The sequence below is a fragment of the Lepus europaeus genome, chromosome 1 (assembly GCF_033115175.1).
Source record: "Lepus europaeus isolate LE1 chromosome 1, mLepTim1.pri, whole genome shotgun sequence".
Taxonomy (NCBI): domain Eukaryota; kingdom Metazoa; phylum Chordata; class Mammalia; order Lagomorpha; family Leporidae; genus Lepus; species Lepus europaeus.
Genome location: NC_084827.1, coordinates 23,704,569 through 23,992,926, shown reverse-complemented (window position 1 = coordinate 23,992,926; position 288,358 = coordinate 23,704,569). Strand labels below are relative to the sequence as shown.

The following is a 288,358-nucleotide window of genomic DNA, read 5'->3' as shown; positions in this document are numbered from 1 at the left end:
TTCCCAAAAGCTCAGTCTTGGCAGTTATAAAATAGGGGTGATAATTAATATTTATTTTAAAAAAGAAATTATGTCTGTAGTACACAACAAGTAGGATTAGGAAGTGGCAACAGCATTAGTTGCAGTATTTTTCACTTTTCTTATTACTTTTTTTTTAAAGATTTCTGTATTTGAAAGGCAGAGTTATGGAGAAAGGGAGAGAGAGAGGGAAAGAGAGATCTTACATCTGCTAGTTCATCCCCACTTGGCAACAATGGCCAGGGCTGAGCCAGGCTGAAGCCAGGAGCTTTACCTGGGTCTCCCATGTGGGTGCAGGGGTGGAAGAACTTCAGCCATCTTCCCCTGCTTTCCCAGGCATGTTAGCACAGAGCTGGATCAGAAGTGAAGCAGCGAGGCCAGCGCTGTGGCACAGTGTATTAACACCCTAGCCTGAAGTGCTGGCATCCCATATGGGCGCCAGTTCAATACCTGGCTGCTGAACTTCCAATCCAGCTCTCTGCTATGGCCTGGGAAGCAGTAGAAGATGGCCCAAATCCTTAGGCCCCTGCACCCGCGAGGGAGACCAGGAAGAAGCTCCTGGCTCTTGGCTTCTGAATAGCGCAGTTTTGACTGTTGCGGCCAACTAGGGAGTGAACAAATGGATGGAAGACCTCTCTTTCTCTCTCTGCCTCTCCTCTCTCTGTGTAAATTTGACTTTCACATAAATAAATCTTAAAAAAAAAAAAAAAAAAAAAAAGCGAAGCAACCAGGATTTGAAGCAGACCCGCATGGGGTGCTGTGGTCACAAGTAGAAGCTTTATCCCATTATTATCGTTACTCTGTTAGCTAAAGATTGATTCAAACAGGACAAGCAAGCCCTGGCAAACCTTTCAAAAAGACTTCTGCAACATGAATGTGATTATGGGTAAGCAATTACAAAATATATTTTATTTGCTTTGCTTCATTGTGCATAACGGCATTGAAAGCTATTTCTGTCTGTTTTTCTTTTTTTTTTTTAACTTTTATTTAGTAAGTATAAATTTACAAAGTACAGTTTATGGATTACAATGGCTTCCCCCCTGTAACTTCCCTCCCACTCACACCCCTGCCATCTCCCGCTCCCTCTCCCATTCCATTCACATCAAGATTCATTTTCAATTATCCTTATATACAGAGGATCAATTTAGTATATACTAAGTAAAAGATTTCATCAGTTTGCACCCACACAGAACATAAAGTGTAAAATAATGTTTCAGTACTAGTTATAGCATTAATTCACATTGGACAACACATTAAGGACAGAGATCCCACATGAGGAGTAAGTACACAGTGACCCTGTTGTTGACTTAACAATTTGACACTCTTGTTTATGGCGTCAGTAATCTCCCTAGGCTCTCTCTAGTCATGAATTGCCAAGGCTATCGAAGCCTTTTGAGTTCATCGACTTCGATCTTATTCAGACAAGGTCATAGTCAAAGTGGAAGTTCCCTCCTCCCTTCAGTGAAAGGTACCTCCTTCTTTGATGACCCCATTGCTATTTCTTTTTTACCACTCAGTTTTCATTATATACTTTTGGGATGACAGAAAATTTTATTTTTTTCCCATATTTCTAATGTGCATGGTCATAGGAAAGTTTTGTATTTGCTTGGATATAAAAATGAATCATTAAGAATATGACTTTAAAAAAAGGATATGACCTGCGACAGTGGTTTATTAAGAGTAATGATAAATGTTATAATATGAAAAAATCAATGTCTAATTAGCATATATTTTGTTCTAAATTTGATATGAAGAGCATTCAGAGTAAAAAAACAACCATTATTCACATTCTAAACTTGTAGCAGCTTTTCCTTGCATTTGTGTAGAACAAGACAAGCACTGTGCACATTCAGTACATTATAGACAAACGCATTCCACCAGTGTTGCAAATGCTGGTTTGCTTGAATCTAAAATTCATAATATCTTCAGTTAGTAGTACAGAGCTTTTCAGATAAGAGATGTACAATAAATACTTATTAGATGCATAAATAATGCAGCAAATACATGACTATGTGCATTCTTTCTCCAGTTGGCACAGGAAATATATATGCCTCCGGCCTTCTGCAACTTTTCACAAAGGTTTAACTATTTTAAATGGAATTGGGAAGCTGAAAAGAAACATATACAGATCCTAATGATTAATGAAATTATGTCTAAAAGTCATTGCTAGATAAGAAGACTGCTGTATTCCCTATGTTTGGCTACTTGTCTTATTAGTTGGCCATGAAGCTCTAACCAAGGCATTGATCACAAGAAAAAACTGGAATTATACTAATCCTAATCAGATCCCCAAACATTTCCAACAGGAAGGGGAAATGGGCAAAATTTAGCAATATAAAATTAGATATAGGCAATTATAAATTTTTTTATTTTATAAATGAAAACAATTAACAAAGAATGAAAAGAAAATTGAAAAAAAAACAGAAAGAAGGAAGCAGGCAAGGAAGGAAGAGAAAGAGAGAGAAAGAAGAAGGGAGAGAGGGAGGGTTTTAGAGAAAAAATTAATTACTCAACCTGGAACTTTTCCAACAAGTGAAAACACCAGACAGCAATGTGATGTTACTGAAAAAGCTGAAGTTACTTTAGGTTGGATCATCTAAGCTCTAAGGTGTAACACCTGAACACTGAAAGCCCAGAGTTTAGTTTACTCTTTATTAAAGCCTCATGTGAAAGGTTGGGATTTTATGTTCACTTTAGGATATCACATTGTTGGGACACTGGTAAGTCAGAGCAAGTCCATTGCAACTTTAGAAGGAAATGGAGAGATATTTAAACAAAAACTTCACATGGACAGGTCATGAGTATTTAAATAGCTATCATGTAATACAAAATGTATACTCTTATATGATCCCAAAGAGCTGAGCTAAAATAGTGATTCAGTGATAGAAGCTGTCTTACTATGAGAAAAATCATATTTCCTCAAATTGACCACCATAATATCTCTGTCCCATATACTGTCCAAAATCTTGCCTCTCCTCCTTCTCAATAAATGGAATCTATTTCCCTTGAACTTAGGCAGACTTGTGACTGCTCCAATCAATAGAGTGAAAGTTATGTCATTTTTGAGGTTAGATTATGAAAAATGGGTGGCCTCCAAGTGGCTCTCATCACATTGGCCCTTGGAATGTTGTGAGGAAGCTCTGGTCACATGATGAGCTTTCATGTAAGTATAGTCTCAGCCTAGCTAATGTCTCCGTTTAGAGTCAGCACCAACCACCAGACATGTAAATGAATGATCCTTCAAAAGACTGTGTCCTCCACCCTTTGAGTCTTCCAGTGAAAGCTCTAGACATTACAGAGCGGAGACAAGCCATGCTTATTTTTACTTTTTTTTTTAATAGATTTTATTTATTTATTTGAAAACCAGAGTTACACAGAAAGAGAAGGAGAGGAAGAGAGTCTTCCTTCCACTGGCTTACTCCCCAACTGGCCGCAGCGGCCAAAACTGCGCCATTCAGAAGCCAGGAACCAGGAGCTTCTTCCTGGTCTCCCACACGGGTGCAGGGGCACAAGGATTTGGGCCATCTTCTGTTGCTTTCCCAGACCATAGTAGAGAGCAGGATGGGAAGTGGAGCAGCTGGGACTCGAACCAGCGCCTATATGGGATGCTGGTACTGCAGGCGGCAGCTTTACGCACTAAGCTTCAGCGCCAGCCCCAACAAGCCATGTTTAAAGACAGAGAAGGGGATGGCGCTACGGTGTAGCCAGAAAAGCCACTCCTGAGCAGTACCAGCATCCCATATGGGTGCTGGTTCGAGTCCCAGCTGCTCCACTTCTGATTCAGCTCTCCACTATGGCTTGGGAAAACAGTGGAAGGTGGCCCAGGTCCTTGGGCCCCTGCACCCACATGGGAGACCCAGAAGAAACTCCTGGCTCCTGGCTTCAGATCGGCACAGTTCCTGCCATTGCAGCCATATGGGGAGTGAACCAGCAGATTGAAGACCTCTCTCTCCCTCTCTCTCTCTCTCTCTCTGCCTCTCTGTAACTCTATCTTTCTAATAAATAAATCTTTTTTTAAAAAAAAAAGAACATAGAAATTAATTTCAACATTAAGGTAAACCCTAATACTAAGCCTTCAGTGGTATCACGTTGTTCAGATTTGTAACTCTTTTCCTGACTTTTCTTGTACCCATTTCATATAAAGACTTGATTTGCTCCCATGAAGTAGCCAATATAAATAATAGGAAAATTAAAATTGAGTGTAATCAAGCTTTTATTGGCTCTTTGACTAGCAGCCAACAGAGGAAGCTCTTGTGAAAGGTCTTCAAAAGTTCATGAAAGGGGCTGGCACTGTAGTGCTGTGGGTTGGGCTGCCACCTGCAGTGCTAGCATCCCATGTGGGCACCAGTTCAAGTCCTGGCTGAGAGAGATCCAACTGAGAGAGATCCTCCACTTCAGATCCAGCTGCCAGCTAATGCACCTGGGAAAGCGGTGGACAATGGCCCAAGTGCATTGGGTCCTGCACCCATGAGGGAAACACTGATGGAGCTCCTGGCTCAGTCTGGTTATTGCGGCCATACTGGAGAGCAAACCACAGGATGAAATATCTCTCTCTGTAACTCTTTCTAAATAAGTAAATCTTTTTAAAAAGAAAAGTTCATGGAAAATGGAATTAATGTTTATTTTGGTGCAGAAAAAGTTTTGAAATCTATGCATTTTCTTCATAACATGAACTTTTTGAAGAGCCTCTTCTGGCTGCTACTAAAAGACCTATCAAAACTTGAATGTGGGAATGTTAGTAAAACAGTGCAGTCTTCTCTGTGGGGCGATCTTCGTCCCGGACACCATCCTAGGCTCTAGCCCCTACCACCATTGCTGGAAGCCAGGTGACCAGATGGTGCAACCACAGGTGTCAGCTACACCCCCACCCTAATGAGATTGACTGCTCCTACTTCCCTGCCCCACTGGCAAAGCTATAACAGGACCTACTTCCCGTACACAGGCTCTCTCTCCAGATTTCTCTCTCTCGCACTCTCTCTCTTGACTCCCCTTTCTTCTTCTCCCCTTCCCTCTGACATGTCAGATTCCCCCTTCAATAAACTCTTTCCCTTAAAAAAAAAATGAATGTGCCCAATAAAAAGAAGTGCCCTGCTCCAGACCATCTGTTGAGTGTATTTCTAGAGAAGTGAGATGAAATTAAACATTTTATCATGATTTCAATTTGAGCCTAAACTTTTAAATATACCCCAACCTAAAGCAAATTCTATATAGAAGTTTCCCTAATGTGCCTCTATGTATTTTTAACAGTAATATTTTGAATTCCAGTTATATTATAATATATATATTTATTATAAAAATAAAATATTTTTATTTAATTTGGGAGAATTTTTTTCGCTATGTAATTGATATTGAAGATAATGGCAAGGTTTACCTTGAATATAATTCAAGCTCATATATAATTTTTCTGACATTTAATTAAAAGCAATCAATTCTTTTTTAAAATTTATTTTATGTATTTGAAAGGCAGAGTGACACACAGAGAGACAGATAACTTCTACCTATAATTCTACTCCCCAAATGACCACAAAGGCTGGGGCTGGACTAAGCTGAAGCCAAGCATCAGGAACTCCATCTGGGTCTCCCATGTGGGTGGCAAGGGCCAAAGTACTTGAGCCATCTTCCACTGCTTTCCCAAATGCATTGGCAGGGAGCTGGACTAGAAGCAAAGCAGCTGGGACTTGAACTATCATTCCAATAAGGGATGCCATTGTCACAAGCAGTGCTTAACCTGCTGTACTACAACAGTCCCAACATATTCTTCTTTAAAAATATAAAAATGTATATTTTTGGACAACAGGTTCAAGGCTTGAATGTCTACTTACAATCATTATTATGGTAATATTCATGTTAAACCACCATATTTTAAAGTGAACTTATTTTTTTAAATATCTATTTATTTGAAAGAGAGGCAGACATACACAGAGAGAGGTTTTCCACCTACTGGTTCATTCCCCAAATGGCTGTGAAGGCCCAGAGATCTGAAGCCACAAGCTAGGAGCCTCCTCTGGGTCTCCCAAGAGGGTGCAGGGTTCCATGCATTTGAGCCATCCTCCAGTGCTTTCCCAGGAGCATTAGCAGGGAGCTGGATCAGAAGTAGAGCAGCCGGGACTCGAACCGGTGTCCATATGTCCATATGTCCACTAGTAGCTTCACTGGCCATGCCACAATACTGGCTCTTTAAGGTGACTACTATTAAGAAAGGAAAAGTATGATAAATCATTTGAAAATTTTATTTGAATCAAACATTGAAACTCCTACTAGTAGAATTTTTGATAACTTTAACTTTTAAGTCTTCTTTAGCTAGATTAGGAAAAAACAATTGTATATTATAGCAAAAATTTGTTTAAAAGTAAGCTTAAAATTATGATAAACAGAAAATCAACAGCCGGCGCCGCGGCTCACTAGACTAATCCTCCGCCTTGCGGCGCCGGCACACCGGGGTTCTATTCCCGGTCGGGGCTCCGGATTCTGTCCAGGTTGCCCCTCTTCCAGGCCAGCTCTCTGCTGTGGCCAGGGAGTGCAGTGGAGGATGGCCCAAGTGCTTGGGCCCTGCACCCCATGGGAGACCAGGATAAGCACCTGGCTCCTGCTTCAGATTAGCGCGGTGCGCCGGCCGCAGCTCAACGGCCGCAGCGGCCATTGGAGGGTGAACCAACGGCAAAAAGGAAGACCTTTCTCTCTGTCTCTCTCACTGTCCACTCTGCCTGTCAAAATAAATAAATAAATTAAATTAAATTAAATTAAAGAAAAAAAAACCAGAAAATCAGTGGGAGATCCTGATGTAGAAACAATTTACATGAGAAAATAAAATATAGAAACTAATGAGTTTTGTTTTCACAGGTTTTTTTGGTGTGTGGCTTATGAAATATGTCAAAGATGATTTTGCTGTCTTATTGATAAAGACTTATATGTTGGAGACACTTTGCACTTCCACCCTTTCAATGATTGTATAATTTTAGTTCTAGTCTTTGACTTAATTAAAAACAGCTGAGAATCAGCAAGCTCTGATATTAATAATAATACTTTTTACTCCTAAGTAATGTTTTCTTCTCATTATATTCTGGCACTGCTTTGCTAATTATCAGCTTTTTATATTTTAAAATATTTTCCTTAGTGAAAACATAACAAGGAAGATAAAGGATTTAGCTTGAAAACAGTTATATTTTCCAAAACAATCCTGACTTAATATGACACCTTCTGTGCGGATTGTAACAAAACCTAATTCCTTAGTCACCTGAACCATCAGAAGAAGGATACAGACACTAGCTTAGCAGTACGTAGATACATATATACACAGCATACTGGATTTTAAATTAAATTGAACTTATTAAGTATGGTTTGGGAGGGAAAAAAATCATTAAATTATCACTTTTATTAAACTGTATTAAAGAACACAAGAGACTCAAATGGAGCTCCTGGCTTTTGCCTGACCCAAACCCAGCTAGTGAGGTTGTTTCTGTAGTAGACCAGAGGATGGCAGATCTTTTTCTCTCTCTGTCATTCTGCCCTTTTTTTTTTTTTTTTAAGATTTATTTATTTTTACTTGAAAGTCAGAGTTACACACAGAGCAAAGGAGAGGCAGAGAGAGAGAGAGAGAGAGAGAGAGAGAGGTCTTCCATCCATTGGTTCACTCCCCAATTGGCCACAATGGCTGGAGCTGCGCGGATCCGAAGCCAGGAGCCAGGAGCTTCTTCCGGGTCTCCCATGTAGGTGCAGGGACCCAAGGACTTGGACCATCTTCCATTGCTTTCCCAGGCCATAGCAGAGAGCTGGATCAGAAGTGGAGCAGACAGGATTTGAACTGGCGCCCATATGGGATGCTGGCACTGCAGGCGGCAGCTTTACCTGCTACACCACAGCGCCAGCCCCAACTCTCTGCCTTTCAAATAAATAAATAATTTTAATATTTTAAATTAATATTTTAAATTTAAATAAATAATAACACAAAATAAAAAAACACTATGTCAATATATTTTATTTGGTGGCATTTTTTCTACTTTGAATTTAGTGATGTGTTCTCTCTGGGGCTTTTTTTGTATTATTATGGAAGGAGTGAAAAACAATTCTCCCTATCTCTCTAGTATAATATGACCAGCATTATTGAATCTATTCTCATTAATCTGCATTGGTCTTGGGACAATTTTTTAAATATTTCATGTTATTTCTTTTTTTTAATTTTTTTATTTTTTGACAGGCAGAGTGGACAGTGAGAGAGAGAGAGACAGAGAGAAAGGTCTTCCTTTGCCGTTGGTTCACCCTCCAATGGCCGCTGCGGCCATTGAGCTGTGACCGGCGCACCGCGCTGATCCGAAGGCAGGAGCCAGGTGCTTCTCCTGGTCTCCCATGGGGTGCAGGGCCCAAGCACTTGGGCCATCCTCCACTGCCTTCCCGGGCCACAGCAGAGAGCTGGCCTGGAAGAGGGGCAACCGGGACAGAATCCGGTGCCCCGACCGGGACTAGTACCCGGTATGTTTTTTAGCCTAGTGAGCCACAGCGCCGGCCTCATGTTATTTCTTGAAAGGCAGAATGACAAAGGTGGAAAGAGAAAGATAAGGAGAAAGAGAGAGACAGAGATCTACTTGCTAGTCCATTTCCCAAATGGCCACAAAAGCCGGGGCTAGGCCAGGCCAAAGCCAGGAGCCAGGAGCCAGGAACTCCACCTGAGTATCCCACATGCGTGACAGAGACCACAATACGTGGGCCATCTTTTGTTGCTTTCCTGGGCTCATTAGCAGGGAGCTGGATCAGAAGCACATCAGCCAGGACTTGAACTGGTATTCCTATATGTGGTGCTGACATTGCAAGCTGTAGTTTAACTCCCTGTGCCACAAAGCCAGCTCCAGAATTTCTGTTTTTAAATGTCATTTGATGAGAAATGTGTGTGTGTGTGTGTGTGAGTGAGAGAGAGAGAGAGACATAGAGAGAGGGAGAAAAGGAGCTTCCATCCACTCTTTTACTACCAAATACCCACAACAGCCAGGGCTGGGCCAGACCAAAGCTAAGAGTCAAGAACTTCATGCTAGCCCTTCCGATGTGCGGTAAGAACTGAATGACTTGAGCCATCACCTGCTGCCTCCCAGGGTGTCCATTAGCGGAAAACAGTAGTCAGTAGTGGGATCTGGAATTGAGCCCTGGCACCCTGATATGGGATGCAGTATGCCTAGTGGTATTTCAACTAGCAGCCAATCACTTACCCCTTTGGCAGAATTTGATTTTAACAACGTCTGTTTTGCCTCTTGTGGGTTTTTGTATTTCCCTACATTTGGAAATGAACATCTTCAAATATCTATATCCAGGAATTAGATTTCTTTTTCTTCTTTTATTTCTCCTCCTATCCAAGTCTGTTTCTAAGAAAAGATATATAGCCTTATGCTACATCTATATTAACCTCTTTGGAAATGCCAAGTTGTATGACTTACAAATATTTTAAAGTTTTATACATTTTAAAATTGTAGATAACAAAGTTGGAGAAGCTGAACAGGATGGTAAGTACAGTTAAATATTGTTGCCCAAACTCTTCCAACTAATCAAATATCCAGTTTTTAAATAGCAATCATAGTTATTAGCCTTAATTCATCATTATGTAAACTTTGTTATGTTAATGAAATAGACTTAAATATCTCCACTTTTAGATCAGTGAGACTTTGAAATACAGAAATAGGGACACTCAGTGAGCCTGAAGAGCAATAGAAAATGGTCAACCAACAGGACAATTCCAAGGGAGGATGTTAGTTTATTTGGGTTTTAGACTCACAGGTAAGAAATTGCACAGATCATCTGCAGGGAAGGGAAGTGATTGCCGATAGATTTATTTTCTGGGTCCTGATGTTTGCAAAACTTTTAAGAGTAGGATGGACAATAAGCTTGTGCAAAGATTTGAGCTCAGGTGACATGCCTTCCATTTGTTCACCCAGCAAGTCTATAGCCAAAAGAAAGATTTTGAGTGGGGCCAGGCTGACCTACTCAACCTTGGGGTGTCCCTCCTAGGAAAGTATCTGCTGTGCCAATTCAGGGGTGATATGCTTGATGTGTTGCAGCAGTACCATGCTGTTTAGGTTTAAGCTTAAGTTTAGATTTACTTTTGTGGCAAATCTGTTGCCTTTATGTTTGGCTTTGTGACAATGCTTTGTTTATTGCTAGGTAGTTGAACAAATATATTCTTGCATGCTTAAATATATGGTGTAGCTAAAATGAACCACTTGGATTACATTCTCCACTTGAAAATAAAAAAAAAAAAACACTTAAAACCACCTAAATACTAAGGGAAATTTATTGGCTTACATTACTGAAAGTCTAGAAATGGAAACTATTTCACTTAAATGTGCAGTTTAATGGGTCATACATAATTTCTCTTCTTTACATCTGAGTTTTGCTGCTCCCTCATGGTGCTTTATACTTAGATGGGTTTTCCCCAGTGTAACAATATGGTTATAGCAGATCCAGGTTTCATATTCACTAACAAAACTGTTCAGAATAGTCAGTTTCCCAGCCATTGAATAAAAATCTGGGTGTGATAAGTAGGATAAAGACTTCTACTAAATATGCCCTTGCTTGTCTTAATCCTTTCACGCTGCTATAACAAAACACCATAGACTGGGGCTTATAAACAACAGATAGTTCTTCCTGAAGACTGAGACGTCAAAGATCAAGATGCTGGCAGACTTAGTGTCTGGTGAGGGCCCATCTCTTGGTTCACTGTGTCCTCACATAGTGGAAGAGTCAGGGGAGCTCTCTGGGAGCACTTCTATAAGGGCACTAGTCCTTTCATGATCTAATCACCTCTGCAAGGTGATTACTTCACCTTGGGGATTAGGATTTCAACACAATATTTAGACCATGTTTTAATATTTAGAAGCTGTGAATATTTTACCCTATGTGGCAAAAGGACTTTGAAGACACGATTAAGACTGAAGATATTAAAACTGAGAAAGTATCCTGGATGATTCAAATGGCCCCGATCTCATCACATAAGTCTGTAAAGGCAAAGAACACTTTTCAGCTGGCAGAGCAAGATAGGAACACAGGGAAAATGCAGAGAGATGAAATGTTCATGGCTTTGAAGACTGGTGAAGGAAGTAGTGAGCCAAGGAGCATGGTCAGCCTCTAGAAGCTAGAAAGGGGGACACCAGTTTCCTTAGATCTTCCTGGAAGGCACACAGCCCTGCTGACATCTTGATATTAGCCCAGTGAGAGGACTGTCAGACATTTGACTCAAAGAATTATAAAGGAATAAGTTCATATTATTTAAGCCACTGAAATGTGGAGATTTATAATAACCACCATAGACTACTAATACATTGAGTTGCTCATTGATTGAACAAACTTAGACCCTCTACTGGACATGTCAGAGTGATTAGGGAAATACCAGGAGCTAAGTGGTTTGTTTAGGCATGAGGTAAGTAGTCTAGAGACAGAAAGTGGACTCAAATCAATGAGCCTATTTTGGGGGCTGGGAGAGGCCATCCACACAAATTCCATGACTGCTCCACGCCTGAGAAGAGAACATGGGTGCCCAGCCTGCAGTGTGTACCACAGTGCACTTCCTTCAGAAGAGTTGTGGAACTGGCAGGAACTTCTAAGTCCCCAGGGCCTGTTCAGCCCAAAACTTACCCAAAAGAGTAGTTTCTTCTTTCCTTTCTAAAAAGATGGGTTAATTTTTCTTCCATGTCTTACAACTTCTCTTGATCAATATATTTTTATGTCTGGGGAGGCTGTAATTTTTCACAGGGCCTGTCTGAAATGTGGTGAATGATGCTGAATGTTTGCCAACTACTTGCTCAATGCCTAGCAGAAGGAAGATGATTCAGTGGAAGAAAAATGAGGATCAGACACAGGTATAACCTAATGTTTTATAGGGATACAATGCTTTTAGTACCTGGAAAGAATAATACGAGAGCATAAACTCATAAAAAATTATTGCAACAGGCTGTTTAAATTTATTTTATAATCCCTGCTCCTCTCTGAAGTCTTTCAAGAATTCTTTAATGTTTATATATTAACAAAGACTTATTTTCCAACTCTTATCCTTGTCTCCATTGCTAGCATAAAATATAATAACTACTTAATACTGTCATTAAAATGCTATTTGAACCATATAATTAGTATCAGCAGGATATGGGGTAATGGCGTTTCTTCCAGAGCAACTTTGAGGTATGATGAAGATTCTTTCCCTCTGAAGCCAAAATTAACTTCACTGCCAAATAGGAAGCAACAAATCAACCCCTCCACATATGGGAAGTAAACTTGTCTAACAACAACATTTGATTCAGTGGTATTAACACAGAGATTCTGCAACTTATTCATTTATCATTGTCCAAAGGAGACAGCCTCAGAATCGAAGAGGAGTGAGCCCATTTCCATCATGAAAAGAGGAATTATCCCTCTTCACCTGGTCTTCCCGTCACTCAGTCTGCAGCCAACACAAATCCTCAGGTTCCTCAATATCATGACTCAGCACTCTGGATAGAAGATATAGTTGTATGCTTACGTACCCAAAATATACACATCAGCTGATATTCTTATATCTCAATCAGGGAGTATGTCAATCCAAATCATATTTTATCCATGTTCTAATGGGAAAGGCCAAGTCCAGGAAACAAGTTCTGGACTTGTACCATGTTAGTCCTGTGGATTCTCTTTTCCTGATGGGTCTTCCACAACTCATCAAGCCTATGGCTTTCTGATGACAGCAAAGTCTATAATTTGCTAAATAAATATGAGGGACAAAGCCCAACAGTTTCTGTGGAGAAATATGTATAAAATTTCAAGTAACTAAAAAAATTAAAAACCTCTTGAAATAACATTTTAAATTAAAGAGCTAGCTACATGTATTATGTAACTTTAGTACTAAATGTTTCTTTCATTTTCTAATTCTTATAATAAACTAAGGATAGTGGCTGTGGTTCCGTATTTTAAAAAGAATATTTCATTAACTACAGTATCTTACCCTGATTCTCAATCTGCTTGGTCTGTTGCCATGTTACAACCTGCCAGGGACATTTGAATATATTGGGGGTAAGGGTAAAATGGAGGGGCTTTGAGTAGAACAATGATGAGGATATGTTAATGGTAATTAGATCTTCGTGTGTTGGATTAAGCATGCTGCAACACTTGGTAAAGTTACACAGAGCAAAGAGTGACAAAAAACCATCAGGTCCCAATGCCAATCATACTTCTATTGAGAAACATTGCCCCTAGTCCCTTATAATTGTGACTTCCTGAAATTATGATTTAAAACTTAAAGTACTAGGTATCTAAGTCCATTTCTGCTGCTATCTCAAGAAATAGTATTGCCTAACTTCCACAATGATATCATTGTATTTATTTATTGTGTGTGTATGTGTGTGTGTGTAGCTGTCTTTCTATGTGCTTCTTTATAGTTCAAAAGACTCTAACAATGAAAAATATTTTCTTTTTCTGGTGACTGATGATAAATTCTTTGGAAATGAATTAAAAATCTTACGAATTTTCTAGTAAATTTGATCAATCGAAGCAACAAGTCAGACAGTGACTTGGTGACAGGGAAATGCAGCATTGGAATCAACAGCATGGCCCTATCTCAGCTTGCTATGGATCTGTCACTCTGTGTTTTCAGCTCTTCGGAGAAAGTTTCTTTCCAAGAAGCTGAATAATCCAAAGGTGACAGGGGAGGGGGAACCTCTAAATATCCATGCCTTTTCTCAACCAAATTACAAAGCCCAGTATTATGTACATACTCTACTGATGTAGAAATAGGTTGGGATACAAATAGCGGCTGATCAAATATCAGAGCCTGGCTGACCATTTAAACAATGGCATTCATTCCAGGCAGATGCAGCTGGGTCTCTCTCTTGGGCCTGCCCTAGACAAAGACTCTTCAGCTAAAATCCTTTATGAGTGAGGTTTAAACAATCATACAATCAATTGGCATTACCACATCCAATCTTTTTAAAGTCAGTGACCAAAGATCAGTCCCAACCAGTGAACTTTCTGATTGTTGCAAACGCCATATAAATGCTTGGCTTGTCCTGCTCAAAGGTTTTCAGGAGATAAAAGTTAATTCAGGAACAAAGTTTTATGGAAATCAATGCAGACTTTAAAAGAAACCTTATTGAGATTTTTTAAACTCTTGCCAAAATGAAAACAAGAAAAAATTACATTTTTGTCCAACAATCTCAAAATCAGCAAGACAAAGAAAAATAATCCAACCCCCAAAGGCAACAAAAGGCTCATTTACTATGTGATACCCTGGGTGGACTTTGAAGCCACACTTCTCTAACAATCACTGTATTATCCCCCAGAATAATGCCAACCTGTTAATGCGGGGCTTGTTCAACCAATTTGGAATTCAAATCAGAACAAATCAGCATGGAGATCTGCCCCAACACCAAGTCACTAAGGCTGAGTCAAACATAAAGAAACAAAAACAAAAACAGAAAAGTCTTCTTTCCAGGAGTAGTGAAAACAAGACAAAAACTTAATAGAACTCACCTCTGCCCACAGCAGCCTAACTCTAGGGTACAAGAGCACATTTTCAAAGTGAAGCAAAACATGCTCCAAGTGACCGCAGGAATTTAACTGTGATTCATAATGTCAAGCTTGTGCACACACTAAAATTTTTTAAAAAGATATGCTTATCTTCACAAACTGTTCTGAAAATCTTTAGATTTTAAGTTTGACATGTCAATGTGACCAAAGCCAGCTGTATAGTTTTTTAACAGAGACCTGGATGAGTTGTTAGAGTGACTAAAGCACAGAATTGTACATTCCAATGCAGCTTCCCCATCACCAGAATGCTTCCTGGGTCCAACCGCTGTCCTGTTGCCTTGAAAGCACTTATAATAAGAGCCCACTGTTCCTGGCAAACAGTATTAGGAACAATAAATAGGTTACTCTTGGTAATGAGTTGTTAGTGGAAGAAGAGGTTGTAAGAAAACTACCATTATGTCATTTTCTAAACTCTTTTTGAAACCTTCCCCCAGAAGCCACACTACTTTTTTTCCCAATTTGGACACCAAAAAGGTTCTCACTTTCTTTCTATGTGTGTGTCTTTCTCCTTGGAAATATTATTCCCTTAAACTTCCAAATTCCCTCTGAGACCGACTTTGAAATTTTATCATGTTCAAACTACTTTGGAAAGGGAAAAAGAAATCCTAGCTGATGTAAATTTCTAAACACATTATTGCTATAAATAAAAATAGGAGCAATACAATTCCTAGAGGCCTTTCCTCTTAAAATTCAGGAAAATAAATTATGGTTAAACAGGATATCTTTTGAAATGTATTTGACAGAGACAGAGACTGAGAGCACGCCCACCTACAGGTTCACTCCCTAAATGCTTGCAGTAGCACAAGCCAGGCACTGGGAATGCAATCTGGGTCTCTCACATGGGGAGCAGATACCCTATTGCCTGGCCCAGGACTGCTGCCTTCCAGGGTGTGCATTGGCAGGGAACTGGAGTCAGAAGCTGGAGCTTGGAATTGAATACAGGCACTCAGATGTGGAATGTGGGCATCTTAGCTGCTAGACTAAACATTACTCCTTAAGAGGAAATTCTCAAATGTCTGGTTTTACTTAAACTTAGTGGATACACAAATGTAGAACAAACCAATTATATGCCTATCCAATTAGCATGACATTTGATCTGAAGGTTCCTATGGATTTTACAGAATGTATTGCATACGAATTATTTATCCTTCTTAAAATTTCCAGAATAGTGAATTTAGTTTGTAGAACTGACCATTGGACTAACAGAAAATAGAAGCATCATTTAAGAGTCGTGTGATTGATTATTATTAGCTTAAGATAATGATCATTTCAAGATGGATTAAACTGTACTTTTAAAAAAAATTGATCTTAGAATTCTGAGCATTTGACCCACATGGGCTTCTACAAATCTATAGAATGCAATGGAAAATTGATTTAGTGCCAGAGTTCTTGGAATCAAAGATGTCATAATTATGATAGTAAAATAATAATTACCTTCTACTTAAGCCAATAGAATCTCTTCAGTCACTGAATTCTTACCCTACAGCAGATTACAACGTTTGGAGTAAAAGTGTGGAAATCACAATCTAGCGAAAGGTGTTGAAAAATCAGGACTAAGTCTTGTGTACAGGAAGTCTGATTTCTTCTAACAATGATGAGTGGTCTCCCATTAACGATAGAAAGGCAGTCTAACATTGATAAAGTGAAGTTATTCTACCTACATATAACAGAAACACATTGTATATGAACAGCAATTTGTTCCACACAAATTCTGGTCTTGTGTTCCAATGCTATGTTTTCCTTTGTTCTGTTTTTGAAGATTCATTAATTTATTTGAAAGGCAGAGTGACAGAGAAAAAACGATCTTCCATCTACTGTTTAACTCCTCAGGCACCAGGGCTGAGCCAGGTGGAAGGCAGAGACCAGAACTCCATCAGGATCTCCCATGTGGGTTCAGGGACTCAAGTGCTTGAGTAGTCATTCCCTGATCCCCAGTTACGTTAGTAAGGAGTAGAATAGGAAGTGGAGGAGCCCAGAACTTCAATCTGGCACTCTGGCATTGCAAGCAAGGGATTAACCCACCTCACCACAATGCCTGCCCCATTCCTTTGCACTTTTATGTGCAAACTTTTTGGTTCCTAAACTTGCTCTGTTCTGTGTCTACAAGGAGCTTAATACAATACCTCTGTCTGTCTAGATCCCTCCCTGTCCCTGTATGGCTGGGTCCAGATTCTCATCTCCCACACAAGAAGGAATTCAAGGATGACACATAGGTAAAAAGGTAAGCAAAAAAACCGATATTTATTTGCATGCAAAGCAGAAGCACACACTCAAGAAGAAAAAGGCCTGCTCAAGAGGGAGCTGTACTCAATGGGATTTGGGTCTATTCTGTTACATAATCTGTAATCATAGATGGTGGGGTTTGGGGCAGTGTTTAATTGAATATTTGTATGGGGTGGAGTTTGGGCTGGGACTTGAGTACCACCCGTCTCCTTGCCCTTTTTGGAAAGTTTGCAAATATCTTGGCATCCATCAGGCGCATGATGGAAGTAGGGATGTCAGCCATAGTAATTGTATCTAAATGACATTATAATGAGCTAAAGGCCATTGCATGGACACAGTCAGCAGCCAAGTTAGATATTTTTGCAAGTGCTGGTTTGAAGCCAGTTTCTCAGAAACTGCAGTTTTCTGCTGCAGAGAAAGCGACGAGGGATTTTGTAGAGCAGGTGGGGCTTCAGTAAGCGGCGGGTAACCTCAGCTCCTCCTTGCTAACTATCTGCTTGCCTGCGTCACTCCTCTTCCCCACTTCCAACAGGATTTTCTCTCTGGAGGTGCTGCCTTAATGTAAACTCCAAGAGGAACTGCCTTGTATCTAATTCATACGCTGATGTTTTATGACCCTAGGACATTGTGCAATGTCTGGTACGTAGGTGTTTGAATGAATAGGATGAACAAGAGAAGGAAGGAAATAGCAATATACTGTCTTTTAGGATGCTGAGATTTAATAAATCTTGGACACAGAGTTTAATGATTCCACTGTGGCACAAATATGTACAGTTTGTCTAGTACATGTACGATGTATATGGTAATAGACATATAGATCATTTCGTTAGTGCTTGACTGCTAGTTTTTTGGTTTGAACACTATTGAGAGAAAATTATATTTTCTTACTTTATGGTTATTGGTCACGCTTCTTAACTCACAATCCTGGCTTCCATCTGCATCTTACAAAACTATATTTTCTACATGTTCCTTCAGGTTAAAGATTTACCTGTTCTTTCATTGAGCAAATACTTACTGAACACCTTCTATGTGCTATCTGAATCGAAATAGTGTTTTATAGATTGTAAGTGTACAGGTTACTGGAAGATTATTATTTATAAAATCCCCAGAAGGGAATCTTTTATTCTTATAATTCTTTTGCTATATCATTATTCAGCTAGGCTGAAATTATGTGATATTGTATAAGTTAGTTAACTTGTCAGAAAATCAGTTCTGTATGTGTAAAGAAAAAGCTGGGTAATCCTGAAGGATTTGAGATTCCTTTGAACTCAGGTAATGTGATTCAATATATTATATAGGCCCCATGTTAAATGATTTCAAATCCAAAAACTGACAACACAAGTAGCAAAGAAAAGCTAGACTTCAGCAAATACTCTTCAATTACATTCACTAAAAGACCAGGACAAAGAAAATACATATTTTACTCCTCCACAGGGAGAGTGAAGGAGCAATTATAAAACATGATTGTGATAATTGTAGAAACTTGCAGTGTTTTCTCCTTCCTTTTTCTAATTGAGAAAGCTATTCACAATTAGATATATAAGAATTATGCTGCTTAGAAAGTGAATGTAGAAAACCAAATCAATAAAAGATAATTGAAGAGTACATTAAAATGCAGGATGTATTCAAATGATCAGGAAGAGATCTTATCCTATTATCTTGGAGAATTCTTGAAGACTGGAGAACTCCACATGTTTCAAACATGTTCGTTTGCAGACGAGGTAGGTAGGGGTAGGGAGTTACCATACCTGCTGATCCTCAGCACATGGCATGAGAGTTGCATATGGGGGAGGAAACTTAGCGACTCTCCTGTGAAGAAGGACATTTAGATTGCCAAAGACACAGGCCAAGTACTGTTCGCACACGCTGGCGTGGACTAGTCTGCAGGATGAGCTGTGAACACCTGGATCTGTACACATTTTCTGCAGGGGCAGGGCAGCTCTGTCTGGATGATTTGTGTTGCTGTCATCGCTTTGCAGAGTGCTACCTCTGGACGCCAGGAGAAGTGAGTTCTGTTTTTCTGAAGTTAGACGTATCCTTAGGAAATGGGACATAATAATATCTAATAATAATGGCTGATACTTAATTAGTGCTTATTCTATGAAGTATCGTGCACATGCATTAATTCACTTAAACTGGATATTAATGGGTTTCTAGTACTGTAAAACATGAGAGAGGATATTTATATAATTATAAACCAAAAAATGTAATATATGTGAGTGAAATTGACATTGTGAGACTTGATTGATTATTGTTTATAGCCTTGTCTAAACCCTCAAGGAACAGTAGTTTTTCTGTTTCCTACTTGTTGAATTCTTTATTTAGTGGAACATAAAGCTTATGATTACAAAGTAAATTGAAAGTATGTCATTGTAAAAATTAAAAGAAAAAAGCTGGCGCCACGGCTCAATAGGCTAATCCTCTGCCTTGAGGCACCAGCACACCGGGTTCTAGCCCCGGTCGGGGCACCGGATTCTGTCCCAGTTGCCCCTCTTCCAGGCCAGCTCTCTACTGTGGCCCGAGTGCAGAGGAGGATGGCCCAAGTTCTTGGGCCCTGCACCCCATGGGAGACCAGGAGAAGCACCTGGCTCCTGCCTTCGGATCAGTGCGGTGCGCCGGTCGCAGCGTGTCGGCCGCGGCGGCCATTGGAGGGTGAACCAACAGCACAAGGAAGACCTTTCTCTCTGTCTCTCTCTCTCTCACTGTCCACTCTGCCTGTCCAAAAAAAAAAAAAAAAAAAAAAATTAAAAGAAAAAATAATGAAGAAGGGAGGATGAGAAGATAGGGTGGGGAGAGAGAACTTCCATCTGCTGATTCACTCCCCAGATGGCCACAACAGCTGGAGCTGTGCCGATTTGAAACCAGGAGACAGGAGCTTCTTCTGGGGCCCAAGACTTGGGCCATCTTCTGCTGCTTTCCCAGGCACATTAGCAGGGAGCTAATATGACACCGGGTGCTATATTATAAGCATGAGTTTAGATCTGCAGACACCACTGGACATAGCACTGTACCTATGTGCACTAGGCAGTTCAAATTCAAAAGTGAGGTCCTGATTTTACCCCCAAATCTATTCCCTCTGTTATCCTCTCCATATCAATTTACAATAACTCCTTTCTTTCTGTTGTTTAAATTGAAAACCTTGGGCTCAATCTGAACTGATTTTTCTTTCACCATTATCTGTGCTGAGTTAGAAAAAACCGCCAGCTCATGTCTGCATTCTCTGACAACACCACAATATCTGTTCTCAGTGTGGCAGCCAGGATGATTCCGCATTTATTTAGCTTAAACCAGGCTACTTCTCCAATGTATTTTAAATACTTGTACCGACCCTATACAGATTAAAAAGGTTATAAGTTGCATTAGTCAGGACTCTCTAGAGTTACAGGACCAGTAGGATATGTATAAGCTACATAAGGGGAATTATGGGACGTGACTCACACAAATATGGAGGCTGTCATGCTATCTACAAGCAAACGAATCTGGGAAATCCCATGGAGTAATTCAGTCTGAGTCTGAAAGCCTAAGAATCATTGGAGTGTAACTCCTGGTGAAAAAGTAGTGTTGAAATCCTAATCCCTGGAATCTCAGAATGTGATCTTATTTGGAAAAGTCATTGTGGATATAATTTGTTGTTAGATGGGGTCACAGTGGAACAGAGCAGGCTCTTCCTCTAATATAATTGGTGTCCTCATTAGAAGAGGGGCAGAGACACACAGGGAGAAAATGTCTTTGAGAAGAGGAGGGCAGAGATTGCAATTATGCAATTATGCAGCCAGAACCTAGGGCCGGGGCTACTGGAAGCTGGAAGAGGCATGGAAAGAGCTCCTAGAGGCTTGGGTTGAAGCACAGCCTTTGTAAAACCTACATTTTGGACTTTTAATATCCAGAATGCTCAAAAAATAAATTCTTCTTAGGTTACCTACTGTGTGGGACCTTGTCACAATACCCAGGAAGCTAATGCACCATCTGTGGTGGTTAATTATGCGTCAGCCTGACTGAGCTAAGGGGTGTCCAGACAGCTGGTAACACATTCTTCTTGGGGTGTCTCTGAGGGCATTTCCAGAAGAGAACAGCAATGGATCACATGAGGAGGGAAGGTTCAGCCTCACCAAAGTGCGTGGGCATATACAATCCCTCAAGGGTCCAAATAGAACAGGAGGTGAAGAAAAATCTCTCTCTCCCCCTCCCTCTCTCTCTCTCTCTTTCTCTCTCTCTTTTTCTCTCTCTCTCTCACTCCCCCCTGCCTCCCCCTCCTCCTCCCTCCCCCTCTCCTTAAGCTGGCACATCCGTTTCTCTCACACTTGAGCATTCCTTGCTCTGAGGCCTTTGGACCCCTAAACTTACACCAAAGGCTCCCGGTTCTCCCTGCACTGGACTAGGACTCAGACATGAAGTTCCTTCATTGACCCCCAAGGTTCTCAGGCCGTTAGGCTCAGACTGAATCACACCAATGGCAGCTGCACTGGCACATCATGGCGCCTCTCAGCCTCCATAATTGTGTGAGTCCATTTCTGCAGTAACTCTCCCCTCCGATACTTATATACACACATCCTGTGCTTCTGTGTTTTTTGTTTGTTTTTTTTCCTCTCTTTCCTGGAGAACTCTGTGTAATACACCTTACAATTATTTTTAATGTTTGCAGGGTTAGTAGTGATGTTCCCTCTTTGATTCCTGATTGTAGTTAAGTTGTATCTTCTCTCTTTTTTTCTAGAGCAGCTTAAAGGTTTGTCAATTTGTTAATCTTTTCAAAGCAGCAGCATTGATTTTATTGGTTTTCTCTATTGTTTCCCTGTCTTATACTTTGTTAATTTTTAGTATGATGTTTATTATTTTTCTTTCTTGGCCTTGTTTTCTATTTGGTTTGTTCCTCATTTTACAGTGTCTTTAAGTATGATTTTAGGTTAGTGATTTGAGAACTTTCTTCTTTTCAGATATAGGTACTTATGGTTGAATTGGTGATAAGTTGCTAATCTCTTCTAAACACCCTCAGAGACATACCAGAAATAATACTTACCAGCTATCCGAGTATCAGGTAAATCTTAATCCAGGCAAATTGACATCACCAAATTAGGCATCATGTAGAAGAATAGTTTTATTCCAACAAATGAGTTAATTTAGATGAAAGGTCAAATTCTTATAAAATACAAATTGCCAAAGCTGACTCAGAAGAAATATAAAATCTGAATATATTGGGGGCTGGTGCTGTTGTACAGAAGGCTAAGCCTCCACTCGCAGCTCCAACCTCCCATATGGGTGCTGATTCAAGCCCAAGCTGTTCTACTTCCCGTCCGGATCCCTGCTAACGTGCCTGGGAAAGCATATAAGGATGGCACAAATACGTGGGCCCCTGCACCCACGTGGGAGACCCAGAGGAAGCACCTGTCTCCTGGCTTTGACCTGGCCCAGCCCCAGTCATTGTGGCAGTTTAAGAAGTGAACCAGTGGATGGAAGATTCTCTATCTCTCTCTCTTTCTTTTCCCTTCTCTCTCTTTATCTCTTTCAATTTCAAATAAATAAATAAATATTTTTTAAAAATAATCTGAATACAAGAAGCAATTAACTTGAATTACTAATTTTAGATCTTCTCACAAATGAAAGCCCCAACAAAATTATCTTCACTTGTAAATTCTATTGATTATTTAAGAAGAAATAATAGCAAAACTTGAAAACTTCTTTCAGAAAATGGAACGTTTCCCAACTCACTTTATTATATTTTTTTTGACAAGCAGAGTTAGACAGTGAGAGAGAGAGAGAGAGAGAGAGAGAGAGAGAGAAAGGTCTTCCTTTTTCCGTTGGTTCACCCCACAAGTGGCTGTTATGGCTGGCGCGCTGTGCCAATCCAAATCCAGGAACCAGGTGCTTCCTCCTGGTCTCCCATGCAGGTGCAGGGCATAAGGACTTGGGCCATCCTCTACTGCCACAGCAGAGAGCTGGACTGGATGAGGAGTAACCGGGACAGAATCCGGCGCCCCAACCGGGACTAGAACCCAGGGTGCTGGGGCCGCAGGTGGAGGATTAGCCTAGTGAGCCGCAGCGCCGGCCCCAACTCACTTTAAAAAAAAAAAAAAGATTTATTTATTTATTTGAAAGGCAGAGTTACAGAGAGGCAGAGGCAAAAAGAGAGAGAGAGAGACAGAGAGAGACAGAGAGACAGAGAGAGAGAGAGATCTTCCATCTGCTGGTTCACTCTCCAAATGGCCACAACAGCCTGAGATCCAAAGCCGGGAGCCAGGAGCTTCTTCTGAGTCTCCCATGCAGGTGCAGGGGCCCAAGGGCTCGACCCAACTTCCACTGCTTTCCAAGGCCATAGCAGAGAGCTGGATCGGAAGTGGAGCAGCCGGGACTCGAACTGATGCCCATATGGGATGCCTACACTGCAGGCTGAGGCTTTAACCTGCTGTGCCACAGCACTGGCCCCTCAATTCACTTTTGAGGCCAGTATCAGTGTGATACCAAAACCAGACAGAAATGTTAAGAGAAAAACAGACAAACTATAGATGCATATCCTTGAAAGCACTCAGGAAGGAGGGGTAGATAAATCACTGGCACCCAAACCCTTTTCTCTGCTTTCATTTTTGAGGAAACTCACTAAGACAGCAGTGAGACTCCAAGTTAAGAATGAAGCTGGGGAGGATAATTGGGAAGGGAATCTCTTTTTAACATTTACTTTCTTTGCTCTGATAATATTGTGTTAGGCAGGAAAATGCTTTTGTTCATAAGAGATACATGCTGAAGTATATATGGGTGAAACATCAATGACATTTGTAATTTTTCTCAAACGGTGAGGAAAGACAGAGAAAAAGTAAAACAAGTGTGGCAACTTAGTAACCAATGGCTGATTTTAGGTGAAGAATAAACATGTATAATGGTCTTATCTTTGAAGTTTTATGACAATTAAAAAATAAAATTATTTAGAGAAGTGCAAAACCCGCAAGATAGCAGTACAAACAGGGTAGAATGACTAAAGTCAAATTAAAAAAAAAAACCTGTTAGCAATGTGGGAAAAGTGGAACTCTCATGCATTGCTGGTGGGAATGAAAAATGGTACACAGTTGGCAGATTTTTATGAAGTTAAAATATGTGCTTACCGGGCAGGCCAATGCGTTGCAGCGGGATAAACCACCACTTGGAACACCCTCATCCCCTGTTGGAATGTCTGGTGTTGAGATGCACCTTTGCTCTTGATCCAGCTTTCTGAGCACATGCAGCCTGGGAGGCAGCAGATGAGATTTAAGTACTGTAGCCTCAGCCAAGTAGGAGATGCAACGGAGATCCTGGCCCCTGGGTTTGACCTGGCTCAGCACTGACTCTTGCAAACATTTAGGGAGTAAAAAATGGTTGGGATATGTGTGTTTGTGTGTGTGTCTGTGTGTGTCTGTGTGTGTAATGTTATACCTTTCTAATAAATAAGACAAATAAATATTTAAAATATATATTTATTATATCACCCCAAATTCTCATTCTTAGATATTTGTGAGACCTGAAAACATATGTTCACATAAAAATCTGTACATGGATATTTATAATTTGTAATCACCAAATTTGTAACTGTACAAATGTACCTTAACTGGGAAAGAAAGAGACAGAGGCACTGCGATGCATCCATGCAAGGGAATAGTCTTCAGCAATATGAAGATAAATTTCTGTACCATTCAGTGTGCATGAGTGCTCAGTGACTTAAGCCTGCATGTCATCTAATTCCATTTATATGACACTTTGCAAAAGGCAAAACTGCAGGGACAGAGAACAGTTCAGTGGTTTGATTGGGCTGAAATAAAGCTGACTGCAGGGGCTGGCACTGTGGCAAAATGGGTAAAGCACCGCCTGCAGTGTTGGTTTGAGTTCCAGCTGCTCCACTTCCGATCCAGCTCTCTGGTATGGCCTGGGAAAGCAGTGAAAGATGGCCCATGTGCTGTACATTGCTATTTAATGCTATAATTAGTAATCCAATGGTAGTTTATTCACTTTACGTTGCTATGTGGGCAAAATGTTGAAATCTTTACCTAATATATACTAAACTGATCTTCTGTATATAAAGAGAATTGAAAATGAATCTTTACATGAATGGAAGGGGAGAGGGAGCGGGAAAGGGGAGGGTTGCTGGCGGGAGGGTAGTTATGGGAGGGGGGAAGCCATTGTAACCCATAAGCTATACTTTGGAAATTTATATTCATTAAATAAAAGTTTAAAAAAAAAAAAAAGATGGCCCAAGTGTTTGGGCCCATTCACTTGCATGGGAGAACTGGGGAAGGCTCCTGGCTCCTGGCTTCGTATTGGCGTAGCTCTGGCCATTGTGGCCAACTGGGGGAGTGAACCAGTGGATGGAAGATGTCCCTCTCTCTGCCTCTCCTCCTCTCTCTGTGCTAACTTTTTAAATAAATAAATAAAGCTTTAAAAAAATTGTTCAATAAATGAACTGAGCTATAACAAAAGAGTTGCTGCTTAACAAATACTCTGTCCTCAATATCCCTTACGTACTTCCATAACATACTCGATTTCACTATCATTCTTAAAGAAATGGACCTTTTATTCCGATTTCACTTTTTAAAGAAATAAGCAAATACTGTGAAGAAAAAATATTAGGGGTATATTTAAAAATAACTACCAGCGTTTCCTTAGAATAAATAGAAAATCAGCTGGATACAATAAATGACTTGGATCTCTCAAATGGAACAAAGAGCATTTGATCTTTTTCCTCCATGAAGCATTCATTTCTGGTTTTGGTTTTTTTTTTTTTTTTTTTTTTTTTTTTTTTTTGACAGGCAGAGTGGACAGTGAGAGAGAGAGAGACAGAGAGAAAGGTCTTCCTTTTGCCGTTGGTTCACCCTCCAATGGCCGCCGGGGTAGGCGCGCTGCGGCCGGCGCACCGCGCTGATCTGAAGCCAGGAGCCAGGTGCTTCTCCTGGTCTCCCATGGGGTGCAGGGCCCAAGCACTTGGGCCATCCTCCACTGCACTCCGTGGCCACAGCAGAGAGCTGGCCTGGAAGAGGGGCAACCGGGACAGAATCCGGTGCCCCGACCGGGACTAGAACCCAGTGTGCCGGCGCCGCAAGGCGGAGGATTAGCCTAGTGAGCCGCGGTGCTGGCTCATTTCTATTTTTTAAAAAGATTTATTTATTTATTTGAGAGGCAGAGTTATGAACAGAGAGAGGTCTTCCATCCACTGGTTCACTCCCCAAATGGCTGCAATAGCCATAGGTAGGCCTATCTGAAGCCGGAAGCCAGGAGCTTCTTCTGGGTCTCCCACAGGGGTGCAGGGGCCCAAGCACTTGGGCCATCTCCTGCTGCTTTCCCAGGCCATCGGCAGGGATCTGGATCGTAAGTGGAGCAGCTAGAACTCAAACTGGTGCCCATATGGGATGACAACACCATAGACAGAGGCTTAACCTACTATACCACAGCGCCAGCCCCCAAAGCATTCATTTCTGTCTCTTCCCTCTCAACTACTGATTCCTCAGAAGGAGTGTTTTCATGTCCCATCATTGCCCCATATTTTTTATCACCATGCTTCATGCATGCTGCACTGACTTGTCACACTGAATTTTATTTGTTTACATGTGTCTGACTTTCAAAGAATAATCTACTTAGGTGGCAGAAATGTTACTGCTAAGGAAGGTTAAATTATGTGTTCCAACTATCTAGCCTTGTGTGGCACAAACAAGTTTAATAAATGCTCACTGAGTGCGATGTAAATTATTTGATGCTTGAAGTCACAAATCAAGCTTTCAGAACTGAATAATCAAAGGAATGCTAAGTGCAGTTCATTATACTATCCAGGTATCCATATAGACAGACATATTTTGAAAGGTTTTAATGGACTATCCTAAAACCACAAAAGTGTTCTGCTTAACAATCCAAACACAAATCCTAGAGTGTGCCAGTTAATGAAAATTATACTGGATTTATTCTTAGATGAGAGACTTCTTTCATTTCTTCTTATTGTTTTTTTTAAAGATTTATTTTATTTACTTGAAAGACAGTTACAGAGAGAGGTAGCGACAGAGAGATAGGTCTTCCATCCGCTGGTTCACTCCCCAGATGGCCCCAACGGCCGGAGCTGTGCTGATCAGGAGCCAGGAGCCAGGAGCACCTTCCAGGTCTCCCACGTGGGTGTAGGGGTCCAAGGACTTGGACCATCTTCTACTGCTTTCCCAGGGCATAGCAGAGAGCTGGATTGGAAGAGGAGCAGCCGGGACTAGAGGCAGCACCCATATGGGATGCCGGCGCTTCAGGCCAGGGCTTTAACCCACTGCACCACAGTGTCAGCCCTCTTCTTACTGTTTTAAATAAGGAGAGAAGGCACTAAGATATGATGTGGACTTGAGGGAAATTGACCAAGAAGGGTTAACCAAAAATGTATGTCACAGAAACTGCTTTTTGTGAGAAACACAAAGCTATGAGAAAATTTCCAAATCACTTTATACTTGGGATGATTTATTTTGTGTGTTTAAAGTTTCTATTTTGACAGAAGTAGAATTCAATAAGAAGGTACATGTTTCAACCACTGAAAGTCAAAAAGCTAGTATAAAAGGGCAGAAAATGAAATTTAAGTTCCCGTTGCCTCTACTGTGGTTTAATCCTTTTTAAGTGTTTTATGTTCAGACTCTCCTCTACCAGGCTGTTCAACTGTTTCCAAGTGGTTCTTCCTATGCGGAGTTGTGATGATGCTTCTCCAATACTCAAAAACCTTAAAAACCACAATCCAATTTCATGAAGTACTTGATAGAACCATCTTTCAAAACCTGGCCCTTTCATTATACGATCCAAGGCATATTTCCATCACCATTTTATATATAAAGCTTCTATTATATATCGCACAGGAGCCAACCCGGACTATTCATTTATCATTGAACCACATCCAGTTATTTCTTCCTCTAATCTTTTGAGAAAGATTACCTCCCTCTTCTCAGAGTGTCCACCCTTCACCCAACCTTTCACCAGCTGCTTCTGAAAATCTAGCTATCCAGTCATCTGAAGAAGCCTTTTCATTCTTCTCTGCGCCTGACAGGTTCTCTCTCTTCTCTGCACTGTCACTGAACTTCCTGACAGCACCTAGCAGGTCCCAGTGTATATCATGGTTGTTCTTGTGTTTATCTCATTTCTTCCTATCCATCCCACTCTTACTTGGGTTATTAAAGTACAAGAATATGTCTATTTACCATTTACCTCTATTTATTGCAAGAAATCAGGTAAAACCTTTTGTACATGATTTCTCAATGTCTCTTGATTTGTTCAGTATCATGAAAAACACTGTGGAATAACAACTGCAAAACAGAAGCCAGTTCAGTTGTCCTGTTGAGGTTTCCCAAATATGTCCTATGGGCATCTGTTAGAATCTTCTTCAAATCCCTTAGAATGCAGACCATGGGGAAAACCCTCTGAAGAGTATTAGACTGGGAAAATGGAGATAATCTGGGGCCTGGGAATTAATATTTTTTTTTTGATTTATTTGACAGGTAGAGTTATAGACAGTGAGAGAGAGAGAGAAAGAGAGAAAGGTCTTCCTTCCATTGGTTCACTCCCCAAATGGCTGCAATGGCCAGCACTGTACCAATCAGAAGCCAGAAACCAGGTGCTTCCTCCTGGTCTCCCATGCGGGTTCAAGAGCCCAAACACGTGGGCCATCCTCCACTGCCTTCCCAGGCCAGAGCAGAGAGCTGGAGTGGAAGAGGAGCAACTGGGACAGAATTGGCACCCCAACTGGGACTAGAACCCAGCGCCCATATGGGATGCTGGTACTGCAGGCAGAGGATTAACCAAGTGAGCCACGGTGCCAGCCCAGGAATTAATATTTAATCTGAGTTTTATCTGGAAAATGATGAATCATCTTTTAATTTTTATACCACAGAAGTTAATGATTTAATTTTTTTGATTGTTTATTTAAGATGCACAGGGTAGGGCGGTAGAAAGACAGAGAGTGCTTCCATCCACTGGTCCACTCTCCAAATGCCTGAAACAGCAGGAGCTTGGCCAGGTAAAAGTCAAGAGCAGCGAATTTAATCCAGGTTTCTTACATGGGTGGAGGGACCCAATTACTGGAGCTATCACTACTGCCTCTCTCTCAAGGTATGCCTTTGCAGGAAGCTGGAGTCAGGAATGGAGCTGGGAATTAAAACCAGGCACTTTGATGTAGGATATTGGTGTCTTAATGAGTAGGTTAAATGGCCGACCCAAGTTGATGATTTTAAAGATAGCATGTTTCACTTATGTTAAATAGTACAGAAATTGACACATTTTCCCAGCCAGAAAATTGGATTCCCCTATGAAAGTATTTTTCTGAGGACAGAGACATTCAAGTGCAAATCTTTTTTGGTAGCTTTTAATATCACTGTGCTATAGGATACTGTCCTTGCCATCTGATTTAGACGTAGGTCCCACATGGCAGACACCCTACACAATTGTAAAACTGAAACTCCTGAGAGACAAGAGAGGATATTTAAATAATACAAATGAAGAGAGTTAGCTTTTATTAGGAGCTTATGAAGTATCAAATTAAGGGCAGCATTCGAATATTCTTATCAAGATATATAAATATTATTCTACTACTGTACTTTCATTCCTCTTTGAAAAACTTATAGCATGAATTTAATCAAGTTTTTTTTTTTTAAGGAAAACAGAATTCAGAATGCTTCATGTTGGATTCACAAAACATCAAATGCCAGTGCTCAAAGCAAATCATATGACAAGTGCACTGTTATTGTTCATTCTGGCCATTATTCATGGGAAAATCCATGTCCTAGTTCAGAAGTCAACTTAGAAAAAAAGATACTTTTTTCCTACCCTGCTATTTATTCATGTTTGATAAATATTCAGAAGCAGTTTTACATCTATATCTGAATATTAAAAATACAGTTTGTCTTAACACACAATATAGTTTTATGAGTCATGCATAGAAAATAGTACCATTAGGAAAACTTCTTAATAACATATTGATTACCTATCTTAATGGAAAACATAATTATAAAAAAGTAAGGCCAATTTGAAATTGTGCATAGAGCCAGTAATTGTGTCTTTAAGGCAATTAAAGGATTTATTGAATCTTGGTTAAAAGTAGATTGACAATGATGTTAAAGAATAAAGTGTCATTTATTTGGTGCTACTTTGTGAATGCTTCTAAGTACAAATCATCTCACGATACCATAGACAATATACTGTCAATCACAACTCAAACAAAAAGTAACCTACAAAACCACATGGCTATAATCAATATACAATAATTATATTTTAAAAAGAAAGAAATTTAGCAATTAATTAAGTTAAGGTGCAGTAACTTTTTTCCAAATAAAATATTAGCACCATACCAGATAAATGATCTAAACTATTGGTCTCCTTGTCCTTCTTAAATAACTAAATATAAACATTTTTTTCAAGCACAAGTATTAATTTGTAAAATCAGTTCTACAGTAGTTAATGCGTATTTTTTTGCTTTTTTTTTTCCTGTAAGGAAAAAGCATGAAGTAAAAACTTTCACAAGATATGAAAAACCAAAAATTTAAACAAATCTGATCAAACCAAATACTGTCCTTCAGCAATGAGTTCCGACAGAAGCAAACGTGGACATTTCCCGGCGTATGGTACTGAAAGGTGAGAGTTCGAGTTCTGTGGTGTACTCGTTGTCATTGTCATCACTGGTCACCGTGGAAGACTTCTGAATGCACTCCTCACAGCAACAGCAGCAGCACTCCATGAAGGCTCGACTGAAGGGTTTGCAGAGGCAGAAAAGGAGGACCGGGGTGACACAGGACTTAAAAAACAAAAGGAATTGGCTGATGATATTAAGCAGGTCCATTGTCTGCTGTGAAACCCCTGTAGCCATGTAGGCAGTGACGATGTTGCAGATATTTTCAGGAATGATGCAGAATCCGTATAAAATGGTCAGTGCCACCACTGTACAGTTCATCTGGCTTTCTAGCTGAATCTGCCGCTTATTCCCTCGGGTACAGGCTTTCTCTGCTTTGCGGATTTTCCTCGCAGTCACTAAAGAGCAGGTGATGGTGAAAAGCGTAGGCAAACAAAAGTAACAGCCAAAGTACCACCAGAGTCTCGCACTGTCGTAGGTGAGAGCTAAAACATAGATGGTGTCGGGTAAATCAGGAGAGATCTTTATGATGCACCGTTCCGCCGGAGCCCGGCCAGGAAACCCCAAATCCTCCTTGCTCAGCTGGCGAAGAACAACTTCCGGCAGTGCCAACAGCAGGGCACCCACCCATATAACAGCAAGCTTGGCGGTTGTGGAGGAGCAATTTTCAATCATTTCATAGTACATCTGAACGTTGGTAGCAGCCCGGAAGCGGTCTATACACAGAGCACATAAGGTGAAGGTAGTGACTCCGAGAGAAGCGACCTAGGGGCCCAAACGGAATACATTTACTGTGAGTGTTCTGTGAAAGACCAAAGCACAAGGAACTAAATGCAGATAGGCTAAATGCTGCAAAGAAAAAGAGGTGGCTATAGAAATGGGAGGTATGGGAGACAGGAGAGAGAAGGAAAGAGAAAAAGAAGTTCCAGAAAAGAGGCCTGGGTAGAAGTCCTTCTGATCATGTTCCTAAAGTTGTTATTCATGAAATGCAGTAAGTTTGTATTCCTTAAATAAAAGGTTTCTGGGGGGGAAAAAAAAAACAAAAAAAGAAAAGAAAATAGGGGGAAATGGAGAAGCTCAGAAATAATGCAGTAAAAAATATAAAGGTCAGGTGATCTAATGTCATTTTATCATAGACAGGGACCCAGAGACACTAGGCTTTCATTCACCATGAAAGCACTTGCCACCAGGGGACTTAGACCAGGAGCAGAGCGAGTGGGAGAGGGTCCCACTTTCATTGCTGAAAAAGATGGTTGTGTTTTCCAGTGTGGGGGTCAGCAACAAGCCTACACAGCAAACATTCAAGGCTTTATTGAATGGCTTAGACAATTAGGGGTCTGCTCTGATTTCTCCTAAATGGAAAAGAAAGCTTAATATTCCTCTAAAGGCATATGCTTGTGGAAAATAAGAATGGGAAATTCTCCAAAGGCCAAAATCAAAGGGAAAGCAAATTCCTAACAGGCCATGAAACCCCGGCCTCTCCACACAGAGTGCTGGTGCTCAGGGCATCTGCCCATACATATGAACGTTTCATTAATTTTCCCCAGAAGGCTGGGGCACAGGTACCCAAGTACATGGAGGAAGGAGATGAACCTGGAGCCAATGTGAGTGGGAATTCAGTCAAACACTCCCTTATGAATTTGGAATTTTCTCAATGTTGACATCTTTAGAGGTATAAAGAGAAAAAGTAATGGGAGACAATGGAGAAACTGGCCTACATGACAGGATGAGTCTGGACAAATTGGAGGGAAAAAAAAGGAAAAAAAAAAATCCCAGCAAATTCTAATCAGGAGCCTACATTTGTATTAGGGTCAGAATTTACACAATCTATGTGGCTCAGGGAAACCCAAAACACAACTGAAAACCTTCCCATGTACCTGGTAGAATCGCTCACACTCTCTGGAAGAATGCACTTTAGAACCAAGCCTCAGAGAAACCTCACTGAATTCAAAGAAATATAAGTTCACAAAATTAAAAAAGTACACTATGTAAGAGATAGTCATTAAGTACTTACATGTTAAACAAGTTACAGAATCAAAATAAAAGCATCATGAAGTAAATGTTTCTCAAATTTAAAGAAATATCATACTGAAATGGTATCAAAGAAAACAGGTGACATAAAAATCATCATAGAAATATGCACAAAGGAGTCCAGTAGAATGTCTATATATCCCATCCACAGGAAACCTTTTTATCAGATAACTCGGTGACCCCGGCTCATGGAGCACCGCGTCCAAAAAGGAACTGCTTGTATATGCAGATGGTTCAGACATCTACGAAAATTGACAGTTAAAGGCTAAGCACAAAACACATATGCCTTTTTTTTGCAGAGAATTTTTCCAAAAATATAAACAAGTGTTCCAGATATAATCATACAATCACTCATTTATCTATAAAATATCTTTCGAGGCTCATACTTTAACTTTAATGGGCACCTGCACACATAGCCAATATAAGTACACATTTCTTGATATCAGCTCTCTCCTGGCATGCTCGATATCAGGGTTATAAGAAGCCCAGGAGCAGTCCTTCCAACAAGGAGATCAGAGCCAAAACGGGAAGCATGGTCCCCCAGGTGAACAGAAGTATCAAAGTTACTCAAGTGTTTGGGTGAAAATGCAAGCAATTTAGTGATTAATACATGTAGCCATTATTTATATGCTTAAATAAGAACAATGAATATTCTAAGTATTAACTTAGAAAAATCTTAGAATCACCACAAAATATTTAGAATAAAAGTTAAGGAGATTTCAGATAAAACAGAGGATAAAAAGTAGACTTTGTAGGCAGATGGAATGCATGGGGTTGTGCTCAGACCCCATGATATGTGCCTTCATCCCTGCCTGCTGGACAGACAGTTGAAGAAGCAGAGATACAGATCATGTGTTAGCAAAGGGGCAAGGGAAAAAAAGTTAATGTCTAATTGTCAAATGTTAAGTGACAATTTTTATTGTTTTTATTTTTCTACTTTGAAAGACACAAAGAGATAGACAAAGAGAGCGTCCAACGTCTGGTTCACTCTCCAAATGCTCACAACACCCTGTGCTTGGTCAGGAGCCAGGAACTCAGTCCAGGTCTCCCACTTGAGTGGCAGGGGCCCTAGTACTTGAGCCATCACCTGCTGCCTCCCCAGCTGCACAGGAACAGGAAGCTGGACTAGGTAGCAGATCTGATTCTGGAGCCCAGGCACTGTGATGTGAGATGTGCACATCCCAAGCAAAGGCTTAACTGCTGTGCTAACAGGCAAGCCCCTCCAGTTTCTATGGGCCTTGAAAGGATCATGTTGATAAAATGGAAAAAAAAAACTATCATACAGTTGTGGTTTTTTTTGGGGGGTTTTTTTTTTTTTTTTTTTTTTTGGGTCAGGCAGAGTTAGTGAGAGAGAGAGAGAGAGAGACAGAGAGAGAGTTATAGAGAGTGAGACAGAGAGAAAGGTCTTCCTTCCGTTGGTTCACTTCCCTAATGGCTACTACGGCTGGTGCCGAGCCGATCCGAAGCCAGGAGCCGGGTACTTCCTCCCGGTCTCCCATGCGGGTGCAGCGCCCAAGCACTTGGGCCATCCTCCACTGCCTCCCCGGGCCACAGCAGAGAGCTAGACTGGAAAAGGAGCAACTGGGACTAGTACCCAGTGCCCCAACTGGAACCAAAACCTGGGGTGCCGGCGTCACAGGAGGAGGATTAGCCAAGTGAGCCATGGCACCGGCCTGTCATACAGTTTTAGTACATAGAACATTAGTTGTTTATGTACTATATTCAAATTGTCACTCTCCCCAAAACTGTGGCAACTTGCCTGTGGATTCTGAAAGCTCTAATATTCTCTCTTGCACATACTAGCTCTACTATAGGAAATAGGGAATTTACATTCTTGCCCTGACTACTCTCATATCTATTAGTAGAAATGGTTTGAAAATTAGATGTAAAGAGGGATTAACTATATGAAGAGCAAACATGAAGAAAACACATGACTAGCAAAGTTCTAGATCAATGCAGATAAAGAAGATATGACTGGGCTTATAACCACAATTCTTGATGTCCAAATTCTTTAGAAAGTCACCCATCAACACCAGTGTCAAAAAACATCATTCTAGGGCGGCACTGTCTTGCAGTAGATTGAGTGAACACTTTGTGAGACACCTGGCATCTTGTATCAGAGGCCCAGTTCAAGTCCTAGCTGCTCCACTTACAACCAGCTCCCTGCTAATGCACCTAGGAAGTCAGCAAAGGACAACTCAAGAGCTCGGGCTCTTGCTTTCCATGTAGGAGACCTTAAGGGCGTTCCTGGCTGCTGGTTTCCGACTGGTCCATTGGGTCATCGCGGCCATTTAGTGAATCAGCAGATGGATGATCCCTATCTCCCTCTCCTTCTTCCTCTTCCTCACTTTCTCTCTGTATCTCTCTCTACCTCCCTCCAATTTCAAATAGATAAGATAAACTTTTTGAAAAAAAAAAAAAATCTGACTGCCAAAACCACTGTCTCTATATTCACATTTTTGAAACTAACTTTCACATTAACCTGATAGAAATTTGTCTTCTATTTCTGCTGCAGACTTAAATTAATTCCAAGGTTGAGGTCTGAACTGGGCAACTCTCTTATTCTCATATACGTTTCAAGACCTGTAATTACCACACGGACAAATCTAAGATGGGCTTGCTATTTGCCGCTCTACATCAAACAGTTTAATGTGGACATTGAAGTACTTTATGTTTTGATTTTTAAAACTTTATATTTTTATATTGCTTTTCAATTATTTTAATTCATTTCTCTTAAGAATGTATGAAAGAAAAAAGTTATCCAATGAGCAGATGCGCACACACCCTCAGCATGGCTTTCTGTGCAGTCTTCCCTTAGGCAAAATTCTGGGCGTGTTTCCGCATGGCTCTGTATCTTGAGTAAGTCCACAAAGACAAAGCTACAAAGGTTTTATGCTGTGCATCATTTTTAACTAATGAACAGCATCTGTATTAAGGGGAAACCTCAGTATTGTAAAAATCCTGGAGATTGTTGGGAGAGGTAATCTGTGAGGAGCTCAAAACGTCTACTTGATTGGTAGTTTTGTATCACAACTTACAAAGCACACAGACACAAAGGCTAGCACTGTCTCCATTAATCTCCCTAGTTTTAAGTCCAGAGATTTAGAAATTCTGGACCAGTTATCCCAAGTGCCAGCATTTGTCTACCTAACTCTAAAACAGGCTAAAGAGAAGTAACATCAAATGCATGTGAGTGGACATGTATTCAGATGGATGTATTAGATTGCCACCTCCTTACGTATCAGAAGCTCCACTGCACATCCACTCTTCATTAGAAGATTTTCTCTGCCTTGGAAAGCACAGCAATGTTTTCTGGTTCTGTATATTACATTTCACAAGATAAATAAAGCTATAGTTAAGCAACATGTACACATTTCCAGTGCTTTGCTCAGAAATTCTTCTACAGTGTATTTTACCTGAAGATACTCAGTTTTCAGTATTACTCCAAAAAGCTTTGCCACTGAATCTGAACCACACACATAACGTGATCTGTTGTCTTCTTGACAAATTATAGATGAAAGGATTCCTCCCAGTTGTCACACACACATTTCAAGAAGCTCCTTTTGTCTGACCTCCTGTTTTCAAATTGCTCCTCTCTCTGATAGCATTCTCTGCAGTTAGGACCCAACTGAAAGGAGGTGAGCAGTCCAGAAGAGTGACAGGAGCAACCGAGAGCGGAGCTGAAGGAGCCCAGGAGGAAAGCAGCACTGCCCCAAATGCAGATAGCTCTTTCAACACGGTTGCCAACAGCAACCACAACCCAAATGCCAGTCCTAGACATCTATGCTCTCCTGCTGCCACTGCCTGCAGTGTTATTACTTCAGATATTTTTCTGGAAATTCACTTAAGCACTAAATTGCATGATGTGAAAGAACTGTACAAAGGCTCGGCTCAGTACTTTCCCAAATTATTTCTAGGAGATTTTAAACATGTGTAAAGAAGAAACTGCACACCTCAAACATTAATTGATAAAAATCATCTGAATAAGCGGTAGCAGCCTAATTTCTGCTTACCCAAATGCAAAATCCATCCATGTAATTAAGACTTTTAAATGTTGGGGTAACATGAAAGAATTCCATCACAATTTTCAAATGTACTTGTTTATGTATGGCTTATTAAAAAGCCTACCAAGATGAATAGTGCAATTATATGCAATTATAAAACTGTATCATGAATGCTGGATCTTCTGCATTTAATGACCATATCTGATTGCTAAAATTCAATATCAGTATGAAATATGCTTTTGGGAGTAAAGCTGTTAAGCATTGGCTTAGATGGGTAGTTCTTTGAAGGAACATCCTGAGAAATGAAATGAATAAGATGCAATCTCATTAATTAAACTGCAGTTGGAGGAATAATTAACAGCAACAAAAGCATAACTGTACATAACTTTTACCAGACATGACTACAAATTCATAAAGTTTCAAGATCAGAGGAAACTGGAAAGAGAAAAATTTGACTGTTGGGGAAAATAAGATATTGAGCATTTTGAGAATACAGAGACGGCAAGAGAATCAAAATAAACAACTCTATGATATTTCTTTGAAACAGCAGTGTTCTGCTCTTCTTTGTATCCCAAAATAATAACAAAGACGTCCCTTCAGTTCTTGCTCATTTCAGAGCAAATAGGCTTCAGGCAGCTGCAGCCACCTACAGCTTTATCTGAAAGCACAGGAGAGACTCAGAAAACGTTGAGGCTGAGAATTTTCACAAGGAATAGCAACTCCTGCACTAAACTACAAGGATAAGGATCACTCTTTTTTTTTTTTCTTTTATTTTATTTATTTGAAAGACAGAGTTACAGAGAGGCAGAGGCAGAGAGAGAGAGAGAGGTCTTCCATCCGCTGGTTCACTCCCTAGATGGCCGCAACAGCCGGAGCTACACCGATCTGAAGACAGGAGCCAGGAGCTTCCTTTGGGTCTCCCACGCAGGTGCAGGGGCCCAAGGACGTGGGCCATCCTCTACTGCTATCCCAGGCTCCAGGAAGAGGAGCAGCTGGGACTAGAACTGGTGTCCATATGGGAGGCTGGTGCTTCAGGCCAGGGCTTTACCCTACTGCGCCACAGCACTAGCCCCAAGGATCACTCTTCTTTATCACCCCTATACTGTTCAGTATCTATGACTTAACTGAACTCTGTCAGTGGCAAAGAGAGAACCATGTTAACTGAATGCTGTATATAGCTTCATACGAGGATACTTTAAAAAGTTGGTGGTAAATGAAATTAAAAGGCGAGTTACCTTAGGGCAAAAATTTTTTAAATCCATGCAAACTGGGGATCTTCAAAAAGTTCATGAAAACACATAGAATGAAAAAACTATGAAGAATTCAAATTAACTTTGCACCAAAGTAAAGTTGTCTTATAAAGCCATTTTTCAGAACCTTTTAAAGTACCCTTGTGTGTATGTATGTTTGATATACATATGTGCATAAACACATGCATCTATAGAGGTATATGCTTTTTTGAGCGAAAGAAATCAATCCTACAAAATATGTTACATTGTGCTTGCTGCTAGGAACAAAGAGGAATAAAGCATGGACCAAAGTCCTCAAGAGATCTGGAATCAAAAGCACAATTTCTTGACTATCCTGCTACCATGCACTCAGTAAGTTTATAGACAGAAAGACTCATTACAGGATACTAGACAGATCGCTTTCACTATGCAGTGTTCCTGATACACTTGCTGTGACTTCCCTTTATCAGGGACATAGCCATGCATGCTTGAAGACTTCTGTAGAGGATCAGTGGTTTAATGAGATTGGATGACAAACATAATTTCAAATAATCTTCTAGGAAAATTGCTACACATGTCTAACTAGCTTTATAGACTGACCAACTAACAAAACCTCTTGTGATTTATAGTTGTATTTGAAGAGATGTGATGTAATTCTTGGCAAAAACATCTATGTTCTACTTAGTCTATTAGAATAGCATAACTTGGGATTGGCAGTTTGAACTATGTGTTAACACTCAGGACCTCAGTAACTCTTGTTTTAACTGAGGCATGCATTTAAATTGGTGAGATCTAAGGATAGCGCACAAAGGCAAAAGAACTTAAAGACCCTTCAGAATTCATATTTCAATGTGCTTTCTTTGTTCGTGAGATCCACAGTAACCCTTGTAAAGTTATAAAAGGTTTGCCCACAAGAAGGAAAAGAAAATAGCCAAGAAAGGAATGTCATTAGCTTTATAAAATACATTAGTCATTTACAGTGTCATTTAATGTTTTGATGAATTATTTCTCTTATATATTAATACATTTTAGGCATAAAATTTATGCTATTGCAGTATTTACTAATTTAGAGATCTATAAAGTACTTGAGAATGAATAGTAAGGCCTCAAGTTACTCAAATCATAAATAATTTCATTATATTCCATGTTTAAAAGCTTTACTGACCCAAACTGCATCTACTTTAAGTCTTATTAAGAGGTTTATTCCTAATTACAATCAAGGTGCACTGAAGTTAATGACCACATATTTCAAGTGATATTTAAAATATCATGATGTGTAAGTTCTCAGTTTCCTTAACGAGGAACTAGGCAATATGTATTTCTCCACTAACTGTAGACCCCTAGAGGATGATATTCCATAAAAGCCCACTGGAATGAGATTAAAAAAGACTAGTAAACATAGAAAACTTGGAAAATATAATGGAAATTTTTTGTTACTGGTGTCTCGAGTCACCTGATAAATTTTGTTAGAGAACAAAGCAGAAATAGGTGGTCTGATCAGGATAATGAAGCACCTCATATATAACCATCCACATGGAAATGGTCTTGTTCTTCAGCTAGTCTCTTATCACTCCTGGAAAGACTGAACTTAGAAGAGCTCAGTAGGAAAAACATAAATAACCTCAGCTTTCACATGTTTTGTCCTTCAGTCAAGCTTGAATCGATGAGATCATGAGTCCAAATTTCTACACAGCATCTACATTGACCAACTTAAGGCCACTGTTGAGAAATTAACCCAGTGAGCATGCTATGTGACAATGACTTTGGGGAAAGATTCAGAATGAAACTGCCTTCTTTCATAATAGTATTACTCTTTCTAGTACAAGTTAATTGTAAGGCTAAAGGCTTCATAGGTTTCTGTTACAAATAAAACAAAGGAAGAGAAACTTGTAAGGCCATACAATAATTAGGTTAGGAGTTATATTTGATAAATCAAGATATAAACAGATTTAACCAGTGTTCAAATTTCTAAGTCAGTGCAAATATCAGGTCCTAAGGACATCCAGGCTACAGTATTCATTGTGTTCCACATTAAATCCATGTACATTCCAAACAATAGGAAGAAACAGCACACAGATGCTCTAGGAAAAATAGTAATCCACAGATATCTTTTACTAACTATTGCTCCATTTCTCAGAAATTTACTGCAGACAAACAAGGAAAGAAACCAATGAGTGAGAATATGAAGTGAATATACAATACAGATCACCAGAAGTGTAAATCTTATAAACTAAATATCTATGATACATTTCTCTGAACCTTCTAGCACAAAGTCAGTAATAAAGCTGATGGGGATGAAGACCAAGGTATTTCTAAGGAAATTTTCCTTCACATGAAACAATCTTTAAGAATAATGAAATGACTGGAATACACTGATTTGTATAAAATAGATTTCTAACCAATGTCATGACAACTGTACTATAGCCTAAGTTATGCTTCACATTAAAACCAATATTAACTTCACCTATTTATGTGTGGTCCTTTGTTTATTAGAAATTTTAGAAACAAGGGCATTATTGTTAAGAAAAAACATTCATGGGCCCTACCCTGTGGCATAGTGGTAAAGCCACTGTCTGTGGCATCTGCAGTTCATATGGGTGCCTGTTTGAGTCCCAGCTGCTGCTCCTCTGATCCAGCTCCCTGCTAATGTGCCTGGGAAAGCAGCAGAGGTTGGCCCATGTGCTCAGGCCCCTGCATCCTCGTGGGAGACCCGGAAGAAACTTTTGGCTCCTGGCTTCAGAACGGCCTAGCTCCCAGCTCTGGCCAATGTGGACATTTGGGGAGTGAACCCGCGGATGGAAGATCTCTGTCTCTCCCTCTAGTTCTCTCTCTCTGTAACTCTGCCTTTCAAATAAATAATCCTTAAAAAAGAAAGAAAGAAAATCCATGCATTTGGGCAATGAAGGCTAACCTAACAACTGGTCAGGATAAAAGTAGGATGAACACAGGGAAGTTTCTTTTAAAACTCTAAATGACTTGTCCTTTTATGCCTGTCTTGTATTTGCCATAATCCTTGCCCTTCAGGGTAACTTCCCATGAAGGAGATACTTCTCTGAGCATCAGTGGGGAGAGTCTGTTGTTCAGACAGCAATGAGTAAGATGACCTTTATCAAAAGGTCTTCCCTTCAGAGGGCATGCAGGTCACAACACTACAGCAGTGAAACACTTCAATTAGTGTTTTCAAACTAAAAACAGAGAGTAGGAGGAATGTGCCTCACCCTTCCAGGCTTTCACACATCTCTGAAGTGAGTGCTCACAGCCATTCTCCCACAGACAGAGGCTTTTTACCCTTATCAACATCACTGATGTTGAATGTGACACACCCACATGTAATAAATGTCCATTCACTTCTACTCTACCCAGCCTATTTTATTTATAAGTTATTCTCAATATTTTGAAGGTATCAACTACTAGCTGTCATTATTGTCTCATTATCTATTTTCTTTTCTCTTAACCTTGATGGTAACATGTCCTTACTTGTTTAAAAAAAAAAATTAAGGCAATTTAAAAACCAACATATTATCCCCAAATTTATTTTCATCCATAAATTCTTCTTTTCTTTTATAGTTCCATTTTTAATTAAGGTTTTCTACCAATGACAATATCTGTAGCACAGTTCATTCCTTTTACAATTAAAAAAAAATCATTTAAAACTTGTCCAACATGTTTTAGCTATAAATCTGTCAAGTGTTTATTAATATAAAAATACAAATGACATAAGGTTAGCATCCTTTGTACTAATACATGGCTATGTATTAGAATCAATACATTAAATAAATTTTTATATTTCACATTTATTCTCAATAATTATAAATTTATTTCAAATTATATATTTTCCTCACACCCAGAGTCCATTTTTTGATGACTGATGTTATTATGATGTTCCTCAATTGTTCACTAAGCAGTTCTTTTTTTTTTTTTTAAGATTTATTTATTTATTTGAAAGAGTTACACAGAGAGGAGAGGCAGAGAGAGAGAGGTCCTCCATTTGCTTGTTCACTCCCCAGTTCGGCCGAAGCTGTGCTGACCCAAAGCCAGGAGCCAGGAGCTTCTTCCCAGTATCCCACACGGGTGCAGGGGCCCAAAGACTTGGGCCATCTTCTACTGCTTTCCTAGGTCACAGCAGAGAGCTGGATTGGAAGTGGAGCGGCTGGAACTGGAACTGGCGCCAATATGGGATGCCTGCACTGCAGGCGGTGGCCTAACCCACTACAGCACAGCACTGGCCCCTCACCAAGGAGTTCTAACACTTTTCCAGAGTAGTAACACCTTTTTACTTATTTCCCCTTGTGAATCGTTTTCATGATGATGAATTCAAAATAAAAACAAAATTATTTATAGTTTGGTAATTACAATTTGAATGATACACTTTATTTTATTTTATTTATTATTATTTTTTTGGACAGGCAGAGTTAGACAGTGAGAGAGAGAGAGAGAGAGAGAAAGGTCTTCCTTCTGTTGGTTCACCACCCAAATGGCCACTATGGCCAGTATGCTGTGCCGATCCAAATCCAAGAACCAGGTGCTTCCTCCTGGTCTCCCATGCGGGTGCAGGGCATAAGGACTTGGGCCATCCTCCACTGTCTTCCTGGGCCACAGCAGAGAGCTGGACTGGAAGAGGAACAACCAGGACAGAACTGGCGCCCCAACCGGGACTAGAACCCGGGGTACCGGCGCCGCAGGCAGAGGATTAGCCTAGTGAGCTGCGGCGCCGGCCTGAATGATACACATTTTAAGATGAATCATGTTTTAAGATGAAATTTCTCCATATTTAACCAAATTTTGACCTTTGGCAATGTGCTAAACTATTCTTTCTTCATCCAATCCTCTAAAGAAATCCAAATATCACCCTATCTCATTGCTTGATGTGAATTAGGTTATCAGATGCTGATCTTATAAAAGAAGGGTCTGAACAAAGGAAAAAGACAGTAAAGGTAGGAGCTAAGACCTTGAAAGTTGAGAATGACAAAGAGGTGGCTATTTGCAAAAACACTGGCAGGCCTGAGTACAGTCAGACTTAATAGAATGACTCATTCCAGACAGGGATCAGATCAATGACCTTGACCTCATTAATGTTATGAACCACTCAAGTGTGCAGACAGATAACACTGAGAACAATCATAATTCATAAACTTAAAATATCCTGCTGCAGGAGCAAGACTGGCACTATGATTATATTTCGTGTTTTATGAAAGTTACATGGGAACAACCTAAACTAGTTTGCAAATAGACCTCTTATTTAAAGTTGCAGTAATCCCATTCTCCACTGTCCCCTGAAATTTTAGATGTGATCATCTCTTCTGGCATAAAAAACACTATTCTAATTAGAATATTTAAGAGTTAGTCTTGGCAACATGGGTGAGTTAATTATGGGACTTTGGCAGGTCAATTCTTGGGAAATGAAATAATAGGAGCATCCCTGGAGGGTGGAAGTAGAAATGCAATGCCAGAGGCAAGTTTCACTGCACAATTGTCTGCCCATTCTTCTCTCCCCACAGTATACACCCCAGACACAGGTCTATGTGCTTACTAACAGAACACTGTTAAATGTAGCTGCAGCGGAGGTTTAAAAAAAAAATTCTAATAAGCTCCATGCAGCATAAGGATAAAGGGCAAGATAGACTCTCACCCACTCAGATAGGGATAGACTCACAAGATGAGATTTGTTTTGATTTTTAGACAAATTTGATTCATTATCTCTGTTGAAGACTGTTTTTCTGATACGGCAGGACACCTCAGAAGTCCTCAGGATCTCAGGATAAAACTTTACTCTCATTGCATACTTGAGAGATTCATCTATTTCTTAGGAAACTCTATTATTTATGCATCCTTTTCCCTGGCTCTACAACAGAGCTCCAATTATCTCCCTGGTTGGCCTTCTTTCCTAGGTTTTCCAAGGTCAAATGACATATATGTATGTTTTTCAGATTTTCAGAAGAAAACAATTCAAGTTAATGTACTTTTAATACATTGTTAAATAAAGCATCCACTTAAATAAACTTTTACAGTTTGGTTTATTTAATGTTCATACAGCTAATAAGAGCTAATAATTGTGAAAGTAAAGATAGTTATCCTAAGCATTGATATAAATTCTGTATTCTAAAAGAAATTTCTAGGACTGTCCTACCTGCTGTATTCTCTTGTTATCATCATTATTATTGTGGGCTTACTATCCTAGGAAAGCTAAAGAGAACAAGAAATGAAGAATTAAAAATGAAGAATTAAGTCCCTTATGAGGGTATCTGAGTTTGATGGCCTTCTCTGGCTCCTCGCTCCAGCTTCCTACTAACAGAATCTGGGAAGCAGTGCTGATGGTTCAATTAACTAGGTTCCTGCCACTTCTCTGGGAGAACTGTACTGAGTTCCTGGTTCCCAGCTGAAGTCCAACCTAACCCTGGATGTTGAAGATATGTGGGAGTGAACCAGCAGAATGGGAGGTTGCTCTCTCTCCCTCTGCCTCTCAATTTAATTTTTAAATAATTTCATAGTTATAATTTTCACCATTAATTAAGATACATGTATGAAGACTAGTAGTAGTGAGGACATAATTGAAAAGAATTAGAGAAAGCTCAGTTTCCACTTGACCTTCTCTATATTCAATCATAATTAAGAATGATTATGAGCTGATCCATTTCAGGGTCATTCCCGAACTTCCATAATGCTCTGTTCAAATCTTTATTATACTATTCCTAACACTGTAGGACATTACTTTAATAACTGTAGCTCATCTATGATTTTCATTTTTGGAAACTTTTTCCCTTGTTCCTCTCTCCCCTTTTCCTCCTATTCACTCCTCACATACTGCTTCACCCAAGAAAAAAGCCCAATGAATGTTTGATGAAGAATGGATGATAAATGAATGAGTGAATAGTAACATTATGGTAAAGGACTATAGAAAAGAATGAATTATTCAAACTGTTTTTTAATCAGTTGAGTAGTACTATCTAATATATAATTCTTAAAAGATTAATGTCAGATATCTCTTAAATGGTAGTAAAGAAAAATCTATGCTCCTGTTTATATTTCATTGACTAACTTTAGAGAAGGATACATTTGTCCTATAATCAATAGTTTATGGAAACTCTTTGAATTTTGCATCTGAATATCATAAAGGCTTTATTTCTTATATAAGACCCAATAGTTAGCTTTGCAATATACCATTTAGGAATAAAGTTACAAATGAAAATCAGTCTAAGAAATTGTTTTCTTTTCCAGATAGAGTCATCAGTTAAATAGTTAAATATTTTCCTTTACATGGGAATGTAGAAAACGATTGCAAAAGGATTAATGGAAGTCATAAAATATTTGTTAAGCACCACTCTCATTTATTGAGTCCATTTTTCCCTGAGACTATTAGTAGCTTTCATGTTGGTCATAAAACTGTATTTTTCCGCTTAAAAGCCCATCAGAATACGTAGCTACACTCAAACAAATTTACCATCTGCTATGGTACATGTGCTTCTACTTGAATGCAGGGATTTTAGGGATATCTGTGTAGAACTGGGTACCTGTGTGGCAATGTCATCATCAGCCTTCAATACCCCTCTTTTCTTACTTGCCAGTACTAACTACAATCTAAGGCAATGAAAGAGCCATTTGCTTCACTCAGTTTAAAACCAGTATTTCTAAAGCCATTGGAGAAACCAGTTCTTGTCAGAAAAGATTCTATACTGGTCACAAATTATCCCTGGAACTGAGACCCTAGTGAGATGCATTCCCTTTATTTGCCTTCTACCTTCAGGCAAAAAATATTGTATCCCATTAAAAAAAAAATACAGTGAGATCTGGAATTATTTCAGAACTATTTGAAGCCTTCTGCCCCACTGCATCCTATAAAGGTAGGAGTTCTTAAAGAGGAACCTGTATCATTCAAAACTCCCAGTGAGCATATAAACAGAAGTACATATTTGACAGTAGATATGGATCAGGTGATCCATTCATCAAGCAATGAGCAAAAACCAGTTCCAGTTGCCATGTCCAATGCCTCAATTTGATAGATCATTAAGTGAATAGCAATGGTAGCGATGACTTTACTATTCTGCTATTACAATCAACACTCAGACCTCCATATCCAGCACACATAGACACACACTACACATAAAGTTATTGCTTTGAGTATAGATTTTCTAGTGTCTCTCTCCATGATAAACCAACTTAAAATTCTGTATTGGTGAAGATGCCCACCATCCACCCAGATTCCTCCCCCCAACTTTGTTCCCATTTCCTACCACTCCATTGGCCCTTTGTCTTTATAAAATATATCAGAGGTCCACAAAAATATCATAATCATGGGCTAGAAAGGAGAGGTTATCAACTTCAACAGTTCCCAGCATATATTCATGCCAAGCAATACTAAACATCACAAAACTCCCTTTCTAGTGATAGACCCTGGAACCTGGTGCTATCCTTGAGGTCAATAGATTGAAATAAATAGAAGATATGAATGCAAATTGTGAAGACTATAGTTTCTGCTCCAAAAGAGTCTCCTCTTTTTCTGCACAAACATGACACCACAATTCCATTATCCACTCATAGTATGCTAATACCTAAAGTATAGGAAGAAAAAAAAAAAAAGGAACTACAGTAGAAATGAAAAAAAAAGAGAGAGAGAGAAGATGGGAGGAAAAATATTTAAAAATCAGTAGTAGTGATCAATTGTGCATGCTATTTAAAATTAGGAAAAATTAAAAAAAACAATGAAAAAGGCAAGATATATTAATAACAAAATGGTAAAACCTGCACTATAAATCAGTAGGATGGTGTATGTTTTTTTTTTAAAGTGAAAAACTAGCCAAGAAATAAAGTAATAAAAATGAATAAAAGCCAAAATCTAGACACATATAAGGAGAAAAATTATAAAATAATTTTTCAAAGTCTTAAGGTCAAAAAGAAAAATAGTGGGGAGGAAGTGGATTTTGCAGAAAGTTTGAGCAAATATATTTATAAAATCCTTTACCAATCTAACACACATTGTGATTTTAACAGCATAAAATGCAACTTATGTAATTTTACTTAATCATTAAAACAGTTATTTTTGGCACACTAAAATATATAGTTCTCTCTGATTATTGCAATTGAAAAAAAATCATCAGTTATCAACGGTGGGACTTACTGCATGTTTATGACAAATAAGAGGAAACTTCAGAAGAGAAGAAACCATACATTTCATCATATAAATAACATTGACTGGCTCATTAATCTTTCCTGCCTAGTGATTATAAAATATATATATTTTTAAAGATGCCAAAGAACAGAAGGCAAAAGAAAACACTCACTGGGTACAGCCTTGGTCTCAGGGCTATCTGAATAATTGACAAATGTCAACATGAAGCGCTGAGACTAACGGTCTGACCAGCTATATACATATAGCCTTGTAATGGTCATTTCACTTCTCGGAGCTGTGTTACCTCAAAGAAACGAGAGAGCTGGATTAGGATGCCATGTTTCTAATTTAACATGATAATCTAAAAGCCACTCTGGTGTATGCTGTGGTTCCTCCCAGAGTTCTACAGGAGTGAAACCCTGATTCTCCCAGCTGCAGGACCTATTAGCTGCATCTCTCTCTAGGAATTGCTCTGGACCAAGGAGAGCCACCAACCTCGAGGTTTGCACCATTCCTGGGAACATCTTGCATTTAATGACTGTACCATTAAAGGACAGGAAGCTGAGCTCTCTTCCCTGAATTCAGAACATCCCTGGGGGGCAACGTTAGCCCTAGAGCTACCCAGGCTGCCAGTTGAGGTCTTTGTGGTAACTGCATCACAGTTCAATTTCTCCCTTGGCCAAATTTTTGCTTTCCTTAATGCCTAGTAGATATTGAACCTGAGTGCGCAGCGCCCAGAAAACTTCTTGCTCCAATAAATCTCGATCTCAGGGTTTGTGTTTTCAGGAACTATATCTGAAACAGACACTAAACCCGTCTTATTTCTGTGAAAACAGCAGTGCCTCCTGGAGGCAGAATTGCTTTATTTTGAGATTCGGTCAGTAGTTCTTGCTCTCAGTAATCAGGAATTAATGAAGCCAACACTACTGCTCAATAATTATTTTTTCAAAACTTGCTGAGACATGATAAAATTGTTTCCATGGAATAAGGGTTAGGTAGCACATAGACTATCTGTGAAAATTTTCATTCACAAATCTAGCAGTGAAAAATGTGAACTGTATTGTAATTGTTCAAGGGAAAAATAAATGAGTGAATTTCTTAAGCCTTTGTTTCTTGAAAACTAAAGCCTAGTACCAATAACTGAAAGATAGAAAGGGTTATAGAGATTGGGGAAAACTAAATTCAGAAAATCCAGACAGTAAAAGACAGATTTTTCCCAACAGTAAGATATTAGGTAAATCCAAAATATTCTTAAGGAGTAAACAATTACATTACAAAGTGAAAAAAAAAGGGGGGGAGAAAGTATTACATCTAAAAAAGTTTTTAAAATTAATAGGAAAAGGAAAATACACTGACTATATAACATGGCTCAAAACTCTTAGGTCTTATTACACAAACCGAAGTTTTTATATTCTTCCCTAGAGTAGATAGAATTCTTTTAAAGTTTCCTTTCAAGATCTTTGATATATCTTTTTCTCTCTTTGCCTTGTCTTCTCTATTGTTTTTCCCTCTAATGTATAGAGATTTCGACATGACCAACACATTTTTAGATCTCTCACTTCATAGTTCACTTGTTGTTTCCTTCTTAAGTCAATTAATCCTGCTTCATTCAAACAGCAATCAAAGGAATCTGAACTTGGAATTGTCCTTGAGAAGCAAGTTGCAAGTTGATAAACAGACACATAATCATAAACACAAATTCCACTATGTCATCCAGAATCCAAAAATGAACTGTCTACCAAGTAAATATAGATGTTTCAGAGGTACTTTGAACTTGGCAGCAAGAGAAGTCTGGATTCTGGTGAAGCAGTAACAGCTGATTTAGTTGCCCTGGAATGATTCTGCATCTGATCCCTGTCAAGATAACAGAGGGTTTTATTTACTGTCTCTTGCCTTGGTCCTTCTAAGTAGGTACTGTTTTCTGTTTACTTATCCCGTAGCTTAAAGCCCTGGGACAATGTTGAACATAGTGTCACTGGCCCTGGTGCCAGACAGGATCAGGGGCTCTGGAATATTTACAGTTTCCCTTCTTCTGCTTCCATAAATGAAATGGACAGTCTGAATGGAGAAAATCAGGGGCCAGCTGGCCAAAGACACAACTGGCAGCAAAACACTTGGGCCCCTTCCAAGAGCTGGTGTTTACAGAGAGGCCATTTAAAGAGCAAATTCCAACTACCACACGGATGGTTCAGGACCCTAGCCACGGGATGAAGCAGCAGAATTTTAGTCAGAATGATTGTCCTTTCCAAAGTTTGCAAAATAATACATTCCTCTTTTAAGAAACTTGCTGGTGTTAGTCAATTCTTTAAAATAGCCAATCCTTTATACTTGTAGAAAATATGTGCTATATACCTCGACAATGATACATTCTGTACCATCGTGGCCAAAGTCTTATTTTAGCTTAAGTTCATCCATTCAGAACTAAATAAAATTGTTAAAGAATGGAGAAAGAAAAGGAAAAGGAGCAAGAAATGACAGAATGTGGAGGTGATAGCATGGAAGACAGCCAGACACTTGAGCTAATTTGAGAGGTTATTAATATATCATGAGGCCAAGCTGACAAACAAAGAAAGGCAGATTTCCTTTTTTAAAATAAAATATCGCTCCAACTTTGGGATTCAAAAAAGGCTATAATCTTCCTGGAGACAAATCCACGCCGAAGCAGAAAAATCTAGTTGGCAAATACTGCTGGTTTTTATTTTCTTGCTGGGCCGTGATAACGACAACTATGGGCTGGCCGTTTATTTAACCCTAGGTTCTCTGACAGGTGCCAAAGCAGAAACTTACACCACACCGTCTTCAGAGAGAGTGATTCAACCCATTCTATGCACTATGAGTTGTCTTTTTTTTCACAGCCCAGGAACAGACGAATTTGCAGGCTAACAAAGCTGCCTCTTTTTATACGTACATGCATAAACGATTGGAATGAGAATTGGAGAAGAGAACTGGAGATGAAGGGAGAAGGTCCAGCGCGTCAGTGGGCCCAGCAACAGCTCTGATGCTGTGAGCCTGGAAACCCAGAAAGCTAGCAGCCTGACGCCCCCGCCCCCCACCTCGAACTCTCACCTCGATGTAGGGCACGATCTTGCAGGAGAAGTCCTCCAGCAGCCACTTCTTGGTGAGCTCGTGGAAGATGACGAGCGGAAGGCAGAAGAAGATGATGAGGAAGTCCCAGAAGGCCAGGTTGGCCAGGAGGGAGTTGGAGATGCTCCGCATGTAGTAGTTGTGACACACGATGCACATCACCGCCAGGTTGCCGATGATGCCGGTCCCAAAGATCACCACTGACAAACACATGACCGCATAGGCTCCGTAGGACTCCTGGGTCAGCGGGTAGAAGGGGTTCTTCAGCCTTACTCTCCGGTTAGTGCTGTTACCCCGGCGGGGACCCCCGCGCTCGTGGACCCCTTCGCCTGAGGACCCATTCTGGGCCAGCGCCCGGCCAGGGGGTGCAAATGTCCGCCCCTCGTGCCCTGCCAACCCACTGGCCGTCTTGGGTGGGGGCTTGTGGTGGGAACCCTGGAGTTTGCCGGCTCTCCTTGGCCAGTAGAGATCGCTGGCCACAGGTTCCGTCTTCACACTCTGCTCCTGGCTGCGCCCGGAAATGCCAGCGCCCCTGGGACCCTCCTCTTCTTCCTCTGAGGTCTGAAGGAAGCGCTGGAGGGCCGTGGGGTCTCCTCTCCTCAAAGTTCCGGGGACCTCCTGGACCCGGACGCCTTTCCACCTCCAGGAGCCAAGCAGCCTGGTCGGAGGTCCCGAGGGCTCTGCTGCCGACGCCTCCGCCCCTCTGCCGGCACCTGGGTCACCGCCCCGGGCGTCTGGCAGGTCCCAGGAGGGCGCGGAGCGCAGCGCTGCCTCCCTCTCCTCCCCCGGCGCGCGGGCTCGCAGGACGTCTCTTGCAGAATTTTCTGGTCCCCACGAGCCTCTGCCGCGGCGCTGGTTCCGTACAGGTGAACAGCTCTCCCCGAGACAAGTTTCATTCCTGGGCGCAGGGGCGAACCCGAAGGCAAAAGACGCGGAAATCTGGAGCAGTAGCAGCAGCAGAAGCCGCAGCCGCAAAGTGCCGGCGGCAGGCGCGTCCGGGGCCCACATGGCTGGGCGAGGGCGCACCCGGCAGCCGCGGCGGCTCCCGCTCAGGATCGACACCTGCTGCCCAAGTTGCTCCTGCGAGTTACACACATGTCACATACTCACCCAGCCGGGGCAGCGTGAGACCGAAGGTTTCGGGGAGGATGAGGGAGGGATGAGTCTTGGGGTCACACACTATCCCCCCTCCTCTACAAGCCTTTCTTGCTTGGCGTCCTGTGCATTTCTCAGCCAAATCCAATCCGAGCCTCTGTGTGCCCCCAAGGTGCAGAGATGGAAAGGCTACTCCCTGTGGCTGACCTTGAAAAGTTGCAACCGCCACCTGAGTGTCGATTATTGTTGCGCCTGGGAGAAGCTGGGAGGAAGCCCCCACCCTACACCCTCGACGCTGCTCCCTGCTTTTTGGGGTGACTGCCTTCTTGGTAACAGTTGCTCTGCCCGTTTACATCCTTTGGATACGGCTTTATCCAGTTGCAAGCCGAGGTCTCCAGACGCAAAGAAAAACAAGGCCCCCTCCCCCAGACGGCTGGCAGGCAAATCCCACTCCCAGCTGGGCTGAAAACAGGTTGCCGAGGTCCGACGCCTCGCGGACGCGCTGGGGACACGCTCGCCCCGCCTAACCCCAGCGACCAGAGAAGCGGGACTCGAACCCCGCGGCCAAAGTTGCTTCTCCTCCGGCTCAAAGTTGACGCGCGGGCGGCCCCGGCTGCTGGGCGCCGTGCCCCGGCGGAGGAGGGAGTCGTGGGCGGAATGGGGGCGAGGGGGGAGCCGGTCTGCCGCGGGCTGTGCTGCCGGCCGCCGGAGCTTGTCACCGCCACGGCGGGCGCCGCGGGGAGTGTGGTGCCTGGAACCGCCGCGGGCGAGGCTGTGCACGGCCGGGAAGGGGGAGGTGGCCCGGCCTCTCTCCAGCCGCTGCGCGCGCCCGCGCCTCCGCTGCTCCGCCCCCCGCCTTGCTCCGAGAGCCGCTGGTTTGTGGGGAGACGGGATCCCCTGCTGGTTTGTCACCCACTAAGCCCACGGGCGTTTCATTCAAACCGTTCGTAGCGGCTTTCACGCCTAAGGGCTGGGAGCGGCGAGGGCAGAGGCGCGCGGAGCCTGCGCGGCTGGAGGCCACGGATGGGCGGGACAGGTTAAGTCCCCAGATGTCAGAACCAGCCAGACCGGTCCCCGAGCCGGGATGGGGCTGGAGGAGGGAGGGGAGATTGGGGGGGGGGGGGGTGGACACCCGGGGTGGGAGAAGGGGCGAGAGCCGCGCCGCCGCCTCCGCTGGCCCAGGCCGGTGCGCATGCCCAGGCCTCGCCCCTGGGAGTCGAAAGGTGAGGCGCTCACCTTCTCAGGTTCGAGAGCTGAGGCAGGAGAGAGGGAGATCCCAGTTTTCGCGCTCACCAGTCTCGCAGATGGGACGGGGTGAGGCTGCTCGGGATGCACCTGTACCTTTCACGCTGAGTTCGAGGTCACTTCGAGGCTCCCAGAGCACAGGGCACGGAGTTTTGTCCGAGTGATAGCCAAGTGGGAGATTCCATTGAGGGGAGAATCACAGAACTCCCAGCACTGCTGAGCTCTGCCTTCCGGGCCTGCCCCTACCACGCCACCGCGCTGCTCCAGCTGTCGGGGTGTAGCTAATACAACAGACAGAAGCCAAACTGATTAAGAGAACGCGGTTAAGAAAGAAGCACATTGTGAAATGAAATAGGCAACGCATCTAGAGAGAGGAAAAACAGTAAACAATATGCCAGTTGTAGATAGCTTACTGCCTGCCACCCCTAAGGATGCCCACACCGTAATCCCTGATGCCTGTGTGTGGGCTACCTTGCCCGCGACTTAGAGGATGGGATTCAGTTATAATCACAAGGGTCCTTACAAGAGACGCAGGGGTGAAGCCAGGCCAGGGCCTGAGCCCCGCTTGAGCAGTCTCTGGAAGCTGGAACAGCGAGAAGCCTCTGCGGAGCTGGGAGACTTCCGACTTGCAGAAACACAGGATAAACTACTGCTGGTTTAAGCCACTGAATCTCTGGGCTTTTGTTGTAGCAGCAATAGTCAACTAATATACGAATTAATCTGGTAATGTAGGCAACAGGAGAAATTTTATAGAAAGTATAATATTGCTGGGCGGGCACTGTGGCATAGCGGGTGCCGGCATCCCATATGGACGCCAGTTCGAGTCTCTGCTGCTTCACTTCTGATGCAGCTCTCTGCTGTGGCCTGGGAAAGCAGTGGATGATGGCCTAAGTCCTTGGGACCCTGCACCTGCATGGGAAGACCCGGAGGAAGCTCCTGCCTTCGGATAGGTGAAGCTCTGGCCGTTGCTCCCAATTGGAGAGTGAAGATGGATGGAAGACCTCTCTCTCTCTCTCTCTGCCTCTCCTTCTCTCTCTATGTAACTATGACTTTCAAATAAATAAATAAATCTAAAAAAATACAAAATTGCAAAAATAGCTTATGAAGAAAAAACGGGGGCCCAGGACTGTGGCATAGCGGATTAAGCTGCCTTCTGCAGCGTCAGCATCCCATATGGAGGCTGTGTTGGAGTCCCAGCTGCTCCACTTCCGATCTAGCTCCCTGCTAACGTGCCTGGGAAAGCAGCAGAAGATGGCTCAAGTGCTTGGGCCTCTGCTCCCTGGTGGGGGATCTGGAAGAAGCTCCTGGCTCCTGGCTTTGGCCCTTGCTGCCACTTGAGGAGTGAACCCGCAGATGGAAGACTTCTCTTTCTTGTCTCTACTTCTCTCTATCTGACTTTCAAATAAATAAAATGAATCTTTAAAAAGGGAGAACAGTTTAGGAACGTAAATAAAATTATAACAAAGAAATACACATTTATATAAAATGTTTGAAAGCTACATATCTTGTTTTATGAAATGAAAATAACCTTATTATCAAAATCAGACAAAACAAAAATATCATAGGCTAACAGCACGTATTCAGACATTAATGTATTCATTGATACACACTAGTTAATTATGTCAAGCTCATTAATTCATTAAATATTCTATTGAAGCTACATAGGGGCAGAGCAGTGAACAAAAGTTCTGCTCTCACTGAGTTTATATTCTCTTGAGGAACACAGTTGACAAGCAAGTAATGAAATATTATGTCAGATAAATGATATTGGAAAATGAGATGAAGAGTAAGGAAATACAGTATTGGATGGGAAGGGCTGCTCGTTTATAAAGAATCAAAGTGTCAATGCAAGACTTTATAAAAAGATGATTTTTGAGCACTTACAAATGTGCATCCAATAATATCAAGTTAAATTAGCATCTTTTTTTAATAGGAATAAAATGGGGCTTATCCCAGGATAGCAACATTTGGACCATTTTTTATAATTTGTGAAATTGAAATATTTAGTATAATAGATATGTTTTACCCAATAAGTTCTAGAGAAGCATTTGATTAAAAGCAATCCTTATTCATTATTAAAACAGAAAACTAGAAACAGAGAAGTTTCATTAATATAGTAAATTTAACAAATAAAACACAGTAAATATCAATGTCAAAATATTCACTTTAAAATTAGACCAAGACATTGGTCATCTCCTCTATGAGATGGCAATGTACTGAGAGTACTTACTCATGACTGAAGACAAGAAAACAAAGTTGTGATTGTAAAGGAATAAAATTGCCATTATCTGTAGCTTAGATAAGCCCAACTACAAAAATCTAAAGGGAAATTTGAATAGCTACCAGATGTGCCTGAGCAGATACCAAGACTACTAAACAGCTACAGGAGAAAAATAGCATGATACTGGTACAAGATGGCCTACTGCACTATGACACAGAAGACAAAGAAACAGGACTGCATTTACATGGGCGTTTCATAAAGTAATAGAACTACGATTAAAATGGTAGGAATGATGACCAGTCAATCCACATAGGAAAAACAAGACTATATATTCTTTTTCATGCCCTATATAAAACATATTTCAGATTAAGTATTTAAATATCAAAGCTAAGTATTTAAAAGTTTGAGAAGTAAATTTAGGAAAATGTCATTATGACATTAAAGTAGGAAAGGCTTCATAAGAAAGATTCAAAAAGCTAAATAAAAGACAATGATAATAAATACAAAGTTTTACAATTCTGAACCATTAAGGAAACCATCAACAGAGTTTTAGTCAAGCGCAGGCTGGAAGCAGACTGTGGTGTGAAAAAAAGCTGAAATCTGGTGCTGCCCACTAGCAAGGGAGATGCCAGCTCCAGCCGCTCTTCTAAAGAACACGATGGTGACTTACAGGTTTACAACTGCCCATGGGAAATAGCTGACAAATAAGCACCCAGAGCACTTGTTCAAAATTGAATTATTAATTTTTCTTTTAAAAATTTGTCTGTTTAAAAATTTAGATTCATATGCAATGTTTTATAGTTTATTGTAATACATATGCATAAAGTGTACCTAGCAAACCAAGCAACTAGCTTTTACATTTCTTTATCTTGTCTTTGCGTTTGGAGCCTACCAGCTCCTCTCTCCCAGTTCTTGCTATGATATGATACATTATTGTGAGCTCTAGTTGTCCCACTGTGCTAGGAAACACTAGAACTTATTACTTTCTTCTGACTGTGCTCTGGTACCTGTTATCCAACCTCCCTTTACCCCTCTCTTGTCCTTCCCAGCCTCCAGTAATCAATATTCTAAGTGGAGAGTGAATACATATATATATTTCAAAAAAGCATTTGGGTCATCATCGGCTGCCTCCAAGTTGCATCAGCAAGAACTCTATCAGAAGCAGAGCAGCCAGGACTTAACCCAGGCACTCAGGATGTGGGCGGACCAAGCAGAGGCTTAGCTCATTATGCCACGAGGCCTGCTTTGTGTTTCACATGTTTCATCTATGAGAAAGAACATACAGTATTTGTAAATGTCAAGATTTTATTTCTTTTTTCTATTTTTTGCTAATAGAATTAAATTATTATTTTATGTTACCACAACAAAATGACTTAATTTGTATACACATCAATAAGACTCCTGGAGAGTCTCAGACATAGTCTTGCAGTAGAATTGTATACCTGCTTTACACATATTTACTGAAGTTTTACTCTGGGACAGAGAAACAGGTCTCGTGGGAAAACCTAGGCATGCTGTGATCTTGAGTCTCTCTACTCTCATTTTGTCATTAGTTACGTTCTACAAAATTTTTTGAAATTTTCATTTTGTCCTGTAGAATTGTACAAAAGGTCTGCTATACAATATTTATGAAAAACATCTACAAATTGATTAAAAAAAATTCTAAAAAGCTGGCAAAACGATGGGATCAGGAGTTTCACAAATGAGAAAGCCCAAATGTCCAAACTAAAAAATGTGGTAAAATATTCAACCTCACTAAGAAATAGAGAATTGTAAAAATAACAATGAAATCGTATAGCAGTAACGAAAGAAAATGTCAATACCCAACTCTTTGAAAGGATAGGGATAAATGAGAACTCTCATTTCCTGCTTTTGAGAAAGTAATTTAGTAATACTTTAAGAAGTTGAAGGTGTCTATGCTCCATGAAGCTGAAATGTAATGTATGTCAAGTTCATGAAATGTAGAATTAAAATATTAGCTAATTTTAATGCAAAATACTTTGAAGTTCACCTACCATTTTTTCATGTGTATTATCTATTAATTTTTTGAAGAGTCCTCATACGATATATTACTATAAATCTAAGAGGCGGTCTTGTATGTGGGCACAAGGAAACCTCAAAACTTGTTTATAGGGGCTGGCCCTGTGACAGTGGGTAAAACCTCTGTCTGTGGTGCTGGCATCCCATATAGATGCCAGTTTGAGTCCCAGCTGCTCTACTTCTGGTCCAGCTCTCTGCTATGGCCTGGGAAAGCAGTAGAAGATGGCCCAAGTCCTTGGGCCCCTGCACCCACGCAGGAGACTGGAGGAAGCTCTTGACTCCTAGCTTCGGATTGGCACAGCTCCAGCTGTTGTGGCCAGCTCGGGAAAGTACTGGCCAATGGAAGACCTCTCTCTCCCTACCTCTCCTTCTCTGTGTAACTCTGACTTTCAAATAAATAAATCAGTAAATCTTAAAAAAAAAAAAAAAAAAAAAAAAAAAAAAAAAAAAAAAACTTGTTTATAAAAATAAAAAACATGGGCCGGCACCGCGGCTCACTTGGCTAATCCTCTACCTGCGGCGCTGGCACCCCAAGTTCTAGTCCCGGTCGGGGCGCTGGACTCTGTCCTTGTTGCTTCTCTCTTCCAGTCCAGCTCTCTGCTGTGGCCCGGGAGGGCAATGGAGGATGGCCCAAGTGCTTGGGCCCTGCACCCTCATGGGAGACCAGGAGGAAGCACCTGGCTCCTGGCTTCGGATCGGCGCAGCACACCGGCTGTAGCGACCATTTGGCGCGGGGGGGGGGGGTGGGGGGGGGAACCAACCGAAGGAAGACCTTTCTCTCTCTCTCTCTCTCTCTCTGTCTAACTCTGCCTCTCAACAACAACAACAAAAAAAGAATAAAAAAACATGAAAACACTACAAATGTAAATGAATATAGGAAGCAAAAAGCCAAGTATAGTGTATCTATAAAATGAACAACCTAGACAGGAATCAACAAGACTGAAGAGCAGAAATGTAAGGGGGAAGAAGCAGAATTCAATGTATTAATTGTATTATGCCTCCATTTGTGTAATTCTTATAATACACATAAACCAATATGTCTTATAAAGGTTTTTTTAAAGTGCATGGAAAATGATTTAAAAGATAAGATTATATGGTGTAAAAAATGTTTGAAACCCATACATATTTTTATACAATATTCATTTTCCATGCACTGAATATGGATGGACAAATACATACCAACTTCAGAATATTAGATACTCAGGAAATAAAGGAATTAGAATGGGATGATAAGAAGCTTGACTCTACCTGTAGTGTTTTGTTTCACTAAAAAGAATCCAAAGGGGGAACTTTGGATTAATTATGTAATAGGAAAAAATTGCCGAAATAAAATGAATGATATTATCTCCCCTTTCATCTCCTTAGCTTGAAGTTTGTGTTATATATCAAATTTTTTTCTATACTTTTTTTAAGACCACATAAATAATGTCACTAATTTCCATCCCTACCCAGAAAAAAATAGAAGCTAAATGGGAAAATCTGTTTACATTCTTCCTAGACTCTCCATTGTAACGAACACAGGCTCTGCCTAAGTTGGGCATCACTCTCAATGAGAATGGCTTAGAAAAGTCCTAGAGGAGGGACTTCTGTGCTTGGCTGAGTTGATACCTTTTTATTTATCATTAGCGCTCTCCTTACCCTGAGCAATGATGCCCTCCGCCTTGGATGTCTGCCATGTTCTGACTCCTTAAGTGAAGATTTATTCTGACTATGAATGAAACCAGAGAGCTCCAGCCTCTCTTCTGGAGCCTGGCACAATAGCAACTATTTATCTTTATATAAACACATATTTTTATTATAAAACAAGGATGCTAATACCTTTTCTCAGCTCCACCCACCCAAGTTCTTATGTTGGTTAGATGGGTATGAAAAGACTTAAGTTATTAGTCATTTATTATTGTTCAACTATTTGTTGTTTTATTTATTTATTTTTTTTTTGCAAAATTTAAATGCCATCAAGAACACATAAGCCCAGAGGGAGATTTTGCTTGATAAATGAAAATCTAGAGTAATAGGTTTATCTTGTAAGAAAATTTAGAATGCATCCACTGCAATAAGAAAAACAAATGTCTTTCAAATATTTTCCCAATGCTATGTCAGCTGTAACTATAGTTTTTTAAATGGCAATAATCACAACTCATCTTTCTGTGGTCTAGTTTAGAAGTATAGATCAGAAAAGAATTTAGCGAATCATTGTCTGGTTTACATTGAGCTCATTTATCTTTATCTCTTTATACAGAAAGATTTGAACATGGATTTTTTTTGTGTGTGAGCATTCCAAGGGCCTTATAATACATAAAATTGATTCTTTATACAAAGGAGAACATGTAAATTATTACCTGTCTTGGCATTTCTATGAAATCTATTACACTCCATTTAGTGTTTGCTGTGCTGAAATAAGACACATTACAAATTAAGAGAAATGGCTATTTCGAATTTTAGGATACATCATTGAACAGAAAAGAAGTTTTTGCACAGCACCCAATTCACTTCCAAAGTAATTTTTCTTCCTTTTTCTAAGAGAAGTTTTGAATTGCAACCAATAGATTATTATTTTTTGAGACTCAAAATATGTCTTCTTTAGCAACTGTTTGTGATTGCAAACTCTTTCTGCCCCTGAATTATGAATTGTTACTTTGGAAGCCTCCACTGACCACCTACTATGTCTGTAGCCTTTACACATAGGACAGTCTAATTAGAATTAATAGTTGGAGGCCGGCGCCGTGGCTCAACAGGCTAATCCTCCGCCTTGCGGCGCTGGCACACCGGGTTCTAGTCCCGGTCGGGGCACCGATCCTGTCCCAGTTGCCCCTCTTCCAGGCCAGCTCTCTGCTGTGGCCAGGGAGTGCAGTGGAGGATGGCCCAAGTGTTTGGGCTCTGCACCCCATGGGAGACCAGGATAAGCACCTGGCTCCTGCCATCGGAACAGCGCGGTGCGCCGGCCGCAGCGCGCTACCGCGGCGGCCATTAGAGGGTGAACCAACGGCAAAGGAAGACCTTTCTCTCTGTCTCTCTCTCTCTCTCACTGTCCACTCTGCCTGTCAAAAATAAAAAAAATAAAAAAAAAAATAGTTGGAAATGGTGCTATTAGGGATAAAACACCAGTATAGTTATAACTGCCCAAAAAGTAAAATATCAAAATTTAATATGAAATAATAATTAAAATATATATTTATAACATGAAAATATATAGCTACTGGGCTAGATTTAAATATACATAAAATATTTTTGAACTACACTTGGACTGCTGCACTATACCATCATACATAACCACGCTCTTTTTAAAAATTGGGAAGAAACTTAAATGCAGAAAGGAATATAATTAAAAATGAATTAACCGATAGTTTTCCTAACATTCTCGGGTTTTCACAGCTTTCATGGGAAGTAAATGCCTGTGAAATGTAGCCCTATCTTTTGATAAAAATTCATTCAGAAGTAAAGACAATTTGATGCTTCATTGTCATCGAGCCAATATTGAAGTCGCAGGAGACCAGAGTATCTCAAGCCTCAGTCCCTCATAACTTCTATAACACTGTATTTTCACTAGCAATTATGTTACTTTAATTTTATATATTGTTAATTATTATAATAGAACTTTTCAATAATTATCCAAATAAATATAATAATATAAAATAGGTATTTTATTACCTTCTCTTATTATGCAGGTCCAAGCTGTAAGTTGTATCAATAAGCTTCCTTCTAAGACTAGCTAAAACAAATTCTTCTATTCTTCCACTGCTCCTTCTCTAACCAATAATCATTGTTTAAATCAGTTTTCTGCTTTATACTGGATAATACTCAAGTGCAAAAGCAAGTCAAGTGAAACTACAGAAGCATCAATCATTGCCTAAAATAACAAGTGCTACTAAATTTGAATTTTCAGCAACCTGCCTTGAATATAATTTTTCCATAGAGAGCCAATAAAGAAGAATACACATTTCTATATGAAAGGTGAAAGGCTAAGAAAGTGAGAAGGGATTTTAAAAGATAATACATTGTGGATTTAGCTTTCTTGGCAACTTATTTAATTTGGGCTCCAGCAAAGAAATGAATTCAGAAGACACATCCAAGCCTTGAGTCTTGGCACTTGCAGCAATCATTCTTTTCTTGATTAGTATTTGAAATATAAATAGTGCCAAAACAAGGTTTGCTTTGTGAGAGTTATAAAACTCTTCCTTTAAGTTTCATCAACAAAAAGAAAACTTTCCCAGTATAATCCTTTTGATTTGCTGGTGCCCACTTTCTAGACTCTTCCTCAGATGATAGGATTATGGTACAGAAAGAAAAAGAAATGTTGCTTGCAGTGGGGAGATCAGGTTATATTTATCTTTAATTCACTCAAAATATTGATAGGATGTGGCTCTGATGTAAAATTTTGAATAATCGAATTAATAAAACATTAAGATTTGGCTGAAAGTAACCTAAGTTATTTGAGATAAAGAGCTCTTAGTGTTTGCACTTTTAGGGTCCCATATTTATCCAATTCCAAGGCCCCAGTTGGTCCATTATGTTTCATCAGGATTGGCTCTATGTTCCCACCATCATGAACCCAACATACTTCCCTGAGCATTCCCCTTTAGGAGGCAGGAAAACATTTGTTTCAACTTTCAAACAAAAAAAGAATCAGGTTACCTCCTCTTCTACTACAGAGACTACACTATTGTGATGATATAACTGAGGGTCCTTACTGTGGTCTACCTTCCAAGAGACGCACCCTCTGGAATTGTAAGTTGTCCCAAGGGTGACCTCTTTGGGACAGAATAGGTTGCAGCAATTTCCCTTTCATGATTCCAAGATGCTTTTCAGTTCACAAAAGAAAAGAATATTCATTTGGTTTCTGATCTTTCAATGTAGATATGAGGCTTCATAAGAGAATGTTATCTGTAAAACAGGAGAATATGACTACTAAAAAAGGAGTTAAAAATCAATAATCCAACATAATCCATTCATTTTAGAAATAAGAAAGCTGAGACCAAAGTCAGTGAAATTGTTTGCGCTATATCATTTAGTAAAGTAGAAATAGAACTTGGACTAAAAAGCAAGTTTTTGCTAGTGAAAGGGAAGGGCAACCATTCAGGGGTCTGAGAGACTTCTTGAAGAAAACAGATGGAATTAGATATTGAAGTGGGAGGAGGAAGAAGAGTCATACTGGGAACAGAGTGATTGGCTCTAGCAATGAGTGGGAGGAAAAAAAAAAAAAAAAAAAAGAATACCGTACGGCGTGTGGTGTATGTGGAACCACAAGCAGTTCAGTGTTGCTAGGACTAATACATATGAACTTTTCATCAAAAAATTTTGCTACTGGGGCCAGCATTGTGGCACAGTAAGTTAATCCTCTGCCTGCTGCACCAGCATCCCATATGGGTGCCGATTCTAGTCCCCACTGCTCCTCTTCCAATCCAGTGTCTGCTATGGCATGGGAAAGCAGAAGAAGATGGCCCAAACCCTTGGATACCTTCACCCACACGGGAGACCCAGAAGAAGCTCCTGGCTCCTGACTTTGGATTGGCGCAGCTCTGGCCGTTGTGGCCAACGGGGAATGAACCAGTGGGTGGAAGACCTCTCTCTCTCTTTCTGCCTCTGCCTCGCTGTAACTCTTTCAAAACACACACACACACACACAAAATCTTAAGATTTAGTATTTACTCTTTGCTCTGTCTCTCCCTCTCTCTCACACTTTCAAGTAAATAAGTAAATAAATAAATAAATATTTTTTAAAAGAAGTGTTTTATAGCTAGTACTGAAACAGTATTTTTACACTTTATGGTTATGTGTGGGTGCAAACTGATGAAATCTTTACTTAGTATATACTGAAGCGATCTTCTGTATATAAAGATAATTGAAAATGAAAAAAAAAAAAAACCTTGGTGTTAAATTGGAAATTACATAGAAAAGTAATCAATCTTTTTTTTTTTAAAAAAAAAATATCATGCAGGATCTCTGTCATTAATGTGATGTACACTGTTATTTAATGCTATAACTAGTACTCCAACAGTATTTTTTCACTTTGTGTTTCTATGTGAGGGCAAACTGTTGAAATCTATATATATACTAAACTGATTTTCTGTATATAAAGAGAATTGAAAATGAATCTTGATGGGAATGGAAGGGAGAGCGAGTGGGAAAGGGGAGGGTTGCGGGTGGGGGGGAAGCCTTTGTAATCCATAAGCTGTACTTTGGAAATTTATATTCATTAAATAAAAAAAAATCCAAAATAAAAAAAAGAAGTGTTTTATGCAGACTGCAGCAGGACTTCAAGGAGATGTCCTTGAAGAAGACAAGTGAATGTTGTGAGGAAGGGAGGGAGGTGTCTGTTCAAGTGGAAACTAGGACAAAACTGAAATTCAACATGATAAACCCGCAACAGTAGCAATAATATAGGATGGCTGGGAAAAGAGTTGAAAGCAGAAGTGGGAAGACACGGATCAGAGGCGATAAAAGGATACATTTCAAATGGAATTAAGAACCAGTGATTTTCAACAAGAGAGCACCGTTCAATACAAGCAGATCTTCAAGAATGATGAGAGAGAGTGGAGGCACAGAAAACAAACTTGAAGCATGACCCATTTCCTTTTTCTTTGCTTCTCTCTTCTACTTGTCTCTTCTTTTTTTCCCCCTGAATCTCAGCTTTCTTTGTACTTCAAATATATGCTAAAATATGCCAGCCTAAACCATTCTCATTTCTGCATTTATAATTCAGTCAATAGAAATAGACAATATCTCTTACTTTTTTTTTTTTTTAATTTGAGAGGCAGAGAGACATAGAAAGAGAGGTTGAAAGAGAGTTCCCATCTACTGGTTCATTCTCCAAATGCTCCCAATGGCAGGGGACAGAGCTGGAAGCCAGGAACATAATCCATGTCCCCTCTCTGAGTGTCAGTAACCCAATTATTTCAACCTTTGCTGATGCTTCCTAGGATCTGCATTAGCAGGACGCTGGAGTCAGGAGCTATAGCTAGGAATCAAACTCAGGTATTCCAATGTGGGACACAATATTAATCACTAAGCCACATGTATGCTACTCAGTTCCCTTATTTTTCTTCCAACATCTTAGCAAGTGGTCCACATGGTCAGGTGAGCATACCTCAACCCCTCCAGTGTGGTCGGAGTGTTTGTGCAAATTGGAATAGCAGACAGCTTCCATAGGTACCTCACAGTTAGAGGATGCAGAGACTCCTGGGGAGATTCCCAGTATGAGAACATTTCTGAACAGGAAAATCCATTTGTGTTGACTTCATTCTCAAGGTTATTGTCATGGTTGAAAAGGCAATGTATACAGAAATCAAAGAGCACAGTGATTTTCAACTGGTACTCAGTAACTGACTGATTTGTTTTAGTTGCCTGAATATTGATGAATAGAATCACATGTTCACAAAGACCCTTTCTTTGTTTCACCACCACCACCATCTAACATACTACACTCCACTTTCCCCTGAGCTATATGCACTTTTCATGAAAGTACAGCCACAGCAGGAGTTCATTGCCCTGGTTGCTGTCGAGCTGACCAACACTTGGCCCTTTAGTCCTATCCCTGGAAGTTTAATGTGGGAAAGCAACAAAAAGAGAGTATGTAGTATGGCTCCACTATAGACAGAACATGGGAACTGGCAGCAGACATGTTTCCAACTAGAATAAAGACACACAGAAAAGCAACTGGTAGCTAGGAAGACAAAGGAAGACTACTCAGAGAAACCTATTGGAGCTCCAGAGTGGATTCTTTCCCTGAAAGCCAGCTCCTCTCGATCCTTGAGTCCGTGAAATCCACCAGTGCTTTCTCACTCAGTCCATAAGATCCATAAGATCCGGTGCTTTTTCATTAAGTCAGGCTGACTCATGCTTCAATTTCTTGCAATCAAATCTGTCATCATTGATGCTTATTTCTTGCCCACAGACACCTTATTATGGTTTTATCTACTCAAATTCCCTAAATAAAGGAAAAATGATTTGATGTATCATTATTGCCAAGACTTATACTCAACCTGCTAAACCTATTGAAATGACAATGGTAGGACCTCAAACAATAGCAGAGCTTTATACGAAATTGTTAACTTTTCCAGTTCATGGATTTTAAGAATCTGTATAAAGCCTTTTTCTTAATTGTTGGCAATAAAACCATGATCTATCTGCAACCTATGCAGGTTTCTATGCATAGATAGATTTTCTCTGTAGACCCTTATAAATGAGGGGAGTTAAGCCGGGATAAGAGTGTAATATCACTTTCACAGCTCTATCCACTACATTGTCGGAGACGAGCTTGATCACAACCCTTATGTGCTACTGATGCAGGAAGTTGAGCCATATTTCTCTACCTCCCATTTCTCTGGGTGTCATTAAGAGGCACCCACAAAACAAGGGGATTGCGAACTTAGGTTGTTCACACTGGAGACCATTTTTTTCCTAATAGAATACAGAAGGTTGAAGAAAAAAGAGGACTGAAGTGAAGAGAAATGAAACAAGTATACTATTAAAGAAAGATGTGGACATCTTTTAAAGACCAAAGAAAGAAAAAACATTTAGGGCTAGTCGGCCAACAAGCATCTATTTTATGACATCTTTGTGTGACGTGCTGAGTGACTGGCAGAACAAACATAATTTTGAGTTAATTATAACTGAAAACTGGCTTTTTGAACATGGGGGTACCACAAATTATGATTTCACATGCCATTTTGAAAATTCAACTCTGAACTTTATTTTTTGAAGAATATTTTGTTGCTTTCTGTAATTGCTTATAAATAGTTACAATTTTAAATTATTACTGGGAAATATACTTAAAAGATGTTAGAAATATGCCATTTTAATTGTGGAAAACACACTTAGAAAGAAAATATACTCTCAGGTCATTACAGTACATTGTTCACTTAGAATGTATTACATACACTTTGATCAGGCATCCATAAATAGGGCAATATCAAGAAGAGACCTGGGTTCTAATTCTGACTTTTTCATTAACTACTTAACAGGGTGATCTTGTGGGTGTCTCTACCCACTTACCCTCATTTGAAAATAGTGAAGGCACTGTCAAACAATATGAAATTCCAAAAAATGTAAGTGTTCACATTACTTCCATATCAATGGTTCATATCCTTCACACTATTTGTGAAAATATTTCTTTTGCACTGATTTATTTATTTATTTTAAAGACAGAGTTATAGAGAGGCAGAGGCAAGAGAGAGAGAGAGAGAGAGGAGAGAGGTCTTCCATCCACTGTTTCACTCCCCAGATGGCCACAACGGCCAGAGTTGAGCTGGTCCAAAGCCAGGAGCCTAGAGCTTCTTCCAGGTTTCTCATGTGGGTGCAGGGACCCAAGCACTTGGGCCATCTTCCACTGCTTTCCCAGGCCATAACAGAGAGCTGGATTGGAAGTGGAGCAGCAGAGACTCGAGTGGGCACCCATATGGACAGCGGCTTTATACCACAGCACCAGCCTTTGTGAAAATATTTCTTTTGTACTGGGGGTCTCATGCAAGAAGAGGATATCTAGAAATACGGGCTGTGTTTAAACTGTTGTGTTATAAATAAACGATGCATACAAAGGAATGAGGCCCAAGTGTGCTAGACAGGGTCTAGAACAAAGGACAGAGTCATTATTAGAGGAGCTAAGAAAGGTGCTGTCTAAGCTACAATTAAGTTTTCTGATTGAGAGGCAAATAGAACCTGACAGAAGGGGCTTGATAATAATCTGGTGGGCTTTAGGCCTTGTAAGTTAAGAGGCCCAGACCTATCTATCTCTTCACATGGGGTATATCCTAAGGGAGGTGTGAACCTCCTAGGGGAAGGCACTCTGTTGACTTTCATTACTTGGCTGGCCTGGGAGGAGAGCTGGCCAGGTAAAGGCAGGGGGCATCTCTAACAAGGAATTTACAGTTCTGCCTGCAATGTTGCTGACCCAACTTGACCATCCCCTCAGCTGCAGTGGTCACTTTGGAAGTTGGGCTGAGTGAAGGGCTTTTCAGCTTAGAGCCAATAAGATCTGTGGCTCTGACCTGGGCATCCTTCGACTCCAGGGCAGGTCCATTTCCAGTGATCCAACTCTTGGCAGAGCTGCCAGGGCTCTTCACAAGCTGACTTCTGCTGAAGCCCAGGCTGACCACATTGAAAGCCACTGCAGTGGACTGGCCTGTTGGGTCTCCTTGAGGGCAGATCACTGTACAGATCAGCCATTAATAGGCCTGCCACCCATTGCTTCTGATGCCTAGGGCCTCATTCCTTTGTAATCATAACCTCTACCACCAATGGCTCTACTCCCAACCTGTGTGTACTGATGGTCCTCTTCCCCAATTAATGCTGTATAATTGTTCAAACCTGGTAAATGCCACTCTTAGGATCATTGGTTACTGTCCTCACTCTGTCTTTTATGACCTTGTCTAAATATGATCAGAGTTGGTGAACTTGGAAGGCTTCCATAGCCTTGACAACTCATGACGAGAGCCTAGGGTGGTTACTGGTGCCATAAACTAGAGTGTCAATTTGTTATGTCAACAACGGGAGTCACTGTGCACTTGCTCCTCGTGTGGGATCTCTGTCCTTAATGTGCTGTACATGGTGATTTAATGCTATGACTGGTACTCCAACAGTATGTTTCACTTTGTGTTTCTATGTGGGTGCAAACTGTTGAAATCTTTACTTAATATATAGTAAATTGATCTTCTGTATATAAAGAAAATTGAAAATTAATCTTGATGTGGATGGAAGGGGAGAGGGTTCAGGAGAGGGGAGGGTTGCGGGTGGGAGGGAAGTTATGGGAGGGGGAAGCCATTGTAATCCATAAGCTGTACACTGGAAATTTATATTCATTAAATAAAAGTTAAAAAAAATAAATAATCGATGCATAAAAGAACATTATACTTTAGAATGAATGGAAAAATGATTGAAAATATTTATAGTGATTTTCCAAGTGGTGCATTTTGTTATTTTCAAATCTGAAGCATGCAGTAAACATATTATGCAGAAAATAAGGAAAAACATAGACTTTGAAAAGAAAATTGCACAGTTAGGATTAACCAGTTTCTATGATTTCACTAATGTTCTTTGTTCCATACAGGAGAGTGGACTACAAACGGGCCGCCCAGTCACTCGCAGGCTGCTCAGTAGCAGCCAGGACTTCTGCTCTCAGCCCTCTGCGGAACTCTGTTGCTCACAAATGTCAAAATCAATTTGCTTTGTTTACCTCTGAAACCCAGTGGTACTTGTCATTATAATTATGTAAATTAATTCACATAGAAAAAGAGATGTGTTTATGAAAATAGAGTTGTTTCTTTGTTTCCTAAAGAACTAAAAATGCAATTATATAAGATTTGAGTGGGACAGCTATAAAATATTGTGATGAAAAGTTAAAAATGCTTGGACCTTTTAATTGCATTATGATTATGAAGTTCCTACTCTAACTTAATGACATTCAAAGTGGAAATGTAAACTATATGTTATGGGTGTGGTTTATACAAAGAAGGAAACAAATCCTTTCAATTAACAGACACCATTCAGGTTCTTGGACTTCTCTCAAAAGACTGGTGAATAAATAAGCATTTATATATTTTAGATTAAAATAAAATATTTAATGTATATATAAATCACTTTCTAATGATCCCTCACATCCACCAATTTTCAATTAGTTAACCAATTACAGGCTTAAATTGAGCTAGAAGAGGAAATTCCTTATTATAATGATTTATTTAAATGCCAGTGTGTTAACCCTACCCTGGTTCTTATCCTACAATTTCTTATACTCAACCTCAAAACCTTACTTTTCTCCCAGTTATCAACAAAGCATAAATACTTTCTGAACTGTAACAACTGAAAATAAAATAGCCTGAAAATTATTATTTCAGGTGTATCCATGAGCAAGACCACTTTTCATATTATTATTCTAATTATTGCCATTTTTATGGGGGATTCATTTTTTGGTCATATCTACCTATTTACCCAACTTTTTGGTCCCATGCAGAGTGTGAGATAATTACATTAGTTTATTGTTTTAGAAAATTAAAAGGAAAAAAATGCTATGTCCTGATCAAGTTAAAATGTTATTATTTCTCAGCATGGTTTATAGGGAAATACACACATATATAACTATTTTAATGCTTATTATCTCAACAAATATTCAAAATCTTTTATGTGCAAGATGTTACAGTGTGCTTGTGTGTATACAAATAGAGAGAAAAAGAGGTCTTATGCAAAGACACTTATTATGCCTATTGTCTTAGCTGTATGAAGGTTTCTTTTGATGATTTCAAACCAGGAGGTATGAAACAGACTATGCAATAAAGCAAAAGTATAGTGAAAGCCCACAATATAGCTAAAATAATTCTGAGAGTAAAGCATGTTTCCCTGAAAAAAATACAAGGGCAAAAGGGTTAATTTTAAAGATATCCAAAGAAAACTAAGAAAATAAAAATGATGCTGGGCATTTTCAAGATTTAAGTTAACCATTCTTGTTTTAACCCATAGTAAAGGTTCTAAAAATTCTGCATTTTTTCTATACTAAAATCTGTACATTGAAATAATACCTGACACATTTTCTCACTGTGTGGTTTCAACAATGTGTACTTGCTAATGACAGCATTTTCTTGTGAGCCTTCCCTGCAGGAGAAATAAAGCCTTTGGGGTGGAGAATTCTCTGTAACAGCAGACCTGCCACAGCTGATCTGTCAGGGTGAGTCAGACAGGCATTCTGCTCTTGAAGAAAGATAAGAAAACAAATAAAACTCAAGGAACACACAAGCAATTTCATCAAAGGCATTTGACAAATTATTAAACACCCTATTGTATCAATAGCAAGGTCAGAAACAGCACTCCACTCATTGGAATTTTTTTAAGACATAATTTTGGAGCCAGAGCTGTGGCATAGCGGGTAAACCACCGCCTGTAGTGCCGGCATCCCATATGGCTGCCGGTTCTAGTCCTGGCTGCTCCACTTCCTATCCAGCTCTCTGCTATGGCCTGGGAGAGCAGTAGAAGATGGCCTAAGCCCTTGGGCCACTTCACCTGCATGGGAGACCCAGAAGAAATTTGGCTCCTGGCTTCAGATTGGCACAGCTCCGGCCATTGCAGCCAATTGGGGAGTGAACCAGCAGATGGAAGACCTCTCTCTCTACCTCTCCTCTCTCTGTGTAACTCTGACTTTCAAGTAAAATAAATAAATCTTTTTTTTAAAAAAAGACATAATTCTATTTACTTATTTGTGAGGCAGATACATAGAGAGACAGTGAGAGAGAGTCCTCACCTGCTGGTTCACACCCCAAATACTCAAAGCTGCTGGGAATGGGTTGAGTCGAAGCCAGGAGCCAGGAATTCAATCCAGGTCTCTCATGTGGGTGGCAGGAATCCAGTCACTTGAGCCATCACTTGACGCCTTTCAGGATCTGCAATAGCAGGAGGCTGGAGTAAGGAAGCCAGAGTCAGGAACTGAACCTAAGTACTACAATGTAGGAAGCACACATCTTAACTACCTGGCTAAATGCCCTCCCGCATCAGAATCTTTTGATCTCAGTATTTTAACGTGTCTCTTCATGGATCAATTACACAAACAACATGAGATTGAAACTTGTCTGAAATTATATAATTTTGTGTGTTGCTCATATTTTTCCTTGTTCTGGCAAATATTTATCAACTTTTACTACTCTGGGAAGTAACGGTGAGAAACAGATTCTGCTTTATGGAGTCCACAACTTAATGGGGCTGATGAAGCAGACATGGTAATTAAGTGATGACACAACAGATGTAAAATTGCAGTGGAGACAAGTTTAATGACGTAGTGCTATGTGATGCTTCCAATCAATGACTGGAATATTTTACCTAATCCAGAAAGTTGGAAGTGGTTTCTCTAATGAAACTGTAAAATAATTTTAGACATTGATCACCCAAGAAGGGGAGGGAAAAATGTTCCAGGCAGAGGGAGCACTCATGTCCTGTGACATGGTGGCAGAAGAGAAGACAGTAGGTTGAGAGACTGAGAGGAGGTCATTGGGACTAACAGAGAGTGCCAAGGTGCTGTGAGCATGGGAAAAGAGGTGGGAGCCCGACACTGAAGGGCCTCATAGGCGTGACAAATAGCCTTGTTTCTATTTTAAAAGACAAAGTCGATGAAGGTTTGTGCACATATGTGTGTGTTGTGTCTGCTGATGTTGGTAGTATCATGTGGTATGAGTACCGTGCTGTGATCAGGTTTGCTTTTTTTTTTTTTATTTGACAGAGTTGATAGTGAGAGAGAGAGAAACACAGAGAAGGATCTTCCTTCCGTTGGTTCACCCCCCAAATGGCTGCTACGGCTGGAACTACGCCTATCCGAAGCCAGGAGCTAGGTGCTTCCTCTTGGTCTCCCATGTGGCTGCAGGGCCCAAGCACTTGAGCCATCCTCCACTGCCTTCCCAGACCACAGCAGAGAGCTGGAGTGGAAGAGGAGCAACCCGTACAGAACCCGGCGCCCATATGGGATGCTGGCGCCGCAGGCGGAGGATTAACCGAATGAGCCACTGCGCCGTCCTCAGGTTTGCTTTTATACCTTACTTAATCACCTCTTAATTTCACCAACAGACAGCCAATGTGTTCACTTTACATACACATAAGATAAGATGCTGGAGTTGAGTATAAAATGCTTTAAATGTAGACTGGAAAAAATGAGGCATCATACATAGGAAAATAGAAGTCTACATAAAAAATAACAAGATTTACATGCTTTCATATGCATAATAACCTAACTGAAAGAGTTTTTAAAGTGTACAATTTGTGTTTAGAAATAGTAGAATTTTCTATTTTCAACATAGAAAATCAAGAAAGTTCATTTTGAGTAAAACCAATTAAACATTTGGATAATCACCTATGTATATTGTTGTATTTGGACAATATAGTGAATAAAATATTCTTTTTTTAAAAGATTTATTTTATTTATTTGAAAGTCAGGTTACAGAGAGACAGAGAGAGAGAGAGAGAGGTAGAGACAGAGAGAGGTCCATCCACTGGTTCACTCCCCAGATAGCCGCAATAGCCGGAGCTGCTCCAATCCGGACCCAGGAGCCAGGAACCAAGAGCCAGGAGCCAGGAGCCAGGAGCTTCTTCCAGGTCTCCCACGTGGGTGCAGGGGCCCAAGGACGTGGGCCATCCTCCACTGCTATCCCAGGCCATAGCAGAAAGCTGGATCAGAAGAGGAGCAGCTGGGACTAGAACCGGCGCCCATATTGGATGCCGGTGCTTCAGGCCAGGACTTTAACTCGCTGCACCACAACACCGGCCCAATGAATGAAATCTTCTATACTCACCATTATTGATTATATATGAAGGTGGATAATTTCACATGAGTTTGGGAATGTGAAAAATCTGAACACACTATGTATAATATACAGGATAATGATATACAAAGTAACACAAATAACAATGACATGCTCCTGTGAATGATGTTAGCAGTGATGGGAATCCAGCTCATAAATGTTATTTTTTCAAGTCAATTTTCAGCTATATTATACAAAAGTACTTCAGGGACCAGTGCCATGGCATAGTGGGTAAAGCTGCCGCCTGCAGTGCCAGCTTCCCACATGGGCACCGATTCAAGTCCCAGCAGCTTCACTTCGGATCCAGTTCTCTGCTATGGCCTGGGAAAGCAGTGGAAGATGGTCCAAGTCCTTGGGCCCCTGCACCCACGTGGGAGACCTGAAAGAAGCTCCAGGCTCCTGGCTTTGGATCAGCGCAGCTCCGACCATTGCGGCCATTTGAGGAGTGAACCAGCAGAGGGAAGACCTCTCTCTCCCTCTATCTCTCTCTCTCTCTCTCTCTGCCTCTGCTTTTGTAACTCTGCCTTTCAAATAATAAATAATTCTTTTTTAAAAAGTACTTCAAAACATTCCTGGAGGGGGTCAGCGCCGTGGCTCACTTGGTTAATCCTCTGCCTGTGGCGCCGACATCTGGTTGCTCCTCTTCCAGTCCAGCTCTCTGCTGTGGCCTGGGAGGGCACTGGAGGATGGCCCCAGTGCTTGGGCCCTGCACCTGCATGGGAAACCAGGAGGATGCACATGGCTCCTGGCTTCAAATCGGCGTAGTTCCCGCTGTAGCAGCCGATTGGGGGGTGAAAAAACGGAGGGGAGACCTTAAGAAAAAAAAGTTCCTGGAAAAAATGGAATTAAAATTTACTTTGGTGCAAGAAAGTTGAAGTCAGTACATAGTTTTTTCATAGTATGTGTTTTTCATAAATGTTTTGACAATGCTTCATATGCATGAATTTCAAAATATTTTAATATCAAAAGAAGTTCATCTTTTATTTCCATTTCCCATGAAATTTTTAAAATGCCCTCCTATGTGTCATGAAATATCAGTTTTTAATTGGTCAAGTGCTTTTTATGTGTTCCTGCTTCCACCATTTCTGGATCGTATCTTTGTGAGTGGTTGTTTACAGGAGAGATCTTCATGGCGCTCAAAGCCCAGACCTGCTGGAGCCTAATGCTTGCTTCATCCCCCTCCCTGTGAACATCAGGAAGGTGCTAATTCTCTTTTGCACTAGTTTTTTTACACCTAGCAAGGAGCCAGGCGTATAGCCAAAGTCTCCACAAAAATTCTAGGTGATATCAGTAGGGAGCATAGTTTTTAAAAAAACCAAACCCCTTGAAAATACCAAGGGAAACTTCTCCCATCTGACTCTAAACCTCACTCGGTTACCTCCTGTTCTCTGGGACTGTTTCTCCGATTTTCCTGTCTTTGTAAATTTCCTAGCCATTTGCCATTAATACCTTAGATCTTTCTGTTGATTGCATTATCACAAGGTTAAAAATTATTACACTCTCCTTGAAAAAAAAAAAAACTGAGACTCTGAGCACTACAATCATTCATCCAAATGAATAAGCCACAGTGTTTTAGTGCTGATGAGCAAACTGTACCCTTTGCAGGTGTCACTGTTACAGGAGGGCAGGGAGACTGAGGGCAGCCACTGGATGGAAAGAAAAAACATCAGCTCCATCAATGGGTAGCTGTGATGCTGACGTGAGTCATTTATGTTGCGTTTTTCCATATTACACATGCAACTCATATGGTATTTTGTATAGGTTTCTTGCATGCTTGGGAATAAGCTTTACAAACACAGGAAGTCAGTTTATTTTATTCACCTATACAAGGCCAGCATCAAGCAAAGAACTGCATGTATAACATCCATTAAATAAGTATTTACATTTTAAAATTTTCAGAATGGCTTTTGATTTGAATTATTTGCTTATTTAACTTGGATGAATGGATGTAGTTCAGTTATTATAGGGATATACAAGTGTTCAGTGATGGAGGTCCTTTCGGGAGGTTCTGGATGAGATTCACATTTAAATCCTCAGATTTTTCAGGAAAGCAGACTGCTCAATTTAAAGAGGGGAGTGATGGGGGGAGGAGCAGGGGTGGGAGAGGGTGAAGACTTCAGGAGAACAAAAGACTGACCTCTAAGGCCCGCTCCAGCAGCCTGCCTTCAGATGTCAAGTGCATCCCTGCAGCTTCCCTGGATCTATTCCCTACAGATCTTGAACTTGCAAGACTCTGTAATTGTGTGAGTCACTTCATCAAAATGTGTCTCTTTCTTGGTATGCATATACAGAGCCTATTACTTCTGTTTCTCTGGAGAACATTAACTAACATAGCCAGTATTAGTATTTTTAAGGATATACAAATGTTCCAGTGTATGTAACCATTTTTTTAATTTTTTAAAATTTATGTATGTAAGTGACAGACAGAAGAAATTTCCCATCTAGTTCATTCAGTCCCCCAAATTTCTACAACAGACAAGGCTGGGCATGGCAAAAGCCAGGAGCTCAGGACTCACAGGTGGGTGGCAGGGACCCAAGTATTTGAACCATCACTCGCTGCCTCCTACGATGCACGTTAGCAGGAAGTTGGAATGTAGAGTGGAGCTGGGACTCACACCTAGGCACCCATATACTGCCTCACTGTAGGCTCATCCCTGTGTAATCTTAAATGTCGTACAGTACAGTAAGGTAGGGTAGAAAGAGCATGCAGTAGGCAAGTCGAAGGTCATGTCCAAGATTTTTCCAGGCATCCATTAGTTCATCAAATACTTCTTGAGCATCTGTGCAAATGCAAAGGTCCTGAGGTGGGAGAGCATTCTCCCAGAGGACCTTGGACAAATTACCAAGTCTGTTTAATTGACGGCATTCTCATCTGTAAAATAAAGGTGATGAGAGGGGGCCAGCACTGTGGCATAGCAGGTAAAGCCACCACCTGCAGTGCCGGCATCCCATAAGGGTGCCAGTTCTAGTCCCGGCTGCTCTACTTCTGATCCAGCTCTCTGCTATGGCCTGGGAAAGCAGTAAAAGATGGCCCAAGTCCTTGGTCCCCTGTACCCATGTAGGAAAACCAGGAGGAAGCTCCTGGTTCCCAGCTTCGGATCAGCTCTGCTCTGGTCTTTGTGGTCAATTAGGGAGTGAATCAGCAGATGGAAGACCTCTCTCTCTCTCTCTCTCTCTCTCTCTCTCTCTTTTTCTCTGCTTCTCCTTCACTCTCTATGTAACTCTGCCTTTCAAATAAATAAATAAATCTTAAAAAATAAAATAAAAAAGTAAAGGTGATGATATATCTATAGGGGGTTGTTGTCAGAATTATACATAATATTCTTAAGTTTGGAAATATAATTGTGGCACATACTAGATACTTGAAATACTAAAATGGTAGTGATTAAGGGATTAGAGTGGAAAGAACAATAATTTAAACTAGGATCAGGAAAGCATAGAGAAATGGTTTGCAGGTACATTTGGACTTAGCTTTGAAGGCTGAATCCAGGGAACTGGGCATTGCCAGGTGGCGAAGGGGGAGAATATGCTACACTAAGGGACTAGTAGGAAAAATGGTGTAAAATTCAAGGTACATATGTTACTGGAGAAGCAAAGGGTCCTTGTCTTCGCGCAAGAAAGAATTCAGGCATGAGACAGAGAGTAGCGGAAAGCAAAATAGCAAGGTTTATTAGGGTAGGGACATCCGTAAGAACGGATGGGCACCCCTCCAGACAGGACCTGAGAGAGAGTGCATAATTCGCATTTAGGCTGGGGTTTTTAAGGGTCTTGCCTTCCCTCCCCCTCTCCTTCTTCTCCTCCCAGAACAAAGGACTTGTTGGATGTAAATATGAAAAATTCCTTTCTGAGTTTTTCCCCCTGAAGTTATCAGACAGGGAAGCCTGGCTGGCATTACCTCATCTTAGAAGAAGGATGGTTATCAGGTAGAAGGGGCAGGACCCCTGGAAGGTCGTCAGGATCTGGGCAGGACTTTGAAGTGCAGATACTGGGCTGCACCTGGAGGGTTATTGGGTTGACTTTGAGATGTGGATGCTGGACCGCTGTAGGTGTCAATTCCTTAGGCCTTTGTCACACACACATAAGCTCATTTCTGACTTCCTACCTAACACATATGAAGAACTGCAGAGCAATCAATCCTGAGAAACCAACAATGAAAAATTGTTTGCCTCTCTCCTCAAAATTCCCTTCTATTAGTGAATGAAATCCATGCAATTCATCAAATTTTCCTTTTTAACTTGAACATCTGGAAGCTTAGAAGCAAGAATTCTTAAATTCCTCATGTTAGTCTCTTGTTAATTTTTTCTGATTCCTCTTTTTATCTACTTTCCCTTATATCACCCACCTATTTTAGTATTACCTATGTCGTTTTTGAAGTAGATGGATAAAAATGGGAAATGAAGTCAATTTAACCCTTCTCCATCCAAGGCACTTCATTTCAGCCTTGCTTACACATTAGGATTCCCTGGGGACTTTCAGGTCTGTAAGTGTCTGAGTCATACACACAGACATTCTGACAGCATGATTTGATTCTTGGCCTGGACATAAAGATTTTTTTTAAAAGATTTTATCTATTTATTTGAGAGGTAGAATTACAGACAGAGGGAGAGACAAAGAGAAAAGTCTTCCTTCTGTTGGTTCACTCCCTCAATGACTACAATGGTGGAACTGCACTGATCTGAAGCCAGGAGCCAGGAGCTTCTTCCTGGTCTCCCATAGGGGGTACATGGGCCCAAGGACTTGGGCCATCTTCCACTGCTCTCCCAGGCCATAGCAGAGAGCTGGATTGGAAGAGGAACAGCCGGGACTAGAACCAGCGCCCATATGGGATGCCAGTGCTGCAGGAGGAGGAGGATTAACCTACTGCCCCACGGCACAGGCCCCAAGATTTTTTTTTAAATATATAAATGTTAGTAACTTTTTTTTTTACTGCCTAAGCTATTTATTTTTGTTTTTAAGAAGCTAGAATTATTTATTTATTTTAAACCTAAAATGTGTAGTCCTTAAAAGATGATTTAAAAAAACTATTGCATTGTATCAGGGGAATTTTTGATGTTTTAGCTTCTTATCTTAGACATTTTAAGTCCCATGAGAGAGAAAGCAAAAGTATGCGTGCGAGAGAAAACAACTGAGTTGCTAGATAAGAAATTTCTAGCTGGGATACTAAGACATTAGTTGTGTCTTAGCTGTAATGTTAAACAAACACACACACACAACATGCACACACACAGACATACACACACAGAGTGAGCAAGAGATCATTTATTTGTGGTTAAATATACATTGCATAAAATTTTCGATCTTAACTATTTTTCCAGCATACCATTTAATAGTGTTAAATCTATTCACAGGTCTATACAACCATTTTCTAGAATTTTTCATCTTGTGAGATGGAAACTATGCCCAGGAAAGAAACTCCAAGAAGGTTATTTGCTATTGTAGTTAAGCCACCTGTCGGGATGTCAGCCTCTTATTTTGGAGGGCCTGGGTTCGAGTCCACTCTTCAGCTTCCTTCTAATGCAGACTCTGAGAGGCAGTAGATGACAGCTCAAGTGCATCAGCTCCTGCCACTCACATGGGGGACCTGGATGGAATTTGTCTCCTGACTTTGGCCTGGCCCATTGTGGGCCTGTGAAAAGTGAACCTGCAGCTGGGAAACACACATTGTCTCTCTCTCTCTCTCTCTCTCTCTCTCTCTCTCTCTCTGTGTGTGTGTGTGTGTGTGTGTATGTGTATGTCTTTTTCTCTCTCTGCCTCTCAAATTAAAAACACCAAACAGAAAAATCCCTCATTTCTCTTCCCCCTTGCTCTTGACAACTATCATTCTACTTTCTGTGTCATTGAATTTGATTATTCTAGATACCTTACGTCTACTGAATCATACAGGCTTTATCTTTGTTGGGGAGATGGGATGGCTTATTTCACTTAGCATAGTGTCCTCGAGGTTTATCTACTTTGTAGCATGTGTCTCACTCTTTTTTCTTCTTAAGTCTGAATAATATTCCATTGTGTGCATAGACCACATTTTACTTATCTGCTCGTCCTTTGGTGGATATTTGGATTGTTCCATGCTTGTGCTTTCAATTCTGTTGGATACATTCCCAGAAGTAGACTCGTTGGATCATATGATGGGTCCATGTTTAATTATTCACAGCACTACAATCTCATCTTCCATAGTGGCTGCACCATTTTAAATCGTCACCAACAGAAAACTTGAGGGTTCCAATTGTCTTCATCCTCGTTCTCAATACTTGATACTTTCTGTTTTTTTTTTCCCACACATTATACAGGATATGACATTATATTTGAAGGAATCCTTTTGTTTTGGTAATAGAAAGATATTTCTTGGACTAAACAACCACATAAAGAACTCTTGAAAAGAAATCATTGTAAAGATTGTGGGTAGGGTCTGGCGCTGTGGTGTAGCAGGTAAAAGCCGCCGCCTATGACACTGGTATCCCATTTGGGCACTGGTTCGAGTCTCCACTGCTCTACTTCTTGATCCAGCTCTCTGCTAATGTCCCTGGGAAAGTAGTGCAGAATGTCCCAAGTGCTTGGGCTCCTCCACCTATATGGGAGACTAGGAATAAGCTTCTGGCTTTGGCCAGGCCCAACTCTGTTCTTTGTGGCCATTTGAGGTGTAAACTGGTATATGGAAGATCTCTGTCTCTAACTCTCTCTAATTTTCGCTTTCAAATCAATAACTTTTTTAAAAAATAGGATTGCAGGTAAAGTGTTGTTTTTAATTTCTATCTTTTGTACATGGTGGATCTGGTAGACTTGAGGTTCTTTTGTTTTGTTTAAAGATTTATTTATTTATTTGAAAGGCAGAGATACAAAGAGAGAAGAGGTGGGAGAGAGAGAGATCTTCCATCCACTGGTTCACTCTCCGAATTGCCACAATGGCCTGGGCTTAGTCAGGCTGAAGCCAGGAGCTTCTTCCAGGTCTCCCATGTGACTGCAGGGTCCCAAGCACCTGGGTCATCTGCTGCTGCTTTCACAGGTACATTATCAGGAAGCTGGATCAGAAGTGGAGCAGCCTGTCCTCAAACTAGGGTCCATATGGGATGCCAGCAGTGCAGGCAGAAGCTTAATCTACAACACAGCACCAGCCCCCAGGTAAAGTGATTTTAAAGCTACAACACAGGTAAGCAATGTAAAGTACTTTAAGTTTCAAGCAAATGCACATGGATTTTATTGTTTTCTGCTGATAGTAACTAATTAGGTGCTGACACACTGAAATTATATGAGCCTTCTACAAAGAAATTATGATAATTTTAAATTACCATCTATGAAATAAAGTGACCAAGTCAAAATACCTCCAGCAGAAAAACCCACATGAAGATATTTACACATATGTGGACAGGCCTACCTGGAAAAGGTTTTTAGAGCAATAAACACCTATCTCCATATTGGTGTCTCTAGCCAAGTGGAACATGTTGACAGCTAATTAGTATGCTCCTATCTGGAAATACCTGCACCTGCTACTTGTTCATGTTATTCAGCAAACAATTAGGAAGTACACTAAGAAAAAAACGCAATGCTTACAATGCTTGAAGTAATATTTATCTTAAATTTTAAACAGTTTATATAAGATATCAAATGAAAAAAGTAATAAATACAGTCAGTTTTGTCCACTCACAGAAGGGGAAAAAGATTTCCATAGTAAATTTTGATCCAAGTAAAGTCAGAGGCTATGATCTTTTTTTAACCATTATATAGACAATGCCTGGCTCCAAGAGCTGGTGTTTTAGTGCAGTGATTAAAGGCATCACTTTCAATGCCGGCATTAAATATGGGACTGCCAGTTGGAGTGCCAATTCGAGCCCCAGCTACTCTGCTTCTCATTCAGCTCTCTACTACTGTGCCTGGGAAAGCAGTGAATTGTGCCCTAAGTATTTGTAATCCTGCCGCCTTTGTGGGAGCCCATGATGGAGTTGCTGGCTCTTGGCTTCAGTGAAACCGGCCCTGGCTGCTGTGGCCCTTTGTGGAGTGAATCAGTGGATGAAAGATCACTCTCTCTTCCTACTTCTGTCCCTCTTGTTCTTTCAAATAAAGAAACCTTTTCTTTTTCTTTTTAAGCCTAGTGTCATGCCTGACAGTGGGCACTGAAGAAATATTTGCTAAACAAGGAATGAGTAAATGAGTGAATGTTGCTATATCTACCAAGTTTCCAAAAGAAAACAGCTAACATACCCAAACTAGGATAGTTTGAGAAGGGTCTATTTGTGAAAGTTCTAATTGGAAAGTGTCAGTATAGTGTTGGGGAAGTGAAAGCTAGTGCAGGAACCCAAGCAAAAGTGATAAAGGGAGTAGGGGCTATCAAGTGTTATGGATTGAGCAGGATGTGGCTCCTGAAACTGCAGCAGATCTATAAACCATGAAATCTTGTGTTAAGGATGGGTGGATGGAGAGGGATATCTGATTTAATTATGTGTATGGCAGGTGGGCTGGGTGGGAGGGCCTTCAGTCCGTTCACGCTAAGAAAGTAGTTCTCGCGAAGGGGCTGGTTATTTAAGCTGAGTTCAGCCTAGCTTCTTCCTCTGCTTCCTGGCTCAGCCTGTTAGTGTCTCTGTGCACCTTCTCTGCTATTGCCAGCCCCAGCAAGACCTAATGGAGCTGCCTGATCCTGGGCTATGACCTTCTGAACTGTAAGTGAAAATAAACCTTTCTTTCCAGAGAAGCTCCTGTCCGGTATTTTAGGTAAAGTAATGAAAAGTTGACTCATATTCCCAGACGTAGGAAAGAAGAATGGGCCAACCTGCAGAGAGCACTATAAACTGCTTCCTATACCCTGCCAGGACTCCCCATTTGTTAAACTTCCTCTTTATTTTTGTTTTTCAACAGTTTGGTTGAGGAGTAATATATACCAAAAACTACATATATTTAATGTATATAATTTAGTTTTGAACAATTTGGTGGATTTGCACATACCCATGAAACCACTCTCACAATCAAGGTAATAAACATATCTGTTTTCTCACTATTGTTGATGTAGTTCATATAGGCTAGTTCTAAGGGGTAGTGAACAGAGGAGAAGGGTGGAGAGCCGACATGGAAGGGCAAGCAGAAGGCAGCTGCCATTGTCAGTTTAGCTGGATATAGCAGACAACACACACGTGCAGTGTGCACACTTATATCCTTACTTTTCGGTTTCATGATTTTAACGAAACACAGGCACATTTAAAATTATCATATGAGATGGTGTGGGTGGGGCAGGGAGAGGACTTGGGGAAAACAAGACTGGTGTTAGGAACAGTGCTGACTGTGTGCAGAGCTACAGCAAATTTAAAAAGATGGTGGTAAGAAGATTCTTAGTAAAATGTATATATTAGTTTCTGAAAAAAATCCTTGACATTCTTAAGTAATTAATGATTCTTTTATTCAGTTTGGAAATGAAAAAATAATTCCCATGGGACAGAAATATTACTTGCATGAGAAATCTTTTTAAGTAAAAATTGGAAAAAAAGTTGTCTTTGGAAAAATGGAAGAGACTTATTACTGGTTTAAATGTTTTTCACATGTTTAAACTATTTTCTATTTTACTATACTACCTTATCTGACAATGTGTACATGTATCCATCTGCATGTATATCTAAATATACAGATTGGTTTCTATATGTATAGATGTAAATATATATATTTGCTTTTAACTTTTTCTACTAAACATAAGTGTGTTTAATAAGTTCTGCAATGACTATTACATCTTTTGTCTGCATCTTATGCATTTGGGAACTTTGTAGCCTGAAACTCGCAGAAGGGATCACTGCATTGATTCAGCTAATTTGTGGTGGATCCAGGACCCAGGTGTCCTCATTCTGCTTTTTTTTTTTTAAGTCTGGAACACATATTGCCTCCAGCTGAAGATTTTAGTTGAAAAATAACGAGATGTTGGTTTTCTAATAATATATGATTTGGGTCCCAGTTTTCTTACTGTTTTTGAAAATATACCCTTTTCAATTTTTTTGTGAATATTAGAAACCTATTGAAAGATGTCAAATCAGAAGTACCCAAATCAGGAATGCAAGGAGGATCCACCTAGAGATGTCCCATAGACATTTTCAAATAATTCCCCTTCTTGAACAGGGGCATTATTGTGGAGAAGGATGCTCTGGTGTAGCTTTCCCAGGCATTATTCTGCTAAGCTTATTCTAACTTTCTCAAAACTATCTCCTAGTAAGCAGGTGTTATGCTTTGGGGCTCCAGAAAGTCTACAAGCAGAATGTTGACCTGATCTTTGATCTTGGCTGATCCGCTTTGGCTTTGATTGGACCCCTTCCACTTTTTGCTGGACATACTGTGTTTTGTTTTTGTTTCAATCTTTTGTTTTTGCAGGGTGTGTGTATGTGTGTGTGTGCTCACATGTGCAGGATCATACTGGTAAAGCATATTTCATCTCCTATTCCAATTGTTTAAAGAAATGCTTCAGAATCCTGATCCCATTTGTTTAAAATTTCCATTAAACTCTTCTCTGTAGCTGATTTTGGTGCAACAGTTTCACTACCCTCAGGGCAGAAAGTTTGCTCCACTTTTTTTTTTTAACTTTTATTTAATGAATATAAATTTCCAAAGTACAGCTTATGGATTACAATGGCTTCCCCCCACCCCATAACTTCCCTCCCACCCGCAACCCTCCACTTTCCCGCTCCCTCTCCCCTTCTATTCACATCAAGATTCATGTTCAATTCTCTTTATATACAGAAGATCAGTTTAGTATATATTAGGTAAAGATTTCAACAGTTTGCCCCCTTATAGCAACACAAAGTGAAAAAATATTGTTGGAGTACTAGTTATAGCATTAAATAACAGTGTACAGCACATTAAAGACAGAGATCCCACATGATATTTTTTAAAAATTGATTAATTTTCTAAAGCTCCCTTTCAGACCAAAGGGAAAGAAAGTTTTAAAGTGAGAATATAATTTTCCTCATGGGCATTGTCTACCTTAGAAAAACTACTACAGAACATGCCTGTGACTATAGACTTGTAGTTCAGGCCACTGAAGATTAGAGATGGGACTTGGGCACTCCCTTGACTTGCATCCTCTGGTCTGCTTTAACACAAACCAGGAGGAAAAGAAAGCTAGGCATCAGAAGCAATGGGTGGCAGGCCTATTAATGGCTGATCTGTACAGTGATCTGCCCTCAAGGAGACCCAACAGGCCAGTCCACTGCAGTGGCTTTCAATGTGGTAAGCCTGGGCTTCAGCAGAAGTCAGCTTGTGAAGAGCCCTGGCAGCTATGCCAAGAGTTGGATCACTGGAAATGGACCTGCCCTGGAGTCGAAGGATGCCCAGGTCAGAGCCACAGATCTTATTGGCTCTAAGCTGAAAAGCCCTTCACTCAGCTCAACTTCCAAAGTGACCACTGCAGCTGAGGGGACGGCCAAGTAGGGTCAGCAACATTGCAGGCAGAACTGTAAAGTTCTTGTTAGAGATGCCACCTGCCTTACCCAGGTCAGCTAAGTAATGAGTCAACAGGGTGCCTTCCCAAGGAGGTTCACACCTCCCTTAGGATGTACCCCATGCGAAGAGATACATAGGTCTGGGCCTCTTAAATTACTAGGCCTAAAGCCCACCAGATTATTACCAGGCCCCTTCTGTCAGGTGCTATTTGCCTCTCAATCAGAAAACTTAATAGTAACCATGAATTGCCAAGGCTATGGAAGCCTTTAGGGTTCGCCGACTTTGATCTTATTCTGATAGGGCTATAGTCCAAGTTTTTGACTATGCTCCACTTTCATGTCTGAACCAGAACTGTATAAACTTAGGTGCTTAGACAGCACCTTTCTTAGCTCCTCTAATAATGACTCTGTCCTTTGTTCTAGACCCTGTCTAGTGCACTTGGGCCTCATTCCTTTGTAATCATAACCTCTACTCTACCTCTAATGGCTCTACTCCCAACCTGTGTGTACTGATGGTCCTCTTCCCCACTTCATGCTATATAATTGTTCAGACCTGGTTAATGCCACTCTTAGGAACATTGGTTACTATCATCACCCTGTCTTTAATGACCTTGTCTAAATATGATCAGAGTCGGAGAACTTGGAAGGCTTCCATAACCTTAGAAACTCATGATGAGAGCATAGGATGGTTACTGGCGCCATAAACTAGAGTGTCAATTTGTTGGGTCAACAACAGGAGTCACTGTGCACTTGCTCCTCATGTGGGATCTCTGTCCTTAATGTGCTGTACATTGTGATTTAATGCTATAACTAGTACTCAAACAGTATGTTTCACTTTGTGTTTCTATGTGGGTGCAAACTGTTGAAATCTTTACTTAATATATACTAAATTGATCTTCTGTCTATAAAGAGAATTGAAAATGAATCTTGATGTGAATGGAAGGGGAGAGGGAGCGGGAGAGGGGAGGGTTGCGGGTGGGAGGGAAGTTATGGGAGGGGGAAGCCATTGTAATTCATAAGCTGTACATTGGAAATTTATATTCATTAAATAAACGTTTAAAAAAATTGATTAATTTTCTATGCAATTTCCAATTTAACACCAAGTTTTTTTTTTTCATTTTCACTTTTCTTTATATACAGAAGATCGATTCAGTGTATACTAAGTAAAGATTTCATCAGTTTGCACCCACACAGAGACACAAAGTGTAAAAATACTGTTTTAGTACTAGTTATAGCATCACTTCACATTGGACAACACATTAAGGACAGATCCCACTTGAGACATAAGTACACAGTGACTCCTGTTGTTGACTTAACAATTTGACACTCTTGTTTATGGCGTCAGTAATCTTCCCTAGGCTCTAGTCATGAGTTGCCAAGGCTATGGAAGCCTTTAGGGTTCGCCGACTTTGATCTTATTCTGATAGGGCTATAGTCCAAGTTTTTGACTATGCTCCACTTTCATGTCTGAACCAGAACTGTATAAACTGAACCAGTTAGATGTCTACGATGTTGGCTATTACTGCTACTGTTAACCATCGGTTGTCTTCCAGTAGGGCACAAATAAGATTTTTCCTCACAAGTTGATGAGGATACTCTGCTACCACAGGCTTCATATTCAGCAAAATCTCATCCTTTCTTACAACAAGTCATCTATTTGTAAATTCTTTTCTTAGGGCGTTGTCCCCATAAACTTTTCATAAAACATTAAATGACTTCACTGTTCTTCCACATAAGATTCAACATACACCTGATGCTTGTTTGTGTTAGCACAATTCCTGTTACTCCGATAGGGGCTGTTTTTTTTTTTTTTTTTTTTTTTTTTTTAAGATTTATTTATTTACTTGAAAGAGTTACAGAGAGGGAGGGGGGAGAGGGAGGGGGGAGAGGGAGGGGGAGAGAGGGAGGGAGACGGATGGAGAGGGAGGGAGAGGGAGAGGGAGGTCTTCCATCTGATGGTTCACCCCTCAGAGGGTCACAATAGCTGGAGCTGCCCCAATCCAGAGGTGGTGCAGGGGCCCAAGGACTTGGGCCATCTTCTACTGCTTTCCCAGGCATAGCAAAGAGCTGGATTGGAAGTGGAGCAGCCTGGTCTGGAACCGGTGCCCATATGGGATGCTGGCACTTCAGGCCAGGGCGTTAACACACTGTGCCACAGCAGCAGCCCCAGGGGCTGTTTTCAAACTAACATTTTATCCTTACAAGTGCTTCAGACTAGATCCTGTGTAGACATGGTAGGTATAACAAGTTTAAAATTAACTAACTCAACAGGACACTATTCTATTGTGGTGCAGAAAATTTTGATGGGGCTGGCACTGTAGCACAGTGGTTGGGGCTACCACTTATAGTGTTGGTTCCAGTCCTGGCTGCTCCAATTCTGATCCAGCTCTCTGCTGTGGCCTGGGAAAGACGTGGAAGATGGCCTAAGTGCTTAGGTCCCTGCACCCACGTGGGAAACCCAGAGGAAGTACCTGGCTCCTGGCTTCAGATCAGCCCAGCTCTGGCTGCTGCTGCCATTTGGGGAGTGAACCAGCAGATGGAGGACTTCTCTTTTTTTTTTTTTTTGACAGGCAGAGTGGACAGTGAGAGAGAGAGACAGAGAGAAAGGTCTTCCTTTTGCCGTTGGTTCACCCTCCAATGGCCGCCGCGGTAGCGCGCTGCGGCCGGCGCACCGCGCTGTTCCGATGGCAGGAGCCAGGTGCTTCTCCTGGTCTCCCATGGGGTGCAGGACCCAAGGACTTGGGCCATCCTCCACTGCACTCCCTAGCCACAGCAGAGAGCTGGCCTGGAAGAGGGGCAACCGGGACAGAATCGGTGCCCCGACCGGGACTAGAACCCGGTGTGCCGGCGCCGCAAGGCGGAGAATTAGCCTGTTGAGCCACGGCGCCGGCGGAGGACTTCTCTTTCTCTCTGCCTTTGCATCTCTGTAACGCTCTGCCTTTCAAATAAATAAAATATTTTTAAAAATTTCAAAATTCATTAATAGTTTTCATAATACATATTCTCCATCAACCTTTATTTTAAGGCTTATTTGAAAGGCAGAATGACAGGGAGAGAAAGATCTTCCATCTATTGGTTCACTCCCCAAATGGCTGTAAAAACCAAGTCTAGGCCAGGCCGAAGCCAAGAGCCAGGAACTCCAGCTGGGTCTCTTACATGGGTGGCAGGAGATCTGCCACCTTCTTAGGTGCATTTCAGGAAGCTGGATAGGAAGTGGAACAGCCAAGATTCAAACCAGCCAGTGACTGGCACCAGTTTAATCTGCATGATGTTGTCCACACTATAAGCTGCTTTTTATTTTTAAAATATTAAAGTATATGAATATCATTTATTTCATACAGATTTGGGAACATAGTGATCCTAAACTTGAATGATGGTTGTCTCATAAGATCATATCATGTAGCAACACAGTAGTAGACATGTTAATATGTGCATGTACTCTTGGATCACACAGCAGAAGTTGTCTAACAGCACGTTTCTCACAACAGATTCACCTTGTTAAGTGATGCATGACTGTACACATGTCTGTGCTCTCTGTATCGATTTCGGTAAAGAAATGAGGTTTCAGACAATTGGTACAAATTAAAGCAGAATCAAAAGGATGCCTGAACATTCTAACTGTTGCTTTCACAAAATACGAAGCCAAAACCCTTCCTTGAAGATGGTTGAGGGGATTCTAAACTTCAAATTTCCAAAGACTGTGAACTTTCATGGTGTATTTCATAGCTCTTACAAGGTATGTGAAGAAAGGGATCCAGAATGCAATGTCAAAACCACTTATATATTCAAAGTTGTGGCATCTCTACCTCCTTGAAACATAGCCAGAAGTAAAGGCTGGCCTAGCTTAGTGACCTTAATTATCCAGGGGATTCTAATCGGAAGACACTCACTAGATTACTGTATTTTGTTCCTAAGCAAATTAACCTTGAGGTTGTCGGTGGGAGCGCACCTGAGTGGCTGAGTGGAAAGTTCTCTTTTGTTAGTGCTGAGTGGACACTGTGGCCTTAGTGTTCCTCTGAACTACTTAAAAACCTCTGAAAACCTTCACAGCATTGAGAAAGGGCCTCTCTTGCCCGGCTGTGATATATATCATTATGTTTTTTTGCTGTTTCCAAACATGCATTTGCCTGGGTGCTGCTTGAACTTGCAGGGTGTTTTTTTCTGACTGGGCTTATTTCTCAAACCTGATATTCTTCCTGAAGATGAGCCCAGAATATGGTGGGAAACAGCTCCCTCAGCTGCCTTGCAGAAGGTATTGCCAATGTATGGGATTGGCAGCATGAATTGAAATTGTTTAATGTGATCACATGCACTTTCGTCTGGCTAGATTCTTGTCTATATTAATAGTCCTTGGCTTATAAATTTAAGTTTTATGTATAAACATATAATTAAACTTCCATTATAGATGGCGTGTATAAACAAAATGTGTAAATTGCATATTGGCTATAAATTTTCTTCAGTAAAACAACAATTATTTCATATGAGCTTTTGGAACTAATAGAAATCTGTTCAGTGATGACTTATGTTCACTTCTAACCTGATTGTTTCAGAGAAAATTGTGGCAGTTAACGTGCAAATGACATTTTTATAACTTAAAATGAATTTCAACAGATATGAATGCCAAATACTAAAATCTAAAGTGTTAGCCTTTCAATGAAAATGACACAAACCACAGAAAGATCTACCTTACCCACAGAAATATTGAAATCAAGAATTTTCATTAATACTTTGCAGAATAACCATTTTCACTTATTGATAACAGGTTCAATATGGATCTTAAATATGCAACATGCTGAAAACACCCTTGCTTTTAAAACCTTACCTGTCACTTCCACTTGTAATATGTCAAATTACTGATCTCAGTAAATACAATTCTTGAACATACTTTCCTAATCAAAATGAATATATCTAAGTGGTCATTCTGAGAATTAATTTTCTCTGTTGATAAATATTTGAAAATGTACTAAAATTTCTGAAGCTCAAACACAAGCATTCTCTTCAATTATATTAGGATTTTTCCAAGGTTCTGAATAAGAGGAAGGATTTTCTTCTGAGAAAGTATGCAATGAAAGGAAACACATACTGTTCATGAATGTCACCCACACCTGTGCTTTATTTAATTCTCGTTACTCTGAAGAACACCAAATAAGTTTGAATTAATTGTTGAATGTTCTGCTATTGTTAGCAATCGTTATGACTTGGATATCACATTACATTCCTGATCTGCTTTAAACCTTGGGTTTTCGAGGAAACCTAAAGGAATTAAATAATTTGACCCAGGTGATACTGTCAGAAAGTAGTAGAGCTATTTTCAACCAAGATGTGACTCCCCATCTGATTAGCCACTACACTGTACATTTCAGACTATTAACAACTCTGCCTTGTCTCCCACATCTTTTGCTGTTCCCTTGGTACTTTTTTTGGGTAATGAAGTTTACATGGAACTGAAGTGTAGTTAACAATTACCAGGGTATCACCTATAAGACCAAAAAAAGAAAAAGTCTGAAAAGGAAAAACCCTAGTTACTGAGATGAGAAGGGTAATAAAGTCAAGAGAGAACCAGAAAGAAGATAATTGGACTAGGTCAGATCCAAGCAGAAATTTTGCTTAAAAAATGACAGGCTTTCAGTGATTCTAGAGAACGGAGTAGGTGTAAGAAATGCAGAATACAAATTACAGAAATTTAGTTGTAAATTGGATAAGAAAATAAAGCTGTAATAGCTGTAATCGGAGGGGGAGGTTGAAAGGAGGAGTAAGGGAGAGAGTGGGGTAAAGAAAGAGGAACTGAAATGTTTAGGACTTCCCTTGGGGTGGGTACTTTTATATGGTCATTCCACTTAATTTTCCTATCAACAGATCCAAACATGGAACATTTCCCCCTCATTAAAAAAAAAATGAGTGCTTGTTTGTTTTTCTACTTGAAATACAGTTACAGAGTTGGGAGTGAGGGCAAGAGGAGAGGAAAAGCTAGGAGTGAAACTTCCATCCAATAGTCCCCTCCCCAAATGGTCACAATGGCCAAGACTTCTAGGCCAAAGTCTGGAGCCTGGAACTCCATCCAGGTCCCCAACATGAGTGGCTGGGGCCCCAGGCACTCGGGCCATCTTCAATGTTACATTAACAGGAAGCCGGATCAGAAGCGGAGCAGTTGGGGCTTGAACTGGCACTCCCATATGGAATGTCACAGGCAGAAGCTTTACCCACTCCACCACAATGTTGGCCCATATTTCTCATTTTTATAGATGAATTACTAAACAACATTCTGGAGAACACTTAGCTGGTAGAATTTGAAGAGCAAAGATTAGAACCCGCTTCCTTTGATTTCATTGCTGCCGTGTTTAAGCATAAGGAAAGAGAGCTAATAAAGATTTTTTAAATTACTTTGGAATGATATCATCTGGTTGCATAAATGAGAAATATGCATGCTATTTCTAACTATAACTATTTTGTACTTGTGAAATGGACATTTTGAGATCTGATGATTGTTTACAGCCTTTGTCTCTTGTGTTGAGGAACAGTGTTTATTTTCTTTATGTTATCTGTTGAACTCTTAGTGTAAGATTAACTTTATGAGTATTAAGTAAACTGAAAATAGATCTTTGTAAAAATTAAGAGTGGGAATTGGCAATCCAGGGATGGAGCATGGGCGGGAGCGGGGGTAGGGTAGGAAGAATCACCATGTTCCTAAGTCTGTATATATAAATACATGGGGGCCAGCGCTGTGGCGCAGCGGGTTAATGCCTTGGCATAAAGCGCTGGCATCCCATATGGGCACCAGATCGAGATCCGGCTGCTCCACTTAGATCCAGCTCTCTGCTATGGCCTGGGAAAGCAGTGAAAGATGGCCCAAGTCCTTGGGCTCCTGCACCCGTGTGGGAGACCCGGAAGAAGCTCCTGGCTCCTGGCCTCAGATAGGTGCAGCTCCAGCCATTGCGGCCATCTGGGGAGTAAACCATAGGATGGGAGACCTCTCTCTCTCACTCTGAGAAAAAAATACATGAAACTTGTATAACTTAAATAAAATTTTAAAAAAGACAAACGAAAAAAATTCTAAGATTTCCAAATATTGAATGCATTTTAAGAAAATACTTTCCCTTTTTAGTTGGTATTTGGAATGAGTGAGTGTACTTTAAAGTCCAAAAAAAATGGAATAAAATATATTTTGGTGCAAAAAAATTTTTAAATCCGGCTGGCACTGTGGCTCACTAGGCTAATCCTCTGCCTGCGGCGCCAGCACCCCGGGTTCTGTCCCGGTTGCTCCTCTTCCATCCAGCTCTGCTGTGGCCCAAGTGCTTGGGCCCTGCACCCGCATGGGAGAGTAGGAGAAAGCACCTGGCTCCTGGCTTCAGATCGGCACAGCACGCCGGCCATAGCTGCCATTTAGGGGGTGAACCAACAGAAGGAAGACCTTTCTCTCTCTCTGTCTCTCTCTCACTGTCTAACTCTGCCTGTCAAAAAAAAATTTAAATCCATGAATAGATTTTTCACAATATTAATTTTCATGAAATTTTGAAGATCTTTCATGCATGAATTTCAAAAATCTTTTGCCCAAAATAACCTTTTAATTTCTCCCTTCCATGAGTTTTGTTTTTTTTTTTTAAAGATTTTATTTATTTGAGAGGTAGAGTTACAGAGTGAGAGAGAAGGTCTTCCTTCTGCTGGTCCACTCCCCAAATGGCTGCAACGGGCTGGAGCTGCACTGATCTGAAGGAGGGAGCTTCTTCTGGGTCTCCCATGCAGGTGGAGGAACCCAAGCACTTGGGCCATCTTCCACTGCTTTCTCAGGCCATAGTAGAGAGCTGGATTGGAAGAGGAGCAGTCGGGACTAGAACTGGCGCCCATATGGTATCACAGTGGAGGATTAACTTACCTACTGCACCACAGTGCCAGCCCTCCATGAGCCTTTTAAAGTACCTTCATATTTGTATAACTCTGAGAATGATTTTTTATAGGATGTTTGCATCATCTTATAAAGAAATATTTATACTTGAAATGGGGTCCTTCAGGTATTGGTAAGATCTGTGTCTGAATCTTCTGTGTTCAAAGAAAGAACAAGATAAATTTAGGCTGTAAATTTACTTGACCTGCTAAGAGATCCAACAGATGAGGAAGTGAGGAGGTCACAATTTTTCTATTGAGAGATTATTTTCTTCATTTGATTGGCAGCCAGAAATTAATTAGTATATGGCCGTGTTGTGGGGGGTGGGGGGATAAGGGGAGGGAGGGAGAGGGCAAGGGGAGGGGGGAGAAAGAGGAAAAATGTTAAACCTGGAAAAAGTACTTTACTAATAGTGGCTTTGGCACCAAATAAAATGCCAGGCTCTCCTAATGGTAAACACCAAGTTTCTTTGGAATCTTTATTCCAGATCAACTTTGTATGAGGTATGGCAGGTTAGGTTCGCGCTGCTTTCATTCTTTGTTCTACAGGAGATTTTTCTCCCTCTCTAGTCTGTTTAACAACACTGGTTGGAAATTTGTTTTGTTAAATAATCTGTCATTCAATGGCAACCTGTATAGAAAGAGATAATGTGCTAATGTCATTCTCTCTCTTACATCTAAGTTCTCTTGAGGGGATCATGTTCATGCATCTTAATAACAAATATTTATTATAAATAATAGTGAATTTTAAGTCTTTAAATACTAACAAATGTACATGGGAAATCTCTCCTTAATTATTTTTGCCTATTTACAAACCTGGAATATGTTCCCAAAAATTATTTTCCTAAAAAAAAAATAAGGATTTATTTACTGGAAAAGAAGAGTTAGTGAGACAGGAAGAGAAAGAGCTGCTTTCTGCTGGTTCACTCCCCCAATGCTAGCAATGACTGGGGCTGGGCCAGGCTGAAGTCAGGAGCCTAGAATTCTGTCCAGGTCTCCTATATGAGTGGCAGGGATCCAGGGACTTGAGCCATCTTTGGCTGTTTTCCAGGCAAGTTAGCAGGGAGCTGGATCAGAACAGAGGGGCCAGAGCTCATATGGAATGACTGCATTGCAGGCAGTGGCTTACCTTGCTGTGCCACAAAGCCAGTGCCAAGAATTTTTAACTACTAATGCAAGAATCAGGTTATAAATGAGGGGTTTTATTTACCTTAATAACTGAACTAGTGTTTTTGTCTGGATTGTAATGTTGTGTCTCAAATTGTACTGAAATCCCCTGGGGCCTGCTTATACAACGGATCTGAACACAGTGAGTTTTCAATACCTATTTAAAGCCTATTAAAGAGTACAAAAAATTCCTTTTAGATATTTATTTATCCAAATCACATATTATTTGAGTTACTCTCCTAAATTAAATAATTTTATTTATTGGAAAGATTGGAACATACAATTACAGAGAGATCTTCTACCTGCTGGTTCAGTTTCTAAATGCCCATAATAGCTAAGGCTGGGCCAGGTCAAAGCTAGGACTTCCACATGGGTGGTTGGAACCTGATTACTTGAACCCTCATCTGCTGCCTCCCAGGGTATGCATTAGCAGGTAACCTGGAATCAGAAATGGAGTTGCAACTTATACCCAGGTACTCCCAGATGGGATGCAGGTGACAATAGCAGCTTCTTAACCATTGTCCCATATGCCCTCCTCAAGTGATTATTTTTAAAAATAATTTTAAGAAAATTTAAGGAGGAAGTCAAATCCTATAAAAATCATAAGCAAATATTTATGAAAGTTTGTTTTACTGACCATGGGCAGATTCTTCTTCTCCTCCTATCCTTTCCATTTTATACTACTCAGAAAGAAAGACTTAAGTTCCTTCTGGATGGATAACCAGTATATTTTCCCAAATGCTGGAAACCACGTTCTTTGGACATGAGCATCTACAGTCTCACAAGAGTAAAGGTGAAGCTTCTTAGAATCACAGAAAAATTTCTCTGTCTAGAAGCTGATGCCTCTTCTGAGGATTTATAGCCATTATCAAGCTTCCCATGCATCTGTAGTTCAACTTTTTTTGTATGAAGGGGAGACTAGAGGTTTTCCATCCTCTAGTTCACTCCCCAAATGGCCAAAATGACCAGAGCTGAGCTGAGTAGATCAGAAGTCAGGAGCCTGGAGCTTCTTCCAGGTCTCCCATGTCGGTGCAGGGGCCCAAGCACTTGAGCCATTCTCTGCTGTCTTCCCAGGTGCATTATCAGGGAACTGGATTAGAAGTAGAGCAGCTGGAATTCAAACTGGTACCCAAATGGGATGCTGGCATCACAGACGGTGGCTTAACCTGCTACACCATGATGCTGACCCCTTAAAAATTTTTTTTATATTGCATTTACAATCGATAAATGCTATACTTCTTTAACCATGCAGAGATTGGCACATGTAATCTCTGCCTTCAGCATCATAAATTACTTTTCTGACTTCAAATCAGTATATTTTCTGAAGAGCTTCCTTCTATTTTTTGCCTCAACATAATGGAAGTTGATTTCTAGAGGCACGAGAAACAGATTTATCAAATCTCCCGTGACTTGCCTAATGACGGACTGCAGGTCCCATTGGTCTCTTGCATTTCTGACAGATTCTCCATCTTCTACACAGCCCTGACTTTATATGAATACAGTATATGCCACAGACTTGTCTCTTTAAAACTTCAGTGCCAAATTCGCTCAGGCCATAAATGTGAGTTGACAGAGAACATTGATATTCCCCAGCAAGTCTCCTTTTTCCCATAAAAATGGAAGTGTCATATTATGATAATTCTGTCTCCATCAAATGGCTATAAAAGGCAGACAAATTGAGGGAAGATAAAAGTTAGCAAGAGGTATGTAAGAATAAAAGAAAATAGCACATTGTTAAACTCTCAAAGGCTTTCGTGGCTGCTGTCATTTTGATAACATAGTTCTTGTAGACCATTAGGCCACATTCCGCTTCTTCCAGCTAACAAGCCTGAGGTTCCTGCTGCTCTTAGAGATGAGTGATGTGTCTGTGTGAAGGGGAGAGTAGCTTTGCGAGAGGTTTTGTACTTTCATAACCACAGGAGGGTTGGTAAAGTCTATCTATGTAGGTGGTTTTGAACACAAATCTTTATAAAATTGAAGGAACTGTGATAAAATACCAATTTTAGAGTCCCTCTCTCAATTCTGATTCATTAGGTCTGATTTTTAGTCATTTTGTTAAGCATTTTTATGTTTTACTTAAGTAAAAATATATATAATCCCTTTAGGATTATCTATTAGAATTGCATTTTAAGTCTTTTTTTAAAACTTAGGTGTAATGAGAATATGCATCTTTATTTTTAATGTCTATTTTTTTCAATTGAAAACCTAAAGTTTACCAGCATCAGACAAGTAGTCTGCATTCAATGAATATTTCTTGAATGGGTGAATAAGTGGATAACTCAAAATGACTGGAAAACATCTTCACAGTTTGAAAGTGAGATGGTTTGGAAAGTTATTTAACTATAGTGATGTTTGAAGTAGTTTATAGTAAAATAAGCACAAGGAAGTAGATCTCTGTGAGAATTAGTCCCTATGTATCTTTATCACTGTTTACTTACAGTTCATGTTTTTACTATTTGATCTAAAATACTATAGTCCAAAAGTATGATTCTATTTTTGTGCTATTATCATGTATATAATACACTATAAATCCAAATGCAACCTTATAGTGTCTGCATTAAGACAATTGTTGCCTTTTCCAGGAATTCAAGAAAAGATGACAGTGCTTCATGTGGCCACATATTTTTTGCCTATGAATCTTTCCTTTAAGAGCTGAGTTTCCCAGTCTTTAGGATTTTCAGTGTAAAAAAAAAAAATTTCCACATTTGCTATAGTACAAGTCTATGTGGCAAGTTATCTCTTATTTACTTGAAAAGTTTGTGTCTTTCAGTTTGAAAGACACTCCTTCTGGAGATAGAATTGTTTGGTTTGAAAGAACTGATTCTCAGCACTGTAAAGATTTTCTTTCCTTGCTTTGACTTCCACTCTTTCTGGCATGGAGTCCCTAATCTTTGAATGATTGCTTCCCTGTGTGTAATTTTCCAGCCCACTGCCCCCTTCACCCTTGGCTGCCTTCAAGACTTTTTATGGAAAGGGGAAGAAAGTTATTAGCAGTTTTATTATGATCTGTACAGTTTTGGTTTTCTGCAATTACTCCTTCTAGGAATTAGGGTTTCTCTGCTCTGAGATTTTTAAACCAAATTTAAGAAATTTGAGCCATTATATTTTCTGTATATGTCTTCCATGTTCTCTTCTTGTCAGCTGACATTCCAAGTGTGTGTATGAAGAGTGAGACAGCATGAGATTCTCCTATATTTACCTCAACATTTGTTCTTTGTCTTCAACTTTTTTCTCTTCTTCAAACTGGATCATTTCTATTGATCTGTCTTCAAGGCTTACTCTTCTGCCAATCCTGTGTGTTTGGTGGACAGTGGAAGCACCCCGAATAGGGACCACTGGGAATGTGAGTACAGGGCAGAGACATCAAGGATACTGGGATGATGATAATGATGATGATGATGAAAAAAAAAGAAGAAAAACCAGAAATGAAACTTCCAGAGCGGGGGGGGGGGGGGATGGAAAAGATAAAGAGAAAGAATGACAACAGAAGCAAAGGCAAGATGAAACTAAAGAGGCTAAAAGAACCTGAAGAAGACAAAGAGCTAGCACTGTAGGACAGTTAGCAGATAATCTGTGGCTCAGGAAAGCACCAGGAGAGTCAGACCTTGAATTAGCAAAAAGAAATTTTTGGTATTAATAATATAGTTTCTGGAATAGATGCTATGAACCTGTCTTCAAGAGTTGATTTCAGAATTTGGGAAATTACTGAAAGGTAAAATTACACAATATGCAAAGTCACTATATTCTGGCAGTATTTTGCAGACATCCTTAGTTCAGGATGTCTGTGTTTCATTGGAAATGAGGGATAAAATCACCGATTTATTTACCGCATTTCACAGTGAAAATGGAAGCAAGCAAAACAAAGCCAAAAAGAAAAGTGTGGCTCCTGGAGGAGGAATAAAGGCTGACATGAAAGACAATCTGGTAGATTATTGTGGTTATGATGGAGGATATGTACACGAGCAGGAAGACTTCAGGCAACATTTCATCAGTTGCTGCTGTCTTCTTTTCTGCTGACCACAATCTTCAACACGTAGTGTAAATTCCTTTCTGTTCTGCAGAACGCTACAATCAGAAGTGCAATATCTCTTGCACTGGTTATTTAACCCTTTGACACTTATGTGCTAATGTACAAAGGAGGGAATTTGGATCTTGCTGCCAAGGGGTTAAAATCACGAACTCGGTTGCTACTAAATCATGGTTTAAAAATAAATAAATAAATAAACCCACAGTCTAATATTGTCCCTGTTGCTATCTGATTCCATAGCAGCAGTCACTGAATTGGAAACCAGAGTTGCAACAGGAGGAAAAACATTTTGCAGTATTTACTAGCACCATTCAGTAACATAGCCTTAACCCTGCCTCCTGGAACTACATTGTAACTTGTCAAGAAAACCAGTTTGCAGCAAGGTCATGAGGTATGCACCTAGTAATAAAATTGCTTTCTCTTATAATTGAACATGAGGATATTAAAAATACATTCTGAAAAGACTTTATCTCCCACTGAAAAGCTCTAGTTTGATATTTAAATTACCTAAATCCTCCAAAATTAAAGATGAAGAAGGCAGCAGTGGAAAAGAGTTTTGGCATTTCCTTTTCTTTATAAAACATGCTCAGCAAACTCTACCTGCTAGCTAAAGTTTGGTAAATTGTTAACAATTATGACATATGCAATGTTTTGCAAAGCAATTAATTTAATAGAATCACTATTGTGAGAAGAAATATACTGCCACCTGAAACTTATATTTTAGATATTCTAACTTTCAGGTCTAGAATTTGCATTACGTTGTGTTTTATAGCTTCCATTTCAATGCTGAGATTCTCATCCTTCCTTGGTGTGACCATCTTTTCCTTTCAGTTCCTGAACACATTTTTAATGTGGTTTTAAAGGTGATGTTTGCTATTTAGAGATGCTAATTCATCTCTTGGCCTGTTGCTTTGTTTCTGTTGAATTGCTTTTCCTCCTGACTCTAGCATAGTTTCATTTTGCATATTTTTGTTAAATGTATGTCTGGACATTGTGGATGACACTTAGGGGAGATGATGAATTCTGTTATTCTCTTGATATTATTGCTTTTGTTATTCTCCCTGGCAGGAAGTTATATTACTGGATGGTTGCTTCTATGTATTGTCAAATTGGGGTTGTTTATATTAGGGAAAGTCCAATATGGAAAATCCTGTGAGATAGACCTGAATCTGAGAGTGTGGTGCTTCCATGGAAAACCCAAAGAATCTGTATTAAAAATACAATGGCTGAATTTCCCCAAGCTTATCAGGCTCTTAATTTGTCATGACACATACTCGAAATGTGTCTTCCCTGTCGTGGGAATTGGCTAAAATCTCTAAAATCTCTATTGAGCTTTCCAAACTCCCAAGATGGTACTTTCCATTGACTTTCTTGCATTCTCTTATATTTAGTCGCCAAGGATTTGGAGGAAGTTTGTATCTGCATGGTGGTGCTCCATCCTACCGGGGACATTCTCCGCCACATCTGCGGCCTAAATCAAGCCCCTTCTTAACTCAACCCCAAAATCATTGCAGCTCTGGGTGTTTGAGTTCTTGCTGCCCTGCATGGACAAATGAGGATGGAAAAGCAGGTTAACGTTGTTCCCTTATGTCAAGGGTTGAGTTCTGATTTTCTCCAGGGCCTTCAGAGTTCAGAGTTGTTACCTGAAAAGTATATTATAGTAGACTATAATATAAAAGTATTAATATAATGTAAAAGTATAATATATAAAAATTATTATGTATAAAAGTATATTATAGGTCTTTCTCTGTCTAGCTGAGGCAGCCATCTTGCTCTTGCCGCGTGCTGGTGTTGGAGGACACTCCTTGCTTCAGATTTACCAACAGCATGAATCAAGAAAAGTTAGCCAAACTTCAGGCTCAGGTCCGGATAGGGGGCAAGGGTACAGCTCACAGAAAGAAGAAGGTAGTACATAGAACAGCTACAGCTGATGACAAAAAGCTTCAGAGTTCTCAAAAAACTGGCTGTGAATAATATAGCTGGTATTGAAGAGGTGAACATGATTAAAGATGACGGGACAGTTATTCATTTCAACAATCCCAAAGTCCAAGCTTCCCTCTCGGCCAACACCTTTGCAATTATTGATCATGCAGAAGCCAAGCCAATCACAGAAATGCTTCCCGGAATATTAAGTCAGCTTGGTGCTGACAGCTTAACAAGCCTTAGGAAGTTAGCTGAACAGTTCCCGCGGCAAGTGTTGGATAGCAAAGCACCAAAACCAGAAGACATTGATGAGGAAGATGATGATGTTCCAGATCTTGTAGAAAATTTTGATGAAGCATCAAAGAATGAAGCTAACTAAATTCATTTTTGGTTTTTGGAAGCTAGCATGGACTAGATTTAACAAATCAGCTATGTGGTTCCAAAGTTTTACAGACACAGAGAACATCACCTGTTACTAGTCCAGTAATATAAATATTTTGTATATTAATAATGCTGTTTGTTCAGCATTGTTCAGTCATTTGATTTTTGCATTTTGCACTTCCTCCCAGGATCTATTCTTTTGGTCAAAATATGAAGTACTGGTGCAGTTTGAGGGTGTTTTGGGTTTGATTCTTTTTTTTTTTTTTTTGCTTTGTTATTTTGTTGTTGTTGGGGTATTTTCAGTGTGTGTATGTGTATGTATGCGTGTGGGTATGTTTGTATACAATGGAGAGCAAATTGGAAAACAATTCTATTTATCTACCTTCTTCCCCTAGTAGAAATAAAACAAATCTTTTTAAAACAGTATATTATAGTAGACTATAATATACTTCAGCAGTAGCAGAACTAGAATCATTGTTTTCCTGGTTGGGTTTTTATTTTTTAAATTTTATTTGAAAGGCAGAGAAACAGAAGGGGAGAGGGGAGAGAGGGAGAGCACCCCTCTACTGGAGCACTCCCCGAATGTCTGAAAAAGCTGGGGCTGGGCCAGTTGAAGCCAAGAGGTTGGAGCTCAGTGCAGGTCCCCCATGTGGTTGGCAGGGACCCAAGTACTTGCTCCATCACTGCTGCCTCCCAGGGTAAGCATGTTAGCAGGAAGCTGGAATCAATAGTGGGTCTGAGATTTGAACCCAGGCATCCTGATGTGGGATGTGGGCATCTCGAGCTGCATCTTAACCTGTACCAAACACCTGTTCCCTGGTTGGCTTTTAGATAGGGCTCCTTTTTTCTTCATTCGTTATATAAATATTTACTTGTTGAATTATATTCTATGTGCTGAGCATTTCCTCAGACTCTCATAGTGTAACCGTGAGCAAAATATAAATGCCCCATTTTCAGGGAGCTGGAATTCTGGTCAAATGGAAAACAAATACAGAGGTAATGTCGTGTAGTGGTAAGTTCTATGAACAAAATAAAACAGTAAAGGGGCAGAGTGACAGGGACAGGCTCAGCACAGGGTCATTACAGAAAGCTTCTCCAAAGAGCTTGCTACGAGGGCTAGCATTGCGGTGCAGCAAGTTAAACTGTTGCTGGCAATGCTGGCATCCGACATTAGAGTGCAGGTTTGAGTCCCAGCTAATCTGCTTCCTATCTAGCTCCCTGCTAATGTACCTGGGAAAGCAGCAGATGGTGGCCCAAATACTGGGACCCCTGACATCCATGTGGGAGACTCGGATGGAGATCCTGACTCCTGGATTCGGTCTGGACTAACCCTGGCTTTTATGGTCATTTGGGGAGTGAACCAATGGATGGAAGATAGCTTCCCCTCTCCCCCTCCTCCCTCCTTCTCTTTCTCTCTTTCCCTCTGTCTCTGTCATTCTGCATTACAAATAAATAAATATCTTTATAAAAATAGAACTTTGGGGGCCAGTACTGTGGCGCAGCAGGTTAAAGCCCTGGCCTGCTGCACTTACATCCCATATGGGTGCCAGTTCAATCCTGGCTGCTCCATTTTCAATCCAGCTCCCTGCTAATGCACCTGGGAAAGCAGCAGAAAATGGCCCAAGTCTCTGGGCCCCTGCACCTATGTGGGAGACCCAGAAGCAGCTCCTGGCTCCAGATCAGTTTAGCTCTGGCCGTTGAGGCCATTTGGTGAGTGAACCAGTAGATGGAAGACCTCTCTATGTGTCTCTACCTTTCCGTAACTCTGTCAAACAAAAATCAATCTTAAAAAACAAACAAACAAAAAAAAAACTTGTTATGAGAACAGATACAAATGAAGTGAGGAGCTGCTATCTTGGGGATATTTAAGAGTATTCTAGACTGAAGTAACAAAAGTAAATTTAAAAATTGTGAGAAAGGTGTTTGGTAGGTGTGCTCTACAAGTAAGGGGATCCATATGCTTAGAAAGAAATAATTTGGAGAAGCTTACCATGGTCCAATCACATATGACCTTGTAAAGAGCATAGATTTTAATGAATGTGACAAAAGAACAGTTTGAGTGCAGGAAAGATATTCTGGCTTACATTGTGTAAGAACCACCCTGACTCCTGCTTGGGAGGGAGCATAATGATTTCCTGTGATACTTCCATATTTTACCAGTTTGGAATCTGTTTCTGCATGATGCAGATACCGGATTTATATCCTTAAAAGGGAGAGTTCTGGAGAGAAGGGGAGGGAGTGAAGGTTACAGAAAGGGAGTAGAAAGACAGAGCAAGTGAGCGAGCTTCCATCTGCTGGTTCACGCAGCAAATGGCTGCAACTGCCTGGACTGGGCCAGGCTGAAGCCAGGAGCCTTGACCTTCTTCCAGATCTCCTCTGTGGGTGCAGGGGCCCAAGCACTTGGGCCATCTTCTACTGCCAAATCTCAGGCCCCACCATGAACTATTGAATCAGGATTCTCTTTTTATTCCTCTTGAAATTTCTATTTCTCCTTATAAAATACTACCCATCCACAGATAACCACATCTGTTAGGAAATCTCCCCAGGCAGAAGTAAATGAGCTTTGTTCAATCCATGTTACTAATGTTCTACTTCGAGTTTCTATTACCCAAGCTACTTCTCACACACACACACACACTTATGTATAGTCTATATGTCTAGGAAGTAAGGAAATGACAGGGTAGGGTGTGAAGATTTAAAGAAGGACAGTAAATTGTCAAATGTTCACCTTCTCATTTGTTTCCTGAAAGGTAATTTTGGGTCAGTTACAGAGAATTTGGGTTTATGTGTGGGGAGGCAGGAAGATATATCCAACTCCTATTTGGCATTGTGTGATTCTTTCTCATCTTTTTCTCAAAGCCTCCTTCCTTTCCCACCCAAACTACCCATCTCCATGTGCAAATCAACAATTTATAGTTTTATTCTGCAATAAGCCCTTTTTGGAATTGATAATTGATAGTATTGGAGAAAATTTTTATTTCAAAGGAGAGAAGTAATGATTAGGATATTTTCTGATTTAGAAATTTACTTAAAAATGAATGTGAACACGAAATCAAGGCATTTATTTTCAACAAATATTCTTCTTAGGCCCTCTAGTTACAATTTTTTATTTTGTATAAAAGTGGGGGATGAATCACAATGTTCCCAAATTTGTATATATTCAATGTATGAAATTGCATCCCTTAAACAAAATAAAATAAAAAATGAGAAATATTATAAGAAATTTCTGATACATTAAATATTTTATAGAAAAAAAGAATGTTAATAAATTAACTCATCTTTCTGGTTTTTTTTGCAAAAGATTAATGATCTATAGCTCTGAAATAACCAATATTTGAATATAATTATCATTCATAATTACATAGTTATAGGAAAATATTTAAATATTGCATTTCTTGAAAAAATAGCTACCAATTAATAGCATTTTTATGAACAGTTTATTTTTCCTTCAAATGTGTAAGAACTACATAAAAATCAATTTTTACAATAAAATAAAAATAGACAATAAGAGAATCACAGTATATAATTTTTAAGCCAGAATAGTTAAGAGCAATTCTGTAATGTAGTGTTATATAACTTACAAAATTCTAAGAGTATTTAGGTTGTAAAAAGTATAAATGGTAACAAGCTGATTATCTGAAATATGTCAGTTATAAATAAAAATATGCTGTTACTTTATAATTGCATTTTCTAAGAGATAACATAAGGATCTCAGCTGAATTCGTCTCATAATGATCTAATATTCTGATGTACTTGTTTCTTGTGACAACTGTTGGTCCACATACCTTCCATGTCTGCTTTTGCTCCATGTGGTGGCTTGATAGGTTCTGGGAATACAATCTGAAAATTCTGTCTGCCCCCATCTACACTGTTGTCTCTCATGGTTCCACTCAGCGAAGCAAGTTTTGAGTTTCCATCCTCTACACAAAGTGCTGAGAGAGATAAAACTATTGAATTTGCCTTTATGGAGATTTGGTCATGGGAAATGACTGATAAGAGGAGGTGACATCTGAAATAATTCTTGAAAAATGAGTGATTGGGGCCGGTGCTGTGGCTCAGTGGGTTAACACCCTGGCCTGAAGCACCAGCATCCCGTGTGGGCGCCAGTTCGAGACCCGGCTGCTGTATATTCTGATCCAGCTCTCTGCTATGGCTTGGGAAAGCAGTAGAAGATGGCCCAAATCCTTGGGCCCCTGGACCCATGTGGGAGACCTGGAAGAAGCTCCTGGCTCCTGGCTTCAGATCGGCACAGCTCTGGGCGTTGCAGCCAATTGGGGAGTGAATCAATGGATGGAAAACCTCTCTCTCTCTCTCTCTCTCTCTCTCTCTCTCTCTCTCAACCAATGGATGGAAAACCGCCTCCCTCGCCTCCCTCGCCTCCCTCGCCTCCCTCGCCTCCCTCGCCTCCCTCGCCTCCCTCGCCTCCCTCGCCTCCCTCTCTCTGCTCTCTCTGCTCTCTCTGCTCTCTCTGCTCTCTCTGCTCTCTCTCCTCTCTCTGTAACTGACTTTCAAATAAAAATAAATATTTTAAAAAATGAGTGATCATTTACCAACAAATAAGTGGGATGGAGAGAGCGCAGGAAGTAGACACAGCATGCTAAGGGACTAGGAAAGTCTGGCATTGCATGTTGCTTTTGTGGAACTTGAAAATTCTAGTGCAGAGCAGGGTAAATGTGAGGTGCCAAGAGTGACTGGTAAAGATGCAGAAATCCCTTGCACATCATCTTAAGGAGGATGAACTCACTACTTCTACTTGAGAAATTTTAAGCCTAAGAAGTATGATACTGTCTGTGTTTTCATCTAAAGGGAGAATTTTAAAGTGTTTTGTTTTCTACATTACTTGTCACTTGATACATTGCAATGTCCCATGCTTTGTTCCCTAGGTGTTTTGTAAACTTAGATAAAAACTTAATATCTTATACATCAAGTGCCTACCACAAGGACAGTGGCTGTTTTGGGTTTCTGGGCACACTTCTTGCTAAGTTGGTTAATATATTCAATACATACTCATGTATCATGTCACTCCATATTATAGTCTTTTTTCTTTTCCTTCTAAAATATTTGAAAATTGTTCAGAAGCTTAAATACATCACATCGATGCTAGAGTACATCACTTGATTCAAAGTCTATTTTGTTCTAAATTGATATGAGAGTATATGTAGGGACTGAAAACAAATCGAGCAGGAAATATTTGAGGGCAAGTCAGGAAGTGCCTTGTCTGTACGTGTTGTCTGTGCCAAATTCTTTTTTTAAAGAGCAGGATTCAGCAGGGTTGTCCTGTGCCATTGATAATACAGTCATTGTACATGCCCCAAATATTTGTTTCTTTATATGATCTTATATAGCAGTGAAACTATGGTTTACTGACTTTTAAAATTTGATTTTAGTCAACTTTCAAGTTCGTAACTCTTAGCATCATTTAATGATATTTTCCCTTTCATTAACTGAACAGTTCCATATGTCACATACTAAAAAATATGAATTAAAGCATCACTGTGCAGTGATACATAGAAGTATGTCTTAATCATCTGTACCACCACATATTCCAAAATTATTTCCTGTGATTATTCCTTAAGTACGTGGTGAAATGTTATTTTTTCCCCCAAGAATAAGCTATAGGAAAATCATTTTCTATGTGATTTGGTTTGTTCCACAGTATGCAATATTGAGTCAATGAACAATTTTCATTGATTAAGCCCCTGGGAAGGTCTAACATCACTACTGCTTGTCTCCATCTTGCTGTCTCAGAGGAGAACAGTCAGAGTAAGAGACTGAGAGAAATGGAACAGGCAGTTAAGGGCAAATCATTCTCTACTTCTGCCAGCACTAGAATTGCGTGCCCTGGGTGTCTACGCTGGTGATGTACACCCTTGTCATTCTTAGTTCTATTTTGTATCCACTAGGATTGACACTACAGTTTATATTTCCTAGGCTGCAGTCACTGCCAGCAGGTTAGAAAGAAGGAGGAAGGAAGAAGGCATAGGACCCTACTTTCTGCTTTTGGCAAAAACTGCCATCACCTTCAAGCCCAGCTGCTGCCAGAAAAGCCCACTAGGCCTGAGTCTTCATACAGTAGTCCAAAACTGTGAGTTACTTTTCTACTCTCTGCCTCATGTATTGCTAAACTTTGGATAGCTTCACTGTCCTCTAATTAGCATCTCAATCTCTTCCATCACTCACATCACCCATTTCTTTATTTTAAATACTCAGAGAGGTTTCTCCTTTTTAGTTTGGTTCCTAAAAAACTGTACCATGATGATCATGGAGGCTGAGTAAACACACCTGTTGCTGAAGGTCAATGTACTTTGGTCACTCTGAGCTATATTAAGTATGTACAGATGCTTAATATATAATAATAATATATAATAATATAATATATAATATATATAATAATATATAATAATATAATAATATATAATAATAATAATATATTAAGCATCTGTACATTATTATTATTATTATTAACTGTTGGCGGCTGGTGCTGTGGCCTAGTAGATTAAGCCTCCTACTGCAGCACTGGCATCCAATAAGGGCACTGGTTCGAGACCTGGCTGCACCCCATCCTGTGCAGCTCTTTGCCTATAGTCTGGGAAAGCAGTGGGAGATTGCCCAAGTGCTCAGGTCCCTGCAACCACGTGGGACACCAGGAAGAAGCTCCTGGCTTCAAATCAACCCAGTTCTGGCCATTGCTGTCTATCTATAACTCTTACCCTGAAACAAATAAAGTCTTTTTAAAAAATAAAGAAAACTGTTAAGGTCACAAGCATTATATTTGGTAGATGGAACAGATTCAGAGCAAAAATGGGAAGGTGATCTACAGATACAGGTAGCTCAAGCATAAATTTTGTATTTATATTTATGGACAAATGTATTAACCTCATGAATAAAGGAGAGAAAAATTACAACAAAGCAGGTCAGTTTGAATATAGTTCATGCATGTGAAACAGATGGCTGCTTTACAGGTAATTAAATATAAAGAATCTCCAGAGGAAAATCCTAGCTTTTTCAGTGAATCAGTGATGAAATAACTAAACCTAAAATAATTGCACAAACCCTAGTTGGGAGATGACCGGAACTACTATTATGCAATAATATCCCTGTGTTTCCCCAGTAGAAGAGGTTATGTTCTGTTTGCCTAAGTGGATTATGAGATGCATTGTTCTCAATTTCATTTATTTGTAGATCAGCCACTCAAGGCTTTTTACATAGAAAGTGCTGATATACATGTTTATTGCTACATGATTCAATAAATGAACTAAAAAGGATTGGTAGATATGTTTTGTAAGTGTTCACCTAAGACTGCTAACAAACACTAAATAGTCTAGAATCTCAGTAAAGTATACAAATTATCCAAAATCTCAAACTTGATGTTTATGAATTGGAAAAGAATAAAACAAATTGTGTCTTAGAGTAGCTCAAGCTTACTTTCATTTCTGAGAAACAGAACAAGAAACATCTGTTTTTGTCAAGCATGTGATCTTGAAGTTGTAATAAGTATGGGGCCGGTGCTGTGGCACAGTGGGTTAATGCCCTGGCCTGAAATGCCAGCATCCCATATGAGCGCCGGTTCGAGACCCAGCTGCTCCACTTCCGATCCAGCTCTCTGCTAGGGCCTGGGACAGCAGTGGAGGATGGCCCAAGTCTTTGGGCCCCTGCACCAATTGGGAGACCTGGAGGAAGCTCCTGGGCTCTGGCTTCGGATCCGTGCAGTTCCAGCTGTTGCGGCCAGTTGGGGAGTGAACCATCAGATGGAGGACCTCTCTCTCTCTCTTTCTGCCTCTCCTTCTCACCCAGTGTAACTCTGACTATCAAATAAATAAGTAAATAAATCTTTAAAAAAAATTGTAGGTGGCCAGGTCCGCGGCTCACTAGGCTAATCCTCTGCCTGTGGCGCTGGCACCACAGGTTCTAGTCCCGGTTGGGGCACTGGATTCTGTTCCGGTTGCTCTTCTTCCAGTCCAGCTCTCTGCTGTGGCCCGGGAGTGCAGTAGAGGATGGCCCAAATCCTTGGGCCCTGCACCCCATGGGAGACCAGGAGAAGCACCTGGCTCCTGGCTTGGGATCAGCGCAGTGTGCCAGCTGCAGCGCGCCAGCTGTGGCGGCCATTGGAGGGTGAACCAACGGCAAAAGGAAGACCTTTCTCTCTGTCTCTCCCTCTCACTGTCCACTCTGCCTGTCAAAAAAAATTTAGTGGTGGCTTAAACATGTGTATCTTATTTTTTAATTTTATTTGTTATATAAATTTCTTATATTTCATATACACAGATTTAGGAACATAGTGATAATTCCTACCCCATCCTCCCTCCTTCCCATGCTCCAACCCTTCTTCCTCCTTTATCTCCTATTCCCAATCTCAATTTTTACAAAGATCTATTTTCAGTTTACTTAATGATCATAAAGTTAACCCTACACTAAGTAAAAATACAACAAATAGTATGAAGAAAAAAACACTGTTCCTCAATGGAAGAGACAAAGGCTGTAAAAAAATCATTGAATCTCAAAATGTCAATTTCACTCCAATACATTTCATTTTAGCTACTCTTGTTACCTCACATCAGGAAAAATACATGATACCTGTCTTTTTGGGACTGGCTTATTTCACTTTGTGTAATGGTTTCCAGTTGCATCCATCATGTTGCAAAAGACAAGATTTCATGTTTTTTATAGCTGAGTATACTCCGTTGTATATACATACCATAATTGCTTTATCCAGTCAATAGCTGTTGGACAGCTGGTTTGATTACATATCTTAGCAATCATGAATTGTGCTGCAATGAACATGGGGGTATGGGTAATTCTTTCATATCCTGATTTCATTTGGGTAAATTCCCAGAGTGAGATGGCTGGATCATATGGTAGGTCTATATTCAGGTTTCTGAGATATCTCCATGCTGTCTTCCACAGTGGCTGCTCCAGTCTGTCTTCCAACCAAGTGTGGATTAGGGTACCATTTTCTCCTCATCCTCATCAGTGGTGTTTGTTATTTCTGTATGAGAGCCATTCTAACTGGAGTGAGGTGAGACCTCATTGTGGTTTTGATTTTCATTTCCCTAATGAATAGTGATCTTGAGCATTTATTCAAATGTCTTTTGACCATTTTAATTTCATTGTTTGAAAAATGCCTGTTCAAGTCCTTTGCCCATTTCTTAATTGGATTGTTTGTTTTGTTGTTGAATTTCATGAGTTCCTTGTGGATTCTAGATGTTAACCCTGTATCAGTTGCATAGTTTGCAAATATTTTCTCCCATTCTGATAGTTGTCTCTTCACTTTGCTGAGTGTTTCTTTTGCAGTGTAGAAGCGTCTCAGCTTGATGTAATCCCATTTGTTAATTTTGGCTTCAATTGTCTGTGCTTCTGGGTCTTTTCCAAGAAGTCTTTGCCTATGCCAATGTCTTAAAGAGTTGCCCCAATGTCTTGCAATGTTCTCTAGTAATTTGATGGTTTTGGGTCATATACTTAGGTCTTGATCCATTTTGAATGTGTTTTTGAGTAAGATGTAAGGTAAGGGTCCAGTTTCATACTTCTGCATATGAAGATCCAGTTTTCCCAGCATCATTTGTTGAACAGACTGTCCTTTCTCCAGGGATTGATTTTTAGCTCCTTTGTCAAAAATAAGTTGGTTATACATGTATGGATTGAATTCTGTAGTTTCTATTCCGTTCCATTAGTCTTAATATCTGTTTTTGTGCCAGTACCAGGCTGTTTTGATTAAAACTGCCCAATAGTATATCTTGAAATCAAGTATTGTGATGCCTCCAACTTTATTTTTGTTGTATAAGATTGCTTTAGCTATTTGGGGTCTCTTGTGTTTCCATATGAGTTTCGCCATCATATTTTTTAGACATATGAAGAATGTTGTTGATATTTTGATTGGGATCACATGGAATCTGTAAATCACTTTTAGTAGTATGGACATTTTGATGTTGATTTTTCCAATCCATGAACATTGGAAGATTTTTCCATTTTTTAATATATTTTATTTCTTTCTTCAGTGTTCTGTAATTTTCATTGTAGAGCTCTTTGCTATACTTGGTTAATTTTATTCCAAGGTGTTTTCTTTTTGTAGCCTTTGTGAAAAGGATGGATCTTAAAAGTACTTTCTCAGCCTTGCATTCTCTATATACAAAGGATATTGATTTTTGTTGTATCTTGCCACATTACCAAACTCTTATGACTTCCAACAGTCTGTAGGTCTTTTGGATCCCCTATACATAGTATCATGTCATTTCAAGTACAATTTGACTTCCTTCTTTCCCAATTATACCCATGTGATTTCTTTTCCTTGTCTAATGGCCTATGCTAAAACTTCAGGACTATATTATATGGCAATGATGAGAGAGAGCATCCTTTTTTGGTTTCAAATATTAGCGGGAAAGCTTCCAGCTTTACCCCATTCAATGAGATACTAGCTATAGACTTGTCATAAATTGCCTTGATTGTGTTGACAAATAGTCCTTCTATACCCATTTTTTAAAGGTTTTATGATTTTATTGATTTGTGTCTTCTCCCTTTTTTGGTTAGTTGGGTCACTGATATATCAATTTATTTCCTCAAAAAACTAGCTCTTGATTTCACTGATCTTTTTGTATTGCTTTTTGGTTTCAATTTTGTTTATTTCTTTAATTATATTTTTCCTCCTACTAGTGTGGGGTTTGGTTTGTTATTTTTCTAGGTCCTTGAATTGCATTGATTGCTCATTTATTTGGTACCTTTCCAATTTCTTGATACAGGCATTGGTTTCTATAAAATTCCCTCTTACTGCTTTTGCTGTTTCCATAACTTTTGATATGATATATTATCTTCATTCATTTCCAGAGATTTTGATTTCTGTCTTTTTTTTGACAGGCAAAGTTAGACAGTAAGAGAGACAGAGAGAAAGGTTTTCCTTCCGTTGGTTCACCCCACAAATGGCCACTACAGCCGGTGCGCTACACTGATCTGAAGCCAGAAGCCAGGTGCTTCCTCCTGGTCTCCCATGCGGGTGCAGGGCCCAAGCACTTGGGCCATCCTCCACTGCCTTCCTGGGCCACAGCAGAGAGCTGGACTGGAAGAGGAGCAACCGGGACAGAACCAGCGCCCAAACTGGGACTAGAACCTGGGGTGCTGGCACCACAGGCGGAGGGTTAGCCAAGTGAGCCGCAGTGCCGGCCTTGATTTCTCTTTTGATTTCTTCTATGACACACCTCTTATCCAGGAGCATGATGTTCATTTTCCGTGAGTTTGAGTATGATCTACAAATTGTTGATTTCCAGCTTCATTCAATTGTGGTAAGAGAAAATGTGTGGTATGATTTCAAGTTTTTGGAATTTGCTGAGATTTGCTTTATAGCCTGGCATATGGTCTATCCCAGAGAAAGTTCCATGCACTGAGAAGAAGAATGTGTATTCTGCAACTGTGGGGTGCATGGTTCTGTAGATATGTTAGGTTCATTTGGTCCATAGTGTCAATTAGCTCTATTTCTTTGACTTTCTGTCTAGCCAATCCATCCATTGCTGAGAGTGGGGTATTAAAGTTCCCTGTTACTATTGAATTGGAGTCTGTTTTACTTTAGATACATTAACATTTCCTTTAAATAGCTAGGTGCCATGTAATTGCATAGGTATATCTTTATTGTAGTCACATCTTCCTGTTAAATTGATCCCTTAATCATTGTATAGTTCCCTTCTTCTCTTTTAACAGTTTTTGTGTTAAAGTCTATTTTGTCTGATATTAAGATAGCAACACCAGCCCTCTTTTGCTTTCCATTAACACGGAATATCTTTTTTCATCCTTACACTTCTAGTCTATATGTATCTTTGTTGGCAAGATGTTTTTGTTGTAGGCAGCAAATGCATGGGTCTTATTTTGCAATCCAATCAGCCGGTCCGTATCTTTTAATTGGAGAATTGAGCTAATTTACATTCAAGATGACTATTGATAAGTAACAACTTGTCATTTTTCCATAAATATTTCTGTTTACTTTGGAGTTCTTTGTAGTTCTCCTGGGGATTTTTCTACTGTCACATTCTTTCATAATAATGGCTATTTTTCTATGTTTCTGTTTGTAGCACATCCTTTTTAAAATTTTTTTAAAAACAAGATTGATTTATGTGAAAGAGTGACAGAAAGAAGGAGATATAGAAAAAGAAAGAATCATCAAGCTGCTGGTTCATTACCTAGATGGCTACAATACCCAGGACTGGACCAGGCCAAAGCCAGGAGCCGTGTGTGTCTCCAAAGTGAGCGTCAAGGGCCCAGGAAATTGGGTCATCTTCCACTGATTTCCCAGGCACATTAGCAAGGAGTTGGGTCAGAAGTAGAGCAGGGGTCGGTGCTGTGACATAGTGGGTAAATTTGCCACCTGCAGTGTTAGCATCCCATATGCTTGCTGGTTCAATTCCCGATTTCTCCACTTCTGATCCAGCTCCCTGCTAATGCAGCTGGGAAAGCAGAAGAAGATGGTCTAAGTCCTTTGGCCCTTGCATTCACCTGGAAGACCCGGAAGAAGCTCCTGGCTCCTGGCTTTGAATTGGCCCAGCTTTAGTTGTTGCAGCCATTTGGGGAGTGAACCAGTTGATAGAAGATTTCTCTCTCTCTCTCTCTCTCTCTCTCTCTCTCTCTCTCTCTGCCTCTGCCTTTGTCTCTGCCTCTGCATCTCTGTAATTTCGACTTTAAATACATAAATCTTTTTTTGAAAACTTTATTTAATGAATTCAAACTTCATGCACTTCATAATTACAACTTTAGGAACATGGTGATTCTTACCACCATACCCACCCTCCCACACATTCTCCCACTCCTCTTCTTCCTCCCTCACCTATTCTCATTCTTAATTTTTACTAATATTTATTTTCAATTAACCTTATTCACATGGTTATGTGAATATGTTAAGAATTCAACAAATAGTATGAAAAAACCTGTTCCTCAATAGTCGAGATGAGGGCTGTTCAAAGTCATTGCTTCTCAAAGTGTCAATTTCACTTCCATAAATTGCTTTTTAGGTGCTCTAAGTGGAGCAGCTGGCATTCAAATTGGTGTTCATGTGGGATGCTGACATTGCAGGCGTGGCTTAACCCAATAGTATAGCACATCCTTAAGCATCTTTTGTAAGGCTGGATGAGTGATGACAAATGCTTTCAATTTCTTTTTGAACGGAGAATCTTTATTTCACCTTCATTCACAAATGAGCATTTTAAAGGGTATAGTATTCTGGATTGACAGCTTTTTTTCTCTTAAGACTTGGACTATGTCTCACCATTGTCTTCCTAGCCTATGAGGTTTCTGATGAGAAATCAGCTGTGATTCTAATAGGATATCCTCTGAAAGTAGTCTGTCATTTCTCTTGTGCACATTTTAGAATCTTTTCTTTATGTTTTACTGTGGAAAATTTGACTAAAATGTGTTATGGTGAACATCTTTTCTGGTCATATCTATTAGGAGTTCTATGTGCTTCCTCTACTTGGATGTCCCTTTCTTCAAATTTTTCTTCAACTTGGGAAAGTTATCTAATTAATTTCACTGAATAGATCTTATATGTCCATTCTCTTTTCAAGTCTTCAAGAACTCCTAAGACCCTTATGTTGGGTCATTGGATAGTATCCCATAAATCCCCAACACTGTTTCTAAGGTTTCTAATTTCTTGCTTTTTTTGTCTGAAAGATTTCCAAAGATTTGTCTTCTAGCTAATATATTCTTCTGCCTCACCAAGTCTGTTAAGCCTTTCCACTGCATTTTGTATTGGATCCACTGAATTTTTAATTTCTAATATTTCATTTTGATTTCTCTTTAAAATCTCATTTCATGGAAAAAATTTTCATGTGATATATGGTTTTCTTTAGTTTATGGATTTGCTTGATTGCTTTTGAGTAATCCTATGATTAATTTTTTGAATTCCATTTCTGGCATCTCATCAATTTCTTCATCTTCACATTCTAATATTGAAATTTGTTTTCCTTTTGGTAGGGGGTTTGGTGTCTTCCTTATTCTTTTTTTCTTTTTTTTTTTTTTAACAGGCAGAGTTAGACAGTGAGAGAGAGAGACAGACAGAAAGGTCTTCCTTCCTTTGGTTCACTCCCCAAATGGCCACTACGGCCGGCGCTGAGCCAATCCGAAGCCAGGAGCCAGGTGCTTCCTTCTGGTCTCCAATGCGGGTGCAGGGGCCCAAGCACTTGGGCCATCCTCCACTGCCCTCCTGGGCCACAGTGGAAAGCTGGACCAGAAGAGGAGCAACCAGGACTAGAACCCACTGTCCATATGGGATGCCAGCGCCGCATGGAGGATTAACCAAGTGAGCCATGGCGCTGGCCCACTATTCTCACATTTTCAAAGATTATTTATTTGAGAGGTATAGAGAGAGGGAGAAACAGAGAAAGGTCTTTAATCGGCTGGTTAACTCCCCAAAAGGCTGTCATGGCTGGAGCTGGGCTGATCCAAAGTCAATAGCTTCTTCTAGGTCTCCCATGCTCGTGCAGGGCCCCAAGCACTTGGGCCATCTCCCACTACTTTCCCAGGCTGTAGTGGAGAACTGCATTGGAATAGGAGCAGCCAGGACACAAACCTGTGCTCATGTGGGATGCTGGTACCACAAGTAGAAGCCAAGCCTACTATACCACAGTGCCAGCCCTGGCTATTCTCACAATTTCCCTCATACTCAATACAAGAATGTTGTATGTGGGCTGGTGCAATGGCTCACTTGGTTAATCCTCCACCTGCAGTGCCTACATCCCACATGGGCACTGGGTTCTAGTCCCAGTTGCTCCTGTTCTGGTCTAGCTCTCTGCTGTGGCCTGGGAGGACAGTGGAGGATGGTCCAAGTGCTTGGGCCCCTGTACCCACATGGGAGATCAGGAAGGGGCTCCTGGCTCCTGGCCGGATCAGTGCAGCGGCGGCCATAGCGGCCATTTAGGGAATGAACCAGTGGAAGGAAGAACTTTCTCTCTGTCTCTCGCTCTCTGTCTATATCTCTACCTGTCAAAAAAAAAAAAAAAAAAAAAAAAGAATGTTGTATGTCTGACCTAAAGTAAGCATTTCAAGCTACTAAAGTATAAAGCACATCTTTGTAATATATGCAGTAAATTTCTTTAGCATTCACAAGCTAATTCTTTCTTGTTAAAATTCATCCTCTTTTCCTTTTGAAAAACAATTTCAAATGAATTTTTTATGAAGGGATAAACAAATTCAAAGTACACAAATCACACTTTTTCAAAAGCAAATGAAATAGAGAAAATGAGTATTACAGAAAAGATCTACAGATTTTATGCATATCAAATTCAAAATCAGTAAAGTGAAGAAAATGACATACCTCAATTATTTTCATGGGTAAGTCACAAATGGCCTACTGCCAAAAGAAATTTGAATTTCCTCGGTTATTTCTAGTTTATGTATTCATTGCAGCCTGATTTTGATATCTATTTTGGGTATAGCAAAATTTATCTTTAAAATCACAGCCTATTCATAGCTTAAAAAAGCAACATAAAGCTTCTATCAAATCATTTAATATTAACTTTAACTTTGTTTATAAAGTTCTAACAAAATTAACCTTTTCATATCCAAAGCATAAGAAATAATGCTGTTTAATGTGAAGCTTATGAAAAATGTAGAAGACTTATTTTTATAACCTAAAATTAGCAATGGTTCTCTTGAATTATGCATTACATCTAGAAACCTAGTGGAGTAAAATAAGCTTTCCTGGTGATAATTATAAATTGATTCTTAAACTATTTAGCCACATCTGCAAATAGAAATTTTTAGCATAATTAAAAATGATAGACCATATGTGGTATTTCATTTAATGAATAGATTTGAAGTTAATGAAGTGATTTTATATAAACTCTGAACAGCCAAAGCATTAATATATGGTTGGCATTAGTAAGGTTCTTCCATTTTTATTATGAATTCTCCCCAGAGACCAGTGACTAAACTTTTAAATTATGTATCTCTTAATTGCAAAACGGGAATACCAGAAGAGAGTGTGTTCCGTTCCTTAGATTCCTTCCTTACTCTGGAGACTACCAACAGGTTCTGAAGGCTGTGCAAGTGCTATGAGATCAAGAGGTTGATTTTCACCAGCTGCTCAAGAAAACTGCTTTCATTCTCAGACTCTTCAAATACACACAGGGTGCATTGAGTGATGTTACAAAATTGCATGTATGCATTAGTCTGAATGTGAATTTATACATGCTGTCTACAGGATTCTGAAAAGCATAGAGGGAATAAACAACAGAAGTTCTTTCAAACTATCACTATAGTCTAATTGATGCCTGTAATTTTGGGCACAAATGTGATTCTTGGGGAAGGTACTGTCTCATGCTCTACTGACTGAGCTAGCCAGGCCCTGAAGGCACTGTCTTAATCATTGCTGCATTTTCAGTTTCATCCTAGTGTTCTGAACAAAATACGAGCTTAATGAAATTGCTCTGTTGAATAAATGCAAAGACCCACATACTGAAGTAGGGACAGATTGGTGATACACTACTTTTTCACAGAAGAGTAAATATAAAGATGTTTTTATATTCTTAAATATTCTAAAATATAATCTTTGAAGGCTTTTTTGGTAATTAGTAATTTATTAATCAGCATTGGGATATTACGGTTATTCCTACTTTTTCTAAACAGTATTTTTTGACATTATGGTCACTCAACTTTTCATAATACATAAAAGAAAAGGCACAAAGAGGAACAGTTTGTGAAAAATATTTGTGTCCTTTATAACTTCACAGAAAAAAATTCAACTCATAACAATTGTATAGGAAGGTGTTTTATAAGTCTACCTTCAGAAAAAAATTTTTCAATCATTACTTCATATACAAAAATAGTATTGGTTTGATTTACATTCCTCTGAAGATTAGTACAAATGAGCATTATTTTTCATTAAGTTCTTTTTTACCATCTGATACTTTGTGTTAATATCATATTAACATAAGAAATAAAGAGAACAGATCCAGTATAGTTCAGATATGATTCTAAGAATATGATTTTCCATTTGTCCCTGCCCCTCTCTCTTTTCCCTTCCTCTCCCCTTCTCCCTTTCTTTCTAATCTCTGAGGTAATAATTTTGAATTTACTTCACATTCAAGAGCTTAATGTACCAGCAAAGGTACATCAGAAAAAGAACAAAGATCCTAGTTCAGGAATATAGGCAAGAGCTATATACAGTAATCAAAGGGAAGGATGACATTTAATCTAGATATATACTAAATTTTAAAATCACAATCATTAACACTCTTAACCATTGGTTTGACAAGACTATATTTGTAGCAATACAGACAAACACAGGCATTTCTTTGTTTTTCACTTTTCATTTTTAATTTTAGCTCCCTCCTGTAAGGGAGAAGTTGTAGTATTTGACTTTCTGTGTCTGATTTATTTCACTCAATATGATGTACTTCAGTCACATCCATTGAGATACAAATGATATAATTTCATTCTTTTTATAGCTGAGTAATATTTACTATGTATATATATGTGATATATATCATATTTTATGAACACATTGGTTGATTCCATATTTTGGCTGCTATCAACAATGCTGCTATAAACAAGGTGGTGCAGGTGTCTCTTTGATACCATGTGTGCGTGTCTTTTGGGTATATACCTAGTTAATGGGATTGCTGGATCATATGGCAACTATTTCTAATTTTTGAAGAAATATCCATACTGTTTTCTACAGTGGTTACACTAATTTATATTCCCACCAACATTGTGTAAGTTCTCCTTTCTCCTCATCCCAACCAGCATTGGTTACTTTCTGTCTTTTGAATAATAGCCAATCTGATAGGAGTGAGGAGATATCTCCTTGTGGTTTTGATTTACATTTCTCTGATAGCCTAGAGATCTTGAAGATTTTTTTCATGTATTTGTTGACCATTTATATTTGTTCTTATGAGAACTGTCCATTGAGGTCCTTTGTCCATTTCCTAATTGGATTGTGTTTCTTTGTTGAGTTTTTAAGTTGTTTGTATATTCTGAATATTAATCCCTTGTTGGATGGGTAGCTTGCAAATATTTTCCCCATTCTGCTGGATGCATCTTCACTCTATTGATCATTTTCTTTGCTGTGTAGAGCTTCTGAGTTTGATAATCCCATCTGTCTTGTTTTACTTTTGTTGCCTGTACTTTGGGGGTCTTATCCAAACAGTTGTCACCTTCACCAAGGCCTTTTAATGTTTCCCCTACATTTTCTTCCAGAAGCTTGTTAGTCTCAGATCTAAGATTAGATCTGACTTACATCTTGAGTTGATTTTTGTATATGGTGAGAGGTATTGATGTAATTGCACACACACACACACACACTCATTCTCCAGTGTTGCCAGTACCACTTATTAAAGAAATTATCCTTACCCTAATGTATGGTCTGGGCACATTTGTCAAAAATTCAGTTGGCTATATGTATGCAGATTAATTCCTGGGCTTCCTATCCTCTTTCCCTGATCGATGTGTTAGTTTTTATGCCAGTACCATACTGTTTTAATACTATTGCTTTATGGTGTGCTTTGAAGTCTTGTATTTTGATGCCACCAGCTTGATTTTGTTTTTCTGCTCAGGATCACTTTGGCCATTCTAGGTCTTCCATGATTCCACATGAACTTTCGGATTGTTTCCATAATTGCTGAATAGGGAGGAGCCACACTGATTTCAGCTGCCTTGGTGGATGAAAATAAGGAAGGATCATGTTTACAGGAATCTGGCAGAAATTTTAAGTGCAGATGTGACAAAGCATAACAGACCCCCTGGGACAGCAAGGAAAAAAGACACCCTGCTGAAGCTGGCCAGAAGGCAGCTGCAGCCAGCTGACAGGGAGCAGTTTCCATCTTACCAAGTCTAGGTGGGAAGCAGTAGTTTCACACACCACCCACAGCTTTGGATGAGAGAGAATTCCACTGTCACCCACTAACTTTAACACCTGCCTGGGGATCTGACAAGTGACCTCTTGGATCCAAGAAGGGAAGCCACATTGCCTCCTTGTCCTTTCCCACTGTTGCGGAGCACCAGACTTGGCCATTCTCGGCTGTGGTATGGTCTGTGTATACAAAGGCTGTTGATTTTTGTGTATTGACTTTATATCTTGCTACATTACCAATCTCTTCTATGAGTTTGAATAGTCTCTTAGTGGAGTTTTTTGAATCCTCTGTATATAGAATCATGTCATCAGGAAATAGAGATAATTTGACTTTCTCCTTCAAAGTTTATATCCCTTTTATTTCTTTTTCTTGTCTAATGGCTCTGGCTGAAATGTCCAGGACTACATTTGAATAGCAATGGTGAGAGTGGGCATCTGTCTGGTACCGGATCTCAATGGGAATGCTTCCAACTTTTTCCCATTTAATATGGTGTGTGTTCTTTCTATAAATAGGAAAAAAAGACATTTCCTATTGCTGCCAGGGTATTACTTTGTTTTTAATATTTATTTGATATAAAAATATTTCTTCCATCTATGGTTCACTATTCAAATACTCCCCTACTGCTAAAACTGGGCTGAGCTGAAACAAGGAACAGCAACTCAGTCCAGGCTTCTAAGTGGATGGCAGGAACCCAGTTGCTTGAGCCATGACTGACTGCCTCTCAGCATCTGCACTGGCAGGAACATGGAATTGGGGGCTGGGGCCAGGAATTGAACTCAACTACTCTGTTATGGAAACTGGGCATCCTAATTGACATTTTGACTCTCTTGCTAAATGTCCAACTCCTACAATCTATTTTTCTTAATTGATTTTGAGATTAGTTATTAGAATACTTAAACATTTGGTATTGTATCATCACTGTTATTGATGACTTCTAACATATAGACTTTTACTTTACATGTGTTTTATTGACACCTGGACTGTAATCTTAATATTAGTAGAAACATTGATCAATCACCATATGATGCAGGTTATCTGTTCATTCCACTTTTTACTCTTCTGTCTTTACCCTCTAGTTTAAGTCTGAAGTATCTGGCTCCTAATTCACTACAGGGAAAGGAAATGGATCTGTTTATTTAACCGGAGCTACTTCATTCTGTTTTTACATAATGAGGCTCAGTACAAATCTGTGGAATAAGGCTTCATGTAAAGTATTTCCTTTCAGACAATATGACTCATATTTACTTGTGGTTATGTTTGGTCTTCATATTTTGGGTCACTGTTCCTGGAGGACTTGGGAGGAATGCTAGGAAAATCAACTGGGAAAACTCTTTCAAACTATAGCTTAACATTTCCCCAGCCTTAACTGCTCCCAAGCGGGAGGAAGAGCATAAGATTCAGAGCAGATTAATATTACAAACCTGGAAATCTCTAAAAGTGTGTTATAGGTTGTAAACAGTTGTTTCTGTTTGTTTCTTTTTTTTTTTTTTTTGACAGGCAGAGTGGACAGTGAGAAAGAGAGACAGAGAGAAAGGTCTTGCTTTTCCATTGGTTCACCCCCTAGTGGCCGCTGCAGCCGGCGCGCCATGTTGATCCGAAGCCAGGAGCCAGGTGCTTCCTTCTTGTCTCCCATGCAGGTGCAGGGCCCAAGGACTTGGGCCATCCTCCACTGCACTCCCGGGCCACAGCAGAGAACTGGACTGGAAGAGGAACAATTGGGAGAGAATCCAGCACCCTGACCAGGACTAGAACCTGCAGTGCTGGCACCGCAGGTGGAGGATTAGCCTATTGAGCCATGACGCCGGCCATCAGTTTGTTTCTTTACACTTGTAATTTTCTATTTAAAAATCTCTTCTACTTCCTAAATGAACTACCAGCAATTTAATGATTATTAATTGCTACATTTGACTTTGTCTGAGTACTAGTATTTACTTGATACAGATTGAAATTCATAGTCAAGACAAAATTCCAGGCATTTGGCCTAGCAGGTATGATGCCAATTAGGATATCCACATCTCACCACATTGGAGTGGCTGTGTTTGGGTCCTGTCTCCACTCCTGATTCCAGCTACCTGGAAAGTACATACCTGGGGGAAGCAGGTGATGGTTCAAGTAGTTAAGTTCCTGTCACCCATAAGGGAGACTTGAATTGAGTTTTGGTTTCCCAACTTTGGTCTGGCCCAACCTTGGCTGTTGTAGTCATTTGAGTAGTGAACTAGCAGATGGGAACTTTTCCTGTCTGTATGTCTTCCTGCTACATAAATAAAGGAATAAATTAAAATTTAAATAATCTCCACTCAGTGAAGGAGCTAAGCCAATTAATTGGTCTTTTTCTTAAAACAGTGAAATGGCTGATGATCTAACAGGTTTCCAAGCTGAGATTGAGAAGACTTTCAGATGCCAAGGAGGAATCCTCACTTTGGAAAAGGGGGGAGGGGAGCAGGACCCAACAGAAAAAGAATAGTGACTAAAGGTGAGCAATGATTCCAGACTGGTGATACTATTTTTTATTTTCTTTTACTTTCCCCTTAGGCTGCTTAAGGATTTATTTTTAATGATATTCAAAAGACAGCCTGTAATGCACTTCTTTGTCATTTTCTTCACTCTTTCCACTGAGAATGCTCATTAAATCAAGTCTTGGAGTTGGATGGTATAAGACGTTAACAACAGATGGAGTTGAATCCTGTTTTAAGGCTGTCAACAACAACTAGATTCAGTAGCAGTGTCTCTGGGCAATATTGAACAAAGAATCCATCATTAAATCAAAGAAATGTCAGAACCGGGAGAGATCTTAGAGATCATCCAGTTCATTAGTTTACAATTTGTTTCTAGCTATTGGAGGACTTTAGAGGACCAACAAGGAGAAAATGGAGATCTCAAAGTATTTTAAATGTTCAAAACAGCTTAAATAGTTTGTCACCCATGGGAAATTTATACCAATTTCACCTTCTGTTTAGGATCAGGTGAATTTAAATATATTAAATTCAGCACTAGTTATATTAATAAGTCCAAACATTCTTATTTGCATTTGCTATTTTAAAAATTTGTTTATTCAAAAGGCAGGGTAACAAAGTAGTAGATAGATGTTTTATCTGATGGTTCATCCTTAAGTGCCTCTAACAGGCTTGGCTGGACTAGGCTGAAGCCAGGATCCAGGAACTCTATCCTGTTCTTCCATGTGGGAAAGAGGGACTCAAACACTTTGGCCATCTTCTACTGCCTTTTCAGGTGCTGTAGCAGGAAGCTGGATCTGAAGAAGAGCATCCAGGACACAAACCAGCACTCCAATATGTGATACTGGCAGCACGTTTGGTGGCTCAACCTGCTGTATCACATGCAATAGTTCATTTTTTTTTAAGTTCTAATTTTTAACAGATTCAATATGATTTAGTGTGTAAAAATGAGAAATTTTATCTAACAAGAACACTTAGAAACAAATGGTCTATCTTTTAGATGAGGGTCCAGGTATGTGATGTGGTCAGGATTAAGTGACTTAGTGTGAAAGATGGGATGGAATCTTAAGCTTGCTGATTGTCAATAGGTAAGGGCTGGGGTTAGCAACCTTGTCTTCTAGCTCTGCCTTCACTTCCAGGTTTCTCAGAGGCTGCTGCCACTCACATTGTCATCTGTCAGAGGGGTGAACCCAGGAGTTGTAGACAGCAGCCTTTTGCCACTGGGGTTTTATAATCTGTATAGTCCTTTCTTTCCAAACGTCACTCAAGACTTTATACTTACTTCAGATATTGAAAACAACATAAAATATGATGGTTTTCCCAACTGGTTTACATTTTATGAAAAACTAAGGCCTTAAACCAAAGAACTGAAGCTCTTCCAGGAGAGGTTTGACCTCTTACTTGATGTTCTTTTGGCACAGAAATTTCCATTGGCAAGCCAGTGACCAAGGCAAGTGCACTTTTTAAACTTTAAAAGCACATTGATCTATTTAAAATGGAGCCCTGGAAATCCTGTTGCATATATTTGCATAATTGGTATCCCTTACGAGGGAAGTAACTGAATTGGCCTCATGATCTAACCTTCTCTTCCATGATTCTATAGGGGTGGTATCATTCTGAAAGGTCTTCATTGTCAATGTCTTAGAATAACCAAATGTGGCATCACAAAGTGTGAGGAAAATTTTGAAGCTGGATTTTGGGCATTTTTAAGTGCCTGATGTATGTTCTCTTGTAAGAACCCAATCTTTATACTTTGAGCTTGTTGAATTCTTTAGTGGAGGATTAAGTTTATGATTATAAAGTAAATTAAAAGTATGTTGTCCCAAAAATTAAAAGAAAAAATAGGAAAGATGAGGGATAGAGGGTAGGAAGTATCATTATGCTCTTAAAAATGTATATATGAAATACATGAAATCTGTTCTATATATAAATAATTTTTTAAAAAATAACCAAATCTTACTTTTTGAGGCAAATAACTTATAGTATGGATCATATACTCCTTTTCTGATGTTAGGATAGAAAGTAATTTGCAAATTCAATACTGGACATTTAATGCTTTCAAATGGATGCAGGTCTCTGGGAACATAAAATATCTCACCAAGTATCCAAGTATAAAATTGTTTTTAATTTACATTTAGATTTAACTAAAAACCGTAGCCTTAACACTAATAGCATATTATATCATTACTCTTTAACTCTGTATTATAAGAAGAGTCAGATATATTGAGTCATATAGCTCATTCCAAAACTAGATGTTGCCATTATGAAGAAGAAAAATCCCTGATGACTGGACAATAACTAATGGCTAGTCAGTGACATTATGTACATTTTTTTGAGTGACAGAAGCATTGGGAAGTCTATAGCTATGTTGATATTTTAGTTTTAAGTGATTCAAATGAAGAAATTAGACTTTTACACACTGGCTACATGCCAAAAATTTTCCCCATAAATTTTATAAATGACTATTCCTTTCTTTCTACCATTACTTCATAATTTTTAAAACATTTGTCTACTTGAGAGTGGTAGTGATAGAGGGAGAGAGAGAACTTGCATCACCTGGTTAAAGCTCCAAATGCTTGCAACAGCCCTGGCTGGATGCATAGCCAGGAGGTAAGAACTCAGTCCAGATTTCCCACGTGGATAAAAGGAACTCAATTACTTGAGTTAGGGACTGCCTTGGCAGGCAGCTGGAGTCAGGAACAGAGCTTTGTATAAAACCTAGGTACTCCAATACCGGATGTGGTATTTTTATTGGGCCAAATGCCCAACCCTAGTGGTGTGTGTGTGTGTGTGTGTGTTTTTAATTTTATTGAAAAAAATTTTGTTTTTGACAGGCAGAGTGGATAATGAGATAGAGATAGAGAGAAAGGTCTTCCTTTTTGCTGTTGGTTCACCCTCCAATGGCCACTGTGGCCAGCACATCGCACTGATCCAAAGCCAGGAGCCAGGTGCTTCTGGTCTCCCATGAGGGTGCAGGGCCCAAGGACTTGGGCCATCCTCCACTGCCTTCCCGGGCCATAGCAGAGAGCTGGCCTGGAAGAGGGGCAACCGGGATAGAATCCGGCACCCCAACCGGGACTAGAACCTAGTGTGCTGGCGCCGTAAGGCGGAGGATTAGCCTGTTAAGCCACGGCGCCGGACAATGAAAAAAATTTTGAAAGACAAAATTTTGCATGTTTATGGATAGCATGTGATATTTCCTTTCATGCATACATAGTATAATATCCAATTGGCATCAATATATTTATTCTTTCAAACATTTCTTTATAGTAAAAGTGTCTAAAGCCCAACTTTCATTTTTAATGGAGAAATGTATAGTAAATTAACATTATCTTTAATGTTATTTATAGTCACTCTACTGTGCAAAGGAAACCAAGAATTTTCTTACTCCTATCTATGAATTCATCTTTGCCCAGCCTTCCCATCCCACTTCCCTCCCCGGGCTGTGGTAACCACAGCTATATTTTTAATTTCTCTAAGATTACCTATGTTTTAGACTCCCCATATGGTGAGATAATGTGATAATCTTATTTCCATGTTGGGCTGATTTCATTTAACATAATTTCCTTCAGGTCCAGCCACGTTGCTGCTAATGACAAGGTTTCATCTTTCTTATGGCTTAGTAGTATTCCATTGTGTATATATATTTTTTCTTTATCAATTTGTTGGTGGATGACACTACACATGTGAGTATTCATGAGTATAGATGTCTCCGACAGATGCGTTTAATTTCCTGTAGGCACATACCCAGGAGTGGGATTGATAAATCATATGCTAATTTTAATTTCAGATTTTTAAGGAACCTCCATTTGGTTTTCCCCAATGGGTTTACTAACTTACATTCCCACCAAGAGTCTCAAGGGTTCCCTTTTCTCCACAACTTCATCAATACTTGTTACTTTTTGCTTTTTGAAAATAGTCTCACTGGAGGAGGTAATATATCCTTGTGGTTTTGATTTGATTTCCCTGATGACTAGGGATATTGATCAATTTTGCACGTACCTATTGGCCATTTTTATGTCTTCTTTTGAGAAATGTCTGTTTAGATTTGACCATTTTAATTGGATTAGTCTTATTATTGGTGTTGTTGCTTTGTGTTGTTTGAGTTCCCTATATATTCTGGATATTAACCCTTTGTCAGATTCATTGCCTGCAAATATTTTCTTCTGTATGTTGTTTCTTCACTTTATTGATTGTTTAGCTGTGCAAAAAGTCTTTAGTTTGATGTAATCTAATTTGTCCATTTTTGCTTTTATTTTTTGTGTTTTTGGAGTTTTTGATACAGAAAATCCTTGCCAATTCCAATGTCTTGTAGTATTTATATTTTCTTTTAAGAGTTTTATAGTTTCACAACACTGAAAGGAAAATTAGTATAAAGCACCAATGAATAATTTTCTGACTGCCAAAGGAAGACTAAGTCTCACACACCTGAGCACATTGTTGAGTTCCTGTGTGTTGAGCTCTGACACTATCTTCAAGTAGCAGAGGGAAAAGAGTCATGATATACAGATTTTATCAGCTATCCAGCTTCCTTTCTCCTGGAATGGATAGAAGACTTTGACACTATCTCAAGATCCTGAGGGGCCAGCAGAGGAAGATACTTTCATTTCCCCTCAAATTACATTCTCTGTAATCTGAGTGTGACTCATGAGAGCCTTCACAGAGCCTGAATTTCCTGGTGAAACACATTACAGAAGGAGTGCTCTCTTCTTACATTAACATTCTTTTCACGATGAATTCTTCAGGCATGAAAAAGTATGTCAAGACCACTATGCCTTGGAGAGGCCTAATCCATATCAGACATCCTGGACAGACTTTAAATCTCTAATCCTATAAAAACCTCCAGTGGTGTGGTGAAGCCTTAGGGTCCCTGGATTTATTAAAGAGAAATAACATGACAGAAAAGACTGAGAAATAAATTGATATGAGTAACCATAAGGTAATGAAGTAATAAGACAGAAAACACAGGTACATTCATGCAAACACAAAATTCCAAAACTAGCCTGATAAGACACTTAAAAAGACAACACAACAGAGAGAGAAAGTGAAATAATTAAGAATCATCCACTGAAAAGTTACTCATACCAAGTAATTGCAAGAAACATGCTTCTACATATTTTGACACAATAAAGTCCACTCTATGAAGTGACAAAATTTGCAGAATTAACACGCTTTAAGTGCAGATAGATGGCAGCTGAGTAGGTTACCCCAGAAATCATCTCCCCACAGAGACAACAATTCAGTAATTTATGCACCTTCACAAGAGCCAACGATCTTGGTAATTCTTCCCACCATGCCTGCCCTCCATCCCACACTCCCACCACCCTCCCTCTTCCTTTTCTTAGTTTCACTCTTATTCTTTACTAAGATCTATTATCAATTAACTTTATACATATATGGTTAACTCTATGCTAACTAGAGTTCAATGATTTGTGAAAGAAAAAATTAAGGAAACTATTATAAAGAAAAAGAAAAATGTAGAATAAAAAGCTGTTCCTCAATCAAGAGAAAGGCTGTTCAAAATCATTGCTTCTCAAAGTGTCCATTTCTACATATTACCTTTTAGGTGCTCTATTAGTTATTGCAAGTTAGGGACAACATATAGGATTTGTCCCTTTGGGACTGGCTTATTTCATAAAGTATGATGTTTTCTAGTTTCATCTACTTTGTTGCAAATGACCAGACTTTTTTTTTTTTACTGCTGTGTAGTATTCCATGGTGTACATATCCCAAAAGTTCTTTATCCAGTCTTCAGTTGACAGTCATTTGTGTTAATTCCATGTCTTTGTTGTTATGTATTGAGCTGCAATAAACACGGAGATAGATAGCTCTTTCATATGCTGATTTCATTTCTCTTGGGTGAATTTCCAGGAGTGGGATGGCTGGGTCATTTGGTAGGTCTATATTCAGACTTCTGAGGTATCTCCACTCTGTCTTCCACAGTGGCTTTACCAGTTAACAACAGTGGATTAGGGTCTTTTTTTCCCCCTTATCCTCACCTTCGTTTGTTGTTTGTTGATTTCTGTATGTAAGCCATTCTAATGGGGGGTGAGGTGAAACCTCACTGTGGTTTTGATCTGCATTTCTCTGATGGCTAGCAATCCTGAATGTTTTATTATGTGTCTGTTGACCGTTTGGATTTTAGGACCCCAAATTCCCTTAAGCTGGCTGGCAAAAATAGCAGCTTAAGTGTTCTAAAGATAAAATGGATAGGATTAAGTCATAAAGTTACAATATATTTAGGATCAAGTGTTAAAGTGATCATATAAATAGGACTAAGTGTGTGGAAACAATAATAGAATTAAAAAGGAGTGAATGCTCCAACATGGGAAGTAGTCCATACAGCAGTCTAATAGAATGATAATCGCTTTAAGTAGCACTCTGACCTCAGAATCATCTCTCAAGGCACTCTGTTCTGGCTGAAAAGCCCAGGAGGAGCATTTAAGGTATGGAAAGCCAAGACACTGTGGCAAAAATTGTCCTACATAAACGACCCCTGTAGGTGAGTTGAAAGAATTGGCCACCAAAGGAGGATGTACTTTTCCTGAAGGGAGGATCTTGTTGATCTAGTGGATCCAAAAGGCTCCCATATCCCAGGCAGCTCATGTCAAGAGCCTTGGGTGATCACTGACGTCATACATATGAGTATTACTTGTTAAATAAACAACAAGAGTCACTGTGAACTAACTTCCCAAGCAGGACCTCTGTCCCCAAAGAGTTATATGATGAGACTTAATATTAAAACTTGTTCTCAAGAATCACTTCCTTTTCGTGTATTAAATGGAGGATAGTATTATGTCTCATGCAGTATAGCTCTAAGAGCCCACAACAGATGTATCATCCTTGGGTTCTTTAAAGACAATTAAGTTTCTAAAAGGAAAGAAAGGGGAGGAAGGAAGGGAAAAGAGGAAGGGGGGGGGGACAGCGAAATCACCTTGGAGAAGCAATAACATAGACAAGCCCTTGTCTAGACTGTTGAGGAACAGTTCTCAGGTTTTAAAAATTCTATTCATTTTTTTCTCTTTTTCTTTCTTGGACTAAACAGGAGAAGGGAGAAAGAACGGGGGTAAAGTGGGTGGGAGGGCGGGTACAGTGGGAAGAATTGCTATGTTCCTAATGTATTTATGAAATACATACAAATAAAAAATTTTTAAAAAGAGCCAAGGCAGCTAGGGGAGAGACCATGGACATGGTTAAGGATGACAAGACTCATGGAAAAGGTAAGAAAAAGAGTGGCCATGTCACCACTGCCTGAGAATAAAGCAGTGCATAGTGTAGAGAGACTGCCAGCTTAGGGGGGAGAGAGAGGAACTGAAGTCCAGACTCCAGCCCATAGATAGTGACCTGGAACAGGGATATTCATACTCTACCTCAAACTGAGCCTTTGGACCCTTCTTATCTAGGTGACGTAGGGGTCACACCACCATCCCTCCAACTTCTAGCAGATAGTAGAGCAAGTCTCTAGCTTCTGGGGAGTAGAGTAGGAAAGTGAAATTTGGATTTTTGCCTTGAAGCTCAGTACCAGGCTTGTGGATGTGAGACCTAGCACAAAATAAAGCCCAGTGGCCTCAATCTCCAGGCCAGCCCTTGCTATTGTATCCTCTCAAACTGCCTAGCATCAGGTAAAGAATTGGGGACCCTGATAGGACTGATTAGTGATTCAGTTGGTATCACCCTAGCTACTTATGGGCTTGGCATGTGACCACAAGACAGTTCAGGACCCAGAGCTGTGATCATCAGGTGTAACACAGTTGCACCTGGGCAGCCAAAGGACTGCCTTCACCCCTCCCCCAACCTTGGCTAGACAGCAAAAAAGCAAAACTCCAGCTCCTGGGCATTGGATCTATAAATCATTTTGGATAGTAAGGACATTTTAACAATGTTAATTCTTCTAATCCATGAACATGGGAGGTCTTTACATTTTCATGTATTCAATTTCTTTCATCAATATTTTGTGATTTTAATTGTAGAGGTTTTTTAGTCGGTTAAATTTACTTAAAACATTTTTTCTAGAATTTATTTTATTTGAAAGGGTAGAGAGAGAAATAGAGCTCATTCATCCATTGTTTCACTCTGTAAATGGCCACAATGGCTAGGGCTGGGCCAGGCCAAAGCCAGGAGCTTGGAATCCCATCCAGGTCTCCTATGTGGGTGGCAGGGGTCCAAGTGCTTCCCAGGTCCATTAGTAGGGAGCTGGATCAGAAATGGAGCAGCTTGGACTCAATTGGCACTCCTATATGGGATACTGCAATCCTAGGGCCTTTCTCTCTGTCTTTCCTTCTCACTATCTGTAAATCTACCTCTCAAATAAATAAATAATATATTTAAAAGGGGGCGGGGCTGGCTCCATGGCACAGTAGGTTAATCCTCTGCCTGCAGCACCAGCATCCCACGTGGGTGCCAGTTCTTTTCCCAACTGCCCCTCTTCCAATCCAGTTCTCTGCTATGGCCTGGGAAAGCAGTAGAGGATGGCCCAAGTGCTTGGGCCCCTGCACCCACGTGGGAGACCAGGAAGAAGCACCTGACTCCTGGCTTTGGATCAGCGCAGCTCAGGCTGTTGCAGCCAAGTGGGAAGTGAAGCAATGAAAGGAAGACCTTTCTCTCTGTCTCTCCCTCTCACTGTCTGTAACTCTACCTCTCAAATAAATATAATCTTTAAAAAAGAAAAAAAAAAGCAATCCAAGGTTTGTGTTTCCTTATAACTACCATTAATAGGATTGCTATTAGGATTTCCTTCTTGACAAGTTTGTTATTGGTGTATGCAAATGTTATTGATTTCATGTACCTTGATTTTGTTCCCTGTAAACATTACAGAATTCATCTATCAATATTATTAGTCTTTTGGTGGAGTATTTAGGCTTTCTTATATATAGAATCATATCCTCAGCAAACAGGGATATTTGGTCTTCTTCCTTGTGTGCTTTCAATTTTTTTCTTTTGCCTGATTGCTCTGGTTATAGACAGCCAATACTATATTGAATAAGAGTGGTGGAGTGGCTATCTTTCTATATTGCCTTATGTCACTGGAATATTTTCAGTGGTTCTCCATACAATAAGATGTTATAATATTTCTGCTTTACTTAATTTGCTCAGTTTTTAAAAATCATGACTGGATGTTGAATTTTATTGAAGGCTTTTTTTTCTGCTTCTATTGATGATCATGAGTTTTATCCTTCATTCTTTTGATGTGACATACTATACTTTTTGATTTGTTTATGTTGAATAATCTTTTAGATATGCTGTTTAACTCAACTTCCTTGTTTTCTTTTTCTTTTGTTAATTTGTATGCCTTAAATAAAATTTCATGTATTTCAAGTATACACATTTAGGAACATAGGAGCTTCCCACCTTATCCTTCCTCCTGTCCACACTCCCATACTTCATCCTATTTTCCCTCTTATTACCTCTCTTAATTTTTACAATGATCGACTTTCAGTTTACTTTATACTCATAAGATTAACCTTACACTAAGTAAAGAGTTCAACAAATAGCAACAGGGAAAAAACACTATTAGGGGCTGCAAATAATCATTGAAGCTCAAAATGTTAATTTTTCTCATATTTTTGGTATTTTATTTATTACAGGTCAAAAAACTATATAGTATTTGTCTTTTTGGGACTGGCTTATGTTCACTAAGTATAATCGTTTCCAATTGCATTAATTTTGATGCAAAAGACAGGATTTTATCCTTTTTTACAGCTGAGTAGTATTCCATAGTGTGTGTGTATACCATAATTTATCATAAGTTATCAGTTGATGGACATCTGGGTTGATTCCATATCTTAGCTATTGTACATTGAGCTGCAATGAACATTGGGATACAGGTAACTCTTTCATATGCTGATTTAATTTGCATTGGATAAATTTCCCGGAGTGGGATGGCTGGGTCATATAGTATATATATTTTCAGCTTTCTGAATTATCTCCAAGTAGTCTTCCATAATGGCTGTTTTACCTCACATCTGTACCAGTAGTATATTTTAGGGTACCGTTTTCTCCACATCCTTACCAGCATTTATTGTTGATTTCTGTATGAGAGCCATTCTAACTGTGGTGAGGTGAAACCTCATTGTGGTTTTTATTTGCACTTCTATGATGTCTAGTGATTCTGGGTACTTTTTCATGTGTCTGGTTATAGGACTCCATTAACATTTATTTAAATAGCCAGGCACCTTGGCATTGGGTGCATATGCATTAATTATAATCACATTTTCCTGTTGAACTGATCCCTTAATCATTACATAAAGCCTTTCTTTGTCTCTTTTAACAGTTTTTTTTTTTTTTTGGTGTTAAAGTCTATTTTGTCTGATATTAGTACGGCTACATGTACTCATTTTTGCTTTCTGTTAGCATGGACTATATTTTTCCATTCTTTCACTTTCAGTCTGCATGCATCTTTGTTGGTGAGGTGTTTCTTGTAGGCTGCAAATGGATGCATCTTGTTTTTATCCATACAGCCAGTCTTTATATTTTAATTGGATAATTTAGTCTATTTACATTCAAAGTTACTATTGATAAGTAATGACTTGGCCCTGTCATTCTTATGTAAATATTTGTATTATTTGATTCAAATTTCCTCTGTAGTTTTACTGTGAGATTTTCTGCCTTCACATTTTTTCATAATGGTGAGTATCCTTCTGTGTTTCTGTGGATAGCGTGTCTTTATGCATCATTTGTAAAGCTGTATGAGTGGTGACAAATTCTTTTAAACTTTGTTATGAAGGTCTTTATTTCCCTTCATTTATAAATAATAGCTTCCTAGGATAGAGTATTGTGGGCTGAAAGTTTTTTTCTCAAGATTGGATTATATCTCTCCATTCTCTTTTAGCCTGTAGAGAGTCTGATGAGAAGTCAGGTTTGAGCCTATCTGGGTGCCCTTTGAAATTAATCTGATATTTCTCTTATGCACATTTTAGAATCTTTTCTTTATGTTGTACTATTGAAAGTTTGACTTTCAGTGTTGGACCTCTCAGTTGTAGAGATGCCCACTTGCTCGAGAGGACGCCCAAAAATCCAGACTCCAGACCAGTTGATGCAAAAAGCATGAGGTATTTATTGTACGTTTGCGCAAACGGGCCCCCACCTAAGGCGGTGAGGAGCCCTGAGCGGCAGTTTCACACAGGTTATATAGTCAACAAATTAGCATATGGGATTGGCCGGTTCGGAGGGACAATTAGCATACCGGAGAGTGCTGAGGAGAGTGCTGAGGGAACCAGCTGAGGAGAATGCTGAGGAGAGTGCTGAGGGAACCAGCTGAAGAGAATGCTGAGGAGAGTGCTGAGGGAACCAGCTGAGGAGAATGCTGAGGAGAGTACTGAGACTCTCCGAAGGGGAGTGGCAGCTCTGCTCTGGGCATGCCTAGAGGTTCTCTAAAGGGGATAGACTTTTCCTTCCCAGAGAACGTGCCCTGCTGGACCCTGGGGAACATCTAACCTCTTAAGAAGCCCCTGATATCTGCCCAGGCCTAGTTTCTTGTCCCTCTCCCCCATAAGGGTCCTTCATCAGGTCTTGTCTATTAGGAGTTCTATGTATCTCATGTACTTGGATGGCATTTTCTTTCTCCAAATTAAGGAAGTTTGCTGTAATTTCACTGAATAGGCCTTCTAATCCATTCTCTTTCCACATCTTCAGGAATTCCTAAGACCCATATGTCAGGTCATTTGGGAGTATCCCATAAATCTCCAACAATGCTTTTAAGTATTCTAATTTCTTTTTTAGTTTTTGGTCTGAAAAATTTCCAAAAATTTGTCTTTTAGCTCAGATAATCTTTCTTCTGCCTCACAAATTCTTTTAAGGCTTTCCACTGTATTTTTTGACAAATTGAATTCTTCATTTCTAATATTTCAGTGTGATATCTCTTCAAAACCTCAATCTCTTGGGAGAATTTTTCTTCCCTGTCACGTATGGATTTCCTTAACTCCTGAATTTTCTTCTCATTACTTCTGTGTAATGCTATGACTAATCTTTTGAATTCTTTTTCAGGCATTTTGTCTATCTCTGTCTTCACATTCTAATATTGAAGCATTCTTTATTATTCCTTTGGGGTAGTCATGTTTTCTTATTGTTATTTGAATGTCTTCATTTAATTTTGGGCATTTGTGTGAATACTCGCTGGTTTTTTCAAGTGATGGTTTTTACCTATGGCCTATGCCCATGTGGCTTAGAAGAGTGTCTACTCTTTCAGTGAATACCCAGAGGTTTTCCTGGGTGTGGCCAGGCAGCTCTAGGCAGGGCTCCAGGGTGATATTTAAGTATGGTGTGATAGATATCCTCTATTGTCAGTGAGGAAGAGGGTATGACTATCTCAGTTGGTGTAATCACACTGTCTCCTCTTCTCTTCCAAGGTGATCAGTGCCCTAGGTTAGTCAACAGTGGGTGCAGCACTCAAATGCTCTGCCAGATGAGCTGCACAAGGATCTGTGCAGTCCTTGTGTGAAGATGGGATGGATCCTGTTACAATGACCACCCCAGGCAATCAGGGAGTTCTGAGCCTTTGGCTCTGCACACAGTGATTGTCCAGAGACCCAGCTACACCCTGTGCCCTATTGTGCAGTCACAGATTTCCCACTGTATCAGCACACAAGATTCCCACAGACATGGGGTGCAGAGGATCCACTCTGCCCTGACAGCCTATCCTGTAGACAGGGAGGCAGAGCCAGATGTCTGTGTACGCTATATATTGTTTAAAATGTTTCACCTATGTTTATCAGTAATTTTGGTCTACAACTGCTTTCTGCATTTTTATTTCATTACGTACTTGTCTGGTCTTTGTATAAAGAAAGGCTGGCCACAAAGAATGAGTTTGGTAGGGCTCCTTCCCTTTCAATGTTTGTTTTCTTCAAAGACTTTGAGAAGTATTAGTGTTATTTCCCCCTTATATTTTGGTTGAACTCAGCAGTGAAGCTGTCTAGTTCTGCTTTTTGTTTGTTTTTGTTGTTGTTGTTTGTGTTTTGGTGGTGTTCCCTGCAGGAAAGGGAAAACATTACTGATTCAAACTCATTCCTCAATCAGTCTTTTCAGGCTTTTAATATGTCCATGGTTCAATATTTTTTTAGGTACCCTGAAATTTATCCATTTTCTCTAGGTGCTCTAATTTGTTAGTATATAATTATTCATAATAATCTCTTACTGTTCTATTGTGTTTCTGTGATATTAGTTGCAGTGTCTCCTTTATTACAACTTTGAGCCTTCTCTCCTTAGTTCCGTTAAAGCTTTATCAATTTTATCTTTTAAAAAAATTCTTAAATCTCCATCTTATTTTTCTTTAGAATCTACTTCATTTATTTATTCTTTGATTTTCTTTCCTTCTAACTAATTCTGGATCATATTGCTTTTCTAGGTCCTGGAAGGGATGCATGATTAGTTTATCTCAAATGTTCCTATTCTTTTTTTTATGTAGTTAATGTAAAGGAGGTTCTCTTTAATGTGACTTAAGGATCTTCTTGTTCATGTTGTAGAATCCTTTTGCTAGTTCTTCTATTTCCACTATAATGTACGGTTTTATTCCCATTTCTAACTGGAGTAATACTGATCTCCTTTACTTGAATGTCTAGATCTTTCTCATGATTGGGCAAGTTTTTCAACTACTATGTCATTACATATTTTTATGCCTTTACTCTTCTTTGCCTTCTTACATATCCAAATTCAAAAAGTTCTTTCAATGGTGGCCTGAAATACGTAGGAGACTATCTTCTTTTTTGGACTTGGATGTTTTCTAAGGCTTTAAGTTCATATGTTATTTCCTGTGCTTGATACAGTCTGACACATTCAACAGTTTTTATTTGACCAGCTTTCTTCAATTTCTAAGATTTCAGCTTGGTTCTTTTTCAAGATCTCTGGCTTTTCTGAACATCTCATTCACATCATGCATTGTTTCCCCAATTTCTTTAAACTCTGTATTTTCTTGTATATTATTGAATTTCCTTATAATCATTCTTGGGAATTCTCTTTTAAAAATATTTTATTTACTGGCTGGTGCTACGACTCACTAGGCTAATCCTCCACCTGCGGCACCGGTACCCCAGGTTCTAGTCCTGGTTGGGGCGCCAGATTCTGTCCTGGTTGCTCTTCTTCCAGTCCAGCTCTCTGCTGTGGCTCAGGAAGGCAGTGGAGGATGGCCCAACTGCTTGGGCCCTACACCCGCATGGGAGACCAGGAGGAAAAACCTGGCTCCTGGCTTCCGATCAGCGCAGCGCGCGGGATAAAGCAGCCATTTGGGGGGTGGGGGGTGAACCAATGGAAGGAAGACCTTTCTCTCTGTCTCTCTCTCTCACTGTCTAACTCTGCCTGTCAGGAAAAAATATTTTATTTACTTGAATAGGAGAGGGAAGGAGAGAGAACAGTTGTCTCAGCTTTTAAATGGTGACATTTATGGTAAAAAAAAAAAAAAAAAAAAAAAAAAAAAGCTTTTTCCTTGTGTTTTTTAGTCGTCAATTTGATAGGTATTTTTGGAATTAGCTCCAGATGGATGCTGTAGTGTAGTCTCCCTATAGGTGTTTGCACTAAAATCAATGGAAGCATCAGGAAGAGGAATCAGGTGCTTGTTCTAAGTTGGTGTTTATAGGACCTGGTGGTAACCTAATGACTGGGTTGGTGTCAGAGTCTTGGGATTGCCACTTGCCATCTCGGTGGAGACACGCAGGCCCTCTTGATGGCCCATGGTGGCAGGGGTAGAGCTGAAGCCACAGGAGTTCTGGGTCATGGTCCTAGTGGAGTCACACAGGTTGCAGCAGTGACAGTCTTCCATGTGGCAGAGGGAGGGGGATGGTGGGAGAGTGCAGTCCTAAACCCAGGGTAGCAAGCATCCCAACCTGTAGGTTCTTCAGGGCAAGGCCCTGGTGCTCTGCAGACCCACCTGTCACTTTTTTTTTTTTTTTTTAAAGATTTTATTTATTTGAGAAAGTTGAGAGAGAAAGGTCTCCTATATGCTGGTTCACTCCCCAAATTGCCACAATGGCTGGAGCTGGACTGATCCAAAGCCAGGAGCCAAAGACTCTTCCGGGTTTCCCACATGGGTGCAGGGGCCCAAGCATTTTTGTCATCTTCCACTGTTTTCCCAGGCCATAGCAGAGAACTGGATAGGAAGAGGAGCAGCCAGGACTTGAGTGGGCGCCCATATGGGATGCCAGCACTGCAGGCAGAGGCTTAACCCACTATGTGACAGCTCTGGGTCCCACCTGTCACTTCTAATGCAGGGCCCTGCATGGGCTAATCGGTTATGATACTGTGTGTATTTGGGTTCATAAGGCTGTATTTTTTTTTCCCCCCTTGGCTAGTGAAATGGAAGTCTTTGAGGCCCCAAGGGTAAGGGTATGCAGAAGCTTCTGTATTATAAGGCAATGTGATATCGGACAGTCACTCTTCTCAAGATGGTGTCATACTGCTTTAGCCTGTGCTTTGGAGGTCAGGGGAAGATCGGGTGAGTTCCTTCTCGGAATCAAAGCTACCATTCATAGTCCAGGTAACTCCTTTAATGTACTCCATGCCTGGCATGACTGTGCATCCCTCCAATGGCTAGGACTGGTGGCATCTGAAGAGATGGGGCCTGCTAGGGCTCTGCTTGAACTTTCCCTTTGCAATGGGGAATTCTCTTGTCTATAGGACAGGGTCACAGCTGTTAGTATGAAGGATGCAGGTGCACTTTCTGTTACTCTTTCTGGTCTCCTTGTATTACAGGGCTCCTGTGTCTTACTTGCTCAGTTCCACTATTCTCCCTTTGGCATTCATCTCTAAATGCAGCTAGTCATTTATTTTACTTTTTCTGTGTGGGAGAGATGAGCTCTAAGCACCTCTATTTACCATCATCCCAAACTACTTTAATTTATGTAACTTTAAGTCTGATAGATTCTGGTAATATTCAAATAAAAGGTACAGAGGTCAAATCTGGACACAAGGAACTAGCATCTAGCTTAGTGGTAGAGAACCTTTTTTCTGTCAAGGGTCATTTGGATATTTATATTTCTGGACCATACAAAATTATCAACTTAAAAATTAGCCTGCTATAGATTTACTGAATTTCAAGTGCTGCCTGCCTTCGTGGGGCCTTATATGATTTTGTGGACCTTATGCAGCCTGTGGACCAGATATTCCTCACTGATCCAGCCTGTTGATCCAGAAATGTTCTCCCAACTCTGTAAGCTTCTGATTGGCCTAAGTCAGAAATCAACTAGGTGCTACATAATTATTTTTAAAACTGAAAAGTTCCATAGCAAACAACAACAAAAATGACAAAGGAAAAGATTATGAAGATTCACAGGAAGAGCTTTCCTTTGGCACCTTTTGGCCCCTACTCTTTTAGACTGGGTTCTTAACGAAGGCAGAGAAATGTTTATCTGACCTTCGTATCCCTAGCACATCACTGATATTGAAACATAGCATCAGCTGTCTCAAGATAAATAATAAGGGGCTACCTCTTCTTGCAACACTAGCATCCCAAATGGGTGGTGGTTCAAGTCCCAGCTGTTCCACTTCCAATCCAGGTCTCTGCTAATGTGCCTGGGAAAGCAGTGGAAGATGGCCCAAATGCTTGGGCCCCTGTACCCACGTGGGAGACCCAGAAGTAGTTCCAGGCTCTTGGCTTTGGCATAGCCCAGTCCTGGACGTTGCGGCCATTTGGGGAGTGACCCAACAGATAGAAGATCTTTGTCTCTCCTTCTCTAACTCTGCCTTTCAAAAAAATACATTAAAATATTTTTTAGAAAGATAAATAATAAGTCACTGATGGGAGTAACTGGTGGTTGGGTGTGGATATCTGATTATGTCCTTGGGAAATAGACTAGTTTGATCATTATAACTCTAAAGTATATCATTTTGCCAATAAGGTGTTAAACACACTATATCATCTTTTATTTCCAATATATTTCAGATAATTAAAATAGTAATCATTTGCAGAAAATCCTCTGCTACATACTGTTCCACAATTCTGGAGTAGATCACCACAGGCCTCAAAAAGAGAAATTATATGAATTTAAGTAATGACTCTTGCATTTAAAAGCTGTGTGAATTTAAGTCAGCTTATTAAGCCTCCACTTTCTTATCAGGGAAATGGTTCAAATGTACTTCCTGGTGATCCACAGCTCTATATATCTGCTAGCTATATCTCTGATTCTTTCCCTGTGTCACTCATCAGTTCAACAAATAGCAAATAGATAAAATAGCTGAAATGTATGCATTTATTTATTCCTCAATAATACTGACCCAGGCAGATCTATATTTCTCAGTGTTCAATAAATAACATACACAAATCGCATATACAAATTATTTATATTGAAATTGAATACTCATGATTGAAAATTTTACAAACATTGTCAGGTGAAAAGCAGACCATTATATTGAGCTGTACTATCTTATGCTACTGTACAATAGGTATATTTTATTTATGACTATTGTCACAAATATGACTACTTTATTGAAGAGGAATGAAATAACCACTAACAAAGAAAAAATAATCAAGGTACATGATTCAAGTCTGAAGAAACAAACTTGAAATGATTAATATCAGCGCCCAAACAGTGCAATCTACCACTTAAACTGAAAGCAAATCACTCCTGCAGTACACTGGAGCTCATTCAGATAAACACTTTTTAAAGAACAACTTGTTGACAAAGACTCCTCTAATACAACAAAACTAGCAGTCACTATTTACAATGCACCCGCAAAAGCCTGAATGACTTAAGAAAGGATCATTTTCTAACTTAGATCCATGTGGAAATCAGGACAGAAAAAGAAGCCTAGCCAGAGAGATGGATGGCAGAGCAATCAGTGGCTGATACACAAAAACCAATGGGAAAAGCAATTTTTAGTGTATGGTAATAAAATAACTTCTCTAAAAGGACTTTAAAGAGTAAATGAAAAAATATTCATTTATTTAATTTCTCTTTTGTACTGCTGAAAGCCATTATGCTGGGTATTTCGAGCAATGGGAACATTATTAGATAACATCTTCTCCAACTGTGGTGTCAAAAATCTGATAGCAAACTTGCTGCTCTGTCCCATTTGTGACATTATATGACTTGAGGAAGCATTCCAACCATGGATATGCATCTACAAATCAAAATGAAAATGTTACTTAACCATTAAAACTAAACAAGGAGTTCTGAGATAAGTAAGCATAATGCTTGCTTTGAAAACTTTAATTTAGCAGGAAAAAATAAACAATATACTCAGCAAATTTAACATTATGCACTCTTCCAAACACACATTGGATTCATGTTATCGTTTTGCAGCAATTATGGCTAATTTGACTTTCTCAACAGATGAATGATTAAACCAACAGTTTTTCAGAATGTTTGGCAGCAGAAGTAGTAATAGTCCCAATTATTTCCTTTTTGAGTGCTTACTGACCTCTGATTTTCTTTTCTTTTCTTTTTTTTTTTTTATTTACTGGAAACAAGTAGAAGCCAAACTTCAAACTGGCTCTAGCCCTTCCCCCTATCCAGCTAACACTTTGATCAGCGAGCAGCTACTGAGCCCAGGCAATGTTAACAACAACAGATGCCATTTCAACCTTTGATGATCACATTAGATAATTTTTATGACTTCTAGTAAAGCCCCTTATATTTCTTCAAGTTTAAGTCTGAAAGGCATTTAAGATAGTACTCAATACTGGCCCAGGTAAAGTCAGACCAACACTACCCTAAGCTGCTGGTAAAACTGTAGACAGACCCAGTGTTTTGAAAAGCATCTGTCAGTATGTATCAAACGCCCATAAGGTCTTTACTTTCAGAAACTAAAACTGGCAACAAATAAAAGTATACAAGTTAAACTTTGTTATAGATGAAAAAAATGCCTATCCTTTAGAACTGTTATAAAATGCAAAAATTAACCCAGGGGGGAAAAACGCCTGGTTAAATGTAACTTAGATTTATTTTAGCTTGTATAACTGGTAAAATCTACTATTGCTGAAAAAATATTAGAAGAATCAAACTGTCTTATGATTTGGATATTCAAGGTTTTCTTTTGATCTTCAAGTTTTCAAGTTTTAATACAAATAGTAGCAATGGCTGAAGAAGGAAAACTCAGCGTGGCAGGTGTAATTGTAAAATCTGACCTGCTTATGATCTGGTTAATTAATCATATGTCTACAGAAAACAATGATAGATAGCTCTTTGGTTGAGTTGACTCTGGTTTAACACTGAATGTGACAATGTTTCCCATCAAAATTTCAGCCCTTTTAGTACAATTTTAACTGTTATGTACAGTATCAAACATACTTGTGATCAAAACTGCCTCCTCTCTGTTATATTTCAAAATATTAAATTTTTTTTCATGGAGAGAATTATAATTCAGTTTTTTTCCTTGCCACTATCAGCATCAAAAATTTGAACACACAGTAGCCACTCACTACCTTTCAGATTTCTAAATATACAGGTTAGAAACATAGTAGGTGCTATTTCAAAACAGTGAGGTTGTTAAAATGTTATTGCCTACCAATTTTTCTTCCTGGAGGACAAAACATATCCATGATCATTTCCATACTTCTCTGGAAGTCATCATCAGCTAGAATTTCTGATGCTGGAATCTGAAAGAATTTGTCCTTAGATATTGTAATAGAAGGAAAAAGAAAATGTTAATAATCAGACAATTTCACTATCAAAGTTGCAGCATTCATCAACTAAAGTACTGGTATAATTATAAAATCTGATTTATTCCTTTAATCTTAAACAGCTTCAATATACACTCAGTTGAGTTAAATTGCTTTGTCTTAATGATGACTAACAACCAGGTTCATTATTCCCTTTGTGCATAGGGAAATAAGTCAAATGTTAAAAGAATAATTTTACAGCATATTTTCATTTTTTTCTTCCCAGTTGCTAAGTTTCAGGAAGGAAGAGATTTTATTTGCTTTCTTCACTACTTACACCTCTAACAAGTAGATGTACCTGGTACACTGAAGGTACTCATGAATTGAGTAGGGAGGGGAGAGATTCTCCTTTCAACATCATCTTAGAATCTTCTCTTAGGGTAAGATTTAAGTTTTTACTACAGTCATTGGAGAAGTCTGGCTCTTGCTCTTAGCTTATAAGAGGTAATCTCTAACCTCTAAGGATGTCACACCCTGTCTTTGTCAAGGGGCCTTGCGCACTCTGGATAGGCTAACAGTGTGATGGAGTGGCTACTTTAGAGCATGTGGTATCACACTGACCTCAGTCAGAATAAGGAAAGAGGGTGGGAAGTACTACTATGCTCCTAAATCTATATGAAATACATGAAATTCGTTCACCTTATATAAAGTTTTTTAAAAAATTGTTTGGTTTTATTTTGTTTTTGTTTTGCTTAGTGAGCAAACACCTCTTGATGTTAGGCTTGGTTGAGTTTCCGGGGTAGGCAATACTGTAGGTAGACTACTACTCCACAGTAAGAAGACAACCATAAGCTCCATGCCTGGAACTAAGCTAGACTCTGCATCTCACTGGCTGATTTTGACCTATATCTTTTAACTGTAGTAAACTGTAATCATGGGTATAGCAGCTTCCTTTGAGTTCTATCAATCATTCTTGTGAATTAAAACTAAAGAACTTCTGAATACGTAAATAGTGACAGAAATGAGTACTACATCTCTTCCTCACAAAGTAAATTCACTTCCCCAAATATGAAATGCTCACTATTAATTAATAATACCTCTAACATTTTGATCGTAGAGTAGAACTTCTAAATGGTATAGGGAATGACAACCTTCTCAAATCGCTATTCCTCAACTTTTACTATTCAAATATTAAGATTTACAGTGTCAAATATATGTATAAATATATACACACATATACACAATCTAAGTGTTCATATCTTATTTATGCTTTAAATTGCCTTAACTCCTTGAGAAACAAAGTAGGCATGAAGACATCTAATAAAAAAAAAAAAAGAAACTAGTTTAGTTAGAAATATCTTTACTTTCCACTACTTACAGTATCCATGAGATAAGCTTCTAACACTCCTGTTCCATCATCAAGAGTAAATGTCATGACAAACACATACTGGAGGGGTACAATACCCAATACTAGAGAAGGAGAAAAAAATCATACCATATGAGTCTGCTATTCCTTATTATCAAGGTAAAATTAAAATTGGTTCCTGCTATTATATTCCCATAAATTTGTTTACTAAAATGAAGAGATAAAAAAACTTATACATATGACTTTTACTCTCCCAGGCGCCATGGCTCAACAGGCTAATAATCCTCCACCTAGCAGCGCCGGCACCCCGGGGTTCTAGTCCCGGTCGGGGCACCAGATTCTGTCCCGGTTGCCCCTCTTCCAGGCCAGCTCTCTGCTGTGGCCCGGGAGTGCAGTGGAGGATGGCCCAAGTCCTTGGGCCCTGTACCTGCAAGGGAGACCAGGATAAGCACCTGGCTCCTGCCTTTGGATCAGCGCGGTGCGCCGGCCGCGGCGGCCATTGGAGGGTGAACCAACGGCAAAGGAAGACCTTTCTCTGTGTCTCTCATTGTCCACTCTGCCTGTCAAAAAAACAACAAAAAAAAAAACCTAACCTGCCAGTACCCTGGGTTCTAGTCCCGGTAGGGGTGCTGGACTCTGTCCTGGTTGCTCCTCTTCTAGTCCAGGTCTCTGCTGTGGCCCGGGAGTGCAGTGGAGGATGGCCCAAGTGCTTGGGCCCTGCACCCCATGGGAGACCAGGAGAAGCTCCTGGCTTTGGATCAGAGCGGTACACCGGCCGCAGCAGCCATTGGGGGGGGGGTGAACCAATGGAAAAGGAAGACCTTTCTCTCTGTCTCTCTTTCTCACTGTCCACTCTGCCTGTCAAAAAACAAACAAACAAACAAACAAAAAAACCAAAAACCTAACCTGAAGGACCATATGTTAGGGCTTAAATAACAGTGTGGGTTTCCAAAGCTTATGTTAATGGTTAATAGATTAGTGTTAACAATCAATGGACCAAGTGCAGAGACTTGATATAATTACTATAGGCTTAACCTTTGGGTCATGGGGGAGAGCCCTCAGAAGGGCTCCTCTCTACTTCTGTTCTGTCACCCACCACTCTGAGTTGGCCACGCTACTTCTGCAGTCCTAGTTCCAGCTTAGAATGACATACTTTGAGAAGAGCATTGGTAAAGTGGAATTTTACTGAGGAGGAAAAACAACATAGTAAGCAATGTGGACAAGTGAAAAGGGAATTGAGGGGACCTGTTTGAAGAAATAAAGATGAAATGAAGCTTGCCAGATATCTTCACATGTACGAAGTCTGTTTATCTTACAGAAGAGTAAATAGGTGTACTACGAATAGTTCTAGCAGATAGAATCTGGTTCATGTTGAAGCTACAGGTAGAAATATATCACTCCAGTGTTAAGAACTGCCTAAAAATTAAATGAACATGTTGTCTTGTGATGTCATGAGTCTCTATTCACTGAAACAGTTCTAAGCAAAGGCTAATGACTACACTTAAGGATGCAATATAACTGATACTCCCAGTTACTGGGTAAAATGCTGTAATAGCTGTCTCTAAACTCCTTCATCTTGATATACTATGAACTGAGATTTGTTTTTGAGGATCTGTATTTTATAATCAATGACCAACATGAAAATGACTGAATCTTAAATGAATATACAATTAATATAATCAATGCACATGCTTGTGACTTACTAGTATTTTAAACAGTTACTGTACATTTCTGTTGTAGCCTAGATTTATATAAACACAAATATTGAAATATAAATCATGGTGATAACCTTATACAGATAAAATTGCCAAGATATGAAAATTTAGCTAACCTTCTGCCACAGAAGAAGGAATCCAGGATGTTTTATCAAGCAGAGAATTTAGATTTTGTATTGATCTCAAACTAGAACACTGCTTACATCTGAAATAAAAGAAATAACATTTAAAATTATTTAAGTCAGTTATATTTTAGCTAACATTTTAGCTAATATTTTAGCTAATATTTTCACTGTTCAAAATGTAGTTGGGAAATGGGAGGGGTGCGGGTGGGAGGGAAGTTATGGGGGGGGGGGAAGCCACTGTAATCCATAAACTGTACTTTGGAAATTTATATTTACTATATAAAAGTTTTAAAAAAAATTTGGCAAATGAAAAAAAAATAAATAATTGAAAAGATAGTGTACCTCTTATATTGCAATGTATTTGTAACTATAAAAAATAAACTTTATACATAAAAGCACTAAAAATGAATAGTATGGAGAATAAACAGCTCTAAATTGAGAAAAGGGGACTTCGTTCCAGTTTCAAATCATTAATTTGGCTCTTTATTTCTCCAGCTTTTTTATGTTAATAAGGAGAAAAAATTATCTCTAAGAGCTCTGTTATGGCTCCAGGAGGAAAGTCTAATTGGTGATAGCTCATAAGAAAAAATTAGGAATAATTAATATTTTATTATGTACATATCCTATTTAAAACAATTATTAAGCATCATAAACTATAAAGTGTAAATACTTTTAAAACTATACAGTATATTAAAATGGCACATCTTTAGTATAGGTATTTTTGCTTTAGTTATCTACTAACATGTCTTGAATGTAAGTAATTTTATTTTTCATTATACATCATGTTTAAGATATAGTAAAAAATGTACTTGTATTTCAACAAAAATATATAAATTCAAAAGGTACATGCAGATATTTCATTTGCACTCTAGTGAAAATAGAATACACTAACTTCTATCCCCTCAAATCAAGTACAATGCTTCTGAATCAAGGAGATAACTGAATAAAGGAAGAATCCCTTAAAAAATCAACGATATTGATTAGCATTAGACATTGATAAAGCAAGAATACAAATTAAGGGCACTAAAAAAAATTAAACAGAATTTATTACTTCCAAAGTAGTGAGACCAAAAGGAGAAAACTAGGAACAGATTAATAACTTAATACAACAAAAAACTAAAGAAAAAATTCTTGAAGTACATTTTTAAATTATTAAACTCACATTAAAAATAACAAATTTGGCCATAGCTTTTATTTGTAAGTGACATACTAACACAACAATGGTTAAGACTCTGGTTAAGAAGCATAAGCAAAATGAAGAACAAAGTACAGATTTAAGAACCATCAGAAAATAGTAATTATGTCAATGAATACTTTTCTAGAGCAAATTTGTTAATAAAATACAGAAACTTTAAAGATGAGTAACCATAAAAGAATCTAAACCATTACCCTAAAAGCATTAAGTCCAGACAACTTATGAAAAACTTTTCAAGACAGGTAAGATAGATTATTTCTTATTGGAAAGGGTCTACAATAAGAAGTTCATTTTATATCAAGTCTCAGTGTACACATACATACAACTGAAACAAGTTTAAGGGACAACACTAGCCCTTCTAATGTAAAATGTTCTTTGTACATTCCATTTTATAATACAACCAGATCATAACACTAAAAAAAAAAAGCTGGTCATGATCCACTGAACTGTATTATGACCAAAGAAAGAAAATATTTAACGGCTTTATCTAACAATTTCTGTAAATGAAAAAAGATATCTCTTACTAGGAAATAAATTCAGAAATTATATATACATTAAATTCTATGAATTAACTTTGAAAACAATACTGTGTTAAAACAAGCATCAAAAGGATAGCTAAATTATAAAACAACCTATAAATTGGGCCATCACTGTGGCGTGGCAGGTAAATCCGCTTCCTGCAGTGCTGGCATCCCATGTGGGTACCGGCTGGAGTCCCCACTGCTTCACTTCCCATCCAGCTCCCTGCTAATGCTCCTGGGAGAGCAGTGGAGGATGACCCAAGGGCTTTTGGCCCCTGTTCCCATGTGGGAAACCTGCAAGAAGCTCCTGGCTTTGGATCAGCCCAGCTCCAATTTGGGGAGTGAACCAGCAGATGGAAGATCTAACTGCCTTTGAAATATATAAATTTTTAAAAATATTTACATAAGAAATGCCAAAAATGCCATACTGCTTAAGGGTCATACATATATTAAAAGCATAAACATGCAGATGAGGACAGATTACAAGTTTGGAAAAGTAGTTAACTCTGAGAAGAGCACAGACTGGTATGGAGATGTGCTGCTTCTCTGTAAAATTTTAATTTCATAAAGCCTAAGTGTGGAAAGCAATATGATGCACTACATTAAACTGCCACATGTTAAGCTGGCATTCCATTTGAGCACCGGTTTGAGTTCTGGCTGTTTTGCCTCTGATCCAGGTCCCGGCTAATGTGCCAGAGAAAGTCGTGGAAGGTGCCCAAGTTCTTGAGTCCTTGACACTCACTTGAGAAACCTAGGATGGAGTTCCAGGCTCCTGGCTGTGGCCATTTAGGGAGTTTTACTAGTAGATGGAATAGCTCTCCCCCCCCCCCCCACCCCTTTTTCAAATAATAGGCCTTAAAAAAAAAAAAAGTGACAGATATATAAACTGTCGAGGTTATGTCTGACATTTTTCTGTAAGTTTGAAATTATTTCATAATGAAAAAGAAAAAAGATATGTTGAATTTTGCTGTGACAGCCAAGTGATGGAAATTTCAAGAATGTTCTAAACTTGAGAGTGTGAACAGAATCTCTAGTATCTTAGAGAACTTTTTTAGACTTCTAGTAAGTGAGAAATTATACTCCAAAGTTTAGAACTAATATTTGCTCTCCTGGTTTAGACTGAACAAGGCAAGAGAGTGAGGAGAATGAGAAAAGGCAAGTAAGTGAGGAGCATGAATACGAGACAAGGCCCATAAAAAAATGAGTAACTTATTAAACAATTTGAAGGATTTTTGTTTTTTTATTAATTGGTAGATGAATCTCAATGACATTGACTCTATAATTACATCTCACTGGACTCATAATCTTAAAGACACTAGGCACATCAGAGTACACACGGACATAGCCTGGGGATTTAACACAATGACACACTAGTTCCACCGTTTGTTGCGTACGGAATAGAACCCAGAGTAATATCTACCAATGACTCTGGTGGTCACAATCAAGGAGATATGATTGCAGTGTGTAATTTTTCAACTAAAATCAAGAGTTTTACATTATACCTATCACTAACAGTTGCTACAAACTTAAAAGTTGGAAAGTGAGACATGGATAGACAAGCCGTATCCTACCATAATCCAAGGTTTCTCAAAGCAGAGTATTTCCATGGAGACTGTTACATAAAGCAAGAGATTTTATCTTCACTCTCTCCTTCTAAATCTAGAAATGTGGTTGTAGCTTCCAGTGCATCCTTTTATCTTCCAATTTTCAGTGGCAGCAACTTTATAATGTAGTGGCTCAGAAATTCTAGAATTCAGTCACTAGGTTTGCATTTCTGAATTTCTTTCTGCAATTTGTACCTATATCCTTGTTAAAGAAAGTGAGTACTGGCCTCTGGCTGAAGAACAGAAAGCTGGTAGTCTCCCACTTAGCACATTCTGTGCACACAATATTTATATGCTTACCAATATACATTTACACTAGAAAAATCTAGTATAGATGCTTCTTGACTTAGAATGGGGTTAGGTCCCAATAAATCTGTTTAAGTAGAAAATGCTGTAAAGTGAAAATGCATGTAATATACCTAACCTATTGAATATCGTAAGTAATGGTACTCCATGTAGGATTAATTTTTTATCATCATTGTTGTGTGGTTGATTGGGAGCAGTGGCTCACTGCTGCTGCACATCACAGAAGAGATCATGCCACAACTTTTAGCCCAGAAAAAGATTTGAGGTGAAGTTTTTACTGAATGTCTGTTGTTTCTCTCACATTATTGTAAAGTCAAAAAAAAAATTCATGTCGAGTCATTGCTAAGTTGGGGCCGGCACTGTGGCGTAGCAGGTAAAGCCGCCACCAGCAGTGCCGGCATCCTACGTGGGCGCCGGTTCCGAGTCCCAGCTGTTCCTCTTCTGAAACAGCTTTCTGCTATGGTCTGGGAAAGCAGAAGATGGCCCAAGTCCTTGGGCCCCTGCACCCACATAAAAGACCCAGAAGAAGCTCCTGGCTTTGGATTGGCACAGCTCCGGACGTTGCAGCCAATTGGAGAGTGAACCAGCAGATGGAAGATCTCCCACTCTCTCTCTCTTCCTCTCTGTGTAACTCTTTCAAATAAATAATTTTTTTTTAAAAAAAGTTGTGGACTACATTCATAACTGTGGATACCCAATAAGTAACATCAAACATATAATCACTAGCATAAAAAATTAAAAATAAAAATTACTCTTAAGCAATTTTTAATTAAGCAGACATACCCATAGTGGAGTATCTTTCCTTGTATCAGGAATGGTGCTGAAAGGTCTAGGAGTTCTAGATCTTCCTGGCCAGATTTCACCGGAATTACACTATGAAACTTATTTGCGAGTTTATAGATTTCAGAGAGTGTACCTCCTGTTATAACAGAATAAAGATGCCTGTTAAGTAGCAAAAATATAATGTACATGGCACAGAGTACCTGAAAAAAGGTTAAAGTGACTAAAGAGCAAAGCAAAACAAAAACAATGGAAATAATAGAGATTCAATATACTTATTGTGAAAAAATTTATAAAACTAGGATTCTACATACTATTTAAAGAAATCACTGCATAAGATTCTGAGACTTAAGTAAAGTACAAAGCTTGAGAAATTCCAGCTACCTTCTTAAATTTAGATTGTTCTTTGCATTAGAAACTGTGGTTTAAATAACAAAAAAACTGAATGCCAAAGTATCATAGGTTTTTTGCTATATACTATTAGTGGCTAAGTAAACTTAGCTTTGAGTGTGAAATCTTTTAAATGTTCAGGTCAATATTGAATTTAAACATATAAGAACAGTTCATGTAATATCAATTTATTATATAATATTTATTCATTTTTCTGGGAAAACCAATACATATCCCTTGTCCCTATGTTAGGGTAAAGCATTAAAGTTATTAAGATGGCTACGACAAAAATAGTATGCCCAATGGTGTACCATTATTAGACGGTAGCATTATCACTGAAACTCACACCTACTGGTACTTCTTCCATTGTACTTTGCACTTAGATTTAATAATGCTTCTTCTCTCTAGGGAAAGACTATAATTAAAAAATACCTCTGTGTACACCCTAAAATTCAGGCAGAATGTACAATGTTAACATTCAGTTCAAAAGAAAAGCCCTTCTGCCCAGAACTTCCAAAAAATTTACATTTCCATAAAAACATTAAGAACGTTAGCAGAAAGTGTCAAACTCGTTATTTTCCAGAGTTCTGAAAAAAAATATTTAGAGGCTTAGTAGAGTTTAATGAAGATCCAGAGAAAGGGCTGAATCTTGGTAAAAACAGTGAGCTTCGTAGCATTCTTCATTTGCTGTGTTACCATCTTCTTTTCCCTTGCTCTGTGAGCTTGGAGCCACTGTTCTGCTATATCATACTGTAGTTAGACCTTGAGCCCTGATTATGCTATCTCAAAAACTCGAAACAATATTCTGTAAGCATGCAATTTAAAAGCTTCACAGCCACCAAAGCTACAGCTTATCTTCTGGAGACTGATATCAAACTCTGCTAACCAGACCCCTGCCCAATACTCAAAACTGCAATGGGTAATTATTAAAAGAGTCCTTTCTGTACATGTTTTACCCAAAGAACATCATTCCAAAATACCTAGTGAGCTTCCAGTCCAGCCATCTGCACTTGTTTTCCCAACACTGGCTCTAGCACATTAGCTACATTATCTTGGTCAAGTTACTTAAACTTTAGTATATCAGTTTCCTCAGGGAATAATGTTGCTATTTTATAAGGTCTCTATAAAAGTTAAATAAATGAAGTTTTTAAACATTTTTGTAGAAATATTAACCCATTTGACAGTGACAGAGATAAGAGTTCCCACCTACTGCTTCACCCCTCAAATGCCAGCAACAGGCAGGGCTGGACCAGTTTGAAGTCTAGAGTTGGGTACTCTATCCAGGTCTCCTTTGTGCAGAGCAAGGACTCAACTTCTTGAGCCATCATGTGCTGCCTCCAGAGTATGTGTTAGCATAAAGCTGGAACTGAGAACGGAGCTGGGACTAAAACCTGGCCTTGATATGGGATGTAGGTGTCCCAACCAATGTATTAACTGCTGGGCAAAATGCGTATTCCTAAGTTAATATTTTTAAAGCCCTTGTGGCTGTCTGTGACTATTATTATTCTTTCTGATCCTCTCAAGTGTAAAGTCCATGAAAGGAAACACTTTGTCTTGTTTGCTGCAATACCACTCAGGCCTAAATCAATGCACAGGACACAAGCAGGCACTGAGCAAACATGTGCCAAATGATAGAGCACAAAGATATTTGTGAATTGCAGGATTAGGTTTACATCTAAAGATGTTCTGACAACAATTTATTTGTAATAACTAGAAAGACTGAGCACCAATTACACAGGTAGAAGGACACAGTTTTGAGTTCTTCCCATATTTAGTCTTTAATGCTGGGCTGTTTTCCATCTTCTCCAGATACTACATCTCACTCATCCAAGTGGCCAAGTGTGATGGTAATTTTACATATTGACTTGACTGGACCATATGGTATCTACATATTTAGTTAAACATTTCTCTCTGAGGATGTTTTTTGTGTGGGGTTAACATTTTAATTGCTAGGCTGAGTACCCTCCCTAATGTGAGTGGGCCTCATTCAATGAAATGAAGATCTGAACCATGAAGTGTGAGCCTAATTGGGGCACGCACTCTCTGGACTTTGAGCCCACCAGCCTTCAGATCAGAATGACACCACTAGTCTCATGCTCTCTAGTCTGCCCATCAGCTTGTCCATAATCATGTGCTGTACTTTACGGTTATAAGTGCTTTATATATCTGTATGTGCATTTAAATGTTAGTAGTAGAAATGCTAGTATATGTTGGGAAATGTTGAGGAAAAGGACATCACAGATCCTGCTAAAGCATATGCCCACTAGGATAACTTCATTAGAAATTAAAACAGTAACATATGTTCTGATGGTTAAATGAATACATAGAATAGAAAAAACCAACTGCCACTTACAGTAGTTTCTGGTATATTTTAACAGTGTACACTGAAAAAGGGTTCTGTTCATGAAAATGATAATCAGCAATATTAGTACAGTAAAGGCTAATTTTATTTACTGAATGAAACTAAGTATTTAATACAAATTTAAGATGTTTTCCTTTTAATTTTAGAAAGATATGAAGCAAGAAAAGCCCCAAGGGAAAGAATAAAATACTAAATTTGAAATGCAAAAAAAGATGTATGGTACATGGGCTGAGTATTACTTATGTGAAATGTTTGGGGCCAGAAGTGATTGATTTTTTTGATTCTGGAATATCTGCATATACATAAAGAGGTATCTTGAGGCTGGGAAGCAAGGCAAGCCTAACATGAGACTTATTTACAGACCTTATACATACAGTATTTGTAATGCATCTGTGTTTTGACTGTGACCCATCATATCAGGCCAGGTGTAAATTTTCCACATGTGGTGTCATGTAGGTATTCAAGAAGTTTTGAGATTTGGAGCATTAAGTATTAGATTAAGTATCAGATTAAGTATCTAATACTTAATATGTACAGGTTGAGAATCCCTGTACATATTCAGTATTAGATAAAAATGGAAAAGAAAAAGCATGACACAATTTTATTTTCTCAAAACTTACAAATTATCTTTACTTGTTTCAACGGTCCTTTCCTTTATTTAGTATCTACGGATGCCCTTCACCTATTTTTGTGAAACAGTGACATCAAGAGGCCAAGACGATAGCCATTGTACACAGCAGTCAGCCTCTTAGGTATTCAACTACCAACTCAGGGATGATTTCGTGAAGGAAGTGAGAGAAATGAATATAAACACTTTAATACATAATCTCAAAAGGCAATTTGATAAATTTAGGTGTGTATATATGTTTTGATCCAGCTGACATATAATATACTCTATTTTATAAAATTTAATTTTATGTATTAGGTTACTTACAAACTAACAATTATTTTAATACATGCAAAAGTAGTATTCTAACATGATAACTTAAATATCTTACCTTCTATCAAAATTAGACACTCATTTGAAAGTGGAAGAATACCATTATATTTCACAAAATGAACAGCTACTTTTCGTCCTCCTTGTTCTTCTGTGGTCCAAATTTTTGAATCATATAATAATGTATTATGTAGTTTGGTATCTGGGGCTTTAGTTGCACTTTCTTTCAAAATTATATCCAAATTGCCTTCCTGTGGAACTTCCTGCCTAAAATCCATAGAAAACAATTTTGGTATAAGCTGGAAAATTCCAATTTAACAAGTTATACAATTAACAAATATTTTTATATGCATAGCAGTAAACTACTGAAAATGTGGAAATTCACTTGATTGAATAAATTACATATTTATAAGGTAATAAAACATTCCTATAGATTTATTTGCTTCTTTATTCTAAAACTTTTATTCTTTATACTATATAAAGACTTTTAGGTACTGAGAAATTCTCATTAAAGAAAATTTACTTACTTTTAAATTATATAATTATATTTAATTTATATTATATTTAAATTATATAATTATTATTTAATTATAGTTATGAAGCAGGAAAGAAATGTTTCCAACTAGGTTTTCTGTATTACATCATTAGAAATTTCAGCCAGCGAATTTAAGAATTTTTGGTCAACAGTAGGCAATGCAAGGTAGGTGGAGTTAGATACTTCACACTCACACACCAAACATCTTCACAAGAGCTGAGAGATCTAGTAGACCATGGTTTCTGGTTTTAATGTAGTAAGAAGAAAAGATGTATTGAAAAAGGAAGAAAGGAAGCAGATACCAGTTGCCACTCCCCCAGCAATGTTAAGCCATACAGAATGGAGACAGAAGCCTGCTGCTTGGGAGAGGAAGACAGAATCAAGTCCAGGCCTTATACTGGAAACTCAGTATCAAGGCCTGCCATGGTGAAACCCAGTGATCCAGGTCAGTGTTCTAGAGAGCACCTCTGAACACAGCCAGGTGGCAGACAATGGAGCAAGACTCCAGAAGCAAGGAGTCTTCTGGAGTAAGACAGCAAAGTGAATACAGGATATTGCCTTGGAACCCAGTGCCAGCCTGCTGTGGTGAGACCCAGCACCAGATAGAACCCATAAACTTCTATCTCTGGGTCACTGCTCCTGGACAAAGCCTCTACACCTCCCTTGGCAGACAGTCTTGTGTTTTGGCCTGAATTACTCTGTCAAGTGTGGGTGGGACTGGCAGGGACAACCAAGAGTGTTCAGCACCCTGTATGTGTGAGAATGAAGAGTGAACTTTATGTTCAGACTGGGTGGCAAAAGACTGCCTCTACCACCCATCTCTCAACTTCATGTACAAAGGAAAGTGTGAGAATTCAGCTGCAGGGAATAAGGCAGGAAGGTGAGCACAGGCCACTGTCTTGGAGCTCAGAGATGGTCCTAGTGGTGAGACTCATTAACAAAAAGACCCCAAAGACCCCTATTGTCAGGCCAGTGTAAGCCGTTGGAGCTTGCAGGCCTGCCTTAGCATCTGGCAGACACTATTCCTTTGGTGTGATGGACTTGTGGTTGGCCTGCAGCAATGCTAGTCACATTTAAAATTGGCATGCACCCCAAGATTATGCAGGTCCTTCTGCTGGGAGACACAGGGAGCCCTAGCTTAGAAGCAGCCTGAGTAGATAAGGACTGCTTCTACCACCTCTCCACCAATCTCATGCAGAGAGGAGTAAGACTCCTGTCCTTGGAGTGTGCAGTAGAGCAGGAAAGTGAGCAAAAAATTTTGTTTTGGAACATAGTGCTAGGCTGGGTGTTAGAAACTAATGCTGGGCAGATCATAATAATCTTAGTTCCCAGGTTTGTGCCTACAGAGCCTCTGGACCCATCTTGGTGCACGGAAGAGATCCATGGCCCCAGTAGATCAGATTTATACCCTGGCTGGCATCACCGGTGGTGGTCTCAGTCCACAGCTCCACCTCAGCAGGAGGCAGCCCATGGCAGCACGCATCTTGTGCTGTACTGCCTTCAGTGGCTAAGGGCTTTTGAGTGCGATGTAGCATGGCAGCACTGAAACACCACTTCTTCCCCTAAAACTAGACAGCAAGCATGGAAAGATTAATTGTTCACTTGAGGGGAGAAAAGAGGTTGGAATCAAGTCATTGAAAGGAGTGTGGGCTGTGTGCACCCCAAGGAAATGCAGAGCTGGACAGGGTCTGACAGTGCTTGACCATAGGACCGTTACTGTGGACAAGGCCCTGAGGCCTAACCTAGACTACCGTTTGCAGACACTTCTCCAGTTCTTTCAAGAAAACATCAACTGCAGATTTGGAAGGAACCTGGGTATGGGGAGACCTCTAGTGCTAAAAAAGCAAAAACACACCAATAGAGGACTTGTGCAAAACCCAGAATTAAGGTGCCATCTAGTGGTGATATACTAGAAGTATCCACAGACACAAAATACGCCACCTGTGTCAGTTTCCTTGGTAAAACAGGTGTAAGGAAAGCCATTTGAGAGGCATAGTTAAAAGATAAAAGCCATTGGGGGCAGTGCTGTGTCGAAGCGGGTTAAAGCCCTGGCCTGAAGAGCCAGCATCACACATGGGCACCGGTTCTACTCCCAGCTGCTCCTCTCTGATCCAGCGCTCTGCTGTAGCCTGGGAAAGCAGTAGCAGATGGCCCAAGTACTTGGGCCCCTGCACCAACTTGGGAGACCCGGTGGAGGCTCTAGGCTTCAGATCAGCGCAGCTCTGGCCATTGTGGCCATCTGGGGAGTGAACCAGCAGATGGAAGACCTCTCTCTGTAACTCTTTTAATAAGTAAATTAAAAAAAAACTTTCAATAAAATCTTTTTTTTTTTTTAAAGATAAAGGCATCAGGAAAAAAACCAAGTAACTCCACAAATGTCTAAAAATAAATGCAGAAATTAAACAAGAATAAGGAAGACATCATGACACCCCAAAAGGAACACAACAACATCTCATTATTAGAATATGAAGATGAAGAGATTAATAAAAAGCCAGAAACAGAGAATTCAAGAGATTAACCATAGGATTACTCAAAAGCACTCAGAAGCAAATCCAGGAACTAAAGAAAACTTCACATGACATGAATGAAAATATTTCCTATGAAATTGAAATTTTAAAGAGAAATCAAAATGAAATATTAAAAATCAAGAATTCAATTGATCAAATAAAAAATGTGGTGGAAAGCCTTAACAGACTTGGTGAGACAGAAGTAAGACTATCCAAGTAAGAAGACAAATCTTTGGAAATCTTTCAGTCAGACACCCCTAGTCCCTACTACCACCAATAAAAAAGAGAAATTAGAACTCTTAAAAACAGTGCTGGATATTTGTGGGATACTACCAATGACCCAACATGTGGGTCTTAGGAATTCCTGAAGGTGTGGAAAGAGATAATGGATTAGAAGGCCTATTTAGTGAAATAATTACAGAACACTTCCCCAGTTTGGAGAAAGAAAGGGAAATCCAAGTACAGGGAGCACACAGAACTCCTAATAGACATGGCCAGAAAAGATCTTCACCACAGCACATTGTAGTAAAACTTTCCACAGTAAAGCATAAAAGATTCTAAAATGCACACAAGAAAATGCCAGATTACGTTCAGAGGAACTCCAATCAGAATCAGAGCTACAGGTTAGGAAATAACGGAGAGATACAGTCCAACTCTTAAGAGGAAAAAAAATCAACCCAGAATATTGTACCCTGCAAAATTCTCATTTATGAAAGAAGGTGAAATAAATACCTCCCACAACAAACAGAATATAAAGGAATTTGTCACCACCAATCCAGCCTTACAAAAGATGCTTTAAGATAGCCATTATTAACACTTTATTAACATTTAACATAGCCATTATTCTGAAAGAATGTGAAGGCAAAAAAATCTCCCAGTAAAATTCAAAAGAAATTCAAACTAAGCAACTGGAATATTTATGGAAAAATGGCAGGTCCAAGTTGAATGTAAATAGCCTCAACTCTCCAGTCAAAAGATACAGACTGGACAAATGGATTAAAAAACAAGACTGATCTATTTGCTGCCTACAAGAAACACATCTCACCAAAAAAGATACACAGAAAGTGAAAAGATGGAAAAATATTCCATGTTGATGGAAAGCAACAAATGGCAGGTATAGCCATCCTAACATCACACAAAATAGACTAACACAAAAACTGTTAAAAATGACTAAGAAGGGTACTATGTAATGATTAAGGGATCAATTCAACAGGAAGATGTAACTAGTATAAATGTATATGCACTCAAACACAGTATACCTGGCTATTTAAAAGAAATGTTAATAGACCTAAAGGGACACATAAACTCCAATACAATGGTAATGGAGGAATGTCAGCACCCTACATTCAACAATGGAAAGATCAACTAGACAGAAAATCAACAAAGAAACAGCAGAGCTAATCGAAACTATGGACCAAATGGACCTAACTGATACAGAATTTTTTACCCCACAGTTGCAGAATACACATGCTTTTCACCAGTGCATGGAACTTTATCTAGGACACATGACATGCTAGGCCCAGCAAATTCAAAACAACAGAAATCATACCATGCATCTTCTCTGACCACAGTGGAATGAAGCTGGAAATCAACAACTCAAGAATCTCTAGAATAAATGAAAACAAAATGAGACTGAATAATGTGTTCCTGAATGGACAACGGGTCACAGAAGAAATCGAGAAACAAATTTCTGAAAACAAATGAAGATGATACTAAATTATATCAAAACTTATGATATATAGCAAAAGCAGTGTTAAGAGGAAAGTTTATAGCACTTAGAGCCCATCAAGAAAGTGGAAAGGTACCAAATAAATGAGTTATCAATGCATCTCAAGGATCTAGAAAAAATACAGCAAACCAAACCCAAAACTAGTAGGGGAGGACATCACAAAAATAAAAAGAATCCTCAGGAATTACTACAAAGAGCTGTATGCAAAAAACTGGGACACCTAGAAGAAATGGATAGATTCCAGGACACATAAAACCTACCTAAATTGAGTCATGAAGGCATAGGAAACCTAAAAATGCCAATAACCAAAATGGAGACTGAATCAGTTAAAGACCTTCCCAATAAAATGCAGCCCAGGAACAGATGGCCTCACTGCTGAATTCTACCAGACATTTAACGAATGAATTCCAATTATTATCAAGCTATTTAAAACAATTAAAAGGGAGGGAATCCTCCCAAAATCCTTTTGTGAAGCTAGCATCACCTTAATTCCTAAGCCAGAAAAAGATACAACAGAAAGAAGACTATAGGCCAAAATCACTGATGAACACAGATGTAAAAATTATCAACAAAATATTAGCTAATTGAGTCCAACTTCAATAGTCCTGTACTACAAGAAATATAAAGGAAGTTTTTCCAACTGAAAGAATGAGACACTAATGAAAAAGAAGAAAATACCAGAAGGTAGCTCACTGGTAAGAGCAGCTACAGAAATTCATAATGCTGTAATGTTCCAGTCACAGTCATAACCACTCATATTTTAGTATGACCACTAAATAAAAATGATTTAAAATAACAACTATTAACATATCAAGATAGGCAATGCAGATATATACAATGGAATATCAGAATTTTAAAATATAAGGAATGGAGTATATGTATAGAATTTTTATTAGTATTTTTAAAATTCCTTGTTTCCATTCCTATCTTTAATGAGCAATGCCAAGGTGCTACCATTTAAAATAGCCTGTAATAATAAAAATGTTTTTCCATAAGCCTCACAGTAAATACAGAACAAAACTCTATAGTAGAATAACAAACGTAATAAGGACTAAAAACACATTACTGGAGAAAATCACTGAACCACAAAGGAGGGCTATGAGAGAGGGAGAAAGAAAGAAAGGAACTAACAAACTAGAAAACAAGTCAAGACCCAACTAGATCCTTCTTACAAGAAACTAACTTCACTTCTAAAAACAATTATGGGCTGAAATTAAAGGTATGGAAAAAGGTATTAAGGCAATTGGACTTGAAGAAAAAAATAGAGTAGCCATACTTATAACAGGTAAAATAGACTTTAAGTCAAAAAATAGTAAATATATATGCACCCAATATCAGAGTACCCAAATACATAGAGCAATATTAATAGACTTAAGGAGAGAGAGATTTCAATACAACAGGGGGATGTAACAGTCTACTTTGAGAAATGGACAGACCATCAAGACAGAAAATCAACAAATAGCAGATAAACTGCACCTTATACCAACTGGACTTAGCAGACATCCCTAGAATAGTCCATGCAAACTGCAGAATATATACATTCTTAACAGTACATGGAAACTATTTGACTAGATCAAATAGTAGGCCATAAAAACATGTCTCAACAAATTTAAAACATGCAAAAACACATCAAGTATCTTTTCTGACCACAATGCAAAAAAAGAAAATAAATAAAACCTTAGTACTCAATAAGAAAAAATTAGGAAACTATGCAAATATATAGAAATTAACTTATTCTTGAATAATTAAAAAACTTCTTGAAATGAATTAAAATAGAAACACAACATACAAAAACCCATGGGATACAGGCAAAGCATACTAAGAAATTTATAGCAACCAACACATCTAAAAACACAACAGATATAAAATAAACAGCATAGAACCCTATACCTCAAGGAATGAGAAAAACAAACTCAAAATTTGTAAAATGAATGATAATAAACATTGGAGAAGAAACAATGAAAAAGAATCTAAAACAAAGCAAAAAATCCAGGAAATGAAAAGCTGGTTCTTAGAAAAGAAACAAAATTGACAAACTCTTAGCTAAACAAAGAGAAAAGACCCAAATTAGAGACAAAAAGAAAGACATTACAAACTTACTCCATAGAAATACATAAGATCACTAGAAACTATTATGAATAATTATATACCAATAATTTTACAAAGCAGAAGATGAATGACTAGACAAGCACATCTTACCATAATAGAATCATGAAGAGAGCACCTGAAAAGACCAATAACTGACTTATAATGAGAGTGACTCAGCAATAAAGTCCCCTATCAAAGAAAAGTTCAGTAGCAGATGGCTTCACCATTCAATTTAGCAAACATTTAAATTCTTCCAAAATACAGAAGAGAATATTCATTCTAGCCCATTCTATGCAGTCAGCATTAGTTTAAAACTAAAACCAGAGGGCCAGTGATGTGGCATAGCCAGTAAAGCTGCCTCCTGCAGTGCCAGCATCCCATATGGGCAGAGACTCAAGTCCCGGCTGCTCCATTTCTGATTCAGCTCTCTGCCATGGCCTGGGAAAGCAGCAGCAGAGCAGTAGAAATGGCCCAAGTCCTTGGGCCCCTACACCTGGGAGACCTAGAAGAAGCTCCTGGCTTTGGATTGGCCCAGCTCTGGCTGTTGCAGCCATTTTGGAGAGTGAACCAGCAGATGGAAGACCTCTCTCTCTGTTACTCCACCTTCCAAATAAATTTAAAAAAAAAATCTTTAAAAAAAACTAAAACCATATAAGAATATAATACTCACATAGACAACTCCTTTATGAACACAGATGAAAAAATCTTCAATCAAATCAAATAGCCTATTAAAAATACTATTCATCATGATAAGGTGGGATTCATCACAGGGAGGTAAGGATGTTTGAACATATGCAAATTAGTAAATGTGATATGCCAAACTAAACTTAAATTATGCAATCAGTTCAACAGATGTAAAAAATGGCATTTGATAAAATTCAATAAACTTTCATGGTAAAAACACTAAATACTGAAGCTCTTCAAAAAATTAAATTACTATATGACCCAGAAAGACCTTTACTCTGTATATATCCAATAGAAATAAAATCAGTCTTTTGAAGAGACATTGTATTCCATGTTTATTGCAATACTATTCACAACAGTGAAAAAATAGAAGCCTAAGTGTCAGAGTAGATAAAGAAAATTTGGTGGCTATACACAATGGAATACTATTCAGTTATAAAAAAGGATGAAACTCTGTCAATTGCAACAACATAGATGGAACTACACTCCTTATGTTAAGTGAAACAGGCCAGACATATAAAGAAAAGTACTTCATAATCTCACTTACAGAATCTAAAAAAGTTAATCTCTTAGTAGGTGTGAATAGAATGGTGGTTACATGAAGCTTAGCAGGGTTCAGAGAACGGAGGGATGGGAAAAGGTTGATTAACAGGTTTTAATTTATTAATCCAGAAGAAAGCAGCTCTGGCATTCTCTTGCATGGTATAGGGATAACAGTAATGATAGTATAGTGTATTTTTTTACAAAAAGAAATGATTTTGAGTGCTTTCACCATACAGAAATCGTATGTGTAGGATCTACGTTTAATGATTTGAACACCACACAATGTATATACATGTATCAAAATATCACATGGTACTGCATAAATGTGAAATTGTTATGCATCAGTTAAAATTTTCTAATTAAAAGAATTTCAGTTAATATAAATAAGAAGCTATTTATTTATAATGCACGATAGAGGGAGAGACAGAAAAATTTATTCCATCTGTTAATCGGTTGGTTCACTTTCCAGATGTCCTCAAAAGCTGGGACTCAGGAAGGCCAACGTCACAAAATAGGAAACTTATTCGCTTGTTAGGGGCAGGGTCCCAAGTACCTGAGTCATCTGTTGCTTACAAGGGTGTGCATCAGCAGGAAACTGGATCAGAAGTGGAGGTGGGACTTGATTCTGGCACTCTGATACCTGATGCAGGCATCTTAGGGAAGTTTAACCTGCTGGGCCGTAAGGCACGTCCTCAGAAAGTTAGATTTTTGACCAATGTGAAAGTCTCTTCAAATATATTCCTGATTTATTATTTACTTTTTAGATTTATTTATTCATTTGAAAGTCAGAGTTACACATAGAGAAAAGGCGAGAGAGAGGTCTTCCATCCAGCAGTTCACCCCCTAACTGGCCACAACGGCTGGAACTGTGCTGATCTGGAGCCAGGAACTTCCTCCAGGCCTTTCCACAGAGGTGCAGGGGCCCAAAGACTTGGGCCATCCTCTACTGCATTTCCAGGCCAGAGCAGAGCTAGATGAGAAGTGCAGCAGCAGGGACACGAACTGGTGCCCAAATAGGATGCCAGCACGGCAGGCGGTGGCTTTATCTGCCACTCCACAGTGCTGGCCCCAACCTAATTTATTATTTATCATTACTTCTGATTAAAAAGCTGAATTTCAAACCTAGAAATGATATATATTTTTATTAATTAAGAACAAATCAGTGGAATTTACTAATAATTTAGTATTTTTCCTTGAAAACTACCATTCTTTCAAAATATAATACATAAAAAAAATCACAATTTGCGCCTTCTCAGGAGTGAAAATTGTTTAGATGATATATGTACAATAATATACAGGAAAACTTCTGTTTTATTATTGAAAATACTTACAGTGAATGACATTTAGGACAATGAAGTTTAACAGACTGATAGAGACTTTTGGGCTTATAAGATCTCAATTTTGCTCGGATGCGATATTGTTTAGGAGTTTTTTGTTTCAAAATGGCACACAGTGGTGTTTTCTCCAAATATTGATGATCTGTAAGTACTGCAAATAATTTTTATGTTAAATCAGAATAATCTACATGAATGTATATATGACTTACCCCGTACCCAAAAATATAGTATAAAATCTAATTAAACTGTATTAGCTGTTAACTCCATGAAACCAAACATACTTTTAATATTTGATATACATCCAAGCCCACAAGCATAGTACCAGGCACATAGCAGATACTCAATAAACGTAATGAATAAATGTTGGATAACTAGGACAAGAAAGATTTGAATTGTGTAGTCTGTGCAAAACATTTTTTATGGGGGACTATTGGAGATTTCTTGATTAATTTAGGGAAAAGAGCAAAGTTCATTTAATCAATAAAATTATGCTATTTAAGAAATATTAAAATATTTGCTAAAGACTGATCTCTTAGATATCTACTGGCTAATAGGTTAAATTCTAATTGAAATGCAGTACATTTGCTAAATATTTGTCAGCTCCTCTTTATGATATTTCAAATTACAGAATTAACATTTGTAAGAAGGAATCTGACTGTTGGAGTTGGAAGGGACAGTAGGAGTAATATAATTGTCCTGGCAGTGAAAGTAGGAGTTTTAACAGAGGAAAGAGAAAGAAGAGAGAAAGTAGTAGAGGAAACAATAAGAAAGAGGAATTAGTCACACTAATAAAAAAGTCAGATAAAAGCATTCAGTACAATTAATAATTGTCTGGGAAGCAGGTAAAATGAATGTCCTCAAGTAAAGGTAGAAAGAAGGCTTGAGATGGTAGTGATCAATTTATAATTGGGTAAATAAAAATTTTTGGTGAACTTCAGCTTAAGGTAATAACCCTAACTCTGCTCACCAGATATTCTAGCTTAACACTTTCCTGTGTTTTAGAAAATGAAAAGGGATACATAAACACTATAAACCTCAAATGGCTATGACAATTTCTTTCTGTACCTCACTTTAATCCAACTAAGTCATCAATGAATAAATTTTCCTTCAAGGAAGTTTACAATGGGCCATTTTTGTTTAAAAACAAAATGCTACTGACAGACCTGATCAATTGAGCATTTGCTTCAAACTCATTTTAAGGTACAGCTTTTAAATTTTCATCTAAAAAACACTTTCAAATTGAAGGAAAAAACTGAAGAATAAGTAAAGACTTATGGTAAGCTTTTCACCATGACTTGCCAGGAGCCAGGTGCTTCTTCCTGGTCTCCCATGTGGGTACAGGAGCCCAAGCACTTGGGCCATCCTCCACTGCCCTCCCGGGCCACAGCAGAGAGCTGGACTGGATCAGGAGCAACCGGGACTAGAACCCGGTGCCCATATGGGATGCCAGCGCCACAGGAGGAGGATTAACCAAGTGAGCCACAGCGCCGGCCCCCTACATACAACTTTCAACACCAGAAAATTTAACACTGATTTCACTATCATCAAATCAAGTTATTATTAAAATTTGTTCAATGGTCAACAAAATGTTCTTTTTAACACTTTAGTTTTGGAACCAAGATACAATCCTGATCATGGATTACAGTTATTTTTCACACTTCTTTGGACTTCCTAAATGTGGAATGGTTCCTCAGATTTTTGTAGTCTTTCATGACACTGATATCCTTCAGAAATACAGACCATTTATTTTGTTGGAGAAACATGAAAATGGCTGAGTTTGGCTTTTCCTCAGGCTCATATTTAGATTATGAATTTCTGGCATAAACATTACATAAGTGATACTGTGTATGTCTTAGTATATCACAACCAAGGTTTATGATGTTAATGTTTCTATTACCAGGGAGGTAACTTTGTGCAGTTGGTGAAGGCAGTGTCCAACAGCTTTCTGTACTACACGCTTATGGTTTACCTCCTCTGCAATTAAAATGAAGGTACTTGGGCCGGCGCCGCGGCTCACTAGGCTAATCCTCCGCCTTGCGGCGCCGGCACACCGGGTTCTAGTCCTGGTCGGGGCACCGATCCTGTCCCGGTTGCCCCTCTTCCAGGCCAGCTCTCTGCTGTGGCCAGGGAGTGCAGTGGAGGATGGCCCAAGTACTTGGGTCCTGCACCCCATGGGAGACCAGGATAAGCACCTGGCTCCTGCCATCGGATCAGCGCTGTGCGCCGGCCGCAGCGCGCCTACCGCGGCGGCCATTGGAGGGTGAACCAATGGCAAAAGGAAGACCTTTCTCTCTGTCTCTCTCTCACTGTCCACTCTGCCTGTCAAAAATTAAAAAAAAAAAAAAAATGAAGGTACTTGGGAAAATGTCAATATTTTATTCTTCAAACATTTAGGATTCCAACAATTTAGGATCCATTGATTTACATCTAAATCAATAATTACCATGATGGTTGTAAAAAGGTCTTTTAATTTTCTTCTAATTTTATTGTTTCTTTAAATTAATTGCCACTCTTAAAAAGTTTTCCATCCAATCCCTCTTATTTATATATAAGTTTATTATCAACATGGACTCATGCATCATTTTATTCGGTGAGTTCTAATTCACAACTAATATTATTCTGCAGTTCAAATTACTCCAGATTTGAAATGTAATGTTATATGTCATCTGACAGGATCCATCGTTAACTCAGAACCTTTTGACTTTCTGGTACTACAAGATGTTTCAGACCTATCTGGTAAGTCCTCTTTCCTGGCTCTGAAATCTGCCATTTCTCTAAGGAGTGTTGATTTATTTATAAACCAAGACTGGTATACTAAGTATGTTTATTACTGCTGGAATGCAATTATCTCTAAGCCCTTTCATGGCTCCCAGGAGGGAATACACACATAGAATACACACACATACTAAATATTCAAATATGCATGTACATATGTATGAATCTGTATATGTGAATACATACACACTACAGTAACACATGCTTTTTATCCATCTTTTCCCTTCCAAATTTGTTATCTTTGTCCAATATGAGAAACTAATTTTTACAGTAGCATATTATTTATTAAACTTAATATTAAAACTACATTTCTAAAAAATTTTTTTTCATCTTAGCTATAAAACAAAAGGAAGATATCTAACAGATATACTATTACTACTATCATTAAAATTCTGGGGTATATTTAAGAAGTTCTTTTATGGGAACACTTAAATGCATAATGTGAACTGATTAAAATTAACACTATAGAGTATATTTTATATCCTTAAACTAAAAATAAGTCCTATTATACTGTTAAATATTATAATGATATATTCACAAACCTTAGAGGTATATAAATATAAAATATTTATAATATTTAAAATATGTATTGAATATAAAGACATATCTATATGGGTTCCATTTTATGCCAATATAGGGTAAGTTAACCAGACATTTTCACCCTCATGGGTATCTGCTCTCACTATTAGGAAAGAATGGGTTATGTGGTGAGCATAAGGACAGACTTTACTATGCTTATTACTATACTGTATGCCATCTCCAAAATAATACATGTTCTTACTTGTAGCAGACAGCTGTTGACATCTTTCTACCTCATACAGTGATACTGATCCAGAACCTACAGAAAGGAGAAGAAAAAATAATTATTTTGTAAGTCCATTAAAAATTCTATGTGGCATTGAGAATTCCAATATTGTTGAGTGAAACTGAAGAAAATATAAATAAATACTGAGATGTGATATTCAACATTTGGAAACCTCAACATTGTCAATATATCAATTCTCCGCAAATTAATCTGTAGATTGAATGTCATCTAAAGTCAAAATACAGAGGTTTTATTATGGAACTGAGATGCAGCTTCTATCACTAAAGTGTTAATGCAAATAATCTAGAATAGTGAAAAGAATCTTGAAATTTAAGAACACTGGAGGACATACACTGCATGACTTTAAGATGTACTACAAAGTTAAAGTAAACAAGACAATATAGTACTGGAATAAGGTCTGACAAATTAATGAAATAAAAAGGCAACAAGTCAATTAAGACATAAAGCAAAATTACTTTCAAGAAATTACACTAACAATTGGAGTTTAGGAAAAAAATAGGACACACTTCACATTGTCCTAATAAGAATTAAGGCAGGGGCTGGTGTTCCATATGGCTGCCAGTTCAAGTCTTGGCTGCTCCATATCCAAACCAGCTCCCTGCTAATGCATTGAGAAAGCACAGAGGATGATCCAAGTGCTTCTGCCTCTGCACTGATGACTTCTCATCAGAAACTCTACAGACTAGAAGTCAATGGCAAGATATAGTTCAAATCTTAAGAGAAAAAAAAAGTCAACCCAGAAACTGTACCCTGCAAAGCTATCATTTATAAATGAAGGTGAAATAAAGACCTTCCAGAACAAACAGAAATTAAGAGAATGTGTCACCACTAATCCAGCCTTACAAAAGATGCTTAGGGATGTGTTATACATAGAAACACAGAAAGCCATCATCACAAAAGAATGCAAAGACAGAAATCCTACCCCACCACAGTAAAAGAACAAAAGAAATTCAAAGCAAAAGATAGGAACATTTGTAGAAAAATGGCAGGACCAAGTGGTTAATTGTCAATAGTTACCCTGAATGTAAATGGCCTCAAATTTCCAGTTAAAAAGATATAGACTGGCTGAATGGATTTAAAAAAAAAAAAAAGATCCATCTATTTGCTGCCTACAAGAAACACACACCACACCAACAAAGACACATGTAGACTGAAAGTGAAAGGACAGAAACAGATACTCCATGCTAACGGGGGTGGGGGGGGGTGGGGGGGGTGTGGGGGCAGATGTAGCCATCCTAATATAAAACAAAATAGACTTTAACACAAAAACAGTTAAAAGAGACAAGGAAGTACACATATAATGATTAAGGGATCAATACAACAGAAAGATGTTACAATAATAAATGTATATGCACCCAACTACAGGGTGCCTGGGTAATTAAAAGAACTATTAATAAAGGGAGACAGAATCCAGTACAATAGTAATGGGGATTTAACACCCCACTGTCATGACTGGATAGATCAACAAGACAGAAAAACAACAATGAAACAAAGCTAATTGACACTATGAACCAAATGGACCTAACTGATATCTACAGAACTATTCATCTCGCAGTGGCAGAATACACATTCTTCTCAGCAGTGCACAGAACTTTCTCTAAGATAGACAATATAGTAGAACATAAAACAAGCCTCAGCAAATTAAAAAAAAATCAACCATACCACGTACTTTCTCTGATCACGAGGATTAAAGCTCAAAACCATATGGACTCAAGAACATATGCAAATACATGGAGCTCAAGAGCTCAAGAACATATGCAAATACATGGAGACTCAAAGAGCTCAAGAACATATGCAAATACATGGAGAATTGAACAATATGCTCCTAAAATGAGGAGTGGGTCATAAAAGAAATCAAAAATATTCTGGAAACAAATGAAGATGACAACACAACATATCAAAACTTATGTGTATGGCAAAAGCAATATTAAGAGGGAAGTTTATAGCAATTAGTGCCTACATCAAAAATTTTGGAAAATTTTTATGGAAAATTTTTGGAAAACAACAATAAACCAAATGTAAAATTAGGAGAAAAGAATTAAAATTAAAGTAATAAAATTGAAACAAAAAAATACAAAAGATCAGTGAAATGAATTGCTGGTTTTTTGAAAAAATAAACAAAACAGACACACCATTAGGCCAATTGACCCAAAAAAAAAAAAAAAGGGCTAACACCCAAATCACCAAATCAGAGATTAAAAAGAATCATCAGGAAGTACTGAGTACTTCAAAAAACTGTATGCCAACAAATCAGGAAAACTTGAAGAAACTGACAGATTCCTGGACACATACAACGTACCTAAACTGCATCATGCAGACAGAACACTTACATAAATCAATAACCAAGACAAAGATACAATCAGTAAGAAAGACCCTTCTAACAAATAAAAGCCCAGGTCCTGACAGCTTCACTGCTGAATTCTACCAGACATTTAAGGAAGAACTAATCCCAATCCTTCTAAAATTATGCAAAACAATCAAAAAAGAAGGAATCCTTCTGAACTCCTTCTTTGAAGCCTGCATCACCTTAATACCTAAGCCAGAACAAGATGAAGACAACTATAGACCAAAATCCCTGATGAACATAGATGCAAAAATCATCAACAAAATACTATAGCCAATCAAATCCAACACATCAGAAACATCGTTCACCCAGACTAAGTGGGATTTATCCCTGGTATGCAGGGATGGATCAACATCTGAAAATCAATAAATGGAGTAAACCTCATTAACAAATTGAAGACCAAAAACCACGTCATTATCTCAATATATGCAGAGAAAGCTTTTGAAAAAATTCAACATCCTTTTATGATGAAAAGCTTAAGCAAACATTATAAAAGAACATCCTTCAACATAATCATAGCAATTTATAACAAACCCACAACCAGTATCCTATTGAATGGGGAAAAATTGGAGGCATTATCATTATGCTATGGAAACACAAGGATGCCCATTCTCAGCATTGCTATATAATGTCCTTGAAGTTTTAGCCAGAGCCACCAGGCAAGAAAAAAATCAAACAGACATAAATACGGAAGGAAGACATCAAACTATCCCTATTTGCTGATGACATGATTCTATATACAGGAAACCCAAAAGACTCTATGGACTAGTGAAACTCATAAAAGAGTTTGATAAAGTAGCAGGATATAAAATCAACACACAAAAATCAACAGCCTGTGTATACCCAGACAATGCCATAGCTGAGTAAGATCTTCTAAGATCAATCCCATTCACAATAGCTATAAAAAATGTAAATACCTTAGCATAAATTTAACCAAAGATATCAAAAATCCCTATGATGAAATTTATAAAATATTAAAGAAATAGAAAAAGATATGAAAAAGTGGAAAAATCTTCCATGTTCATGGATTGCAAGAATCAACACCTTCAAAATGTCGATACTACCAAAAGCAATTTATAGATTCAATGCAATCCCAATCAAAATACTAACAACATTCTTCTCAGATATAGAAAAAGTGATGCTAAAATTAATATGGAAACACAAGAGATGCTGAATAGCTAGTGCAATCTTAAACAATAAAAACAAAGCTGGAGGCATCACAATACCAGACCTGAAGACATACTACAGGGAAGTTATAATCGAAACAGCCTGGTACTAGCACAAAAATAGACATGCAGACCAATGGAACAGAATAAAAACCCCAGAAATCAATCCACACATCTACAACCAACTTATCTTTGACAAAAGAGCAAAAATCAAGACAGTCTTTTCAACAAATGGTGATGGGAAAACTGGATCTCCGCAAGCAGAAGCATGAAACAAGACCCCACTTGACACCTTATACAAATATCCAACTCAAAATGGATCAGAGACCTAAATCCATGACCCAGTATCATCAAATTATTAGCAAACTATGAAACTGACAAAGGATTAACTTTCAGAATGTATACAGAGTTCTAGAGACTAAACAACCACAAAACAAATAACCTAGTCAAGAAATGGCCAAAGGACCCAAACAGACATTTTTCAAGAGAGGGAATTCAAATGGCTAATAGACACAGGAAAAAATGTTAAGGAGTTCTACCAATCAGGGAAATGCAAATTAAAATCACAATGAGGTTTCACCTTACCCCCATTAGAATTCTAGGCCCTCATACAGAAATCAACAAACAACAAATGCTAGTGAGGATGTGGAGAGGTACCTTAATCCACTCTTGGTGGGAATGTAAACTGGTTCAACCACTGTGGAAGATGATATGGAGGCATCTCAGAAAGCTTAATATAGACCTACCATATGACCAGCCATCCACTCCTGGGAATTTATCAAAGGAAATGAAATCAGCATATGAAATAGAGATCTGTACCCTCATGTTCATCTCAGCTCAATTTACAATAGCTAAGATATGGGATCAACCCGGATGTCCAACAAGTGAGGACTAGATAAATAAATTATGGTATATATACACTATGGAATACTACATAGCGGTAAAATATTGAAAACCTTTCATTTACAAGAAAATGGATGCAACTGGAAGCCATTATATTTAGCGAAATAAGCTAGTCACAAAAAGACAAATACCATATGGTTTCTCTGATCTGTGGTAAACAATAGAGTACCCAACATCTAATCTGTAGGAACAAAACTGACACTTTAAGATGCACTGATTTTAAAAAGCCTTTGCCTTTACTGCAAAGGAATAATTTTTTTAAGTTTGTTTGCTTGGCTTTTTTTTTTTTCTTTCTTCTTCATATTTATCAGTGAACTCTCTACTTGGTGTAGGGTTAATTTTATGAGCATAAATATCTGAAAAATTGAATGCTGTAAAAAATAAGAATGGTATTGCTGGCACTGTGGCTCACTAGGCTAATCCTCTGCCTGCAGCGCCGGCACCCCGGGTTCTAGTTCCGGTTGGGGCACCAGATTCTGTCCCGGTTGCTCCTCTTCCAGTCCAGCTCTCTGCTATGGCCTGGGAGTGCAGTGGAGGATGGCCCAAAGTCCTTGGGCCCTGCACCTGCATGGGATACCAGGAGGAAGCACCTGGCTCCTGGCTTCAGATCAGCGTGGTGCGCCAGCCGCAGTGGTCATTGGGGGGTGAATCAACGGAAAAGGAAGACCTTTCTCTGTCTCTCTCTCTATCTGCTTTGCCTGTCAAAAAAAAAAAAAAAAAAAAAAAAAGAATGGTAAAGGAAGAGGGAAGAGAAACGAGGGCAGAGTAAGGGTGGCAGGGAGGTATGGGGGAAAGAATCTTCATGTTCCCAAATCTGTATATATTAAATGTGAGGTTGTATTCCTTAAACAAAATAATTTAAAAAGTCAGCAGCATTACAAAATGCCTTCTAAAATGAAGAATTTAAGACTTTTTTGACAGGCAGAGTTAGACAGTGAGAGAGAGAGACAGAGAGAAAGGTCTTCCTTTTTCTGTGGGTTCACCCCCCAAGTGGCCGCTAAGGCCGCACACTGCGGCCGGCGCGCTGAGCCGATCTGGAGCCAGGAGCCAGGTGCTTCCTCCTGGTCTCCCATGTGGGTGCTGGGCCCAAGGACCTGGGCCTTAAAAAGTATCCATATTTTTGGCCCAAGTCCTTGGACCCTGCACCCACATGGGAGACCAGGAGAAGCACCTGGCTCCTGGCTTTGGATCAGCGCGGTGCGCCGGCCTCAGCGGCTATTGGGGGTGAAGCAACGGTAAAGGAAGACCTTTCTCTCTGTCTCTCTCACTGTCCACTCTGCCTTTCAAAAAAAAAATTAAAAAAAAATTAAAAAAAAATGTATCCATATTTTGCTGGGGGTGGTGTTGTGGCATAGTGCGTATCAAATATGGGCACCGGTTTGAGTCTCAGCTGCTCCACTACTGATCCAGCCTCCTGTTAATAGCCTGGGAAAGCAGCTGAGGTTGGTCCAAGTGCTTGGGCATCTGCACCCACATGGAAGACAAGGAAGAAGTTCCTAGCTCTTTGGAGCAGCCCAGATCTGGCTATTGTGTTAATCTGGGGAGTGAATCAGAAGATCATAGATTCTCTCTTTCTCTAACTCAGCCTTTCAAATAAATAAATAAATCTTTTTTAAAAAAAGTAGTATATTTTGCATCTACTTTAGCTTACATTCTGTTATTGATAACAGCATATTATAATTTATTTTATGTGCCATCATACACAAACACATGCATTACTAGTCCTTGTTCCTTTATATCATTAATCAATGCCTAAGAATATAATCAAGAGAACTGGAAAGGATGTCTGAAGTTGACACGGTATAATTTCACTCAATTTGTTTTATCAATATCATTCCAACAAGAGGTAGAAACAATGAAGATACCATTAAAACAAAGTCAACTAAGAAATTAAAATGCAATGAAACAACCAACAGTTCCAAGATGGTGGAGTAGGGAGGGAACTAACTGGTAGAGCCACGGAGAAGATAGTTTTAAAATGGAGATAATGTAATCTCAGGAAAGAGGGAAAAAAAGGCAGAGGAAAGCATCAAAATTAGAGGAACACGACGGACCTACGTGGGCGCCCATGGCTCGGGACTCCAACAGCTAAGAGCTACTTACCAGCACTGGAAGGTGATTCCCAGCTGCTCTGCTGCAGATCCATTTCCTGCTAATGCGCTGGGAAAGCAGTGGAAGATGGCTCAAGTTCTTAAGCCCCTGCCACACATGTGGAACACCTAGATGAAGCTCCTGGCTCTGGCCTGCTCCAGCACTTGTCATGACAGCTATTTGGTAAGTGAACCAGCAGATAGGAATTCTCTCTCTGCCTCTCCCTGTAACTCTGCCTTTCAAATAAATCAATCAAAAAAGTTATATTCTGATATATTAAGGAAAACAACTATTATAGTAAAATTCCATTTTGGTAAAAATTAAAAATGGGAAAAAACCAACCTGTCTTTTTAGGTAGGTATGTATATTTGTATACATGTGAAGGTATTGAAGGAGCAACAATAAACTGTTAATTCTACTTCAGGAAACATAGCATAAAGGCATGGGAAAAGTTATAAACTTTGATATTATGACATATCACTTTGCAATTTAAAAGTAATAAAAGGATCATTTTTAAAAGGAGAAAGACTTCAAAAAGTGTAATTACAAATTACATTATGTTTAAATAACTGTCAACTAAATTGACCTTCTAATGGTAGTTCTACTAATCATACATCAGACTAAAATGCCACCATTATGGCAATAGGAAACAGAGGGAAGGAGGAAATAAATTTAAAATATATATGAAAAACCAATTAGCCTACATTTGAATCATACTTGCTTTGCCATCAGTTAACAGCTAAGTACCTGTGAACAATTACAGGATGATTATCACTTAAAGTTTCAGTTTCCTTTCAATAAAGGGAAAAACAATATATCTTATAGGAGTGTTGCTAGGATGAAATAATGTATTCAGGTTCTTACAAGAAATGCATGCTAATTTTCATGTAGTTGTTACTGGTATAGAAAAAAAGTAAACACTATAAAATGATTCTTTGGATCATAGCAGGGTGGGAGTTAGACTATAAAACAAGGAACTGGGATGAAATATGACCCTAGGTCCAAATATGTATAAGCAGATATTAAGAGAAAACAGTAAAGGAAAGCATATTGAGAATTTTTAAATTCAGAAGTGAATAGTCACCTATTCAGGTAGACAATAATATAAACATACATCCCATTGTTTGTTAATGTCTTATAATTAGGCATTTGATTAATTCAATAATGGCTGGATACTGTATACTCGTACATCAAAGGCATTTATGAGCAAAACATACTTGAGTTGTTTGGAATAAAAAGACATAAGCAACCTTTGTTCCTTTTATAAACTGATGACCAAAATAACTGTCTAGGAAGTTAATACACACACACATATATGTATGTGTATATATTTAATGCTTATTTATTTGAAAGGCAGAGCGAAAGAGAGAGAGAAAAGAGGTAATGAGATCTTCCATGTACTGGTTTACCCCCAAATGTATTCAACAGCCAGGGCTGGGTCAAGGAGAAGCCAGGAGCCTAGAACTCCATCCTGGTCTCCCATGTTGGGGCCAGGAACCCAACCACTTGAGTGATCCCTTCTGCCTTCTATGATGCATATTAGCAGGAAGCTGAATTGGAGGCGAAGCAGCCAGACTTTAAAAGCAATACTCTGATGTGGGGTCCAGGCATTCCAAGTAGTGGGCCTAACTCACTTTAGCCCAATGCCTCCCCCATATTTTTTAATGAGTTCACTCACATATTCATTTTATATATATACATATAATTACTATCTCTCCAATTTCAAAATTTAATTACATAGTTTAGATAGGAATCATTCTTACCTTTGCATAAGACACAGATAAAAATTTAGGGTATTCCTTTATAATATATGAATAGAGAGAGGAAGACATTAAAAATAATTACATTGATAAAGTTATTTATTTAATTAAAATTTTCCCTTACTTGAAGGAGTTGGAAAACTGTCCTCATGTTCTGATTGACAGAAACGATCTGAATGTTGACTGATCAAATCTGCAGATTCTAGAGCCCTATAATTGAAAGCATAATTTCAGATTGTATAAAACAAAGTAGCTCCACATACAAAACCCAGGAATGCATTGAAATAATATATGAAATACTGTATGAATACATATTCTTCAATAAAGGGCATATAGCTTTTACCAGATTATCCAAGGTTTCAAGTCCTCAAAAACCCAAGTTTAGAAATATACAAGTGGAATAGTGGGATGACAGAATATTGCAAACAAAAATAAGCTGGGAATTTAATGGATGGATATGGTGAGTCTAAACAGTGTCACTCTAGATTGAATAAATGAATTAACAAATGTTACATATTACAATGAGATTTAAACCAGACAGAAAATTAGTGAAACAGAAGTTTCTTTAATTGATTTTAAAGTCAGAGTCATAATGATTTCAATCTATTGCAACTTAAGATAGTAGTTATTTCATTTCAATTTACTAACAGGATGGTTTCTTTTTGAAGACATGTATTAAACTTTTAAATAAAATTTTTTTATGAAGTGCACATGTGCCTTAGCAATTAAGACACTTATTGAGATACCAGCATCCTATATCAGAGTACCTGGGATTCATACCTGGCTCCATTTACCTATTCCAGCTTCTTTCCAGTACAGACTTTGGGAGGGCAACAGTGATGGCTCAAAAATAGCTGGGTTCCTGCTATTCACATTAGAGACCTGGATTGAATTCCTTTTGTGGGGCAGGGCAGGGTTAGATGGGTGAGCCTGTGAATGGGGGTTGGCTCTGTCTCTTTCTTCCTTTCAAATAAAAATTCTCTGGAATATTGATCAAAATATGTCTGCATACAGTATGCACTAGGAATCCTTCAAAAAAAAATATGCAGAGGATGTAAGATTCCATTGACTTTCTGCTTAAAAAAAATAACACACTGAAACTAGAAAATAGCTGACTTCTGTTTAATAAGAACCACTTTAGAAATATAGGTACTGTAGGTATGTATCAAGTTTTCCAAACTTTGTCTAAGGTCTAGTTTCCACAGGTTGTTACTATCCTTTGAAAATACGAACAGCAGAGGAGAACAAGTGCTCCTGGCCCCTGGCTTCAGAATGGCCCACAGCAGCCATTTAAGGAATGAAACAGTGATGAAGATTTCTCTCTCTCTGCCTCTCCCACTCTATAATTCCATATTTCAAGTACATAAATAAAATTTAAATAAAATTTTTTTAAAAAAGCAATTTCTAATGTTGGAAAAAAACTATGGCCTCAGCTATGCTGGTGCTGAATTATCTTAAATCATCACTGGATTGCTTTATCTGGCTCATTTGTTAAAAAAAAAAAATATTGAAAAACACAGCAGGCTTTAAGGATCAAAGGAAACCTATTTGACCTCCCAGGGAAAATATTACCTTAGATATCAGCTTAATGAATACCTTATTTATATTTTCCAAAGAGATACTGGACAGGATGCATAAAATGCTTACTTTTTCAACTGATCCACATCAGAGTTACTTTCCGGCAAGACCGTGATTCCCCGGCCATAACTGGTACCTCCATGGAGATGAAACTCTAGACATAGCAATGTTGCCTGGCTCTCTGAATTCACTGACTGAAGTTTGGTATGGAGACTATAGATTCTAAGAAAGCTTCCAATCTGAAAATAGATTATCATTTAGAAAGTGGAGAAAAAACAAACGAGTTCTGATGTTTGAAATTTTAACAACCAATGTGGGGCAGCAATCACTGCCAACTACCCGGGACACTGATCAATCAGAAATATAACAGATACATTAAACTGGTGTGGCTGAAAATCAGATGCATGAACACTATCTCAAAACCAAAATGTATACATGGGGCATGTACATGCAGATGATCCCCATGTGTAGAAATATACACACACACATACACAACTGGAAGACCTATTTCCATTTTATAGATATTAAAATGTGGAAAACATAATGCATCTTAGCATTAATAAAACATAGGTAAGCGCTCCATTACCTAAATGAAATTCAAGCCCACTATTAAGGTTTCTGAAAATAACTTGCTTTTCCTACAAGTTTAAGGTAAGGTTAATTAAATATGATCAATAAAAGACTCTCATTATGAGGAAAAAGAAAACAATTTAAATGTGTGACTATTAAAATAATACACATCCATTTACCCCACAGAAAGCTCACAGAAATGACTTTTATAAAAAAAAATTTTGTGCTCATACCATTGATATTAAACAGTCTGAGTTCAAATATGGGATTATATAGTTTTGAACAAATGGTCTATGGTTTATTTTGCTAAATTTAGAGCAAGAATGTCTTTACTTATAGAAAATTTAATTTTGTATGAAGATAATTTCATATGAGATGCAAAATGCTATTCAAACATACTGATAGCTACAAAAAAGCAGACTATATAAATGAAATCATATTTACCAAGGCCCCTCAAAAACTTCATGGAAAATGTGTATTGTAGAAAAAGTATGGATTTTAAAATTGCTTTGCACCAAAACAAATTGTCTTTTAATTCTATTTTTCCTGAAGCATTTTGAAGGCCTTTTGTATTACTGTGAAGATTCATTTTTATTTATTTTTTGACAGGCAGAGTTAGACAGTGAGAGAGAGAGACAGAAAGGTCTTCCTTTTTCCTTTTCTGTTGGTTCACCCCCGCTACAGCTGGCGAGTTGTGGCCGGCGTGCTGCGCCGATCTGAAGCCAGGAGTCAGGTGCTTCCTCCTGGTCTCCCATGCGGGTGCAGGGCCCAAGCACCTGGGCCATCCTCCACTACCTTCCCAGGCCACAGCAGAGAGCTGGACTGGAAGAGGAGCAGCCAGGCAGGACAAACCGACACCCCAACCGGACTAGAACCCGGGATACCGGCACTGCAGGCGGAGGATTAGCCAAGTGAGCCACAGCGCCAGCCTGTGAAGCTTTATGAACAAAAGGATTCACTAACTAATAAATTTAATTCCTCTGCATAGACCTGATGTACAACTGTGGGGCTACAATTCTTTTTTTCTTACAAGTTTAGTGTAATAGAGGTGATATCTATAACAGAAAAGACAAATACGGGGGGGAATAATAAAAAAAAGAAGAATATAGCTAATCAATCTTCCATGTCTGCTTATTGTAGCTTTTCTTAAATTTCTCATTACTCTGTAGCTCCAAGGGAGAGAGGTTAAGAAAAATAAAGTAATGGGGACTCATCCTACTTCCATAATGGACATTGTGAGGAGGAGCTGTCTGGTCTTTCTCTCCGTGACTTTTTACTTTTATCTGCATCATGACATAGGAGTAGGAGAAAAGACAGTGAAGAAAAACAGAAAGAAAAAAAAATATACAAGAAAAATAAGTTTCCTCATGGTGCCCAAAGAGACAAACTAGAAGAAAATATGAAAAATGTGATTTGTATTGCATTCTTTCTGAATGTTTATTATTTTATGATATATGTGTGTGTACACATACATAATACTATATACACATATAATACTAGTACCACATACACATATAATACTAGTATCACACACATCTATAAAGAACTTGAAAGAAGGCCTAATCAGAGAAAAAAATTTATGGACAAAAAGCTTTGATATTAAAAAATTATAATTGCCTCCAAATTGATCTTTAAATTCAATGCAATTTCAATCAAAATCCTCAGTGTCTTTTCTTGGAATTTGAAAACCAAAAATGTACAGAAAGAGAACAGCCAAATAAGTCTGAAGAATCAAAGAGCAGGTCTTACCCTATCAAAAAATCCAAAGAGGTAAAAGCATAATAAACATGGGTATACATGCCTACATATTGAGGTACAGAAAGGGGCTTAGTCAAGTCCCTATCAAAAATATGCGAGAAGGAAGGGACAAAGAAAGTTCAATGTAGATTTACTTTGTGGCAACACATTCAGGAATAAGTTTAAGTGGTGAGCACATGGGTGTTTACTGTACTATCTTCTTTACTATTCTATTTCATAACAAAACACTTTTAAAAGCCAGGATGAAATTTGTTTATAAAAATAAGACTACTAAATAAGGTTGAGAAATTGCTATCAGAAATTCTCCTGGAGGCAGCACTGTTTTTTTTTTTAAGCATGACTAAATATATTATGAAAAGTAATAGATGGGGACCAGCTCTGTGGTGCAACGGGTTAACACCCTGGCCTGAAGCACTGTCATCCCATATGGGCGCCGGTTCTAATCCTGGCTGTTCCTCTTCCGTTCCAGCTCTCTGCTCTGGCCTGGGAAAGCAGTAGAAGATGGCCCAAGTCCTTGGGCCTCTGCACCTGCATGGGAGACTCGGAGGAAGCTTCTGGCTCCTGGCTTCAGATCAGTGCAGCTCCAGCCATTGTGGCCATTTGGGTAGTGAACCATCGGATGGGAGACCTCTCTCTCTGTCTCTCTGTAACTCTGCCTTTCAAATAAATAAATATTAAAAAAAAAAAAAGTACTAGATGTTTTACCATAAAAGATAAGTATTTGCTTAGTCTCATCAATCATGTGATAAGATTCCAAAATTACAAGTGAAGTAATCATAAACAAAAAGTTATAAAAATATAGTTTACAAGGTTATTAAAGTACAATACAGAAACACTAAAAAATAAAAACAAATATAACTGCTAAGATATATCCCTTTAGGGAAAAATTTTTTTCTCCATAAATTGTCAAGATTCTCACTTTAGGTTTAATATTTTAAAAATATTTATTTGAAAGGTAGAGAAAGACAGAGATCTTCCACCCTCTGGTTAATTCCCCAAATGGCCATAACAGCTAGGTCTGTTCCAGGAGGCAGGAGCCTCTGCATCTCCCACCTGGGTGCAGGGACCCAAGAACTTGGGGCATCTCTCACTGCTTTCCCAGACGCATTAGCAGGGAGCTGAATCAGAAGTGGAACAGGGACTCAAAGCAGTGCCCATATGGGATGCTGGTGCTGCAGGGCAGAGCTTAACCCACTGTGCCTCAGCAGCAGCCCCTAGGTTTATTATTTTTATTTTCATGTACTTGACTCAAAATAACCAGTCTAACTTACAGCTACTGGGCCACTGAAAGCAAAAACATAATTATGCCTATGTATGTTTTATAATTATTTAAAAAGCATATGGGGACAGGACTGAGTATTTAAAAATATATTTCTGGCCGGCGCCGCGGCTCACTTGGCTAATCCTCTTCCTGCGGTGCCGATACCCCTGGTTCTAGTCCTGGTTGGGGTGCTGAATTCTGTCCTGGTCACTCCTCTTCCAGTCCAGCTCTCTGCTGTGGCCCGGGAAGGCAGTGGAGGATGGCCCAAGTGGCAGACCAGGAGGAAGCACCTGGCTCTTGGCTTTGGATCAGTGCAGTGCGCCGGCTGTGGCAGCCATTTGCGGGGGGTGAACCAACGGAAAAGACCTTTCTCTCTGTCTATCTCTAACTCTGCCTGTCCAATATATATATATATATATATATATTTTTCTGAAATATATATATATTTATTTCTAACTTCCAGACAACAAGTTTGAAATTCAAGTAGGTATGCATGTGTCTGTAAAATGTTTGGGGATGACATAAGTCACATAAAAAGCAACATTTAGAAAAGAGTGAAAAAGCACAAAGAACAATTTAGGCCGTAAAATGTACTGATTATCAAGTTTATTATACTTTATAATTGTAATAATTATCCTCTTTATTAAAAAAAGTTCTAAGTCTTTTGAATTGGTTTCATTTATTTGATATAAAAATGCAATTTGAAATATATGTCAAAATGCTGATAAGAATTCATTGTTCAAAATTCATTTTTATTAATCATGTAAATAAAGAGTTCCTAGCTTAATGTGTAATATTATATGGATTGTCAGAAAACAAAAAATGTGATGTGAATTCACTTTAAATAAAAGTCCACAGTTATGTTTCTTGTAGAAAAAAAATGCTTTTCATTTTTATACTGTACTACAAATAATGCTCAGTTTTTTCAACAGAAATAACATGCCATCTATCTTGATTATGTGTGCTCATATCACCCTCTAGTGGGCAAAATAAAACAATGATTATAAAGAGAAAAAATCTAAAAACATTCATAGCATTCATTGATTCATTCACTAGCAGATATTACTTCCTCTTCATTATACAGAAAACACTGCTAAGTGCTGATCAAGACAAATGGAGAAACACAACAACCTAGGGAAACAAAAGGAAATCAAAATTGTAAAGGTAGATATACAGAGTATGCAACTGAGGTAACACTGAAATGTAGACTCTCCACTTATAAAATAGCTCTATCTGCAATTAAAAAAAACCTTCACAATAGGATTTATCACTATTTTTAACTTTTGTAATTAACTAATAAATTTAGACAATAGCTTTTAGAGAAAAAATAAGAAGTTTATCCTCAATAGTTAATTTTTTTCTGGTACAGCATGTATGCACGTGCATGTGTACCCACACACATACATACACTTTTATCAATGTCCTGGCTTTAACCTAATTTATTTGTGTGAGTTGTGTGAGCATATTTGTGATACGGTGTGGGAGAGAAAATATTTTTTCCTTCATACATTTTATTTTTTACAAAGGAAAATGACACTAAAACATAGATATTCACTTTTACTATTTTCTTTTAACTTCCTATAAGTAGACTGAAATACATTTGCCATAAAAAGAAGATCATTTCTTTTTAATACTTAAGATGTATTAGCTTTGGAAATAGATATTGTAGATTAAACCTGGCTTCATTCAAAGAGCTCACTTAATCCCTGACTGCCTCACTTTTCTCATTTGTAACAACAGGATATCATACAATGGCCACATAGCAGAGTACCAAATACATATAAAGTATATAGAGAATGTTATTATTTTATTTATGATACTATTTGTTAAAAAGGTTACTTCTAAATAAAATGAAGAAAAATATTCCCTACAACTTGTGTTGTCAATTTACTAAGAACTGTCATTTCTAAATTGTATACTTTTACATAAAAAGAGTACACCTTATTTATAAATTTTAACTATTGATTACAAAGTCATCTAGAGTCTATCAAATCAGTTAACAAAGCTTAACATTTAAACAATATTTTAGCAACATTTTAAAGCAGTATATCTCACATGACAAATTTTCTTTACTATTTTCACAGTCAAACTGTGCGTGAATATAAGATATTTAGGAAATACTTTATTTTATAAAAATATTTAATCCATTTTAATTCTTATAAATAATTTTATATATACCTCTAAAATCTAAAATTCAATAAAATATAAATTTGAATTTTTAGACTCCAAGATCACTCATAAATGTAACTGCTTTCCATGAAAATTTATAAAAACAGCATAGAAAACATTTTTGCTACTCAACATCACCTTTAGAGATCTTGCCACTTGAACATGGTTATCATAGACTAAAATGTCTATTGTCAGATTCTGTAGCCGATGGATGTGACTTATATCACCTTCGAGAACAAGATCTTGTATCAGGACTCTCCAAGATGGGAAGGGTGTCCTGTTGCCATCCCACACCTGCCAGAAGAGAGTATAGTAAAGTTTAACCACCTTTAAAAACCAATTAAAAAAAAAAAAGCTAAGGTAAAAAAGAGTTTACTTTCTGGAATTAACACTCAAAAATAGTTAAATGCATGCCTCTAATATAAGTGATTATAAATGAACTGCATATTAATTATGGATAATGTAAAAAAACGTAGAATGGCAAAAAAGAACAAAAATCACACTAAGCCTTGAGAATATACTAACCTATTGTGGATTTTACCTCATGTTTTCTTCTATGTATTTATATGATATATGTCTTGTTCTATAAAAAATGGCTTTATATTCTGCTTTTCTAAGTTTATTATTAGTACTTTATCAGGCAACTTAAATATTACCTGAAATATAATTTTCAATGTCTTCATATTATTTTATGTATGGATAGGCACACATTTAATCCCTTTGTTGGGTGAGCTGTTTAAAGCATTGTATTATTTTAAATTATTCTGTGATTGTTATCTTATATATAAATTCTTTTGAAATTCTTTGATAATTTTAAGATAAATCTCTATCCTAATGTTAGAAATATAACCTGACCTTTCCTTTTTTTTTTTTTTTCTTTGTTCTGATTTAGAAAATCCTCTTAAAAGTACAGATATGAATGTTTTGTTGACATTAGATGTTAGGAATAAAAATGAATGAAAACAATGGGCTCTAGGAAAGGTAAACACACACTGGAGTGTTATGAAAGTTACCTTCAGATGATGAGAATATGGAATTAGCATGACTAAAACATGCACTGTCCAGCCAGGGTTTGAAGAGATGAACTGACCTATGCCATGTCACAAAATGGCATGACAAAGGACAGTTGGCAGAGATGAGAACGTATCTCAGAAAAATTTTGGCTGGACAAGAATCAGCAAGCTATTTGAATAAAAGACACTAGATTTTTATGGAACAGGTCAGATCAGTGACAGATGAGTGTCAATTCCCAGAGGAAGTACTAAATAATGCTGCCATAGTAGCTAAGTTTCAAATTTAAAAAATCATATCATAATCAGTAATACTGTACTTGTATGTCACAAGCATTTTTCTCCACTTAGCTTTATTGTTTAATTCTGAAATGTCACATCAAATCTCAATCTGTTAAGTATCTAACATTACACCATAACTGAATTAAAAAAACTGTGTTATACAACACATAATCATTTTCATATATTATTATGTTTTATAATATTTGATCAATAATTTTGGTTTCTGGGGCACATGATTAGCCTAGTACTTAACACCATGGTTAAGATACCTGCATCCCATATTGGAGCACCTAGGTTTGACACCTACTTCTGGACTCCAGCTTTCTGATGAAGTATATCCTGAGAGGTACTGGTGATTGTTCAAATAACTAAGTTTTGGGACCCATGTGGGAGACCTGGATTGAGTTCCTTGCTCATGAGGTTAGCCCAGCCCAGTCCAGCCCCAGCTGTTGTGGACATTCGGGAGATGAATCAGTACAGATAGGCACTCACTCTTTGCCTCTCAAATTTCTAAAAACACTTACTAAAAAAAGAATTTTGGTTATTGTACTTATAAGTGAAACTGAGATCTTGTGTCCTTGTGTAGTATCTGTAAGTTCAATAATATCTGGGCTCAAATCACTTTAATGGTTAATTTAATAGAAGGAGCTGGCACCATGCCGTAGTGGGCTAAGCTTCTGCCTGCAGTGCCAGCATCCCATATGGGTGCCTTCCTGACCAGGCTGCTCTTCTTCTGACCTAGCTATCTGCTTATGACATGGGACAGTAGTGGAAGCTCAAGTGTGTGGGCCCCTGCACCAATGTGAGAGACCTGGAAGAAGATCCTGGCTCTTGGCTTGGGATCAATCCAGCTCCAGCTGTTGCAGCCATTTGGGGAGTGAACTAGCAGATGGAAGACTTTTCTCTGTCTCTCCCTCTCTCTCTAACTCTACCTCTCAGATAAATAATGCATTTTCAAAACATAATAATTTAATTAAAAATGTAGAAATAATCAACTTAATCTAGATTTTCATATTTATCTGCTTGATAGTTGATATTTTCTGAAGTTTTATATAAACTTTCCCATATATGCAGATATATCCCTTACACCATTCTTAGAGATTTTCTAAAATGAAAAAATTAAAAAGACTGAACTTTGTTTTTTAAGCTATTGATCAGACTTTATCTTTTTCCATTTAAAAACATTCTTGCCTCCCTACCAGGAGACACATATTTTCATACAGGTCTAGCTGTTCAGCCATGGAACACAACCTCTATGGAGGTCATTTTCTTGCTATCAAAATTTAAAACACACATATGACTGGCTTATTAAGTCTAGAACTTATCTTTACAGATCTACAAGTACATAAATTAGCATTTAAGTCAACCACTTAAGTTCACATTAATGGGATGTAAGTTCAAATAAACCATGCCATATGTCCCTATGATGAAAAGGAAAATACCTGAGTAGTTTCAAGAGTCCACCTAGAATCTGTGAAAGATCTTACATGGACAATGATTTCTCTTGCTCTTTGCAGTTGTAATTAACTAGCTGAGGTCATACTGGATTAAAGGAGGCCCTAAATTCAGTGACTGGTGTCATCATAAGAAGAAAAAATTTACCCTCTCACACAAAGCAAAGAAGCATCTGACAATAGAGAATGAAGTACTGCAGCTGGAAAGGCAAGGAATGCCAATGATGCCAACAATCATCAGAAGCTAGTAAAGAGGCAAGAAAAGATTCTTCCCTAGAGCTTCCAAAGGGTGCATAGCCCTACAACACCATAATTTCAGGTACTGGACTCTAGAAAGGTGAGAGAATCTGTTCTGTCAAGTTAAGCCAACTATTTCATGGTAATTTCTTATGGCAGGCAAATTCAAATAGTGAGCTTTTAAAGTGATGATATGACAAATCTCTAAGAATTAAGTGAAAAGGCCACTGCATAGCAGTGTGTGCATGGTTGTCCTTGATATCTACAGGGAATTGGTTCCAGGACTTCAGATACAAAAATTTGTGGATGTATTTTCTAGTCCTCTATGTAAGATATATATATATATATTGGTATATATTGGTATATTTAGTATGCATATCCTCCAATATATAATAGATCAGCTTCCAATATAAAAGCTTTGTAACAGCTGTTATATTATATTGTTTAGGGAATAATGACAAGAAAAAAAAAGTCCATGTGTTCAGTACAGATGCAGTTTTCAACAAATCTGTTCAGTTTATGTGAAGGAAATAAAGGATGCAGAACCTGCAGACACAGAGGGCAATGACAGCATGCATCATGTAACAGAAAGATGAAAGAGAATACCTATAAAATAAGAATACGCACAAAATATGTTTGAAAAGATACTTAACAAACAAGGTTCAGTTGTTATTTTTTGGAGGGAGAGATGGAGAAGAAAACAAAAGAAATAGGCAAACAAGAAACTTTTCACTACACGGCATTTAAATTATCTTCTAAATTTTTAGACAATATTTAAATTATTGTTCCAAAAACTAAAGACTTTATTAAAATCATTCCTTCATGCTATACACGTTCTGCTATTTTTTTCAATTTCTTGAGTTGAAAGCTTATTTTAATATTCTATGCTTTTTCCTTATTGTTCCCAAACACACTTAAGGTTCTAAGATTTGCTTTTGGTTGTATCTCCAGACAAATGTTTTAATCTATTATTAATAATATATTCTCAACAATCTATAATTAAAATTTTTCCTTGTAATAACAATATTTAAGATAAACTTTTCCTTTTGTTAACATATAAATATTTGTTTTTGGTTTGTAGTAAATGCTTTAATATTATTTTTATTGATGACAGGCAAAACTTTTCTAGTCTGTTTTGGAAATATTTACAGTTTTTTCTATGATAAAATCATTACCTTAAGACTCCTCCTTTTTTGTCTCTGAATTAAAAACATCTCTTGGGTATGAAAGAAATATACAATTTCTGAAAAAATAATTTTTGCATTGTAATGTAACATTCTATTTTCTAATGTGTAAACAAAAAAAGCAATAGCGATCTAGTCAGTTGACTTTAAAGACTTAAATTGATTTCTAAGTCCTGAATAAGGGGTCGTATATAATAAAAATAAACCAAAATACTCTTGACAAGAACTCATGCTCATGTGTATTACAATATTTTTATTTATATCTACTAAAATTATGGCTGCTATTATTTATTTCCTTCACATTAAGCAAATTATTTACAAGACATTCAGTCTTCTTCTTAGATAAAATTGCTCTTATATTTCTATACAAAGAAGCATTGCAAATTAGAATAATCTCGTTAATATGGCAATTATCTGGTTCATACTAGGTGTTTTTGTTTTCAAAGACATTTTACAGATTAGTCATGCAGACTATCCACCAGCTCTTGCTCTGAATGACTTTATGCCATTAACTGAAAAAGAAAACATGAAACAATGCAAATAAAATTTTTAAAAAATCTTAGATGATGAAGTTGTATTAACCTTTGGACATTAAAAATTAGAATTTTGTACTTAAAAATTCTATTTAAGAGTACTGTTCAGAAGATAAGTGATAGAAACAGAATAGAGAAAAATGTGAAATATTAATCTATATGTTTGTTAAATCATGCTTTCAATGCTAACTCAGTGACACACAGCTAGTGAAATCATTAAAATGAATGCACTGTGGTTATTAGAAAAGAAAATATTAGTATCATGCTATGTTGAAATGGGAAATAATACTATATTGTATGCTGACAGGCATCATTTATAGTAATATCTGCCTCCATTTTTTGAAAGTTATTTAAAATTTTCTGATGCAAAGTCAATGTCAGAAAAAAGAGTCAGTCATAATTTTATTTACAAAATACCTAAAATATTTCTATATATGCTCCCAATATATTTTTACTATATAGATATACACTTTTAGTTTTGATAACTAAATAGGCCATCATGAAACTCATCTCTCTATGGTAATGTCTACAATCTCATTTTATAGTAATAGAATATTCCATCACAAATAAACAGTTCACACAATTCTCTGTTAGAGTTCTTTTTTTCTAATTTTTGGTACTGTTAAGAAAGCTAAATATTCTTTTAAATGAGCTTTTGTGAACACTTTATATTATTTCCTTAAAACAAATTTATGAAAATAACATTTCTATTTCAAATACAAAGAACCAAGTTTTTTAAAATTGTCCTGACAAAAAGCCTTTCTACTTTCTTACACTCAATTCTCAATGCTGTTTTTTTTAAATAACAATTATAGAAAAGCCATTTTTATTTATATAAATAGGCTATCTATTAAGATGGGATGCAGACATGTTGTGTTTGAGAGTGAAAATGTAGCTTCACCTATGTAAGCAAAAGGGTGGAGGATCCTATCTCAAATTATAGAGGTTTTTTTTTTTGGTTTGTTTGTTTTTGTTTTTGTTTTTGTTTTTTAACAGAGCAGTCAAAAGATGATTCTTTTGCTAAGTCACTTTGGTCAGAGAACAAGACTACTTTACTTAAGAGATTTCTTCGGGGGCCGGCACCGTGACTCACTTGGTTAATCCTCTGCCTGTGGTGCCGGCATCCCGTATGGGCACTGGGTTCTAGTCCCGGTTGCTCCTCTCTAGTCCAGCTCTCTGCTGTGGCCTGGGAGAGCAGTAGAGGATGGCTCAAGTGCTTGGGCCCCTGCGCCTGCATGGGAGACCAGGAGGAAGCATCTGACTCCTGGCTTCGGATCAGCGTAACTTTGGCCATAGTGGCCATTTGGGGGGTGAACCAACGGAAGGAAGACCTTTCTGTCTCTTTCTCTCACTGTATAACTCTGTCAAATAAAAAAAAAAAAAATTTCTTCTACCTTCAGATGTTGTTGCTTTATCTTCATCATCAAGTCATACTTGAGTTAATTACTTTAGAGCAAGCACATACGTTTTCATAGTATTCCATGTATATGTGCTATGAGTGTTCAACAAACATTTTCCCATTTTTTTCAATGATTTCTATCTTCACTGTTCCTTGATATAGTCAAGGTATAAATGACAACAATACTAAATTCCAAGAAAGTAGTCAATGAGTGACAAGGAAGGTGACTTTGACATCAAGCAAAAAAACATTCATATGTAAAACTGCAACTAAAATCTAATAATGGAAAACAGCCACTAAACATAAAATACTTTATGTAACATATAGATCGGATAATACTATTTTCTTTGGAAGAGAAATGAAAGAACAGTGCAAGAGAAGAGACGCATGTAAACTGTGGTTCATGAAAAATGTTACGCTTTAATTTCTTACCATACTATACATTATACAGATTTGTTCTATTAAAATACTGCAACATTTAGGCAGTGCAGACTTAAAATTATAAATATTTTAAAAATCTACCTTTAGAAGAAATGATGCTCCATCGACTTCTGCCTTGCCCAAAAGCTGACAAGTCAGGTCAAAATACTGCATTGGTTGAACATCACATAATTTTAATAAGGCTGATGAAGGTGAAAGATGAGAAGATGCCCAAACACGTAAGGCTTCTACCATTTTGTGGTCCTTAGTACTGAAGTTGAAATACTTGCTTGAAGTACGAGGTATGACAGGGGCACCCAGAGTTCCCTCAAAGGTCAACGATGCAAAGCCAGAGCTGGTGATACCTTGAGTTTCCTTTTTATATTCTTGAATCTAAGAAAGTACAGCAAAGTAGAAAACAGACACAAACAAAATAGCTTACTAATAGAGAATCTGGAACTGAAGAAATTTAAAACATTACACATTTTTTATTAAGGGTATAATTCTTTAATTCATTTAATTGGCATATGGAATTATAAAATCATTTGGTGTTATATCCAAATATACATACAGCATGTAAACTGTAAAACTACAACACTTATTTATGTACTTTAAAGAGATAGCCTCTCTAATCCTACCCAGCTTGCATTTTTCACAAAGGATACACATGGGGCTGGCATTGTGTCATAGCAGGTAAAGTTGCCGCCTGTGATGCCAGCATTCCGTAAGGGTGCTGGTTTGTGTCCTTACTACTCCACTTCAGATCTAGCTCCCTCCTAATGGCATGGAAAAAGTAGTACTTGGGCTGCTGCCACCCACATGGGAGACCCAGATGAAGTTCCTGGTTCCTAGCTTTGGCCTGGTCCAGCCCTGGCAGTCACAGCCATCTGGGGAGTAAACAAATGGATAGAGGATTCTCTCTCTTCCTCCTATCCTCTAACTCTGACTTTCAAATAAATGAATCTTAAAAAAAAAATAATTTTTACATGTGCTACAGACAAAAACAGGACACTTAAAATACGAATGTGAAGTGACTTAAATGCAGGTGATGCTGAGTTTATATGTACTTAATTATTTGAGAGACAGAGAGCTCCCATTTGCTGGCTCACTCCCTAAATGCTTGTGAACAGTTGGCACTGGGCCAGGACAAAGCTGGGAACCACTGGGAATTCAATCCAGGTCTTCACATGAGTAACAGGGACCCAAGTACATAAGCTGTCACTTACTGCCTCCTAGGGGGCACATGAGCAGGAAGCTGGAATCCATAGTGGAGCTGGGACTCCAACCCAGAAACTCCAATATGGGATGAGGGCATCCCCAGCAGCATCTTCATCATTAGGCCAAATGCCTACGTTAAAGCTAGTTTTTAATCAGTGTCACTGAGCTGAAACATGCCACAAAGACTTTTGCTTTCTAAATTCTGGGACTCATTTATTAGCTGGACAAACAATTATGATTGTTATATATTCAGAAAGTAACACTTTATCCTTAAGAATTGTCCCTCCATCTTTATTGTAATCTTTGTAATACCATCTGATAAATTATAGTTATTTCATTTTCTTTATGCTTGTGGTTTGCTTGATGAATTTTTTCTACAGTTTTACTTCCAAGCTGTTTAGATCTTCATCTCTGAAGTGCATTTTGGAGGCCAGTGCTATGGCCTAGTAGGTTAAGCCTCTGCCTGTGGCAGCACTGGCATCCCATATGGGCACTGGTTTTAATGTATAAATTTAACACCTGGGCCTTCATGAAACTAGTGCAAAAATGTGTGGTTTTTTTTGTCCCTTTATTTATTGGTTAAAATATTCCAGTTCATCTCTAGTATTTCTCACCCATCCCCAATCCCCCCTTTACCATATATTGTGAAAAACTAAAGGGGAACATAAAAGCATCCTAGGTCCAGCAAGGTCATGTCTTGATAAGAAAAAAAAAAAAAAAGGGCACTAAGCTAGGCAGTTTATAGAAGCATTGTTTATATTACAATGTGGTAGGGAAGCTCCTGCACTTGACCTTAGCCAAAAGGCTGAGAATCCATAGGGAAGTTCCTCAAACCAGCTCAGAACAAAGGGAATGAAAACATGGCATTAGCAGCATCTACTCAGTATTTACGCATGCACAACCTTTTTACAAACCTGTAGCACTGGCGCACCCCATCAGAATGTGTGTTATACAAGGAGGACAAAAGAAGTAAAGCTGAAACAGGGAACTAGCAAAGGGATATAAGGAAATGCCTGCCTTCGTTTGTCTTTGAATGTGAATCTGCTGGGCCAATATGGGCATCATTGAACTGTTTCCTGCTTAAAGACTCAGTGTCCCACCTCTCTGTTCTAGTATCCCGCTACAATAATAGCCGTAAACTAGAAACGAACTAAATGTCCAAAAACAACAGAAATAAATCAAAGATCATTTTAAGGCACTGAAAATGAACAAAGTAAAATGACAAGAAAGAAATATGGCTGAATCACACAAGCATGAGCCAGGCATTTAGAAAGGAAACCAAAGGAAACTACACCTATTCCTTTTACAAGAGATTTAAAGAACAAATACAGATGGAAGTGGTATGTGCTGTCAGAAGCCTGTCAATTGTTTACTCCTGGAGGAATATCCCTGGGCGGGGAGTGGAGGAACATTACTCATTTTCCTGGATAGGGAAATGAAGAAGTTTCTAGAGTGCTAGTTACCAGAGTATGCTTATATTATGAATGATGAGATACCCACCTCCTTCAGTTAAACAGGAGCAAGAGTAACAAAAAATGTTAGGAGCGCAGGGTATACAGTTTGAACAAAAATAATATAGGAAGCAATAATTTATGAGAAGCAATCCCTTTAAGTATGAACAAGCCTGTAATGTACTGCTACGATGACAATAATTGCATTTTGTTTTTATCTATACAAAAATAAGTCGCTAGTGTCCATCTGTTCTCCAGGAAATAGCATCAGTGGATCAACACAAGTAACTCCCATGGTATTGAAACATAGAACACACTTGGAATATTCTCCCCATTTACAAGCAACAGAATGAACATAAGGGACACAGCTATGTAAAAGCATTAGTAGAAAAATACAACCAACATAATGTAGGGCTTACATGGAAATCCACATAATAGAAAGAAAGACGAAGAAAGTAAAATGTTTAACATCTAAGGGACACAAAATACTGAAGTACTGAAAAAGTGTCCAGAGTACCATGTGGTGATTTCCAAAGAAAAGTTCAATAAAGCTAAACAGAGCAACTAAATTAAGGAACTATTAAAACAAAGATAGGAATTTTGAGGAAATAATCTTGTGTTAAGTTCTAAAATTATTATTTAAAACAATTATTGGTTTCATTACATTTTTAACAAAAAAGCATTTTTAAAACTGTTCATCGCCATAAATAAGAGTGTCAAATTGTTAAATCAACAACAGGAGTCACTGTGTACTTTCGTCTCATGTGGGATCTGTCCTTAATGGGTTGTCCAATGTGAAGTAATGCTATAACTAGTACTGAAAGAGTATTTTTACACTTTGTGTTTCTGTGTGGGTGCAAACTGATGAAATCCTTACTTAGTATATACTGAATCGTTTTTCATATATAAAGATAATTGAAAATGAAAAAAAACCGTGGTTTTAAATTGGAAATTGCATAGAAAATTAATCAATTTTTAAAAAATATCATGTAGGATCTCTGTCCTTAATGTGCTGTACATTGTGATTTAATGCTATAACTAGTACTCCAACAGTATTTTTCACTTGGTGTTGCTATGTGAGGGCAAACTGTTGAAATCTTTACTTAATATATACTAAACTGATCTTCTGTATATAAAGAGAATTGAAAATGAATCTTGATGTGAATGGAAGGGGAGAGGGAGCAGGAAAGGGGCGGGTTGTTGGTGGGAAGGAAGTTTGAGGGGGGGAAGCCATTGTAATCCATAAGCTGTACTTTGGAAATTTATATTCATTAAATAAAAGTTAAAAAAAAACTGTGTTCATAATTAAAAATATTTTTCATACATGAAGATCAATTTTACTTTATTTTATACTTAGTATCTTAAAGTTTTCATTGTTCTTCAATTCATCCAAAAGAGAGCAAACAATAGTATTATCTCCTAAACTTAATAAACTGTTTATTATTGTTGATATTAAATTTAAAAAAATTTAAGCAATGTTCTTTATCAAATTCTGTAAGGAAAGCTCTTACATCATCAATTTATATTTGGAAGCTAAAGACAGAATTCAACTAGTTTGAATAATGGCACCTAATACACTGTTGGGAAGGCAGGCAGCTTATTTAAAGAGGTTTCTCACTACAATTTATCCTAAGTCTGATACTATTTACATTTCTTCTTTCCTGAAATGCCTAATGTCATGTACCAACAAAGCAACTGCATGATTAGTGATAACTAGCTTTATTGAATAATGTGAACCTCTTTTTTGAAATATTCAGTTTTAGATAGGGTGAATTATACCTTCAGTCTATGAAAGCGAACAATATCTCCAATTTTATAAATTTTTGGAAGGGCTTCATAGTTTCCACTAAAGAGCAGGCAAGTCAACTTTACATTTGTTTGGTCCACAATCGTAACAACGGAACAATAATCTGTAAAACACAAGAATATATTACCTTTTAGTATTTCAAAGCATTTGATAAAGTAAGAATATGTTTACTTCAAAACAACAATTTTTTTTCCCTTAGGTCTTTTAGAAGAAAATCAGAGACATTTTCTTGGCTATCAACATACAATGCCAAAATACTGTACAAAAGTCCTCTAAAAATTACTGTAACAAAGTTTTATAAAATGAATATAAAAATCCCACTTAAATTGTATGAGGCGATAAGAACGTTATTACTCAAACATTTAAGAATCATGAAGTAGATAAATATATTCTAATACACAAATATAACTTGCAAATTAAACTCAGTTAAATTTAGAGTGAATACCAAAGTATTTGTTGCAAATATGATGAAGAGTCTTATCTGTTCTGCATAAAGACTGTATAAAAACTGTTTCAAAAACCTAGGATTTTATAGTCAACATTTAATACAAATAAAGAAGTTCACAGAAAGTGATGTAACAAGATACTCAAAAGGGAAAATGGTTAGTCTTGCTAGTCATCTATAAAAGATTACACATGAAAATAAGAAAGAGGTACTTTATACAGTTTAAACTGGCCATATAAATCAGTGATATTGAGTTGCAACTTTCAACACTAGTGGTAGCAACACTGCTTCCTAATACTCATTTTAAAACCTGACATGTGAAAAAATGCAGGCTTTTTGTCCTTCCTAGTACCTGCTAGTGGTGATGCACAGATTAAAAAGAACCAAATAGTGAAGGAAAAGAGAAGGGAATACAGCAACATGTTTCCAGAAGACAGGAAAGAAAATGGTTAATGTGTAAAAATGAATAGACGAGGCTGAAATCCAAGAGAGAGTAAAAGGTGGCTTTAGTGAACATGGGAACCAAGAGGATTGGGGATGGTAAGCAGAGCTGAAATAAGAGGATTAGTTAAAAGTTTACACACAGACCATGTGATTCAAAGACCACACATTTTGAACTCTCTTTGCCCCCCACCCTCACCCCCATAATGACTTCAGGTAGCCAGACACAATATCTTTCTTAGGTATTTAACACCACCTCTCCCAGGAATACAGGCTCCTTTTAAAAGAAAGTGTGTTTGATTAACTGAAGAACAGTGAACTTGTCACGGAGGTTTTCATACCCAAATAAGTTCCTCATCATACATTAATGATTGCATAGCTTGACACAGTTCCCTTTCCCCTACCCTAGACTGACACTTTCAACTAGCATGCCCTGTGCAAGGACTGTCTACTATCTCTAACAGATTCACACTCATGGAGGACAGCATGTCGGAAAAACAAACTACTCATATAAAGCTAAAGACACAACTGTCTATAACATAAACAAATCTTATCTACATTCACATGTGGGAAAAAATAGGAAACAATTACCAGACATAGGAGCAAAAACAGAGGGGGAAGGCAGGGAGAAAAGGAGGGGAAAGAGCGCACAGGGGAGAAAAAAGAGAAGGGGAGAGGGATGGGTGAGGAAAATAGGAACAGGAGACAGAGGAGGAAGGAAAAAGAATTTCCATTCCATGAGGAGTGGGAATCCATTAGAGAACACGGAAAAACTAAAAACTAAAACCAAAACCTTAACAAGAGACTTCAAAACTAAGAAAAACATACTACATTATCATCCCTTGATATACTGTAAGGATCCACTGGACCCAATTTTAGTTTATGAGTATCCTTTTTCTAACTCTAAGTAAGGATTATTTCATGACATTTTTTCCTACTATCCATCTTCCAATGATCAAAGATGAACTTTATTTTTTAAAATAACAACACTCAGATTCTTAGTTGTAATTATCAAATGGTTACTCATTGTCCTAGTAATTATTTCAACACCAAATAGCACTTATTCCTGGAAATGCCAACAAAAAGTTAATTTTTAAAAGGTGAAAGGAAGAAATTGCCTACAAGGATGCAGAAAAACAAATGATCATTATTATCTCATCCCTCAGATTCTATACTGCATTGAAAAAGATTTACAACATCTTTCAGGAAGGTAGAAAAGAGGTTTGGAGACACTGTTTTGGGATTTCTTCTTCAAAGTTGATGTAAATATAGATAAAATGTCAATATTTTGGTTGACATTAATTTTTTTTCTTTTTTTTAACTTTTATTTAATGAATATAAATTTCCAATGTACAGCTTATGGATTACAATGGCTACCCCCCCATAACTTCCCTCCCACCTGCAACCCTCCCCTCTCCCGCTCCCTCTCCCCTTCCATTCACATCAAGATTCATTTTCAATTCTCTTTATATACAGAAGATCAATTTAGTATAAGGTTCACACCTCCCTTAGGATATACCCCTTGTGAAGAGATAGATAGGTCTGGGCCTCTTAACTTACAAGGCCTAAAGCCCAACAGATTATTATCAAGCCCATTCTATCAGGTTCTATTTGCCTCTCAATCAGAAAAATTACTTGTAGCGTAGACAGCACCTTTCTTAGCTCCTCTAATAATGACTCTGTCCTTTGTTCTAGACCCTGTCTAGTGCACTTGGGCCTCATTCCTTTGTAATCATAACCTCTACTCTACCTCCAATGGCTCTACTCCCAACCTGTGTGTACTGATGGTCCTCTTCCCCACTTAATGCTGTATAATTGTTCAGACCTGGTTAAGGCCACTCTTAGGATCATTGGTTACTATCCTCAACCTGTCTTTTATGACCTTGTCTAAATATGATCAGAGTCAGGGAACTTGGAAGGCTTCCATAGCCTTGGCAACTCATGACAACAGCCTAGGGTGGTTACTGGAGCCATAAACTAGAGTGTCAATTTGTTGGGTCAACAACAGGAGCCACTGTGCGCTTGCTCCTGATGTGGGATCTCTGTCCTTAATGTGCTGTACATTGTGATTTAATGCTATAACTAGTACTCAAACAGTATGTTTCACTTTGTGTTTCTATGTGGGTGCAAACTGTTGAAGTATTTATACTAAATTGATCTTCTGTATATAAATAGAATTGAAAATGAATCTTGATGTGAATGGAAAGGGAGAGGGAGCGGGAGAGGGGAGGGTTGCGGGTGGGAGGGAAATTATGGGAAGGGGAAGCCATTGTAATCCATAAGCTGTATACTGGAAATTTATATTCATTAAATAAAAGTTAAAAAAAAAATGGACAGCACATTAAGGACAGAGATCCCACATGAGGAGCAAGTGCACAGTGGCTCCTGTTGTTGACCCAACAAATTGACACTCTAGTTTATGGCGCCAGTAACCACCCTAGGCTGTCGTCATGAGTTGCCAAGGCTATGGAAGCCTTCCAAGTTCGCCGACTCTGATCATATTTAGACAAGGTCATAAAAGACAGGTTGAGGATAGTAACCAATGATCCTAAGAGTGGCATTTACCAGGTCTGAACAATTATACAGCATTAAGTGGGGAAGAGGACCATCAGTACACACAGGTTGGGAGTAAAGCCATTGGAGGTAGAGTAGAGGTTATGATTACAAAGGAATGAGGTCCAAGCAGGCTAGACAGGGTCTAGAACAAAGGATAGAGTCATTATTAGAGGAGCTAAGAAAGGTACTGTCTAAGCTACAAGTAATTTTTCTGATTGAGAGGCAAATAGAACCTGACAGAAGGGGCTTGATAATAATCTGTTGGGATTTAGGCCTTGTAAGTTAAGAGGCCCAGACCTATCTATCTCTTCACATGGGGTACATTCTAAGGGAGGTGTGAACCTCCTAGGGGAAGGCACTCTGTTGACTTTCCTTACTTAGCTGGCCTGGGAGGAGAGCTGGCCAGGTAAAGGCAAGTGGCATCTCTAACAAGAAATTTACAGTTCTGCCTGCAATGTTGCTGACCCTACTTGGCCGTCCCCTCAGAGCTGCAGTGGTCACTTTGTAAGCTGGGCTGAGTTAAAGATTTTAAAAGCTATTATTAAAATTGCTATATTGGTCTATTATGTTATGTTATATGTGTGTATGGGGAAAATTTTAGTAAGAATTTTATTTTAATTGGCTTATAGATAAGATTGTCCATAAATTTAAGCTGCTAAAATTAATCAAAGATACATTTTAATTCGTGTGACCTGAAGCTCTGCATCATATGTTTTATACTTGTTGGTAGAAAGAAACTAAAAACATTTTATATGGTTGTGCTTAAGTTTACTGGTTAAACAAACTACACCATGTTAGATATATATATATATTTTTTTGACAGGCAGCAGAGTGGACAGTGAGAGAGAGACAGAGAGAAAGGTCTTCCTTTTTGCCGTTGGTTCACCCTCCAATGGCCGCTGCGGCCAGCGCATCTCGCTGATCCAAAGCCAGGAGCCAGGTGCTTCTCCTGGTCTCCCATGTGGGTGCAGGGCCCAAGAACTTGGGCCATCCTCCACTGCCTTCCCGGGCCATAGCAGAGAGCTGGCCTGGAAGAGGGGCAACCGGGATAGAATCCAGCGCCCCAACTGGGACTAGAACCCTGTGTGCCGGCGCCACAAGGTGGAGGATTAGCCTATTAAGCCACGGTGCTGGCCATGTTAGATATTTAAGAGGTGTTTTCAAATACATGATTCTTAAAATTTATAGAAGGTTGACATTAAAATTTTACATATTTATAGAGATGCTTCAATACATGTATATTGTACTGTATCAGTATATTGTATAATGTTCAGTTAGGCTAAGCAAATCTATCTCTTCAAAGATTAATCATTTCCTTGTTGTTAAGACATTCAACCTTTCTCCTGGCTTAATAAAATACAGTACATTATCATTATATATAAATATCCTAAAAAGTACAATGGAATACCACAAATTATTTCTGCCATCTCACTTTAATTCAGTAGCCACTGGCCAAACTTTCCTCATCGCTCTCTACCATTACTCACCCCAACCTCTGGTAACCACAGAATTTACAAATTTTTGCTCATAGAAAAAAACTGTGAAAAAAATATGAGAGAAGCTCAGGAGAAAAGGGCTCTATGGCATGTTTTCTGAGGAAGAGATCCTCTCTGAGGAAAGCTGGACATAGCCTACTTTGACAGGATGAGGTTACCTCTTTACTTACACAATTTGCTTTAAAACCCAGGGGAACTGAAGTTTATATAGTTACCTTAAGTGTATAGATGATTAAGTAAATGTTTCTGGGAGATATATTATCATAGGAATTCAGATAGTAAGAATACAGGTCTTTCTTAACTTCAGGATTCCTATGCTTTTGTGAAACAGTCAACAGCAAACAAATACTCTGTAAAATAATTCAAGGGCAAAAGAGCCACACTAAAATATTCTGCTTACTATTCCTACTCGATACACTTCTGCATCCCAGGCTAAAAATCATAACCAGATAATATTTATTATTTCATTCCACAAAATCGACTTCACTAGTACAGTGTATGTGACACACCCTCAAATCAATCTTTTAAGTACAATATCTGGCCAACGGATGTCCCAAAAATAAATTTTTCAACAGAGAAAGGAAAGTTACTGGAAATGAATGCCACAGTTTTCCAATCAAAAGGGGCCACTGAAAGCAAACAGGATTAATGATCACATCAAAACAAATTACCATGAAACTGGAGAACAAAAAAATTCTCTACAGAATAAAATAGGTCAACTATGTATGCCTTAAAAGTAGATGAGCATTAAATGTCTCTGTCAATAAGACTATGGCTACTGAACACAGCAGAGCCATGGCTTCAAAAGTGTGATAATTTTTATCTTTGAATTGTATAAAACCTGACAAAACTATCAAGTGTAATGACAGATTAAGAACATTTTCAGACTTTAGCAAATCAGAAATTTTAGTTCCTTACAATCTTTTTTTTTGCTGCCTAGAAAAACAATGGGAAGATCACTAAAATAGGAAAATGTAGATTCAAGACAATAGTCGTGAAACTACTATAGTGATAGCTAGAGAGAAGGCCTACCAAGCAACTGCTCTGTATCATAGCAGATAGAAGGGAGCTGGTAGCTAAGAGCAAAAGAGAACCTCTGTTTAAAGAGTAATCATTTAATATTGCCTTCCAGATTCATCCTTGTTGTCACAAATATCAGAATTTCTTTCCTTTTTACTGCATGATGTCACCAATTGAATTTTTAAAAGTTAAACTTACAGAAGTAGAGTGGAATGATGGTTACCACAGAGGGGATGGGGAATGGGAGTATGCTGACCAATGAATACAAAGTTTCAGTCAGACAAATAGATCTATTGCACAACATGGTGACCACAGTTAATTATATGTATTATACATTTCAAAATTATTTAAAAATTAGATTTTAAATGTTCTCTTCCCCAAAATCATAAGTGAGATAATAATCAGTTTAATTATCCCACAATGTACATATACAATAAAATATCACATTGTACCCCATAAATATGTTCTATTATTTGGTAATTTAAAATAAAAAATAAATTAAATATAACCACACACAGCTACATATTTAGATCAACTTGAGGACATTGTGAAGACATACTACTATTTCCCTATGAATGATAATAATAAAAAAAATCCAATATAAACTTCAGGAAATATAAAGAGCTCTTTAAGAGTATTTGGTCTAAAAAGTAAGTAAACTGTGGCCCAGACACAGAAAAAACATGGAATACATATAGTTACAGAAAAAAAATCACTACTAATTTGGACAATATAAAAGTAAAGGTATACCTGACAAAAGACTGGAGGAGGAGGAGAGGCAGGCAATGACAATTTATGAACAAGGAATGAAAGTCAAACATTAAACAGAATCAGTATGGAAAAACAATTCCATAGGAATAATATTTTCGTTAATGTAGAAGATTTAAACAATTCCAAGTAACTCTTTCTCTGAATATACTGATTACTTGATAAATTACAAATACCTAGCTGTACTTTTAAAATCACTTCTTAAAACATAAGTCAGGATAAAAACAAATATACCAGGAACTGAACCTGAATGGGAAGCAAATGAACAAACTGAGATACATCTGAAATCACTGTTACCACGATTCTAAAACTCTGGAAAAAATATATCTAAAGCCTGAAAAGTAAACTACCCCTTGAGCTACTAAAAGGTGGGAGCAGAAACTGAAAGCCACCACCTGAAAAGAGAGTTAGGGGGAAAAAAATCTACCTGTTATCACAGGGAACAAGAAAATCTGTGCGTCTGTGCCATAGTTTGAGAAACAGTGGAAAATAACAAGCCAACATTTGGGAGGGAACTGGCATGAACTCAAATCTAAATACAAATAGTTTAGTTTCATTTTTTCATTTTTGGGTTTTTGATAATAAAATAGCAGACAGATGCTGATGTTAAAGTTAAGGGAGAAGCAAAACACTTATATTTAAGATATATTTGCAGAATGCAGTGATATTTGCCTGTTGAATGACACGAAAATTTAAAGAAATCAGGCCAATGTACTTTTTTTTTTTTTAAGATTTAATTATTTGAATGGCAGAGTTACAGAGAGGCAAATGCAGAGACAGAGAGAGAGAGAGAGATCTACCATCCACTGGTTCACTCCCCAGATGGCTGCAATGGCCAGAGCTGTGCCAATCCGAAGCGTCCTTCAGGTCTCCCACATGGATGCAGGGACCCAAGGACTTGGGCCATCTTCTACTGCTTTCCCATGCCATAGCAGAGAGATGGATAGGAGATGGAGCAGCCAGGACTTGAACCAGTGTCCTTATGGGATTCTGGCCCCACGGGCCCCACCGGCTATGCCACAGCACTGCCCCCAGGCCAATATATTTTCTAAGGAATAAATTCCTTCTCCAGCAACATGAACTTTTATTAAGAGAACAAAAACTCACATCATTGCTCTTATATTTGTACCTTGAATGTAGAAAGATGCACACAAAAGAACTTTTATCTAAAAACAAATCCTACCATACAATACACCAGAACTCTTTCCCACAATTTATCAGTGATATTACAGGACACCAAGAAGCACTTGCTAATGGGATTTTTGGTAACAGCTTACAGTGTTTCTCCAAACACTGTTAACTTTGTAACTGGATTTACAAGCATATTACCACAATATTGTCACTTGAAACTACTGCTGCTAAATGTAAAACTGAGAATAACACCTGTAGTTTTGGAACCTTTTGCCCTCCAATGGAGACAGAATTAAACAATTTCATAAGGAAACATGGGACTAGTTTGCAAAAAAAAAAAAAATACTTTAATTCTGATACAAATACTTTGAAGGTTTTTATTTTTTTAAGGATTTATTTTGTTTATTTGAAAGAGTTACAGAGAAAGAGAAAGAGAGGTCTTCCATCTACTGGTTTACTCCCCAAATGGTCGCAATGGATGGAGCTGGGCTGAGCCAAAGCCAGGAGCTTCTTCCAGGTCTCCCACATGGGTGCAGGGGCCCAAGGATCTGGGCCATCCTCTGATGCTTTCCCAGGCACATTAGAGAGTTGGATCAGAAGCAGAGCAGCTGGGACTAGAACTAACACTCTTATGAGATGCTGGCACAGCAGGCCAGAGCTTTAACCCACTGTGTCACAGGGCCAGCCCCAAGTTTCTGTTTCTTAAAATTTCACAAAGAGTAAAGAGATCACCATTGTTAGAAAATCCAAATTAGGTACACATCATCATATTTGATCATTTTATACTGTTTGTTAGCAGCTTCTGCAAAATCACATATCATAGATTCATTTCTAAGAGAATATTTCTTATGTATACTGGATAGCTATTCAGTGTTTACATGCTCAGTTCAAGCTGCAGTGATTTTATATTTCTCCTCTCACTTTAAATGCTTCAAGATAATCCACTCTTGTAAACTGGGGTATACTGCAAGAACAATATTGCAGATCTAACTGCATAAATAAAATTCACTGAACTTAAATACCAGCTAAGATAAACTGACAGACCTCAGTCCTTGTAGCACTATGTAATACCGAAGAATGCAACAACTGAAATAAGTTACTGGTACTGTTGACAAAAAAAAAAAAAAAAAAAAAAAAAAAAATTCAGGCTTAATCTAAATTTTAAATATTAACAAGTGTTCCATTTCTATTATGTTTTTCCTGAGAAAATGTTGACCTTCCAAAAGATAATGATGTACTGCAAAAGACTAAAAGTGACACTCTGAGAAACATCTCTAATAGGCCTATTATCTAGGGGCCCTTAAAGTGCCACCAGGAGCTTTTGCAGTGCAAGTGTGCAAATCAGAAAAGCTCTCCTTTTTCAAATACAAATACTGTAACCCCATATACTTTCACAGAGGAACTTTGTCTTGGCTACACACACACACACATATGCACTAACATTCTGAACTTACACATAAACACTCAGAAATAGAGACACAATGCACATATTCCTTCCTCTCAACTCTTCCCGACCTGGTAATGACTATGTCAGGTTGGGGGGTTAATATGGGAGTGGACTGACAGGAGAGGGAGACATAATCTCATGCAATGCCCAAAATGCAGAGGCCAGAGAGGGTATATCTGCCTGTTCAGAATTCTGAGTGTATAAATGGATCCTGTTGGTGCTGGTACAAATTTATGTAAAAGAGGGCACACCTCGGTTGCCTCAGGACTTGGCTGGGAGGTCTGAAATCTCCACCTTGGTGTGCTCTCATTTAATGACCAGATACACATGGTGTTTTCTTAAGTGAAGCACACTCAGACACTGTGTATCTGGACCGTAAGCATGCTAAGTCTTGTTCTTAAATTTCATTTGGCTTATGTTTTCTCCTGTGGAAATACTAAGACCTGTGTTCATAGCAGATGAGACCCAAAGAGAGCAACCATGTGTTCAAAAAATTTTTTTGACATTTATTTTATTTTTATTAGAAATGCAGAGTTACAGAGAGAAAGAGATAGGCATCTTCCATTCACTGGTTCACTACCCAAATGGCCACAACAGTCAGGCTGGGCCAGGCCAAAACCTGGAGCCAGAAGCTTCATTAGGGTCTCCTACGTGGGTGGAGAAGCCCAAGCCCTTGGGTCATTTTCCACTGTTTTTCCCAGGCACCACAAGCAGAGAGCTAGACTGGAAGTGGATTGTAGGTGGCAGCTTAACCTGCTATGCCACAATGTCAGCACCTCAAATGCTTTTATAAAATAAGACATTATTAATACATACAGAGGAAAGCAAAAAGGGAAGGAGGGAGGGAAGGAAAGTATCTTTTAATAGAGCAAGAGTCCTTGAAAGCAAAAACAAGCATATCTCTATTGCATATGCTCAGAGTCATAATGAGGATTTTTGGTATACAAGACTTTCTTAATTCAGTAATAGTGGTGGCTATGCAACAGTAGACTTACCTGACATACTTCTTCGGAGAATGACTTTGCTTGCATAGATTGATTACATTTGCCTGGAACTTAAAATTTCCTTAAAACTTCCCTCTATCATCCTACAATCCTAAATAAAATTATTCACGTGAGTGTTTTGTATTTTAGCAGCAATAATCCTTTGCTTTACTGTTTTCCAGTCCATTTAAAAAAAATCAGTAAATAAATGAATCTAAAGTGTATTATGTACTTAGTGTTATGATATATAACCCTTGAGAATATTAAATGAGTAAAACATGCCCCCTTCTCCTAGAAGTTTACTGACATATATTCTTAAAAACTAATATTATAATCTAAGCCTATGTGTTATTTTTTGTTACCATTTGCTGCTGCAGAGTTTATAATCTCTATATAATTAATGACTCATTATGATAGAAGTAGAATTAAAGATCAACATGACATTTTCCAGAACAACTGGAAACTGACATTTAAGCTTGGCATGGATGAATAGATGGTCCTAGCGTCTCGCATATCATTACAATAAGCATTCATATTTTAGAAAAGTGGTAAAAATTGAAGGTTTTATAAATTTCAGACTCAACCTAACAATTCAACATATCAGGCAACAGAAGAAATCTCAAGATAAATTGTCATAATGATTAAGTTTTACCAAATGGTCTGAAATTATGTCTTTCAAAGGAAGTCAAATTTCTATAAAAGATAATCAGAACTAAAAATACAGGAGTTATCAATAAAATTAATAAAATGCTAAAAGCGTAATTGTCAATATTCTAATTTACAAAAACTGAACTCCTTAGAAAGCAATGAAAATACAGTACTTATGTTAAGCAAAGTCTTCAAATGGGGGAAAGTTGCATTATCTAGTAGAGAAGAATAATTAAGGGTTTCCTAGACACCACATAGCATGCCAAGGAATTTATATATATAAATATGTATTTACATATATTACATAATACAATTGATTTATTTACAGATTATAATCTCCTTAAATTCTTTTCAGTTACATGTAATAGAAATCACTACCTTTAGTTTAGAAACAAAGGCATTTATTTCCTTAGAAAGACTAGGTAAGATGCCTAAGTTTTAATAGCTTGCTGGTAGGTACCAGAGCTAATGTGCAAAATTAGTATGTGAAACTCCTATGTCTATACATTTAGCTAGGATACTACACTGTTTCCATGTTGCAAGTTTTTAAAAACAAACAATCCCAAATAAAGTAAAATATTATGCTTAAGACTGTGATGGAGGCTTAAGAATTTTTCCAACTAGGTAAAATTACGCTATATGTGAACTATTTTAGCTATTTCATCCATTTGTCCTGAACTGTAAAAATAATATTGAGTTTCAAGCAGCTGGCACTGGGCACCAGTTTGTGTCCTAGATGCTTCAGTCTGTTCCAGCTCCCTGCTAACGGCCTAGGAAAAGCAGCAGAAGATGGCTCAAGTGCTTGAGTCCCTGCCACATACATGGGAGACCTGGTTGTAGTCCTAGCTCCTGACGTCAGCCTGGTGCAGCCCTGACTGCTGTGGCCTTTTGGGGAATTAACCAGAAGATGGAAGATCTCACTTCCTGTGTCTCTCCTTCTTTGTCATTCTTTCAAATAAATAAATAAATAAATCTTTTTTAAAAAATGTAGTGTTCATTACTGAAGAATTAACATATCACTACTATGAAATTTCACTTCTAAATTTATTCCACAGAAACAGACCACAAGATCATCACTGAAAGACACTATAAGAATTCACTGCTATGAAGTTTACAATACATGCCATTTTTATACTCAATAATAACTAAGATTTGGTTTTTGTAAATTTGTAAATTATAAATTACATTATTTGTGCTATAGTTTGTGATATTTAAATCTTATTAGAAGATAAGCACCAAACCTACTAAAATAAAAAATATATGAATTGCTGGTATTTTAAAGAATAAGCATATGTTACTATTAAAAAAAAAAAAAGTCTTCAAATGTCCAAAACTGCTAACATGAGTTGTGGACGTTGAGTTAGCAGCCCCTTGCTAAAGTGCATGAGTTGAGGTACTGCTGTCTCTCATGTATGGCTGGCCACAGGTCCTGGCTGTGGAGCAGAGGTGAGGGCCGGAATGCACGGCTGCCTTCTTCCTGATGGCCATGGCCACGTGCCCGCTTGTCCCTGTGGGGCATGCCCTTGTCACGGGGACCCCACAGAGCGTGAGAGGGAGCTGGGGCCTTTGCTGCCACATTAGGTTTGCCATGTCATCTGGATAATACTTGAAACTTTGGGTTTTGTTAGGAAAATCTTTTTATCTGTCACTGAAATCACCTGTTATGTTTGTTTGCAAACTGGTAGCATTTTTGCTTCTTCTCAGGAATAACGATTTTCAGTGATTATCTTGCTCTTGATACAGAATGAGCAGCAGCACTCTGTATTTGTGGGAGAATGTCCTCATTTTGGATTCTAATAAACAAGCTGCGTTTGTTTCTCCCCTCTCAAAAAAAAAAAAAAAAAGATTTGGTTTTAGAGTAATAAACCAAATGACAAAAGGCAGAACAGAGACCAAAAAAAGAATGTCTCCTGGAATTAAATTTTAAAAAAAAGATTTGGTTTTAGAGTAATAAACCAAATGACAAAAGGCAGAACAGAGACCAAAAAAAGAATGTCTCCTGGAATTAAATTTTAGTAGGAAGACCAAGACAACTGAGAAAGACGCCTGTTTAAGTGTGTGGTTATTTATTTTTTAAAAGATTTACTTGAAAGGCAGACTGACAGATCAGTAGAGAGAGACAAAAAGAGAGAGCTTCCAATTGCTGGCACACTCCCCAAATGGCTAAAAGCGCAGATGTGGGCCAGGCAAAAACAAGGAATCAGGCCAGGAACTCCAACCTGGACTCACACATGGGTAGCAGGGGCCCAGGCATTTGGGGGCTATCTTCTCCTGCCTTCCCAAGTGCATTAGTGGGAAGCTGGATCAGAAGTGAAGCAGGGGCCAGAGCTGTGGCATAGCAGGTAAAGCTGCTGCCTGTAGTGCTGGCATCCCATATGGGTGCCTCTTGGAGTCCTGGCTGCTCCACTTTGAATCCAGCTCCCGGTATGGCCTGGGAAAGCAGTAGAAGATGGCCCAAGTCCTTGGCAAGGCCCCTGCACCTGCATAGGAGACCTGGAAGAAGCTCCAGGTTCCTGGCTTCAGATCAGCACAGCTCTTACCATTGCTGCCAATTGGAGAGTGAACCAGTGGATGGAAGACCTCTCGCTCTGACTCTCCTTTTTTCTCTGTGTAACTCTGACTTTCAAATCAAATAAATAAATCTTTACAAAAAAAAAAGAAGTGAAGCAGTCAGGACTGTAACCAGTGCTCTGATATGAGAAGCTAGTGTTGTTGCATGTGGACGCTTAACCCTCTTCATCACAACACCAGCCCTAGCATAAGGCTACTTAAATTGGAGCTGAACTGAGAGTGGCAGGTAGAGAAATGGGAAAGCACATTATTATAAATCAGGGTTTTACAAACTGCAGCCCACGCGACAAATCCATCTCACTGCTTTTGAATGTCTTTGCAAAGCTTTTCATTTAGTTTTCATAGAATATTTCACTGTTTATACAATATTTAATGAAGTAATTTCAATAACTAATAATAACTATTTCAATAACAAGCAAAAGGAGTAGTAACAGATTTGAGAACAAATAAAATTGTGAGATTTCAATTCTTTTAAGAATAGAGCTCTACTAGGGGGACTGGATTGGTACATTGGTTAATTCCTACTTGGAAGAGTTCAGGATAAGAAGACCTAAGTTACAAGATTTTACAGATAAACAGTGAATGGTTAAAAAAATTCTAATTGAAAAAAACAACTCATCTGGGTGAAGATTTTCAATGTGTCACTAAAAGCAACCGTATCTACATACTATGTAAAACAAATGGTGTACAAGAACATAGCAAACATTTTTCAGAAGAGGGATTATATGAGGAGTCTTCATGAAATGTGTATTTGAAAAGCTATCCATGGATTTCAGAATTTTTTTGCACCAAAATAAAGTCATATTATCCTGTTATAACATATGGGGGGGACAAGATCTAGCTAGAGATAGTAAGAAAGACAATAGTTTAAAAACAGCCCCTATGGCAAAGGACTTGAACAGGTGTTTTTCAAAAGAATTTAAAAAAATGCTCAGGATCACTAGTCACATGTAAAATGCAAATCAAAACCACAGTGAGGTTTCATCTCACCTTCAGTCAGAATAGCTTTCATATGGAAATCAACAAACAGATGCTGGTGAGGATGTGGAGAAAAAGGTACCCTAATCTACTATTGGTAGGAATATAAACTGGTGCAGCCACTGTGGAAGACAGAATGGTGATACTTCAGAAATCTCAATACAGACCTATCATATAACCCAGCCATCCCACTCCTGGGAATTTATTCAAATGAAAAGAAATCAGCATATGAAAGAGTAATCTGTAACCCCAAGTTCATTGCAGCTCAATTCACAATAGCTAAGATATGGAATCAACTCAGATGTCCATCAATTGAAGATCGCATAAAATTATGTTTTGTATATATACATATGGAATACTACACATCAGTTAAAAAAATGAAATCTTGTCCTTTGCAACAAGATGGATGCATCTGGAAAACATTATACTTAGTGAAATAAGCGAGTCCCAAAAAGACAAATACCATATGATCTCCCTGATCTGCGAAAAATAATAGAGTACTTAAAAGGTAATCTATAGAAATGAAATTGACACTTTGAGATGACTTTACACAGGCCTTGTTTTAATTGTTGAGGAACAGTTTTTTTTTTTTTTTCATAAGATTTGTTGAACTCTTTACTTAGTGTAGGGTTAATCTAATGAGTATAAAGTAATTGAAAATAGATTGCTATGAAAAATAAGAATGGGAATAGCAGAGGGAGGAGGAAGAAGGACGGGAGTGCAAGAGTTAGGGAGAGTAGGATGGGAAGAATCACTATGTTCCTAAATTTGTATATACGAAATGCATGAAGTTTGTTTACCTTAAATAAAAAGTGTGTATTTCTAGCTTAAAAACAAAACAAAACAGACCCTATAAGGCCAACATGAATTACCCTTAAATTGAACTAAAACATTAATTTTACAGTGAAATCAACAGCTGCTTTACAAAGTTTATAGGGATGATGCCTTCCAAATTCAGCAATTTACAAATAGATGACTTTTCTTAAGAAGGGAAGAAATGAGGTGAAGGTGACACCTACAGCGGTATACCATCGATCTACATCAATTTATAAGGAAAAAAAAATAATGTTTGTGCCCTCATTGTAAAAGCCCAATGGTTAACACCAGAAGCAGTAGCCAACAAAGACATCTCAACTAGTTCACTTCACACAATTTTCACTGAAAATTAAAGTACAGCAAACTTTTTCTCAGTGGGTGCCAAACAATGTGCCCAGATTAGCCACACACAAGAGCAGGGCTTAATGTGGAGGTTTCAAATGAATAGAAGCAACATTCTGAAGCACACCTAAAAACTTTAACAGAAAATGAAACACGGTCTTACAGGAAGGACCCTGGAAACACAGCATAATTAAAGCAATGGCTACCAACAAATGGACACAGTTTGGTCAAAGCCAAAGTGAACCAGCCAAGCACAAAGGTCATGGCAATGGTTTTGTTAGGATGCTCAAGGCATTTTGCTTTGACTTTCTGAAGGGCCAAAAGATGAAAACATCTGCTTCTCAGGAGACTGCTTTGAGAAAGAAAGCCAAAGTGATGGCAGGGAAACACCTGGAAAAGTTTCACCAGAGAATCTTTCTCCATGACAATGCTGCTGCTCACTTCTCTCAACATGTAAAATTTTCCAAGAGTCATGATTTGGCCCCTTCTCCTTCTGTTTTGTTTCCTAATCTTACAAAATCTTCAAAAGGTACCCATTTTTCTTTAGATAATAAGTAAAAAAAAAAAAAAAAAAAAACACTGATAAGGTTAAATGCCTTGAATCCCCAGTTCTCTAAGGGTGGACTAGATGGCAAATATTATCACTTATAAAAGTCTGTTGAACTTGGAGTTTGCTCTGAGAAATAAAGTTTATATTACTTACATTGTATTTTTTTTTAAATTATTTGAAAGGAAGAGAGACAAAGAGAAAGACAGAGACAAAGAAGAATGAGATCTTCCATTTGCTAGATCACTCCACAAATGCCTGCAATAGTCAGGGATACTAGGTTAGGCTGAAGCCAGAAAGAAACTTGTTCCTCTATGCAATCTCTCACATTGTATTTTTATCTTTTAAATCCACTTTTTCCTCATGAACTTTTTGAAGTGGCTCTATAGAGCCAACTCCTAAAGACTTATAGAGGAGAAACAGACACCTTTAACTAGAGAACAGATAAATAGACTTCTGGATTTAGGATTACATTTTTTTCTGTTGACAGTGTGTTGGACATAGTAACTGATCAATCACCTTTACAAAATTAATGCATGACATTCATTACTTACAGCAATATGGTACTGTAAGTCTGTGGAAGACAATGAAAATCATGAGTCCCTTTTTACCTTAATTTGATTGTCTGAAAAATTAGGATAATGGAAGTACTCTTCTCCTATGGTTGTTGCTAGAGTTAAGAATATGATTACATGTAGAATTTAGTATGGTACTTGGAACTTGCTTAACTAGTATATAAATTGCTGGTCAGTGGCAGCAGCAGCTGCACCTGTTTCTCATATTGCTAATCATAACATTCTTTTCTAATGGACCTCCATATAACCTTAGGATCTGTCTTAACAAAATATCTACTACTGAAGATACTGTCAAGATACAGTGCCAAAAGATGTTGGCATATGAAATAAAAAGTATATATCTGAAGGAACACAAAGGAATTTCAGTTTGAATTTCCAGTGGAATCTCAGTTAGTTGATTTTAGATATGATACTATCAACCTTGCACAGAAGAATCCTGGTACTGAAAAGAAAATTCCACTAGGGACACAGGGTTTCTAAAGGCGCACATGGAAAATAGCAAAACATGTCTTACTGTATTTACCAGGTAAGTCTAAATGCCAGAGAGATAAGACAATTGCACTGGGGCCAAAGGATAACCAAGAGCCAAAAAGATTTAATATTTAGCTTAAAACTTAAGACAAAGCTCACTGGATGATTCACTGTGTCTGAGAAAGTTTTCATTTCAGAAAGGCAGCAGTCCTCAAAGTGTCATCCACAGACCACAGAGGGAAGACTGTTCTAATGGTGTCCAAAGTCAAAACAACTTTTAAAGAACACTAGTAAGTTACCTACATTTTTAACTACATTGACATTCAGAAAGATGGTGCGGCAATGGTGAAAATAAAGGCAGTGATGCACTAATGTTCATTATCTTCTTCACCACCACACTCTCACATTTAGACAAAAACCAAAATGATTTCACTTGCAAATAAGGATGTTCTCTAAAAAAGCAGCATAAATTATTAATTTTGACTTTAGAAAACATTTCTTTTTGACATCATATGTGTGGATAACAAAATAAAAAGGAAAGTACTACAGTTTGATTTCTGGCCTAAGGAAAAGCACATGTATTATGAGTTCTGAGCGGAACTAGCTACGTTTTTGCATGGGATAGCACTTTCACTTAAAAGCATGATGGATACAAAAACTGTTTGGGTTTCAGTATATTTGCTAATTTTTTTTTTTTTTGAAAAATCAATGAAATAAGTCTACGAGTTCAGGGAAAACAATTAGGATTTTTTCGGTCAATGATAACAATCAAATTTTTAGGCAAACCACAGAATTTTAGAAAAGTTTAATCCATCAAATCATCTCAGGATCTTCCAGACACTTAGAAACATTTACATTTTTTTGATGGAATTGATGGATGGCATAAATAGGTGTGAATTTCTGCTTACTAGGATGTTTTGGTATTATATGGTACAGGACAATGAAATACACCAACATTTAGAAGCTCTGCATGTCAGAAATTTTTTTAAAAAATGATCTATGCATTACAACTCAAGGAGAACAAAAAGATCCATTTCAAGTGTAAGATAGATCAGTGGATTTTAATTCAACACAAAAAGTATATTTGTTGGTTTTACATTGTTCAATGCGAGCAACCTTACTAATTTTTGGTGTAGTTTAAAATACCCAAAATGATCAGAAAAGGCTGTGGACATAGTCTTCTTTCCAACTTCATATTAGAGAGAAGCCAAAATTTTTCACATATTTTTTCTGAAACAATGCAGTATACTGAATGCCAAAGATACATGAAAATCCCACTGTATCCTATTATCATTTTGAAGATAAAGGAATCTTTAATATGTGAAAAAAGACTACATCTCTATATTTTGAAACATTTTTAAAACTGTTACTTATGCTAGGCAAGTAATATAATTTTTTTTTTTTATCCATGCCTAAAATACTCTCATGGGCTCTTGAGCCAGATCTGAATGCCTTAAGGGCTGATTCTGAGGCCAGAGTGTTGTTTAGGACATCTGCCATTCTATGAGTCTGCTGTGTCTCCCACTTCCCATGTTGGATCATTCTCTCCCTTTTTGATTCTATCAGTTAGTATTAGCAGACACTAGTCTTGTTTGTGTGATCCCTTTGACTCTTAGACCTATCAGTGTGATCAACTGTGAACTAAAATTGATCACTTGGACTAGTGAGAGGGCATTGGTACCTGCAACCTTGATGGGATTGATTTGGAATCCCCTGGCACATTTCTAACTCCACCATTTGGGGCAAGTCCGATTGAGCATGTCCCAAATTGTACATCTCCTCCCTCTCTTATTCCCACTCTTATATTTAACAGGGATCACTTTTCAGTTAAATTTAAACACCTAAGAATAAATGTGTGTTAATTACAAAGTTCAACCAATAGTATTAAGTAGAACAAAAAAATACTAAAAGGGATAAAGTATTAAATTGTACATCAACAGTCAGGACAAGGGCTGATCAAGTCACTGTTTCTCATAGTGTCTCTTTCACTTTAACAGGTTTCCTTTTTTGTGGTTGGTTAGTTGTCGCCGATCAGGGAGAACATATGATATTTGTCTCTTTGGGACTGGCTTAATTCACTCAGCATGATCTTTTCCAGGTTCCTCCATCTTGTTGCAAATGACCGGATTTCATTGTTTTTTACTGCTGTATAGTATGCTATAGAGTACATGTCCCATAATTTCTATATCCAGTCTACTGTTGATGGGCATTTGGGTTGATTCCAGGTCTTAGCTGTTGTGAATTGAGCTGCAATAAACATTAATGTGCAGGCAGCTTTTTTGTTTGCCAATTTAATTTCCTTTGGGTAAATTCCAAGGAGTGGGATGGCTGGGTTGTATGGTAGGGCTATATTCAGGTTTCTGAGGAATCTCCAGACTGACTTCCATAGAGGCTTAACCAGTTTGCATTCCCACCAACAGTGGGTTAGTGTCCCTTTTTCCCCACATCCTCTCCAGCATCTATTGTTGGTAGATTTCTGAATGTGAGCCATTCTAACTGGGGTGAGGTGAAACCTCATTGTGGTTTTGATTTGCAATTGCCTGATTGCTAGTGATCCTGAACATTTTTTCATGTGTCTGTTGGCCATTTGGATTTCCTCTTTCTAAAAATGTTTACTGAGTTCCTTGGCCCATCTCTCAAGTGGGTTGTTTGTTTTGTTGTTGTGGAGTTTCTTGATCTCATTGTAGATTCTGGTTATTAATCCTTTATCTGTTGGGTAGTTTGCAAATATTTTTTCCCATTCTGTCGGTTGCCTCTTCACTCTCCTGTTCCTTTTGCAGTACAGAAACTTCTCAATTTGATGCAATCCCAATAGTTAATTTTGGCTTTGACTGCCTGTGCCTCCGGGGTCTTTTCCAAGAAGTCTTTGCCAGTGCCGATATTTTGCAGGGTTTCTCCAATGTTATCCAATAATTTGATGGTGTTGGGTCATAGATTTAGGTCTTTAATACATGTTGAGTGGATTTTTGTGTAAGGTGTAAGGTAGGAGTCTTGCTTCATGCTTCTGCACGTGGAAATCCAGTTTTCCCAGCACCATTTATTGAATAGACTGTCCTTGCTCCAGGACTTGGTTTTAGATCCTTGATCAAACATAAGTTGGCTGTAGATGTTTGGATTGATTTCTGGTGTTTCTATTTTGTTCCACTGGTCTATCCATCTGTTTCATGTTACTTATGTTAGGCAAGTAATATAATTTTTAATGAATTAAATTTTTAATTTTTAATGTTAAATATCTAAACTATGATCCACATAAATAAAAGCTCATTGGGGTCTTCAATAACTTCTGAGAACACAAAAAGCAGCTCTCTAAATGGGTATCAACATTAGACCTTATGAAAGTGAAAAGTCATAAACTGAAACATTTTAAGATCACTAGAGATAGGCCCCCGACAACCTTGCTATAATCAAATTACAAACAAAGCTAAATTGGGCTTTCTCTTTGCAATTTACAATAAAAGATAAAAACAAAAATGGATACTGAACTGTTTAAAAGGGAAGTTCTTGAGAATATATAAAATGTGAGACTCCTTTTTCTTTTAATCTCACTCCTTGCCACAGATAAGAATGCAAAAAGAACCCTCCAAAATTCCTGTAAAGATAAACATAAAAATGCTGCTCCATGATTAAAAATTGGGCAGCATCTAAACAGTCCTCTTCTGAAGAAATGTACCACATATTAGGAAATTCATCCCAGTGTCTCTGCTAAAAGCATGAACAAAGACAACAAAGAATATCAACTATAAAATCTCAACAGTCCTACAAAACAGGGAATTCCTTTGTCTTCCTATATCACACAGGTCATATTAATATTCATGATGAGCCACTATTAAAGTTAAGCTTGATTATACAATGACATTTTAATGTATGTTGATTCCATAACTTTCAGGAATTTTTTTTGTTTCCATGATGAATCTTACCATAACTGGTATAGAGTGTTAGTATCTATAGTGTTACACAATCTTTTTTTTTTTTTTTTTTAAGATTTATTTATTTGAAAGAGTTACACAGAGAGAGGAGAGGCAGAGAGAGAGAGGTCTTCGATCTGATGGTTCACTCCCCAAATGGCCACAACGGCTGGAGCTGTGCCGATCTGAAGCCAGGAGCTTCCTCCGGGTCTCCCACGCAGGTGCAGGGGACCAAGGACCTGGGCCATTTTCCACTGCTTTCTCATGCTATAGCAGAGAGCCAGATCAGAAGACGAGCAGCAGGGACTAAAACCGACACCCATATGGGATACTGGCGCTTCAGGCCAGGGCCTTAACCCGCTGCGCCACAGCGCCGGCCCCCTGATCTTTTAAAATGACTGAGAGACTTCTGTAAGCATAAAAGCTAAAACTCCTTTAAGTTTCAGTATAAACCTTGGAAAAATAAGCATTTGTTTCTAGAATAAGATTGGTACCAGAAAGAAGATAGCACGCTAAGGGTCCTATGTAATAATTACTACTCAGGATGAGAACAAAGTTTTCAAGAAAAATTATAGTCAAGGAATAAGCATGGCAAATTGCACCTAACTCACCCACTACACTGAACCTAACATTTGTAAAATGAACTTTAATGAAAAATTCTAGCTGATGGATAATAAATTTTTATAACTACCTATCTAAATTTGGGTTGATGCAGGTAATTTTCCTCCACATAAGTAGTTATATGTATTTATATGTTATTCAGACTGTGGCTCTGTATTTCTAAAATACTGCTTTACATGTTTTTTTAAAGGCACAGCTGTGGACTGTTGCTATACATTTATTCCAGTAGTTCTCTACAGTAATACTGATGAAGTTGATGCTTTCCTGACAAATATGTGGTATCTGACTTTCCTGTAGCACTTACTCCTGTTGAAGGATGAGTTCTATCAACAGAAATAAAAATATAACTAAAGCTATAAGAAGGATAGTTCTCAAATTCTACTGTCTGGCTAGTAGTAAAGATACCTGCTATGCCTGAAGATGGATTTTTGATGGTTTGATGACTACATTCAGATAAAATTGATGACATTCATTTTAATTTAGTATCTCAGAACAAACATTATGTCTGTCAGAACAGATGGCTCATTACTAGCCATGAATCTGTTATCAAAGAATGGAAGGAACTGGATCCAACTAAATATAGGTAAGATTTGACATACGTATATATATACACACTTGAGATATAGAAGATATATATAAATATGATAAATATTGTCTCCCATAGCTTTTGCTTTTTTATGCAGGATTTATTATCAAAATAAAATATGATTATACTGTTTTAAGAACAGTATCATTTTGTTCTAATCATTTCTAGGTTGCTTTTGAAAATGATATATTTGCTGATCATTTATTTAAAATTTTTCAATGACAAGTTACAATATGTCAAGGACAACAGCCTTTTTAAATTATATCTCCTACCAAGTTAGCTGGGCATTGCTAACAGTAATGTAGCTTATTCCTAACGTTGACAAGCCAAACGCAAGCAGCTGTAACAACTCTACAAGGATCATAGTGACCAACCTTTATGGCTAATTCCAAGAAGCAGCACATGTAAAATTCGAGGAAAATTTTGATGGTCAGAGAAAACTACAAAGGAAAAAGGATAGGAGTATACATTGAGTGAGATGCTGGTACAGTGGAATGTAGTTTTGGGAAATGTAAAGCTAGTATGAAAATACTTGAGAAATTCATAAACAAAAATTTCTCTGATTCAACTTTAGTGTTTAATGTTTCCTTTTCTCTAAAACAGAAATCAAAGATTTTTCAGAAAACACACCTTTCAGTCTTCACATTGGTCCAGAGTTTATTTCAAAATTATCTCTGTATTTAAGAGTCCCCATATTGGCTGGCGCCGTGGCTTAACAGGCTAATCCTCCGCCTTGCAGCGCCGGTACACAGGGTTCTAGTCCCGGTTGGGGCGCCGGATTCTATCCCAGTTGCCCCTCTTCCACGCCAGCTCTCTGCTATGGCCCAGGGAAGATAGCGGAGAATGGCCCAAGTCCTTGGGCCCTGCACCTGCATGGGAGACCAGGAGAAGCTCCTGGCTCCTGGCTTCGGATCAGCGCGATGAGCCGGCCGCAGCGGCCATTGGAGGGTGAACCAACGGCAAAAAGGAAGACCTTTCTCTTTGTCTCTCTCTCTCTCACTATCCACTCTGCCTGTCAAAAAAAAAAAAAAAAAAAAAGAAAAAAAGAAAAAAAAGAAAAGAGTCCTCATATTGTCATTTATACAGAAAATGGTTTTATGTCATATTAATATGACCTTGTGGAAGAAAACAGACATCTCCCCTACTTGACCTACTCAAGTATACACTCCTAGCTCATTCCTCAATAATACGTGTATCTTTATAAATAAAATGATTTAATCATGATTCAGTGACATCTTTGTGTTCTAGCATGAACAGAGCTCCTGGCATGCAGTAAAGATAGTGTTTCATCAACAGCATTCATGGTTTCATATTTTTAACACCTCTGAAATATGGCAACATCTTACAAAATTAAACATCAAACATAGTTCAATCAGTAGTATTTTTCAGTTCTTTATAAAATAATATTGCCTTTTTAAATGATGGATTTCTTTTAGAACAGCTGAGATGCTGTAATCAATCTTAACACTAATTTAAATCAAGGTGAAATGCTTTCTGTTCACTTATTAGTTCACAATAAACTAAAATTCATGGTGTTAGGCCGGTGCCGTGGCTTAACAGGCTAATCCTCCACCTTGCGGCGCCGGCATACCAGGTTCTAGTCCCGGTTGCCCCTCTTCCAGGCCAGCTCTCTGCTATGGCCCGGGAAGGCAGTGGAGGATGGCCCAAGTCCTTGGGCCCTGCACCCGCATGGGAGACAAGGAAAAGCGTCTGGCTCCTGGCTTCAGATCAGCGCGATGCACTGGCCGCAGTGGCCATTGGAGGGTGAACCAATGGCAAAAAGGAAGACCTTTTTCTCTCTGTCTCTCTCTCACTGTCCACTTTACCTGTCAAAAAAATAAATAAATAAATAAAATTCATGGTGCACTGTATTATATGTTTAAATATTTTGTTATAATCTAACAAATTTATGGGCTGTATCTTTTCATTTACCTTAAAAACTACCCAAGTGTATAAGTACATAGACATATTTTATATAACATTATATATATATGCATATATACATAAATTGACATGGACGTCTAAACTTAATCTTCAAATTCCTTCATTTATCTTTTTTGGGGGGAGTTGCATGGAGTAAAAATATATAACATGAGTTGTGTTCTATCAAATTTTAAAAGTTCGCTATAAGTACTGTTAACTACATACACAATGTATAGAGCTCTGAAATAACTGAAACTTTATATCCACTGAACAGTCAGCTCTCCATCTTCCCTCTCTCCAATCTCTAGCTACCATCATTTTAATTTTTATTTCTATGAGTTGGACTACTTTATACTTCATATAGGTGAAATCACTTGGTATCTGTCTTTCTGTGAATGGCTTATTTCACTCAGTTCATTGCCTTCAGGGGTCATCCATGTTGTTGCAAATGACAAGATTTCTTTTTAAAAGATGAATGATATTCCATGTATGTATACACCATATTTTCTTTATCTAGGCACCCCTCATTGGACATTTAGGTTGCTTCTGCAACTTGTATAATGTGAATGCTGCGGCAAGGAAAATTAGAGTACAAGTATCTCTATGAGATCCAAGCTTCAACTCATTTGAATCCTCAGGAAGATTTTTATAGTTCTATTTTTAGAGGGAGCATCTCCCCCACCCCCTCTTTCTCACACACACACACACACACAAAATCGGCCAGTCCGCTCACCAAAGGCCTGCAACAGCCAGGGTTGAACTAGAAACTTTGGAAAGTTGGGAGCCAGAAACTCAATGAAGGTTTCCCTGCTGCATGGCCAAAACCCAACTACTTAAACAATTACCTACCTGCCATGGTGACCATTAATAGGAAGCTGCAATTGAGAGTGGAGCCAGTACTTGAATCCAATCACTCTGTTACAGTTTGCAGGAGCTATTCCACTTCACCTATTATACATTCTCTGTTCCTCAATGAAACTGTTTTGGCTATTTGGGGTCTTTTGTGGTTCTACATAGATTTTTCATTTTCTATTAAAAATGTCATTGGGATTCTGATGAACACTGCATTGAATCTGTATATCTTTATGAGTGGTATGGAGATTTCAGCAATATTTAAGTCTTCCAGTCTGTAAACACGAGATGTCATTTCATTTACTTATATAGTCTCGAATTTCTTTCAGCAATGTTTCCTACTTCTCATTGCATAAATCTTTCACTTCCTTGATTCATTTTATTACTAAATATCTTATAGTTCCTGATGCTACTGAAAATGAGAATGTATTATTCTCTTTTCAAATTGTTCATTAGTGTATACAGAAATACAAATATTTTCTGTACGTTAACTATTGATCTTGCAATTTCACTAGTTCATTAGTTCTTTAACACTTTTGTGTGTGGTAGGGTGTGTGTGTATGTGGAGTATTTAGCGTCTTCTATAGAGATCATGTCCTCTGAAAACACAATTTTACTTCTTTTAAATTTGAATGCCTTTCTACTTTATTTTCTTGTCTAACTGCTCAGATTGGCAATTTTCCTATTATGCCGACCAGACGTAAGGAAAACAGGCAGCCTTGCTCTGTTCCTGATCTTAGGGGGAATCCTGACAGCATTTCACTGTTCCTTCAGTATGTTGGCTGTGGGCTTTTCATGTCACTTTTATTAAATTCAGGTGATTTCCTTTTATTTCTAGGTTGTTTTTATCATAAAAGTGTTGAATTTTGTCAATTGAGAAGATCATGCAGTTTCTATCCTCCTTCTGTGAAGACGGTGTATCACACTGCTTTTATATTGTGAATTATCCTTGCAGGCTGACATCTATTTGGTCAAGGTATATGATCCTTTAATTGTCCTGCTGAATTTGTTTGCAACTACTTTGTTGAGAATTTCTGCATCTATGTTCACTGGCAATACTGGACCACATCTTCTATTTTTTGTAATCTTTGATTTTGCTATCAAGTTAATGCTAGACTCTAGAAATGAGTTTGGAAATGTTCCCTCCTTCCCAGTGTTTTTGGAAGAGTTTGAGAAGGACTGACATTGTTTTTTAAATATTCGGCAGAATTCACCAGTAAAGTCATCCAGTCCTGGACTTTTTTGGGAGCAGGAGGGTGTTTAATTTCAGATTCAATCTCCTTACTAGTAATAAGCTGTCGAATTTTTAATTTTCTCATGATTTGGTATTGGTAAGTTACAAGTTTCTAGAATATCATTTATTTCTTCTAGATTATCCTATTTCTTTTACATGTAATTTTTTATAGTAATCTCTTATGATCCTTTGTGTTGTCAGTTGGACTGTCTGCTCTTTCATTTCTTCTAAGATCAGATGAGATTGTGCACATTCGGGGTGGTATGACCATAGACCCTTTTTCATTTCTGATTCTGAGTCTTTTTTTTCATAGTGTAGATAAAAGCCTATCAATACTTCAATTTAAAAAAAAAAATCTTAGTTTTGTTTTTGACTGATTCATTCATTCCCTATTTCTGCTCTGATCTTAACTTTCTCCTTCCTTCTGAAGCTCATTTTGCTATTAGTTTGTTCACTTTTCAGTTACTGGAGGTGTAAATTTAGGTTGCTTATTTGGCATTGTTCTTTTTCAATGTAGACATTTGCTGTCAAGCTTCTTCTCAGGACTGTTTTTGCTGCATTAGTTCCACTATGTTCTTTCCGTTTTTGATTATCTCAAGATATTCTCGAATTTCTTCTTTGACCCAGTGATTTTTCAAAAAGTTATTGCTTAATGTGCACGCATTTGTGCATTTTCTAATTTTTATTCCTGCCACTGATTTCTAATTTCACTCCATTGTGATCAGAAAAAGATACTTGGCATTATTTCAATCTTAGATTTGCTGACTCATTTTGTGACCTAATATATCCTGGAGAATATTCCATGTGCATTTAAGAATGTATACTATGCTCCAGTTCAGTGGAGTATTCTTTATATGTCTGTTAAACCCATTTGGTCCATAGTAATGTTCAATTTGTTTCTTTAATGATCTTCTGATTGGATCCTTTATTTAAAGTGACATATTGAAATCTACTATAATTGTGAGGCTATTTCTCCCTGTTCTGTTCTACAATGTTTGCTTCATATATTAGGCGTTGATGTTGGCTACATATGTAATTAGAACATTTTCCTGGTGAACTGACCCTTTTATTATTTATACAGCATCCTTGGTCTCTGGTGACAATTTTTGATCTAAAAGTCTATTTGTCTAAAACAACTACAGCCACGCCTACCTCTTTTGGTGTTTTATCATCTGTGTAGAAAACATTCTTGATTCTTTCACTTCTAGCCTACACGTGTCCTTAAATCTAACGTTGGTCTTTTTTTTTTTTTTTTTTAAATCTTCTTACCTATTCTGTATCTTTGGATTGGGAGACTTTAATTATAATTAACTACTGATCAGGAAGGACACTGTCAATTTGCTAACTGTCTTATAACTGTCTTATGTTTCTATTTTCACTCTATCTTCTTTTGTATATTTTATAGCACTATTTTCTTTTTGATTATCAAGTAGTTTACATAAAACATCTTTTAGTCCTAACAACTTATTTTATGATGAGGACAATTTAACTTCAAATACAAAAATTCTACACTTTTACTTCTACCACCATAATTACTGAAGTCACAAGTTTTATTTTTTTAATTATATATCCATTAGCATATTTCTATTTGTTCTACATTGCCTTTCAATGTATACAACAAAATTAAAAGTGATTATGCACCACTCATTTATTACTGTATTCTGTGTTTATTTACGGGAGCCAGCACTGTGGCACAGCAGGTAGAGCTGCCGCCTGCAGTGCTGGAATCCCATATGGGCGCCAGTTCAAGTCTCTGCTGCTCCACTTCTGATCCAGCTCCCTGCTGTGGCCTGGGAAAGCAGTAAAAGATGGCCCAAGTCCTTGGGCCCCTGCACCCATGTGGAAGACTCGGAAGAAGCTCTTGGCTCCTGGCTTCAGATCGGTGCAGCTCTGCCTGTTGCAGTCAACTGGGGAGCGAGCCAGCAGATGGAAGGCCCCTCCCTCCTTCCTCCCTCCCTCTCCCTCTCCTTCTCTTTCAAATAAATAATAAATAGATCCTTAAAAAAATTTATGTATTTACCTTTACCACTGAATCTTTTATTGTTGTTTGGCATCCTTTTCACTTATTCTTACTGTCAAACTAGACTTTAGTCTCAATACCATATTTACTCTATAAATTAAAATGGCCCTAAAAATACTTTTATGTTGTCTGATAATTATAAACCATAACTGAGCTTCTATTCTTAGACTTAGAAAACAGAGGATCTGTGTTTAAAACCAATAATGCAGTTTTAGTACATAAAGACTATACCAATTGTAATACATACCAGTTCCTTTGCTTAGATATGGAGGCTTAAAGAACTTCACGACACCATAGACATTGACAATTGTACCACCTTTAAGCTGATTCAGGGGAGTATATATATAATGTGTTGCTGGAATCTAAAGAAAGATAAGACAGTGATACATCAATATTAATTTACATTTTAGAATAATGTTACGATCAAATTTGTAAATTAGCAAATCCATATAACTATTTTATCTGTGTAAGTGTCTAAAAGAGGCCATACCATCTGGAGAGTGAACCAATGGATGGAAGACCTCTCTCTCTGCTTCTGCCTCTCTGTAACTTTGCCTTCCAAATAAATAAAAATAATTCCTAAAAAATAAATAAAAGAGTCCATAGTCTAAAACAAGGTACTGTGCAGCTGATAAAGTTTCCTACATACATCAACTAGTTTTTCTCAGGCATAACTCTGCTTAAAAATTATGTCATTTGCACAACAGCTCATAAAAGCACAATTAACCTATACTCTAGGTGAAACATAATACACCTTCAATATAAAAGAATATAGTGAATTTATAATAAATGTAAAAACTGAAGCAATAACAGAAAACAGATATATCTTCAATGTTAGAGATTTAAGAAAAGAGTATTACTAACTTTACTAACTAGAAATAATGAAGCATTTTTATTAGTCCTAAAAGGCCAATTGGATTACTGGTCCTTTCAATAAAGAATTCCATGTCGTGTAAGTTTGGGAGAACTTTTCTTTCTATGGTAACTCCAGAAGTATTAAAGCCTCTAAAGGGATTTTCAGTGATTACTTTAGCTATTTTTAAGTTAGCATTTTCCAAACTTATTTGGCAAACAAATCATAACTGGGAGACAAGAATTCATGATGTTATCAGACAGAGCAAATTCTGAGAAATTTAAGAGATTTGCACTCTGGTTTTTAACCTAAGTATCACTTTAAAACTCAGGGTATAACCCCCACCCCCCATACTGTTAGAAAAATTTTACTTAGGCCTAAATGAAGTCAGGTTTTGATTCATAAATGGCTTCAACACAATAAAAATAATAAGAGAACAGAACATTATTCTCTGAAACAACTATGCTTAAATTTAAAAGAAAAGCAAGAGTGGTTTATAAAGCTGTATCTACAGATTAACAGAGATACACTAAAATCCTTAAAAGGTCTCAATCAGGTGTCCCCATCATCCAAACATCCCTACTCCAACTGGAAATAAGCTTACTCATCATTCTGAGAGTTAACATTTTACATTAAATCAAAATTAATTAGTTTTTTTCAAGGAAGATGATCCCTCAAGTCAAACACAAGAGGCGTAGGGCTTAGAAATCTAATCAAATTTTAATATAAAAGAAAGCTGTAACTCATCAATGATGAAAGAAGAATGGTCAGCATATGGAACTGAGGAAAGAAGATATAAGCTTAGCTGACAAAATAACTGGACCTAGTAGTCTATCTTAATAAGTATCTTCCTGATGAATGGAGAAGACTATCATAGCTCTAACATTTAAGTAACCATAGTAATTAAATTACAACCAACAAACAACTTCTAATTATTAATTTGGGGTTCCCAGTAAATCAGTCCATATGTGTGTGTGTGTACAGCAGATAAGTTATATTTCTCATTACAAATTAATAAACTGACAATTATTCTCTTACTAATTGGTTATTATACTTGAATGAGTTCATGCTTGGTAACATGGTAATTACATTTACATAAAGATTCCCAACAAGTACCAGACAATTTGTCTCCCTTGATCTCACAATAATGTAAGACAATTCCTTAAAAAAATATAATAGAGTCAAATCAGTTTGCATTTCAAAGAACAAAAATATTTGTGTTGAGGGAGGTATAGTGGAATTAGGCAAAAAAAATGATGTAAGAATCAAAGGCTTTATGAACACGGTAACAAATCAAAATAGTGAAGAGTAAGTAACACAGAGGGAATAGAATGTACAAGAGATTGGATATAACATCATATAATCAGGGACCTGAAAGAATAGCTTGGATAGGCATGCAGGGAATAGTTTAAATGTTGTCCTTAAGATTGAGTAAGTGGGCCAAAGGTTCTTAAATCCTCAAGAAAATGTAAGATCTAATTATTGCCCCAAGTCACTTGAAAAGGGCAACTCTTCCTTAACTGCAAAATAATATATTTTATATAAGTTCTATAAACATCTCTAGTCTAAAGATAGGCCAGTCAGTTAGTAATACATTACAAAAACAGTAACAGGCTTTCAGAAAATCATTGAAAATACTGACAATAAAAATTAATAGTTTTCTTGAACTCAATTCCAAGGTACACCATGCTCAGTTTAAAAATGTTAAAATGCAAAATGAGCATTTTACAGTCAAGAAAACAGAAGCAAATAAATCTGCTTCTTATTTTAGAATGTGTCTTCCACTAAAAACACATTTTTGCTATGTTCAGAAGCTTTTCCATTTACTTTTGTCTATAACAATTTAGACACATACTAATACCTAGGGCTGTTCCAAATTTAAAATGTACAGCAATTCATTTGTTATAATTTCTCCAAAAAACAGATTTTAGTTATACTATTCAGAGTTTAAAATGTGTCTTGTAGTTATTGTCAACCAGTAAAAAAGTCTCTGTACGCTATGTCTGCATTATAAATCAAAGGTTTAAAAATAGGTAGAACAAAATTATTTTATTAAATATTACCAAATTACCATCTTTCTTAGTTTAACTCAGCTACAAATAGCAAAATAGGGACCTTCCTATTGCCATAACAAAGTCTTACAAAACTGGAAAAAATGAAAAAAAAAAAAAAAAAGCAAAATGTCTCAAAAATATAAAAATTTAAAGTTATATAACTTGCTAAAATAAAATTCAGCACATAAGCTGTTTTAATATGATAATGAAAAACAAGAAATCAATTTGGTTTAAAACTAATAATATTTTCATATAGCAACAGCTAATTTTTAATTTTCTCATGTAAGCATAGCTTACTCAAAAAAGCAGCTATTTTAGAAAACATAACAATCAGATAATAACTACAATATAAATATAAAAATCAGAAATAACATTATAAGAAATGATAGGGAAGACCATTTCTCATTTTGTTGATACTATTTCAGACTATAAAGTAGATCCCACTGTATCAATATTAATTTAAAAATCAGCCTATAAATTAACTATCTCAAAAAAATTAAAGTAACTATCTCAAAATCAAGCTATAAAGTATATCAGACTATAAACATATTTGCATGTAAACCTAGGTCTCTGTGTGGGAGGTATAACTCTACATAAACTAAATTAAATTAAATATCATCTTACCAAAGACATTGATTCTGCAGAAAAATCTCTAATAGGTTTAGTATAAACCTGAAAATAAAAAAAGAATTATTTGTACACAAATTACCTCTTGTATAATTATGGACCTCCAATTCCTTTTTAATTTATTTATTTATTTGACAGAGTTAGTGAGAGAGACAGAAAGGTCTTTCTTCCGTTGGTTCACTCCCCAAATGGCCGCTATGGCCAGAACTACGCCAATCTGAAGCCAAGAGACAGGTGCTTCCTCCTGGTCTCCCACATGGGTGCAGGGGCCCAAGCACTTGTGCCATCCTCTACTGCCCTCCAGGCCACAGCAGAGAGCTGGACCAGAAGAGGAGCAACCGAGACTAGAACCCAGCACCCACACGGGATGCCAGCGCCACAGTAAGCCGCAGCACCGGCCCATGGACCTCCAATTCTAATAGAACTCCACATTTAACTCTATAATACTCAAATTCCATACAATGGCATAAAGTTAAGGCTTACAAGTTCAGAGTGCCTTTCTCAAAATAGAATATTAAAAAAGAATAAATTTCTATCATTGCAATGGAAGTGGAAAATCAGAGTTGTTAAATCAAGATTTCCTACACTGAACCCCAAACTTTTCAGAAACAAAAAAATAGAAATGTAACTTTGAACCCCAACCTGCAACTCTCGGTCTAATTTATTAATTTTAATATCAAAAGGGATACCTCTACCCTTACAATGCCTTTGAGCATACTAGAAAAAAAAAAATAGGCAGATGCTGGTGAAGGTACATGGCTTGGCCCAATTGTACCTAATAGCATTCACTAAATAGAAAGTAGATTTCAAGTATGAGTACAGAGAGAAGGGGAGAATGATCATCTTCACAAAAAATGAAACAGGAGAAAATCTATTTTCCTAACAGAAGTGCTTGATTAATTTAAAGTAAAATCAAGTATATTACCTAACATGACTGATGGTACAATTACAAACAGGATGAGGTCTTGAATTTCTATGCAGTTTTGTATATTTCATTAATAAATATAGCCTTGCATCATGATTTTTTAATCAATAACGGATCACATACACCATAGTGGTGTCCTTAAGATTATATTGTCGGGGCCAGCAATGTGGCCCAGAGGGTTAATCTGCAGCCTGCAGTGCCAGCATCCCATATAGGAGCCAGTTCAAATCCCAGCTGCTCTACTTCTGAAGCAGCTCCTTGGTAATACACCTGGGAAAGCAGTGGAGGATAGCCTAAACCTCTGGGCTCCTGCCACTATGTGGGAGACACATATAAAGCTCCAGGCTTCTAGCTTTGGCATGCCCCAGCCCTGAATGTTACAGCCATCTGGGGAGTGAACCAATGGATAGAAGATCTCTTTCTCTGCCTCTCCCTCTCTGTAACTCTGCCTTTTAAATTAACATGTACTATATATAAATATAAATTATATATATGGCCTATGACATCATCACCTTCTTAGTATGTGTATGTTTTTATTTTTTATTTTTTTTGACAGGTAGAGTTATAGATAGTGAAAGAGAGAATGAGAAAGGTCTTCCTTCCATTGGTTCACTCCCCAAATGGCCACTACGGCCGGTGCTGCACTGGCCCGAAGCCAGGAGCCAGGTGCTTCTTCCTGGTCTCCCACATGGGTGCAGGGGCCCAAGCACTTGGGCCATCCTCCACTGCCTTCCTGGGCCACAGCAGAGAGCTGGACTGGAAGAGGGACTAGAACCTGGATCCCATATGGGATGCCGGCGCCACAGGGAGAGAATTAGCCAAGTGAGCCAAGGCGCCGGCCCAATATGTATATGTTCTATAACGTGCACATCACAAGGAAATCAGTTTATGACACATCTCGAAATGTACCCCCATCATGACTCCATCTATAAAGGATCTTCCTTTCTTTAAGCTGTATTCATTTACTGGAAAGTCAGAGTGAGAGAGAGAAAGGAGAGCCAGAAAGAGATCGAACTTCCGTTCACTGGTTCAGTTCCCAATGCACTGCAACAGCCAGGGCTGCAACAGCCAGGTCTGGGCCAGGGCAAAGCCAGGAGCTTCTCGTGGGTCTCCCACATGAGTGCAAGAGCCCAAGGACTCAAGCCATCTTCCACTGCTTTCCAAGGTGCATTAGCAAGGAGCTGGATCTGAAGTGGAGCAGCTAAGACTCCAGATGGGCACCCGTATGGGATGCCAGCATTACAGACAGCAGCTTAACCTGCTATGGCACCGTGCTGGTGCCAGGCTCTTCCTTTTCTATCTGGAGTCTTTCTGGGAATAAAGCCAAGAAAATAATTTCTATTTTTTAAACTTAAAATATTCCACTGTTAGGGCTCAGAAAACACCCAAAATATGCTGCTTTTAAATAGCACCTGGGGGAGCAGCAAACACAGGGAAGGGCTTTCTCTGAAGTTCCTTATCTACATAAAAATGATCTGCCAAACAGGACCAAAATTCCTTCAATCTTCTTGCTAAAATTTCAACAACCAAGGAAAATTAATTTCAAATCAAGGAAGACACTAACAATCAAAATCCATACCTAGAACCCAGAGGAACTCTGCCTGAGTCTGTTCTACAAGTTCACTGTCTCCTAAACAAGCATTAATTACCCTTCTGACATTGCTTACACCTCTTACACCGCGACCCCTGCCTTTCCCCTATGAAGAGGGTATTAAGCCTGCAATATCTGGGCTTCTTTGAGCATCATACTCTGTATAGCTCCTGCAAACATATGCTGCCTCGGACAGCCTGGGCGCCATCTCAGCTATCTCTTGAGGAGAAAGAAAGGAACATTGTGCCTGCATTCCTTGGAAGGCCAACGATGCCGGGAACAGTCCTTTTGGGCCTCAGGTCATGGGAAAGCTCACTGTTGAGACCTTGGCCGTTGTGTTCCAAGAAATGGGCAAGGGTCTGTTATTGCACAGGATGTTCCTCCTTCTCCTCTCATGATGCATACTGTCACACAGGCGAAATTGTGCTGATGTGAACAAATATAAACCTGCTGATGCAGCAAGACTTAATGTTATTTGGAGGAAAAAAAACACTACCAGGAGGGGCGGGTGTTGTGGCGTAGCGAGTAAAGCTACTGCCGGCAGTGCCAGCATCCCATATAGGCACTATTTTAGTCCCAGCTGCTCCAGTCCCAAACTAGCTCTCTACTAAGGCCTAGGAAAGCAGTGAAAGAGGGCCCAAGTGCTTGGGCCCCTGCACCTGCGTGGGAGACCAGGAAGAAGCTCCTGGCTTCAGACTGGCACAGCGCTGTGCTGGCCATTGCAGCCAGCTGGGGAGTGAACCAGCAGATGGAAGATGTATCTCTCTCTCTCTGCCTCTCCTTCTCTGTGTAACTCTTCCAGATAAATAAATCTTTAAAAAAAAAAAAAAAGCCACTAGGAGAGACAAAAGTTAATTTTCTGCTTGTGGAAAGGCTCCTGTCCCCCCCCCTTTTCCATAATCTCTTGTCTCTGTATTTATTGCCCACTGTCCCCACTTCACCCTGGAAAAGTTGCTGCATGGGTCACGGCAACATGCATATTAAGAAATTTGTATGCTTTTCCTCCTGTGCATCTTTCCTCCTGTGCATCGTGTGTGTTTCAGTAGACTCTATTACAGAACCTTTAAAGGAGCCTGAACTTCACTACTCAAATAATTTAGTTAGATTAAGCAGCTACTCAGCACTTACAGAAATACTAACACTATCCTATCACTTTATTATTAAACCCACGATAAGATTAGACTGAAATTTACACACTTACATACACAGCTGATTTGTAGTCTTCAAGTGTTTTTAAAAATATGCCACATTTACCATCTCTGCTCATACATGAGGATGCTGGTCAAACAACAAATCTAGCCACTGCAATGGTGTCCTACAAGGAAAAAAATCAACAGAGTATCTATAATTCTGAATGTCTTAAGATTCCTTATTTATTGTTATTTAAAAATAAAAATCACCTCTATAAAATGGAAAACTGGTTAACCTAAACTTATTTAATGCCACCTGAGTAAATAAATTTGACTGCCACCTCTTCTGAAATAGTCTTCAACATCCATAGCCACAATGTGCCCAGAGATGGGTAAAATGCCCCCACTTCAGGAACAGTAACTCAATTAGTGGGCTGATTCTATTAATTTAATTGGACTTCAAAAATCAATGTTTACCCCGGTTTGGTAAATAAACTATGAGAATAAACACAGCGGCATGATATGGTTGATAGCTCAGTATTAGGAATGTAATTTAAATGCAATTAAAACTCAGCCTTGGGAACCTATGTTACGAAAGGTATGTCACTAGTACAAAAAAAAATTATTATAAAACTAATATATTCATACATAAATCAGGGTTTGAGACATGAATACAAAATTTCCATTTATATATGTACTCAACAAGTTCACAGAAAACAGAATTAAAAAGTTGTTTGTTTTGATGAAAAAAATTTTTGAAAGCCAGGTAAATTTCTCATGATACCTATTTTCCATGAATTCTTTGAACCCTTATATGGTTTCACTTCCTTCACACCAAAATATAACGTTGAATTTCATTTTCTGCAAATTTTTCAAGCAACCTTACACTAATAAGAACAGATAGTTTCTTTCTACTTAGGTTTGTAAGGGTAATAAGAAACCTTTCTCCATTTGTTCCTGTTTACTAATTCTTTAGTTAACCATCCTTTCATTTATTTGCCAATTACTAGAACACAATCACTCAGAGTTTTGTGTTTCTGCTTTACATTATTTTTTACCATCTTACTCCCCTAACCTTAATAAAATATTAACATATACAAAAATTCCTCGGTTTTAGGAATTTTTGTTCAATAATTTTATTCTTCACCAGGTGGAAGCTTTGCCATCCTCTATTCAACTAGGCTGTGCCTTGAAGACAAAGGTCAGTTTCTTTCTTTGTATTTACAGGACTTGACAGGAAGCAGGCCTTCATAAACTGTGAATCAAAGGAAGTATCTTTTGTATCATTTGTAGCATTTCTAACCCAACCAGATATTTTAGCTCTGAAAATTCCTGCATTTTTCCCCTCATATGAGACTACAAACCTTAACCAGGTGTATGCTAACAATGTCAAGTAACCACAACTCCTCATAGTTAAGTGGGAGAAAAATATCTTCTCAATGAAGATTTTACACCTCTACCATGTTTTAGGCAGTTGAAAAAGGTGAATAAAATAAACATACTTAGATGTCCGTAACAGCCTGGGCTGAGACAGGAGCTAGGAATTCAACCTGGATCTCCCACGTGGGTAGCAAGGACCCATGTACTTAAGCCATCACCTTCTGCCTCCCAGGGTACTCATTAGCAGGAAGCCAGATCTGAACCAAGCTGAGCTGGGACTCAAAATAGATACTCTGATATGGGACGCAAAGGTATCAAGCAGCAACTTAACTGCTTTGTCAAATGCTTGCTCCTTACTCAAAGATTTAAAGTAGTTTAATCAAACTAACACAGGAAGAGAAGCAGAAGTAGGGGGCCACTGGTTTATCAGTTTTAAATCCTTGTAATAAGCACAAAGAAAATACGTGATCATGTTCTTTACTCTACGTGAAAATGTTTCCAAACACTAGTAATATGCAGTTAGATATGAACCAAATATAAAAGTTTGAGTACACATGAACACTTTTCTTTCCATCCTTCCAAAATTTTAGGAATAAGTATGTATTTCTTTTATGATGGAGAAAAATATTTAAAGAACAATAGTTAAAAATTGGACATCAGCATTCATGAAAAAAATTTTCCAAAGTTTATATCTATACACAATTCAGTAACAAGTTACAACTCTTCCTCCAGTTTTTATTCAACAGCATGCAAACAACGAAAATACTTTTAAGAGAAAAATGTGTTTATTACATTAATAAACACAGCCTTATATTTGGATACATAGAAACAAATTTCATTGAAGGCCCTCAATGAATACATTCCAGATGACCAGGCCTGTTTTAGTGCCACATACTTCTATTCAATATGAGACAACCCAGATTCTCATCTGTTTAATACTTTTCCACTTTTTTGTTTTCCACTTTACTTATTCTGAGCCCCACTAGTAATACCTTTTTCCCCCCACTTATTTATAGTTCAAAGTCTGGTATTCTTCCAGATAAAGATAATTCTTCATTCTTCTGAATTCTCCTATGCAGCATCTTAAAATTATTTTTACTGCATATGCCACTTATAAACTTCTTAATTCCTTTAATGCCCTTAAAGCCCTGTAAACTTCTGGGGTCTAAAAATAAGGTTTATGCCTTGCCCGTACATATCAAATATGGATAACGGTCAGAGACTTCAGTCCATTTTGTCAAAAAATATCTGTAGAATGAGTTAACACTGGCAAAAACTGAGGTACAGAAGAAGGAAAAAATTATGCCTCTTAGGATTCTATCCTCATTCATTTATAAAAGTTTTTAAAATTAAAAAACACAGGGAATAAGAAAGATAAACACATAACAGGCAATACTGGTTTAACACTCCTTAGACTTAAACTTCCACGAAGAACATATGAAGAAATTTAAACAGAATTATATAGTTAAGTGCTAAGAGTATATTCTGACATAACAGAGTATTATTACATCAATCCATTGAAAAACATTAGGAGACAAATCTGAGAAGAATATCGTGCTACTGAAAGTGAAAAGGCTTTATCAATGCACATGCATAAATGTTATGAAAGTGAAAACATAAGGTATGAAGTCTTTGAAATAATTGTACTTAAAATGTGTCTAATTGCACAGAACATATACAACCAAGAGAAAATCCTAAAATATACCAGAGATTGGATGATAACCAAGTGTTAACCAGGTTCAGAAATTGTAATGAACACTATTCTGATGGGGGATGCTGGTAATGCAAGAAACTATGCCATGTGTAGGGGCAGAGGATATGTAAGAGGTCTTTGTAATTATCTCTCAATTTTTGCTGTGAACCTTAAACTGCTCTTACAAAGAAGTCTTTAAAAAATAAATTATCAGACTGTTATTTACATATTAAGAAATAAAGTTTTAAAAGCTAAAATCTCCTAATGAAGAAAGCAATCAGTGGTGAAAAAAGCAAGCTGGATGAAAAACAAATAACAAAAATATGAAGTACAAGTTGCATATTAATTTGCTATTTTTAAAAGATAATATGTTAAAATTATCAACTCATTACATTTAAAGGCATAGAAAATATAAACAGATAATCTAAAAAAATCGTATCTGACTATACAGGCATAAAGTAATTTTTATATAGGGGCCTTGCAAATGTTAATATATTTCAAAACATTGTTAAAGAGTAAGTAGGTGCTGGGAGAAGGTAGGTTCTGATCAGATGGCACCAGCAGTAGTGACTGACAAAAAAATATTTCTCCAATAAAAAAGAAAAATGTATTTTATGGGTATTAGCATCTATTATATTGCATAATATCAAGGACATAAGCATTAAAAAACAATCTTTATTTTTTTTTATTTTTTAAATTTTTTGACAGGCAGAGTGGACAGTGAGAGACTGCACTCCCTGGCCACAGCAGAGAGCTGGCCTGGAAGAGGGGCAACTGGGACAGAATCCGGTGCCCCGACCGGGACTAGAACCCGGTGTGCCGGCGCCGCAAGGCAGAAGATTAGCCTAGTGAGCCTCGGCGCCGGCCTAAAAAACAAAATCTTTAAATGGCTTACAAATCACAATAGGATCCAACAACTCACCCACCTTACCATATTCTGTTACATACTCTAGTATTGTTTTCTTCTAATTCTTTAAACATTTGAAGATGCCTTTCACTCAGAGCCTTTGCATATGCTATTCTCCTCTACTGCTCCACTCCCTCAGTGACTCCCGTGTTCAGTTTTCCACTAATCTTCTCAATTGGCTTCTACTCTTAGTTACATATCTGGATAAAACAATTACATAGTTATTACATGTGTTAGTTACTTACACTCTTCATCATTGGAGACTGTGCCCCAGGAAGGCAAACTCTATGACTGTCCTAACAGCTAGATCTACAACATCTATCATATAAATCAAAAAAGATTCAGCAAGTATGAGGGCAACTAAGAAATAAACAAAATTATGACTATTCATATGTATATAGGTGTAATTTCTTAAATCTTAAATAAACCTTACCTCATAGATTCTTAGAATTTTAGAATTGAAAAGGACCTTAGTCATCAAACACCTTCATTTTTCAGGTAAGAAAATAAGGGCCAGAGAGTATAAATAAATGGTCTATGATCATACACAGCTAATTTAGTTATAGACTACTCCTTGGAATTTACCCAAAGGAAACAAAATCAGCAAATAAAGAGAGTCTTCTGCACCTCCATGTTTACCGCAGTTCAAGTCACAATAGCCAAGACATGGAATCAACCTAAATGCCCATCAACAGAACACTGGATAAAGAAACTACGGGATATGTACTCTATGGAATACTACACAGCAGTTAAAAAAGCAAAATCTGGTCACTTGCAACTAAATGGGTGAATCTGGAAAACATCGTACATGTACTAAATTGGATCTCTATTTTAGACTCCAAAGACAGGTTTTGCAAAAGTAGCACTATTCTAAAGTGATGACTCATCTACAAATTATAATTTCTGCAACTGTAACATATCAACTATTCAGGATTCTCAGTTAATACAGTTTCCTTACTTTATATTTTATTAAATTCAGATCTAGAGGAATACAGTGTTAGTCAAGGTGCAATAATTAACTGGAGAACAAGGCCACAGGCCAAATTTCTACATTCAGGATGCACATAATCTTCTGTTCTACTCTTCTCCATTGAGGATGTATCTAAACACACTAAGATAACAACAATAAGTGCCATGTACTCAGTTCCTAGTATGTCCCAGGAGTAGACATATTCTGTCTCTTTTTTTTTTTTTAATGTGAAAGATCAGTGAGAAAGACAGACAGACAGAGAAAAAGATCTCCCACCTACTTGTTCAGTCCCCAAATAGCCACAACAGCCAGATCTGGGCTGGGCTGAAGGCAGGAGCCAAGACCTCCATCTGGGTCTCCCACATGGATGGCAGGGGCCCAACTACCTCAGCCATCCTCAGCAGTCTTCCCAAGTACATTAGCAGAAAGCTGCAATGGAGAGGAGCAGTCGGGAATCAAATTGACACTCTGCCATAAGATGCTAGCTTCCCAAGTGGCAGCTTAACCTGCTGTGCCAAAACACAGGCCTGTCTGTAATCTTGATAACACAGACAGTTTGGGGCAGGGGAAAAAAAGCTGAATGGAGTTAGGGGCTTTTGCCCAGTTAACATATGTTGCAATTTAGTCACTCTGACCTCCTTGCCATGCCAGAAACATATAATTACACTTGTGAGCAGTTGTGCTTGCTAGTTCCCACTAGAGAATACTCTCATTCAAGTATCCAAAAGAATTACTTCATCACTTCTTTTAAGTGCCAATATTTGTCTTTCCTTTTCCCCCAGAGAAATATATACCTACTCTCCTCTTATCCTTCCAACTTGTCTCTCTGCCATTGCTTTATTTTCACCATAATACTGTTTTTCACTTTAAAAAGTATCTATTTTTCAACTTATTATCTTTCTTCACTAGAAAACTACCTGTACTTGCATTAAGTATATTTTTCTGTTTGGATATTGGTACTGTGGAAAAGGACTCAGTTCCTTAAAGGTATCCATCCAAGGGGCTGGCACTGTGGCATAGCAGGAAAAGCTGCTGCCTGCAGTATCAGCATCCCATATGGGCACCAGTTTGAGTCGCGGCTGCCCCACTTCCAATCCAGCTCTCTGCTATGGCTGAGTCCTTGGGCCCCTGCACCCACATAAGAAACCCAGAAGAAGCCCAACCAGGGAATGGAAGGCCCCTTTCTCCCTCTCTGCATCTTGCCTCTCTGTAACTCGACCTTTCAAATAAATAAATGAAAAGGTGTTCAATAGATTGTTGAATAAATGCATGAACAACTGAATAAATACACATTAATTCTCCTGTATCCTCCTCTAGAAAGCATATATATCTTAGGAGCAATATTTAAAAGGCAGAAGCATTTTCTTGGGGGATCAGAGAAGGGAGGCACGCAGGAAAAGTCTGGAGGAGGAGTGCAGTGCCTCTACAAATCAGTATTCCTTGGCTAGAAAGGCACGGCTACTTAGCATTCACTAAGGAATTATGATATTATTCTAACAATCAGCACAGGCATTTACCTGTGCAAACTTGCTGGATGTGAGTGGAGGACATACTCCCCATTCTTAGCCCTGTTGTAATTATTTAGGTAATTCAACTCACTGGACAAGTGTCACAACTCATTCATCAACTACTAGACACTAAGATGAATCTTACCAGCTGATGTATTGAAGAGAAAAAATTTTAAAGGGCCTGCAAGATGATGTCTTAAGAGAAGCTGCCTTACTAGAAGTTAGGAACTACAAATATGACCTGAGAAAACTAGAAAGCTACAAATACTACCAAAATTTTCTGTGCAATATCTATGTGCTCATTTGATTACAAAAACAGCAAAAGAGGGACAAATTGATGCTGTGATAAAGGCTTTTTTCTTTTTTGCTATGCTAATCACTTGCCACAAAGATTTCCTAAATAATTCAGGATATAGAACTTAAACGCTTTTCTGAAGAAAAGAAAAAGCGAAAAAACAACACCTCACGAAACAGGAAAATATTTTGGAAAACACTGATAGGGCATGATAGGGAATTTCTTTCCAAAACTTGTAGTGTTCAATTTCCTAGGCAATGCATTTCATACAGTCAAATGAACAGCAGACACATATGCCATATTGGATTAACAAAATTTATAGGGAACACATAATAACCAACAACAGTTGTTTTTGTTCAAATATTTACTTAATGTAGAAAAAGTAGGAAAAATTAAACTTTGGTGTTAAAAATATTCAAATTGAAATTCGCAACTTAGGGAACAGATGTTCTTACAAACATTGGAGTTGTCTGAATAACTGAAAAATAACCACTTTCCTATCCACAAACATACATACACAATTAATCAATTCTACGCCAATTCCACCAAGGTTTAATTTTGGCACTTGAACTACTGTAAAGCCTTTACAGTGATTTCTCTCTCTTCATCTCCCCTCACAGAAACAACTGAAAAATAATTTGACAGAAATCAAGAGAAATGAAATTGACCTGATAATTCTGAAATAATTTTAGGAATATTGGGATTATAGATATGTAATATACAAATTTTATTTATGTACAAATTGATAGGAAGAAGGATGTACATATATAAGTATGAATGTGTACAAATATATGTATGCACTGATATTTCAAATTAATAAACTATTGTTGAAATTCAGATAGTTGGCCAGCGCCGCGGCTCAATAGGCTAATCCTCCGCCTTGCGGTGCCGGCACTCCGGGTTCTAGTCCCAGTCGGGGCGCCAGATTCTGTCCCGGTTGCCCCTTTTCCAGGCCAGCTCTCTGCTGTGGCCAGGGAGTACAGTGGAGGATGGCCCAAGTAATTGGGCCCTGCACCCCATGGGAGACCAGGAGAAGCACCTGGCTTCTGCCATCGGATCATCGCGGTGCGCTGGCCACAGCGCGCTGGCCGCGGCGGCCATTGGAGGGTGAACCAACAGCAAAGGAAGAACTTTCTCTCTGTCTCTCTCTCTCACTGTCTACTCTGCCTGTCAAAAAAAAAAAAAAAAAAAAAAAAAAATTCAGAAAGTATACTGCTATTGTGGTATGCATTCATTTGTAAATACGCATGTACAGATGTAATTCGAGAGTATTATTTACAAATGGTGATTTTATAGTTTAAATTCTTAAGATGTGCCTCAAAATAATCTACATAAATATATAGGTGGTGAAATAGGTGAAATAGCCTGTATTAAATGAAGTTAGAATTATATAATGAATGTCCATATAATAATCATCCAACTACTTCCATATGTTTGAAATTTTCCATAACAGATAGTACAAAGGCTAATAAATAAAATGTTCTGTTAAAAAAATTTCTCAAATCCTTCAGGCATATCCATGGTTTATTGAGGCTGATATCAGAGCCGTATTATAGGTACCACCATTAAATCATTCCCATTAGACTTGAGAAAGTGTGCTCCATAAGGCCCATACTGGTTCTTACTCATTTTGGTTTCTTAAGAGTAAGAGTCTACCATGTTGCATATCACAATGCCAGCCCTTAGTAAATGTTTATTGAACCTAAATGAATGTGAAAGAAAGACAGTAGAATCTCATTTGATTGTATACTTCTGCAGAAATCATTTACACATTGGCAACCCTAACCAAAAGCAACTGAAAGTGTATTTTTAATTTTCCTGCATCACTGTTTCACAAGTACACTCTAAACAAATTATTTAGACACTGCTTACTCAACAATGTATTCCATAGATACAGATGTTGATATAAGTATCTGCAAGTTTTTAGCAAGTTTTCAATTGATATCACATAATTTATAAAGTAATTTTAAGTCATTTTAATGCACCTACAGAAGAAATCTGCAAAACCATACACTAAACCACGTTAATTTCTGGAAATATGCTGCCAAATACAGTATCAACTAGCTATATGTAACTACATTTAAGTAAATTATATGAAATTTAAAACTCATTTCCTCAGCCAAACTAGCAACATTTCAAGTGATCATTAGCCACATTTAGTGGCTACCATATTGGCAGTACTGACGTCACAGAACACTTCTATCACTGCAAATACATCTACTAGACAATGCCACTCTCGACTTGGATCACTTAAATTCTCATTTTAATTTTTTTTTTTTTTTGACAGGCAGAGTGGACAGTGAGAGAGAGAGACAGAGAGAAAGGTCTTCCTTATCTATATAATTATATATATATATGTATATATATATATATATATATATATATATCATCATGACTCCTATGGACATTTTATATCTTCTTTTTCCAATGTGGTTGCCTTTCATTTTTTTTTTCTTTTCTAATTGCTCTGTTTACAATTTCTACTACAATACTGAAAAGCTGTTATACAACTGTTGAATAGAAAGGCATCTTTGCCTAATTCTTGTCCTGATTTTCAGGAGAGAACTTTCAGTCTTTCAACACTGAAAATGATGTTAAATGTGGGTTTCTGATAAATGCCCTTTATTAAGTTGAGGACATTCCATTCTAAGTTTTCTAATTGCTTTCATCATAAGGTGTTAGATTTTGTCAAACATCTTTTCTGCATCAGCTGATATGTTTCTTTCCATTTTTCTCTATTGATGTGTTGTACTGCAATGACTTTATGTTGAATCAGTTTTGTCTTCCTGGAATAAATCCTTCTCAGTCATGGTGCCTAATCATTTGCATAGGCTATATTAGCTTTGCTAGTATTTTGTTGAGGATTTAACAGGGGTGTTTTTAAAACAACTAAACGAAAATATTACAGGCATAGTATATCTTGAGAAACTGTTCCTCTTTATACCATTCAGTTTCATGCTAACCTTTCAGGATTACTACAGTTTCATAGATGTCCATAGCTATCATTTGATGTACTTGAAAATACATGAAGATCTCAAAAAAAAAAAAAAAAAGGAAAAATCCATAAGGGGAATACAGTATTATCAAACCCCTATATCTATTTATTTTTTTTTAAGATTTAATTTATTCATTTGAGAGGTAGAGTTACATACAGAGAGAGGAAAGACTGAAAGGTCTTCCATCCACTGCTTCACTCCTCAGTTGGCTGCTACAGCCCGAGCCGGGCTGATCTGAAGCCAAGAGCCAGGAGCTTCCTCCAGGTCTCCCTCATGGATGCAAGAGCTCAAGCACTTAAGCCATCCTCCACTGCCCTCCCAGGCCATAAGCAGAGAGCTGGACCAGAAGAGGAGCAGCTAGGACATAAACCAGCACCCATATGGGATGCTGGTGCCATAGCAGAGGCTCAGCCTACTAAGCCACAGCACCAGCCCCCTAAATCTATTTCTAAAATAAAAATGCAATATAAAAATACTTTACCCCTTCACAGGAAACTTTCACATGGTACTTTGCTCATTTTCCAAAAAATACATTAATTGTACTGACCTCTGTGGATTTTCATTTTCTATAAACGTAACACACATAGAGAAAAATACTTAGATATAACAGTTTATGCACAAAAGAAAATTGATCAAAAATATATGCTAAAACTAGTTACTTCAGAATGTAATGACAGGGGCTTGTGCTGTGGCTCAGTGGGTTAAGTTCATGCCTATGCGCTGGCATCCCATATGGGTGCTAGTTCAAGTCCAGGCTGCTGTACTTCTGATCCAGTTCCCTGCTAAAGCACCTGGGAAAGCAGAGCTGATGGCCCAATTGCTTGGGCTCCTGCACTCACATGGGAGACCTGGAAGTTGTTCCTGGTTCGTGGCTTTGACCTAGACCAGCCCTGGCCGTTACAGCCATTTCGGTACTGAACCAGCAAATGGAAGATCTCTAATTCTGACTTATAAGAAATTAAAAAAAAAATTAATGTAACGATAAAGTATCAAAATATTTATAATTCACTTTATTATTTTTTTTGACAGGTAGAGTTAGAAAGTGAGAAAGAGAGGCAGAGAGAAAGGTCTTCCTTCCGTTGGTTCACCCCGCAAATGGCTGTTACTGCCAGCGGCTGCGCCGATCCGAAGCAAGGAGCCAGGTGCTTCCTCCTGGTCTCCCATGCAGGTGCAGGGCCCAAGTACTTGGGCCATCCTCCACTGTCTTCCCGGGCAACAGCAGAGAGCTGGACTGGAAGAGGAGCAACCGGGACAGAATCCGGTGCCCCAACCAGGACTAGAACCCGGGGTGCTGGCACCACACATGGAGGATTAGCCTATTGAGCCATGGCGCCGGCCCCTTTTCTTTATTTCTTAAAAATGACAAATCTAAAATCTCTTGCACTAGAATAGCTATGCTTAAAGAATTCTGAAATTAAATAAAAAATCTGTTTTGAAAACAAAAATTATTATTCAATTTTAGAAGTATACTTATGCATTAGGTCCTTTAAATGATAATGTCCTATAAAATATAATTCAATTTTGAAAACTGGATTTACTGAAAAATCTAATAAAAAGTAAAGAATGACAAAACAATCAAATCACCTAAAGAATAATCTATAACATTTGCCAAAGAATTACATCATCTTTGACTACTGGCACCAAATAGTATATCATAGGTCTACCTTTTTGGAGACCTTATATTTCTGTAAGTGGTCATAAAATAAAGCAGAAGTAAAGTAATGCCATACTTCACAAAAGAGTATCATGCCTCTATTCATGGTTACCTTAATTATACTTATTATTGTTATCCATTAAGAGGTGACATTCATGTGAATTAACAGCCCAATGGCAAATGCAAGACATAAATATGTAATATGTATTAATATCTTTTTTTAAATAACTCTAACATTGTAGTGAATCAATTTAACCTTTTAAGCAAAGATAGACTTTCCCCCCAAAATGTACAAACTTGGGCAGAGGGGAAAGGCCACAAAAGACAATGACGGATGTTTACAAAACACTAATAAGCGGAGAGATACTTGCTTAGTCTTTCCTGTTTTTTATAACTTTGTCAAACAGATATTTTTATCCTCATTTTAAAGATGAGGAAACTGATGGCTAAGAAACATGCCCACATTTATAGAACTAAATTACTCAGAATTCACTTCTGCTGACAACTCAAAAAGATAGAAATGAAAAAGTAATCAAAAATTCTTTTAGCAATAATAAAATCACAAGGTCACTATCAACTGACTATAAGCACACCCACAATAATATGTCCATCAACACTATATGTTATAATACACCAGGGTTTTATTATAATCTACATTTTAAAACTGAAAATATCAATGCTGAAAGTGCAAAATGACTTTATTCTTTTATCTTGAACACAATCCTACATTGTGAGCCAAGGATATATTGTACCTAGAAGGACTGAAAGTTTTACTTTTCAAACTGCTGTCTAGATTAACCAAACGGCAGTGGACACTTATATCTAGTTAAACAAACAGCTAGTATTTTATAATATTTAATGATTAAGGAAATATCTAAAAGAAGCCCAGTAACTGGCATAGTGATGGGCCCATTAAAGATATTCTGAGTATTTGCAAAGAGAAGGAAGGAGACAAATTCTATTTGTAAAATGATAATCCATCCTAAATAATGGCACATCTTGGTCAAATCATTATATCTTTGGGGGATGGGAAGTGAAGGTATTTAGCAAAGTTGTATGGAATTTCATTTGGATCTTCTATGCTTCGGAGGTTCTATGCAATCTCCATAATGCTTCTACTCCAAAGGCCAACCTCAATGGCAGGGCCAGATACCAAGACTCAATTAAATCATGTGAAAGATCTCATTAGAATCACCTTTCAAATATTCAACTACAAGAAACTCCCTTAGATTTTCATGCATCTATGCATGAAGCAGATGAAAAATTCTCAAAATTGGCAGTCCTCATGACAGGATTCTCAAATCCACTCCATCAGGTCTAATGGCATCTGGCAAGGAAACAATTACCACATAGCTGCCTATTCCTCCTTATCCTTAGCTCTTTAATCTAACTCTCCAAAGTATGCACACAAATTAAAACACCATTGTTCCTCAAATGCAAAAACGTCATTGCTACTAAACAAAAACTAACACATAAGGTGGGTACTTAGCACAACTGTTAGGATGCCATTTGGGATGCCCATATCCCATATCGGAGAACTCTGTTTCAGTCGCAGTTCTGTTCCCAATTCCAGCTTCCTGCTAGTATGAATTTGGGGAGACAGCATGTTGTGCTCAAAGACTTGAGTCCCTGCCACCCATATGGGAGACATTAACCAAGTTTCTGGTTTCTGGCTTCAGCCTGTCTCAGCCCAGGGCCGTTACAGGCATTCACGGCAAGGATCAACAGATGAGAAATCTTTCCGTCTCTATCTCTCAGCCTTTCATATAGTTAAAAAAAAAAAAAAAAAAAAAAAAAAGAAAAGCAAATCCTAACTCACTTCTTTAATATCTTAAGTCATCTGCTGGACTTCTGCTTTTGACCATGGGAGTGTAACAGTGACTACATTTATTTTCCAGCCTTCAGACAATTAAATCAAAAAATGAAATAGCAGTTTTTAAAAATTAGACAAAAAGTACATGCAGTTGAACTCTGTATTAATAACTCTGGCTTACTTCCTGGAAAGTTTGCTGGCAGAAAACAGAGATAGAAACTAAAGACCAGTAGTCTCACTGAGATAACAAGCATTCAGATCTGAGGAAACCATAGTGGCTAAAGTTTTCAGGGCAAAGTTCTGAGAGGGAAGAGTAGCTTAGTAAGAACTCTGAATATCTTTAGTGTCATGCCTTCTGGTCTTTGGCCGAGTACTCACTTCCAGTGTACAGGCAGAAAATGTCCTGGAAAAGAAAAAAGCCACTTAAAAGAAATAGACAGAACAATCCTGATTTTCAGAGCTTGGAACGGATCTGGTAGAACTAACCAGAGTAGAAAGACTTCCTTCTGGGGCTAGGGCTGTGACACAGCTGGTAAAGCCACCGCCTGTGGCGCTGGCACCCATAAGGGCATTGGAATGAGTCCTGGCTGCTCCACTTCCAATCAGCTATTTGCTATTGTGCCTGGGAAAGCAGTGGATGATGGCACATGTGCTTGTTCCCCTAAATACACGTGGGAGAGCTAGAAGAAACTCCTGGCTTTGGGTCAGCCCAGCTCCAGCCTTTATGGCCCTTTGGGGAATGAACCAGTGGGTGGAAGATTTTTCTCTCTAACTCCTAATCTAATTTTGCCTTTCAAATAAATATTTTTAATAAAAAGAAGGCAGGCAGGCTTCCTTCTACCCAGCGCATGGAGCAGAACTCAGAAGAGTAATGGGGTCAAATATATTCCACAGTAGAGGCTGTTTTGGAACTACCCTAACAGAGAAAAATGTACCCCCAAATACAAACAATATTAAAGGATGACAAATCCACCATTTGACAACATAAAATTCTAAATATCCAGCATCCAGTGAAAAACTGCAGGGCACCCAAAAATAAAGAATAAACACATAAGGCAGGGGGAGGGGGTTAGTAATCAATATTAAGCAATCCAGAAATAACAGAATTAGCAGAGTATTTTAGGGTAGTTACTAAAATTGCATGTTTAAAAAAACTGAGTGCATCCAAGAAATGTAACTTGACAGAAATTACGGATGATTCTTTCATGCTATATTGTTATTCATGTGCTGAATGGGTGGCTTCTTTACCTGACAAAACCACACACCTGAGTCAAACATTCGTCTCCTATTTAATTTATGGCTCAGCTCAATATTTATAAGTCATTTGATAGTAGAAGCTTCTGCAATGTATGTGCAAAGCATGGGTCAGTGGAACTACAAAAATATAAAAAAACCATAAATATTACATTGCCTAATGTAATTCAAGTCTCTGCAAATACCTGTTAATTAATAAACATGGTTATATTAAATTTATAATACCTTTTCTAATACTCTACTTCCTTAGCTTACTTCTTCACAACTACATCTATACCTAATATTGCTTTATGTAATCATTTAATCTGTTTCTTCATCATACTATATAAACACTATAAAGGCAAGGACTAAGTTTGAGTCACTGCTACAGCCCTAGTAGAACAGTATCAAGTAGACAGGTTTTCAAGTTACAGAATGTTGTAGTTCAGTTTGTTTCCCACTCGCTGTTCTACTCCATTCTTAAAACAAATTACAGGCCTCAGATGACATCTACTTTGGTCTCCAAGTATCCCAAGGCAACTCTTCCTAGCTTACCAGAATTATATGAGGGTTGCTAGGGAGAAAAAGTTCTCCCTATGTTAGGACAGCTCTCTAAAGATGTAACATGTTGGGGAATGGCGCTGTGGCATAGCGGGTAAAGCTGCTGCCTGCAGTGCCAGCATCCCATATGGGCACCAGTTTACATCCTGGCTGCTCCACTTCTGGTCCAGCTCTCTGCTATGGCCTGGGAAAGCAGTAGAAGATGACCCAAGTGCTTGGGCCCCTGCACCCATGTGGGAGACCCGGAAGAAGCTCCTGGCTCCTAGCTTCAGATTGGCGTAGTTCCGGCCATTGTGGCCCATTGGAGAGTGAACCAGCAGATAGAAGACCTCTCTCCCCCTCTCTAACTCTCCTTTTTTCTCTGTGTAACTCTGACTTTCAAATAAGTAACTAAATCTTAAAAAAAAAAAAAAAAGTAACATGTGGAATGCAAAATTAAGTTACTATGATGTTTAGGTCACATCAGTGGAACTAGAAGTATGGAAACCAACAGTCTATTGCAATGCTCTAGACATGAAATTAAAGGAATATGAATTAGAAGAAATGGGAAGGATGAGGAGAGGTATGTTAGAACAAAAATTAGTAAAAGAAAAACTAACTTTTCATTATACATATTTTTGTACTACTGTGAATGAATTACCTGTTAAAATCATTTACATGTAAGGGGTCTCCAAAAATCTCATGGAAAACTACATACTATGACAAAACTATGCACTGATTGCAAAATTATTTTTCACTGAAATACAATCAACTTTCAATATTATTTTTTCACAAATGTCCTGAAGATCCCTCAAATGTACTTGTATATATACATAAAATTACATATCTGAAAAATCAGACAAAAAATTATGCAGAAATACAATCTGTTTACACTATATACCTTGTAGTCCAATCTTTAAAACAGCCGTGCCATTTGCAAGTTAAAAAGTTGGTTTTCCCTGAAATAAAAGAAAAATAGTTACCAAAAAACCCAAATAACTTCATTATTGCAATCTAAAATTAGAATTTTAAAACAATTAAGATATAGGTAAAAATTAGAATTTGAAAATAATTAACAGTTTTATCTTTCAAGAAGTCCAATCATTGTATTTAAATAACAATTTCAAAGACATGATATCCAGCTGAATTCGTTTTTCTAGGAAAAAACAGAAGGAAACAAAAATATTTTAAGTTCATAAATTTCTTAAAGCAATCATACAAAAGATATAAAGATGAATTACATCAACTTTCCTATTACATTTTAGCTTGTAATATTTTTCTTAACAGCAAAAGAAAGACATTGTCTCCCAGAAAGGAATAAAAATTTAATAAAGAAAACCTTAGAAATGTAACATAATTTCATAAATAAGGATGGTGTGGACAAATCCACAGATTAAGATACAAATATAGTCTTTGTTCTGCTTCTATAAACAACCATGACTGCCAGGTCTCAGGTACGATTGTTTAATCTAGATGGTTTCTATGATTTCTTCTGGCTCTATTTCATGAATACATTATTGGACTCTTTGAAAGTTTCTGTGCAGAAATCTATTTCATAAAGTTTAAGACTAGATCTTGTATAAAATATCTCACATATTAATATTCCCAATTTGAGATAACCAATAAAAATAAGTTGCATTTATAAGATAAAAATCAATTTAAATTACATTTTTATTTATAAGAATTATAAGTAAATAAAATACAGCTATGAGTAACATGTGCACATTCAAAAGTTGAGATAAATACATGTACTTTAAAAAGTCTGTGGAAATTGGTATTGTGAAAAAACTGTAGGAATTTAAAAACATTTTTATAGTAAAACATGCTTTTATTTTTCCATGAACTTTTTAATGTACCTTTACAGTTCCACATTGGAGGTCAAAAGCTAGAAAGAAGCTGGATAACCTACAAGTTTCAATTTGTCTTGACCCATCAGAGTTGAGGGCATCCAACTAAGGAAACCTCCAAGGAGATATGGGAGGCAAGTGCTTCCCTTACCTGAGGTAAATAGCAAAGCAGTCAAACATGGGCAAGAAAAATTCATCTGGGGCTGGAGTGGTAGTATAGTGGGCTAAGCCTACACCCGCGGTGCCGAAATCCCATATAAGCCCTAATTCATGCCACAGCTGCTCCTCTTACGATCCAGTTCTCCGCTATGGCCTGGGAAAGCAGAAGATGCTCCAAGTGCTGGAGCCCCTGCACCCAAGTGGGAGATCCAGAAGAAGCTCCTGACTTGCTTTGGATACACCCAGTTCCAGTTGTTGAGGCCAGGTGGGGAGTGAACCAGAGGATAAAGGCCTTTTTCTGTCTTTCCCTCTGTCTGTAACTCTCTCAAGTAAATGAAATCTTTTAAAAAAAATTCATCTAATATTTTTAACAAATGTCTAAAGAACAAGGTTGGGATGGTAAAAACATGTGGAGCCCATGGAAGCATTCCTCTACACAGACACCATATGGTTCATGCCAAGAGGTGGGCTTGCATGGCAGCAGTTACTGTGAGAAAAGGCAGGAAACCCTATTGGAATCCCCCTCATCTTTCATTCAAAACAGCCTTAAAATGCTGGGAGAAGGGCTACAAGTCCTTCAATGTTAGAGATTTGATGAAAACTCACTGTACCTGGAAAGAAGAAACAGAAAATCTTCTACCCCAGCTTCAGATGGGCAGGAAACATACTTAGTATTAAGGCTAGGACTTACAGCTGGGATCAGGGCAAGATCACTGAAAAGACCCCACTGCTTTCAGAGAGAGGCTTAATCAAAGGCTAATAGCACCGAATAAAAAGTAACAGAAAACACAGAGACCTTACAAGAGGCAAAGCACAAAGAAAAATGTAAAACTGAGGATAGAGAAGACAATGAATAAAATCTTCCAGCACAGTCGCCAATCTGCTGACAAAGTTGCTCTAGAGGAAGTTCAAGGCTATAGTGCATTTAAGAAACTACCTAACAAATTTCGTACCCAGGCCTACTCCTGATTAGATTCACTCAAGGTACCACACTAAAGTGCTAACATGAAAAAAAGGCCTGCACATGACCAGGAATAAAAACTATTTATCACAGTTTCCACTATCCTACTCTAGAAGTATGACTTTCAACAACATATCAAACAGCATATAAAAAGGGCAAGAAAAAATACACTGCAGAGCATCAAATTATCTAAAGACCCACAATAAAGCTAAATGAGATTAATTAAATGCAAAGCAGGTGTATTTTATTCCTTTAGTGCATGATTCAATTAAAAAACCTGAGCAAAAGAAGGGAATGACCAGAAACAGAAGCAGCTATATTTACTGGAATAAGACACTGTGGTTTAATAACAATAGAAAAGGAACAAAACACTTAGGCACCTAGAGAGAGAACTCCAGCACCTGAAAAAGGAATTCCAGAACTTGGAAAGGGAACTCCTTAGACTTCAGGAGGTACAGGAGAGTGGAAGTACAAATGAACTTTGTCTTCCAGAACTACTCCAGAAGGTTTCTACTACCCTAAAGCAAAACTCACTGACACTGCTCTCACAAACTGACAGGGCTTTGAAAGTAAACTGAGACTACATATCACCCCCAACCTGAGGGCTCTCACCTTCCATGCTGAGTATCTCCCCCATGCCCTCCACAACTAGGGCGAATGAACTGATCAAGCAGCACAGATTTAACCAACTCCCCTCAGACCATCTTTTTGAAAACAAAGACTAAGCTTGTTATGGATTAGGTTTAGGGCCTAAATTAATTTCCCCAGGTTCCTGTCTTTTATTTAGAGAATTCTAAATACAGGCCCAAACATGGCATGCACGGTGATAAACTTTATTTACAGAGTGAGAAAAATACACAGACCCATTAGGGCTTTATTAAGTGAAAATAGGGTCAAAGAAAGGTAATTTTCATACCCTGCTCTGCTCGTCCTGAGTCCACGTAGAGGAGAGAGAACAAATCTACTCTTCCTAGCCTTTTATGCACTTAGAAAAATGGATGTGTTTACGTGGTCCCACCTCCACGTCTCAGGGGAAGAGGAAGTACATCTTGGGGAGGGAGGGTCTGCTGATTGACAGGTAGGTGAACATGGCAACAGAGAGCGAAGGAGGTGTGGCTTCTAGCTCATGAACTTAAAATTATCTAAGCTGTCCTACATCAAACTGAATTAGAGGGATTGAACAGGGGCCCTTAGGGCGTAAGAGACAAGAGACCCTGTTAACCCAGGATCCCTGATTAACCTATGTGCTTCATGTATGTTCACTCCCCCAACATTTATAAACCCTGCCTTCAGGTGTGGCAAGTGTGGCCCTTAAGATTGTGCTTCTTGGATAAAATGCAGAAATTAACCACAACAACACTGTAGTTAACAGGGGTAGTTAACAAGAAACATTCAAGAAGAGAACAGAACAAGAAGAGAACAGAACACCTTTGGTTGATACTGAAGCCCTCAGTTACATATTGTCTCAACAGTTTTACCTGTAACGGGAGTTATCCCATTAGAAAAGCAGTTTGAAATGTGTCCCTGCCTTAGCTAAAGTGAGAAAACAAAAATGGAGCTTGAGTTAAAGAACAAGCTTTGGAAGTTAAAACGTGATACAGCAAGGATCAAAGCCTTCCGTCCATTTTGGTCTCTCACCTGCACGATAGCAAGCCGGCCGCAGAATTTCCCAGCAATCTCCTTCAGCTGGCTCAGCCCAGCCCTTCTAGCTCAGCCCCACCCTGCCCTGCCCAGCCCTGCCCTGCTTCAACTGTAGGACACACCACTATCTGAAGTGTGCAGCCATCAGCCTAAGCTTTCCAATCCCTCCCAAGCCACTCCACCCCAAGGTCTTCCAGCTCTCTTGGCAGCCCGGCTTTAGCCCAGACCCCCAAGCCTTTCCCAATTTACACAGTGCTATATAAGTCACTAGTTTGTAATAGAAGGTTCCCTCTCTCCCCTGTGTGTTCATTGGTAACTCTCTGCCATGGTGGGTTAATCTGGGAGTGGGCCCCTCCTAGTCTTATTCTCTGAGTAAACCTGGTCTGGCTTTGAGTTTGTGTTCTGTCTCCTTTTTCCTTACAAAAGGTAACTGAACTGGGGCCAGTGTTGTGGCAAGTGGGTAAAGTTGCTACCTGCGATACTGCCATCCCAAATGGGTGCCCGTTCTAGTCCCAGCTGCTCCACTTCCTATCTAGCTCCCTGCTAATGGCCTGGGAAAAGCAGAAGATTCAAGTACTTTAGGCCCCTGCCACCCACATAGGGGACTTGGAAAAATCTTCTGGCTCCTGGCTTTAGTCTGGTCCAGCCTTGGCCATTGCAACTTTTTGTGGGAGTGAATCAGTAGATGGAAGATATCTGTATGTGTGTGTGTGTGTGTGTAATTCTGACTTTCAAATAAATCTTTTAAAATATACAAATAAAAAAGGTAACTGAGACTTCCAGAGTGATTCATATCCCTAGAGTTATGTGTTTACAATTCAATAGGAGATAAAAACAAGAGCCATTTATATCCTAAATGACATGTTTGTATTAGAGATGAGGTTTTTTCCTTCTCTCAGGAGTGATGGGTCAAGCTGGAGAACTGTGCTATAACGCTCAGGTTCATCATTTTGGGCTCATTTCCTGCAGTGCAAGACATCCATTTTCACATGCAGGGAAACATGCGGCCTTCCCTGCATCATCCTGAATGGAGAGGATGGGTAGGGAGGAACTGCAGAGATAAGCTGAAATGCAGTGATCTCTGAGAGTAACAGTATGCCTCCGCTTGGGTAGGAGGATAGGTACGTGGGAAAAATTACTACGTCCCTAAGGTTGTATTTATGAAAGGCATGCAAATAAATAAATAAATAGGGGTTGGTGCTGTGGCTTAGCAGGTAAAGCCACCAGCTGCAGTGCCAGCAACCCATATGGGCCCCGGGTTCAAGTCCCGGCTGTTCCACTTCCAATCCAGCTCTCTGATATGGCCTGGGAAAGCAACAGAGGATGGCCCAAGTCCTTTGGTCCCTGCACCTGTGTGGGAGACCCAGAGGAATCTCCTGGCTCCTGGCTTCAGATCAGCACAGCTCTAACCGTTGCAGCCAATTGGGGAGTAAACCAGTGGATAGTAGAAGACCTCTCTCTCTGCGTAACTCTGACTTTCAAATAAATAAATAAATCTTTTAAAAAAAGAAATTCTTGTTTTTAGGATGAAAATGAATTATTATGGGGGCCAGCACTGTGGAACAGTGTGTTAAAGCCCTGGCCTGAATTGCTGGCATCCCATATGGGCGCCAGCTCTAGTCCCAGCTGCTCCTCTTCTGATCCAGCTCTCTGCTATGGCCTGCGAAGGCAATAGAGGATGGCCCAAGTCCTTCGGCCCCTGCACCCACATGGGAGACTGGGAAGAAGCTCCTGGCTCCTGGCTTCAGATCAGTGCAGCTCCAGCCATTGTGGCCATCTGGGGAGTGAACCAGAGGATGCAAGACCTCTCTCTCTGGCTCTAGCTCTCTTTGTAACTCTTGTCTTTCAAATAAAATAATTTTTTTAAATGAACTAATATGGATACTAAAAATTTAACACCCCACTGTTACAGGCTGAACTGTGTTCCTCTAAAGTTATGAAGAAAAACCTTGACTGTAGGGCCTCCACTTTAGAGCATCCGAGACTCCGTCTTGCAAAAGCACCCCCACTGTGAGACTGTGGTCTAAAACTATGGTCTAAAACTCATACAATAACAGCACACTGCATCCCACTTGACAGAGCACAAAAAGTCCATAGTATGTTCACCCAAGCCTAAAACAGGCGACACATGGATTAATGTTATGACTGCAATTTGTCTGTTGTCAAGATTGTAATTGATACTGGTTTCACATAGGCCTTGGATCAGCTCGACCCTAGTACCCATGTATTCCCTCTCTCCCCCAATCCTAATAACCATGTATTCCACCTCCCCTCCTTGTGGTTTTTGCTTTTATAAACATTGTTGCTCTGAGCTTCTAGGTGGAAAGTTCTTCAAGGCATGAGCCCGCTCTTCACCTCTGGCAATAAAGGACCCTCAAATTTTTATCAACGTGTAGTGCACCTCTGCTTACACTGGCTCAGATACGACAATTAACTTTAGTTCCAACCGCAATATCTCAGAATGATACTATATTTGGCCATAGGGCCTTTAAAGAAGTAATTATGTTAAAAAAAAAAAAAAAAAAAAAGGCCAGTAGTGTGGGCCCTCATCTACTCTGACTCCTGTCCTTACAAGAGGCAGAGGACATGCCAGGGACTCATGCTTGCACAGAGTCAAGCAGAAAGGCCTCAGAAGCATCCAGACCTGCTGACACCTTGATCTTGATTTTCTAGTTTCCAGAACTTAAGAGAAAAGAAATGCTTAAGGAACCTAGTTTGTAGTGTTTTGTCATGGCAACCCTAGAAAACTTACATACTCATTTCAAAAATTAGGGTAGTTCTATCTAAGTTCAGTGCCCCACAGCTGTGACAGAAACCCTTGGTATACAGTATGCACTTGGTATACAGTATGCACTGCCTCCATGGGACATGGAAAAGAAAGGAGAAGCAATGCAAATACTAAGTTCATGTTGTTGTGATATTAAGCAATAAATAAGTTATTGCCTATAATGTATGTATTAAACTATGATATAGGCCGGCGCTGCGGCTCACTAGGCTAATCCTCCGCCTGTGGCGCCAGCACCCTGGGGTTCTAGTCCCGGTTGGGGTACTGGATTCTGTCCCGGCTGCTCCTCTTCCAGTCCAGCTCTCTGCTGTGGCCCGGAAGTGCAGTGGAGGATGGCCCAGGTCCTTGGGCCCTGCACCCACATGGGAGACCAGGAGGAAGCACCTGGCTTCTGGCTTTGGATCAGCGCAGCCAGCTGCAACGCGCCAGCCGTAGCAGCCACTTGGGGTGTGACCCAACGGAAAGAAGACTTTTCTCTCTGTGTCTCTCTCTCTCTCAGTGTCTAACTCTGCCTGTCAAAAAAAGAAAAGAAAAAAAAAAAAAAAAACCTATGATATAAACCTATATAATGGCAATGATATTAAGCTATGTAAACCTATTTGAGCCTCTTATAGCTGAATCTACTAAGGTGGAGATCAATCTAGAAGCTACACTATACACTGTTGTCTAGAAACTAATTGGTTATTTGACATTTAACCAAATAAAAGAAAAATCTATGTTCACATAAAAATCTGTAGATAGATGAAGAAAAAAGAAAAAAAATTGTAGATAGAAATTTACAGTGATTTACTCATCATATCTCTCTCTCACACACACACACACACACTCACTCACTCAAACTGGAAAGACTCCTACATTAAGGTGTGCACAAACAGGCCGTGATAAAATTACTGTCACCAATAGGAAGGAATACCACTAATAAACACATCCTGAAAAAACCTCAAATGCATCATGCTAAGTCAAAGGAGGCAGACTCAAAAGGGGACACATTGTATGATTCCATCTGCCAGGTATTCCTAAAAAGCAATATGCCGTCGGAAAATTAGTTAAGATGTTGTGAGTAGTTAGCATGAGGGTGGCAGCTGACTATAAAATTTTGGAAGATGATAGATTGTTTGATTATGATTATGGTTATATGTTTTTACACAACCGTCAAAATTCACAGATTGTATCCCAGAGGTAAGAAACGTCTGGCTCTAAAGCCATATACAGTCAGTGAAATCATTTGGTCTGGTCCTACCAACACAACTGCAGGTAGGACTGGAAATTCAATAAATGTATAGCAGGCTAATTTATAAGTTGAAAATTTTGTAGGGCCCACACATGATTATAAATATGCAAATGGTCCTTGGCAGAAAGAAGCTTTCCCACCCCTATTGCACACTAAAAATATTGAATTTAGCCATAAAATCCACTTAATAAAATTAAGAAACACAAATAAGAATATCTACAGGTTAGAAAAGGATATATGGTATACAAACTGTTACAAAATGAGATCTTCATTAAGATACATAAGAAGCAAATCAAATGCTTCAAACTTATTTATTTATTTTTTTTTTTACAGGCAGAGTAGACAGTGAGAGAGAGACAGAGAAAGGTCTTCCTTTTCTGTTGGTTCACCCTCCAATGGCCGCTGTGGCCAGCGCGCTACGGCCGGCGCACGGCGCTGATCCAAAGCCAGGAGCCAGGTGCTTCTCCTGGTCTCCGATGCAGGTGCAGGGCCCAAAGACTTGGGCCATCCTCCACTGCACTCTCGGGCCACAGCAGAGAGCTGGACTGGAAGAGGGGCAACCAGGACAGAATCTGGCGCCCCGACCGGGCCTAGAACACAGTGTGCTGGCGCTGTAGGCGGAGGATTAGCCTATTGAGCCGCAGTGCCGGCCCAAACTTATGTTTTTAAATGAGCATTATACCTAACAATTTGCTAACCATGAGAAACAAGTAAAAGCTACTTCTTAGTTTTAAGCACATTGTATACTAACATGAAAAGATTTATTAAAGTAATGCAAACAAAATGTGAAAATTGAATCCATTAATATAGGTAGGAACAAAAATAAATACATTTACCATACTGCTTCAACAGGAGAAAAAACAAATTCACTGCCTTAATATTTAATGCTTCTAAAGCAAGCAGATAAAACAATAGAAACATGTTAAAACTAGAAGCAGCTTAGGAATAATCATTAAAGAACTGTCAAAAAATTCTATTCACAGAACTTTATTCATAAATACACATATTTAAGAAATTGCATAGCAATCAATCAAATCCAAAATGAGTATTTGCTAAGAAGTTAAATGCAATTAGGCAGAAAAAAAAGCAACTGTAGTTCAGAAAATCTTATTTCATATAAAAGAAAATCCTAGGGAAATGGATAATAGAAAAAGAAAAGATATAACAAATCAATGTCTATATGGAAAATACTAATTAGAAGGGTAAAACTAAATGTAGCCTTCTACCCATCTATCAAACTCACTTTACAAAGTCCCTCATCTCTTCCACATTGTTCTCTCCTTAGCCCTTAACTTAAATTTACAGCAACATCAACAACAAAAAACCCACTGAATATGCATGACTGCATACTGGGTAGGCATAGAAGATATTCAGTGAACTTCAAGTCAGATCCATAGAAATTATTCCATCTGAAAATCACCTCTGTCAAAACAGAACAAAACTGAGAAAAAAGAAACAGGTCCTCAAAGATCTGTGGGACAGTATCAAACAGCCTCACAAATGATCATACATGGAACTGACATCTGGAAAGAAAAGGAGTAATGTGGCAGAAAAAAATATTCCAAGAAATATTAGCCAGTAAGTTCCCAAATTTAACGAAAAACATTGACTTCTGTATATAGGAGTTGTTACCCACAAGAAGGAGAAATTCAAAGAAAAAAAATACACCCAAGCACATGTCAGTCCAACTGCTAAAAACAAAAGACAAAACAGAAAGCAGGTAGAGAGAAAAACACAATATCATTACATAGAAAACAATGAAAGTCACAAGCAATGTAATGATACCTTTAAAATTCTAAAAGTAATAAAATAAAAATCAATGTGGAAGTCTATATCCAATGAAAATGGACATCAAAACAAGAAATGCAAGAGACTATTTCTCAATATTAAGAGAAATTATACCAGATGGAAACTCAGATCTACAGGTAAAAACGAAAATGACCAGAAACCGTGAATATGTCAGCAATAGTTCTTCCTTCTCTTTATTTCCTTAAAATTTCACTGTTTAACACAAAAATAACAGTGTAGAGTTTGTAATATACATAAAACATATAACAGCTCAAAGAACAAAACAGTAAAGGGTAAGCAGAATTTTATTGCTATAAGATTCTTAGGTTTGTTAAGCAGGAAGAATAAATCAGAACATCAGAAGTGTCACCTGGGAAGTAATATAACAGCTTTGAAATGACTTTAATTAGTGAAGGACATATAGTTAGTACTAACCTAGCCCCTAAAGAAAATAATAAAACAGGTATTGCTCAAAACCAATAGGGAAAACCAAATGGAGAAAATTTAGAATTAAAAAAAAAATTAATTAGTCCAAAGAACTCAGGGAAGAAGCAAAGAGGAATATAAAACAGGAAAGACAGATGAAATTCAAACAGCAAGATAGTAGACTTAAACACCACCATACCAACAAGTATTTTAAATATAAATTTGACTAAGCACATCAATTAAAAAGTAACACTGCCAGACTGGATTAAAAAGTATAATCTAGAGGCCGGCGCTGTGGTATAGCAGATTAAGGTCCCAGCCTGCAGTGCTGGCATCCCATATGGGTGTTGGTTCATGTCCTGGCTGTTCCATTTCAGATCCAGCTTCCTGCTGGTGCACCTGGGAAGGCAGTGGAGGATGCCTCAAGTCCTTGGGTTTGGGGCTCCTGGCTTTGTATCGGCTTAGCCATTTGAGGATTGAACCAGTGGATGGAAGACACCTCTCCACCCACCCCCATCTGTAATTTGATTCTTCAAATAAATAAAATAAATCATAAAAAAGTATAATCCAATCCAATCCAATGATATGCTAAGACCTACTTAAACATAAATTGGAAAAAAAAAAAAAAAAGCATGCCATTAAGAATGTCAGCAAGGTGGAGTGGGTATTTGGCTTGGCAGTTATGGCAATGTTTGGGATACCAGCATCCCCTTTTAAGAATGTCTAGATTCAGCTCCTGGCTCTACTCTCAATTCTAGCTTCCTGCTAAGGCAAAAACCCTGGGTGGCAGCAGGTGATGGCGTAAATTGTTGGATCCCTGCCACTCACGTGGCAGATCAACAATGAGTTCCTGGGGGGGGGGGGGGGGGGGGGGAGCCGGCCCTGTGGCGCAGTGGGTTAAAGCCCTGGCCTGAAGCACCGACATCCCATATGGGTGCTGGTTCTGGTCCAGGCTGCTTCTCTTCCTGTCCAGCATTCTGCTATGGCCTGGGAAAGCAGCAGAAGATGGCCCAAGTCTTTGGGCCCCTGCACCCACATGGGAGACCTGGAAGAAGCTCCTTGTTCTTGGCTTCAGATCGGCGCAGCTCTGGCCATTGTGGCCATCTGAAAAGGAAACCAGCTGATGGAAGACCTCTCTCTGTTTCTGTCTCTCTCTGTGATTCTGTCTTTCAAATAAATAAAATAAATCTTAAAAAAAAAAAAAAATGAGTTCCTAACTGCTGGCTTTGGCATGGCCCAGTCCTGGCTATTCACAAGCATTTGGGAAGTGAAACAGTGGATGGCAGGTCTGTCTGTCTCTCTGTCCCTCTCTCTTTTTCTATTTCTCAAAAAAAAAAAAAAAAAAAAAGTAAATATTGTGAGAAAAAACCCAAAGGTCGTAAAGCAATGTTATTATCAAACAAAACAAAATTCGAGAAACAAGTTGCAAGATATTAAAGAGACATTAGATAATGTTAAAAAGATCAATTCATTTTGAAGATAAAACAACCCTAAATAATCAGTTGCAAACTATACAAATACGCACATGACTAAAGAGAGAAACAGACAAATCCACAATCAGCACTAACGCACATCTGTCGGGAATTGATAGAACAGAAAGAAATAAAATCAGAAAGAATATAGAAGACCTATGGAGCCAGCGCAGCGATATAGTAGGTTAAGCCTTTGCCTGTGATGCCAGCATCCCATGTGGGTACCAGTTTGAGACTCAGCTGCTCCACTTCCAACGCAGTTCCCTGCTAATGCACCTGAAGAGCAGTGGAGGATGGCCTAAGTACTTGGCCTCCTGCACCCACATGGGAAACACAGAAGAGGCTCTGGGTTCCTGACTTCAGCCTGGCCCAGCCCGGGGCATTGTAGTCATTTGGGGAGTGAACCAATGGATGGAAGATCTCTCTCTCTCTAACTCTGCTTTTCAAATAAATAAAATATAAATCTTAAAAAAAAAGAATACAGAAGACTTAAAAATACCACCATGCAATTTTCTACACGGACATTTACAGAACACACACTTGACAACTAATGAATTCATTTTATTTTTAAAGTACACACAGAATGTTCATGAGGGCAGATCACATGTAAGTCCATAATATAAGTCTTGATAAATCTTAATAAAACTGAAACCTTGCAAAATTGCAAATCAATAAAAATAACATCCCCATTACTTCTAATGTTATCATTTCTTCACCTTTACATTCCTTCTTTCTCTATTACTTCACATCAAAATACAGTTTATTATGAAAGTGAATATTTAGAATGAGAAAAGAAATCACAACTTATGAATTACAAAGCTGAAAAATTATACAAAAATTTTAGATTCTAGAAAAATAACCTAATTTTTAAATTAATTTATTGTAATATATACCTCTAATTATTTTCCTCTAACTTTTGCTACTATCCTTTATAATATTTAAAATATTGGTTTCTATAGTGAATATTTACATAAGGACTATATACAGGGGATAAAAAGATTTTAGCATGGTTGATTAACATTTGATTTTTGCTACTGACAATTTACAATGATTGTATTCAACTTCACCATTCATTACTGGTGACCCCATGAAAACTGTTATCAAGTCTGAGACAAAAATTCTATTTAAGTTTTTTTCATACGTAACTGTAAGATTTATAACAATTCTCAAATCAGCTTCAGGTTCCATAAGATTCAGTACTTGTTTTTCCTCCACTGATTATGTAAGTCCTACAGTAGGTGGAAGAGGGTGTATAGTCAAACCCTGATCCAACTTCAGGCTCCACAACTTTCTGCCAGACTTCCCAGAAGGCAAGAGTGTTCTGGAAAACCATTCGTATACAAAGGGCATTAGTGATATTCCTATACATGGAACTGACTACAAACCACATAAATACACCTCACTAACCCAAAACTAAATCTATTCCATAAGTGAACTTTCTCTTAGCTAGATTCCAAAAAAGAAAATGTTGGCTGCTCCGATACCACTTGGGATGAGAGGAAATGTGATGGAGGGGAAGTCAAAGTGGAAGAGATAGCAGCCTTAAACATCTATGCGTAAAGTATCTTACTTCTATAAATTTTAAAAATACAAACATGTAAATTCATTTCTAAAGCCCCCAACAGGGTCCCAAAATGGTTTATGCAAACGAAGAAGCCTTGAAACTTGAGCTTCATTAAGTTCTAGTGATAAGACTAAGGCACATCACTCTCACTGAAAACTCAGAAACAAGGCACATTAGGACTGCTTTTACCCAAAAGGATGAGAATATACAATCTGTCATCCTGGAAGTTCCAGCTGAACTTTCCTGTTCTAACTAGTCAGAATCAAAAACTCTATCATGTTCATACAGCACAATGCTAATATCATATTTATTAAATTGTATTAGAGATTCGGTCATGTGTCAAATTCAACAAAAATGTGATCATCTTGAGTCTAGTGACTATATTTATTCATCTTTTTACTGCAGAATCTTATCAAGAATAAATCAAAATCTGTTTACCAAATGAATGCTGAATAATGAGAAGTACCCCTAAAAAGTTTGCAGAGCATTCTAGCGAAATGTTTGCTGAAATCTTTCTATGGACGGTCACCTACAGAGCTATGAATCTCATAGACTAAATCAATTGGACTTGGATCATGTGCATCAAAGTCTGTTTTTGTTTTAGTCAACTGGTACAACATTATGCCATTCTTTTGTTCTTTTTCTATACATTCCTTTTTATATCTATTTATATATCTATATCTATACATATAGATATTTATATATCTATATTTATTATAAATTTTACATATATAAATTTTATATTATAATTATATATATTATATTTATATATTTATTTCTATTCAAGAAATGTCTTGAAAATTAAACAGTAGCCTTCTTTTCAACACTCTGTCTCTGAAGATGTTTGCAACAAATCATGCTTCAAAAACAGTAATCTCCAACAATTGAAAAATTCACTTCTGCCTACCTAAACCTAGCTTTACCAGCCAAACTGAAGCATGATAAAGGAAAATTTATTGTTACTTAATACATATATTCTGACTAAAGTCTGAACACTTTGGAAAACTTCCCAAGACTCCTTAAAAATGAATGGGCTTGTGTGTCCTGGGCTTAGGCCATGCATTCTGCACTGAACACACTTTATATTAACAGGGGCCAGCACTATGGTGTAGTGGGTTTAGCCAATGTTTGCAACAATGACTAAATAACTCCTGAGCCTGCATCTTCTGTGCCAAGTTGAGTCCCAGCCACTTTAGTTCCAATCCAGTTTCCTGCCTAATGTGCCTGGGAAGATGGCCCAAGAAGTTGGCTCTCTGCAATTCATATGGGAGACAGGCACCAAGTTCTTGGCTCTTGGCATCAGCCTGATCCAGCCCCAGCTGTTGCCACCATTTGAGGCTGAACCAGCAGGTGGAAGATCTCTCTCTCTCTCTACCTCTCCTTCTGTCTCTGTTAAGCTGCCTTTCAAATAATAAACAAATCTTTTTAGAAAAAGAAATTTTTTTACAGAGTCTGATTATTTACATTGCAATAAGAATAATATATTGAAACATTAAATTTCAAATGTATGACAATGATAAAACCAATGCCTAAGACCGTTCTTTAGCATTCTTCTCAGAAAAAAAGAAAAACATGAGTTATGCAAATTCTTACCTGGATATATTTCTTGCTATAATCACAACCAAGCTGTAGGAATCTGAAATCTACTTCGTGGAATGTACTCAGCAGCTGAACCTCGGGCACCCCACTGACTTCTTTTATTAATTCAAGTGGCATATCAGTTCGGTGTGACCAGCTTCAGCCAGGGAGTTGACAGCTTGCTGCTGAAGACACAAAAGATTAGTGTTTTATCAAAAACGTAATTAATAATTTGCTTTAAGTCTGACTTGGTTTTCCTTTCCTTTAAGTATCATTTGCAGATGGGGGAGGGAGGAGGCCGGATTATTTTTCAATACACAGCACTCTTCTAAGCAATTGAAAATTAACCATCTTCTAGTTAGCGTCTGTATTTATAATACTTCCAAAAAGCCCGTTTTAAGGTCTGTGAAAACTTCACTATCAAAGTCTTTAACACTGTCCTTTTGAAAAATGTTCGGGGTGGATTGGGGGACAAAAAAGTTTGAGCTTTGCTTTTACTCTCCTTGACTGTCATAATGCTACTTAGGCAAACTGCGCATCAAAAGCCTTTTAGTCCCAAAATACATCAGTCCTCTCCTTCCCCCGGCCCTAAATAATCCAAATCATCAAAATGACGTTAATCTGTGTATTGTAGAATCCGATCGTGACACTGACGTTAATTTACACTGTGCGCTGCAGGTTCGAGCTTACTTCTCAAAACCTCCTGACCGTCCCTGGAGACAGGGATTGGATTTTCTATCTCTCTAAACGCCAGGGTAAGATGCTAAACGCACGAACGAGGAGGGTTTCTCCGCAATAACTACATCAACTGTTGATCTAACCATATCAACCTCTTCACAATTCCAACTCAGGCCTGACCCGCTACGTACCCACGCACGGACAAAAAAATAAAAATAAAAATAAAAATAAAAATAAAAAACTCTAACCCCACTCCCTAGGAGTTCACTCACCCGCACGCTACTAACAAAACTAGGAAGAGTTGACACAGGCGCATCCGTGACGTCACACGCACAGCGCCGGCCGCCCAGCTTTCGCGCATGCGTGCTCGGACCTCAGGGCTTAACCGCGGCTCTCAAACTTCGTACAGTCCTCAAGCCTCAGGAACTCCGCGGAGGTTTCGCGAAAGGCGGAGAGAAAGCAGCGCCAGTGGGCCTGCCGGGCCGCCATCCAGGCCCCGCCCCGGCCGTTCCAGTCCGCGCGAAGTTGCTCCTTTCCCTTTAGCCCCGCCCCTCGTCGATGTCTGTCATTCTCAGGAGGAGGCTCCGCCCAGCGGAACTGGAGTCGGTGGCGGCGGGATTCCTAAATCCTGTAATCAGAGATCTTTCCTAACCTCTCCGCCGGGGTGGAGATTGCTGTGGGGAAATTGAAAACCCAGGGGTTTAGGCCTGTCCCTTTCACGTCCATTGCTCTTTTTCCCAAAAGTAAGCACTCGGATGGGAGCCTCACGGGGAGATGTTTACAAGGATAATTTCAGTTATTGATAGTTTTGAAAAGCAGTGTCCTGGCGTTGGTATCATTACACCGATGAGTTATTTCTCTTTTCAGACATTTGATTAAGCTTCCCGTAGGATTTCGGTTTTGTGGTATAATTAGTTTAAATGTGACCTGCTAATTTCCCGTATACGCCTTCTGCATTTGATTTAAGTGAAACTACCCGAATGTGACGCTGTAAAGACTCACCTGAATATTTCCAAGGCTGATATTGACAAAAATACCTGCTTTCAGTACATCTTTGCAGGAGGAAACAGCTATTTTGAAGCACCCATCCTTTGAACAGGAAGCAGTGTCAGCCCATGTTCCCCTCCCATATGTCATGCCTAAGCCTGGAGTGACTTCTGAGTCAGAGCTCAGCAGGCGTCCACACAGGAAAGCTGTTAAGGGGTGGATGCTGTCCTCACACCTTTTCTGGCCTCAACTAGCTGTGCACTGCCTTCCTTCCTCTCCCTAAGGGAAGCTCTCCTCAGGAGATTTGGGTGTTGACTACCATTTCCTCACCATTACCATCAGTAACAGGCAGGGACTTGAAAAAGTTCAAGGTAGGGGCCCACGTTGCAGCAAAGCAGGTAAAGCTGTCGCCTGCAGTGCCAGAATCCTATATGGACCCCTGTTGGAGTCCTGGCTGCTCCAGTTCCCATCCAGGGCCCTGCTAATGTACCTGGGAAAGCAGTAGAAGATGTCCAAAGTGCTTGGGCCCCTGCACTCACCTGGAAGACCCGGAAGAAGCCCCTGGCTCCTGGTTTAGAATCAGCTCAGCTCCAGCCTTTGTGGCCATTTTGAGAATGAACCAGCATTTGGAGGATCTCTCTCTCTCTCTCTGTCTCCCCACCCCTCTGCCACTGCCTATTACTTTACTTTTCAAATAAATCTTAAAAAAATAAAAGTTCATGGTAAAAGGAATTAAAAGATATTGTGCAAGCAGGTGCTTAGCCTAAAGGTTATACACCCAACCCTGTATCAGAGTGCTCGAACCTGAGACAAGGTTCCAGTTCCTGCCCAAGATTCCTGCTAATGACCACGCTGGGAGGCAGCAGTGATGGTTCATGTAGTTGGATCCCTGCCACCCACATGGGAGACCTAGATTGACTGGCTCCTAGCTTTGCTGAAAATTGTGAGCATATGAGGAGTGTTCACAACAGAAGGGAAAGATCTCTTTCTCTCCCTCTCAAATATTTAAATAATTGTTAAAAATTGTAATGGGTATCTTCCATAAACTTTTTAAAGCATCTTATATATAATTTCTCAATGTGTTTTCAACTTTCCTTCCTTATTCATTCTTCCCCATCAGCAATTAAACACATTCTTCCAGTACCCTAAGCTTATTAAGGGCAGGGAGAATTGTTTACTATGATAACCCCTGAGATTGTGCAGTGTCTGGAGTATTGCAGGTGCTAAATATTTGTCAAGTGGCCAAATCTCAGGAAAGATGACTCCCTCCATTCCACCCACATTCCCATCTCATACACTGAAACTGTGCTTAACAAAATTGCTGTACACTTCTTTTTTTGCTAGGGACCTTTCAGTTTCATCCCTTGGAAAGCAATTTTATTTTTGCTACCCGTGATCCTAGTTTTCTTCATTCCTGTTATCAACAGTACCTTTACAAATTTTTCTTCTTTATTTCTTTAGCCTTTAAACATCCAAATTACTGTATGGAAATTCCTAATAGAAGGATCTGTAACTGCTTTTCTTTTTGTAATAATCATCATTTCTCAGTTTCTCTTAGAACACTTCCTTTTCCTCCAGGAGACTTCCCACCTTGTTTCTTCTTCATGATCTCACAATCAATAGCAGAGTTGGGTATGCATGTGGCTCCTCAGCTTATTCTTTCCACCACATTAGCAATTAGTTTCTACAAATGAGGAAAATTAAACATTAATATACACTACAATTTTTAAATTTTATTTATTTATTTGAGAGGTAGAGTTACAGAGAGAGAGACAGACAGAAAGGACTTCCATTCACTGGTTTGCTCCCCAAATAACCACAATGGCCAGGAGCCAGGAGCTTCCTCCAGGTCTCCCATATGGGTGCAGGGGCCAAAGCACTTGGGCTATCATCTGCTGCTTTCCCAGGCCATGGTAGAGAGCTGGAAGAGGAGCATCCAGGACACCAACTGGATCCCTTATGGGATTCCAGCACCACAGGCAGAGGCTTAGCCCACTATGCCACAGCACCGGCCTATACACTACATTTTAAGATAACAAGGGGACAGATCGAATCAGTTGTATAGGTACTGAAGACATGTTAATACAACACAATCCATTGATGTTTTTCTCTGTTTATTTAAGCACTGAAAAAAAGCAACTCTAGAACTAACAATTTAATGACTGTTACAAGATAAAATTTTAAAGGTATAATGAAAAAAGTACTTATATAAAATCTACAATGTGAAAATGTTCACTTTTAAACAGTTGAAAAAATTCTCAATAATAAATAAAGAGCACCAGAAGTGGAATTGACATTTTTATTAGGTAATGAATAAATATAAGGATTCAGTGCAGTTATTCTAAGTAATAAATCTATGTTGAAAGAAATTCATCAGCAAATTTCTGGTGCTTCTTGCCTATCATTAGGATTTTCAAATGATTCTTTACTATTAGCTTTTTAAAAAAAGATAGTATGTGGTACCAATAAAAGACCTAGACAGGAAACTCACAACAGGCCTTCCTGAAGTAAGAATTGAGCAGAAATGGCAATACAACAATAAAATAAGAGCAAATCAATCCTCTGAAGTAAGTTTTGGTTTTATTACAATATATAGCTTCAAGCAGGAAATACTCTGGTATAGTCAATACGTCTGTAGTCTTCTTCCTGTTAATACTCTAACCCTGTCTCCAGCCTTTATTTTGAACTTCACTTCTTTTACTATCCTTATGCTTTCAAAAGCCATAGATATAACTTTCACACTGGTAATAATATTACATGATCTTTCTCAAAACTCAGACAAGCAAATGTACTATGGATGAGACTAGACAGATTTGACTGACACTAAACAACCTCCTATTGGTATAAGAAGTGATAATATAAATATATTACATTCCAAACAAAATTTTACAATACTAGCTGTATTTGCAGAATAGTGAATTATCTTAATAAAAGAGAAAAAAAAAACAAGTTATAAACTCCTGGCTGTTAAGGAAGATGGAATTTCAACTAAGAGTTTATTAGATGATCTTACAGTTTATACAAACAAGTCATGTGACTTTGATGTAAATGTCCACCTCAAGAAGATAAAAGGGAGCTGCAAAAATTAATGGCAGAAGAGTATTTGGCTTGGATCATACTATTGGCTCATGCAGGTAATTTCACTTTCCTGCAAATGGAGACCTTGGGAGGCAGCAGTAATGGATCAAATAGTTGGGTTCCTGCCACTCCTCTGAGAGACTGGCTCTGACTATGAAAGCTTCAACCTCCACCTCCCACTGCCAGCCTCTCAAATAAATTTTAAGAAAAAGTTCATTGGAAAATGAAATTAAAATTTAAGTTTATTTTTTTAATAAGATAATGTTTAAAATAAATGTTTTGGGGGCTAGCGCCATGGCTCAGTAGGTTAATCCTCCACCTGCAGCTCCGGCATCCCATATGGGTGCCTGTTCTAGTCCCGGCTGCTCCTCTTCCAATCCAGCTCTCTGCTATGGCCTGGAAAAGCAGTAGAAGATGGCCCAAGTGCTTGGGCCCCTGTACCCACGTGGAAGACCTGGAAGAAGCTTCCGGCTCCTGGCTTTGGATTGGCATAGCTCCGGCCGTTGCGGCCATTTGGGGAGTTAACCAATGGAAGGAAGATCTTTCTTTGTCTCTCTCTCACACTGTCTGTAACTCTACCTCTCAAATAAATAAATAAAAAATCTTAAAAGAATAAATGTTCTAGTCCCGGTCAGGGCACCGATCCTGTCCCGGTTGCCCCTCTTCCAGGCCAGCTCTCTGCTGTGGCCAGGGAGTGCAGTGGAGGATGGCCCAAGTGCTTGGGCCCTGCACCCCATGGGAGACCAGGAGAAGCACCTGGCTCCTGCCATCGGATCAGCGCGGTGCGCCGGCCGCAGCGCGCTAACCGCGGCGGCCATTGGAGGGTGAACCAACGGCAAAAGGAAGACCTTTCTCTCTGTCTCTCTCTCTCACTGTCCACTCTGCCTGTCAAAAATTAAAAAAAAAAAAAAAAGAATAAATGTTTTGGTTCAAAAACATTGTGAAGTACATTCATGTGTGTTAGATAATATGCTTTCCCATGAACTTTGAAAGACCTCTTGTGTATAGATGATCCTATGTTTGGTATAAGGCACGTTGCCTCTTAGGTGGTCTCACTTGCAGTCACTTAGTTAACCTTCTTTATATTCTTACTATTTTCTTTCTTATTTTTTTCTATGCCTTGGGTTAGGAACAGACTATGGCTCAGATCCCCCTAACATTTGGAAAGGCTTGGTGTACCATATTCCTTTCATTAGTTTTCTAAGAATTTGGAAAATTCAAGTCTCTCTCTCTCTCTCTCTCTCTCTCTAGATATATATATAGATTATATATATATATATATATATATATATATATACTAGACTACATATATGTCATATATATAATATCTCCAGTGATTCTGAAAAGACAATTGAGGATTTTTTTAAGTTCTCATATAAGGGATATAATCTAATTTTTCTACATGCATATCCACCTCTTTGTAAGCACAGAGTAAGCCTTCAATACCTGTTAGTGAATTACATGACCCACTGTCGAGCTGAGTGCACCCAGGGCTCAGAGTCAGCTTTTCTGTTAATCAGTGCAAGACCAAGGATCATTTCAAAATTATAGCAAGAATTGCCATGTTTTTCTTTCAGTTTTCATTCTCTTCTCTCAGATAATTCTTATAAGAATGTATGAATGATATTGGGAGAAAAACAATGTATCTGGCTTTTTGTTCCTTTTTTAGAAATATTTTTAATTAATGAATGTATTTTAAAAATTTTTAAGGTGAACAAACTTCATGCATTTCAGATATACAGATTTAGGAACCTAAAGATACTTCCCACCCTACCTTCCCTTCTGCCTACCCTTCCTCCTCCTTCCTCTTTTATTCCCTCTCTTAATTTTTACAATAATCTACTTTCAGTTTACCTTATACTTATATGATTAATCCTACACTAAGTAAAAGGTTCCGCAAATAGTAAGCAGAGGAAAACACTGTCCCTCAATAGTAGAGACAAGGGCTGTAAACAATCACTGAATCTCAAAATGTTAATTTCACTGACATTTAAACAGTTCTTCAGTTTACCTCACTTATTTATTCTCCTAATTAATGGAAATAAAATTTAAGTGAATACTTTTAATTAATTTAAAATATCATTTATGTTAATATTCCTGTATTTTAAAATTAATTCCCCTACCTAACCAGATAACTTCATTCTACCTATTTATTTATTTATTTGAGAGGCAGAGATAAAGAATGAGAAAAAGATCTTCCACCCATTGATTCACTCTCCAAATGCCCACAATGCTAAGTTGCCAAAGCTAGGAGACCAGAACTCAATCTAGGTCTTCCATGGGTGACAGGAAGCCAATTGCTTGAGCCATCACTTGCTGCCTCACAGGATCCTCATTGACAGGAAGTGGGAGCCCGGGATCCAACCCAGGAACTTTGATTCTAGAAGCCATTATCTTATCCAGCTTCATAGCAGCCAGGCTAACACCCTATGTGGTAGGTTCATTCTAATTCTGTTAGAATTATATTAACCCCGGTTATTGTTCATTGCAAGATCTGGATGATCAGCTGCTTGCTTGCTTCCTTCCTTCCTTCCTTCCTTCCTTCCTTCCTCCCTTCCTTCCTTCTTTCCTTCCTATCAAAGTGTTTATTGGAGGAAACCCGGCAGACTGGAGAGAAGGGGCGAAAAAGGAAAAGAGGGAGAAAGAGAGCATAAGAGAGAGATCAAGTGACAGAGAGAGAAAGAGAAAGAGAGATTAGGAGACGGAGAGAAAGAGAGCCACGTGTTCAGGAACAGGTCCTCTTACAACTTTGCCTGGAGTTGGGCAGGGAAGTATTAACAGTGAATCCCATTAGGGACGGGGGTGGAGCTGACACCAGTGGTTGAGCTATGGGGTCACCTGGCTTCCAGCTATGGCAGCAGGGGCTAGAGCCTAGGATGGTCTCCGGGGTGTAGATCATACCATAGATAAGACTGCGCCATTTTACTAACATTCCCCCCACAAATTCTAACTCCTCTGCAGCCTCTTGTAGGGACTCCTCCTCCAGATACACACACACATGACTTAAAGGACGCTTCTTCCCCAAGCTCTTCAACCACAGATGCTTGTGCTTGTGTGCCAGCCTCCTCCACTTTCCACTCCCCCTCCTCAGGGCAATCTCTTTTTGCAATGTGACTCCTCCTTTTACACTTGGCCTCACCAGCACACTGGCTTCCTCTTCATGAGTCTCAACCTCCACCTTGGTCCCTTCCTTTTGAAATAGTTTGTTATTGCATGGCTTTCTCTGTGTCTTCCTAGATATACCCAGAATGCAAACAGTGAGGCCATCACTAGAACCGTGGCTCTACAGCATTTTTATGCAGCTTTACAGAATCTTGATATAGCTCTGATGGATGGATGCCCAGAGAACACGAAGGACAATTCTTGGCTGTCAGAACTTCATGAAGCATAACTCTGGTTATACCTTACAGAGCAAATGGGGAATGTTCTTTGGATATCACAGCCTTTAATTTGGCAGAGCATCCGTGAGAATGATGGTGAGAGAGATAATCTATCTCCTGGTTCATTCTCCTAAATTTATCTTATTTATTTATTGAAAGTAAAGAGATAGAGAGAAGGACACACATACACAGGGAGAAAACAAGAGCGAGAATTGAGAGTACGCATACTTCCATCCTCTGACTCACTCCTCATGCCCACAAAGGCTGGGGCTGAGCCAGGATCTGGGAGCACAATCCTGGTCTCCCACATAAATGGCAAGAACTCAATTTTTGAGCCATCAATGCTGACTCTCATGGTCCATATTGTTAGGAAACTGGAATAAGGAGTCAGTTTCAGGAATGGAATCCAGGCCCAATAATTTGGAAACAGGTGTCTTAACCAATAGGCTAAATATCTACTTTTGAGTTTTCTTTTTAATTAAAATTTACTCATTATTTTATCATTTATCCTCTTAAATAAAAATAAATAAATCAGAATAATATTTGAAGGCCTCAAATATATTTAGCAAATTTCAATGCTAAAAGTGTCTGACAACCATGTGCACAATGGTTGCACAGACTCCTCCAAGACCTGCCCTCCCCACAAACAGAAGTCAAACTCTGCAATCGTGTTGGTATTTTATAGTTGATCCTATTCCACCTTGATTTCTGGGTAGACCAGGGTGATCAATTGACCACTTGACTCAGGAAGCAATCCATTGCCTGAGCTGAAGAGGATGGGATTGATGTTTGTGTGCAAGTCAGTTGGCTTTGGCCCATGAAATGCAAGGAAAAAAAAATAGAAGGCTAAGCTAGGCATCATCTAGGAGAACTTGAAAAGATGGAAAAAATAAACAGTAAAGACAGATGAATCACCAACCAGATTCAAAGGAACAAAACCAGATACACTGCAACTCCAGAGGAGGGAACTACAAAGCAGTTTGCTGGTTTCTGAAAATCTTTGACATAATTTTTTCACAAGGAGCGGAATGTCCTATTCTTGGGGACCACCTGACAATTCTGAATCCCAGCATTATGTCCTAGTTTCTGTTTATTAAGTTTCTACTATTTGTAGCCAGTAGGGCAGTGATGAACAACACTCAGGGGTTTCTATTGGCTTTCTCCTTAAAATATGTATACCATAAGAGAAACTTTACAGTAAACACGAACATTGTATATATTTATCTCATTAATAACATGCAAAATCTGTATGGGCTACCAACTGTTCAAAGACCATACTTTGTGAATTATAGATAAAACATGAAAGGCTTTGAGTACAAAGATTGTAGTTATACACTAATAAGGGTTCAAATTTTAAAAGTTTCCATAGGGTAATATAGATAAGTTAGCCCTTGAATTTGAAAGTTTATAATTAAAATGTTCAGACAATATGCGTGTCTCTAATATTCTTTGGGGCTGAAGAGTCTCCTTTCTCAGATGCTACTATTCTTGCTTCAGCTCCTTCCTCACCACCTCTAGTGGAGGTGACATGGAGTGCATAAAAGCAAACTCAATGAGAATTATTTGAAGTAAGTCATACACTAAGAGAAAAGTGAATGGTGTGAATAAAATGCAAAAGTCTAACAGTCAAGTTAATAGCATCCATTAGTCTCTTACTATCACTGTAACAAAATGCCTAATGGAGGGCCGACATTGTTGCGTAGCAGGTAAAGCCACAACCAGTGACTCCAGCATCCCATACGAGTGACAGAGTCCCAGCTGCTCCACTGCCCACTGTTCCTGGGAAGGCAGAAGAAGATGACTCAAATCCTTGGGTCCATGCATCCTTATGGAAGACCTGGAAGAAGCTCCTGGCTTCTGGCTTTGAACAAGCCCAAGTCCAGCCCTTGCTGTCATTTAGGAAGTGAATCAGAGGATGGATGATTCTCTCTGTCTCTCTCTCCCTCCCTCTGTGAACTCCGCCTTTCAAATAAACAAACAAACAAATAAATAAATAAAATCCTTTAAAAAGGCCTAACACAAGCTAACTTTCTGCATAAATGTATTTATTTAATTCACACTTTTGGAAGTTAAAAATTCATACAGCATAGCTCAGACTCAGGAACGAGTGGTCCTTTAATGCTTTGACCTCATGATGGATAGATAGCAATGGCAGGTGCACTTGCAGGAACAAGTCAATTACATCTCAAACCAGGAAGCAGAGAAACCTGTGGTAGTGCCAGGTTATGGTTTTTACTAAATCTTCTCACAACAACTATCAAGGAGTCTCAAAGAGCTGCCTTAAAACCTTCAGCGAGACCTAGGAAGCCCTCCACAACTAGGTCTCACCTCTTAAATGTTCTTCCAAGCCTCCAACACATGGATCCTTGGAAGACATTTAACCACAACCAAATCACAGCACAAGGGGTCTAAATGTATGGAACAAGGTACGGACTACACAAGAAGGGCCAGAAGTTTCATTATGAGGAGGAATGGGTCAATCTCTTGTACTGAACCGAACCATGTGGCACCAAGGTGACTCAGTGAGTAAAAGGCATGTGGTTGAGACAGGTTTTCTCAACAGAGATAGTCTTTCATTAAACCATATATATATAAGGTGCTTCAAAAAGTTCCTGTAAAGTGGAATTAAATTCGTTTTGAGGCAATAAATTTAGAAAACCACCCAGTTTTTTCCTAACCATTTTCCATGAACTTTACAAAGATCCATCATTTATTGAATAATAATAACAAAAACAAACAAAACAAACTTGTACTCAAAAAGTTCTTTTGAGTGATGATTGTTTTGAGTGTTCATATCAAAAAAGATTCTTTGACAAACATGTTTGTTAGAAAAAAAAATTTCCCCCAGAAGCCCATGTGTGGAAAGAACCAAGTTACCTAAAAAAATATGGTTGACTCTTCAGATTTCTTTATAAAGAAGGAAAAGAACAAGAAGAGAAAAAAAATGAAGTGGACTAGACAAAAGCCAGAGGGTATGCACAATTCTCCGCAGAGATGCCACATTTTTTTTTTCTGACAAAGTTAGACAGTGAGAGAGAGACAGAGAGAAAGGTCTTCCTTCCATTGGTTAACCCCCAAATGGCTGCAACAGCTGCTGCACTGCGTCGATCTGAAGCCAGGAGCCAGGTGCTTCCTCCTGGTCTCCCATGTGGGTGCAGGGCCCAAGCACCTGGGCCATATTCCACTGCCCTCCTGGGCCACAGCAGAGAGCTGAACTGCAAGAGGAGCAACCGGGACAGAATCTGGCACCCCAACAGGGACTAGAACCCAGGGTGCTGGCACTGCAAGTGGAGGATTAGCCTAGTGAGCTGCCGCACCGGCAGAGATGCCATCTTTTGACACTTATGCTGCATCGCCCATTCACTAACTCAAGAAACAAACAAACAAACAAAATCAGTAAAGATATTTAGCTGGTGAGATGTTTGGGAATTAGTGATTTTTTTAAGAAGCTTGGTTTATGTTCAGATTGGTGCAGGTATAATTGAGACAGCACACACTGGCAACACAGAAAAACAGGAGTGGTGGATGTGCTAGAAATGAAGACATGGAAGGTTGGTTAACACTTAACTCTATGGATAAAGGAGTTTATGTAGTGTGTTTAGAATTCCTTTCATTTACATATTTTACATTTTATATCAGGAAAATATGTTCTGGAAAATCCCACACTAACACTCACATGTACTTTGGATCAAAACATGTGTTGATGGTTTGCTTTGAAAAAAATGATAGTCTACCTATAAAAGTCAGAGAAAATAATAGCAGGTAGCAATTTGTTGGCCTGACATTTTCTACTTCTTCCCTGTTTTTGACTGATCAAAAATTGGCACAATTTTAGAAATTTTATAATGAATAGTTTTGAATAATGGAAAGCTGATTAAGAGCTTGCATGACTTTTAAGTTCATCATGATAATTTGGAGTAATGGTGTAACATTTGCTTTAGGTTCAAAATGCATTTTAACATAGAAAGACATTTAGTAATTTTGTCAGAACTTTTTCCTATTAGTTTAAATTGAATCTGCATCTATTCATTATGTTCATACATATTTACAGGAAGTGGGAGGGCCAGTAGAGAGTCCCCTTGATGAAAATTGAGGGTAGTTAATTAATTTTTTCACTTGTATTCGATAACAATGCGACTTTCTTTGGCTAAATGTTAATCTTTCCTCCCCATAACTTGCTCATCAAAGACTGTGTATTGTTAGAATTATAGGGTTACAGCTAATGTATTAGCTAGAGAATGAAATATAATTTTTGTTGTCTCTCTTTTATATAATCAACTGTGAAAAATTAGTCAAAGATACCTTTCCTTTCATTTCAACAGAATAGAAATGATTACAGCCATACAATCACTTCTGAAAATTTTCTATTCTCAACTCAGAATTTGGTGTCAGAGTTTGGCACAGCCATAAGAATAGAACAGAGGGAGAAAAGCAGATCATTCCCCAATCCAACATATTTTCACATTAAGATGGAGTAAATAGGTCCAAAGTTTAAAGTCACATTTGTCTAACAGTCTTGTATGACTTAAATTGAATGGAAACTCTGAAAAGGAAATGGATTTTTTGTTTTGTCATTTCTGCCTGACCATGAAGATTATTCTACCAACTCTAAGTAATCTGCTAATTCAATTCATATTAGACTTCCACATACTATTATGAATAATCTTGGTCAATCTCCCAATATTAGAAATGCTGCTTTTCTTTCCAGTTTTTGCCAGATATTCTTTTATTGGGAATTCTAGAATGCATTTCTTTTCCATTCTCTCTCTCTGTAGGGAGGTCATTGGAAATCTGCCCCTCTTCCTGTAACAAAATGATTATATGCAGACAAATTACCTCTGCTAGCTGATCCATGATCAAAAGAAAAAAAAAAAAAAAACACCTCAAGATGAAGTTAGTCCATAGCCCCATGATTGGGTGGAATGTCAAGCAAAAAATTAAATTAGCTTAAAAAAATCTGCAAACTACTTGTAAATGGTAGATCCTTAAGTCAATTAATCCTGAAGCCTCATATGTCTCTGAATTTATAGCTATCTGAATGAGCAAATTTTCTTATTATTTAAGTCATGTTGAGATTTCTGGTTCTCTGTTGCTAGTAATAAAAAGCAGACTTCTTATAGTTGATTACCAGGGAATTCACAGGTAAAGACACCTAATATCACTAATAATACTAATACTTAGTAAACATTGAAACCAGATGGAAGAATGTAGAAAAAACGTAGTTTTGTAAAATCCTGTATTTCATAAAAAGAGAGCAAGAGCGAGAGAGAGAGAATTCTGTACTTAGCTTCTTGTCCATTCCCCATTCAACAGCATCTTGGTATTCCTTTGGTGAATTACTACCTTCATAGTCTCAGAACTGTTATATGAAAATACTTCCAAAAGTTCATGGAAATAGAATTAAAAGTTAAGTTAATTTTCTTGCAAAAAATTATGAAATTCATGCACAGTTTTCCAAAATAAGTGTTTTCTATGAACATTTAGAAGACTCCTCTATGCCTAGATTTCAAAGATTTTTTACAGAAAAATCAACTTATCTTTTAATTCCATTTTCCATGAATTTTTGATTTATCTTCCTCTGTTTATGATTTACCAATTTTATATCTTGAGTTCCAGATATACACACCCACAAATTTATATTTTCCACAAATCCCAGATTTATATTTTCAAATGCATTCTGGACATTTCCACTTGGATATCTAGAAGATATTTCTAACTCTCAAGCCATGAGAAGACCAGAATAAAACTCTTGATTTTTTAAACCCTAAAATCAATCCATTTTAATTTTTCCTATATCAATCAATAGCACCATCAGCATGCAATTCCTCAGTTTGTTACAGATTGAATGTTTATATCACTCTCAAATTTCAAATGCTGAACTCCTAGTGTGATGGTATTTATAAGTGGGGCTTTGGGGAGGGAATTAAGTCACAAAGGTCGAGCTTCCATGATGGCTTCTCGTCTTTATAAGAAGATGACACAAACTAGCCCTCTCTCTACCATGTGAGGATACAATTAGAAGAAAATTGTCTCCAGACCAGGAAGTATGCCCTCAGTGCTTGATTTTGGACTTCCCCATCTCCAGAACTGTGAGAAATAAATGCCTGCTGCCTAAGCCACTCTGTCTATGTAGTTTGCTATGGCAGCCCACACTAAGACATAGGCTAGCCACTCTAGGGACATCTTTAATTCTTCTTCCTGCACCTCATAGCCACCTGATAAGCAAGTCCTATTACTTGTGTCTTCATCACATATCTTTCCCTGGAGTGAGGATCTTTTTCCCTCTACTATTGAGCCATTTCTCTTTCCCTGGGACTAAAGAAACAGCATCCTAAAATTGTTTTGCAATAGCCATTTTTCTCTTCTTATTTTTGATTCTCCACATAGGAGCACACTGATCTTTCAAAACATGACCATAAATGGTCATTTCTCCACTGAAAATATTTTCACGGTTTCCCTTCACTCTCAGAAAAAAATAAATTGAAATCTCTTACTTCTACCGACCCTTATATTCAAATTCCTTCCCTCAGTCTCTATTAAGTATTACATATTCTATGGCTATTTTTGAAATACCCTAAACCTACTATCTGAAAACTCTTCCCTAAATGTGTACTTCACTTATTCACTGTCTCTGTCAATTCTTTGAACCAAAGTCACCGTGTTGCAGTTTTTTTCTAATGATGTATACGCTATCCCTTTAGCACCTTGAAAAATATTTTAAAGCATGTGGATGACTACATATTACCAGTTTATTTACTCTTACTTTTTATAATCCTTACCAGAAAGGAAGTACTACTATGGCACAGACTTTATTAAAGGCAACAAGCCTGACACTTGGGGAATTGCCAATACCCAGGAGGAACTTTGTAAATGTTAGTTCAGTGATTGAATAAATGTTGTTAATGATTTTTCAATAAATATTTATTTTTGCATTTATTGATTTATTTGAAAGGCAGGGGAAAGAGGGAGAGACACATAGAGAGAGAAATCTTCCATTCACTGGTTTGCTCCTCAAATGGTCTCAATGGCCATGGCTGGGCCAGACCAAAGCTCCCAGCCTGGAACTCCATAGGGGTCTTCCACATGAGTGGCAGGAGCCCAAGTACTTGGGCCATCTTCTGATGCTTCCCCAGGCACATTAGCAGGGAGTTGGATCAGAAATCAGAATATGGGAACTGAACTGATGCTCCAATATTGGCTGCCAGCATTGCAAGAGCCAACTTAACTCTTTGGGCCATATTCAGGCCGCTGTTGTTACAGACTGATGTTTGAAAAACAACTACATAACCAAAGCATTGCTAATCAAAGTAAATAATGTCACTTTTTCTATAATTGAACAAACTAGACATAAAGATACTATAAATTCAGGTTTAAATTCAGCTCTGATAGTCATAGATCTTCCAGAGAATGAAAATCTCCAAAATGCAAGCAAAGATAAGAAATAGTAAAGGAAAATATTCAAAAAAGAGGTTGAAAAAAATGAAAATAAATGAATGAGTTAGACTACCCAGATAATAATATTGGTACTCCTAATGTATGGTGACACAATTATTTATTCTCAGATTGTTCCATTGTAAGAGATAACCAATTTTCCTGATGACAATATGACATAGGTTTCTTTCACTTGCATCACAATAATTAATATAAGGTCTTACTGACCAACAGCCCAAAATTTATCTTGGTTACATTGTTTGAACCCCAATATTAAAGCTGTTGCCATCTCTCTTTATAGAGATATTGTGTTTTCCATAGTTATATTTGAGACCATCTGTGTCAATCTGACTTAGCAAGGCTACAGACCACCTGTGTCAACAACAGAGAGAAATAGCAGTGTCTGGAACTCAGAAGGATAGGACCTTAACTGATGTTAAGCTTGTGATCTTCGTGGAGTGGCAGAACCAGCCTTGGGGGGGGGGGGGTGTGTGGTCCACCAAGATCCAGATTCCTCACTGGCCAAAGAGAACCAAGAGGCAGAGGATGTGGGGTTGCAACAATGTGCTGCAAGCCTGCCAGGCTCCTCTGACAGACAGCTGCTGGGGAAGAAAGGCAAGAATGTGAGTAGAAGCAAAGAAAGGATAGTGCAAACCGTTATAGGGATCTTCCTTCTGCTTTCTAAAGACAAGTTTGAAACTATTCTCAGGACACAGAATTCAGAGGTAAATACCCTTAAAATTACTAAATTGTATTAGGAAAAAGGATGTCCTTGAGTGCCTCAAGGCAATGGAAACCTCATTTAAACTTTGTTTTTGAGGATAAATAAGTAACGTGGGAGAAAGCAGTGACAACAATACTTTACAGGACATACTAGTATCCATGATAAATTGTTCATCTGATTCCAGTTTCTCAGAGGCCTTTTGGTTAATACAGCTATCTGTTACCTTAGTTTAGCACTATTGTAAATTATGGAAAGCCTGTTTTTGAAAAGTCATAAAATATTAATTTTAAAGATGAAATATTAAAATTTTAAGACTCTTTCCACAAAGTTTATATGGAGTAATTTTTACAGGTCTGCATAAACTTCACAATTTTCCAGCTATCCTCAGAAATCAAATAATAAAATACACCCTTCAGCTAGTCTTGCTGTAGATAGATGCTTTAAACATTTTCCAGTTATAATTGCATAGTTTCATGACATTCATTTAGCTCCAAGTTTTAATATAAGACTTATACCTTATCTTTAACACATCCTGCCAATTTTTAAATAAAAGCAAATATACAGACAGAATATTAGAAGTATTTAGTTCAAAGTGCGGTATCTACAATGTAGCTTGTATTCACCTGTGATCTTCTTGTACTCCAGTGTTTGCTTTCTATCATGATGGGCACCATATAGATGAACCATAAGAACTAATAAATATTTAAAATGTTCCCAATAAAAAACTCTTCCACGTAAGGTTATTAGATAATAAAATATGCAATAGTATGATTCAGATATTTGTACCATGGCTTATTGAATTGTAATGAGTTGGATATAATCAAACCATCACTTCTATCATTATGGTCTTTAGAATCTGATTAATTCCTAAACAAATACAGAGGAAACATTTGGCAAGTGGAATATTCCTTACAAAATGCCACTATTTCAAAGCAAACCTCAAGTTTTCTAGAAGAGATAAATTGACACGGGTACTACGTTACCTTCTTATAAACATTTATTTTAGATCATAGAAAAAGTAGTCTTTGTAATCAGAAGTTATAGAAGTGAATAAAGATATTGAGCAAATATGGCTAACTGAAAACTTATGAGGTCTTTCCAACCTAAATTACACACTTAAATGGCTATATATATATATATATATATATATATAACCAAATATTAAATCTAAGGTAATGTTGGAAAACTGGAATATCTTTTGAGAAATTCACTGAATACAGAAAGCAAGAGAAAAGATTCATATAAACCATAGCCCAAGAATAACTGAGAAGAGGATTGTGTAGCAGATGTGGAATGGTACCAACAATGCCTCAGACGCAGAAGCCGATGCACACAAACAGTTGGGGAGACCCCCAGAGAAGGGATTATTTGGGTGAGTGCATGTGGAAGAGCTGGAGAGAGTCCTGTCTTTCCCTGGGCATCAGCTGCATTTGCCATAAGAGCAAAGTTGTAAGAGTGAGTGCCCAGATCATTGAAGCCAGGCATAATCAGACAGAAATTTCTGGTACAATCTGCCAGAATTTTGCTCCCACTTCTCCCGGGGCCACCTCTGATGTTGCAACATAGCCAGAAATACAGAAGTCATCAAACAAAAATATGAGGACATTACAAAAAATCACCTCCATTTTGAGAAAATAAAATGCTTTGTTAGCATAAGTCACCAATTTGACAAGAAAATAATCTCAAGATTTCAGAGCTTATAAAGTTTTAAGTGGGATATAATTGACATCTTCAGAATAAAGTGAAAATTACAAAACATATCAGAAATTATAAAGATTTATTAGAAATGTGCAACATCAAGTAAGTATAAACTATTGCTCTATAAAAATTTCCACTAATAAAATTTAAAAGCCACATAATTTTGTAGGGAAATATAACTTACCCATACTGGCTCTAAAGCAATATAAAATGTGAATAATTGAATAACTATAGATAAAAAGGAGGGCAGTACAAAATTTACTCTTAATTGACAATTTGAGAAACAATGACTTGAACAGCCCTTGTCTTGACTATTGAGGAACAGTTTTTTTCTCATACCATTTGTTGAATGCTTTATTTAATATAAAATTAAATGTATGTGTATAAAGTCAATTGAAAATAGATCTCCCTAAAAAAATAAGAGTGGGAATAAGAGAGAGATTAGGCAAAGTGTTGGGAGTATGGGGGGGGGGGGTGAGGTCAAGGTGGGAAGAATAACCACGTTCCTAAAGTTATAATTATGAGGTGTCTGATGTTTGCAACTGTAAAGCTGCATAGTTCTGAATACATTCCTATGGACTTACTTCTAAGGATACAGTTTAAAAACTTGCCATGGGACCCCAAATCCCTTAAGCTGGATGGAAAAATACCATCTTAAGTGTTAAAGTGGTCATATGGATAGAATTAAGTGTCTGGTAATAATAATAGATAGAATTAAAAAGGAGTGAATGCTCCAACATGGGAAGCAGTCCACACTGCAGACTCATAGAATGACAATAGCTTTAAGTAGCACTCTATTCTCAGAATCAGCCCTTAGGTATTCTGGTCTGGCTGAAAAGCCCAGGAGAGCATTTTAGGCATGAAAAGCCAAGACACTGGTAAATTTACCATGTAAATGTAAATTATGCTTGTCAATGCAAGGTGTCCGGCACATAACAAATCTTCCCAGGCAGACAAATCAATTAAGTCACAGGCTTTTATTGGGGTTCCACTCCCAGGCGAGGTTCCCTGGTCCCAACAGAGCAACAGAGCGGGGGACCAGGGAAGTCGCGTGTCAGAGGCTGGGAGAGCTCCTTTTATAGATTCAGGGCATGGGGGTTAAAGGTTGAGGCGGGTCTGATCCTCATTGGTTGACCTTTAGGCACCCGTGGGGACCTTGACAAGGACTTTTCTTCCCTGGAAGTACAGGTAGGAACTTTGCATTCCTGGAAGTGTAGGCCTTCCCTCCTTGCAGATCCCAAAGGTACCATCCTGACCTTTTGATGATAGGAAAGGGGGTGACGATGAATCTCTCTGGCTACTTCCTGCTGACTGGGGATGTCGTCTACAGGGACCCACTGGGGGTATCTGATCCCAGCCAAGACTGGGAGAAAGGCCACTCAACTTTTGCAGGTAGTGGGGTTTGTCTGCAGAGAAATGCTGAATAATCATACAACAGTAAGTGGAGGAGAGGACCATCAGTACACACAGGTTGGGAGCAGAGCCATTGATGTTAGAGTAGAGGTTATTATTACAAAGGAATGAGACCCAAGCAGGCTAGACAGGGTCTAGAACAAGAGACAGAGTCATTATCAGAGGACGCAAGAAAGGTGGTGTCTCAGTCACAACTAAGTTTGCTGATTGAGAGGCAAATAGAACCTGACAGAAGGGGCTTGATAATAATCTGGTGGGCTTTAGGCCTTGTAAGTTAAGAGGCTCAGACTCATCTATCTCTTCACAGGTCATCCTAAGGGAGGTGTGAGCCTCCTTGGGGGAAGGCACCCTGTTGACTTCCATTACCTGGCTGGCCTGGGAGGAGAGCTAGCCAGGTGAAGGCAGTGGCATTTCAAACAGGAAATTTACAGTTCTGCCTGCAGTGTTACTGACCCTACTTATCCGTCTCCTCTCAGCAGTGGTGGTCACCTTGGAAGCTGGGCCGAGTGAAGGGCTCTTCAGCTTAGAGCCAGTAAGATCTGTGGCTCTGACCTGAAGTCCTTCAACTCCAGGGCAGGTCCATTTCCAGTGATCCAACTCTTGGCTGGCAGAGCTGCCAGGGCTCTTCACAAGCTGATTTCTGCTGAAGCCCAGGCTTACCACCTGAAAGCCACTGCAGTGGACTGGCCTGTAGGGTCTCCTTGAGGGCAGATCACTGTACAGAACAGCCATTAATAGGCTGCCACCTATCTTTCCATTTCTGATGCCCAGCTTTCTTTTCCTCCTGATTTTTGTTAAAACAGACCAGATGATGCAAGTCAAGGGGGTGCTCAAGTCCCATCTCTAATCTAAAAATCAAATTGTGCACCTTGGAGAGTCCTTCAGAATAGAATTAGTTTCCTACCTCAAAGAGAATAGAGAAATGAGAGAACAAATTGGACTTAGAATAGAGAAATGGGGGTACCAGTCCCAGATCACTTACTGACAATAGCAATATCAAATGAAAACTTAGAAAGCAGTTTCAATCATTAGATAACAAATATAGCAGTTTCGATATTAGCTTTTTAAACTCTTTAACTGTTTTTTTTTTTTAAATTTACCAATTGATTCAAATTACTTTCTGCTCTTAGTAACCTCAGTTAACCATACTTTCTCTCAGTTGGTACCTATAATACATTATTGGCTTCATCTGTTTACAGAGCCATCCCAAAGTACTGAATACAATAGAAGTGGCTGGAAAAAGTCCATAGGAACCTATAGGAGGACAACTAAGCACAGAACCAACAATGCTTTAGTTTTATGAGCAGCAAATCTGATATATAAAACTGTGGATGACAAAAGACTTTAACAAGAGGCACGTGCTTACTTCACATAGCATTTTTGAAAGCATCTGTAGGATTTTACAGAACATTTAACTCTTTAGGCCTCTGTGGCTTTCTCATTAAGATCCAAGATTTCTTCCTTAACCTTCTGTGACTTCCACACACCCTCTTCAACTTACTTGAAACATTCCATCATTTTCATTCCAGTCTAGAGTAAACTAGCATCAGGATGAAGTCAGTCTTACAAACTTTGTCCTTTCTTTATTCAAAATAACTCTTTCCTTTTAACCTTCCTTACCAAATGCACATTTCTATAACATTTTAACACAAATTTAACATGTTGAGTATACAAGAGTTTATAATAAATTAGCAGTTAGACCTAAATTACTTAAGATGCTGATATGATTTATCTTTACTTGAATTCAATTAAAATTAAAATTGCATTCATCTAAAACAAGTACAAACAATCCTCACAAGGGTCCAGAGACCCCCCCCCCCCCTCATTTCTCTCCTCTAGGAAATCCTTTCATTACCTGGTTAGTGCCACTCTTAGGATCATTGGTTGCTATTCTCACCCTGACTTGTATACTACAGTGTCTGTTTAAGTGTTTACAGCTGGTGATAATGGAATGAACCAAGGCCTTCAGCAACCAGGCAGTCAACCAGATGCTTCTCCATCCATACATGCCTGCCCCTGCGGAGCCCCAAGATACCCCCAGTGGGCCCCTGTAGACGACGTCCCCAGTCAGCAGGAAGTAGCCAGAGAGACTCATCGTCACCCCCTTTCCTTTCATCAAAAGGTCGGGATGGTAGCTTTGGGATCTGCAAGGAGGGAAGGCCTATATTTCCGGGGAAGAAAAGTCCTTGTCAAGTTCCCCGCGGGTGTCTAAAGGTCAACCAATGAGGATCAGACCCACCTCAACCTTTAACCCCCATGCCCTGAATCTATAAAAGGAGCCCTCCCAGCCTCTGACGCGCGACTTCCCTGGCCCCCCGCTCTGTTGCTCTGTTGGGACCGGGGAACCTCGCCCGGCAGTGGAACCCCAATGAAAGCCTGTGACTTAATTGATTTGTCTGCCTGGGAAGATTTGTTACGCACTGGACACCTTGCAGTTAAGTTCTCTTTCTTGAGAACTACTATGAATCTCATGAAGACAAATAAAGAGTAGAATCTGTTTGGTCAGATGAGATTCCTTTCTCTCTTTGCAGTCTCTTCATGGATTTAGTTTCCTCTGTGAAGAACTGAAAAAGAGAATTGGAAAATCTGTCAAAGTATAAAGATTTCAGTGAAAAAAAATGTTAAAATAGTGGATGTATAAGCACATTGAAACTACTTCTGTTCTCAAAAGTAATGAGCACAAGTTGTAATTCTTTTAAAGAATTTTATAGGGCTGAAGATACTGAGGACAGCAATCATGCACTTCTGTAATCTCCTTTTTTAGACTAAATGGACTACTCATTTCAATTGTTCTATTGTTACTGTGGTTTCCATTATATAATTGTCCTGAGAGCTTGCCAACATATTTCAGGTAGTCACCTTGAAATAGGCTATCTCATCTTTGCTAGTTTCTAGAAATTTTAAGACCTGACCAGAACATAAGGTAATATTTTTTTCCTAATTCAGAGTAAAGTTAAATAGCTATCCAACAATTGTATTTTTATCATGAGTTCAATATTATTGCTAGTATTGATGGACAAATACAATGTTATTGTAAGTATTAGTAAAATAGCAATTATAATATGATTAGTTAATTTTGAATTTATCTTTTTCATGGAGATAGATTCTTTGTTAAACTGAATTCCTTTATTCTAGATTTGAAATTAAAAAAATAGAAATACAGAAGTTTATTTTTTCCATATTCAGTTTCATTTAGTTACAATCAGTTCCTTGTTTCTAGCAGAGCTTTTTGAATGTCAGTTATATCTGAACTATTATCTAAGCTCTCATTTCTGGGTTATTGATAAATTTGATAAGTATGTTTTTATTTTCCTCTGGATAAGAGATTGACTAGCATTCTTCAGGGGACTCCAGGATCCAGAAAGATAACAAATATGACAAAATTTAAAATGTGTGCTATTCAATACAGGATACAATCATACATTATTAGATCAAATGTTTCTTGAATTCAAAGTATTTATGCCAGGTACTTTTTATTTTTTCAGATTTATTTATTTATTTGAAGGGAGGAGAAGAGAGACAAGGAGAGACAGATAGAAATCTTCCATCTGTTGGTTCACTCCCCAAATGACCACAATGGCTGTGTATGGGCCAGGTCAAAGCCAGGAGCAGGAGCTTTACTCTCTCTCTCTCTCTCTCTCTCTCTCTTTTTTTTTTTTTTTTGACAGGCAGGGTTAGACAGTGAGAGAGAGATAGAGAGAGTTATAGACAGTAAGAGAGAGAGAGAGAGAGACAGAGAGAAAGGTCTTCCTCTTTCCCTTGGTTCACCCTCCAATGGCCGCTGTGGCTGGCTCATCGTGCTGATCTGAAGCAAGGAGCCAGGTACTTCTCCTGGTCTCCCATGCGGGTGCAGGGCCCAAGGACTTGGACCATCCTCCACTGCCTTCCCGGGCCATAGCAGAGAGCTGGCCTGGAAGAGGGCCCACCAGGATAGAATCCGGCATCCCAACTGGGACTAGAACCCGGTGTGCCGGCGCCGCAAGGCGGAGGATTAGCCTATTAAGCCATGGCGCCGGCCCAGGAGCTTTACTCTCATATGGGTTCAGGGTCCCAAACACTTGGGCTATCCTCCGTTGCTTTCTCAGGCACATTAGTAGGGAGCTAGATCAGAAGTGGAGCAGTGGGGATGGTGCCAGGGCTCACTAGGCTAATCCTCCGCCTGTGGCGCCAGCAGCCAGGGTTCTAGTCCCGGTCGGGGTGCTGGATTCTATCCACGTATTTCCTTTTCCAGTCCAGCTCTCTGCTGTGGCCCAGGAAGGCAGTGGAGGATGGCCCAAGTCTTGGGCCCTGCACATGCATGGGAGACCAGAAGGAAGCACCTGGCTCCTGGCTTCGGATTGGTGCATCGTGCCGGCTGTAGTGGCCATTTGGGGGGTGAACCAACAGAAGGAAGACCCTTCTCTCTGTCTCTCTCTCTCTCTTACTGTCTATAACTCTATCTCTCTCTCTCACTGTCTAACTCTACCTGGCCAAAAAAAAAAAAAAAAAAAAAAAGTGAAGCAGTGGGGACTTGAACAGCCCACATATTGGATACCGGTGCTGCAGGCCATGGCTTTAACTCACTGCACCACAGCACAGGCCCTGCCAGGGGCTTTACTAAATAGAAACCTTTCTCACAGGTTTATGAGATAGTACCATTGTCATACCCATTCACAGGAGACTAAATTGAGTTATATTATGGTGATGTAATTTGCCCAAAATAAGTCTTGAATAATTTTAAATGAAACTTAACTAAAAACCTATTAAAATGTATAAATAAAGTGGATTCAACTTTACTCTCATTTCCTTTGCTCAATCAATATCAGGTTGAGATTAAAATGTTTTTGTGCAAGAAAAACTGCTAGGTAAACTAGAATACCAATGAAAACCTCTGTAGAAAATCCACATATAACAAGTAACAAAAATCATACATTGTAATCCTTCTTGCCATTATTATTTTCAGTTCTACTTATTTTTTAAAAAATAGTAAAGCCACGATCTGAGCCCAGAAAAATCTCACTCTAGACTTAGTGTTTTATAACTGAAGTCATTTCTGTTCTGTGCCAATGTATAAACACGCCAACAATTGCATTTTTATCATGAATTCAATATTATTGTTAGAATTGATGGACAAATACAATATTATTGTAAGAACTGGCAAAATAGTAAAACAGCTTTTGATGTTTACGTTCAGAAATTTAGGGTTGCCAATGTTTTTCATTAGTTCTGGAGAACGCTTGGGTTTCATAATAGTGATTGGATAGCAGAGCATGAGAAAGGTATTGAGAAATGAACAATGATTTCAATTTCCACAACTGAATTTGAGCATTTTTATTTTAGAATAAAATAGCAAGCACTCAACTGTTTTGAGGTTAACACTTTGTTACGATAAGTAGGAAAATTCACACCTCTCTGGGTGCTAAATTGTTCCTGGCTCTCCAGCTTCACAGCAGTTTGCTAGAAGCTACTGCCTTGATTCACAATGTGAAGACTATCTCTAGACTGTGAAAACCAGTAAAATCTACAGTGAGATCCATAACAAAACCTCTCTGTTGTACTTGGCATTGTCTTTGCAGATTTGCCAATTTATTTAAAATATTTAATAATTATTTTAGGACTAACTTTTAATTCCTGATGCCCAGGAAACTATATCATCATTTTTAAAATTCCTATTTGACTGGGAGAGAACTTTAACTTTTCACTTTGTAAATATGACACCTGAACAAGAAAGTTTAGAGACAGATACAATGATACTTTTTGTTTCCTATCCTTTTGGGGAGAATTACGTGTTTTTATCTATCAGTTACCAATTGACTAGCTATTGGATCACATATGTCTTTAATAAAAATTCTTATATGTATTTTATGGCAGAGTTGCTATTTGATGTCAGACACATCAATGAAAACTTATAAATAATGGATGATATAAAAGCAAGTTTGTTACTAAAATAGAATAAAAATAAAAATCTTATACTTTCACCTAAATTTAAAATGATTATATTATTTTTCCAGGGAAAAATTTTTTATCAGAGATTAAAATAATACTAAACACCACTTAACAACATATTGAATAGATTAAGTTATGAGAAAATGAGATTGACATCAGTTGGGAACTGTATCTATGCAAACTGATTTTGTATGGAATAAAATTACATGGTTGATGACTACATCAACTGTTAATCTTGTTGAAAATACATATATGTAAGGCTTCATTCTATAACTTTGAAAATATGGAATTATGAATAACCAAATACCTATTTTAATAAAATGGAAGAGTACCTAAATTAGATCAATTTTTATCCAAAATACAATTTCAAAAATACACATGATAAGGATGAATGTTTAGTCTAGCAGTTACGATACTGGTAGGAATGACACCCACAGCCTGTATTGGAGTGCCTGGGTTTGAGTTCTGGCTCTGCTCTAATTCCAGCTTCCTGATAATGCAGCCCAGGGAGGCAGCAGTGATGGCTCAAGTATTTGGATTCCTGCTATCTGTGAGGGAGACTTGGATTGAGTTCCTGGCTTGCAGCTTTGGCGTTGACCCAGCCTTGCTCATTGTAAGCATTTAAGGAATGAACACGTAGATGGGAGCTATCTCAGTTACTCCCTTTCTGTCTGTCTGTCTCTCTGCTTCTCAAGAAAATTTTTGAAAAGTAAAAACAATTAACAGTACAAGAATTAATGTCAGCTTGTTATAAAAAAATTAAACAAAGTTTCGCATTCTGAAGCTCTGTCTAACCACTCCTGGAAAACCTTCTTGCTAAAAATAAAAGAACTTATGATTATACAACATGGGCTGTATAATTTAACTCAGTCATCACTCTAATTGATAGAGAAAGTAGTATCTATAAAATCTGCACACATTAACCATTATATAAGTTGGGTTTTTCCTGTCTTATTTCCTAAATAAACCCAATAATCACTCATTATAAACATCTAATTTTATCTGTAACCAGATGAAATGAAGATAATCAAAGCTATTTGGCTAGAAGTTTTATTTGGACAGGGTGAAGTCACTTATACTTTGGGTAAAACCTCTGATTTATAGTAAATATTTTGTTGAAACATTTATTTGAAAAGACTTAAAGTCAAAATACTGATTTTTTTTTTGCTTCTCAAAATACATTTAACAGCATAAACTATAGGAGAAGTTTCCCAGAAACAAAATGACATTTTCACAAGAAAAATTTAGTGCAAAATACATCTCATAGACAGATTTTTAAAAGTGACATTATCATCACAGTTTATAAAACCATGTCTTTAAAACAAAACATTAGGAATAACTATTTTATTGCTCTTTTATTAGAAAATGAAAGATGGATGGTCCAGCTCAAGAATTAATGATTGATATTCTCAAGATTATTGTGGTATATTATGGCATTTCTATGCATTGATAATTGAAGTTATGGAGTTTTCTATAACTAATTATTTTAGTATCAAACTAGTTAATATCTGCTCTGTAAATTTTCTTATGAGACTTTAAAAATTAATTAATTAGATATGTCTTTATGAATGTTTCATTACAGAGAGGGAAAGAAGAAATGGTATTCTTCACCACAACATAATCTGCCTTTGCATTTTCCTAAATGATTTCACATTCAAATAAAGAGTCTTAATTATAACACAGAATGATAAACATCAGTTTTTTTTTTTCAATTATAACATCCACTTGGAAATTAGTTATTTAGAAATCAGAATGGTTTTCTCACATGGAAAATACTCCAGATATTTTCTAATAAAATTCTATTTTCTAATAAAACTTCTAGCCAAATAGCTTTGATTATCTTCATTTCATCTGGTTACAGATAAAATTAGATGTTTATAATGAGTGATTATTGGGTTTATTTAGGAAATAAGACAGGAAAAACCCAACTTATATAATGGTTAATTTGTGCAGATTTTATAGATACTACTTTCTCTATCAATTAGAGTGATGACTGAGTCAAATTATACAGCCCATGTTGTATACCTATCTGGGTATTAAATTACTCCCAAAATAAAGCATACACACATGTAATCCAATATGTAACTAAATACCAATAAAATTAAACATAACACTTCCATTTAAGAAAGTACTAGCTTATTCTAATCATTAACATTTTTGTGCAGATTATCTCATTTAATAAATAAATATAATGTTTAAATGCAACTATACAGGGAATTTACAGCATTAACAATAATATAATTTAGAGTACTTATGTTCTTGCTCCTATAATAGAATATATTCCATATTCAACTCTATCAACTGTATTTGAATTGTAAATGTTTGAAGTGGTTAAAAATATTTAAATTCTGTTTCTAGCAAATATTTCTACCAAGAGAACTATGGAGCAATATCCTTGATTCACACAGATGCAAAAATCCTCTACAAAATACTATCTAATCAAATCCAACAACACATCAGAAAGATCATTCATCCAAACCAAGTGGGATTTATTCATTGTATGTAGGGATGGTCCAACATTCTCAAATCAATAAATTTGATATGTCGCATTAACAAACTTCAGGAAAAAAAAACATATGGTTATCTCAATAGATGCAGAGAAAGCATTTGATAAAACACCACATCTTTTCAGGATGAAAACTTTAAGAAACAACATTCCTCAACACAATCAAGGCAGTTTATAACAAACCCACAACCAGCATCTCACTTAATGGGGAAAAATTTGGAAGCATTCCTACTAAGATCCAGAACCGAACAAGAATGCCCACTCTCATCATTGGTATTTAATATAGTCCTGGAAATTTTAGCCGCAGCCATTAGGATAGAAAAAGAAATCAAACGAACACAAATTGGAAAGGAGAAAGTCAAATTACTCAGAGATGACATGATTCTATATATAGGTAATCCAAAAGACTCCACTGAAAGATTACTGGAACTCATAAAAGAGTTTGGTAAAGTGGCAAGATATAAAATCAACATACAAAAATCAATAGCCTTTTTATACACAGACAATGCCACGGCTGAGAAACAACATTGTAAGATCATTCCCATTCACAATAACTACAAAAAGAATAAATACCTTGGAATAATTTAACCAAGAATGTCAAAGTTCTCTGCAATGAGAATTGTAAAACATTAAAAAAGCAATAGAAGACATTAAAAAATGGAAAAAAAAAACTTCCATATTCATGGAATGGAAGTATCAATAACATCAAAATGTCCATACTACTGAAAGCAACTTTCAGATTCATTGCAAACAAAATACCATTGACATTCTTCTCAGATCTAGAGAAAATTATGCTGAAACTCATGTGGAAACACAAGAGACCCCAAATAGCTAAAGCAATCTTATACAACAAAAACAAACCTGGAGGCATCATAATACCAGATTTCAAGATATACTCTAGGGCAGTTATAATAAAAACAGATTGGTCCTGGACAAAATCAGACTTGTAGCCCAATGAAACAGAATAGAAACTCCAGAAATCAATACACACATCTAAAACCAACTTATCTTTAGCAAAGGAGCTAAAATCAATCCTGGGAGCAAGGACAGTCTTTTTAACAAATGGTGCTGGGAAAACTATCTCTGCATGCAGAAGTATGAAACTAGACCCCTACCTTACACCATGCACAAAAATCTACTCAAAATGGATCAAAGACCTAAATCTATGACCTGGTACCATCAAATTACTGGAGAACTCTGCAAGACATTGGCATAGGCAAAGCCTACTTGGAAAAGACCCTAAAAGCACAGGAAATGAAAGCAAAAATTGACAAGCTAAGAAGCTTCTGTGCTATAAAGGAAATACTCAACAAAGTGAAGAAGCAACAAATATAATGGAAGGAAATATTTGCAAAACTGTGAAACTCATGAAGGATTAATATCCAGAATCTATAAAGAGCTCAAAAAATTTAACAGCAATAAAACAAACAATACAGTTACGAAATGGGCAAAGGACTTGAGCATGAATTTTTCAAAAGAAGAAATTTAAATGGCTAACAGACCCATGAAAAAATATTCAGGATCACTAGCCATCAAGGGAATGCAAATTAAAACCCCAATGAGGTTTCAACTCACCACAGTTAGAATGGCTCTCATACAGAAATCAAAAGAATGTGTGGGAAATACCCTAATTCACTGTTGGTGGAAATGTAAACTAGTACAGCCATTGTTGGAAGACAGTTTGGAGCTTCCTCAGAAATTTGAATATAGATCTAGGCATCCCACTCCTGGGAATATACCCACATAAAATGAAATCAGGATATGAAAAAGTTATCTCTATCCCCCATATTTATTGCAGCTCAAATCAGAATAGTTAACATATAGAATAAACTCAGTTGTCCATCAACTTATGACTGGATAAAAAAATATATGGTATATTTATACACACTATGGAATACTACTCAGCTGTAAAAAAGAATGAAATCTTGTCTTTTGCAACAAAGTGAATGCAACTGGAAGCCATTATACTTAGTGAAATAAGCCAGTCCAAAAAGATGAACGTCACATATTTTCCTTTGTCTCTGGTAACCAATGAGTACAAAAAAAGTATATGAGTGAAATTGACATTTTGAGATGTGATTATTATTCAAAGCCCTATTATCTACTTTTGTGTAACAATGTTTTTCCCTTATTATTATTATTTGTTGAATTATTTACCTAGTTGAGGGTTAAGCTTATCAGTATAAAATAAACTGAAAATATATCATTGCAAAAATTAAAAAGAAAAATGAAGCAAGGTAGGAGGAGGGCAGGTGGGAGTGTGGGCAGGAGGGTGGGATAGTGTGGGAAGTATCACTGTGGTCCTAAATCTCTATATATGATATACATAAAATTTTTTCACCTTATATAAATTAAAACAATATATAAAAAGAAGCTGGAATAGTATATAAGTTTCAGAGAAAACAGTTTAAGGTAGAAAAAATGTTAAGCTTAAAGAGAGTCATTTATTTTATAATGGTAAATTTTTAAAAACTCACTAGGAAGATATAATAAAAATATAGAAATTAATTTTCCTATTATTTATGCAGTTGTAATTATCAAAGATTTAAAATCAGATTAGTCTTTCTTGAACAAACTTCATGTTATTTCTTGACATCTCTGCTTGAAGTTTAGTATACCTTTCTTTCACTAAGACTTCCTGTATTGATTTTTTCCAACTTTGTTTTACCACTCCCTTTGCTGTTGTATAAAGTATTGTGTATTGAGTTAGATGGGAACCCTCATAGGAGCTTTGTCTTTTATGTGTTCATAAGTGCCATGTACCTTACTACTATTATAAATAAATAATGATCATCATCTTGGGATAAAAATAAAACATAAAAATGTCAACCTTTCAAACAAAAATGAGTTACATTTTTCTCTTTAACTATACTATGGGGATGCATTCTTATAAAATTCTAGAAACTTTTTCAACAGGTATATGATTAAAGGTATAAAATAAAATAAAAAAGTTTGATCTAGGGTAAACAACCTTCCTGGATTTTCCAGGTTTTCAGTAGCAAACGTCTTGTTTCCCAGGAAACCCCTCAGTCCTAAGCAAAATGGTAAGTGGTTGCCCAATATCACTCTTCTTTTAAGATATTAGAAGCACATGTAGATATCTTTTACCTTTTATTGAAAATTACATCTAAGTAAATATTCAGGTTAAAGACACAGTCAGTTTCCATAACAGTGAAAACCATTATTCCCATAAGCAGAATTCTTTATTTCTATTGTTAGAAAATGTTGACATATTGTAGTTTATGTTTCTGAAATTTCATTAAACGTAGGGCATCTTATTAAGTGAAAAATTTTCAAAGTGTAGAAAATGTCATATTCATTAAATTAATATCTGTTGTAGTGAAAATATTTCTTGGATGTTGTTAGTAATCTGGAGAAATTCACAATTATTATCAGGCACTAAGGCATCTGATAATTTGAAAAAAATGAAGGAATAATAAAGCTCATAATCAGTTCTTAAAAAGAGCACTTTAGAAATGCTTCATGACCTTGCATTTGTCTATATCACACAGCTGGATTTTGGTCAAAGAATTTGTTTAAATGCGCTATAGAAAATACAGGCTCTTAGAATATAGGGACCAGTGCTGTGGTGCAGTGGGTTAATGCCCCAGGCTTCAATGCCAGCATCCCATATGGGCACTGGTTCAAGTCCTAGCTGTTCCTCTTCCAACCCAGCTCTCTGCTATGCCTGGGAAAACAATACAAGATGGCTCAACTCCTTGGGGTCCTGTACCCATGTGAGCGACCTGGAAGAAGCTCTTGCCTTCTGGCTTTGGATCAGCTCAGCCCTGGACCTTGTGGTCATTCGTGAGTGAACCAGTGCAATGGAAGCCCTCTCTCTCTCTCTCTCTCTCTCTCTCTCTCTTTCTCCCTCTACCTCTCTCTCTAACTCTGTCTTTCAAATAAATAAAATAATTCTTTAAAAGAAGAATATGTATTTAAATTATGATATATTTATATAAGCAATTCTTAAAAATCTTTCTGTTCTTTTGAATTATAAAAATTGTATTTTCCAAAGCCAGTGTTGTGGCACAGCATGTTGAGCCATTACCTGTGATGCCATCCATATCAGAGCTCAGGTCCAAACTTGGCAGCTCTGCTTTCAATCCAGCTTCCTGATAATGTGCCTGTGAAAGCAGTGAAGGATGACCAAAGTACTTGGGTCCCTGCCACCCACGTGGAAGATCCAGAAGGACTTCTTGGCTCCTGAGAAGAGAAGAGAAGGGAAGGGAAGGGAAGGGAAGGGAAGGGAAGGGAAGGGAAGGGAAGGGAAGAGGGCAGGAGAGGAAAGAAAGGCCAGATATTTTGCAACCAAATGTCTATTTCACTGGATACTAACATGGGAAAGCTAGACTCAGCGATAGACACTCACCAATGTTTCTGCTCTAATGGATA

At 38.3% G+C, this 288,358-nt stretch overlaps 2 protein-coding genes and 1 pseudogene across 12 annotated transcripts; 1 reads left to right on the top strand and 2 right to left on the bottom strand.

The window, feature by feature from the left end:
* Positions 1-29,501: 29,501 nt before the first annotated feature.
* GPR37 (G protein-coupled receptor 37) lies at positions 29,502-51,393 on the bottom strand. Its single transcript, XM_062198457.1, has 2 exons — positions 49,780-51,393; positions 29,502-31,111 (listed from the first exon to the last, which is right to left on the bottom strand). Exons 1-2 carry the CDS (start codon positions 50,803-50,805, stop codon positions 30,293-30,295), a joined length of 1,845 nt encoding a protein of 614 aa, XP_062054441.1. The 5' UTR covers positions 50,806-51,393; the 3' UTR covers positions 29,502-30,292.
* Positions 51,394-97,874: 46,481 nt separating this feature from the next.
* LOC133764761 (transcription factor BTF3 homolog 4-like) lies at positions 97,875-98,821 on the top strand (annotated as a pseudogene).
* Positions 98,822-136,857: 38,036 nt separating this feature from the next.
* On the bottom strand, positions 136,858-257,318 carry POT1 (protection of telomeres 1). Of its 11 annotated transcripts, none has more exons than XM_062204711.1 (20): positions 256,808-257,049; positions 256,159-256,325; positions 241,593-241,650; positions 240,184-240,292; positions 225,774-225,887; positions 222,054-222,101; positions 218,770-218,884; positions 190,119-190,249; positions 185,773-186,063; positions 179,290-179,445; positions 173,463-173,632; positions 171,940-172,025; positions 163,507-163,563; positions 159,945-160,101; positions 150,589-150,794; positions 146,842-146,977; positions 142,424-142,512; positions 140,605-140,696; positions 139,133-139,238; positions 136,858-137,746 (listed from the first exon to the last, which is right to left on the bottom strand). In XM_062204711.1, exons 5-20 carry the CDS (start codon positions 225,837-225,839, stop codon positions 137,634-137,636), a joined length of 2,019 nt encoding a protein of 672 aa, XP_062060695.1. In that variant the 5' UTR covers positions 225,840-225,887; positions 240,184-240,292; positions 241,593-241,650; positions 256,159-256,325; positions 256,808-257,049; the 3' UTR covers positions 136,858-137,633. The 11 variants fall into 11 exon arrangements, with proteins under 11 accessions (XP_062060695.1, XP_062060808.1, XP_062060757.1 ...); XM_062204824.1 differs by lacking the exon at positions 240,184-240,292 and adding an exon at positions 239,297-239,321; XM_062204773.1 differs by lacking the exon at positions 240,184-240,292 and adding an exon at positions 229,707-229,882.
* Between the last annotated feature and the right edge of the window lie 31,040 nt (positions 257,319-288,358).

What these genes read in the sequence shown, in the direction of transcription:
- GPR37 (XM_062198457.1), bottom strand. Translation starts at nt 50,805, where the DNA reads ATGTGGGCCCCGGACGCGCCTGCCGCCGGCACTTTGCGGCTGCGGCTT. An exon ending in AGATCGTGCCCTACATCGAG is followed by an intron (nt 31,112 to 49,779) that starts GTGAGAGTTCGA and finishes TTGGGCCCCTAG; the next exon opens with GTCGCTTCTCTCGGAGTCAC.
- POT1 (XM_062204576.1), bottom strand. Translation starts at nt 225,839, where the DNA reads ATGAGCAGAGATGGTAAATGTGGCATATTTTTAAAAACACTTGAAGAC. An exon ending in AAGTGGCAAGATCTCTAAAG is followed by an intron (nt 173,633 to 179,289) that starts GTGATGTTGAGT and finishes ATCTATTTTCAG; the next exon opens with ATTGGAAGCTTTCTTAGAAT. An exon ending in GTGTCTAATTTTGATAGAAG is followed by an intron (nt 146,978 to 150,588) that starts GTAAGATATTTA and finishes CTGTTATAACAG; the next exon opens with GAGGTACACTCTCTGAAATC.